The 288,358-nt window shown below is 41.2% G+C and overlaps 12 protein-coding genes and 1 long non-coding RNA gene across 26 annotated transcripts; 9 read left to right on the forward strand and 4 right to left on the reverse strand.

The window, feature by feature from the left end:
• Nucleotides 1-13,189: 13,189 nt before the first annotated feature.
• nmi (N-myc (and STAT) interactor) lies at nt 13,190-20,673 on the forward strand. 2 transcript variants are annotated; one of them, XM_080902749.1, is made up of 9 exons: nt 13,190-13,399; nt 13,493-13,558; nt 14,814-14,972; nt 15,070-15,186; nt 15,753-15,924; nt 16,703-16,809; nt 17,920-18,106; nt 18,242-18,345; nt 19,722-20,673. In XM_080902749.1, the coding sequence occupies exons 1-9, from the start codon at nt 13,361-13,363 to the stop codon at nt 19,929-19,931; spliced, it is 1,161 nt and encodes a 386-aa protein (XP_080758875.1). In that variant the 5' UTR covers nt 13,190-13,360; the 3' UTR covers nt 19,932-20,673. The 2 variants fall into 2 exon arrangements, with proteins under 2 accessions (XP_080758875.1, XP_080758876.1); XM_080902750.1 differs by having other exon boundaries at nt 13,496-13,558.
• A 4,466-nt stretch (nt 20,674-25,139) lies between these two features.
• On the forward strand, nt 25,140-33,045 carry mmadhcb (metabolism of cobalamin associated Db). The gene is made up of 8 exons (XM_080903999.1): nt 25,140-25,297; nt 26,442-26,491; nt 29,064-29,208; nt 29,482-29,699; nt 30,387-30,495; nt 30,621-30,751; nt 31,182-31,268; nt 32,152-33,045. The coding sequence occupies exons 2-8, from the start codon at nt 26,483-26,485 to the stop codon at nt 32,344-32,346; spliced, it is 894 nt and encodes a 297-aa protein (XP_080760125.1). The 5' UTR covers nt 25,140-25,297; nt 26,442-26,482; the 3' UTR covers nt 32,347-33,045.
• A 3,353-nt stretch (nt 33,046-36,398) lies between these two features.
• Nucleotides 36,399-58,448, forward strand: slc37a1 (solute carrier family 37 member 1). 4 transcript variants are annotated; one of them, XM_080902416.1, is made up of 22 exons: nt 36,399-36,515; nt 38,805-39,054; nt 42,423-42,563; nt 42,864-42,945; nt 43,839-43,959; nt 44,163-44,241; nt 44,504-44,639; nt 45,246-45,322; nt 45,974-46,140; nt 46,388-46,440; nt 46,638-46,712; nt 47,166-47,204; nt 48,089-48,211; nt 48,590-48,680; nt 50,126-50,188; nt 50,633-50,718; nt 51,528-51,576; nt 52,294-52,367; nt 52,498-52,576; nt 52,975-53,072; nt 54,146-54,210; nt 57,177-58,448. In XM_080902416.1, exons 2-22 carry the CDS (start codon nt 38,999-39,001, stop codon nt 57,190-57,192), a joined length of 1,770 nt encoding a protein of 589 aa, XP_080758542.1. In that variant the 5' UTR covers nt 36,399-36,515; nt 38,805-38,998; the 3' UTR covers nt 57,193-58,448. The 4 variants fall into 4 exon arrangements, with proteins under 4 accessions (XP_080758542.1, XP_080758543.1, XP_080758544.1 ...); XM_080902417.1 differs by lacking the exon at nt 47,166-47,204; XM_080902418.1 differs by lacking the exon at nt 42,423-42,563.
• A 19,750-nt stretch (nt 58,449-78,198) lies between these two features.
• pde9aa (phosphodiesterase 9aa) lies at nt 78,199-105,762 on the forward strand. 2 transcript variants are annotated; one of them, XM_080902552.1, is made up of 15 exons: nt 78,199-78,259; nt 80,319-80,389; nt 87,411-87,495; nt 88,585-88,639; nt 89,042-89,116; nt 89,779-89,865; nt 90,015-90,119; nt 92,948-93,030; nt 94,881-95,037; nt 95,913-96,026; nt 96,378-96,482; nt 96,700-96,828; nt 103,881-103,976; nt 104,082-104,143; nt 104,227-105,762. In XM_080902552.1, the coding sequence occupies exons 2-14, from the start codon at nt 80,368-80,370 to the stop codon at nt 104,127-104,129; spliced, it is 1,161 nt and encodes a 386-aa protein (XP_080758678.1). In that variant the 5' UTR covers nt 78,199-78,259; nt 80,319-80,367; the 3' UTR covers nt 104,130-104,143; nt 104,227-105,762. The 2 variants fall into 2 exon arrangements, with proteins under 2 accessions (XP_080758678.1, XP_080758677.1); XM_080902551.1 differs by having other exon boundaries at nt 78,218-78,271.
• Nucleotides 105,763-105,899: 137 nt separating this feature from the next.
• Nucleotides 105,900-117,905, reverse strand: wdr4 (WD repeat domain 4). The gene is made up of 11 exons (XM_080902550.1): nt 117,772-117,905; nt 115,209-115,277; nt 114,883-115,029; nt 114,643-114,799; nt 114,263-114,375; nt 114,101-114,161; nt 112,393-112,497; nt 110,524-110,588; nt 108,475-108,661; nt 107,970-108,039; nt 105,900-106,574 (listed from the first exon to the last, which is right to left on the reverse strand). The coding sequence occupies exons 1-11, from the start codon at nt 117,852-117,854 to the stop codon at nt 106,387-106,389; spliced, it is 1,245 nt and encodes a 414-aa protein (XP_080758676.1). The 5' UTR covers nt 117,855-117,905; the 3' UTR covers nt 105,900-106,386.
• Nucleotides 117,906-120,719: 2,814 nt separating this feature from the next.
• On the forward strand, nt 120,720-131,608 carry ndufv3 (NADH:ubiquinone oxidoreductase subunit V3). Of its 2 annotated transcripts, none has more exons than XM_080902808.1 (4): nt 120,720-121,004; nt 124,058-124,163; nt 126,629-127,747; nt 131,321-131,608. In XM_080902808.1, exons 1-4 carry the CDS (start codon nt 120,960-120,962, stop codon nt 131,485-131,487), a joined length of 1,437 nt encoding a protein of 478 aa, XP_080758934.1. In that variant the 5' UTR covers nt 120,720-120,959; the 3' UTR covers nt 131,488-131,608. The 2 variants fall into 2 exon arrangements, with proteins under 2 accessions (XP_080758934.1, XP_080758933.1); XM_080902807.1 differs by having other exon boundaries at nt 120,721-121,004; nt 126,623-127,747.
• A 430-nt stretch (nt 131,609-132,038) lies between these two features.
• Nucleotides 132,039-147,518, forward strand: pknox1.1 (pbx/knotted 1 homeobox 1.1). Of its 6 annotated transcripts, none has more exons than XM_080903468.1 (11): nt 132,091-132,130; nt 133,488-133,600; nt 140,080-140,210; nt 141,095-141,266; nt 141,927-142,127; nt 142,320-142,470; nt 142,580-142,677; nt 143,098-143,226; nt 143,315-143,391; nt 143,916-144,067; nt 146,007-147,518. In XM_080903468.1, the coding sequence occupies exons 2-11, from the start codon at nt 133,550-133,552 to the stop codon at nt 146,186-146,188; spliced, it is 1,344 nt and encodes a 447-aa protein (XP_080759594.1). In that variant the 5' UTR covers nt 132,091-132,130; nt 133,488-133,549; the 3' UTR covers nt 146,189-147,518. The 6 variants fall into 6 exon arrangements, with proteins under 6 accessions (XP_080759596.1, XP_080759594.1, XP_080759598.1 ...); XM_080903472.1 differs by having other exon boundaries at nt 142,320-142,437; XM_080903470.1 differs by lacking the exon at nt 133,488-133,600 and having other exon boundaries at nt 132,039-132,130.
• A 154-nt stretch (nt 147,519-147,672) lies between these two features.
• On the reverse strand, nt 147,673-173,779 carry tmprss3a (transmembrane serine protease 3a). The gene is made up of 14 exons (XM_080903473.1): nt 173,657-173,779; nt 173,507-173,547; nt 170,416-170,644; nt 169,825-169,938; nt 169,239-169,355; nt 168,558-168,681; nt 167,424-167,543; nt 166,661-166,707; nt 160,513-160,678; nt 154,670-154,839; nt 153,862-153,957; nt 153,606-153,748; nt 152,798-152,950; nt 147,673-148,017 (listed from the first exon to the last, which is right to left on the reverse strand). Exons 1-14 carry the CDS (start codon nt 173,682-173,684, stop codon nt 147,988-147,990), a joined length of 1,578 nt encoding a protein of 525 aa, XP_080759599.1. The 5' UTR covers nt 173,685-173,779; the 3' UTR covers nt 147,673-147,987.
• Nucleotides 173,780-179,296: 5,517 nt separating this feature from the next.
• On the reverse strand, nt 179,297-201,398 carry ccdc93 (CCC complex scaffolding subunit CCDC93). Its single transcript, XM_080902303.1, has 23 exons — nt 201,257-201,398; nt 200,625-200,738; nt 198,345-198,439; nt 197,978-198,089; nt 197,468-197,566; nt 196,476-196,532; nt 196,246-196,346; nt 194,834-194,870; nt 194,606-194,704; nt 193,873-193,923; nt 193,576-193,662; nt 193,172-193,285; nt 192,948-193,010; nt 192,033-192,106; nt 188,803-188,884; nt 188,638-188,712; nt 188,435-188,506; nt 184,239-184,347; nt 184,040-184,122; nt 183,828-183,865; nt 183,619-183,703; nt 183,247-183,360; nt 179,297-179,908 (listed from the first exon to the last, which is right to left on the reverse strand). Exons 1-23 carry the CDS (start codon nt 201,341-201,343, stop codon nt 179,852-179,854), a joined length of 1,905 nt encoding a protein of 634 aa, XP_080758429.1. The 5' UTR covers nt 201,344-201,398; the 3' UTR covers nt 179,297-179,851.
• Nucleotides 201,399-201,980: 582 nt separating this feature from the next.
• LOC308409504 (U3 small nucleolar RNA-associated protein 14 homolog A) lies at nt 201,981-205,136 on the forward strand. Its single transcript, XM_080902302.1, has one exon. It carries the CDS (start codon nt 202,054-202,056, stop codon nt 204,307-204,309), a length of 2,256 nt encoding a protein of 751 aa, XP_080758428.1. The 5' UTR covers nt 201,981-202,053; the 3' UTR covers nt 204,310-205,136.
• Nucleotides 205,137-213,381: 8,245 nt separating this feature from the next.
• On the forward strand, nt 213,382-230,614 carry insig2 (insulin induced gene 2). Of its 3 annotated transcripts, XR_013974052.1 has the most exons (9): nt 213,382-213,525; nt 214,876-215,072; nt 216,736-216,944; nt 217,410-217,582; nt 221,360-221,484; nt 221,708-221,874; nt 223,690-223,789; nt 224,257-224,379; nt 228,779-230,614. XR_013974052.1 is itself a non-coding variant. In XM_080902627.1 (8 exons), exons 3-8 carry the CDS (start codon nt 216,826-216,828, stop codon nt 228,818-228,820), a joined length of 726 nt encoding a protein of 241 aa, XP_080758753.1. In that variant the 5' UTR covers nt 213,382-213,525; nt 214,876-215,072; nt 216,736-216,825; the 3' UTR covers nt 228,821-230,614. The 3 variants fall into 3 exon arrangements, 1 of the variants encoding a protein (XP_080758753.1); XR_013974053.1 differs by lacking the exon at nt 214,876-215,072; XM_080902627.1 differs by lacking the exon at nt 224,257-224,379.
• A 51,778-nt stretch (nt 230,615-282,392) lies between these two features.
• Nucleotides 282,393-284,243, forward strand: LOC308410065 (uncharacterized protein). Its single transcript, XM_080903154.1, has 2 exons — nt 282,393-282,790; nt 283,677-284,243. Exons 1-2 carry the CDS (start codon nt 282,531-282,533, stop codon nt 283,945-283,947), a joined length of 531 nt encoding a protein of 176 aa, XP_080759280.1. The 5' UTR covers nt 282,393-282,530; the 3' UTR covers nt 283,948-284,243.
• A 43-nt stretch (nt 284,244-284,286) lies between these two features.
• Nucleotides 284,287-285,888, reverse strand: LOC308410066. Its single transcript, XR_013974112.1, has 2 exons — nt 285,386-285,888; nt 284,287-284,551 (listed from the first exon to the last, which is right to left on the reverse strand). It is a non-coding gene; the product is annotated as an uncharacterized lncRNA (long non-coding RNA).
• Nucleotides 285,889-288,358: the final 2,470 nt, after the last annotated feature.

Raw genomic sequence — 288,358 nt, forward strand, 5'->3', positions numbered from 1 at the left:
GCTCGTCCAGTACACCTCACCTGGGAGACGCCCAGGAGGAATCCTTGTCAGATGCCAGAACCACTTTAACCTGCTCCTTTTGATGTGGATGAGAGAAAAATACAGAAAAAACCCAATAATCATATGATTTCTGATGAGCATGCGCTTTGGCAACAGTGGGAAGGAAAAACTCAATTTTAAAAGAAAGAATCCTCCAGTAGCACCAGGCTGAGGAAGGGACAGCCATCTGCCACAACCTGTTGGGATGAGCAGAGGAAGACAGGACAAAAGATAAAACTGAAGGCTCTGCCTCCCATTCTACTTTTAAATACTCTAGGAACAACAAGTAAGCCTGCAGTGTGAGAGCGAAGTGCTCTAATAGGGTGATATGGTACTACAAGGTCATTAAGATAAGATGGGGCCTGATTATTTAAGACCTTGTATGTGAGGTCTTAAATAATCAGGTCTTAAATAACACCCGGGGCTAAGCCCGGGTGTTTCAAATGTCTGGCTCCGCCTCTGAGCTGCAAGAGTGCACTGAGGATTGAGACAAAATATGGTCTACAAACCAGCATTATATTAGTTTGTATCAGATAGTCCTCCAGTGTGTTTATTTTTTGCTTTTATTATATTGTGCAGTTATTTGTTACCCTGAAATGCTTTATGCTTAACAACAGCTCACTATTTTAACTTATTTTTTAACTCTTGTGATCAGTATGACTAGATTGTGTGAGTTTCCATACTAAAAGAGCTGTAGTGATAAAATAATTGGCATGAGAGACACTGATTTTTGGCATGGTATACTGCAGAAGTTTTTTGTTTGTTTGTTTTTTTGCATAATTTACCTTTTAATTAAACTGCATTCCCTGTATTGTAACAAAACTAACATTGTTTATATGTCAGAAAATTAGCAAACATGAATAAATGGCGAAAACAATATAATTATAACATATATTTTTATTTTACTTATTTTAGGTCTGTGAAGCCAAACTTGATGCTGGGGATTTATTTTTGTCAGTGGAGTCAAATGGTAAGTTACAATTTGTGCATTTTGTCATATTGGAAACACCACAGATTATATTGTAACTTAATAGCTCTGTAGAACAAATGATATAAAGATTGTAGTGTCAGGGTACTTCTTAAGAAGTAATATTGCACTATTGATGATCGCATGCAGGTGGCATAAAGTAAATATTCAGACGTGCTACCAACACATGATTCTCTAACAGATCAATGGAGCAGACTGTTTAGGTTCTTGTGGTTGTAATAACATCCATAACTGAAGGTTTGTCATTAATTTATTTTCACAAGTCTAGATGATCACATCTGACTTTGTCATTTAAATGAGGTGGACTTTTTTGGGTAAATTGCTGTCCACTACATATACACAGAATGTGCACAGTATTTCAGATATAAAAAGCGAGTATGTAATGGACTCGCTGGCTTTAATGTAAAAAGCCTGTTGTGTAACTTTAATGAGGCAGTTGGACTAAAGCAATGTGTTGCTCATCAAGGTAAACATCTGAGGAATAAGGAAATTGTTACTTGTCCTTTTACTCAGTGTTCTTTTAATCACACATTTACTAAAGTTTTACATCACATAAGTCATTTTCACAATCATTCTACTTTAAAAGATTTCAAGACAGAGCTTATTGTTCTCTGAACTTCCTTGTTCGCTGAACGGCAGGTAAAGTGCATCTTTTTGTTTGTTTGCTTTTGTGTGTTTGTGTTTTCTCTAATGGGCCTGAGATTAAGCCTCAGTTTGCTTAAATTTGGGTCTCAAAGAATCTTTTTTTTATTCTGCCTGTACTCCCCACCCCTCTTCTTCTGTTGCTCAGGTTGAAGCAGAATTTGCCCGTCTTACATCTGTTGACCTGAAAGGGTTCCTTTTTGCTGTGCTTGACCATTATGGAGAGGTTCGTGGAGCTGTACAAAATCAAGAGCGGCATAGGACTAGGCTCATAAAATGCTCATAAAATGCTTCGGTGATGATGTAAGTGTTCAACTGCGAAATCTAATCCTTTGTTTAAGTTTCAGGTTATCCAGTTCAACTGATGAACTCATTGAAAGAAAGCTGATAAGCAAAGTCTGTCATCATATTTTCACATTTAGGACATTTAGTGTGGTAACTTTTACAGAATCTGTGTATATTGGTGGTAGGTTGGATATCATATTCTGCTTGAATGTCCTGATAAGCCTGATTCAAAATCTCCAATGATAATCATATATTGATGGAATTATGTATCAAAAAGCTGTGAATTTGGAGCTGTCTGCATGCTTCATAAACACTGTTTAAAAAGTGTTTTTGTTTTCTTTTTGACTTCTTTGACCAGAGCCCTACACAAAGGAAGAGGACAGAGGGCCTCATCTTCTAAAGGAAGATCCCTCACACACTCTCAAGACTGTGAAGGTTAGCATTGTTTCTTTTAGTAAATTTAATAATGACAGCACCACAGTGGATTTTAAATTAAACACGTGGCATCTATTGTTTCATAGATGCCACGTGTTTAGAACATGTGTTCTTCCTCACCAAATGTATTATTACAAGATCTTTGACACTGGATTTGGTCTGGGTTTCAGAGAAACTAACTGGCAAGCTAGCATTGATATTATTAGTGTCTTGTGTTTATTCATGTCTTCACCAGGGTCTTTGACATTTCGCTGCTGTACTGTTCACTTCAGCTTTACGTTTGATTTCTCACATTGTATATAGTAATGGCTGAGATATTAGGACATTTAAGGGCCTGCAGTGGCTGCTACAGCTGTGGGGGGCAATACTTTGGTGAAATGTCCTGGACCCTGGAAAAGAGACTGTGTAGACTGGGTAAGCAATTAAAGGTTACTGGCCCAGAGTCATTGGGCAGCTGGGTAAAGGTGGATGTTGATATTCAGTGCCAGTTATGCAACGTGTCCAGCCATGTCTATATGCTCTTTTTTTCATGATGTTAATATAAGGGAAAAAATAAACTTTAATCAATAAACTGATTAAAGAAGCATTGTCTATGGAGCCACAATCTGATCCTGTAGTGTAGCTGCAGTTTGCACATTTCATGTATTCTCAGACAGATTTGGTTTAGAGCACAGCCAATATTTAGCGTAAGTAGATTTAAATTCACACACACTGGTGATGGCAGCTACATTGTAGCCACAGCCACCCTGACAGAGGCGAGGCTGCCGGACACTGGCACCACCGGGCCCTCTGACCACCACCAGTAGGCAATAGGTGAAGTGTCTACCCAAGGACACAACGACTGAGACCGTCGGAGCCGGGGCTCGAACCGGCAACCTTCCGATTATAAGACGAACTGTCAACTCTTGAGCCACGATTCAGTCATCCACCCATGTGTGTGAATGACTGGATGTGTAAAGCGCTTTGGAGTCCTTAGGGTACTAATAAAGCGCTTTACAAATACAGGCCATTTACCATTTTAATTGAAAATTTTGTTTGAATTCTGCTCAGTTATTTATGAACATGGTCTTTGTTTAAAGCAAGAAATGGATTTGTAACATGGGGGTGCATATCTCATTCTGAAAAAACTTTAACAACTAATAAGTGTTACCCAAAGCCAATCAGCATCAGCCAAGGTATCGGTATGGCTCTTCTTTGGAAAGACATGAATTCTTAAGCACGAGGGATATTGTGTAATTGTAATTGTGTAATTTTTTGTCTTTGAACCCTTTTATAGCCGACAGGTATTGAAGACACGCTTTCTAAGAGGATGAAAGTTGCCATTGTGATGGTGAAAGAAGAAGACATCATCGATGTGTTGGTTGTCGTTGAGACAGTAATCCTGTATAATCTGAGGGATGTCTCAAGTGCCATTTCCATGCTGATGGGCCTTCTCTTTGCCCTCAACATAGACTATCCAAAGGAACTTAAGGGCATCTTTGAAGTCATTCAGAACATCCTAATGAACATTGGTGGAAGGCAGTGCTTCTCACTAGTGCATGGTCCAAGAAACAGACTCTTGCAGAACGCCATACAGAACTGTAATTGTATGCTCACAGCATACAATTGCCTTAGTGTTAAGGACAGTTTTTATTTTACTGTTTTGTTTTTTCTTGCAAGTTCTCATTCTCACTTTTGCATGTCACTAAATGACTACACTTTACATTCCAGATTAGACAATTACTCATTTGTTCATGGTTTAAGAAACTTATGTGAACAACAATATAATGGTGGACTCTGCAGATGCTTATCTCATCAAGTCAGTAGTTTTCCCTTTGTTTTGCAATTGAGCAGACTCAAACTAATGTTGCTGAAATATTCATATTATCAAATGTTTCAGAAGCATGCACTCATTTTCAGAGATATTGGTTCTGTGGAATTTGTTGCAATTGTAAACGAAGACAAATACAAGAGTTTGATGTCTTAGTTGTTATAAACTGATCTTTACTGTCACTTATCAAAGGTTTTGTACTATTTTAATATTTCAAGTTTTATGCTAACAGGTGTGACTGAGCACAATGAAGTTTAAAAATTTTGCAAATGTAAAGAATAACTTTTCTAAAATAGCAAGTGTCCCGTTGATACATTACAATAATGCAGACTTTATGTTGTTACTTCACAAGAATCACTACTGCTCCTAGAGTATTGGTCAGAATTTAATCTTCACCCAAACTGGGCTCAAGCCCAAGTTCAAATTTATTGTTTCACAGCGAGCAACTTTTGAGTTTTGATGGATTGTGAGCCTGATGAGTTACGTCACTGATTTCTCTGTTTCTCAGATGACTAAGATGGCACAATAAAGGTTGAATGTTGCGTGCTCATGAGTAATTGTCTTGTCATGTTCTTAAAACAAACTTTCTGCCTGAATTGATCAGATACACTTTAATGGAATCTGTGGGTTTTTCTTTCTTTCTGTAAACAACAGAAAATTTAAAGGAATGTAGATATTTAAACCTGAGATCTAAGATAAACCTAACAGGTAGTTTTGCTGAAATGGATGTTGGAAAGCTAAAAAAAAAACTTAAGATGTTCAATACACATTTTTCTTTACATCCAGTCAATCAACTCTGATAATTAAAATGAAACTGATTTACAAGTTCACTCAGATACCTTAAGGAGCTCAGTTAATTAATAAACTTAAATCAGAATCAGAATCAGAATACTTTATTGATCCCTGGGGGAAATAATTTTTTGTTACAGTGCTCCATTATAAACCAACATTAAGACAAGACAGACAATACACTAACTAAGAATAGTACAATATATACATATATATACATACATACATACATAAGTCACTCATAAATAAATAGCTTAAAAAGAAACATGTGTAGTTATAGCAGTAACCAGTGTGTTAAGTGGATGCGTTGTACAGGGAGCCACAGGCAGGAAAGATTTCCTGTGTCGTTCAGTGGTGCTTTTTGGTAATCTCAGTCTCTCACTGAACGAGCTCCTGTGACTGACCAGCATGTCATGGAGTGGGTGGGAGGTGTTATCCAACATTGTCTTTATCTTGGACAGCATCCGCCTCTCCGACACCACCTTGAGGGAGTCCAGCTCCATCCCCACAACTTTGCTGGCCTTACGGATCAGTTTATTAAGTCTGTTGGCATCTGCGACCCTCAGCCTGCTCCCCCAGCATGCAACAGCATACAGGATCGCACTGGCCACAACAGACTCATAGAAAATCCTCAGCATTTTCCGGCATATGTTGAAGGACCTCAGTCGCCTCAAAAAATAAAGACGACTCTGGCCCTTCCTGTAAAGTGCTGTGGTGTTTTTAGCCCAGTCCAGTTTATTGTCAATGTGTACTCCAAGGTATTTATAGTCCTCCACAATGTCAACACTGACCCCATGGATTGAAACAGGGGTCAAGTGTTTCCTGGTCTTCCTGAAGTCCACGATCAGTTCCTTGGTCTTTGCCACGTTGAGCTGCAGATTATTCTGCTCACACCACGTGACAAAGGAGTCGACCACAGCCCGGTACTCTGTCTCATCATCCCTGCTGATGCATCCAACCACCGCAGAGTCATCAGAAAACTTCTGAAGATGGAGGTCTCTGTGCAGTGGCTGAAGTCTGTGGTGTAGAGGGTGAAGAGGAAGGGGGAGAGGACAGTCCCCTGTGGTGCCCCTGTGTTGCTGATCACCTTGTCAGACACACACTGTGGGAGACGTACATATTGTGGTCTTCCTGTCAGGTAACTCCTTTGTCACGTGGTGTGAGCAGAATCATCTGCAGCTCAACGTGGCAAAGACCAAGGAACTGATCGTGGACTTCAGGAAGACCAGGAAACACTTGACCCCTGTTTCAATCCAGGGGGTCAGTGTTGACATTGTGGAGGACTATAAATACCTTGGAGTACACATTGACAATAAACTGGACTGGGCTAAAAACACCACAGCACTTTACAGGAAGGGCCAGAGTCGTCTCTATTTTTTGAGGCGACTGAGGTCCTTCAACATCTGCCAGAAAATGCTGAGGATTTTCTATGAGTCTGTTGTGGCCAGTGCGATCCTCTATGCTGTTGCATGCTGGGGGAGCAGGCTGAGGGTCGCAGATGCCAACAGACTTAATAAACTGATCCGTAAGGCCAGCAATGTTGTGGGGATGGAGCTGGACTCCCTCAAGGTGGTGTCGGAGAGGCGGATGCTGTCCAAGATAAAGACAATGTTGGATAACACCTCCCACCCACTCCATGACATGCTGGTCAGTCACAGGAGCTCGTTCAGTGAGAGACTGAGATTACCGAAAAGCACCACTGAACGACACAGGAAATCATTCCTGCCTGTGGCCATCTCCCTGTACAACGCATCCACTTAACACACTGTTTGCTGCTACAGCTACACATGTTTCTTTTCCAAATATTTATTTATAAGTGACTTATGTATGTATGTATGTATATATATGTTTATATTGTACTATTCTTAGTTAGCGTATTGTCTGTCTTGTCTTAATGTTGGTTTAAAATGGAGCACTGTAACAAAAAATAATTTCCCCCAGGGATCAATAAAGTATTCTGATTCTGATTCTGATTCTAATCAACAATCCAGGACACCAGAGAAGCATCCACCTGCATCGCTGCTAACTTATCACCCAGGAGGGTCGGCCTGATGGTGTTGAAAGCACTGGAAAAGTCAAAAAACATGACCCTCACAGTGCTCGCCGGCTGGTCCAGATGGGTGTACACGATTGAGCAGGTAGATGATGGCGTCCTCTGTTCCGAGACGATAAGCGAACTGAAGGGGATCCAGATGTGGTCTTACTATGGGTCGCAGCTGGTCCAGGATGAGCCTTTCCAGGGTCTTCATGATGTGGGAGGTCAGTGCCACGGGCCTGTAATCCTGGGGGCCACTGGGACGTGGCGTCTTTGGTACAGGGACGAGGCATGATGTCTTCCACATCACCGGGACCCTCTGCAGACTCAGACTCAGCATAAACAGTTTATGAAAGACTCCACACAGCTGGGGGGCACAGGTCTTGAGGACAAGGGGACTCACTCCGTCTGGTCCAGCAGACTTGCCTGAGTGAAGTCTCCTCATTTGCATCTCAACCTGGTATTGAGTGAAGGTGATGGGTGGGGGAGGGGTGTCAGGACTCTCACAGGAGGCAACATGTGAAGAGAGAGGCTGGCACAGTGGTGTGGCTCTGGATTCCAGGCTGACTGCAGGTGAGGTTGTGGGGGTGGGAGCAGACACTGTGGTGTCGAATCTATTGAAAAACAGATTCAACTCGTTGGCTCTATTCTCACCTCCCTCAGCTCCCCTGCTGTTGGTTGGCCTGAATCCAGTGATGGTCTTCATGCCCCTCCACACCTCTCTCATGCTGTTCTGCTGGAGTTTCCACTCCAGCTTCCTCCTGTAATTGTCCTTAGCCTCTCTGATCTTGTCCTTTAGTAACACCTGGATCTTCCTCACCTCCTCTTTGATGCCCCCTCTGAAAGCCCTCTTCTTGTTGTTGAGGAGGGCTTTGATGTCCTTAGTCACCCACGGCTTGTTATTTGGGTAACAATGAACAGTCTGAGCTGGAACAATGGAGTCGGTGCAGAAAGTTATGTAGTCTGTGATACACTCAGTAAGCCCATTGATGTCCTCGGCGTGAGGCTCACAGAGTGTTTCCCAGTCGGTCACCTCGAAACAGCCCTGTAGTTCTGCTATTGCCTCCTCTGACCACCTTCTAAAAGTCCTGGTGGTCACAGGTTCCCTCCTCACAATTGGCACATAGCGGGGGGTGAGGTGAATCAGGTTATGATCTGACCTACCAAGTGGGGGGAGGGAGGAGGAGCTGTATGCATCCTTGACGTTAGCATACAGTAAGTCTAAAGTTTTCTCTCCCCTGGTGGGACAGTCCACATATTGTTTGAATGTTGGTAGTGTATTGTCCAGTGATACATGGTTGAAGTCACCCGAGATCACAATAAAGGCACTCGGGTGCTGAGTCTGTAGCCGAGCTATGGCAGAGTGGATAGTGTCACATGCAGCTGTGGGGTTAGCAGAGGGGGGAACATAGACAGCCACCAAGATGACGTGAGAGAATTCCCTGGGTAAATAATACGGCCTGAGTCCAACAGCACGCAGTTCAGTGTCCGGGCAACAAATCCTTTCTTTGATTGTTATGTTGGCAGGGTTACACCACCGGTTGTTAACTAAAACAGCAAGCCCACCTCCTTTCCGCTTACCGCTAGCAATGCTGTCCGTGTCCGCCCGAACAGTGTGGAAGCCTTCCACGGAAGCATTCTCATCGGGAATGTCCTGGTGCAGCCATGATTCGGTGAAACACATCAGGCTACACTCTCGGTATTCCCTCTGACTCCGTACCAGTGCTGAGAGCTCGTCGATTTTAATTGCCAACGATCGCACATCAATCAACTTAGCTAACAGATTATGTTAGTTAAGCTAAAATAGATTCCTAAGTTAAAAGAACTACTAAAGTATTTGAATTAACTAAAAAACCCAAGTCAACTGAACTAGGACAAGAGTTTAAACAATAGATTATTTTAATTTATCTGAAAGGGTTTTCCCAAGTAAAAATGACAATTAAAGGAGTTGAACTGACTAACAAATCTCAGTCAACTAAACTAAGACGAAAGTTTAGACAACATGTGATTTTTCATCAACATAATATTTGGTTGTGTTACAAGAACAAACTCTATTTCTTGACTTAACTTAAATTTTTAAGGCAGCCCTTTACCTGATATTTTTAAGTTGAAACAACAAGTTATATTTTACAGTGCAGGATTCAAATCATGAATACATAATGGGCTTGGATTTACAACATTATAAATGAAATGCGCTCTATTTGGGCCGATGGCGCGATATGGCAGCCTCGCTTCTGTCAGTCTGCCCCAGGGCAGCTGTGGCTACAACTGCTGCCTCCACCAGTGTGTGAATGCGAGAGTGACTGAATAGTGGTATTGTAAAGCGCTTTGGGTGCCTTGAAAAGCGCTATATAAATCTAATCCATTAAATCAAATTATAAATTTTAAATTGGCATTGATCCCTTTACCCCAAGTGTGTATATGTGTATATATATATATATATATATATATATATATATATATATATATATATATATATATATATATATAGATAGATAGATAGATAGATTGTATACTCATTGTTTGTTCAATAAAGTTCCTAAAAACAAACAAACAAAAAACAAAAGCAAAATGTAACGTTCGAAGCATTAGAGTCGGTCACGGCTTCAAAATAATGGAAAACCACATGTCCACAGTGACATCTGCTGGCCAATTTGATTAACGCCACATATTGATAATGCTGTTCTGTGAAACACTGACGCAGACAAGCCCTGCACAATTCCAAGCAGAACTACTTATAATACCAGACAGTCAATAATGGCAATGAGTACATGTTTTGGAGAAACTCCCACACAAACAAAGAAAGAGCAATACTGAGACTGTTAAAGACAGCAGGTTATGATCGTAATAAACTGCGCTTCAACAAAATTCTCCCTCTGTTAACATTTGTGTTGTTCACAGTAACTCAGTGTATAAATTAAATCATACAGAGAGTAGACTGCTGGGGTTACTGTAATAACCACACAGGCTTCCAGCTGTTTAGGGCCTCGGCCGGCTTCGTTTTTGCTCACAGCCCTCAAAGACCGGATGTGTTTGGTTGATTTTTAAGTTTTCTGGGAGTTATCAGGTTTGTTCTCCACACTGTTAAGTAAAGTTAGAAGCTGGTATAACATTTGCTTTTATTTTAAATTAATTTTAAAAATATTCTTTTTTTTTTTTTTTTTGGCCTGTCCCATTTGGTTCTTTAGCCATCAGAATTGTTGTCTGAAGACCAACAAGGATACCCAATGGATTTACTTTGCCAAATGGATCATCGTGGTAGGTTTGAGTACACAGACCGTCCACTGGACGCCGTTAACTTGCCCACCCTCAAGGCCCTATATATATGTGTGTGTTATGAGAGTGTAAGTAATGTGGATGTCTAAGTTGTGAGATAAAATTGAGGCACAGGTGGCCAGAAGGGGACAGAGAGGGGGGGAATGTCTCCCCTGCACCCTTGTGCAACATATTCATTTAAATGAAATGTGTTTTCCTTCTTTGTAAAAAATTAACATTTATCATGTTTTCATTGGCCAATTCTGACCAATCTTAAGAGTCCATTTCACACATTATCTTTAAACTCTGCTGTGCAACCTCTGAACCATGAAGGAACTTTCCTTAAATTTCTATTGCTGTATCTTGTAACACTGGCATGATGTTTGCAGCCTCCTGTTGTGTATGAGATGTTTGAAGTGAATAAAAAAGGGAAAAGAAAAATCTGTCATTTCGAGTGTGGGTTTTTTTCTAGATTTTATTTTTACAGTATAAATATTTTACTTATGGCAGCACAGTATGTGGGTAACAGGTTATCATGAGGATGAAGTCACTTACTGCTGCAAATAAGATTTTCTGTTGAAAGCAACAGACTCCTCCTGTTCTATTTTGTCCTTGAAAGCAGAGGCAGTTTTATTAAGACATTTTAATTAATTTACAGCACAGAGTGCCTCTCTCTCTCTGCTGATATGAGTTAATGGAGCTCACCCACCAGTCTGTTTTTCTCGCTTCCTCTCATCTATATGACAGTAATCTTTAAATAAGATATTTATATATCAATCTAATATTTATTTAATTACACTTTTGATTCCAGTGTTTAAGTGATTGGATTGTCTATATTGGTCTTCACAATCCACAGCAAAAATAATAATGAAAGGTGGGGTATTGTTTCTTTTACACATGCACCTATAAAAATCAAAGCAGTAGTATCAAAAACATTAACTCAGCACAGATGACTCTGTTTCATGGAAAAATGGCACTGCCTAAAGCAGCAGGTACACCACCTGGAATAATAAGTGTAATAAGAAAAAGTGTGTAGTCAGCACTTTGTGTAGATGTCTCAAAGTTGGGAGCACAGTGCCAAAACTCTGTCCTAAAAGTTTTCTCTCAGTCTTCATAATGAGGGTTTTGAGGCAAGCTCCACTGATTATGATAGTAATACTGCGATCTTCATGAAATGAACTGAGCTGTCTTTGACTTTGACCATGACTTACTCACCTGTAGTGTGTAAAGACACCACTAAAGCTGAACTGAACTGCTGCATTTGACTTGCTATCTTTTCAGTTTTCCTTCCATTGCTTTCACAGTAACTTCCAATGTGTGTTACAAAGTAGCTGCTTACACATAACCATCCAGGAAACTGACTTCTTTAGACTGTGCCACTCTGAGCAGTAACAGATGAGCTTATTGACTTCTTATTTGTTGTTACTTCTGTAACATATTTACTTCTGAAAAAAAAACGTCAACATTGTTCCTCCTGTGTGGCAGCAGAGAAGCAGACGTGAGCTTTACCAGAAGAAATTTTGCTGTAAAGTGCAGCCTGGAGCTGCAGAAGCAGCACATGTGTGAAGCACGAGCAGAATAAAAGAAAGGCTATGTGAACAGCTGAACAGTTTCCAGGGTCTCCCCATAACAGCCAGTGATACAAATATAAATTTGTTGTTTTTTATCAAAAAATTGATAAATAACTCTAACAATGTCTTATATTTTAGACTCCTGAGAGTAGCCACCCTTTGCTTTGTTTTTGCTGCAAACCCTCGGCCTTCTCTTAATGAGCCTCATTATACTGTCACCTGAGAGTCATGGTTCTGGGTCATGTTGACCCAGCATTCTGAGTTTCTTGTGTTTCGGTGTTAATTTGTAGTATGTTTATGTTTTAGGTTCATCAGTAGTCTTAAGTCTCGTCTGTTTTGAATTTCTTATATTCTTATATTGCCTGCTTTCTAGCCTGAATATGTCTTACAAGTATTTTGTCATCCAGAAAGAGTAATATTTCAGACACCGCCACTCTGCGTTCCTCCGCCTCGTTTGAGCTTTGGACGAAATGCATACTGGGATGTTTGCCTGGGTTTGGCTACAGTAGCCAGTGAGCTGATGGTGACCAAAACAGCCAATGAGAATTTTTTCATCCAAGTCTGTGATTTTTTGGTTTTGTGGCACAAATATAACACTGTACAGATAGAGTTGAGCGTGCAGGGGCAGAGATGTTGAGAGCGTGAGCAACACATTGCGAGCAGGTCCGCAGAGATCTGAGCAAGAGCAAATGCAAAAACTGAGCGAGAGGGGCTGCTATTGTGTGTGTATATGGATAATAGCAAACACTGAAATACATTTTTTGTATGCAGCAATGAATTTTGTTCACTCAAATTTAGATTTTCCTTGCTCAGGAATAAATTTCTCCTCAAAATGCAACACTTGTACTCGCAATTTCTTTTTACGTGTGCTCAATTTTTTTTTAATGTGCGCTCAGAATAGTGACACAAAAATAATGCCATAGTCTTTGACCTCTGTGTCCCCCCCTGTGCGTTTGTGTTTATGTGTGCATGTGTGTCCTTGTGTCTTGTTTCCCTTTTCTGTTTTCATGTTTCTCTTCTTTCATTCCATGTTCCCCCGTCTATGGATTCTTTAGGTAACATATTGGTAACATATTTAAAATAAAATACATGTACAAAAAATAAGTAAAATCGTTTTGGGTTTTTTGTAAAAACATTGCTTTTATTTGTTTGTATAATTAATTGGGTTAAGACTTTTATACAAATTTTTAGCCACAAAATTGCGTGTTATCTGGCGAACATGTTTTGTCCTTTATCTAAAGAATCAGTAGCTTCTCACACACACGAGCCGTTTTTATTAATTTATTTGTTTAACTGTGAACTTGTGTCGCAGTTGGTCTTCCATACCGGGAAGCTAGTCACACCAGGCTGTAACTTTCACTTTTGATTTGGAGCTGTTTGCCGCACAACAGGGGCACTTTGTTTTTTCTGACTTCGACAGAAAAGAGGCAGTGCAGCCACAGCTGGCTGATTTTTGGATCGTAGCTACTAAGTGAAGTTTTCATATCTGTTTCTTTTCTGTCAATCAGATCATGGCTGAGGTCTTCGGCAGTCGATCGCTAAATGATAAGGTGAGTAATAATCTGTTCGTCTGTTTGCTTGTTTTAGCCCGTCTAAGAAGAAACAAGTGCTCCACAGTTAACGATGTCTTTCTTTCTTGGCAGAAGGAAGGAGGCCTGGATAAAGACGGTGAACTAAAGGAGGCCAGGCGAGAGTTGGAGGAATGGAAGGTAGGCCGGAACTAATGCTGAACTACATTTTCCATTTTCAGGTGTGAAGTCGCGCAGCGTTTTAGTTCAATAGTAAAATAAGTTCACGACCGTCAGAATAAATTTATGAGAAAACGCAGAAAGCTGACAACTGCTCAGCCGGAAATGTCTTCATCCTCCGTTTATAGAAGAAGGTGGTTTGTTTACTGAGTACTGTGAGTGATCTGAGTGATTTAAATAGTAATTACAGTTCTCAGATCTCTTATTTAAGTCGAGATGCAATCCTGCATCGTGAATGCAAGTCCGGAACTAAGTATGTTCTACAAATAAACGTACTAGACTGAAAAGCCTGAGAGAATCTATCTAAATGCCCATATTATAATAGATGTCATTATTTCCATTGATATACATTTATTAGCATTGAGACATCATTGGATACATTTTATTTACGCATTTGAGCTTAAAGTTAAATGGTTACTTATATTTGGTTGCACAGAAGATGCAGTTTGCCGTAAACAGGGAGAAACCATAAAGCAGCTCATTTCAGCAAGTGAAAGTCAGACGGAATGGGCTCAGGCAACATTCCATAGGGTGTAGCTGTAGGTCTATATTTGCTCAACTAAAAACTATTTTGATGGCTCACACTTTAGCAAACGAGGCGCAGGTGAAGTGAGCACAACCAAAAATGAATAAACAGTCTTTTTGTCTTTTGTTTGGGGGAAAGATTGGTCATAGTTTGTGAAGGGCAGAACCATTATCTTGTGAAACCTACACAATTGCAATGATCAGTACAGATCTTGATTAGTGATTGCTCAGGAACCTGTTTATATAGAAATAAATAAAGGTACATAAGGTTAATGTCAACTAAAATACAGGCATACAACACCAGGGGGATGCAGCACGAATACTGAGTTTCATCAGTGAGTCAAGTGCACAACATTGTTTAGGATTTCTCTTTTAAATTTATATCAAATTGATATAAATGCTTCAGTTCTTCCATTTTTTTCCTCGCCTTGTAATCGGAAGGTTGCCGGTTCGAGCCCTGGCTTGGACAGTCTCGGTCGTTGTGTCCTTGGCTTTGTTTCTCTTCCAGTTCTGTACTTTTCTTACTTATCAGCAGTGGTATTATATCATTCAGAATGACTTGAGTATATTTGGCCATGTTTAAATATCTGTCAGTGAGAGAATAATTTTATTTGAGCAGCTTGTAGTCTCTTTGTAGACTGCCCACAGCTCCAGTTGTATTCTCTCTGAACACCACCTATTGCTCTTAAAGGCTAGATTCGAAAAAGCGGATGATGTGAAAGCCAGGCTGATACTGGAAAAGCTGACGGAAGATGATGCCAAGACAAATGCACAGCAGGAGATGAACGCTTGTGTCAAAAACCAACAGAAGACCCAGGATGAATTTAATGAAAGCATGAGAACAGTTCAGGTACACTTATTGTCATCTGTGTAACATCTACACTACACTCAGAGAAACTGAGAGTACATAACTCTCACCAAATATTCCACTTTATTCTTTTCCATAGGATGAAATCCAGAAGCTGACTAGATACAATCAAGATTTGCTGGAGAAACTGAAGAGATGTCAGGATGAACTGGAGGCTAAGAAGACAGAGTCCCGCAAGTTAAAGCAGAAATTCAAGGTAAAAACCAGGAACACTTTCAGATCTGTCCATCTGCTCACATTTTTACGTACACTAATCACGGGCATTAATGTGATGGTAATTATGGGATTTCCACACATTATAAATACATCACCAAACATATCCAGATGTCTCTTAGCAAGTTGCATGTTGATGAGTTATTTTGAGATGGCAGCAAATTTACACTGTTATACAGGCTGTAGACTGTTACATTGTATCAAAGTGTCATATCTTCAGTGTTGTCCCATGAAACTATATTACAAAATATTTACATAAATGTGAGGGGTGTACTCACTTTTGTGAGATACTGCATAGACGTACAGGCTCGTATATATTCTTTTGAGTGTGTGTGGATTCAATTCAAACTTGTGCATCCAATCCCTGTTTTTAAAATTCCTTCAAGAGCTATGCTCTACAGTCATTCCACCCTGTGAAAGGCAGTTCACGGCCCCAAATAAAACTGTGACATTCATGTTCCTGATCAGCGGACACAAACGCCTGACCACAGCTGTATACACATTGAAACAGATAACGGCCTGTAACTCTGTATTGTCCCATCTGTCCAGATCTACGCCCAGATCCCAGACACAGAGGTGAAATTTATTTCTCCGAATAAAGAGACAAGGGAAGAGGGTGACGAGGACAGTCAGCCAATCAGAGGAGTGTTTACCATCAGCCAGAGAGCTGCTGTGCTTCTGCAGGGAGGACAGGCTCTCATCACCTTTGAGGAGGAGAAAGGTAGACGTCATTTGACTTCAGTACTCTATATGGTTCATTCTTACTTATGTTAATGTTAATAAAACCAAAAATAAGGAGTCCTCATGGTTTTCCATGCTTTGCTGTGTAAGATATTTATACAATGACAGTTTGCACTGTCACTTGGAAAAAGACACATACAAGACAGTTAAATGCTCAAGTGAAAAAACAGCATTTCAATTTCAGATATTAAATATGAAATTATGATTTCTTATTTTTAATATCACCTGAAAAAAGCAATTTAAATGAAGACAGACAGACGCGTTTTTTGGAGGTGTGGTCGTAAACTTTGGATCAGCTGTAAAACAGCCTGTTTCACTTTAAGCGTTATTTTCAGTACATTTCATGCTCAAGAAAATGTTTTGTCTCACTCCCATGGCTTCTTGTGGCATGCTGTAGCTCTAATTGGAACCTTGTGAAGATCCAACCATGCAAATTATGATTTTTATGCCATTTTCCAAGTGGTCTTAAACGTTTGCCACACAAATGTTCATCTCTTTAGTTTAACGTACATCATGTCAGCATAAAAAGATCAGATCAAAAATCTCTGCAACAACAGCTATAATAAAATCAAACACTTGAGAGACAAGAATAAAGAGACAATGTCAGCCTATCATAGTGTGTCTATAGACAGATTATTCTGTGATCAACCTGCTTAGCATGTCAAAATGAACCCGATCATGACTCAGACCTTACAACATGGAGTTCTCAGTACAACTGCAAATGATACACATCTTTTTGTCATATTCTTGGTGTGCAGTGGCTCGCCAGATCCTGAAAATTGCCAAGTGCTCTGTGTCCTGTGAGAACAGCAGTTTGGACGTGAAGCCGAGAAGAATCACCATGGATCCTGCTGTGAAGTTTGAGGTAGATGCTGCAACAGTATCATCGGGTTTTTTATGCTTCAGTTAGAAAATGAAGCCTCATGTTTCAAAATGAAAAAGCAACTAGAGCCTTATTTTTTATGTTGACTGTGTCTCTAGTTTCCTGTCTATAGTTTGTACAGTTGTAACACTGTCAGGTCATTCAAATCTGTCCACAGAGTAGGAGTGAGACAGTACACCTCTCCAGGGTTACTTATTGCTGTGATGACACACAGAGAATACTTTCCTAAAAATACTTCTTAACTAAAGCCAAAAAACTTTGGCTTTAGTTAAGACCCTAACAATACAGAACTAGATCCATCCTGAGTCATTCCCATGGAAAATATGGCCTTCTGTGTGTGTGTGTGTGTGTGTGTGTGTGTGTGTGTGTGTGTGTGTGTGTGTGTGTGTGCGGCAGGGTCAGAATTAACAAATTAAAACAGGAAGTAACTAAACAAGGAACACAGGAACGTAAACTTGACACGGAGAACACAAAAGAGCAGGAAAAATGACCTCCTGGGACAAACAACAACTAGAACTACAACCTAATATCCAGAAAATGGAAAATGAAGCTGGAATATGAAAACCTAAGTGACAACATAAAGAACATACTATACAGTAAATATAATAATTAATAAAACAAAAATAATAAACTTAAAGCATGAGGTCAGCAAACAGATATATAGGACCGCTTTCTTCCACTTATAATTTTTTTATATTTATATATATATATAATTTTAAAATCCTCACAAACCCTTGAATAATCAGGCCCCAACTTATCTTAAAGACCTCATAGTACCATATACCAAAGTACATCACTTTGCTCTCAGTCTGCTGGTGTATTTGTAGTTCCTAGGACATTTAAAAGAAGAATGGGAGGCAGAGCCTTCAGCTCCCACTTTGGATTTGTGAGACAGACACTATCTCTACTTTTAAGATTAGGCTTAAAACTTTCCTTTTGGATAAAGCATATCGTTAGGGCTGGACCAGGTGACCCTGACTCCTACTTTAGTTATGCTGCAATAGGTGTAGACTGCTGGGGGACTATGTTACACTGAGTGTTGTTTTGTAATGATCAACACCCTGTAAACAGTGTGTGTTCACACCGATGTAGGTCCACCTTGACGTTTCCAGAAAGGAGCTGAAAGTTTCCAACGTCCCTGATGTCATGCCAGAAGAGAGAATGAAAGACCGACTGGAAATTAGTTTCTCCAGGCCCAGTAGAGGAGGAGGAGAGGTGGAGAAAGTGGAGTATGACAAGAACACTGGGACTGGGTGTGTCACATTTCTCCAACCTGGAGGTAAAACTCTATAAGATAATTGTGCGACATTACACATTATTCTTAGTTAGTTGTTCTAAGTTATTCTGTATCATTACAATAGTTGTAGCCAAGCTAAGTATGTTAATGCTCAAATGTATGTGCATTTGTGTGCAGTTACTGAGAGCCTTGTCCTGAGGGGAAGGTACGACGTCGAGCTGGACACTGAGGTAAAGGTGCAGGTTGGACCTATTTACGAATACCAGCTGCGCAGATTTCAGGTAAGTTACAGCACTGAGACTAAAAGCACTTTGTTAACTTAGTTAAAAGCACAATTTATCACTTGTACAAAATTTAACTGGACAGGCTGCCAGTCTGTTGCAGGACTGACACAGAGACACAGGCAACATTCATGCTCACATTTTAGACCGGGAGTCTCTTTGGAGTCACCAGTGCATGCCTTTGGACTGTTGGAGCACACAGGGGCCCACGCAGAGAGGCCCCACACTGGCAGTTTACCTTTAATTCCCAAGCTGACGCTTTCAAACCTCTTTATTTTTCAAAATACAAAATATAAAAAAAAAATGTATTTATGACTCAGAAAACTATACTTACCAAACCCCACATACCTTTAAAGGTCATGCTACTAATGGGAATCACTAACTCAATTAACAAAATAGCCATTGCTGCTGGATAATTCCTTTCTTTTACTTAGCCTAGTCGTCAGAATCCACAACATGTCATGAAACTAATTTCTTAAAATTTCACCAACAGAGACATATGGAGAAATTTTTCCTGTTTATTTTAATATTAACATTAACCAATAAAACCTCTACATTTAGGGAGGCTGTGTCTTTTTGCAATTATGTAAATGCATCCATGCAAGTTTAATGAAAGATAGTTATTTCACTTTAGCACTAAAAATGCTTAACTGGTATAAAACTTTGCATTCAGTTGCCTTCAGATTAAACAAGAATACTTCTAGAAAAAATAGTTATATTTTACTTCAAGCTATCTTAGTATTTGTTTTTTTGAAGATTTTTAAGTTGTATTGAGAGCTGATGGGGTGTTACGCACACCACAGGTGCGGCTACCAAGTTTAAATCTTAGTGACCGAGACATCAAGTCAAGGTCAGAGATCAAGTTTTCTGAAATGCCATAACTTGAGAACAGGGTGGCGTAGGATTTTGAAATTGATACTATGGGTGTGTCAACTATGACAGTGAGGACTAACACTGGCAGTTGCAAGTCTTCTTTAAATTTAAAAGCCTTTTTTTGTTACATAGTCATTGTGTATTATGACTTAAAACATTCATAATACATAATTATTATGGCTATAGTAAAATAATTATTCTCTGACAAAAATATGTAATTATTTCACAACTTGTAACAAACATATAATTATAGAAATATTATATTATAACATGTAAGTGTCAGTATTTGCATTTTTAAATTTTTTTGCAATTACTAAGTCTGTAGAAAAACAGTGTTAGCGGGCTTTCTTATGTGTTCAAATACACACGCGCCTACATGACTAAGTCTTAACGACACCCCCCACCCCCACACACAAGTTGTTCTAAAACTTGTGTGTGTTGTTGTAAAAGTTGTTAAAAGTTTGCAGAGCAACAATAAAGCAAATTTTTATGATTTATTTCAGACCTTTTGCGGCTGTCCGAAGCGAACCATCCTCCTGGATGACATTCAGGACATGGTTGATGAGGAAGACCTCCAGGACCATCTGGAAATCCATTTTCAGAAGCCCAGCAACAGTGGTGGTGAAATAGAGAGCATCAAGTACATCGCTAAACCGAAAGTCCTGCAGGCCTTTCTCTGTGAGAGCACAGAGGAGAAGGACGACAGTCTGTGAACCACCATGAACTGTCCTCTAATACATATATGACATGTAAGACGAGCTCCACCTGTATTAAAGTATATTTCTAATCATTTCCAAATGTCTTGCTCAACCTGAAGTGATACATTGTAGAGATTTCATTTATTTGCTCTCCTGCTGGGTTAATCGGGACGATACTTTATCTCTGTGCATTTAATACATTTGATTACAATCTTCCATGTGGTAAAGTTGGGGGTGTTTGAGTTATGTTAAAAGATAAATCCAAGAAATTCTGAATATCACTTGAAAAAGAACCTGTGTGATATTTTATGCAGTCAGTCAGTAAAATTAATGACAACCTACACAAAGACAGTACTGTCTTTGTTCTTATAAGAACATGTAAACACTGGGATGGGTAGTAGGCTGATAGTAGGCTGAAAGCCTCACATCTCATTATCTAATCACTTATTTTAGTCAGAGAATTGTATTTCCTTTAGTTAATGTAACTAACTGTAAATCTGGGATGTCAGAAGACAAACGTGTAATGTGCTGGATGACATGATATTTTCTGTTGGTAAATTACCACTTGAGAGGTGAGAACTGCAGTTTTATTACAGCTATCTCTGAGCTAGTTGGCTTGCCCTTTTTAGCTCTATAAACCTGCAAAGGAAGCTTTCAGACACACCGTCATCCTGTGTAAAAAGAAAATCCTCGCAATTTGAACTAGTACCTCAACTGTCTTCTATGCTGTGCTTAATAAAGTTAATGAATCCTGAAAGAGTAACATGAGTTATATTTGTTATGTTGTGGCAGCTGCATTGGTAACCACAGTGTTAGCACTGCTGCCAGATTCACATGTTGTTTTATTGTGGCTCCTGGCTGGGCAGCATGATCATTAGCACATTATTAGTTGTTGCCTCACACCACTGTTCCCTCTGTAAATGGTAAATGGACCGCTTCTCATATAGAGCTTTAACTGACCACTCAAAGTCATTCACCCATTCATACAAGAACGTCTTTCTAAGCTCTTTCCAACATTCATGCACATTTATATTCCAGTGGATGCTTTGGAAGCAACTTGGGGTTAGTATCTTGTCCATGGATATCTGACATGCAGACCAACCTTCTTATTAGTAGGCTTCTGTCTTCCTCCCACATTCCAAGATCGTGCATGGACTAGGTTCATTGTGAGTAAATGTTAATTTTATTCATATATCACATTTCATTACACATAAACTCATAAAACCTCGTGTAGGTCTACGATGACTCAAACAAAAGAAAACAGTAAACTGTGCAGAAAAACAGAATCAACTTTCTGGGAACCTTTCATAACATTTTTATGAGAAACTACTGTCCCCAAAGTTATATGGTCATATACTTTGAACCCAGAAACAGGGTAACTATGTGAGAATGCTGTTTGTTGATTACAGTTCAGCGTTTAACACGATAGTGCCCTGCAGACTGTTCACAAAGCTCAGGGATCTGGGAGTCAACAGCCGTCTGTGTGCATGGGTGTTGGACTTCCTCACTGGCAGAACTCAGGTGGTGAGGGTGGGTAGATGCGTCTCTAACAGCATCACCATCAACACAGGAGCACCACAGGGGTGTGTCCTCTCGCCACTGCTCTCCCCCCACTTCAGGACATTTACGCCAGGAGGTGCTGGACTAGAGCAGCGCAGATACTGAAGGACCCGTCCCATCCTGGCAACTAACTGCTCCAACTTCTGCAATCAGGCAGAAGGTTCCACACCATCCGGGCAAGGACAGAGAGGCTCAAGAGGAGCTTTTATCCTCAGGCCATCCGTGTGTTGAATCATGCCCCTCTCTTTTTTGCACAGTCGAGGAGTGTATCAGGTCCCATTACACTGCGTGTTATATCTGTATAACCATGCATGTGACAAATAAAGAACCTTGAATCTTGAAATATTTGGAAATTGACATACTTAGCCCTTGTCACCCAGTAACAGCTGGGACTGGCTCAAATAAGCCCAGGCTCTAGGAATATTTAGGGGTGGATTTCGAGCAACAGCTATACAGCTATGAAAGCCATTAGGAATCACGAGAATTTAACTTCTGATTGTTTACCAGAGGAGAGCAGTGGATGAGGTAGTGATCCACTAGAGAAGGAGTTGGTTAACGAAAAGGAAAATGGTTGGAATACAGTGAACAGTAGTAAGAAATGTTGGAGACATACAGCGGCTTGCAAAAGTATTCGCCCCCCTTGAACTTTTCCACATTTTGTCACATTACAGCCACAAACATGAATCAATTTTATTGGAATTCCACGTGAAAGACCAACACAAAGTGGTGCACACGTGAGAAGTGGAACCAAAATCAGACATGATTCAAAACATTTTTTACAAATACTTTTACTTTGTAGAACCAGCTTTTGCTGCAATTCCAGCTGCCAGTCTTTTAGGGTCTGTCTCTACCAGCTTTGCAGATCTACAGACTGAAATCTTTGCCCATTCTTCTTTGCAAAACAGCTCCAGCTCAGTCAGATTAGATGGACAGCGTTTGTGAACAGCAGTTTTCAGATCTTGCCACAGATTCTCGATTGGATTTAGACACCAGACAAGTCAAGGATAAAGATAGTGATGTGCTGTGTTAGTTTTCTGCCACACATAGCGTTTTGCATTTTGGCCAAAAAGTTCCATGTTGGTCTCATCTGACCAGAGCAGCTTCTTCCACATGTTTGCTGTGTCCCCCACATGGCTTGTGGCAAACTGCAAACGGGACTTCTTATGGTTTTTTGTTAACAACGGCTTTCTTCTTGCCACTCTTCCATAAAGACCAACTTTGTGCAGTGCACGACTAATAGTTGTCCTATGGACAGATTCCCCCACCTGAGCTGTAGATCTCTGCAGCTCGTCCAGAGTCACCATGGGCCTCTTGGCTGCATTTCTGATCAGCGCTCTCCTTGTTCGGCCTGTGAGTTTAGGTGGACGGCCTTGTCTTGGTAGGTTTACAGTTGTGCCATACTCCTTCCATTTCTGAATGATTGCTTGAACAGTGCTCCGTGGGATGTTCAAGGCTTGGGAAATCTTTTTTTAGCCTAAGCCTGCTTTAAATGTCTCAATATCTTTATCCTTGATTTGTCTGGTGTCTAAATCCAATCAAGAATCTGTGGCAAGATCTGAAAACTGCTGTTCACAAACGCTGTCCATCTAATCTGACTGAGCTGGAGCTGTTTTGCAAAGAAGAATGAGCAAAGATTTCAGTCTGTAGATGTGCAAAGCTGGTAGAGACAGACCCTAAAAGACTGGCAGCTGGAATTGCAGCAAAAGGTGGTTCAACAAAGTATTGACTCAGGGGGCTGAACAATTACCACACCCCACTTTTCAGTTATTTATTTGTAAAAACTGTTTGGAATCATGTATGATTTTGGTTCCACTTCTCACGTGTGCACCACTTTGTGTTGGTCTTTCACGTGGAATTCCAATAAAACTGATTCATGTTTGTGGCTGTAATGTGACAAAATGTGGAAAAGTTCAAGGGAGACGAATACTTTTGCAAGCCACTGTAAGTTGCAAAAGGTATCCTTAAATACAGATGGCACTGATAGTGATCAGAGTAGCGCTGCATCGAGGAAGCAGAATGAGGAATCCAAGGTAATAATTAAACTCTCTCAGGAAGGTGCTTGATTGAGGACAGAAATATGTTTTTGGAGTCATTTCTGGTGTACCAACAGCTGTTTCAGCTGAACAAGTCAAAGGAAATATAGTAGGATCCAAGGTTATCGAGGCACAGTGCTTAAAAACTCTGAGAGAAATGTGACAGTGTAGCTGTAATTTAAAAATTTATGGAGGAAAGGCTACCATCCAAACTTTTTTCATTAGTTATATGAATTAGGATGTTCAGCCTTATATTCCCCCTCCCTTGGTTTGCTTTAAATGCCAAAGATATGGGCATGTCACTGGAGGTGGACACGAGTATGGTAAATGTGAAAAAGAGCAAAGTTAAAGTGGTGCAATTGCGGAGGTGAGCATATCTCAGCTTTTCGTGGTTATGAGGCAAGTAAAAGGGCAGCAGAGATCCAGAGAGTAAAATCCATTGATGGCATGCAGAAGCAGAAAAGAAGCTTTGGTTATGAACAAAAATGATTTTGTGCTATTTATGGAGGCTGTAATAAACTGCACCACTCAAACAGACAAGAAAACTGAAAAAATCCAAATAATTGTGAAGACTACAGACCTGGGAATCACGGGTCTGTGTGGGAGACAGCTCAGGAAATGCTGAGTGGTAGAAATCCTAGCTCACAGCCAGGAGGAGGCAGTTCATTGTGGTCCTAAATATTCTGCAGTGGGATGCTTGAAGTCTTATTGCTAATGGGCAGGAACTAAAACAGTATCTCATCTGCAAAGAAAACCTTGTGTAATATGGAAACATGGATAAAAGCAGAGTGGTACTTTGTTTATAAATGAATATACAGCTATGAAGAATGATACAAAAGAAGGTGGTGGCCACATTTGTGTGAACTGGAATATGATATAGATTAGTCAGTGTAAATATAGAGCACAAGACAATCACAGTTAAGGTTTGGATGGAGGAAGATGAGGCAGTAATGATCAACTACTATAAATTATGTAAAAGGATCACTGGGGACATATTAAACACTATAGGTGTTTAATATGTAGGTGTAGGGTGTAGGTGTTCCCTACACATGGGTCTAGGGAAAATAATATGTTGTGGGGATTTTAATGCACTTTCTGGGGAAGCAGATGCACAGATGAAAATGATTCATGCACTGAGGATTCAAATCCTTTGAATTTGGCAGAAGCACTGGGATATCAGCGATACAGGAATTGATTTCTGCAACATTCAGATACATTTCGGTCACGGTCACAAAATAGTGAAATAACAATTACCCATCTCAGGATAGGTCATACAGGGCTTAATAAAACACTACAGCTAATAGGCAAGCACCCAATGGGATTGTGTGCCCACTGCAAAAAAATGGAATCTGCTCAGCATGTACTGTTAGTATGCCGGGCTTGTGTCCTGGACAGGAAGACGTTAATAGGAGGAGCTGAACATTCATTCCACTGTAGAAACCCTGCTTGGAAAGGCACTGTCTCACATCTATGGCCAACTGTTGAAAGTTGTGATAAGAAAGGGTTCAATACTGCAGATTTTTTTTTTATTCCCAATATTCCAAGTTCCTGATTCACACTCCTGTCCAGGAGGGGGCGGTAATGCACCTCTAAGCTCATTTGAAACTAAAACGAAGAACCCCCCCCCCCCCCGAGGTCAAAGCCAGAAATGTTGTTAGAGTGAGTTGCCCGCGTTCATTTGGACAGTGTCTTCATGTTTTCAAAGGTCGACTGTTTTTCTACGATTTTGTGGAAGTATAAATAGGAACAAACTAACGCAGTCATCTGGTTTGGACTTGTTAAAATCCTGTAAGTTATGTTCTGCTCTTGTTAGCTTATCAGCAGATAGCGTTTCTTACTAAAATGTATCGGTTGTCATACCGCTGTGAGGATAAACCGTGTGAAACGTGCTATTACACTCACTAGAAGTTCCCAGATGTATCTAAAGCCGAAAGATTACAGTAGTTAACTGGTTTTACTTTAACTGGTTAGATTTGTTTACACATTCAATCCGCAGATTCGTCATATTTACCGATTGACTCTGTGTGCAAATCTGTCTCGGAGTTTGACAAGATTAAAGGACTCCATCTCCAGCTGGTGCAAATGCAGATTTCAATATTATCAATATTATCTGCTGACAACAATGAGATTATTTTAATTTATCAAACAGCTTCCGCTTGATGTCGTACCTCCGTGTTTCAAATCATGAGCTGACATTTTGCCCTCGACACACTCCTGAATAGCTCGACGATGTGTCGAGTTCACCTGCACACACCTGTTCGCTCCGTCAGCTGCTGGTTTAGGAAACACGCCCACGTTTGACATCGGGAGCTTTCTGCTCAGTATAACGAAACATCGCAAAGAATAAAACCATCTTTGTGAAGTAGCTGTAGTGGGATCAACCTTTTATCTATAAATAGCTAAAATAGCTTTTATTCTGCTAATCAAAATCCCGGTGCCTTGAACTCTTGCAGATTTCTTTTTAATTTGTAAAATAATGCTAATGTTTGTTTCCCCATACATCACCTGGCATAAGTTGTTTTTCACATTACCATCGGCTATCCTAGGCTACCAACAGTGTGTTTCTCAAACCACGATTGCTTCTTAAGATGCTTACATCCAGCTATTTAAGCAGATCAGTGGCAGAGCTATGCTATTGACGTACATTGATACCAATCCAGTCAGTGGATTTCCATCCGTCGTGGGGGCAGCAGTCCACTTAGCTATGCAAACATGCCTCATCTTTGATTAGGATTGCTGGACTTCAGAGTGGCTTATATGATTCATACATAACTTCCTTAATTCTGATTCAAAAAGAATAGATGAGATTTAAAAGGAGTGAAGCAGACTGAGCAGCGGATCAGTCAGGATGGTGTGGTAGTCGTACAGCGTTTCTTCTGTGATGAATGTGTTTGGAAATGTTTCCTGATGACACAGTCTTGGACTCTTACAGAGACTTCACTGGATACTGCAGATAATCAGAAGCACGCTAGGATGACCAGTGTAAGTTTGTCAAACAACAGTTTGTAATATTCTCATCTTATTCTGATGTTAATGCTCTGCAGTGATCACCATCACAGAGCACCACTGTAAACACTGAATAACGTGAAATATTTCTTTCTATTTTAAATTTATTGCATAGTTCTCACATTTATGTTTTAGATACAAACATTTGTAATATTATACGAAGATAACCCGAGTAAATACAAAATGTAATTGGGGTATTTTTTTCAACCTGCTGGATAGACGAGTATGTGAATGTGATAACCAGAGAACGAGGTGATGTAGGGAGCTTCAGTTTGATGCCAGACCACCTCGGTTTGTTTTTGAATAAACTTAATAACTGGTTGGACTGTTTGCAATAAACGGCCATTAATGTTTGACATTCCTGTAGAGACACTTTGGAGAATTATTTTAACTTGGCAACTTTAGAGGGTATTTCAGTATGAATGGCCTGTTTAACACCACGCCACAGCATCTTCAGATTAAAGTCTGAACTTTGTCTAAGCACTTCAGTTTTTTTTTATTCATTTATTAAAATGGGAATTTTTCACATCACTGTCCTGCTGCATAACCCAAGTGTGCTTGAGCTACAGGGTACAAACTTATGGCTGGACTTCAGGATTGTAGGATTTTCTGGTTGAGAGCAAAATTCATGTATCCATCAATTAACACTACCACCACGTTTGACTGTTGATATGTTTTTTTTTCTGTTCTCTATATGTAATGAGACCTTCCAAAAGGTTACATTTCTGCCTTGGGACCCTCATGTCATTTTAGCCGAGTCTCTTTGGCTACGTTCACACTGCAGGTCTTAATGCTCAATTCCGATTTTTTGATCAAATCCGATTTTTTTTACTGCTCGTTCACACTACAAATAAAATGCGACAGCAAACGTGCTCTAGTGTGAACGCTCAAAGAGGCCCGCATGCGCAAAAGAAGATATCACACACAACGCGCTCTGTTTAGACCCAGAGCAACAGTATTGTTTGACTGATGGCCCTTAATATAAAGACTTCGGACTTCACGTTTCCCAATTTTTGCTTTAAGTTATTTTGTTATTTACATAATAATGTAAATAACCTAATAATTATCCTTATTGCTGTTTAAGAGAGGAGCGGTGCTTCAAAGGATAGCTGCAGATTTCTGTCAGAATCTGCAGATTAAACAGTACAAATAAAATGTTAACGTTGTCTTCCCAACAGTTTCACTGACATCTACGCTGGATGGCCAGGAAGCGTTCGCGATGTCGTATCGGGCGCTTCTCCGGCGCTGATAATTGGCTTCAGTCTTGTGTCGGTGACGTAAAAGACGGATTTAATGCAACTTGACCATCAAACAGCAGTCGCTTTCTAAAACATCGGATATGTATCGGATTCAGTACCACATACGAAAGTGACCCAGATCGGATTTGAAAATATCGGATTTGCGCCGTTCACACTGTCATAGCATGATCAGATATGGGTCGCATAGGGTCAAAAAAATCGGATTTGATGCGCTTTCGCCTGCAGTGTGAACGTAGCCTTTTTGTCATTGTTGAAACTCTGACCTGAGGCAGATGAAGCTTGCAGTTCCTGGATGAGTCATTGATCACTCCTGGAAAAACTTTGTTAGAATCCCAAAACCTTTGTATCACTTTCCAAACTGACAGATGACAAGATGAAGCTGTAAACCAGGGGTCTCAAACTCCAGTCCTCGACGGCCGGTGTCCTGCAACCTTTCCATGTGTCCCTGTTGCAACACACCTGAATGCAATTAGTAGGTCATTAGCAAGAGTATAGAACTGAAGTTGCTGAAGTGGCAACCTCTAACCCTACTCAAGTAAATGTAAGTGTTAAGGAAAATACACTTTTAACAGTACATTTATTGCACCATGTTCATTCACTCATGAACTGCTGTAACATGAATGAAATGGCTGAATTGCCACCTCAGCATGCAGTCAGGTTGCTTGCTAATGATCTACTAATTGTATTCAGGTGTGTTGCGTCAGGGACACATGGAAAAGTTGCAGGACACCGGCCCTCGAGGACCGGAGCTCGAGGCCCCTGCTGTAAACCTTTGACCATGTAGACCAGGGGTGTCGAACTCCAGGCCTCGAGGGCCGGTGTCCTGCAGGTTTTAGATCTCACACTGGGTCAACACACCTGAATCAAATGATCAGTTCATTACCAGGCCTCTGGAGAACTTCAAGAGATATTGAGGAAGTCATTTAGCCATTTGAATCAGCTGTGTTGGATCAAGGACACATTTAAAACCTGCAGGACACTGGCCCTCGAGGCCTGGAGTTTGACACCTGTGATGTAGACCTTTGGTGGTGTTTCAGGTGTCTGAGTTCAGCAGCATTATTATTATTATTATTATTATTATTATTATTATTATTATTATTATTATTATTATTATTATTATTATTATTATTATTATTATTATTATTATTATTATTATTATTATTATTATTATTATTATTATTATTATTATTATTATTATTATTATTATTATTATTATTATTAGTAGTAGTAGTAGTAGTAGTACCTGAGAGACTGCCATTTACAGTTGTACTGTTTGTTTGCATGTGCAGGTGCTTTGCAGCAGAAGCAGGTTGGTAAGTTACCTTCCAGGGCTCCATGTGTTGGTGTATCGTGTGGCTGGAGGCAGAGCCTTCTCTGCTGCTGATTCTTCAGGCTTAAATGAGCCCGCTTTGGCCACTTCTCACTCTGCTAAAGGTATGGCCTTATTTTAAGTTTATACATTTGAACATTAATTAACTACAACATGTTTTTCTAGTCAGTAATTTAATGCATCTTATGTATAGATTAGGTATTAGGTATAGACCTAATAACACAAAATAAATTGAGATATACGGAGGTTGACACAGAGTTGTTACCTCGGACTCTGATGAAGTGATATTGGCGTTGACCAAAATTTGTAATTTCTTATTTCTTTGTGTAAACTCAGTTTGTGTGCATGCTACTTTTCTTTGTTATGTTGTGCTTAAGGACTGCAGACACTACGGCCTGATGACATAATGGCGCCGTTCGGGCCCCAGGACCAGCGCTTCCCGCTGCCCGGTAATGTGGGCTTTGACTGCCAGCTGGAAGGATTGACAGAGCAACAGAAGAGCCTGACAGACAAAATGCTACCAGATGTGTTGTCTGCTCCATCCTGCTATCAGAAGCATGAGTGGCTTCTAGCCCAGTCTGTTAGAGAGCTCTCTGTAAGTCCAATGAGAACCTTATGAATGTTTTTAATAATCAAAACAAATATGGACCAAACTATGCTGTGTTATTACTACTAATGTTAATCTTGCTACAAATTTCACAAACACTGGTGCAATTAAATAAATGTCAGAGGAATTTTATGTTGAAGTATGTATAGATTATCAATGAATAATCATATGCAGGGATAGCTCAGTAGGTAGAGTGGTTGCCCCATGATTGGAAGGTCGGGGGTTTGATTCCCCTGAACGGCTACCCTGAGGTACCCCTACGTCCCTACACACTGCTCCTCGGTGGCTGCCCACTGCTTCACTGGCTGAATGGGTTAAATGCAGAGGAGTCATTTCCCTACGCGGACTAACACAAGCACGTACACATGTTTAAGATAAAATGATGTGTGACATTTTTTTTATGCATTTTTAATCAGTCAAAAATGAACTTTTCATTGGAGTGTGGTGTGGACTTAGTGGTGCTAACAAGTGTAAAAAATGTAACGCTAGCCAATCGTGGGTGTGACATGATTCATGCAGCCAGACCTCCAGCATCCGTCTGAATATTTTAGAATGAAGAGACATTAAAACAGTGTATGCTGAAACTATATCCAGGTTTTGTATCGTTGGCGTTGTTGCTCATACGCTGAGAGTGGTGACATTCGCTTTTCTGACAGCTGTGTTTTTCTTTCTTAGAACAAGGGCAATCCTGCGTCCTCTGGCAAAGTCAGCACAGCTGAACAGTACTTTGACAACTCGAGAGTAGAGTGTGCCACACAGGCGTGTCCTGAACTCTTAAAGAAAGGTACATCGCTGTAACTGCATCCTTCATACATTTATTTTTCAGCCTTGCATAACTTTGAAATTGCTTGTATTTCTCATGAGAAGCGGTGTTCCTGTCTAATGCAAGTGTTTCCTAATTATAAACAGATTTCCAGTCAATGTTTCCTGAAGCTCCATCCTGTGGTATGATGGTTGTCACGGTTACCCAGAAGACGCAGAACGATATGGCGTCATGGTCTGCTGAGGTGGAAGATGAGAGAGAGCAGATGCTTGACAAGGTTAAATGCTAAGCTGAGCTGTTTTACATGTCTTACACTATAATAAGACATCACAGGGTTTCTCCCTACATTATCACAGCAAGTACTCAGAATAAATAAATGTAAGTGTTATTTTAGAAACCTTTTACAACAGCTAAGCACTGCAAATATTAGAGGTCTGTAAAAGAAACACTGATGATGAGCTGAAGAGTTTATTAGAAAAGCTGTCCACCTCTGGAGAACTACAGAAACTGCATTATATGAGATGTTACTAATGTTAAAAACAGTAGTAGCACATCCATGTAGTACATCCCATCTGTAGTGTGAAAAGAAGTGAAAATGAAACGGATAATAAATGCGTGAGTTTCATTGAGAAAGGGGAGGAGACACTTTATTATTTATTTTACAGTAATTAATGAAGTAATTAATGATTGTGGTGTCTGCTGTGTAGTTTGTTGCAGGTGCACGGGAGATCTGCTGTGCGCTGCAGCGAGAAGGATTCTGGGCAGACTTCATCGACCCATCGTCAGGCCTCGCTGTAAGTTATCTCTGACTCTGCCTGTCAACAACTGTTCAGTGTTTTTACGATATTTTATCACAATAACAACAAATGAAATGGCTGATTGGGTGTAGACATCACATGGCATCAAATGACAAAGTATAAATCTGAGAAATCTGTTAGAAGCTCATGTTACATGGAATTAACTCTGAATTAGCCACGATCAGCACAGTCAAGATGCAGGTAGCTGTCTGTGACAGATGCATTTAGATATGCAGTTACAGTGTGGCGCTTTTAGTGATTCCTTTAAATTCTTCTTGTTATCTTCAGGTATTTTGTCTTTGGTGCATACATTTAGATTTATTTGGAGTTTTCTGAAATAAGCACATGATCAAATGTAAACACGTCCATTGGAGGCTGCACCATGATTCTGGTTAGATATTTGGTCACCAGACAGAAGCTGATGTATTTGCTTTTCTGGCACAGGCGTGACTTTGTGCTTAACTTCACATGTTTCAGTAGGTTTGAAGACAGGACATCATAAAAGCTGTTTCTAAGTCCACAGCTAGCTTGGCAGGCCGCTGCCTTTCTGGATTGTTCCACAGTCATTCAGCTGCAGAATAACAAACCTTCAAAGTAACTGTCCCTGGGCTGGTATTTAAGGGTGATTCATTGTGGCAGTGCGCTGTGTGTATAACAAATGTACATTTCTGCAGAAGAAAACTGGTGAAAATTTCTTGGAAGCTGTAATGTTGGCAGGACAAACTTGTGCAGACAGCGGTGTGCAATTGCAACTCCCCATCCCCCACCCAACACACACACACACACACACACACTATAGATAGAGACTATTGTTGCTTTTCAGGCGATGGTCTTGATCAGATAACTGTCTCATATTTGTGTGTCCCTTCTTATTTCTCAGTACTTTGGCCCGTACACCAACAACACACTGTATGAGACAGATGACCGATACCGTCACCTGGGCTTTCAGATTGAGGACCTGGGCTGCTGCAAAGTGATCCGACACTCGTTGTGGGGGACACATGCTTTTGTAGGGACAATATTCACCAGCGCACCACCTGATACTCCTACTATGAGGACGTTGCAGGGTAGATGAACACAGGCTCTGGGATACCGAGTGTAATATGCCTCAACACTAACAGAGTGGTTAGTGGTTTTGACCATATCTGTAATCATATTAAAGCTTAAATAATGCTGACACCACAAAGCTTGTGAATGTTTTGTCTTTGAAATTAGTCATTTATAGAATGACCCATTCAATAAATGAATAACCCTTGTATTAATTACCTTGGCTGCCCTTTTAACCGCAGTTGTGTTAAACCATTTTTCTGCTGTACTTAGTAGAGTTTGAAGATATTGCGCTGCTGCACAAAGAGACAAGTTCTCAGAAGATAGTTTTCCGGTTTATCAGCCTCAATTTTTCTTAAGAAAAACACGAGCATCCTCAGTGAGAAGTGAACTCATTTTACAGTTAATGTTGAACTCCTTTCTAATCCTTGAAAATATTTTAGAATCATCACTGGACTGACTTGTTGATCCCACCATAAGATGAGCCGTCTTGTTTTTGTGGCAGGGACACGCTTTCACCTGAAGTGCTCACAATCTTGAAAAATGAAATTTAAGGATTAAAATGTGCTGAAATGTTGACATAAGTAAAGGTAGAAATAGTTTAACTGTAAACTCTAAGATGTTATGCAAATATTATGCAAAATGATTAGTATTTTTTAGATAAACATTGTTTTGTTTTCAAGATTGCAACAATGATGAGTAAAATAAACCAATTAACAAAATTAAATCGTTAAGATAGTATTTCATTATCTTTACCCTCTGAAATGTAGGTACTGAAATATCTACTTATTGCAACCAAGTACTGATGGCTAAATCAAGCTTGTATTGAAAAAAGCTTTATTACTCGAAGCTTTTCAACACAGCACTTTTTGGTGACATCTAGTGGCCGGTAATGAAGAGCAGCTTGAGTCTACAAAATGAATAGCTTTATCAGGATTGCCCACTCTACCGAGCTGACAGCTTCAGTTTAATATCACGTGACATGTCTGTGTGATACCGGACTTGGTGCCTTGTGAATGTTTTTGGGTGAAAATCTATGTTCTGTCTATTTGATTCATAAATAGTTTTAATGAATAAACTTCCCTTGTTTAAACATGTGCCATGCTGTGTTCCCCCTTTGCTTGTGACTTGATGTTTTGTATCAGTAGATTTAAAAAAAAAAAAAATACATTGTATATAATATTTTACAACACGATCTTATACTAGGTTGGGAGCTGGGACTAATACCCCCGTGCTGTAGAGCCTCCCTGAACTGCCCCTCCACTGGCGGATCTAGAAAATTGTATTTAACCAGTGGACAGGTGCAATTATACAGGGTGGGCCATTTATACGGATACACCGTAATAACATGGGAATGGTTGGTGATATTAAAGTCCTGTTTGTGGCACATTAGTATATGTGAGGGGGCAAACTCCTCAAGATGGGTGGTGACCATGGTGGCCATTTAGAAGTCGGCCATCTTGGATACAACTTTTGTTTTTTCAATAGGAAGAGGGCCATGTGACACATCTAACTTATTGGTAATGTCACAAGAAAACAATGGTGTGCCCTTCTCCCCCGTCCCTCTTCTCAGCTGTTTCTCTTTCCCTCTTTCTTTCTCCCCTTCTTTCCCCCAGTCAAGTCTGTCCCATGTTCAGTAAGTGAAAATAAAGTAAACAATAAAAGGTGAATCAAATGGAAAAAAAAAGAGAATAGTACCTGCCAAAAAGGATTGCTAGTCCCTTTCTAGATGTTTTCTTTACGTCTTTATGGTAAATATGAAATATGCTACAATAACGCAATTGATAGCATCAGAGCATAACTTTGGCAGATTTTTGGAAAGCATCACATTTTCAAGAACAATCTGGATCCGTTTTTATCTCTCTTGACAGTACTCATGCTGCAGATTAGCTACATATAAATATACATGATACAAATGACACAAGGGGCAAATTATTTTCAACTAACTTGAAAGGAGATTAAAAAAATGGATAACATGTGTTGCTCAGGTGCTGGGCAAACTGTTTCCCTGCTTAAAAGAAAAGAGAGAAAAAAAAAAAAGAAAACAATGGTGTGCTTGGTTTCAACGTAACTTTATTCTTTCATGAGTTATTTACAAGTTTCTCTTTGTTCACAGCCATTGACATGTCGAGGAGCGGATCGAAATTGTAACTGGGTCATTGCAGCAGATTTCAATGCAAGACACCCTACAAGACCACCCATCTCCCATGCTACAGTTAGCAAACTGCTTGCTAAGTTTCGTGAAACTGGTTCAGTGTTGGATTTGCCAAAATGTGGACGCAAGAAAACTGTCACTGATGAAGAAACATCAGTGGCTGTCCTAGCTTCATTCAGCAAGAGCCCACAGCGTAGCACTCGCCGCATGTCACTGGAGAGTGGCATTAGTCAAACATCCCTTCAGTAGATATTAGCTACTCACAGATGGCACCCTTACAAACTCCAGCTACTGCAGCATCTCAACGAGGATGACCCAGATCGGCGCACAGAATTTGCAGAATGGGCAAAACAAAAACTGGAACAGGACCCTCAGTTCACGCAGAAGATTTTGTTCAGTGATGAGGCAAACTTTTATGTGAATGGTGAAGTTAACAAACAAAACCACCGCTATTGGTCTGACACTAACCCACACTGGATGGATGCCTCCAAGACTGTTGGAACAACAAAAGTGATGGTTTGGTGTGGTATATGGGGTACAACGATAGTGGGTCCATTCTTCATCAATGGAAACCTCAAGGCCACTGCATATTTGAAATTGCTACATGATGATGTGTTTCCCTCTTTATGCACTGAAGCTGGCACGTTCCCTGAGTTTTTCCAGCAAGATGGTTCACCACCACATTATGGGTGCCAGGTCCGAGCATTCCTAGACGAACAGTTTCTGGAAAGTGGATTGGTCGTCGTGGGCCAGTTGAATGGCCCCCAAGGTCTCCCGATCTGACCCCCTTAGACTTTTATCTTTGGGGTCATCTGAAGGCAATTGTCTATGGTGTGAAGATACGAGATGTGCAGCACCTGAAACTACGGATACTGGATGCCTGTGCTGGCATTTCTCCTGCGGTGTTATTATCAGTGTGTGAAGAGTGGGAGAAGAGGGTTGCATTGACAATCCAACACAATGGGCAGCACATTGAACACATTTTATAAGTGGTCAGAAACTTGTAAATAACTCATGAAAGAATAAAGTTACATTGAAACCAAGCACACCATTGTTTTTCTTGTGACATTACCAATAAGTTAGATGTGTCACATGGCCCTCTTCTTATTGAAAAAACAAAGGTTGTATCCAAGATGGCCGACTTCTAAATGGCCACCATGGTCACCACCCATCTTGAGGAGTTTGCCCCCTCACATATACTAATGTGCCACAAACAGGACTTTAATATCACCAACCATTCCCATGTTATTGCGGTGTATCCATATAAATGCTTCTCCCTGTATATAATATACTATACCTTATATAATTATAACTATGTGGGTTTTAGACCTGGGCTTAGAATGGCATATGAACTTGTTTTTATTTATGAAGAAGCAGAACGTCCTCCCTCCCTCGCTGTATGTCATTATGTTGCACACTGGATCGCCTTCTCCACCCAAACACAACATAAATCCGGCCAACGATTCACTTCCTTATAAACCATTGAATCAGGTACTGGAGCTGTGACGTGCTAAATAAATCTTCGGACGTCATTGATCACTTGGGCGCTGTCTATTTTCTGACACATGAGCTGGAGCTTCAGCTTCACATCGCTACTTTGAGGTTTAATCATTGTGTGCGTGTGTTTTAGATATTGTGTTAGGGATTTTTAACTCTGGTCCTGCTGTCATCTGTAGAGTTTACTCAAGCTCAAAATGAAATATCCCATGTGAGTTTGAATTATTATTTTTCACAAGATTATTATTATTGTTGTCATTATTATTATTATTATTATTATTATTATTATTATTATTATTATTATTATTATTATTATTATTATCGTGAGCTGGTTTTAGCCCTGAAGCAAGCTAGACAGGGTCATCTGAACACGAGCGCGAGAGAGCGATGATGACGTCAACGACAGCCCGGGCAAGCCCAGCTGTGAGCGCGCGCGCGCGAGTGTGTGACAGTTCGTCGCCTGCTTTCGTACAACAAGGAAGTGGAGGGTATGTCACTGAAGGGAAACCTGCAACGAACGTGAAGCGCTAGTTTCCCCCTCCGAGGTAAGCCCCTGAGCAGCTATGGCGTGTTTGTTTGCAGTTGGATGTCTGCTGCTGCCACAGTTGTAGCGGTTTAGCTAGCAGTCTTTACAATGAATCGGAAGCTCGGCTATATTCACCTTGCTGTCTCCCACAGGATCAAAGGGCTACTCCGAGACGTTGGAGGCTCTCGTTTTTGCCTTTGTTAATGGTTTACAGATAACAGGGCGGTTTTGATATAGCTACAAATAGGAAGGGAAAATATCGCCATATCTCACAGTCGGTGCATTAGCCCGTTTCTCATCAGTGTCCGAGTAAGCTTTGCCGGGGGCCGACGTGTTGAAACGCAAGACTGCCACACATCTGTTCGACCAACGCCAGTTGATCTAAACGCCAGTAGATCTGGAACACCGGAAGCACGTTCTCCTTTCTGGCTATATTAATTTCTTTCAAGGAAGCAGAAACGGTGACCGCGCTGTTAGGAGAGTTGTGCCTGTATAGTTGGATGTTAAAATGTCAGAAGATTGTTAAACCTATATCATGTGATATTGATGTCACTTGAGATTTGTGAGTGTTTTTGGTGATTGTGATTATGAAAGGCTAGTAACTAATCGAGATCTCGGAAGTGAAATACATTGATTGCTTTGTTGTAAGTGAAGATGCACTCCCATTTAAATATCGGTTTTCTGGGTTTTCCGATCACTCAAAAAAGTAGTCTGACATGTCATGACATGACTACTTTTTGCTTTCTGTTTCGGGAAATCGTCTCTCTGACGATTCTTTACAGACCTTTGCATCTTCATCAGCTTCATCTCATACATTCTGCATGCAGAGGTGGATGATGACAGTTCTCTGCATTGTTTTTCTTGCCCAGTTGAGGCACTGTATCCACTGTATCCTGAATCATCCCAGTGTGATGCGAGTGAATATTCTAATAACCACTTCTCGTGTTCTTGTCTTCCATATCTGGTAAAGCTAAGAGTCTTAAGTGCCATCTCCTTTTGGACCTGGCATTCTCGAGGCACCTTTCCTTTAAGAATTTTACCTGTGTGTTGGCAACGCCTGGCAGAGCCCCAAGTCTGTAAAATCTTCAACTCCCACCTCTGGCAGAACCTCGACAGCATTCTGGGGGGAGGCTGGGCACATGAAGACCTTGTTGTAGACCATGTTCTGCAACTCCTTTGCTGAGGCGGCTGCAAGGTGGTTGACCATCATGGTGGTAACCAACCCTTAACTAGAGGTCAAACCTGTAGTTCGAGGATTTCTAACATCTCTTTGAAGGGAGCAGTCAAGTTGGAGTCCTATTGGCTTTTCTCAGCCTGTAGGACTTAGGAAGCAGCTGACAGATACTGGCAGGCCAATTCCACTTCCACACCTGAAGCAAAAAACTCAGGCGTGGAAGGAGTTTGGGGAGGCCATGGAAAAAGAATTTCGGCCTGCCACAAAACTATTCTAGCAAACTGTCAAGTGACTATGGAAGGTAAAGCACGGTGTATGATGGGGGCGAGGTGTTGCTGACCTCAGGATACTGGGTGTCTGGCTTGTTACTACGAGTCATTTGATCCCTGTATAACCATTGCAGGAGCTTGGTCTGCATTGCCAGCAATAAGTCATACTCATTCTTGCACACGTGTTTTACTCTACCAGGGCTGTCCTGGTGTCCTGTTACAGAGTCTGTTCATAGTTTTTAGAGAAGCTTTTATGTGAGTATGTGAAGTGGATGATGATAATAATAATATAATAATGATCCATTAATATTGCCCAGCCCTAGTACAGAGTATTATTATATCGTTGAATGTTCAGCCACAGAAAAGGCTTGAAAATCGCCCTGTGACCTATCGCAAAAGTATTTTTTTATGATCAAACTAATAATTTTATAGGTCTACAATTTGCCAGTTTTCCTATTAAAAAGTGTATCATCACCCTTGAATTTTGTTCTGGAAAATCAGAGGTGGTCAAACTGGGAATTTTTGTGAAATTTGGTAAATTAATATGGAATGACCCACGTGTCCTCCTGAAGTCAAGTTGACCAACTCAGTGGACTGAATGGGCTCACACATACTCGTTAGCAGCTCAGAGTTTGTTTGTGAGGTAGTATGAAGCTGCGGACCACATCTGAATTAAGCTGTGCAGTAAAAACATGTCATATTGTAAACTAGGCTTTTTCTTGCCCTCTTAATATCTTTATTATTATTATTATTATTATTATTATTATTATTATTATTATTATTATTATTATTATTATTATTATTATTATTATTATTATTTATTATTAGCATTATCTCTTCTTCACTGTTCTATTCATCCTTTCAGACTGCTGACATCTTCCAACCAGCTCCATGGCTTTGTGGATCAGCTGACTGTAGTTTCTTTTGAAGATGGATATGAACAGAGACAGCAGGGCCATGTCTGCATGTACTTCATGATTTCCTTCAGCGCGAAGAGATTTGAATGCTGAGCCCTCATTAGCTGCCTGTTAGTGGGATTGTCCATACCTGTGTTCAAACATGGCTCCTGTTCCTCCAGGGGTCCGCCTGCTGGTGTCCTTTGACAGGGACCAATGGTGAGTTTAAATTGGACTGGCTGTCTAAAGGTGCTATTGACATTAAATTCTGACCAGATGTTGGTAACAACCCACCCAGTCCACAGATGTAAAGAAATCAAACCATAGATGGCCATAAATTATATGTAATAATGAGAAGTGGAACAGGGAAATAGTACAGAAACACATAAAGAAAGAAAGGTGCAAAAAGGCCTGGAAAGATTTTACCAGCTGAAATCTATCAGTAATTACAAAACTAACCTCTCACTTAGTGCAAATTAATATCAACTGGTTCAGTCCCAACTGGTGAGCTCTCATTACCAAGGTGTCACACAAGAAACATCTCATACTGGACAAAACCAATGGAGAGCTCCAGAAATATCTAGAACCAGCAGGCATGATTGTTTCAAAGAAAACAATAAGTAATGTCACATTTGCAGTGGGCTGTATGCAAGCTCACATACGTGACTGCACTGCTGAGGAAAAAGCATGTTGTGAACTACTGAGAGAACATAGTGTGGTCAGATGAGACTAAAATGAAACTAATAGCAACGCATGAGACAGTTTCCTCACACAGGAAGTGTGTTGAAGCTGTCATCACCAACAAAGGCTTTTGTATGAAGTATTAAATGCATTTCACTAAGCGTGAGTATTACATTATTACACATAATTTATGGACTTCTATGGTTGGATTTCTTTGCATGTGTGGATTGGATGGGTTGCTACCAACATTTAGTGATAATTTAATGTCAATAACATCTTTAGAGATATATTTACTTAGAAATTTGGTGACATATTCAATATTTATTTTACTCGCTGCATACGTTGAAACCGATCTTTCTGATCACCCTGTAAAGTTTACTGTACAAGGTCGAGCAGTCAGTTTCTGCCTCTTTGACGTAGTAGTTGGCCGTTGAGGCTGCAGCCGGCCAAGTGGCATTGTTGGAGCTGCGTCAGCAAAAATTCCCGGCAGGTAGTTTTACCTGTGCTTACACCTAGTTTCACATACCTGATGCTTTGTGTAGACTCGACTTTCAGGTTTCTGAAAATATGTTGGAATGTTTGTTATTTTTGGTTGTGATTGATTTATTTATAATATTTTTGTTGAAAAGATTTTTAAAAATCTTTCCATAATGCTGAATAAGCAGAACAGCAGTAACTTTGATCTCTTTCTTTCCTTTTCCTTTTTTTTCTTCTTTTCTTTTTTTAAGAGATCAGGATTTTTTTAAAGTAGGCTTTAAGTTGTTTGGGCTCATCTTTGGCCTGCATCCAGAAATATCATCTAAGTAGTTACGTTGGAATGAACAGGAACAAACCCATTTTTTGTTATCCTGACTTTGATTTAACAATTGATTTATTAACAAACGTGTTCAATAATTTTTCAGCAAAAGCAGGAGGGCACAGACTTCATAGGAAACATATCTTATTTAATGTTTCTGAAACATCCGAAGTTTTCTTTCTACTGCATGACAAATGCAGTAATAAGGTACACGTTTAAGACATTTGACCCTGTGTTTGGGTTTGTAAAGGTTTCATTAGTTACACTGTCTTCACTAAGCCTTTGAAAAGTTATAGTGGGATTTTGTTTTTTTACTTACTTGTGTGTTTATATAACTTAGATTAATTGTGCACTCCTCTGTGAACAGCTAGTGCGTTGGTCCCGGCCACCTATTATAAATGACCAATTTAGGGTAACACTGGTGATCACATTGATGTGACACTCCATGCGTTAAATGTAGGGGTCATTAATCATCAGAGCAGCTGGTAGGAAGCACAGCTGCTCTGCTCATCTACAAGGTTGAAACTGTTGGTGGAAGTGGTTGTTATTCACTTGAGCTACTTGTAATTCAGACTGCTGTGCACTGGATATATCTAGCTTTTATTATTTGAAGGAAAAAAAAGACAAATTGTTGCCCACTATGTTAGTTCAAGAATGAATCAGGTTTAAACATAGAAGTCATCTCATTTAAATGTAGCACACATTTTGGAGGAGTTGTTAGGTCTGTTGGTCCTAAACTTTGGGAGAAGCAACCTGTCACTGAGCAGACTCCTCGGGTTGTTTGCACTGAGAGAATTGCACATATTGCACATTGTTCAGTGTTTTGTTGCTACAATGATAATAATGATTCTGATTCTGTGGATACTTTCCAGACGCACTGTGATTCACATCAGGAACATTAATGTCTTATGTTACCCTTGAACATTTCTCTTCATACAGTTATCATCTTATATGTCTTAGTGAGACGTTTGCAGCCTAACACACCTGGTGGTTTGTGAGCACTTTGTATCTGTCAGGTTTCAAGCTGCTTTGTCAGATGATGGATTTGGTCACCCTGCTGTACCCAGGATGCACTGCTGCAACATACTAACCACATGCTGTCCAACTGCTGGATAAGAGTGTATCTAACATTTTCTCGGCCCATTTTGAGTTTCTGCTGCACAGCCTGGTAAAGCCAACCATAGTCTGTACTGCGGGTCAAATGAAATGTGGATTTTGGGCACAGCCACACCTTCTCTCACGTCTTATTTGACTGCATTTGACTTTCTGTCTTGAGCCAGCCTCTGCTTAGAAATGACCTTACACTCAAGTCAGACGTGTGTGAGCAAAGACGAGCGTAAATATGACTGACGTAACGCAAACAGTAAAGTACACAATCCAGGTACAGGATATCAGGATTCTATTACAGGATGTAATAGAATTTGTTGGCTCCTCCTGCTTATTGTAACACATGATACATTTAATCAGTTGATGCCAGGTCTCTCTTGGAAATGAGATTTTTAATCTGCCTAAATATTTCACAGTACTTTTGCCTTTTTATTTACATTGTAGCGTTGGTCAGCTAGGTTTGGGGCATCAAATCAGTTTGCAACATTTCCTTGTAGGGCCACAAAATGTCTGCAGTGAACCTTTGTGCATTTTACAGTTTGAGATGTGGACTTTCTTAGTAAAATAACATCTAAAAATACAACAACTGCAACAATGTTTAAACTTGGGCTGGGCGGTCGACTCCATAGGCTAATGCTAGATGACTGATACTGTTACTGCCGCCAATGACAGTCACCAGTCACCAGACTGGGCGAATAGATTCATGTATAACCATTAGAGTAGCACTTTCACTCTCCTCCACCACAAATGTAAGCACACTGCACACAGTGATGCCTGATTTACCGTTTCCATGATAACTTAACATAAGCTGACAAATATCATCCAACAGCTAATATAATAATAATAATATGTTATAACAATTACGTGTTCTTTATTGTATTGTAAATGTGCTCACTTATTAAGTCCATTTTTTTAAATTCACTCCAACCAGCCAGCTACTGTATACATGGTGTTTTTCAGCCTGTCCATCTCTAAGCGCACTGTACCCTTGTTCTTCAAACAGTCTATTATTAAACAAAGAAGAGAAATGGCCAAGTTACCTGCACCTCTCCACCCTCATCCCCAACAGTCTGAAGAAAGGTTTGATACTCTGCTCCTCCAGACCACATAGGCCAGATACTGAACTCCACATTGCCCCATCAAGGTGTGAGTTTGTTGGTAACAGCTAGAAAGCATTTAAGCACAAAATAAAGCACTGTGACACTGTTACTCTCACAGCAGGGGGCTGTGCTACATGAACACAGCCCCAACATCCTTTTGTTAAGTATAATTTCCCTGGGGGAATTCAAAGTTGTGAGTTTGGTGTCAGTTACATCTTTTTTGTAGCCCACTGTATCTGGGGTAGTGCAGATGACTCATAATTATGGACATCTCAAACCTGTGATCTCCATGTTATGAGCTCCCTCATTTCTCAGAGCTGCCTTCCTGTGTGCTCTCCCTTCAGGTACAGAGCTCTCACCTTCATCCTAACCTTCTTGCTCTACACCAGTTTCCACCTGTCCAGGAAACCAATTAGTATTGTCAAGGTAAGATATGGTATTCCAGAAACAGTACATGGCATTAATGATTGTACTAATAGGTGCTGCACTGTTGTGCGATGTTTGTACACTGCTCCAAAAGATTAAAAGAATACTTTGAAAAAATAGCAAATCTCAGATGTTTGTAGCAATTATTTATATGTCAAGACCTCCGTATACATATACACACACGGCCAAAATAAACTCATCATTCCAGTCTGTGCTCCATCACAGCTTGTTTACAGCCTTCGCTGGTTACGACCAGCTGGTGTACATTGTCCTAATAAACACCCGCAGCCTTGGGCTCTGTCCAAATCTCCCCCAAAGAAAAGAACAGGAGAAAGCTAAAAGAGGTAGCAAAGGAGCTTGATTTGTAATCCCAGTAAGAAAGAACACTGAACTGGAATGGATGCAGTCTGGACCCGGGACAAATTTATGAAAGAACTCAATGCAGAAAATCAACGGAGGTGGGACAAAGACTGAGTAGACGCTGAGTGGTGTGCTCTACAGCAGCGGTCCCCAACCTTCTTGGCATCACCGACCGGTTTAATGTCAGACAATATAGTCACGGACCGGCCTTTAAGGTGTTGCAGATAAATACAACAAAATAAAATTATACTACCGAGACAAAAACGGTGGTATTCTGTAAATATAATAATAAACGTGAATTCACTGTGTAATAACTTTATTAGCAGCGTCCTCCTGAAATGCACCAACAACATTGAGAGTAACATCCTCCTCTCTGCCCCTTAATGCTCTCTGGTCGCTATGGTAACGCATAAATATTTCTTTCTCTACTGCGACCATCATGGAGTCAGGGAGAAAAGTTACCCAATCATAGTAAAGACCCCTGTTTCTTCTTCCTGTGTTTTCTGTGTGGCTTAATGGTTTTGTGCTTACAGAGTGAGCTTCATAAGAACTGCTCAGCTGTCAGTGAAGCAGCCATCATTGCATCCAGCAGCAGCCAGCAGCCCTCCCTGCTATCTCTCCACACAGATGTCGACTGCGGCTGGAAACCTTTTGGTCTGTCTTATCTTGAGATGTTTTCATCTTTTTAGAATGTTTATAATGTTACAAGTTTACACTAAAGCATCATCAGCAGCAGGTTTCTTAATACTCATGCATGCAAAACAGAGATGAATGTGTCGAGCAATTAGTAAAAACTCGCAGATAAACAAAACCTGCTGTGCTGTCCTGAATTAAACACCTGTTCCCCATATTTACAGATAAAAGCAATTACAAACAGCTGCTGGGAGCCATGGACTACTCCTTTCTGTGTGCTTACGCAATTGGAATGTACTTGAGGTAAGATGGCAAGGTGTGGAGGAGGAAATGATTTTACACAGTAAACGTGAACTGGTGATGAAGAGAGAAGGCCGCAGCTGGCCAGTGGATTTGAATAAGGCACCTTCTTGCTATGAGGCAGCAATACTAACCATCTGCCACCCGCCGTTATTAGTTGGATTATTAAACTTTTTTTCTCTCAGTAACTCTCAAATATTTAAACTACTTTATGTGCTGAAATGTGTGATGGTTAATATGATGTCATCACTGTGCATCCATCTAGCGGCATTATCGGGGAGCGCCTGCCCATTCGTCTGTACCTCACAGTGGGCATGCTGGCCAGCGGTGTGTTCACTTGCCTATTCGGGCTTGGCTACATCTACAACATCCACAACCTGAGCTTCTATATATTTGTCCAGGTGAGGTGCAGGATGATCATTTTATAGGATGATATGTTCATTTACACCGCTCAAAAAATTAAAGTAACACGTTAACACACATCAGAGCTCAATAGTAAAGAAAAAGAACATCAGATATGTCTGTACTGATATAGACTGGGTATGAATAGGAATTAAAAGACTTCGTTTGATGAAAATGACAATTATAAACCTACAGAGGGATAAATTTAAAGAAACAATGAAAGTGAAAAAAGTGTAAAAATAATGTGGCAGGCTAGTCCACATCAAGGCCTGCTCCTAATGAAGCAGTGGGTGATATCCTGGGCATCTCATGCCAGATGTGGACCTCACTGTCAGCAGCACTGAGCTGCTGGACGGTGAGGTACAACCTCACATGACACTGACTTGGCTCAGAGACATTACTACGACTCCTACTTTTACAAGGACTCTCCAGCACACATAGGAGTGTAAGTGGATATGCACACGAAAATGCACAATGACAGGTTTATGTAGCAATAAACTTGCCATTGTGTATGTTTATACAGAGGAAGTGCACATGTGACCCTGTAAGGAATGCATAACAACAAACTGTTCTGCACAGTGATTCACCTTCTTGTCATTTTGCAGGTGGCCAATGGCTTGGTTCAGACCGCTGGTTGGCCTAGTGTAGTGACCTGTATCGGCAACTGGTTTGGAAAGGGAAGGTAATGTCTAAGAATTCCTGGCTGTATAATGCACACTGGCTGTTAGCAGAACAAAAGAAATAAAAAGTTGGACTTTATGACCGAACAAGATCCATCCATCTATTTTCTTCCACTTAGCCAGGGGAACTCACATTAGCATGTCAGTGAAGAGATATAATCTCTCCAGCATGTCCTGGGTATACCCTGAGGCCTCTTCCCAGTATGACATGCCTGGAACCCCTAACTCAGAAGGCATCCCAGTCAGATGCCCAAACCACCTTAACTTTCCATGTGGAGGAGAGCAGCTCTACTCTGAGCCCCTCGAACTGCTGCGCTCTTCACCCTGTCTCTAAGGGAGAAGCCAGCCACCCTTCAGAGAAAGCTCATTTCAGCTCGTCTGCACAGCTGAAAAGAGCAGAAATATCTGTCCATAGGAGTTAAATAGCAATTGATCTTTGAATACATGTCCTTACTTTAGTCATGTCTTAACTGCTTCAACTGTGGGGGCATTCGGAGGGTAAAACTCTTTCCAAATATCCTGGGATTTCCTTACCTGGAAAGTTCAGCATGCATCAAAAAAAAACCAAACAACTGCCCAAATACTTGTGGAGCAGACTGTGTCTCTGTCAGCATCAGCACTGTATGAACCGAAGGTCTCTGTTTCTGAGTCAGGCGTGGACTCATCATGGGGCTGTGGAACTCTCACACTTCAGTGGGAAACATCTTGGGCTCTCTGATTGCCGGCTACTGGGTCTCCTCCAACTGGGGCATGTCCTTCATCGTACCAGGGCTCATCATCATCATCATGGGCGTGGTTTGCTTTCTCTTTCTCATTGAGCGTAAGTACAGCTTCATCATGTTTTTCTGATGAGTGTTATAAGGAGTTTCTTGTTTTTCTAAGCGCACACATTCATTGCTCAAAGAATGCTTGCTATCAAATGAAATGAATGCATTTAGATTCAGTTAGCTGAGGCAGGCTGCTTCCTGTGATTGTCTTTTCAGTACGTTGGCTCTTTGAAGAATGGACTTTATAGCTGTAAATGGATTATGTTGTATTAACCTGATGGCACTGTTTTCATTCTTCAGATCCTAATGACCTAAAAAACATCTATACACAAAATTCATCTCTAGGCAAGACTGTAAGTACACAATTTTTGTTTGTTTTAATTTCTTATAATGAAGACTAGTTTGGTTCATTAAGCATGAATAATATTTCAGTGTAATATTAACTCTGTCATTTATAATTAAATGTGGAAATGAAGGAAAAAGTATTTTATTTTTATTTGCATTATCAATCAGCAGCCCTGTTTAGCTGTGAATGTCTCTCTTTGATTAGGTCCCAAGCAAGAGTTGGAATGGAGTGAACGGACACACAGAGGTGTATCTACAGTACAAGGACAACAAAAATCAGGTGTGTCTCACAGTTTAACTTAAAACTGAGATTATTTACTGTACTTACTGTAAGGCCACGCCTTATTCCATCACACATCACATGGTCATGATGGATAACCAATCCTACGCACGCACCACTGAACTAATCACCAAGTATGTTGTGTGTGTGGACTGCATGTACTGTATTTCCAAACATCTATCATCGATCAGACTAGAAGATTACAAGATTATAAGCTTGTAATCTTTTTTGCTTTACTCTAGAACAAAATCAGCCTTCTGTCCATGTTCAAATAAAACTTTAATACTTTGTCAGTGAAAAGTTTCTAAGTGGCACATTTCAGACTGTTGAACAATAAACTGTACAGGCCACATTTTGGAAGCAAGAAATGAATTTCATGTGTGCATCTAATAGGACCGATTGTCATGCAGCACCACAGAAACATGTTCTATTATGTCATTGTAATCCATTCAGGTCTGCTATTATTACAAGGATAGTATTCAAAACAGGAAGGTCAGTTCTTCAGAGATCTCTGCTGGTGGTCAGAGCTTTGGATGCTGGGTGAAATCACTGCTAGGCTGAATCCAAATGTCTGGACATGAGGAATGACTGGAGCGCTGAAGAATGCTCAGGGTGAACTCGTGTTTTAACCACTCTACTAAGGAGGCAGAAAGGGTCAGCATTAAAGGTGATGGGGGGTTGCAGTCAAGCACACTCTGACTGCAACAAGGAGCTCTGACTGATGACCATGATTTTTTTTAGTATTAATGTAAGGAGATGTTTGAATTTAAATATAGTACTTATCCACATCTGTACAGTGTCATCAAAGCGAGTCCTACCCTGCAGAGCACAGTGTGTCTGCACAGACTTAGTTTTAGAAAGCAAGTCTGCAAATATGAGAAAAATCAGGACATTCGGATTCAGCCGCAGGGTTTCTATTTTTCTCCTTTTTTTTTCTCCTTGTTTGGAAGGTAGTTGGGCGAGGTTTTCCAGCTCCTGTTCTCTCAAAACTTATCAGTGGGAGTTTTATCCTTAGGTCCTTTACATGAATGCACTGCTGGCAAACATCTACAGTATAACACCAAACTGCTGACATAATCGTACAGTTATACTTCACATACATGGTGACACGACGTGTGTTGGTCTGTACCATCTGAAGGGGAGAAATATTCCTTGGTTATTTAATTAGAAAGGAGAATCTTTCAATAATTGGTCTTAAATTGCAGGTTGACTAAGTTCACTCTTTTCCATTTATTTATTTATTTTTGTAATTTTATTTATGAAACAAAAGTCCAGTCTAAGTACTGTCAGTGCTGACCCCTCGGGGTCCCCTTTGTTCTTCAGCTGTCCGGTGGTCTGGGTATGGGTACAGATCTTTGCTCTGCTCTCTCCCTCAGAGCTACGACACAGAGCTCCTGTTGCCTAGAGAGAGCGAGCGCATCCCCATGCAGCCGGTTGTGGTGGTGAAGAGTGAGTCGGAGCCGTCTGCCATCAGCTTCATGGGAGCGCTACGGATACCCGTAAGTCACACGTGCGAACCTGTGTCCATCACCTGCGTCACTCTGATGCTTTCACTGCAACAAAGTCTGACCAAGTCTCCTATCAGGCAAAAGTCTTGTGATGTTGTTTTAAGAGTGATGCTCTAAGTAAGAGCAGGATGTGTAAGATTGTTGTGTAAGTGCTTTAAGATAGAAAATCAATTCAGAAGAATCATCTTGTTTAGTTGCTCTGGTTTTTAGATCTTTTCTCTCAAAGTGAGAAAGAAACAACACTGAAAGGCTTATATTTGGACAGCTTTTGGAGCGATTAGCTTGCAGTTATCTGAGTTGCAAGCTGAGGCAGATCTAACGTAACTTATGAAGTAAGTCTGATTACTGTGTGCGTTTGTTTGTCTGCAGGGAGTGGTGGAGTTCTCTCTGTGTCTGCTGTTTGCTAAGCTGGTCAGCTATACTTTCCTCTTCTGGCTGCCGCTCTACATCACCAAAGCAGGTGAGGAGCAAATAGAAACCCGTCAGGCACGACTTCATGCATAGATTTTGACTGTGGATTAAAAAAACAGATTACATTGACAGACGTCCAATATGTCAAAATTTATACGTTGGCTATCTGAAGCAGGACACTGAATTATGGTTAAATTGGCAAAAAAAAAATCTGCAAAAATATTGGCCAACTGAGAGACTGGAGTAGTGTTTACAGCAGTATTGATCCTGTCAAAAAACATGACATCAGTCAACAGAAACATTTGAACTTCATTTATTGTCATTGTACAGTGAAATTAGCCAACAAGACCACAAAGGTGCAAGAAAGTGACAAGTTTAAAAACAACAATATAAAAAAAACACTATTTACACAATGTATAAGATACAAGAACATTGTGAGGGCGTAGATAAGGCATCATTTAACAAGTAAGGGTGAAGGAGCTCTAGTCATTAAGATGGTGAAACTGTTGGGTAGGATGATAATTGCACATCTGCCAGCATATTGCACAGGACACACACAGCTGCAACAGAATGACTGTAAGGGAGGAGTCTGCTCAGCCACACACACACACACACACACACACACACACACACACACACACACACACACACACACACACACACACACACACACACACACACACACACACACATTACCATAAGTTCAAAGTTTGGCTACTGTGCTGCAATTTAATACATACTAGATGTGTTGTTAAAAACAATAGGTCATACTGATAATGTCCTGTAGGTGTGAGAGCAGACAGTCAGCCAGGTCCTTACATAAACTGAACAGTTTTTATGAGCCTGGTTTGGTCAACAAAGGCCAGTTCACACTGGAAAAAGAGAAATCTATAGGACTGTGTGAAGATGGATTCATTTTGGTTTCTTTGGGTGCTGCTTGAAACTTGTTTTTGTTACTCAACGACCAATGAGCTTATGAATGGGCAAGGCATTAAAACCCTCCACAGCTGTTAAGACTCGTCCCAGAGTGTTGGTCAGTGAAACAAGATTAAGTTGTTCTGAAGATGAATGCAAGCCTCCTCGACTTCTCATTGTTTGTGCAGTACAGCCAGCAGTGGCAACAAAACGTTCTTTCAGTCCTTAAACATGTGAACTGTGGTGGACCTTGAGCTTCATGAGTTACTGTGACCTTCTGGTTTCATTTGTAATTAATCCACAGAAACATTGTCAGCATGTAATATAACATAGTTAAAGACTTTTCTATTGTCTGTTTGTAATGTAGTAACTGGGTTATGTAGATATAAAACCAGTATGTTAAACTGAAAGAGGCTGATACAGAGTGTGGCAGAGTTGGACAGGCTTCTCACAGATCACGGAGCAGATGTTTTGTCCTCAGGATATTCTACAGTGAGCAGTCCACTCATGTGTCAGACTGTCAGCAGACTGCTGAAGAAGGAGAACTGACATAATAGACTCTGTGTTTGTGTGTTTCAGCTCACCTGGATGCCAAAAAGGCTGGAGATCTGTCCACACTGTTTGATGTGGGAGGAATTGTGGGTATGTGCTGTTTGTGTGTGCTCGTCTGTCCCAGTGGACCTTCAGCCTCACTGTTTAGCAATGCTTGGGGACAAAATTGATGTCCCAAAGTTAGAGACTGTGTTTGTTTTTAATATTATATTCAGATTTGTGATCTAGAAAATGAAGCCATGCAGTTTACAGAGCAAAAGAACAGAGGGACATTTTCCCGTAGACATGCACACTGTGCATACACAGAAAGAGTCTCTCCCTGCTGGCCTTCAGACAGAATGCAGGTTTAAAATCTATTCAGCTTCACTTTTCAGACCTGGAAGCTTCGTGCATGCTTTGCATGTCTGTGGTTTTTGGTCTGTGATAATTAACCCTGATAGAGACCAGCTGTCAGGGTTTATGAAGCAATGTACAACATGATCACCATGAAGTATTATGATGATTAACGACTGAATGTGTCTTTCTGTCGTATAGGGGGCGTCTTAGCAGGTGTGATCTCTGATAAATTGGGGAAGCGAGCCACCACCTGTGCAGTCATGTTACTGCTAGCTGCTCCTACAGTAAGTCTTCACTGTACTGCAACAGTCAGGAAACATCGTCCACTGTGTGCTGCAAGACTGTGAAAACACTCTTTGATTATGAAGCCTGCACAGGGGAGATTAGACCAGGTTTTCGGCTCCCCCTGCTGTGCAGCACTTGACACAGTCACTTCATTAGGTGGTGCAGGTTGGCTCCGTTTTGCCTTCAGAACTACCGCGATTCTTCATTTCATAGGTGCTCAAAATATTCTTCAGTTGTTGGCTGATTGTCTAGAAAGTATATTTTCTGTCCCAGTACATCCTGAAGGCACACTGTCAGGTGGAGATCTGGTGACTGCAGAGACCCTTTGAGCACAGTGAACTCACTTCACATGTGAAAAAACTAGCAGACAGAAACTGTCTCAAAATACCAAGTCTGTGCAGTTTTTTGTTGTCCAAACTTTGGACAGTAAATGTAGCCTCAGTTTACTGCTGAGAGGAGTGACCCCCATCTGACATCAGCCATCATCAGCGCCGAGCAGCCAACAACCACGCTACGTTCACAGACACTTATATCACCTCTTTTCCCTTTCTGATGCTCAGTTTAAACATCAGCATCTTGACCTTGTCTACATCCCTAAATTGAGTTACTGCCATGTGATTGGCTGTGTATTTGCGTTAACTTGTTGAACAAGTGTCCCCTATAAAGTGTCCAGTGAGTATAATTGCTGAGGAGCAAAGATTACAACACATTTCATGCTATTTTTTATAGTAAAAGGCTTACATGTAAGAGTACGAGGTGATATTAGACACGTAAGTGTTAACTGTCCTGTTTTATTCTTTTCCTGCAGCTTTACGGCTTCTCCATGATCAGTGAGTTTGGTTTGGGGCCAATGATTGGTAAGAACCAGCTAGCACTGAATGATAGTTAATCAGTAGTATGCTTCAGTAGTATGGCTCTGCAGTAAAAGGTTCAAAAGCGGCCTGCAGTCCAGACCTGTCATGTGTTGTTTGTTCAAACAGAAGCCAATCAAATTCCTCTCATACTGCAGGCTTACTCCTGGTTCCCAGGTTACTTAATGGGAGGCAGAGCCTGCAGCTTTCTGGCCTCCTTCTGTGGAACCAGCACCCACTTTGATTCACGAGTTGGACAATAAATAAATTCATATCAGCACTAGAGTTAGCTCCCCCTTTGTTTCCAGGTGCTGAGGTCCGTACAAATTTAGTCACATGAGCTGGTTGCATTTATTACAGTAGGTTATCAGTCAGCGATTGAATGTCCAATCAAATCTAAATAAACACAAGTGACTTGTTTACTGTGGCATAAATGATGACTCTTGGTTATTCCCTCTGAGCTGCTGATGGTCAAGGGAAGTTGGCATTATGGGATACAATGTAGTGCCTTCAGAGCAATATCAGCTCACATTTACTGTAATTACATGAACACACATTCTAATGAAGAGAAGTGCACATGCTAGTAAGACACTACCGGCAGGTTTGTGGAGGACACAAACACCTCAGCCTGCATGCATTTGTTTCCAGCAGTAAGATTTCAGTGGCTGCAGAATTTCCATTCCTTACAACCAGGATAAAACGTCCTTAATCTGTGTGCTTCAGGGATGCTGTTAGTGTGCGGAGGTCTAGTGAATGGACCGTATGCGCTCATCACAACTGCAGTGTCTGCTGATTTGGTAAGGATGTTTAACACTACTGTAATTCCAGTGTGATTGTGTTTGTAAATCATCATTTATTTCATTTTAAAATCACCTTTCTCCCCTTGTCGTCTTTTCCTCTGCCCCCCTTTTTTCTATTTGGCTGTAGGGCACCCACAAGAGCCTGAAAGGCAACGCCAGAGCACTGTCTACAGTCACAGCCATCATTGATGGCACAGGATCTGTAGGTCAGTACTGCTGCTCAGCTTATGTTTACGGCTTGTTTGGATGAGAATGAGGGGTCTTATTAGGGTCCTATTAGTGATATGTATGATAGTAATAATTGTTAATAATTACATTTAACAAGTGCATGAATCCTCAGCCAAGAATTGATTTTAAATTTGTGTACAATGTAGTAGTAGTTCAGAGTAATGAGGGCATCTCATTGGCTCAGGCTAAACAACGAAGCTCTGGCTTTGTTGGATTTGATGATTATAAACAATACAAATATCAGTTTAGTTACCATTTAATGATGATTACATTAGCATGCCTTGTGTTATTTTTACTCATTTATAATCATCCCATGTAGAAATGTGAAGAGAGGATTCATGTACACGAATAATCTTGTTCATGTTTGTGATGTCAGGCGCAGCACTCGGCCCGCTGTTAGCTGGACTGCTGTCTGCAGGCGGCTGGGATCAGGTCTTCTACATGCTGATGACTGCTGACTTTCTTGCTCTGTTGGTAAGTGTTATGATATTTTGATACCACGGTTAGCATTTACAGGATATTGTTTTATACAGGAAAACTGTTACTCAATAAGGCCTATATACTAGTTGTTTTTCTCTTTCTCTGTGACCCAAGAATTAATGTGTAAGACTCACAAGCTGGTACCCCAAGGTCGAAAACACCACAGAGATGAGACCACTTCCTTACTCCCATCCTCCCTTCCTTATCTCTTAGAAAAAGGCTCGTTAAAGGCTAGGTGGTTTGTTTCAGAATTCACTAATGAAAGAACTCTGTATTTTATGTCTAGGAGTGTATTTTGCTGGGATGATCATAAATTATAGCTGAACTGATAAACTATACAAGGGATACTTTGCTCAGAAGGCAGGAAGACGTTTCCTTATTTAGTCTGTACCGGTTTGAACTGGGAAAGCCGACACACGAACCTTTTTTTCTCTATATAAACTGCTGTGTATCAAATAAACCTTTGAGTTGATTCTGGGAAAGCAATCTGAACAGTTTCTGTATCACTTTGTTCTCCTAACTGCTCCCGATATCGTAACTAACCCAGCTGAACGGCATACCTGAGTGTTACTTTAAATAATTAGGAATCTTATAAGGAAAGGACAAAACTCTGCTTATCGCTCACGCCACGGAGGAAACCCGGGACGGCAATTTCCTTCAGTAAGGCCTTTAACTTGCATCATATAAGAAGATTACAAAATGACAAAACGAAAGCAGAAAATTTGCACCTATGTGCACATTAGCACAGAATACTGGCCTCTTTGAACACACTGATAGTTTTCCAGCTCTTTGGTTCAGTCACTGCTGCTGTAAAGGTTTTTTGTAACAACAAGCAGCTGTTTTCAGAAAATCAGTCACTACCTGCTCAGCAGCAAAGAGCAGACAGATGCAGAGACCAGCTGGTGAAGCAGTGAAAAGTCAGATATTTAGCTCAGGAGCTGGAGTCGAGAAAACTAAGACAATGTTGTGTTTTTACCCTTGTTTCTGATGAATAAAATGAACTGAATGACGAGTGGTCTTGCTTGCTATAGAAAAACAGATGCTCATACTAATGTGTAACCTTGCAGCTTTTGCTACGGCTCGTGACAAAGGAGCTGGCCTCATCTAAATCCCATCCTATCTCCACTGTAGAGTAAGTCCTCCTGTTATCTCGATCATGATTATACTCAGCCTGACTGCTGCTTTTGGTGCTGTACTGTAATTCTTGTGTATCTGCATTAATTTGATGTTCAAATGTTGGGCTGCTGTTTTTTTTTGTTTTGTTTTTATAACAAAACAGTTATAATACACTTAGAAGTACTTCAATGTTTATATTATATCTTTCAAACATGAAGATAATAAAGTTGAATTCTACTCATATGGATTAAATACAACATGATGAGTGTGAACACTGGCTTTGCCCCCAAAAATAAATAGGCTTAATCTACGATCACTATGATCTTTTTTTAGTTTACAATCAGAATCGCTCACATGGAGAAAACAATGCTTCTGATTGTGTTGGTAGTCACATGACTCAAAGCCATCATGGAGCTTCATTCCACTCATTGTAGCTAATGTAGTATCAGTGGGCAAAGATGACAGATGGTAATGAATGTAAAATGTCTACAACAATCAGATGTAAAACTCTGTTTTAACAACGAAAGAGAGCCGCAGATTAAGAATAACTAAGGATTAAATGCAGCGTGGGACACCAGTGCATCATGGGAAGCCCTACCAGACTAGGTCCATTCCAGTGTTGCTACAGGAGTGATCGGGTCACCTGATCCAGCCCAAACTATATGCTTTATCAAAAAGGGAATTTTTAAGCTTAATCTTAAAAGTAGTGAGGAGAGGGGTTTGAAAGCCGAAGACTCTCCATCCAGTTCTACTTTTAAATTTCCTGGGAACCCCAAGTAAGCCTGCAGTCTGAGAGTGAAGTGCTCTACTGGGGTGATATGGTCGTATGAGGTCTTTAAGATAAGTCTGGGCCTGAATATTCAAGAGCTTATATGTCCAGGTGTCTTAGGCAGTCACTGTATTACTGCATGTTTAAACTACAGCAGAGGACAGACTGATGTTTATAATGGCAAGAACAGACTGCCTTATACTAGGCTGAATTTCTTTTTAAAAAATCAGGGATGAGGGGAATATGAGGGCTTAAAATGGGAAACCACATCCTCTAAGAGGGACAAAGTCACAAACTCAACCTGAGTAAAGGCAGCAGCACAGAGGGGTCAGGAGAGCTGTGATAAGAGCCCTGGTGGTGACAGCCTTTTAATAAAAACGCTCAGGAAATTATTGCATATATCAGGAGAAGCTTAAACAGACATGCTGTGGAGCATTAAGGACAGAGTCAGTAGTGTTAAATGACACATGTGAGTTATGGCCTTTGGAGGAAATGACATTTGCAAAATATTTCTTTTTTGGCTTTTTGATAGCGTTGCAGTAATGACACCGGCAGTCTTTTAAAATGTAAAACGACACCTGCAGTTTAATCTTTCCTATCTGCGCTGTGCTCTGCGACATTTCCTCCTGACAGCATGAGTCATTAAACCAAGGCTCAGGTTTAGCTTTAGCTGTCTGGTTTTTAAATGGAGCCGCAGAGTCCACGATGGTTTGACAGCAAGAATAAAACCAGGAACTAAACTCCTTTCAGTCAGAATGGCCACAGAGCTGATTGAAAACAGCAGAAAACAAAAAAGGGAGATAATAACCTGAAGGCCAAACAGGAGCACAACATGTAACTGCAGCATGTGTAAAACCAACAGGCCTGCCTGTGACCAACATATCCATGCTCATAGAGCCGGTACAGAGTGTACCAGATTTAAAAAGTCAGTGAAGCACAGAAAGTTCTTTATGAAGTTCTTATTGGGGGGGGGGGCATGTTTCAGTCACACACAAAACATCGAGATCATGGGAACTGAAAAAGTCCAGAAGAATAAAAGTTTTCCTTACTAGTGATCTGGTGTTCACCAGGCAGGAGCTGGAGCTTTGGCTTCGGAAAGCTGAGAGACCCGGTGCAGCAATCTCAGGTTTCAGAGATATTCTCGTGCAGGTTTAGCCAGAGCATAGCCGGCAGGGCCGGAGAGTTCATTACAGCTGATCATGGGTACCAGGCAGGTATCAACAGAATCCGGGAAATGGAGAGGCACAAAACAATCTTTGGAGCCATCCATGTGCTGGTCAGACAACAGCAGAATCATACCTCAGGGAAAACCTCACCTTTACCTGTTGAGTGCTCAATATATAAACACAAGCAATCTGTGTGAGTGGCAGAAGAGCAGCCACACACACCGACATCATCTTAATATCACTAGTGGAGAATGAAAATGGCAGACATGTCTTCAGTTAGACATGCCGAATATCCAGTTGTGGCCAAAAGTTTTGAGAATGACGCAGATGTTGGGTTTCACAAAGTTTGCTGGGATGAGTTTGAGTTCAGTCTAATAACAGATAAAATGATGCGTTTCAGCGGTCGTTTTCATTATCTACATGCATGTTAGAGTCACCCACAATAATCATTTTAAAATGATTTGAAACTCTGAGTAAGAACCAGGTGGACGATGGATTACAGCAAATAAAACTGTTTTTCCAATTTTCTGGCTAAGATGCACAAACTAAGTGTCAGGCTTTCAAAAGATTTAAAACTCTGTGTGTTTGGTTGGTTCAGGAGGTTTACACAAGAACTGCACATCTGAAATAACTCAGACATAATTTAAAATTATGTTGCTGATGTCTCTGTGCCAAATTCTTCTATGGTCTTGTAAGATTATGGAAGACCAGCACCAGACATGTTACACATTAAAGATCTTATTCTCTTTATTTTTCTTATTTTTTTTGTGTGTGTGTTTGGTTGAGCTTATACTTGAGTTTCTTAAAAACCAGTCCAAACTTGGTTCATGACTGGAATATTCTTGTCCTTGTACGACTACAGTCAGTGATCGACTATGTGTTCTATCTCGGGGCTGAATGGGAACATAACATGTGCAGATTGATTTATTTCCTAAAAACAAACCAGCTGTAATGTTCCCTCGTGGGCAGGAAGTTCACTGGTGTTGACTGTAAAGCTTAATGACTCAATTTATCAACACAGCGTTAATGTTTGTCTCTTATTCACAGGTTGAAGGAACACTGAGCACTTTGATTGCACTGCGTACACACCTACACGCAGAGTGCAATGAAACCACTTAAGGTTGATATGGATTGTGACTGGACTGCCCTGACAGATGAAACTGATTGTTAATAAACCAGCGTGTATGCTTGTGTGCGCCTACAATCATGCTGCAGTGCTTTACTGATGAAGAGCTATGACTGAAGCTGTAGCTGCTGCGCTGAGCAAGCAGCGCGGCACACAGTTTAAAAGTCTCATGTGCACTTACTGTACTTGCTTAACTTCCCAATGTCCCTCTTAGCCCTTGAATTCAGTTTGAACTTGATGACTGGTATGTCTTGCTGCTCACTTGTATGTTGGAACTTTTTCAACCTTACCTGTCCAGTTAATTTAAGGGGCTATTTGTAATTGTGTGCCTTTTACAGTGGTACCTAGCTTTGATAGTTGTTTTTTAAAGTTATCAATCACAGAATTAAGAAGAGCTTCATCAAAGCTGGGGTCGTTGCCGGGACTAAAAAAACGTCAGACCTGCTACAAAAACAGCAAGCATGCAGTTTTTACACTTTACTTCCTGTGTAGTTCTGTAGCAAATATACAGAAAACATACATGATAGAGTCTCAGGTAACACTGTACTCGCCCAGGACTTCATGATAAATAGCACTTTAACGATTGTAGTTCTGCCAATTAGAACCACTAAAACTGGAAACACCACAGGTTGCTAGGTCTCTGTGTCCTTACTGTCTTTTTTGTATGAATAGTGTTTTATATTGTTGGTGTTTGTATTGGCAAAATTTTCATACAGTTCATTTATTTGGTGCCATGTGAGCTGTCTGTCAAAGTTTGAGGCTTATGAGGAGGACTGATATTTTTATTTTTATTGTTGTACTGGGATAAATTCATATACCTCTACCCAAAACCTGGACAGAACCACTTCTTAATATCGTGCCTAGAGCTGTTAACTTTTTTTGAAATTAAATTTAATCAGATAGCAGTCATCTAGAAACGGTGATGCAGAACTAATTCCATCATATCTGTTGAAGAGAAGAAGGAAAACAAAGACCACCTCGTTGAACCAAAGAGATGATGGGATTGGTTTAGTTTACATGTGTATTTATTTTGAAAATCATTTTTGTTTCCTTTTCCATTGTCCTGTGGTAGTCTGTGATTTAGTAATAAAATGAATGTAGCTGATCTCTCTCTCTCTCTCTTTCTCTCTCTATACACACACACATCTGTGTGGTGATTTGGGGGGGGGGGGGGGGGGGGGTTATTTATGTTAGATGAATAAGACTGTTTCTGTTTTACGGTGGAGAGAATATTTAAAGAATATTTATTGAGAAGGACTGAACACTACATTTAATTCTTGTTCTCATGATCTTATACGCATTAAAAATTCACAAACTGTATATCATGAATTAAAACATTGATTTATTTTTCTGCAGATTTGTGTTTTAATCATTAAGAGTGATATCTTGTATGTATTTAACCTATGAAATAGGTTTATGTAACTGTATTTTAAAGGGGATCTTGGTGGTACTCTTAAGACAATATCCTTGGAACAAGACCACATGTAAATATTATGTGTCAGTGGTAAGATTAATACTTGAGACCTTGTGTGCCTTTCTTGGTTTTTGCAGGGCAATTTTTTTAAGTTTCCATGGAAATGAACTTGGTTTGAAGTTGATTTATGTAGAGAAAACAAATAAATCATGTGCTTTTTTCACTGGTTGAACCTTGTGTTGCCTGTTTTGTAGTATGCTACTGCAAGCCAGCTTTTACATTAATTTGTACATGATGTGGACTCACCTGGAAGTGGCAAGTGTTGTGGAAATGGTAAGCTGACAAGGAGAATCCCACTCAGTGATACATACAGACTCTAAGTTACACAGAAGCACATGAACAATAGAGAAAAGCCAAAGCTACATGATGATCCTTGAAATTAGCTAATAACACATTTATTCCATTAGATCCACCTTTCAGGCTTTGATTTCACTTTTCTTTGATGGTTGATGGTTACTACAAAGATGAGTACACACAAACAAAATTCAGTCCATTGGTAATATATGAAGGAAACTACAGTGAGGAAGACTCTTGCTTCCACCATACTACAGTATGGTGGAAGTAAGAGGCGTTTATCTGCCCACATATCTCTAAGGCCATTTCAAGCCTCATAGCACAAACAATCAGGCCTAAATACTCTCAGCTGTTAAGGACTAAACCATTATTTTACTGTCAGGCAAGTTTTCCCAATTCTAACCTTCCCCCAACATTGTACAATACACCATTTGAATAAATAAATAGACATTTTATTATTTTTATGGGATTGAATGTTTTTTATTTCACCCTTACACGTTAACAATGTTACAAAAATAAAACCCACTAAAAACCCCATGCACAGAGAGTTCCCACCCTTGGCCTCTCCCAGAACCTTTAAATGGTGTCCAGATCCCTGGGGAAACATTTGGGAGAGGACACGGAAAAGGCAGGTGAGTGATCACACCTCAACAGCAACATTTTGCACCAACCTTTACCTCTAAGCTTTGTACACACATTTGCCTAAGTTTTCCTTGTGTGTATATATCTATATATCTATAGAAAAAATAAAAAACACCCAGCACGCCCCTGTGGGCGGTTTATCCTTCAAGCTCGGGTCCTCTACCAGAGGCCTGGGAGCTTGAGGGTCCTGCGCAGTATCTTAGCTGTTCCCGGGACTGCGCTCTTCTGGACAGAGATCTCCGATGTTATTCCCGGGATCTGCTGGAGCCACTCGCCTAGCTTGGGAGTCACCGCACCTAGTGCTCCGATTACCACGGGGACCACCGTTACCTTCACCCTCCACATCCTCTCGAGCTCTTCTCTGAGCCCTTGGTATTTCTCCAGCTTCTCGTGTTCCTTCTTCCTGATATTGCTGTCATTCGGAACCGCTACATCGATCACTACGGCCGTCTTCTTCTGTTTGTCTACCACCACTATGTCCGGTTGGTTAGCCACCACCATTTTGTCCGTCTGTATCTGGAAGTCCCACAGGATCTTAGCTCGGTCATTCTCCACCACCCTTGGGGGCATCTCCCATTTTGACCTCGGGACTTCCAGGTTATACTCGGCACAGATGTTCCTGTACACTATGCCGGCCACTTGGTTATGGCGTTCCATGTATGCCTTGCCTGCTAGCATCTTGCACCCTGCTGTTATGTGCTGGATTGTCTCTGGGGCATCTTTACACAGCCTGCACCTGGGGTCTTGCCTGGTGTGATAGACCCCAGCCTCTATGGATCTTGTACTCAGAGCTTGTTCTTGTGCTGCCATGATTAGTGCCTCTGTGCTGTCTTTCAGTCCAGCTTTGTCCAGCCACTGGTAGGATTTCTGGATATCAGCCACCTCCTCTATCTGCCGGTGGTACATACCGTGCAGGGGCCTGTCCTTCCATGATGGTTCCTCGTCTCCCTCCTCTTTCTTGGGTTTCTGCTGCCTGAGGTATTCACTGAGCACTCGGTCAGTTGGGGCCATCTTCCCAATGTATTCGTGGATGTTCCTTGTCTCATCCTGGATTGTGGTGCTGACACTCACCAGTCCCTGGCCCCCTTCCTTCCACTTAGCGTACAGCCTCAGGGTGCTGGACTTGGGGTGAAACCCTCCATGCATGGTCAGGAGCTTTCTTGTCTTCATGTCAGTGGCTTCTATCTCCTCCTTTGGCCAGCCTATTACCCCAGCAGGGTACCTGATCACGGGCAGGGCGTACGTGTTGATGGCCCGGATCTTGTTCTTACCATTCAGCTGACTCCTCAGGACTTGCCTGACCCTCTGCAGGTACTTGGTGGTTGCAGCTTTTCTAGCGGCCTCTTCATGGTTCCCATTAGCCTGCGGGATCCCCAGGTACTTGTAACTGTCCTCTATGTCTGCAATGTTGCCTTCTGGTAGTTCATGAATACACATGTGACGTGACACACAACACAACACATGGCACAGTCCAAAAGAACTTCATCTGCATCCGGCAACAATATCAACATGACTCATTGGAATTCTCTTTATGATAATCTGGAACTGAGAACATTTCGATACACAGACCATAATGTTCTAGACTTAGAAAAGGATATAGACCCGGAAAATAATTTCTTCTACAACATCAGCTGTAACTGCTGCTACTTCACTGATGAACAGTTTAAGCACACCATCAACACGGAAAATAAATGATCAATAATCCATTTTAATAGCAGAAGTCTGTATGCCAACTTCAACAATATAAAGGAATATCTAAATGAGTTGACAAATCCATTTGGAATTATTGCCATTTCTGAAACATGGATCAATGCGGAGAAAGGAATGGACTTTGGACTGGAGGGATATGAAGTGAATTTTGTAAATAGAAGGAACAAGAGTGGAGGGGGAGTAGCTGTGTATGTGGATAAAAACCTAAACTACAAGGTGGTAGAAAGTATGACAACTGTAATTGATAATTTACTAGAATGTATAACAATTGAAATTTATAAGGAAAAAGAAAAAAATGTAATAATTAGCTGTATATATAGAACACCTGGCTCTAGTATTCAAGTATTTAATGACTTCATAGAGGAAATATTCTCTAAAACAAATCAAAAAGTTGTGTTTATCTGTGGTGATTTTAATATTGACCTGTTGAATCCAAAAAAGCATAAAATGACCGACGAATTCCTAAACACTATGTACAGTTTGAGTTTACATCCTAAAATAACCACGCCCAGCAGAATTACACCACATTGTGCCACCTTACTTGACAATATTTTCACTAACAATATGGAAAACAACATTGTGAGCGGAATATTAATTAATGACATCAGTGATCACCTACCAGTTTTTGCAGTTTATGACACTAATTATAAGAAAAATCAGCATGAAGAACAACTGAGATACAGACATGTAAGGACAGAAGAAACTATGACTGCATTTAAGAACGATCTATTAAATCAGGACTGGGACAAGGTGTACAAAGAAGCTGATATTGATATTGCATATGGCATATTTTTAAGAATATTCATGGAGTTGTACGATAAAAACTGTCCAACAATAAAATACAACAGAAAGCACAAATATTCAGATAGACCATGGCTCACTAAGGGTTTACAAAATGCATGTAAAAAGAAAAATACACTCTATAGGGAATACCTAAAACAAAGAACAAAAGAAGCTGAAAATAAATATAAAAAATACAAAAATAAGTTGACCAATATTATACGTGTATGTAGAAAGGAGTATTATAGTAAAATATTGAACAACAATAAACATAATATGAAAGGAATATGGGATGTTTTAAACGGTATCATTAAAAAATAATTCTGGACAACAAAGTTATCCACAATACTTTATCGATAATGGCAATATTATGGAAAACACTGCTGATAAGGTCAACAGCTTTAATCATTATTTTGTAAATATTGGACCAAAACTGGCAGAACAAATTCCTGAGTCACTGCCATCAGTAGACTGTAGTGAAAACCTGATTGATAGGAACCCTAACTCAATGTTCCTCACATCAGTGGAGGAAAAAGAAATAATTGACATTGTACACATGTGTAAATATAAAACATCTACTGATTGTAATGATATTGACATGAAAATCGTCAAGAAGGTCATTGAAGGAATTGTAGGACCTCTAACATATATTTGCAACTTATCATTTCAGACGGGAAAAGTGCCAAACAAAATGAAAATAGCTAAAGTTGTGCCGCTGTATAAAACCGGGGATAGACGCCACTTCACAAATTACAGGCCTGTTTCTTTACTACCACAATTCTCCAAAATCCTAGAAAACCTGTTTAATAAACGATTAGACAAATTCTTAGATAAATATAAATTACTCTCTGACAGTCAATATGGATTCAGATCAAAAAGATCAACATCTCTGGCATTAATCGAATCAATTGAGGAGATTACGAATGCTATAGATCAGAAACAGTATGCAGCTGGAGTATTTCTGGATCTCAAGAAAGCATTCGACACAATCAATCATGACATATTAATTAATAAACTGGAACGGTATGGGATTAGGGGGGTTGTACTGCAATGGGTGAAAAATTATTTAAGTGACCGGAAACAATTTGTGAAGCTGGGTGTCCATTCCTCATCATGCTTGGACATTGCTTGTGGTGTTCCACAAGGCTCTGTACTGGGTCCAAAATTATTTATTATTTATATAAATGATATTTGTAAGGCATCTGATATATTAAAATTAGTATTATTTGCAGATGACACAAATATTTTTTGTTCTGGGGGGAATCTAAAGGAGCTGCTGGATACAATTACTTCAGAAATGTGCAAAATTAAAAAATGGTTTAACAGGAACAAACTATCGCTAAATCTAAGTAAAACTAAAATTATCTTATTTGGGAATTCCCTTAGAAATGCACAAGTGCAGATTCATGTAGATGGTGTGGAAATTGAAAGAGTACTTGAACATAAGTTTCTTGGTGTGATTATAGATGATAAATTAAACTGGAAGTCTCATATAAATCATATACATAACAAAATTTCAAGAAGTGTCTCAATCTTGAGTAAAGTAAAACACATTCTGGACCACAAATCACTCCACATTCTCTATTGTTCCCTGATTGCACCGTATTTGAATTACTGTGCAGAGGTTTGGGGCAATACTTACAAATGTTCGCTATCATCAATCTTTATTACAAAAAAGGGCCATAAGGATAATCCATAAAACTGGTTACAGAGATCATACAAATCCACTATTCTTAAAATCAAAAATTCTAAAATTCACAGATCTGGTTCATTTTCTCACAGCACAAATTATATATAAAGCAATAAATAACCTGCTTCCTGACAATATTCTAAAAATGTTTTCTAAAAGGGAACGGGGATACAATTTGAGGGGGGAATTAAATTTAAAACATCCTCGTATCCGTACAACATTAAAAAGTTTTTGCATCTCTGTGTGTGGAGTGAAGCTGTGGAACAGACTAAGTAAAGATATGAAGCAATGTCCAAGCATGGCGCAGTTTAAAAAGCGGTTTAAGGATATGGTTTTTACAGGGTACAGGGAAAAGGTAGAGATTTGATAGGGTGTTCTTGTCTAATATTTTCACGTGTGTGCGCATGCACGGGTTTGTTGGTATGGGTATATATATACATATATATGTGTGTGTGTGTGTGTGTGTGTGTGTGTGTGTGTGTGTGTGTGTGTGTGTGTGTGTGTGTATATATATATATATATGTATGTATGTATGTGTATATACATATATGTGTGTGTGTGTGTATGTGTATATACATATATGTGTGTGTGTGTGTGTGTGTATGTATGTATATACATATATGTGTGTGTATGTATGTATATATACATATATATGTATATACATACCCATACCAACAAACCCGTGCATGCATATATGTGTATATATATACATATACACACACACATGTATATACATATACACACACATGTGTATATATATACCCATACCAACAAACCTGTGCATGCATATATGTATGTATGTATGTATGTATATATATATATATATATATATATATATATATATATATATATATATATATATATATATATATATATATATATATATATATATATATATATATCCATACCAACAAACCCGTGCATGCATATATATATGTATGTGTGTATATATATATATATACCCATACCAACAAACCTGTGCATGCATATATATGTGTGTGTGTGTGTGTATGTATATATATATATATATATATATATATATATATATATATATATATATACACACACACACACACACACACACACACACACACACACACACACACACACACACACACACATATACATACATGTATGTGTGTGTGTGTATATATAAAATTGTAGGTTGTGTATCCTTCAGGTGTTAATGGGGTTATTGAAAATGTGTATATGTGTGTATATACGTATGGATAGATAGAAACATATATGTGTATATATTAAAAAAAAAATTACACATAACATATAATGTAATTGCAAGGAGGTATTTCTGTAGTCTATTGATACTAGATAGTGGAAAAGGGGTGGGATTAAATAAGCTTATGCTTCTTCCTGCTCCTTTTTGAACATGGACGTTATTTGGAGTTGTGGTTGCTCGCTTTCCTTTTGTTTGCTTTGTTCATTTGTCTCTTTTAATTCTATTTTTTTTATACTTTTTCAACATGTTCAAAATAAAGATTCAATCAATCAATCAATCAATCCCCTCAGTTCTGACTACCTTCCCTCTCTTTGTTACCATCCGACTACACTTCTTCAGTCCGAATGACATTCTGATGTCTTTGCTGTATATCCTGGTGGTGTGGATCAGTGAATCAATGTCTCGTTCACTCTTGGCATACAGCTTGATGTCATCCATGTACAGGAGGTGGCTGACAACTGCTCCGTTCCGTAGTCGGTATCCGTAGCCAGTCTCGTTAATGATGTCACTGAAGGGGTTCAGGCCTATGCAGAACAGCAGTGGGGACAGAGCATCTCCTTGGTAGATCCCGCATTTGATGGTTACTTGTGCTATGGGCTTGAAGTTGGCCTCTAGTGTTGTCCGCCACATCCCCATTGAGTTCCTGATGAAGGCTCTCAGGGTCCTATTGATCTTATAGTTCTAGGCATTCCAGGAACCAGGTGTGGGGCATTGAGTCATTGGCCTTCTTGTAATCAATCCAGGCAGTGCACAGGTTGGTCAGTCTGGTCTTGCAGTCTCGGCTGACTGCTCGGTCTACCAGTAGCTGGTGTTTTGCACCTCTGGTATTCTTGCCCATCCCTTTCTGCGCCCCACTCATGTATTGACCCATGTGCCTGTTCATCTTAGCCGATATGATGCCTGACAGGAGCTTCCACGTGATACTGAATCAGGTTATTGGTCGGTAGTTGGAGGGTAACCAGTCCCTTCTGGGGGTCTTTGAGGATCAGGAATGTCCGGCCTTCGGTTAGCCATTCCGGGTGTCTCTTGTCAACTAGCAGCTGGTTCATTTGTACTGCCAGATGCTTGTGGAGTGCAGTCAGCTTCTTCAGCCAATAGGCGTAAACCATGTAAGAGCCGTGTACTGTCCAACTCCTCATACTGGAGACCCTTTCTTGGATGTCTGCCACTGTGATTGTTACTGGAACCTGTTCAGGAAGGTTGCTGTGGTCTGCCCTCAGATCAACTAACCACTTCTCGTTATGGGTTGCATCCTTCTCCCATATGCTCTTAGAGTATTGCTCCGTCTCCAGCCTTAGAGGTTCTGTTCTCATATTGTTCCCCTGCCACTCAGAGTATACCATGGCTGGTTCTGTGGAGAACAGCTGGTTTATTCTCCTGCCTTTGATCTCTCTGGTGTGCCTCTTCAAGCGGCTGGCCAAGGCTGTGAGTCGTTGTTTAGCAGTTTCAAAGGCCTCAGGTATGGATAGCTTGCTGTACTACTTAGGCACCTTTTTCATCGCACCTTTCTGCACCTCTGATAGTTGGCTAACCTCCCTCCTTGCTACCTTGATCTTAGCTTCTAGCCTCCTTTGCCATGGAGGGAACTGCTCCTTGTGGCTGTTCAACTTGTAGCCAAGCATCTCACTGATCACTGCTGCCGTAGTGTAGATCAGCTTGTTAGTCTCGGTAGTGGTGGCTGTAGGTATCGTCCGTAGTGCTGCATTAGCATCATCTAGCAGACCTTCTGAGGGTACTTCACATAGTCTTGGTAACCGGCTACGGGGGATCCAGGTTTCATGCTTGGCCATGATTTTATCTTTCAGGTCAGTTCCTTTCACACTCAACGATCCTTCTCCTATCGCACTTGGGGCTTGGTACCCAATCTGGCGTCCTGGCTCCCCCTTGCCATAGCATGTGTTTTGTACCTCGTCAGTCTCTACCTGTGAGAGCAGTCTCAGTGACCTCAGTGAGATTGGAGATAGACAAGCTCTCCCCCTCGTCCCCAGACTCTGCTTCCTACATGGAAGACGAAGGAGGTCCTTGAAGCAGTCCTTCCACTGCCTGGCAATGTTTTCTGGCAAAGTCAGCAGCAGTCCACCCGCACTATACACTGTGCAGGCAAAGCATCGCTTTCCCCTCCTGAGTTGCCTGATGGTTTGCCATGATCTCTTCAAGGGTGTCCCGAAAGTCTTTTTCAAGTTCTCTTCCCACACTCTGGTTTTTGCTTTAGCCACTGCCTGAGCTGCGTTCCACTTGGCCTGTCAGTACCTATTGGCTGCCTCCAAAGTCACACAGGCTAACCAAGCCTGATGGGACTCCTCCTTCAGCCTGATGGCTTATTTTATCTCTGGCGTCCACTATTTCATTCGGGTTTACCACCATAACAGACACCAACCACCTTGTGGCCGCAGTTCAGAGAAGCTTCTTGAGCAGCAGAGATGCTGAACATGGTCCCTTTGGACTCAGTGTCCCCAGTCTCCCTCAGAATGCTATCGAACCTCTGACAGAGGTGGACCGCGGACCGGGGCCTCTGCCAGGTGTCCCCAGGGCACCCTCACTATACATTTAGGTGCGCCAGGTCTGTGTCAACCATCCTCTCCTGCCACCTGATACAACTCACCACCAGAGCACCCCGCTCAGGGACTCCAAGAAGGCCAGTACTCGAACGCAAATAAGCTCAGATGACAGTCAGGACATGTTCCCTGATCTGAAGCCGCAGGGAACAAACCCTCTCATCCCCAAGTAGCTGCGTTAACAGGGTTGGGCCCTGATAACCCTATCCCGATCAGCATGAACTGTTCAGTTGATCGTCTTCTCGTAGGGGTTTTTTGAATCAGTCTTTGTCTGATCCCTCACCCAGGACCATGTGCCATGGGAGACCCTACCAGGGGGCAAAAGCCCCCAGACAACATAGCCCCTTGGATCTCTGAGACATACAAACACCTCCACCATTATAAGGTAGCGATTCACGCAGGGGGTATGACCAGCATTTGTTAAGTTAACCAGTTGGCTGATTGAAAGGCACATTCCCTAACTGACTATATTTCTCAGTCTGTCTCTTGCTCCTTCCTCTGGCTACAAATCACCATAAAATGCCATCAGCAGGTTTAGTAGCTGTGTTTATCAAGAGCGTTTTAATGAACATTTTCAGTTAATAATTTTAAGTACCGTATTTTCACGACCATAAGGCGCACTGTGCTAAAAGGCGCAGTCTCAGTTATGTGTGCCCTTACTGTATTTAACACACACATAAGGAGCACTGGACCATAGGGCGCTTACAAGTAGCGTATGCGTATTTAAAAATAAAGCGGGAGCAAACCTGAGTTCGGTACCTTACTCACATTTTTATTACCAATAATCGTCATCATCAACAACACACAAGCATACAAGTGTGCATATTTAAAAATAAAGCAGGAGCAAAACAAAGTTTGGTACTCACATTTTTATCATCAATCAAACCCATCGAAGTCCTCATCCTCTGTGTCTGAATTGAACAGCTGCGCTAAATCTCCATCAAACATGCCAGGTTCACTGTCTTCACCGTCAGAGTCACTTTCCGTGTCGTGCGGCTCCTCGGAAACGATGCCGGCTTTTGCGAAAGCTTGAACAACAGTGCCAGCAGACATGTTAGCCCAAGCATCTACAATCCATTGGCAAATTGTGGCGTAACTCGCCCGGCGCTGCCTTCCACTCTTAGTGAAACTGTGGTCTCCACCGGTCATCCATCGCTCCCAGGCCGCTCGCAGCCTTACTTTGAACGGGCGGTTCACACCGATGTCCAGCGGTTGGAGTTCCTTTGTCAGGCCTCCCGGAATGACAGCAAGCTCACAGTTCATTTGCTTCACAAGTTTTTTCACATCGGCTGTGAGATGGGCACGCATAGAGTCACAGATCAACAGCGATGGTGATGCGTGGAAAAAACCACCTGGTCTCCTTACATACACCTCCCTCAGCCACTCTTTCATCATTTCCTCATCCATCCAGCCCTTCTCATTTGCCTTAATGATGATTTCTGCTGGAAACTTCTCTTTAGGCAAAGTCTTTCTCTTAAAAATCACCATAGGCGGCAGTTTCTGTCCATTAGCATGGCAGCCAAGCACAACAGTAAAAGAAGACTTTTCATACCCCGTTGTGCGTATCGCTACCGTGCTGGTCCCCTTCTTCTCCACAGTGTGACTCACCGGGATGTCAAAAGTGAGCGGGACCTCGTCCATGTTTGTGATGTGGCTGGGCTGGATGTTTTTGTCGCCGATGTGTTTGCTGCAGTAGGAGCTGAAGATGGCCAGCTTTTCCTTATAATCCGCTGGAAGTTGCTGCGCTACCGTAGTCCTGGTCCGGATGGAAAAATGGCACCGTTTCATAAAACGAAAGCACCAAGACGGACCTCCTTGGAAATGTTCAATGTTCATCTCTTCAGCTAGTGAAACTGCTTTTAGCCGAATGGTGACCGTCGAAACGCTTCTCCCGCTCGTTCTTTGCTCGATGATCCACCGCTCGAGTCTTTCCTCCAACTCGGGCCACCTCGCCTTATGTCCGCGGAAACTCAGCTGCGTTTTCTTGACCTGCCGGAGCTTGTTTTCCAGCTTCCTCCATTTGCGAACCATCGATTCGTTAATCTTAAATTCTCTCGCCGCTGCTCGATTTCCATGTTCCTCCGCGTAGCTGATGGCCTTCAGTTTAAACTGTGCTTCGTAAGCGTGTCTCTTTGCCATTTTCAGGGTTGTTAAAACAACGATGTCCTGCATAATGCACATACCTGTTCTTTTATACAGGTATGTGCGATTGTCCCGGTATATACGATCAACGCCCACACTTCACCCTTTAACGTTCTCATGGTGTTCTCTACTACGTCCTCCTTACAACACATAGGGCGCACCGCGCTATAGGGCGCGCCGCACTTTTTGAAGAAAATCTAAGACTTTTAAGTGCGCCTTATGGTCGTGAAAATACGGTAATTAAACTATTCAATTCACTGGATTTTTATTTATACAGCACTGAATCCAGGGTCACTTTTGCAGGAAAATTATGTAAAACACTTTATCCAACAACCACGTTATAGAGGTCCATCTCTTTCACTAGCTTTCCAGTAGTGAAAGTCTAGTCAGTTTCTTCATTACTCATGCAAATGATTTACTAGGAAGTGGAAAATCACAAGCTTCATCATAAAAGCGCTCATGAAACTTCTCTTTGCAGTGTTCTTTGTCAAAGTAAAGGAGAGCACCAATGATGGGTATGTGCATCCACACACTCTGATTTCAGTTGTGACTTGTTACCAAAGTAACTCAATCACTTACATTATGGTGGCAAATTCATACATTAGTCAGTTATAACCACAGGATCCAAGATTAGACTGCATGAGTAGTTCACCAAGTATACTTTACCTTCAGCTTCATGTTGAAATGGCTACTTGCAATCACTGGAGACTTTTAGGTTGGAATATTTTCTAATTTCTTAATCAGTGCATTAGTTTGTAATGGTTCACTTAGCAAATCTTAAATATAAAATGACAGCTTTTTCTTTTCAGTTTGTTTTTGCATGTTATGCTCTAAAGATGAGTGGAGTATCTAAAGCAGAAAGTAATGAAATAACTAGATTATGCAAACTGAAAATATTGTAACTCTTCATTCGGAGGAGAAAATTGTTCTTTCTGGCATTTTATTATCTGGTTAAGAAACTCTTAAACTTCTTGGAAGTTCACTTCCTCAGTTCAAACACTTTTTGACCTTAGGAGCTCTCTTAAGGGCTGAGATGCTTTGAATAACTTCTACCCCAGGATTTATTGCTAAAGCTTGAGGGGAAATTCTTTTTCTAATTCTAAGAATTTTGTACTAGATTAACATCACTAAGCGCAGTTCTTCATACTAGGAAACTGCGTGATTATAGCCCTTGCTCGTGGAATTCACAGAGGTGATTCCTGGTAATGTGTTCATTTCTCATTTATTTTTATTGTGATGACATTTTATGCATGATATTATTTAACAATTCTAGGTGTCACCTGTGTCAGATGCTGCCGATAGCCCTGTCAAAAACAAAATAGGGTAGAAAAACCTTCACCTTTATTCTGCTGCATTTTTCATATGGTATACATATTATATAAATCCTTGTCTGGCACAGCTTTTTATAGTAAAACTACTGATTCACCTGCAAAGGTAATTTACTCCCATACTGTAAGATTGCTTGGACTGCACTCTGAGACCTAAATAAGATTCATTTATGGCTATGGCTTTAATTCATCTTAAGTCATCATGAAGTAAATAACTAGAGCAATAAATGTTTTTTCCTGCTTCCTGCTTTAATTCCTGCTTTAATTAAATAAAAAAAGTTATGCAATAAAAATGTACTTTATATAATTATATTCTGTTATAACAGTAGAAAATGTCATGCATAATGTATAATTAGAAAGCTGACACAAGAGCAGTTTGCTTTAATTATCTAAACACCTTATTTCTGTAAACAAAGGCCTCAGTTCAAGAAATAGAATTGAATTGAAATTGGAGTACAGGGTACAGAAACAGAAATCTATCACCAAATAACATGACATGAAGTGAATTGTCACTTCAAAGAAATGAAGAAATTCAATTTCTGAGAAAATCATACATCTCAAAGCAAGACACGTTAACACACATCAGGCTGGAAACGATTACAGAACCAAAACATTTGGACCCAACCAGTTCACAGTCAGAGGTTGAATAAACAAATGCAATTCAAGACCATTGTTACACTCGAAAGAAGAGGTAGACAAACAAAATCGCTCCAAGAAAGAAGACATGATCGTCTTGGAGGCTATATAACTTTTAAGAAGCTAAAAGCATTTGTCACATACTTTAAAAATCGCTAAACTTCAAGGGTCCATCATAATGAGAACAGGGAACAACCATCCTGTGCAAACTTGACCAGATGACACCTAAACTAGAACTGTCTGATTTGAGAAGCATTTCGTTTGGAGACAGTAATAACACTAACCCATGATTGGCCTCAGTGCCATAGATTTGATCTTTATCTTTCTAAGACTGCTCGCTATCACGGATGGAAATTGGTTCAGTAAGACAGCAATGCTCAGTATACAAGATATTCCATCAGGAATCCAAGAGGAATAAAGTCAGTGTTTTAGAACAGCCAAGTGCTGACCTTAATCCAAGAGAAATGTAGAAAAATGAAGCGAGCAGGTCATTTGAGGAGACCCTCCTCAATCCCAGAGTAAAAGCTTTTAAATTCCTCCAAGCCCAGGTTTAGGACTGCCCAGCGGTTACTATGAATGCTAGTTTCAGTTGTGCCTGCACCAGGATGTCTCACCAGATGCTAAAAGCAGATGTTCACATACCTTTGGCCCTCGGTGATATGGATAATTTTGATATGGTGATGTGGAAATGTCAGACAATTTTCAGCAATGAATAAAAACCACGTCTAAAATATAAGGTGGCGGTGATGCTTTGAATCACAATTTTGCAGAAATATTTGAGAAATGTAAAGAAACTTTAAACTTTTTAACAGTATATGTTAGAACAGAAGAGAGCAGGGAATACTATGGCATTAAAGCAAAGGAGAAGATAACCTGAAAATTATAAAGTCACCAGAGTGCACTTGAACTTTTTACTTAAGTGAGGAAATAAAATATTCACAGTTTGCTTTGCTTAATTGATGATGGGATTCCCTAAAACTTAAATGCTTATTAGATATGTACTCCTGGCTACATTATATCTTTCTGCCATTTTCTTAACTCCTAAGAAAAACTAAAAGTCCACTTCCTCACGCCTAACAGTTTTTAATCTTTCAGAGCTCTATTACAGACTGAGATACTTTGTGAATCACTTTTAGGCTTACCAGGATTTACTGCTAAATTTAGAAGGAAAATTATTCTAATTCTAGGAATTTTCTTAGAATCCATCACTGGGAGCAGTTCTTAGTACTACCTTACAGCCCTGGCTCATGGAATTTGCAACTATAGTTTCTCACAAGATAGTTCCTGGTAATGAGCTAATTTCCAATTTCCTTGTAGTGCGGTGACATTTTATGGAGTAAGTAAGCAAAGTTTATTTAATTACCACTTTTTGTAGACAGCCAGTCATAAAGCGCTGTACATGAAGGTTAAAATAAACAGAATGTTAAGTAACAAAATAGACAATATAAACAATACAAAAGGTTAAATGTAAATAAAAATTCAATGATTTTAAAAAAAGTATATTTAGCCATTTTCAGTGTCACCTGTGTCAGAAGCCACTAACAGAAGAAGAAAATCCCAAACTTTTATTCTTCTGCATGTTTCACATACGCACGATATAAATTCTGGTCTGGTGCAGCTTGTCACAGTTAAACTACTTATTCCCCCTCAGAGCTGCAAAGATTCCAGTGTACTGTAGTTTGTACTGTAATCTACTTGCATTTATTTAGTGTTTTTCTAGTCTTACTGACCATTGCTAAAGACTGAAAATCACATTTTAATCAGCACATTTTTTTTATTTTAATTGTTTTACTTAATTCTACACACTTTAAGCATGTGACATCACATTTATAGCCAATTTAGAAAGACAAATCTACATATTGTGCATATTTTTGGACTGTGGATGGAAGCTCGAGTACTCGGAAGAAAGCCACATAGTCACAGGCAGAACATGCAAACTCCACACAGACAGGCCCCAGTCAGGCTTTAGGACTCTTCCTGCAGTGGGGCACTCCACCAATAATGGAGAAAATATGATGGGGTTTAGCAAATACATGTACAGCCAGTATGATAGGTGCCAAGACAGGAATGATGGTACTGCATAAGTCAGGAGTGGCAGAGAAATATGTGAGGGTGGTGCAAGACATGTATAAGGACAGCGAGACAATGTGAGGGTGTGGTAGGAATGAGAGGTGGGTTAAAGGTGGGGTTGGAATTATATCAGGAATCTCCTCTGAGTCACTCCTTAGGAAGGCTGGCTCTGTGGTCGACAGTGGCAGAGAAGAGGACACCAAAGAAACTGATGGAAATTATGGGCAATGCTGGGCATCCTCTGCATATGGTCATAATAAACAACCAGAGGAGTCTGTTCAGTGACAGGTTGCTTCTCCCAAAGTCTACTACCAACATACTTAAAAACTCCTTTGTCCCACACGCCATCAAACTGTTTACCTCCTCACTGGAGGGGAGGGGGACAGGAGGACAAAGGAGGGCGGGGACAACTAAGCTGTAGAGTTTGCACAACCAAACACTAAATAAGAACTAATCACTGTGCAGTGGACTGAAAAAATGTGCAGAAAATCTGAAAAAATACTAAATCAACACTTTAAGTCAACTTTGAATATTATGCCTGAGTCATTTTATGAATGTGTTTCAGCATTGCATTTCAGCCGGTGTTGTTGGGGATCTTCTCAAATTTGTATGAATTATGAGTGCAGAAGAGTGAAGTCAGATTTTGATCCATCATGCATTACTGCCTGGTAAACATTGTTTTTCCAACTGCTCTTTTGTCAGCATGACAGTGATCCCAAACACACCACAAATACAGAGAAAGCATAACTGAAGAGAAACATGCACGATGGAGCTCTACAAGCGATCTCCCCAAAGACCAACCTCAACACCATCGAACCAGTGTGGAATCGTTTTGACGAAGAACAGAACAAAACGACGTCATGTGTCAAAGAAGAGCTTTGAATGTCTCTCAGGAAGCCCGGAGAACGATTTCTGAAGACTACTCACATAAATTACAGTAAATTACACAAAGCTTGGTTGAGGTAGTTCAAGCTATGTTGAAGAATACAGCCGGTCGTACTAAACATTGACTTTTAAACTTTGTTGCCACAAACTCTGTTTTTGTATTCTATACAATATATCCCTGAATATTTGTGCATCCATCCATCTTCTTCCGCTTATCTGGGGCCAGGTCGTGGGGGCAGCAGCCCACGCATAGAAGCACAGACCTCCCTCCTCCAGCTTGTCCAGGGGAACACCAAGGACTTCCCAGGCCAGCCAAGAGATATAATATATGTCCATATATGTATATGTGCATGTTTCAATAAGTTGCTGAAAGTATTTCCCATTTTCCTGGCTAAATATAAAGACTTGAGACTTTTGCACAATGTCATAGATCAGTGATCAACAAACAAAAACAAATTCCACTGGAAATGGTCAGGTACAAGGACGGTCAGGTACTGGACTGAAAACAAGTGAAAAAGCAATATCGTTGTTTTTTCAAAGTTGACCTTTACTCTAAAAGCTGCAAGGTCTGGTTGCTTGGAAACAAAAACTAAACAGAAAAGAGCAGTTTCAGAATTTTCCACAGGACTGTACATGCATAAATATCCGTCACACAGCGATACCGTCCGGTTTCTCTCCTAGCTGTTCCATACTTACCTATTAATTTCTTAATAATAAGAGGGTAAAAATGCACTCTTTGGAATTTCAATGTAGTGGTAATATCATAATAATGATCATTGCATTTACTGTGTTCATGGAAAAACAAGTGAAAAATCACCTTGACTGGTGAACTAATGCATCCACTCTATAACTGATCTTCATCACCATCGTTGAGCTCAGAAAGCCGTTCTTCCAATCCGATACCTTAGAGCGGGGCTGGCCCACCGAAGTATCCAAACTGGTCCACTGGATATCTTTGGAAAAACTGGGAATTTCAGACAAGAAGGGCATAAATATTAGACCTGTAAGTCTTCTTTCGGACAGAGTAAGTAACAGACAGATAATTCATTGACTTATGAATTATGACTGTTTTCCTCTCCTGAGTTAGTTTGCCAGAATCTCATCCAGGACGACTGCTGTGGTACCGGCCTGCTTCAAATCCACCTCCATCGTCCCGATACCCAAAAACTCCAACCCATCAAGCCTCAATGACTACCGCCCAGTAGCACTCACCCCCATCGTCACAAAGTGCTGAGAGCAGCTGGTCAACAACACCTACGCCAGAATGCTGTTTATAGACTTCAGCTCAGCGTTCAATACAATCCTCCCCTCACAACTCATCAGGAAACTGACAGGCCTGGGCATCAGTTCTCTCATCTGCAAATGGTTACTGGACTTCCTGACCAACCGGCCCCAACATGTCCGGCTGGATAACCGCTGCTCATCTACCATCACAATGAACAGTGTACCATAAGGCTGTGTGACGAGCCCTTTCCTCTACTCCCTCTTCACCCACGACTGCAGACCTGCTGATGGTTCCAACACCATCATTAAGTTTGCAGATGACACCACGGTGATTGGCCTCATCAATGACGAAGATGAGGCTTAGAAATGTGCTTAGAAATTTCCTCCTGCACCTCACCTCCATCATCAATAAAATCATCCATTTCTGAGTCATACTCATCTTCCTCATCCTCATATTTCCTCTTGTATGCAACACCGAGAAGACCAAGGAGCTCATCGTGGACTACAGGAGGAATGCTGACCCACATCCACCCATCCACATTAAGGGGACGGCTGTGGAGCGTGTGAGCAGCTTCAAGTTCCTGGGAGTCCACATCACATTTCTGTATAGTTTTCATATTTATATCCTTTTCATAGTCTGTACATAGCTTCTACACCACTACAGCCTGTACATACTTACAGTTATAGCATATTCATAACTTCCTACTGTGTACACTATTACATACCATAATAGACCCATTTCTGTAATGTATTTATATATCTATACTATTGCTAATATATATTTGTAATATATCTATATCATGGCTAAAGCACTTTTGGATAGATGCGAACTGCATTTCTTTGCCTTGTACTTGTGACACGTGCAATGACAATAAAAAATTCAAAAGCATCATAAAATTCCTCTCACACCACAATTTTGCTTTAGCAACTGATACCTAAGAGGTATCTAGTACAAATACGTCCAGTTTCCTGTGCACATCAAAGTGATGTGTAACTTTCTAATAAAAACACTTAAAACTAAGGTTTCACTGCTAAAAAGCAGCTTCAGCTCAAAGTGTGCAATATGCTGTTGAAACTTGTGCATTCTGCCTGCAGATTTGATTTTTTTAAAAGCTGCTTTCAGCTATTTGTTGTGGTTTGGCAGAGTTTTATATGAGACGCCCTTCCTACCACAACACCTGGGGCTGGAATCAAACCACTGACTCTTTGCCTGTTAGGCAAATGTGCAAACCACTACAATATGGAGTCACACGTGTGTTATTCCTGTGTTAATAACTAACCACTTTAGTAGCACTTAAAAAAATAATAATAAGGCCACTAAGTCACATCTCTGCTGCTGTAGCTGACGAGTGTTTCGTGCTGTGGAGAGGTTGAGTCCCACAGCAGACGAGTGAAAAAAGTGTCAGTTTTGCTTTTCTTGTGTGACTTGAGCCCACGTGTGAAACTGTTGGAATAAACTACTGTTGTGCTCACACATGAGATGTTGATGAAACGTTACAGAAGATCTTTTCATTTAACATCTTTTGTCACCCCTGACATGGCGCGAGCTGTGACTGTCTCCACACGATGATGAAGCAGTGTGTTTGAGTTTTCGCTCACACACACTAAACACTGGGTTCATCTAGACACGCATGCTCCACCATGTTTCAGCTGAGGCGTCTTTCCAATCACTTCAGCTGAAACAGTTTAACTAAGCACACAGAGCAATGCTGTTAACAAGTCTCCTGTCTGCAATGACCTGAGTGGATTTTTTTACAATTTCTTGTAGCGCTTAGTTTATTGGCCTGTGGCTTTGAACTTTGCCCACAATGCTGGAGCTTTAAGGCAGTAACAGGACTCTGTTTGTACATCCTGCTTGTTCCCACTGTGCGGTAAGAGGAATCAGAAGTGGCTTGTTAACACATTAAGCTGTCAGTAAGTCTCTGTTGTCTTCAAACACTATGTTAGTCACCAACAGCTAAGCCAAAGGGAAGAGGACACACTTTATTTATCTGTTCTGCCCCTGCCTTTTGTTGCTTGGCCTCTGTGACTGGTTTACACAATCTCTGTGTGTTCGTGCCTGTATGACGCAAAGAGAGAGTGTGTATTTATCCTAAATATTCATGCACAGCTCTTCTCGCTGCATTTTGTATTCACAATGAAATATTCTCCCTGAGTGGACTGAAGTTGTTTACACTAAGCCCTCAGTCTGTGTGTGTGTGTGTGTGTGTGTGTGTGTGTGGGGGGGGGGGCTGGGGTGGGAGGGGGTAGTACGTAACACCGCTCCATGCCTACTCTCTCTTCAGATAAAGAGGAACTCTTTCAGAATGTACTGACGCGAACAGAAGAGCAGTTTTCAAAGTAAGCAGATAGGTGAGTGCGCATGTTTCAGTCTAAATTTACTGTAAATGGTTTCTTTACACTCTGTTCTAACACCGTCTTTTATATTCCTTCTTTCAATTAGCTTGGCTTGGGGGTTTTGTAGAGCATTGTCCAGAAAACAGAAAACCTTGTATCTCCAAAACCTGAAACAGAATGATGAAAATGTCGGTTTTATAACTGCTGTGGCTTTTCTTTCATGTTCTTCACTTTGTATTAATTCAACGAGGCTATAACCCCACCTCGAGTTAACAGCAGCTGCAACTTGTTAATGTTACTGCTAGTTATCTGTTGTTGTCGTCGTATCTCTTCATCCGTATCTGCCTCTTTGAACTTTCACTTGTTGTTCCACAGATGATTCTGCTGCTTTTACTCTCATGTCATTTTCAAGCCAATGAAACATTTACGCAGTGTTGTTAGTGCTGTAATTCTGCAGTAGAGCAGAGCTTTGGTGGTTTGTCAAAGTCTGAAGCTGAAATAAAGGATCTTCATGTCTGAAAATAAATTTGCTGTGAGCAGTGAATTTGCACCTGCTGTGTTTTAAGACGAGCAGAAGAATATTTAACATTATTTGACTTACTGTCACATTTTTAATACAATAACATGTTTATGTATCTATGTAGCATTCTGCATGTGCTTCCTTATGACAGATGAGGTATGAAGACGGGCACCTGAAAGAGTTAAAATACAGCGACAGGCCAAAAATGAATAAACAACGGATATGGATTAATGTGAACACGTTCACAAGAATATAAATACTCTTGCTCTTACTAAGACAAAAACTATGTGTAAACATAACTGTTCATTGATCATTAAGCTTCTCCATGAGCTCCCTCGCTCCTTTATGAACTGTCAAGCTGGAGCAGTCATGCCAAATCTTGAAGCACCTTAATCTTTGAAGATATACTTACTGTAGACATTAGAAGTAAATATATGGAGTAGAGCAGTGCAGGAATGTGCAGTTCGGTATCAGTATTTGGACCATGACACAATTATTTGTCCTCATGACACCACAGTGTAATTTCAGGTTGAAAGGGAGACTTTGTCTCAGTGAGGAGACTGTGTGGAGTGGAGAATAGGGGACACAAAAGCAAACAATACAAAGCATGGAAATAAGCTTAATATTAACTGAAAGCGAGCCGTTTTATTACAGGCTGGTTTTAACTGTACAAAACAAGAGCCGAAAGCAAAACTAAACACTACATTAAACTGGGTGAACTAAGGATAAACATAAGAAACCCTGAAAGTGAATATGAAAACATGAACCGTGAAGACTTGGCATAAGTACATGAAATCCTGGAAAACATGGCGTGAGCATAGCAGGATAGCAGACAATCAGTCAAGGAATAAATGCAGACTCAAGGACACACAGGATGTGATCAGGGCAAACACATGTGGAAACAGCTGGGTGGAATAAACATAATGATGCCACAGGGGAAGTAGAACTAAACACAATGAACATGGGACACCAGACCTCTTCAAAATAAAAGAGGAAAGATGAACACATGACACATGACAGTCTAAGACACACAGACTTAACATAACAAACTGACGAGGAATACGCACATTATAAATACACACAGAGGAAAAAGGGAACTGGAGATGAGACATAGACATAAGCACGCACAAACTGAACATGATGGGTGCGGAAACACACACATGATGGATGGAAAGGGACTTGAGGGAAAACATGTAAACAAGAGGAGAAGACGGGAGACAAGGACATAAACACAAGGGCCGAAGACACAAGAGGAATCTAATAGAAAATAAACTATAACTGGGCAAACTAGGCAAAATAGATGAGATAAAGATAACTGCATGAACTTAAACATAAATATCAAAATAGATTAAAAAGCAAAGCGCTGGGTCAAATGAGCCAGGATGGTGGCAGATTTTCACCTTTAATTAGTGACTTTTTTAGAAGCTGTTAATTGTTGATTTGATTTTGATTGTTTGGTTTAGAGTCCCAGATGGTAGCCTTTCCATTTTCATTAACAACTTCTCCATTTCCTATTTCCCACCTACTTCCATGTGTCTGCAGGGCATTCAAAATCAACAAGCTGAAGACTGAGGTCACCAACCGTCTCACAATGTTGGAAAAGAGAGTAGAGCGTAAGTTCGTTCCCACCACTCTACAGTCACATTTACTGTCTTCCGTCATCAGCTGTTAATCTTGGATATAAAAGACACATTTGAAAAAGGAATGCAGTGTTTGATTAGTCATCACTATCCTCGTGACTTATAGCCAACTCACCGAAAAGTCAATGATCATATATGTCACATAGAAAGTGACACATTATGTGTTTATAGCCCCATTTTGGATTTGGGAGACAAACCTCCAACAGGTTCTGCTGAAGGGTTCTTCCTGTTAAAAGGAAGTTGTTCCTTTTCACTGTGCTTGCTTAAAGGGGGTCATATGATTGTTTGGGCTTTCTCTCTATTATTGTTGGTTCTCTGTCTTATAATATAAAGTGTTTTGCAGCACTCTTGTCATTTGGTGCTATATAAATTCAATTGAATGGCCGAGGCACCCAGGATCTCTCTTCTGGACTATACCCCTCCCAGTCCACGAGACAGGCCAAACATCCAGTAACCTCATCACAGAGTAGGCAGGTAGTGGCCAGAGGTCACAGACGGCTGGAACAGACTGGTTTAACCCTCGATACATTGCAAGACTTACAAATGTTCATATTTCTGGGTAAGACAGTTTCCTGACATCCTGGTCAGGAAACTGTCTGAACTGGGATTCCCCCCTCCCACTTGCTCTTGGTTCTTTAGCAACCTTCCAAACTCAGTCCACACCTTTCCTCTGCTGAGCACTGGCTCCCCACAAAGGTGTATGTTGAGCCTATGGCTCTACAGCCTCTACACCTCTGTCTGCAGACCTGCTTACACCAGCAAGACCATAGGGAAGTTTGCAGGTGATGATGATGACTCTGCCACAGAGACGATGTAATGAATCTGTCTGCATTATGTTGAGTAGACAGTGAACACCACAATGACACAGGAGATGATCCTGGACTTCAGAAGACACAGAGCAGACCACCTTTACCTCTACATAAATGATGACCCTGTGGAGAGACTTCAGGATTTCACATTCCTGGGCACCGTGATCTCTTCCAACCTCTCCTGGACTGTAAACACCTCCTCCATAATCAGGAAGGCACAGCAGTGTCTGCAATACTTCACAGTGCACAGAAGAAATAGCATTTGTGAGAAGACCGTCTAACGCTCCACTCATCCTGCATCTCACCTGTTCAAACTGCAGCCCTCTAGGAGATGCTGCACATTCATCCAAACCAGGACCAGCTTCTTTTGACAAGCCGTCGCGGTACTGAACACACACACACACATCACCCCAGCACAAGACGAGTGCAATACTTCAGAGCAAACCTTGGACATCTGTATAGTCTGGTAGCCCAACTCCTCCAGGATCACAGAGCAAAACAGTCACCATCTACCGGAACCAAATTCCTTGTATGTGTCTGCACATATACTTGGCCAATAAACACAACTCTGATTCTGACTCTGATTCTTTCTGATTACCAGAAGGTTTGCTGTGTCTTTCAAAGTATTTTTGTTTATGTCTGCCAGCACAGCCTCAAGCAGATATCAAAACATGCCATTATCAGAAAATTTGCTGCATCTTTCCCAGCACAGTCTCAACAGCATGGAGGGAATTCCAGGAGACAGGCAGTTACTCTAGCACAGGAATGTCAAAGTCACTTTACATCACGGGCCAAGAACATGCTTTAGGTCATGGAAGATGAAGGCCCTAACACCGCTGGCTGGCACTCACACTTGACAAACTAAATCCAGTAAAACACCTCTGAGATATTAAATCAAACCATAACTGAGCCTCCACCGTGACAAAAGGCTGTAGACACTTACTATTTTGTAAGTGTACATATTTTATATTCACTTCTTAATCCCTGTTTAAGGCTCCGTCGTTTTTTTTCTCGATGTTTCCACTCCTAAAGAATGACGTCTTCTCAGTCACTCATCCACTGAGACAGGTTCTGATAAATCTATTCATGGATCCACAGGGGCGTAATTTCCAGGGGAGTTAGGGGGGTTGTGACCCCCGCAATAATCAGACCCAACCAATATAGCCCCCCCAATAAAATTATGAATTATCTTGTATAAATAGGCTGTTGGTTTTCTTTACTCATTTCAGTTATTATCAGCAAAATAGTTGCATGTTTAATCATCTGGAAATTTACCCAGATTTATTTATTTATTTATTTAGACAGAGACCTTGACTCCCCCAGTGTTCAGCACACCGTCATGGTTCTGGGTCTTCGTCCCAGAATTTTCAATTTATGTTGTGGTCTCATGATTTGGTTTCTTTTAGGATTTGAGATGATTTATGATCTATTTCTATATCTTGTACTTTGGAGTTTTAGATTGTTCCCTAGTTTTGTTTTCTGTGCTCTTCTGAAGATGATCTTAGTTTCTGTTTTTGTGTAGTCCATCTTAGTCTTGTCTCTGTGATTGTATCCCTTTCTGTCCCCATTGTTGTGTCCCTATGTCCCTGTGCTTTGGTTAGCTAGCACCCTGTCTCTGTGCTCACTGTTTAGTTCTGTCAGGTTAGTATGTTTTAGTCCTGGTGCCAGGGATTATTACTTCCTGTTTTATTTTGATAGGTCCTCTTGTGAGCTATTGTCTCCTTGTCTCATTAGTTAGACTGAGTTCAGCTGTAGTTCCCAGTTGTCTTCACTCTGCCCTCCTCTTGTGTATTGATGACCTCCATTTGCCTCTGTTCTGTCACATCCTTCTTCTTGCTGTGTGCCTTGTGTGTTCCTCCAAGTTCCATGGTTTCCATTAAAGTGTGAAAGTTTTTGGTGTCTATGTTTTGACCTTCATTATTTTGTACTCTATTTTTAACCAGATATGGACTTCTATTTATTTAGAAGCCCACATCTGGTTTGTGGAGAGCAGATTGTTGTGTTTAATGATTATGATTTGAATCACCATTATGAGACTAAACACACAGAGAAATATCAGAACCTAATTGATATGGAGCTGGAAAAGTTGCTCATGAGGCTACACTTTTTACTGAGATTTACACCTCCATTGATGGAGTTGTCATGTCATTCTCTGTTACGAGATTATTAAAGTGTTTACTGTCCCTCTAATATGCTCAGAGAAAAAAAAGAAGAATCTGAAAATGTGCCCCTCCCCAGGCAAGTCATAACACACAGAAGGCATCTGTAACTGAAAGAAAAAAAATAATTGGGCAAGAGAAACAAATCACAGTCCTACCCCTACATTTTGTAGGGGCAGAAAATGGTGACAGAGGCTAGCAGACAGCTGTGAGGAGGACTGGCCTGGAAAAAATGTTAAAAACAACATGGAAGAATGAAAGATGTGGAAGCTTACTCATTGTTCATGTGACACGCTTTGCATTTCCACCTCAGATACTGAACATGGCTTTAATACACTATTGTCCAAGCTCAAAAACAGGCTAGATTTCTCTTACTAACCAAGAAAAAACCCTGAAAACACATGAAGTAAATAAACTACAAGTAACATGACTATAGCATTTTCTATAAAGTAGTCTTTGAAATGTTGCAAAAATATGCTCGTTTCTCACAACTCTTTTGGCGAATGTTGATTAAATACTAATAAAATGTTGATGTTATTACTACACCTACAGTATGTCTATTTACTAAATAAATATTAAGCAGAAACGAGTTTAGCTTATTAATGCGACTCCACAGGACTTGCAGTTTCTCATCTCTCGTCTGTTTCTCAAGGGAATTTCTCCCAAGACAATTGAGCAAAGAAACAATTTGAAATTATTTATTTAGGCACTTTGTTACTGACAGCCTTTTGCAAAAACACATTATTAGCATTAGTTTAAGAGTGCATATTTATGCAACCAGGTTTTTATACGTTTTTCATTTTTATTTTCCCCCTAAAACAGGGGTGTCAAACTCAAATACACAGTGGGCCAAAATTCAAAACTGGAACAAAGTCGCGGGCTAACGTTAATATTTATTGAAATATATTTATTGAAATATATTTATTCCTCCAGATATAAGAATGAATCTTTTCTTATTGACTCAAACACGTTTTGCTGAAAAACTGAATATGGAACAAGCAAAGCTTAATACTAAACAATATATATATTAGCTGTATAATACCAGTAGGCCAGCTCTAATAGTAATTTGGTATGGCTTCGCGGGCCAAATGTAATTAGGCTGCGGGCCAAATTTGGCCCGCGGGCCAGAGTTTGACACCTATGCCCTAAAAGATTGTTTTGCAAAATGAACTGTTTTCTCAAATGTCATAGCAATTCTCTGGAATTCTGTGGCTAAAAACAGGTTTGACATGAACCTCTTTCTGTATGGAGATTTATCAGATCATGGTGTTGTGTCAAATTATGTAGTTAGATTTTCTGAAATTCAACTTTCTGCAATAGAGGTATAAAACTATAGAAAAGACTTCACCATTAGATTACTGTAATGCTCAGCCTCATTCATGCACATTAGCGTACAGGTAACCGAGCACCTTCAATGCATTTTGTCTGAAGTTGTGTTCCTCTACAGTTAATGATACTGTGATTAGATAAGTTGATGCCCCACTGTGTGTGTGGTCTGCTAACCCACCTTGGGAGGCAGTTAACTTTGTGAGATCATTAGAGTCTATTGAACATTGACCTGTTCAGAGTATAAAAGTGTGTGCTGTCATTTTATACTTACACAACATCCAATGTAAGGTCATGCACCAATGCCATTTCCTCTAGCAAGCTTCTACCATTTTATTAAGTGCAAGCGGGAACTTTGCACTTCTGAGGCTGCCGAATTGTTCACCGTGCTGCTAGACTTAGTTTGACCAGCTTGTCTGATGGCGTCTTGGCAGGCAATACAAAGTTATGCAATATGATCAATGAATGTTGTGATCGTCTTACTTTTCTTATTCTTTTATCTTTTATAATATAGGAGTTTATTGTTAAAGTAATTACCAGCAGGAACATTTATTCTGTCGTTGTTTAGCAATGATTGCAGTGATTCAAGCAAGGCTATAATTATAGGCTATAATCTCCCGATAACAAACGTGCATTTTGTGTTTATTTGTGCTATCTTTGATATTTACATTTGTTTGATAATCTAAACATTTAAGTGCAACAAACATACAAAATAGTAGTAAATCAGGAAATGTAGTTATCACACCTGTTTTATTAACTGTGTGTTAACACTTTATATTAAGGTACCACCATAAAGTTCCACATGACTTATTAGCATAGCATGCAAAAAACACCAAAGAAAAAAACCATAAAAGCATAACTAGAACAGGGTTCAAGATTGCGTGATCCAGTAAGCTTGTAAGCTTTTCAAAAAAAGTACATTTGAAACTTAAAAAGTAAAGTTTAAAAGTAAAGACTGTGTCTGTTTTCTGAATCCAAGATGATCAAAGTGGTAGAAACACATTTTTTCTGTTGTATTGCAAATAAAGCTAAAGTAGTTATTCAGAGCAGCTAATGAAGCTCACTAACTCTGTGATGCATGATTTCTGCACTGTGAGGGCATCTTAGTGATGTAATCATGTGTTCAGAACAAAGTGAAGGTTTTTGCCATTTTTTGATGCAACAGCAGCAGAACAACTCAGCAGGGCGGACATCAAGAGCATACCATGAATTATGGCTTTAAACACAGCTGTTCAAACCTCATTAAATCCTGACTGTGATGACCTCTCAACATCACACTTTGGCAAAACACAACTCAAGATTTCTCCATGAAAGATATGAGAGTGCATCCTCTGCAAGTGCTCTGTCTCTATTCAATTCAATTCAATTTTATTTATATAGCGCTAAATCACAACATAAGTCGCCTCAAGGCGCTTCATAGAAAAACCCAACAATCACATGACCCCCTATGAGCAAGCACTTTGGCAACAGTGGGAAGGAAAAACTCCCTTTTAACAGGAAGAAACCTCCGGCAGAACCAGGCTCAGGGAGGGGCGGGGCCATCTGCTGTGATTGGTTGGGGTGAGAGAAGGAAGACAGGATAAAGACATGCTGTGGAAGAGAGACAGAGGTTAATAACAGATATGATTCAATGCAGAGAGGTCTGTTAATACATAGTGAGTGAGAAAGGTGACTGGAAAGGAAAAACTCAATGCATCATGGGAATCCCCCGGCAGCCTACGTCTATTGCAGCATAACTAAGGGAGGATTCAGGGTCACCTGGTCCAGCCCTAACTATATGCTTTAGCAAAAAGGAAAGTTTGAAGCCTAATCTTAAAAGTAGAGATAGTGTCTGTCTCCTGAATCCAAACTGGAAGCTGGTTCCACAGAAGAGGGGCCTGAAAACTGAAGGCTCTGCCTCCCATTCTACTTTTAAATACTCTAGGAACAACAAGTAGGCCTGCAGAGAGAGAGCCAAGTGCTCTAATAGGGTGATATGGTACTACAAGGTCATTGAGATAAGATGGGGCCTGATTATTTAAGACCTTGTATGTGAGGAGCAGGATTTTGAATTCAATTCTGGATTTAACAGGAAGCCAATGAAGGGAAGCCAAAACAGGAGAAATCTGCTCTCTCTTTCTAGTCCCTCTCAGGACTCTTGCTGCAGCATTTTGGATTAGCTGAAGGCTTTTCAGCGAGGTTTTAGGACTTCCTCATAATAATGAATTACAGTAGTCCAGCCTGGAAGTAATAAATGCATGAACTAGTTTTTCAGCGTCACTCTGAGACAGGATATTTCTAACTTTAGAGACGTTGCGCAAATGGAAGAAAGCAGTCTTACATATTTGTTTAATATGTGCGTTGAAGGACATGTCCTGGTCAAAAATGACTCCAAGGTTCCTCACAGTGTTACTGGAGGCCAAGGTAATGCCATCCAGAGGAAGAATCTGGTTAGATACCATATTTCTAAGATTTTCAGGGCCGAGTACAATAACCTCAGTTTGTTATAAAGAGAGCGATACAGTTATTTCAGAAATGCTCTTCCTTTGCTCGTGCTCCCTCATATGAATAAAGGTCAGTGTAAACTATAGCATAGACTGAGCATGTTGCTGCAATCCTTCATAGCAAGAATGGTCACTGAAGTTAAGTGTTGTACACAATACCTTGCAAATGCTAACTTTACAGGTCTGGCATGGTTTTAACGAATAACTCTGTCTGCAGTGGAGGGGATGAAGGTGATGGAGATTGAGAAGTGTCGCAATGACATCAAGAAGCTCCGTGAGGAGATCGCATCCAGAAACAACAGGTAACAGCAACACAATGAATTCTCTGCTCCTTTGAGATGACACATTAGTATTAGTGTGCTAAGCCCAGTGATGGTGATAGTTAATGCACTATTGGAACAATTAAAAACAATTAATCAGTCATTATAAAATCAGTCAACTACTATTTGTAATTTGTTTGGCTAACCTTAATAGTAGTACATGTAGCAGCAACAGTTCTTCTTTTAGCTGCTTTCTTCAGAGGTCAACACAGTGGATCATTTTCCTTCTCCCTACCCGATCCCTGGCATCCTCCATGGTCACACCAATCATCTGCATGTCCTCCTTCAGGACAAACCATCCAAACTTGCCTCTTTTGCTTAATATCCAATTTGCTCAACCTGAGCTTGTCATGGTCGGCTGTGTGGCAGGCAGGAGTGGTGGACCCAAAATGCAGGATTCTTAGGAAACGAGGTTTCAACTGAAAATGCAGCTTTATTGCTGGAACAAAACATCAAGATAAAAAAAACTCACAAAAGCAAACAAAACTCTAAACTGAGATGCAGGAGGACTGGAAATCATGAACACAGAGCAAGTGAAGGTGAACAGACATTAACGACGCAACGCTGACACAAAGACACACTGGGCTTAAATACACTGAGGGAGTCATCAAGGAATTAGAGACAGAAGGGGGACAGAGCTGGGAGAAATAAGACCTAAGGAGACAGGGAGAGCAAAGCCGGAACACAGACATCAGACAGGAACAAGAACCTTCAAAGTAAAACAGGAAACAAAACACACTTTACTAAGACACGGACTAGACAGAGAGAGACAGACTTGACACTGACCAAAGCCTACTAAATAATCATCATAATCAAAACAGTATCACTGATAAATCAAATCATAAATCATAATCTAGAAAAACACCAAAGCATGAAAAACAGAAAGCTGGGTCAACATGACCCAGAACCGTGACAGAGCTGTCCCTCTGACTTAATGTCATGGAGCAGCAACACTAACAGAAATAATTAGGAGTTCATGTAAATGATGAAGGTTATGCTAATAAAATGGTCTTTTGTATTATGATTAATATTACAGACATAAACTGTTGTGATGTTTTTTTTCCTTTTCAGTAATTTTTTGGATGACAACAAGAAGCGGAGTCCTTGCATTCCCTCTGACCTCAAAGTAAGGCTTTTACTCCATTTTATGTCCGTCACACCTCCACAGTGCTCAAATCACAAATCCACAAATGGAGATGAAATTTGTCAAGACAAAATTTAATGTGTCTAATTTTCAGAGATTGGCCACCTTTATTAACACTGATCAGGATAGAGTCGCTGTCTCTTAGTTTGAATGTGTAAAGAGTATAATGAGTGTGGATCGTATTTATGATCCATGCTTACTTACTATGCACCCCAAGCCAGATAGATGTAAACAGGGTTAACTGCAAATCAGCTGCCTGCAGTGCATGCTGTCACAGCAGACCTGTGGAGGCAGTGAACCCACATCACCCACAATATGTGTCTCTCCTCTCTTCTTCTCTTTGTGACTCCTGTGTGTCCTGTTGTCCTTTGTGTGTGTGTCAAGTGCCATCTGTCTAAGGAGACAATGGAAGCTCTTACATTGCCTACGTTTGATGCTTGGCAGTGGGAGCCCAATGAGGTGAGATTAATACATTGATTATTTTATTTATCAATGACGGGTGATTAGCCAGTGAATGTGATTTTAACAGTTTTCTGACTGTTAACTAGTTAGCACTTGTTTTTGAGTCATGGCTTAAAGTAAGAAAGTAGACGGACATTATCACTTAAAGAGAAGTCCACAGAGTTATCACCACCTGACTAGAACTGTGCCTTACTTGGGATGAGCAGTTTAATAAATCTTTCTTGTTCCCATTTTGATTGTGATGTTCCCTATGTTTCCAACAATGTAACCTGCTTTACAGAAGTTTAGTCAGTTATGCTAGGACAGTAAACATCCCTGGATCAGGTCCAAAGCAGAAGATTTTATGGTAAAACTTGAGATCAAAATTCTTTCCTATGCCTGAAAACATAATAATAATAATAATAATAATAATAATAATAATAATAATAATAATAATAATAATAATAATAATATATCCAAAACATAAACAAATGCACTTCATTTAAAAAAAAAAAATAATAATAATAATAATATAAATGACTATATAATTATACATAATTATATATTTATACTTAGTTTTATGTTAAAATTGTTAAAGGACAGTAACATCTGTTGAATTTTAAGAATAAGCCAAAAATAACATCCTATACTCTGCACTAACAAACTCCTTTGCTGTCCAGATGCTGAGCTGTCTGGAACATATGTACCATGACCTGGGCTTGGTCAGAGACTTTAATATAAATCCCATCACACTGAAAAGATGGCTGGTGAGACCTTGACCCCGTACAGTTGGCTCTACCTTTTTTCTATAAAATAAACCTTACCTGAACAGAAAATAAAGAAATAATTTCCAAAAGCTAATATTTATGTTTAGGGAATTTCTGTGATGAAACTGCTGCTTTCTCTCTCACTGTAGCTGTGTATCCATGACAACTACAGGAATAACCCCTACCACAACTTCCGCCACTGTTTCTGTGTCACCCAGATGATGTACAGCATGATCTGCCTCTGCAGCCTTCAGGTAATGTGATTCTCAGAGACTTTACCACGAGTTTTCTTCTGCTGTACCCGTCATGGCCCTTGGGTCGTTGACCCAGGATTTAGAGTTTGGGGATATTTAGGGGTTCTCTGATTTTGTTTATATTTGTTTTATAGCTTTGTATTCTGAAATCTCGACATGTTGTCTTTTTGTTATGGTATTATGGTTATATTGCAGTTATCTAATTCAGTTAAGTTCAGTTGCATTTTATTTTTATAGCGCCAAATCGCAGCAACAGTTGCCCCAACAATCATATGAGCCCCTATGAGTAAGTGCTTTGGTGACGGGGGAAGGAAAAACTTCCTTTTAACAGGAAGAAACCTCTGGCAGAACCAGGCTCAGGGAGGCTGTGGAAGCCAGAGATTAATAATTATTAATTAAACACAGAGTGGTCTATAAATAGACCCAGCAGCTTAGACCTACTGCAGTGTAACTATATATAAAAACACCCAGCACGCCCCTGCGGGCGGTTTATCCTTCAAGCTCGGGTCCTCTACCAGAGGCCTGGGAGCTTGAGGGTCCTGCGCAGTATCTTAGCTGTTCCCAGGACTGCGCTCTTCTGGACAGAGATCTCCGATGTTGTTCCCGGGATCTGCTGGAGCCACTCGCCTAGCTTGGGAGTCACCGCACCTAGTGCTCCGATTACCACGGGGACCACCGTTACCTTCACCCTCCACATCCTCTCGAGCTCTTCTCTGAGCCCTTGGTATTTCTCCAGCTTCTCGTGTTCCTTCTTCCTGATATTGCTGTCATTCGGAACCGCTACATCGATCACTACGGCCATCTTCTTCTGTTTGTCTACCACCACTATGTCCGGTTGGTTAGCCACCACCATTTTGTCCGTCTGTATCTGGAAGTCCCACAGGATCTTAGCTCGGTCATTCTCCACCACCCTTGGGGGCATCTCCCATTTTGACCTCGGGACTTCCAGGTTATACTCGGCACAGATGTTCCTGTACACTATGCCGGCCACTTGGTTATGGCGTTCCATGTATGCCTTGCCTGCTAGCATCTTGCACCCTGCTGTTATGTGCTGGATTGTCTCTGGGGCATCTTTACACAGCCTGCACCTGGGGTCTTGCCTGGTGTGATAGACCCCAGCCTCTATGGATCTTGTACTCAGAGCTTGTTCCTGTGCTGCCATGATTAGTGCCTCTGTGCTGTCTTTCAGTCCAGCTTTGTCCAGCCACTGGTAGGATTTCTGGATATCAGCCACCTCCTCTATCTGCCGGTGGTACATACCGTGCAGGGGCCTGTCCTTCCATGATGGTTCCTCGTCTCCCTCCTCTTTCTTGGGTTTCTGCTGCCTGAGGTATTCACTGAGCACTCGGTCAGTTGGGGCCATCTTCCCAATGTATTCTTGGATGTTCGTTGTCTCATCCTGGACTGTGGTGCTGACACTCACCAGTCCCCGGCCCCCTTCCTTCCGCTTAGCGTACAGCCTCAGGGTGCTGGACTTGGGGTGAAACCCTCCATGCATGGTCAGGAGCTTTCTTGTCTTCATGTCAGTGGCTTCTATCTCCTCCTTTGGCCAGCTTATTACCCCAGCAGGGTACCTGATCACGGGCAGGGCGTATGTGTTGATGGCCCGGATCTTGTTCTTACCATTCAGCTGACTCCTCAGGACTTGCCTGACCCTCTGCAGGTACTTGGTGGTTGCAGCCTTTCTAGCGGCCTCTTCATGGTTCCCATTTGCCTGCGGGATCCCCAGGTACTTGTAACTGTCCTCTATGTCTGCAATGTTGCCTTCTGGTAGTTCAATCCCCTCAGTTCTGACTACCTTCCCTCTCTTTGTTACCATCCGACTACACTTCTCCAGTCCGAACGACATTCCAATGTCATTGCTGTATAGCCTGGTAGTGTGGATCAGTGAATCGATGTCTCGTTCAGTCTTGGCATACAGCTTGATGTCATCCATGTACAGGAGGTGGCTGACAACTGCTCCGTTCCGTAGTCGGTATCCGTAGCCAGTCTTGTTAATGATCTCACTGAGGGGGTTCAGGCCTATGCAGAACAGCAGTGGGGACAGAGCATCTCCTTGGTAGATCCCGCACTTGATGGTGACTTGTGCTATGGGCTTGAAGTTGGCCTCTAGTGTTGTACGCCACATCCCCATTGAGTTCCTGATGAAGGCTCTTAGGGTCCCATTGATCTTGTACAATTCTAGGCATTCCAGTATCCAGCTGTGGGGCATTGAGTCATTGGCCTTCTTGTAATCAATCCAGGCAGTGCACAGGTTGGTCAGTCTGGTCTTGCAGTCTCGGCTGACTGTTCTGTCTACCAGTAGCTGGTGTTTTGCACCTCTGGTATTCTTGCCAATTCCTTTCTGTGTCCCGCTCATGTATTGACCCATGTGCCTGTTCATCTTAGCCGATATGATGCCTGACAGGAGCTTCCATGTAGTACTGAGGCAGGTTATTGGTCGGTAGTTGGAGGGGACCGGTCCCTTCTTGGGGTCCTTGGGGATCAGGACCGTCCGGCCTTCAGTTAGCCATTCCGGGTGTCTTTCGTTAACTAGTAGCTGGTTCATTTGTGCTGCCAGACGCTCGTGGAGTGCAGTCAGCTTCTTCATATATATATATATATATATATATATATATATATATATATATATATATATATATATATATATATATATATATATATATATATATATATATATATATATATATATATGTGTGTGTGTCAGCCCTCCCTTGCCCTTAAGAATTTTATTTTTGGATTATGTACACCTTTTTCCCCAGTAATAAAGCTTTTTGGTGTTTTACTTTTTTTTAAAAAATAAAACCAATGTTTATATTATGTTTTAGGAGAAGTTTACTCAGATGGAGATTCTGGCTCTCATGACAGCTGCTGTGTGTCATGACCTCGATCATCCTGGATTCAACAACATGTAAGAAAAGACACAGAAATGCAGCAATAGATGGTGCTTCTCTGTGTCATCTGTCTTCTTTTTTGCCCGTTCTATTCTTGATCACATGGAGCAAATACATGCAGACACTGGAGTCATGCCGGTTACACAAACAACAGATCAATTCAATAGGACAAACAGAGGTGCAGTATTAAACTGAGAGGATAAGTCAAAGGGATAGAAATATTAAAAAAAAAAAAAAAACTACATCAAAATAGCACAAATAATTGTAGTAACAGGATAGAGGATGAAAAAAAGAATAACAGGTATGTGTACAAACAATTTGTAAAAGACAAGTCTACACACTGATAGAGAGCTGAGAAGGGAATGAGACATCCCATATGGAAAAGAAATAGTAAAAACATATATGATTAACTCATGAAAGTGGCCACTTTCTCATTACTTTCATATATTTTTTTGTAAGTATCCAAAACATACAAGTTTCATTATATAATTTTTCAAGGGATCTTATATGTGTTTTCACTCTTGTATGCTTTTCATACAAGTTTCATACAAGACAGATAAAAACTTTATAAGATTTATATATATCTTTTTCATATGGGATAGGCTGTGTCCCAATTCAGGGTCTGCACGCTTGAAGTACGCGCACTACGTGTACTACGTACGGTGCGTACTATAAGTACGCACCTTAGGGTCCTAAGGCTAGACCCCCTATGCTAAGCAAGCCTACCGCAGACATGAGCGAGACAGATAAATATGAAGGCATGCCGGCTCGGACGTCGCCCGGATCAACAAGGTCCGCATCAGGTGTTGAGGAACCAGGGCACCCTGACGAAAAGTGGGCTACTGGAACAAGAAGGCATCGGTGGGCAAGAGACGAAAACAGGGCGTTGTTGGAATGCAACTACGCAAGTAACCCCGGCGGAAGGGGCTACATGAATAGGATGCGGGACCTATGGATTCTTCGATACCCAACATCCACAATGACGGCGAAACAACCAAGGGCTCAGAGAAGAGCTCGAGAGGATGTGGAGGGTGAAGGTAACGGTGGTCCCCGTGGTAATCGGAGCACTAGGTGCGGTGACTCCCAAGCTAGGCGAGTGGCTCCAGCAGATCCCGGGAACAACATCGGAGATCTCTGTCCAGAAGAGCGCAGTCCTGGGAACAGCTAAGATACTGCAGGACCCTCAAGCTCCCAGGCCTCTGGTAGAGGACCCGAGTTTGAAAGATAAAACCGCCCGCAGGGGCGTGCTGGGTGTTTTCTTTTTTTTTTTTTTATATAAATATGTGTGTGTGTGTGTGTGTGTGTGTGTACAGTTAATGCTGAAAGTACAGACATCACTAATGTCACATAACTTTGCCGACATGTGGCCAACAGCAATGTTTTAATGTTCTTCGTTATTAAACATTCGCACATAAATAAGTGACATCATATTCAGTACTTACTTTTGACAGTTCACTCTTCAGCCGCTCCCGTCTGCCGTATTTTGCGGCAAAATTATCCACACCCACCGCCGCGCTATGAATTGTGGGATATATGGGACCACGAAGCGTGCACCGGACCACGCTTGATATTTGGGGAAATCGACGGCGCATTTGGAGTATGCATTTGAAGTACACTTCGAATTGGGACAGCCGTCGTCGCGTGGCGGTGACGTAATCACACTTAAAATGCGTACTTCAAGCGTGCAGACCCTGAATTGGGACACAGCCATAGAACATGAGACAATTACCTTTCAAACTAAAACAGGAAGTTCTTTGTGTTTTCAATTTTCTATTAACTCAGTCTTCAGTCTCTCTCCTCCTGTCACGTTTGTCCCTGTGCCTCTCACTCCTCTTATTGATCCTCTTTGTCATAATTCCCTCCGCAGGTATCAGATCAACGCTAGAACGGAGATGGCCCTTCGCTACAATGATATTTCTCCTCTGGAGAACCACCACTGTGCTGTGGCCTTCCAGATTTTCTCCCAGCCTGATTGCAACATATTCTTCAACTTTGACCCTGAGGCCTTTAAACAGATACGACAGGTACTTATGTGCAGCTGCAGAAACAGAAGTATTGTTTGGGTTAATACATGCACTACAATGGCAAAAATAATTATATTATTATTTGATGAGACCCTGCACAAAATATTTAACAGGTGCTTCAGGACTCTTTCTGCTTGGGACAGTGATGTACAAGGCCTTCATCTTTGTTCGATCTGGGTTTTATCCCTGCTTCTCTGACCTCATGTCTCTTGAGTCTCTGAAAGTCAAGATAACCTGATATTCTTTCCACTCAACCTTTCAGTGAGAGGGGTAGTTGTAGTTCTCTAGATCTAGATTCCCAGCCACCTGCTAAGGTACTTGTTGATCTTTTACTTCATTCCTTTCAGTACAGTAAATGGGACAGCATGCACTGTCATGGGCTACATTAACCTGGGGAACAGGCCATGTTGGCCTTAAACTCCCATGTAATCCACATCTATCAGTGTTCTTCAGCCATCCTTCTACTTGCTTCTCAGTGCTATGGACATTGTGGCTGTCCCTAGTGGCTGGGGTGACTGTAGCTCAGGGGGTAGTGCGGGTTACTGTATGTGCTAATAAGAAGGGCGGTGGTTTAAATCCTGGCTGCTCCAGTCTGCATGCTAAATATTCTTGAGCAAAATAGTAACCCCAAGTTGTCCTCTGATGCATCTATGAATATGTGTGAATGTTAGATTGTGGTAATATGACATTTACAATTTGCATTTTGTTTTAATTCACATTTTACATCCAACTGTTTCAAAATTAGATTTAAATGACTAATTAAGACTATTTCACACCATGCTCTTTATCTTAAACTACATCTACAGAAAATAGCATAAGACACTGAGTTCTCCGTGTCTATACTGATGATTTATTTCCTTTGTCTTGTTTATCAGGAAACTATCACATTGATCCTGGCCACAGACATGGCACGCCACAGTGAGATCCTAAAAACCTTCAAGCAGAAAGTTGACAACTTTGACTACACAAATAAGGAGCATGTTGCCTGCGTAAGGACACATTTATAAATAAATCTTGGTGCTGTCACCTACAGTTAGGATCAGCTAATCTCAACCAACAAATACATGAATTATAACACATGAATTAAAGATTAATGTGGAAAACTCAGTAACTGGACAGTTAGTAAATAAAGTATCAGTCTTGCAAGGACAGACAGTAAAATGAAAATAATGTGATTGGTAACTCCTGCTTCACTTTGCTGAGCAAACTGGAAGAGAGAGAGAAGATTAGTTCGTTCCCCAGCCTGTCCAATGGAAAAGATTACTGAAAAATATGCAAATGTACTTAGCTACATCAGCATTCATGGTAGCCTTGACCCTCTGACCCTGTGTTGTTTGCAGCTGAAGATGGTACTTATCAAATGTTGTGACATCTCCAATGAAGTGCGGCCCATGGAGGTGGCTGAGCCTTGGGTCGATTGCCTGCTGGAGGAGTACTTCATGCAGGTAGGTATAGCAGTCAAGGAGCATTTGAATACAAGCAGGCAGCATTCCAAAGTCTGTTTCATTTGTACACAGAAAGTTCTGGTTAGCTGTGATGCTACACAAGGTTAATAAATAACAATGAGACACCTGCAGTCACTTGAAGTCTAGCCTCATTTACTTTAGTAGGAGGACAAAAAAAGTGAGCTGCTTATGGAAAATATGTGTTTGTGCTGCTCAGAGTGACAGGGAGAAGGCTGAGGGACTTCCTGTGGCTCCGTTCATGGACAGAGAAAAGGTCACCAAGTCAACAGCCCAGACTGGCTTCATCAAATTCGTCCTCCTCCCCATGTTTGAGACTGTGATGAAGGTGAGTGGACGGTGACAGTCAAGGACAGACAAAATAAGAGAGGTGTAAGATAGGAGTGGGTCCTTGCTCTCCTTTATAATTCTTCAAATTGGGTAAAGGGTTCAAACTGAAAGGAAACTAGCTGCTGCTTTAGGCTAACTGCTTTCCTATTACACCTGAAGCGAGACGGCTATCTACTTTGAATTCCTGAATTTTCAGTATTACCCTGCTAATTTTAAGAATGTAGCAAACAGAGATACAACAAATATATGTGAAGGTCTACCGTGTTTATTCCTCTGCATATTATTAGAGCTTTTTTATAATTTCATGTTTTGCATTACAATACCACAGAGACACAACAACTGACATATTTAAACTGTACAGTCTGAGGCAGAAATATTTCAGTAGCTAACACATTTATTCAAACTGCATGTCACTGCTGTTGTACATTAAAATCATTTGTGGAAATAGTGTCCTGGACTTTTACAAACAATTCTACAAGTTTAGCAGGTTCATTTGAGAGTGATGATGATAGACCTGAAAAGACTCAGCTTAATGATTCCTCTGCAGAAATGAAGCTCTTGTTCCTGCTGGAAAATGTTAACTGCTAAAAGGAAGATGTTTCAGATGAATCGAAGCAATATGTCCCAGGGGTGTTCTGTTGGATTTTGGTCAGGGGTCCAGTCAATGGTATCAAATCTTTGATCTTTACTGGCCTACCACCAAACCAGTCATGCAGACCGTGTCACCACTGTCACATATGCCCGGGTGAACCTGCCAGTGGCTGACCTGCCAATTCTGGTATTCTATGGCAAAGTGCTGCGCAGTGAGCGCGGAGCCCAGTAGAGGATATCGGACCTTACCTTATGAATTCTGTTTGTGATCGTTTGGTCAGAGACATTCACAGCACTGGCAACGCTAAGCCTGTTCTTCCTTCCACAAGCAAATCCTGTTTAGGCACTAGGGACCTTGTGTTGCCCTGCCCAGCTTTCAGAGAGTAACTACCTGTGCCCTCAATTATTATTATTATTACAGTGGGGCAAAAAAGTATTTAGTCAGCCACCGATTGTGCAAGTTCCCCCACTTAAAATGATGACAGAGGTCAGTAATTTGCACCAGAGGTACACTTCAACTGTGAGAGACAGAATGTGAAAAAAAAATCCATGAATCCACATGGTAGGATTTGTAAAGAATTTATTGGTAAATCAGGGTGGAAAATAAGTATTTGGTCACCTCAAACAAGGAAAATCTCTGGCTCTCACAGACCTGTAACGTCTTCTGTAAGAAGCTTTTCTGTCCCCCACTCGTTACCTGTATGAATGGCACCTGTTTGAACTCATCATCTGTATAAAAGACACCTGTCCACAGCCTCAAACAGTCAGACTCCAAACTCCGCCATGGCCAAGACCAAAGAGCTTTCGAAGGACACCAGGAAAAGTATTGTAGACCTGCACCAGACTGGGAAGAGTGAATCTACAATAGGCAAGCAGCTTGGTGTGAAAAACTGTGGGAGCAATCATCAGAAAATGGAAGACATACAAGACCACTGATAATCTCCCTCGATCTGGGGCTCCACGCAAGATCTCATCCCGTGGGGTCAAAATGATCATGAGAACGGTGAGCAAAGATCCCAGAACCACACGGGGGGACCTGGTGAATGACCTGCAGAGAGCTGGGACCAAAGTAACAAAGGTCACCATCAGTAACACACTACAACGGCAGGGAATCAAATCCCGCAGTGCCAGACGTGTTCCGCTGCTGAAGCCAGTGCATGTCCAGGCCCGTCTGAAGTTTGCCAGAGAGCACATGGATGATACAGCAGAGGATTGGGAGAATGTCATGTGGTCAGATGAAACCAAAGTAGAACTTTTTGGTATAAACTCAACTTGTCGTGTTTGGAGGAAGAAGAATACTGAGTTGCATCCCAAGAACACCATACCTACTGTGAAACATGGGGGTGGAAACATCATGCTATGGGGCTGTTTTTCTGCCAAGGGGACAGGACGACTGATCCGTGTTAAGGACAGAATGAATGGGGCCATGTATCGTGAGATTTTGAGCCAAAACCTCCTTCCATCAGTGAGAACTTTGAAGATGAAACGAGGCTGGGTCTTCCAACATGACAATGATCCAAAACACACCGCCCGGGCAACAAAGGAGTGGCTCCGTAAGAAGCATTTGAAAGTCCTGGAGTGGCCTAGCCAGTCTCCAGACCTCAACCCCATAGAAAATCTGTGGCGGGAGTTGAAAGTCCGTGTTGCTCGGCGACAGCCCCGAATCATCACTGCTCTCGAGAAGATCTGCATGGAGGAATGGGCCAAAATACCAGCTACTGTGTGTGCAAACCTGGTAAAGACCTATAGTAAACGTTTGACCTCTGCTATTGCCAACAAAGGTTATGTTACAAAGTATTGAGTTGTATTTTTGTTATTGACCAAATACTTATTTTCCACCCTGATTTACGAATAAATTCTTTATAAATTCTTTACAAATCCTACCATGTGGATTCATGGATTTTTTTTTTCACATTCTGTCTCTCACAGTTGAAGTGTACCTCTGGTGCAAATTACTGACCTCTGTCATCATTTTAAGTGGGGGAACTTGCACAATCGGTGGCTGACTAAATACTTTTTTGCCCCACTGTATATGAAATCCAACAGGAGTTGGACTACCTCCTGTCCAGCTTTGTGGAGTCTTTTATAAACTGTTTACGATCAGTCTGGAGAGGGTCCCAGTGCTGTGGAAGCTGTTATTGCTTGTTCCTGTACCAAAGATGCCACGCAGCAGGTTTACAGATCTGTGGCGTTAATTTAAGACATCATGCAGACCCTGGATAGGCTGATCCTCGATCAGCTCTGACCTATGGTCAGGCCACATCTGCTTACCAACCCCACCTCGGAGTTCAGAACTCCATTACTTGCTCAATCATGTCTATGCCACTTGGAACAGCAGGTGAGCACTGTGAAGGTCATTTTTTCTTTTGTACTTTTCCAGTGCATTCAACATCATCAGACCAGTCCTCCTGAGTGATAAACTAACAGCCATGCCTGTCTCATGCGCTGGATTATAGATTACCTGGCAGAAAGACCACACTATGTGTCTGACAAGTTGATCAACAACACCGGGGCACCACAAGGGGCCGTCCTCCCCCGTTACCCTATCCCCTGTTCACCCTCTACACCAGGGGTGTCGAACTCCAGGCCTCGAGGGCCGGTGTCCTGCAGGTTTTAGATCTCACCCTGGGTCAGCACACCTGAATCAAATGATTAGTTCATTATCAGGCCTCTGGAGAACTTCAAGACACTTGAGGAGGTAGTTTAGCCATTTAAATCAGCCGTGTTGGATCAAGGACACATCTAAAACCTGCAGGACACCGGCCCTCGAGGACTGGCGTTCAAGACCCCTGCTCTACACCTTGGACTTCAGCCACTGTACAGAGACCTGCCATCTACAAAGATTTTCTGATGTGGTGGATAAATTCACCACGTTTGGTGAGATGATGCACCAACCTGTGGTGGACTCCTTTGTCATGTGGAGTGAGTGGAATCACTTGCAGTAACAAAGAACAAGGAAATGACTGTGGACTTTAGGAGGATCAGGAAACCAGTGACCCATATTTCAGTTCAGCGGGTCAACACGGTGTGACAGACGTTCCTGCGGTGGAGTGGGTGCTGGGGGCTGCTGCTTTTGGGGGAGGCACAGATGGGGGCTCTGAGCCTAGCGCTAGTCAGGGGAGCTTTGCAGATACCTCCAGGGATGTCTTGGACTGGGCAGGCCTCTCACCAGAAGAACATTGCCAGTGGTTCAGGAGAAGCCAGATGGCAGTGGAAGATTGGCCTTTGGGATGGGGCTACACGACAGCGGAGGCCACACGACTCAGGGGCAAGGTGGCTACGACCTGAGCGACCAAGAGAGAAGCGCAGGTGTTAGGGCAGGTGGTCCTTGAGCAGTTCGTGGAAGGGCTCCCCTGGGAGACAGCACGGTGGCTTTGCTGCCACCAGCCGGAAGAGGAGGACCACCTGGCCATGCAGCCAGAGGAGGCAGAGGGTCACTGGAACTGGTCTCGTCCCACTGGCCGGCTGGCTCCCCAGCCCTGCCCTGGCAGAACCGCCACTGCAGCTACAGCCCACTAACCCCTTTCTCCCCGATCTGCCTCCCCAGGACCTGGCAGCGACAAACACCACGCAGGGCGGCACCGATGCCAAGGCAGGGGTGTTGGGGTTATGGGCGGCAGGGACACCTGTGGTGGGAGTGTGCCCACTGATAGACATGGAGCAGGTGTTCAGCGTCGCAGGGGCTCCAACACCCTCCTCCGGTCCAGGAGGGCCACACAGTGTTCCGGTAAGGTGCCCAGGGGATATATGCCAAGCTTTGGTGGAAATGGGCTTCACAGGCATTGTTGGACGCAGAGTGGGTGGAGGTCAGGTGTGTGCATGGAGACATTCACAAATATCCCCTGGTGGCGCTGGCTGCAGATAAAGTTTCAGGGCAAAACACATAGAGTAAAGGCTTCAGTTCTGGGGACAGATTGGCCGGGGTTTAAGAATCTATTGGGTCAGTGTGTGGGGATGCATCTACAACCTGTCTCGCACACTAAAAGAACTGTACAAATTAACTGGCATTAAATCTGTTCGGACCAGTGTCTACCACCCTAGATCGACGGTTTAGTGGAGCGACTGAATAGGACTTTAAGGTCCATGATTCGTAAGTTCATTCACAAGAATGAACACAACTGGGATCACTGGATAGAGCCTCTGTTGTTTTCAGTGCGAGAGGTTCACCAGGCATCCATGGGATTTTCTCCCTTTGAGTTACTGTTCGGCAGGAAGCCAGCAGATCCAAGCCCAGCTAAGAATGAAATTCAATTTTGGACCTGAGAGCAAAGCTGCACACTTTGGGGAGGTTATCATGAGAAAAGGTGTGGATATGAACCGAGTCTCACAGGCGGTTTGATACATCAGCATTTATGGTAGCCTCGACCCTCTGACCCTGTGTTGTGTGCAGCTGAAGATGGTACTTATCAAATGTTGTGACATCTCCAATGAAGTGAGGGCCATGGAGGTGGCTGAGCCTTGGGTCGATTGCCTGCTGGCAATAATACAAAGAAAACTGAGAAAACCCTAACAATGATATGATCTCCTGTGAGCAAGTGAATTGGCAACATCATGGCAAGATTCGTCCAGATGCTTGGCTACAAGATGAACAGCCACAAGAAGCAGTATCCTCCATGGAGAAGGAGACTAGAGGCCACACAGAGGGAATGCTGGAGATGGAGATAGAGCAATATTGGAAGAGCACAAGGAAGGAGGCCAGACTTAAAGCCAATTGCACAAGTTGCCATCAAGTGTGGGATTTACCAAAAGAGATGCTTTTTCCCCACTTCTGTTCTGCATAAGTCTGAATCCACTCATTCAAATAGAATGGCTACAGATACCAACTACAGAATGGGATCTGTAGTTGGTATCTGGGATCCTCTTTATATATATAAAAGAGATGGCCGCAACCACCAAATACCTGCAGAGGGTCAGCCAAGTCCTGAAGAGCAGCTGAATGGGAAAAACAAGATCTGGGCAATCAACACCTATGCCCTGCCGGTGATTAGATACCCTGCTGGGATATATACCCTGCTGGGATATATACCCAGCTGGCCAAAGAAGGAGATAGACGGCAATGTATGCTAAGCGAAAGGAAGGAGGCCAACCACCGATGAAACAACGAACATCCATAAGTACATCGGGAAGATGGAAACAACTGACATGTGCTTAGTGAATACCTCAAGCAGCAGAAACCCAAGAAAGAGGAGGAACAAGGAGAGGAACCATCATGGAAGGACAGTATGACCACTGACAGAAGCGACTGACATTGAGAGATCTTACCAAAGATGGACTGAAAGACAGCACAGATAGCACGGGCACTAACCGCGGCAGCACAGGAACAAACTCTGAGCACAAGATTGTGTCTAAAATTTTGAAGTGACCTAACATGAAAAATGTGGACTAAATGAAGCGCTGTGAATACTTCCCAGGTGTTCTGTATGTGCTGTATATTCTTCCTCAGATGTTACACTAAATTTCTTAGATAAAGTGAGTGTTTTCTGACCAAGCGTCTTGTTCAAACAACAAACAACATTTCCCTCAGATACGATAATGTCTTTTATTTAAACTGATGTTTGGTCTCTGAATTGTAAGTGGAGACCCAACTCCAATAACACTAATCAGAGAAGTGTTTTGATGCATGCTAAATCATCCCAAAACATTGATTCTGTTCATCTAGAATCAACGTTTTCAGTGGGAGAAACATTTCATCACTCATCCAAGTGACTTCTTAAGTCAAAGTTAGTTAAAGTTGGAAACTAGAACCACTGGTGAGGTCAGTTTCTTGATCATAAATATGCAAATTGTCATGACCACTGATCAGTGACCATTGATCAATAACAAACACATTTTCCCTAAACACGGTGTCTCTGTGGCTTTCAAACGCCAAATCACACTGCGCCAGAATCGAGGAATTGTTCACCAGTGGTGCTAGTTTCAGTCATCATGTAAATGTATCCTTTATACCCTTTATAGTCAGAGAAGTTAACACTTGCTCTCTGTGTAAGTGTGCAAGAATGGGAGAACAGGAAGTGGTGCAGAGGTCCAGTAGCAGATGGCCTTAAAGGGAGATTAGCCAAAATAGATTTTTTTTTGGTGATGGTGCAGAACTTTTTGATCACCTATAAGAATGAGTATATAAAGCAGTTTAAACTAGTTCCACCTCAAGCACCTGTTACCGTAAATGTGTGCTTTAGCAGTGACACATCAGCAATAATGATAAAATGGAGGATAATGCATAAACTGTCAAAGCAATAATTATAAATTCCAACCAGGAAGTTCCTGCTAAAATTCCAAAGTGTTACATTTTACAAGTGTAAACCTGTCTGTGCTAAGGATCTAAATGGACTGCTTATTGTTATACACTGTTACACTGTCTCTTGACTTCACACATTTTGACTCTTAGAGTTACATAAACACAAAATAATGAGGCGTTTGCAGCTTTAATACTGACTGCATGTGTGTGTGTGCATCTGTTAGCTGTTCCCACAGATTGAGGAGGTGATGGTAAAGCCACTCAGAGAGTCAAGAGACCGGTACGAAGAGCTCAAACAGACTGATGATGCCGTGAACGAGGTTGGATGATTTTTACAAGTGTGTGTGTTTTTAAATGCGGCTGCATTTAATTTATCCGATTGGTCCTGAGTGTACTTTGTAACTGAGAAAGTGTGTTTCCTTCAGGTGCAGAAAAAGAAAAGTGAGAATTTAACAATGGATGGTGAGAAGTGAAAAGTTCTGAAAAGGTAGGAACCAAACACAAGTGTTTGCTGCAATGTTTCAGTCAGACTATGCATGAACCGCTTTCTTTGTGATCCGTGTGTTTCAGGACCAGTGAGCACAGAGCACAAGTACAGTGGAATAATGAGATGTGTTGTTCCACTGGGAGCTGTAAGACCTTCCATCACCCTGTCCACTCCTCACATGGAGCAGCATGAAGGGTGTTGTCGTTTCCAGTGTGCCACAGGAAGATGATGGCCGATGTTTAAGAGCAGCTTCTTAAGCTGCTACAGGACTTGAGGACCAGAGGGACTCTGAATTGAGTGGTTTTAGCTGAATGCTAGCATTCGAATACCACAGACTACTTCAGTGAACAATATTTAGATATAATTTGTGTATTGTGTTTGTTTTTACATATTTTTATTGGCTTTTGTTATTTTATACAAAAATTAAAAGTATAATCTTAATAGCAAAGTTCTGTCTAGACTGTTTCTTTTATTTTCACACAAAATAGCCAATTATTCGTCATGGAAAGGCAGCAAAAGAGAAGAGGAAAAAAGGAGGTCAAAGATAGACAAGGACAAAATACAAGAGAGGGAGAAGCCAAAAGTTAACGAAATGCAGTGAAATGAAATGCTTCCTAATTCTTCTTGTGATTGCTCCCTCTCACTGGATCATCTGCATCCATCTTACCCTATCCTCCTCTGTCACACCCTCTGCATATCCTCCTTAACTTCATGGGTCATTGTGGCGCCAGTGTGTATGGCATGCCATCTGCTGCATCTTTTGCTCTCCACTTTGTTTTTGTTGTTGTGTGTCAAGCAAAATGTCAAGTGTCTACCGATGTATGATCACCAGACAGTTCTAAAGCTTTTTTCTACCAACCTCCGTGCTCACCTCACTGGAAGCGGCACAGACGTCAGGGTAAGTGAGGTGGGCGGTTAGCTAAAACGCCTGTTTGGCCTGCTGTCCCAAACTTTTCCTGGCCCAAAAGGAATCGGCTCCTCACCTCTTTGCTTTGTTGCGCTCGTTGGATCAGGTCTATCACATCGATCATATCTTGTGTTGTACAATGTGTGGTACAACACAAGTCTGTGGGGGGTGTGATGAAGCCCTGGGAATGTGACGAATCTTTCTGACCAACTGTGAAGTACTGACATCAGCTCATTTGATTTACAGCAGCCCTGCTGTGATAATACATGTGGGCTACGTACCAGTGGATATGTAAACGTAATGATGTATCAATAGCAGAATACCCATATGAGGTCCCGTATAATCTAAATATATACACACACACACATAACTAACCATCCACTCTGAGTTGATTTAAGTCTTATGTACATGTACATGAAGTACATGGACACACTGCACAGGTGGTTTCATGTCTGCGCAGCTGCTTTATACGTGTGCTGTGGGGAGTGGGCAGGCTAGGCAGAGTGTCTTAAAGAAGTATCTACACATCCAACCAATGGGGATCATTCCCTGTACATATGGAATATGTAACGGAGTGGAGAGAGAGTCTCGATGTGATAGAGAATAAATTATTTGACCAAAAAAACCCCAAAACACACACAGCACAAGAGCAAAAAGCATCTCAGCAGCTGTCTGCACTGTGGTGCACAGGTAATGATGTGAGCTTCTTTTCTCGCCGCCTGACCTGGGAAAGGAGGTGTTGCAGTAACTCAAACTCCAGGCCTCAACCCTACAGTGTCAGGACAGCTATGCATAAACCATGTAAAACAGAAGAGGCCCAATTTCCTTCACAATTATATGAAACAGTCATTGAGAAAATGATTACTTCAATTTATTGCTGAGAGGCCGTGAAGCCCAGAGTGTTTAATTAAATCCTAGTCTCATATTCTTTTTAAGCTGTGGAACACATTTTCCTGTTTCATTCATTCTCATAACTCACTCAGCTTTTCCTACACGTCAGAATCCTGCTCTGGAAAAACTCTGAGGAAGTTTAGTAGTCACTTCCTCAGCTGCTGCTAACACACACTGCAATCGCATGCAATCAGAAATGTGAACAGAGAGCAACTCTAACCCGAAGACAGTGTGAGTGCATATGGTTCCGTGAACAGCATGTTTCCTTCACTGGTGATGGTGGAAACATAGGGCAGACTTTAATGATAATGTTTCTACAACATTCTTCTTTAAAAATAAGAGAAATTTGAGTCAAACATAAGAACCCCTCATCGGGCCTGTGTGGTGAAGCTCACACATTTTATCAATGCATCAAAACAAGGAAATAAATGTTCTTCAAGTGTCTTCAGGCAAATGGCTGAGTCACCGACTCAGTTTCCTTCTTGACCTTCTTGTTGCCCTTTGCTCTTTGACCCCCGCTCCTCTTCAGGTGCTGCTCCTCCAGCCTTTGTTGTTTCCTCTGGAGGTACACCGCCACATTGTCAAAGGTCACCTTGTGCAGCTGCTCAAACCGGTTATTAGTCCTTAAGGAGGCTGGTATTTAAGAGAAGGTACAGTAAGTATATGTCTGCGTCAGTATATGAAAAATATAATAATACAGACAGATGTCCTGATGCAGGCTCAATCATCCAGGTAAGGAAATCCCAAAAGGTTGATTCTGTTCAACCCAACGTAGCGTTTTCAGCAGGAGAAACATATTGTCACTCATCCAGGTGACGTCTTCAGTCTCAGCTGACTGAAGGTTTCCAACTTTATAAACAGTACATTTGCACAATGACTGGAACCGGCCCACTGAATGAACAATGGGCTGGGAGGTCAGTTTCTTCATCAATAATTTGCAAATTTTAGGCAATTTGCAAATTGCCTAAAAATCTTAGAAATATGGTACCAGCCAGATGTTTACTCTGGGTTGTTTTGCCTTTGAGGAACCTTGGAGTCCTTTTTGACCAGGACATGTCCTTCAACGCACATATTAAACAAATATGTAAGACTGCGTTCTTCCAGTTGTGCAACATCTCTAAAGTTAGAAATATCCTGTCTCAGAGTGACGCTGAAAAACTAGTTCATGCATTTATTACTTCCAGGCTGGACGACTGTAATTCATTATTATCAGGAAGTCCTAAAAACTCCCTGAAAAGCCTTCAGCTAATCCAAAATGCTGCAGCAAGAGTCCTGACAGGGACTAGAAAGAGAGCAGATTTCTCCTGTTTTGGCTTCCTGTTAAATCCAGAATTCAAAATCCTGCTCCTCACATACAAGGTCTTAAATAATCAGGCCCCATCTTATCTTAATGACCTCGTAGTACCATATCACCCTATTAGAGCACTTCGCTCTCGATCTGCAGGCCTACTTGTTGTTCCTAGAGTATTTAAAAGCAGAATGGGAGGGAGAGCCTTCAGTTTTCAGGCCCCTCTTCTGTGGAACCAGCTTCCAGTTTGGATTCAGGAGACAGACACTATCTCTACTTTCAAGATTAGGCTTCAAACTTTCCTTTTTGCTAAAGCATATAGTTAGGGCTGGACCAGGTGACCCTGAATCCTCTCTTAGTTATGCTGCAACAGGTGTAGGCTGCCGGGGGATGATGCACTGAATGTTTCTTCACTCACCACGTGTGTTCATACACCTCTCTGCATGTAATCATTAGCTATTATTAAACTGTGGCTCTCCTGCACTGCGTGTCTTTTTGTCTTCCGCCCTTCACCCTAAAATGGTCGCAGCAGATGGCCCCGCCCCTCCCTGACCCAGGGTCTGCCGGAGGTTTCTTCCTGCTAAAAGGGAGTTTTTCCTTCCTACCGTCGCCAAATCGTTTGCTCAGTCTGACTGTTGGGGTTTCTTTCTATTACTGTAGGGTCTTTAACAATATAAAGCACCTTCAGGCAATTTGTGTTGTGATTTGGCGCTAAATAAATAAAACTGAATTAAACTCACCTTCAAGTGTCTCCCAGTGTGGCCTGAAGGCTTTAGTCACTCTGTTAAGTTCAGGTACATGAACAACACACTAGAGAGACCCAGAGAGCAGACACGTCAGCCAGAGTCAACACACCCATACACATTTATGGGAGAGAATTAAACAGGGAATTAAACGATAGCAGCAGACTATATTTATGACTATATACACTGAAACACTGGCCAACATCCCTGGAAGAGAGAACAATACCATGGCAACCATAAAGGTACAGCTGTACTGCCCCATGTCATAGGATCTGATTCGCTGAGCCTGTGTTTCATCAGAGTTAGTGTATCACAAAGAACAAACTCGTTTTCAATACTTAAAACTATTGTCATATATCCAATATGGACCCTGGATGTGTCCAGTCTCCAATCTTGTGTATCCAGTGTATGAATGTAACCAATACAGAGACTCCAATCATCTGAAAATATCTGAGTGCAGTTTCTTCTCTACATATATTCATTATGAATTATGGCATTGTACCTCCCAGGAGCTGTGTGTCAGTGAGTAGATTTGAAGTGGTGCATCACTAGAGTCCATCAGCACCCACAGTCGTCCTTCGGGGTCAAAGTTCACGTCCAGGGGACAGCAGGGCAGGGAGATCCTGCTGTGTGGCACAAGCTTCTCCTTGCCCTTCTGAGTCAGTGTGAAAAGCTGGAGTATGGGCACGCTGAGAACACACGGGGCGCAAGCAAATCATCAGTGGGACCCCTCCGTAAGACTCTAGCTTTAATTCTGAAACTGGATTAACTACTACAGAGACTTGGCTTAGTCTCTGTAGACCACATTTTTTCCTGACAAAAGCCAGATGCTAACTAAATAAAAAGTAAAGCACAAGGATAGAAACTGTGATGAAATATACTGACACTTTTTGTCAATGTTTAGAAACGAGATCGAATCAGAACTAATGTGTAGCTGTGTAGAAAGGCGGCCATTCTTATATTTTGCTTGTTTTTATGTTATTGTATTTTTGCACACGTCTGTTGCTTGTGAAGCTCGCACAAGAATTTCACTCACATGTACTGTACCAGTGTACCTGCACATGTGATGTGACAATCAAAGTGATTTGATTTGAAGTGCTTGGTGTTGGCTCTGCAGTAACATTTCCTGTTACAAAGCACAGCAGTGTTTTATGTAGCTTACGTGTGTAGCCCATTTAATTAAACACTTTTACATAACGTCTTATTTGATAGTGCAATTCACATTGGTGCCCTGCACGAATGCACAGGATGGGTTTAAAGTTGCTGTAGGTGGGAGCTGGCAGCTAAACATAGACAGTGGGTCCCAGGACTGTCAGCAGGATGGAGAGTGCAACTGATTCTGATAACAAAACTAAAGGTGAAGAATGTTTGATCTAATGTTTGGAGAAATCGTTATAAACAAAGAAAGTAAAGGTAAAGAGCTGGACTTTGCTGCACTTCTCACAACACACAAAGTGCTTGTGTTTAGTTTTCAGTCTTGTGACTGACCCTGGTGGGCAAAACATTACTCCATTGTGACCACAGTACCACAGTCGGTGGTACTGCAGGACAAAATGTTTTGTTATTTCCTCATCTGTCTTGAGCCCAGACTACTTGGATTATCTATCAATGGAGGAAAAAACGAACACATGCATAGAAACTACGACTTTTGGGGAAGTGTGATCCATATTCTTCCCCAGCAGCTTTATTTAAATCCCTGAAAATGGCATCTCTCACAGAGTGACATATACAGCTATGATAGCAGCCTTCAAAGTAAGGACAGCAACATGTAATTTTGATCTGGATGGTTAAATAGTGCCATCATGTAGGAGGTGAAGAAGAAATGTTTCATCGTTAAAGCAAAGGTAAGCCTTACATAACTAGCTTAAACCAACTACCACACATAAGCTAGCTACTCGGAAGCCTCTTCCTCGGAAGCCTAAACAGAATCGCTCAGTGCACCACTCCACACGTCCATCTGGCCTTTACTTGGAGTTTCTATCAGATTTCTCAGGTTTTTTTTAAATCCGATTTAGTGCTTAGATTAAATTAAAGAATTATTGTGGGTGATTTTAAAATCCATCTCAACACAGCATTTAATCTATTAAAATATAAGAAATAGCTGTAATATATACAAATAGCTTAATTATAAATATCAAGACTATAACGGAGGTGAAAGAGATTTTACTCCAACCTGTAAAACTTCATTTGTTATTTTACTGTAGAGCAAAAGGGTAAAACTGCTGCACTGTGTATTATATAGAAGAGTTGTACAGAGAGACACAGGCAGGAATCATTTCCTGTGTCGCTCAGTGGTGCATTATGGGTAATCTGTCTCACTGAATGTGCTCCTGTGACTGGCCAGCACGTCACAGAGTGGGTGGGAGGTATAGTCCAGCATTGTCCTTATCTTAGATGACCTCCGCCTGCCACTGAGCATGATGATAAATGATAACTGTATTTGTTGTTCCATTACTCATTTTTCCTTTAATTTGGCGCTCATCTGGTTAAATTTGTAAAGTTGTATATAGTGCACAGTCCAACAACAACAGAGTCACACACGGGGACTCACCTGTCACACTGCACAGCTACATACTGACCGTCACTCGAGCTGGTAATTCGGCACACTGTTGTATCCTGAGCATTGAAATGAAAAAAACAAACAAACATACGTTGGATTGGTTCACTCTGACTACTTGGCCTTTTAACAAAGCGACTTGTTTCGACAGTCCCAGGATTTCTAATATGAAAATGTTTGGTTGGTGAGATAAATCCACAGGTCTTTTTCAGCAGTTTCCCCAACGCCTCGTGACAACTGTCATGATGATCCATGGATTTAACTGTAAAAACGTTCAGATGCCTCCTAAAGCTGTACAGCAGCAAACAGACAACTGTCAAGAAGTAAGAAATGTTTCAGACTTGGATGTCTCTGAACAGGTTTCAGTGATGTGCTACACTGACACCTGTGTCTGAAACGGAGAGAAAAGTGCTACAAATGTCTACCGTATGATCCATCAGCAAAAACTAGGAAGTGTGCAATGATTTGTGTGTAATGTCTAAGGACTCACAAGCGTGTGCTTTAATCTGCATGCAAATACTAACCAATTTGAGCACACACAAACCAATTTTACAAATGCGTGTACCCAAAGTGATCACAGTTCAAGTTCAGCTTCATAAATCGGATCATTTTTCTCTGAAAAAGCCGTCTGTGCGTGCACATGTGTAAAACTACACACACTTCCCTTTCGCTCACAACATCTTAAATGCAAGTGGACGAATCGCCTCACACGCACAGATCACTTTGCACGCCCATGTAGGGTTGTGAGACACACTGCCAGCTTCGCACAGATCCACACAAATGTGTTCAAGTCCCAGTGTGAAGCTCGGCCTTCTGCTTTCTTTTTCCAAAAAAGTGGACATTTCTTTCTCTAAATAAACAAAAAAGCTCTACTAGAAAACAGATTTGCCAATTACAGACACTACACCAGGGGTGGGCAACTCCAGGCCTCGAGTGCCGGTGTCCTGCAGGTTTTAGATGTGTCCATGACCCATCACAGCTGATTTAAAGGGCTAAATCACTCCTCAGCATTTCTAAAGTTCTCCAGAGGCCTGGTAATGAACTAATCATTTGATTCAGGTGTGTTAACCCAGGGTGCAATCTAAAACCTGCAGGACACCGGCACCCGAGGCCTGGAGTTGCCTACCCCTGCACTACACAGTTCAAAGATTAACAAATGGCTCAGCTGCTTCTACATGCTGGGCGTTTTTCTGCAGGGAAAAGTGCACAGCTGCAGAGGGAACATCATATCTATACAGAACATCACTGTGGCTCAACTGGAAGAGTACGTGTATATTTTCAATATAGATATAATCCAGGTAATGTGTGATAGCACTTTGAAATTAGGTTACCATTTTCTGATAAAAGCAGGCTAACATTGATATTAGCTTAATATAAATCCCAAACACTTCAGGATGTAGCAGCAGGTTATTCAAACCATATATTAATCTTTAAAGTTTACTGTCTACAGTCTGTAATATGTAAACCTATGCTTTCTAGTAGAAGGATCATTATAGGCCACTTTATGGCCATATACAAAATACAGGTATGAGTGGAAGCCCAGATGTCCCAGTTTTACACCGGGACTTGAACGCAGGTTACATTTATGTGCACAGGAAGCTTTTTGAAAGAAAATGATGATTCATGAAGCTGAACTTAATAAATCCTGTGTAAATCATCACCAACAGAACTGAAACACATGCAGTCCTCAGATGTCACACACATCACTGCACACTTTAGTTTATATGCTATGCATTTTTAACACTTCTGAGGCAATTTCTCTCCATCCAGCTACATCGTGCAGCTTTAGAGAAGCCACACAGGTTAGGTTAGGCTGAACCTGTGTTGTAGCCTCAGTGTTACAGGATGAAACACACTGGATACCTTGTCTTTGTCAGCCTCAGAGCTTGTGGTCTCGTCAAGCTGTCTGAGGTCCAAACTCTGCAGCTCAGAACCAGATTCATAGTCCCACAGCTTCAACGTCCCATCCTGGTGAAGAAGCACACTGACACTCAAACTGCACAGTCAAAGTACTTCAATAAAATCCAACCCCAGCAAATGTGCATTTTTGCTGTTTTGACTTGTTATTTTTTCCAATCTCATTCACATGATTTGTTCATCAGTAGAGTACAGTGTGTCAAAAGACACAAAACAAGACATTGTTTCAATAAAACACATTTATGACCCTTCTATTCTATGACCACTCTTTTTTTTAATGTTGATGTAGAGTGAAGCTCATGGAGAACTGCCCATGACAGGTAACAATGGCCTGACATGCTTTACAACAGTGGGACAAACTGTGAGAAAACTCATACATAGGGGTGGGCGATAGAAACGATATACGATAGAAACGATATAAATTTGGCCAACGATAGAGATTTTAACTATACCGCTCTATCACCATAGCGCATGTTGATGTCATCAAGCTGCGCCTGTTTTGGTCGAAAGCATCGCAGCGGCTACAACCATCATCATCTGCAAATTATGCCGACAGTCACAGCAAAGAGATGAAGCACTTTTGAAATATGGGGAAAGCCAAAAACTGCGCTTCCTCCACTTCCGTAACATTGATTCATTAATGTTGAATTCTCTCGCAGCTGCTCTATTCCCATGTTGCTGCAGTATATTAATAACTAACCTCGTATTGTGGATGAATAATCTTAGTTGTCCAGACTGAAGTTTGGCCCGTGTACAGCATCCTGCTATGCGACTGCATTTGTCCCTGACCACCAGAATCCCTCACGTTAACTTTTATCAGTGGAAAAAAAGTTGGCGTTCAGCCTCCAGCTTCACTGTGCTAATGTTATGCTAACATAGCTGTGTCGCTAGCAATCAGGTAGCACAACATTATATACCAGGTAGTCCAACTTCAGTAACCCTGCAAACGTCACTGCTGTTTAGTTTTCTGTCTTCATTTATGTTGGAAGTGGTAGCAGAGCTGTGCGTTTGAATTAGTTTCAGAAATCTCTCAGTCAGAACATGCTATGTCATGTTTAGGTGTAAACTAGCGAGCTAACTTCCTGTTAACTTCTACAGTTAACAGGAAGTGAAAACAGAAATTTAATAAATCCTGTTTTCATGGATGCCTGGATGTTAAACTTAATTGTTACACCCGATAAAGCAGCAACGCTGATGATTTTATTAAAGATGAAAGAATTTAGACCATTTTTAACTCTCAGTGTTTGTTTGACTTTGGGACCTGAATCGGACGGAGTTTTGGACCCAGCTTACTCCACGAAGCTCCTCACTACGGCAGCCGTAATGCTCTGACAATCCATCAAGCAGTGCGGCTTACCAAAGTTGTACTAAAACATTTTTTAACAGATTTCTGCAGCCAAAATCTGTTCAAGGTCAGTAAGCACAACCGGAATTCATACATAAGGAACACTCTTGATTTTTGAGAAAATTAAAGGATTTTAAGTCCTTACAGTGTGGAAAATACGTTATACAGAAGAAGAGAATATATCGCGTTACATATCGTTACTGCACATGCTTCAAATTATATCACGATATGAATTTTAGGCCATATCGCCCAGCCCTACTCATACATATACTGGGAGAACACGCAGACTTCATGTTAGATGTCACGTACCCCTGATCCAGACAGAAGCCAGTGTGGATGTGCTGACAGGATCTGCAGGGCGCTGACAAACCTGAGAGAACACATAAAAAACACTGAAGCAAACCTCACCTACACGCTGCTACAGTGAAACCGTGCACAGACAGTGTTCTCCCTTTCTGTTAACACACTCACTGACGATGTCCCAGGCAGAAGGACTGGATGTTGTATGGAGACCTGAGATGGCTCACTCTGATCTTCTCATCACGGTCAGCTGTGATGATGTACTTGTCATCCAGCGCCACTGTCTGAAAGACGGCACAAGAGCATCTTTAGCAGACATTCTGATAAAAAATACACTGATGACTACCCAACGGCAGATTTCAGTGCAGTATGTTGTCAGACAGCTGCCACTAAAGGCAAGAGCAACATGCTATAAATGACTGATGGAAACGCATACATAAAACACACATACTGCTAACATGTTTGTTTATCCACCGTGAGGAATCAGCAGCCAAAACACTTCTTTTGATAGACTTATTTATAAGGCACTGAATGATAGTGGTGTTTCTTACTAGAGCTAGCAGCATAGATAGGTGGCCCATCTTCAGCTCGCCTTCTTTCTGTGGCTCAACCACCGAGAACACGTACACATCTCCTGATTTGTCCGCCACCAGCAGCTCCTCCTCAGCCTGGGTGAACACCAGGGACGTGCACCTCCTCACCACCCACCTGTTAGACACACAGCGCCGTTCTGAACACTTCCGTGCAGTAGATGAAGCTACTGAAACTGAGTGACAGAGGTGAAGTCATACCTGATGCTGATGTAGTGCCATGAAGGCTCACAGCGAAACAGAACTAGTCTCTTGTTGTCATCAGTCAGTGCCAGGAGCTTTCCAGATGGAGATACAGCAAAGGCGAGGACTTTATCACTTCCTGTTTCTTCTGAGGAACCACCATCACTGATGAACAGAGCAGATACGTTATAGCTATATCCTAAAGCCTGACGGAAACTTCTGTGAGATTTCCCACAGCAGTCTAAATGCTGCATAAATCTGCTTCTACTCTGCGTCTATTTTTCTCTTGTTCATATTCTTATTTTCATTTGCACAATACAAACACATTACCAGCCCATTTATACCTGTTCTTCTCATCCTTTGTATTCTTAGGCTTCTTCTCAGCAGTGCTGCAGTCAAACACAAATGGATCTCTGTGATCAAGGAGAGTAAATCAGTTACAATTCCATCTGAAATTTTACTGCCCGTTATCCACTCAACAATCATATATTTCAGCAGCAATAAAGTAACAGGACAGCTGGCAGATGACTTGTTTCTGTGTTCCTATTATTTAAAAGTGTCACATTTGGATTTAGTTCATGTTAATTTGTCCCAACACAAGTTGCTGATGCAAATGAAATAATACTTTCATTAGGCTGGTAAAGAAAAAAAAAGCTTATAGGAGAGCAAACACCTAAACATCCATCCATCCATCCATCCATCTTCATCCGCTTTGTCCGGGGCCGGGTCGCGGGGGCAGCAGCCTAAGCAAAGAGGCCCAGACCTCCCTCTCCCCAGCCACCTCCTCCAGCTTGTCCGGGGGAATACCAAGGCGTTCCCAGGCCAGCCGAGAGATATAATCTGTCCAGCGTGTCCTGGGTCTGCCCCGGGGCCTCCTCCCGGTGGGACATGCCTGGAACACCTCACCCAGGAGGCGCCCAGGGGGCATCCTCGCCAGATGCCCGAACCACCTCAGCTGGCTCCTTTCGATGTGGAGCAGCAGCTGCTCTACTCTGAGCCCCTCCCGGATGGCCGAACTTCTCACCCTATCTCTAAGGGAGAGGCCAGCCACCCTTCGGAGGAAGCTCATTTCTGCCGCTTGTATCCGCGATCTCGTTCTTTCGGTCACTACCCACAGCTCGTGGCCATAGGTGAGGGTAGAGACGTAGATCGACCGGTAAATTGAGAGCTTCGCTTTTACACTCAGCTCCCTCTTCACCACGACGGACCGGTGCAGCGTCCGCATTACTGCAGCTGCAGCCCCAATCCGTCTGTCGATCTCCGGCTCCCTTCTCCCATCACTCGCGAACAAGACCCCGAGATACTTGAACTCCTCCACTTGTGGCAGGAACTCATCCCCGACCCGGAGTGGGCACTCCACCCTTTTCCGGCTGAGAACCATGGCCTCAGATTTGGAGGTGCTGATCCTCATTCCCGCTGCTTCACACTCGGCTGTGAACCGTTCCAGCGCGGGCAGTGGCTGAAGCAAAAACTCGGGTGTGGGAGGAGTTCGGAGAGGCCATGGAAAAAGACTTTCGGACTGCCTCGAAGAGATTCTGGCAAACCGTCAGACGTCTCAGGAGGGGAAAGCGGTGCTCTACCTGCACTGTATAGTGCTGGCGGAGCGCTGCTGACGTCGACTGAGAAAATTGTCAGGCGGTGGAAGGAATACTTCGAGGACCTCCTTAATCCCACTGACACGTCTTCCGAGGAGGAAGCAGAGTCTGGGGATGAGGGGAATGACCCGCCAATTTCCGGGGGCGAGGTCACTGAGGCAGTTAAACAACTCCTTGGTGGCAGAGCCCCTGGTGTTGATGAGGTCCGCCCCGAGTTCCTGAAGGCTCTGGATGTTGTAGGGCTGTCCTGGTTGATACGCCTCTGCAATGTTGCGTGGAGATCAGGGGCAGTACCTGTGGACTGGAAGACCGGGGTGGTGGTCCCCATCTTTAAGAAAGGGGACCGGAGGGTGTGTTCCAACTACAGGGGGATCACACTCCTCAGCCTCCCTGGGAAAGTCTATGCCAGGGTGCTGGAAAGGAGAGTTCGTCCGTTAGTCGAACCTCGGATACAGGAGGAACACCTAAACATGTACCAACAATTTGTTACTTTTTAGCATTTTATCTGTAGATAGCAACACTTAAAGAGGAGCAGAAAGAAATCACAGGCTGCCAGATACCAAGCAAACCTAGGCCTCTGTAACAAGAGCTCAGTGTTTCATATACAGACAGCTCAACCAGGAGAGCTACAGCAGTATTTTCCAGATGTCCAAAGTCAAAAGATGCCATCATGAATGTACTCAGAGGTTTGAAGCAGCTGAAGGTGGTGGCAGGCGGCAGAGCATCTCAGAGGAGGAAACTATTCGCTAATGTTCATCGGTTCCAGACTTCAAGCAGTCTTTGACGCAGAGGATGTTAATCTAATGTTCAAATAACCCTCATAACTTTGCCGGCTCAGTTTCTGTTGAGCCTGTGGAAATGGAGGAACCCCTTTAATTAAAGCTGAGAGCTTTCAGCTTGTTTTACATCACTTCCCCTGTTGGTGTTTGCAGGAGCAACACTGCAAAAATGTGATCCCCGTACACGTTTTTGTGGAACCAAGTGTAATTCGTAAGTGGCGGTTTTTATCATTTGAAACCATCGTTGTGTCATGATTTATATATCTCTACACAATAAACAAGAGTTACCCCCTATTCACAGATTTTCTTGTATGATTATCCACAAGTATAGATTGAGCAAGGAGAGCGCTTGGTTGGGTGGGGTGTAAGGGTAACAGCACTTTCTTTAAACAGTATAATTAAGTATGACCTCCTATTTTAGAAAGCCCTAAAAGCAAGCTAACCATACGTCCATGTCCCAGTGTATTCGCTCTAACGTGAAGAGCTGCGAGCATTTCTAACACGGAGCCAATGAAAGAGATTTAAAGTCAAACCTGGCTTCCTTTGTATGCACTGCAAACAGTTTTTTGTCGCAGGTGATAATAATCCAGTTTCCACAAAAACCTACAGCACTCATGATGCTTAACGCGACTGGGCACCCATGTGTGCGACGGGAAACTGCCGTATTTTGTCGCGTACGAAATACGTCACGGAACGCCCCTTGAGTACGGGACGCACATAAGAAGCGCGGCCGTGTCCACAGGAGAAGAAGTACGAGTAAAAATAACTTTAAAATCGGAGCAAAACCTTGAAAATTAAGATTTAAAGACTGCTCATACTTCCAGCACAGGTAGCGCTTAGCTTGAAAGGCGGGGAAGTTTATTATTGAGGTATTTTAACATTGCTGTGATGCTGCTGTTCAGGTTTAGGGTCTGTTGTTTTAGTGAATGGCTCATTGTGCCCAGCGCACGCAGGCTGTACAGAAATATGTACAACAGCTCGAGCACTGGGGCCTGGCAGCATGGCAGCCCCACCCTGTCAACATGGCATCTGTTGTTACAGTTTTGCTCATATCCATCATACCCACGGGGATACCCACAGTGAATACTTTTTTAAACGGCATTTGTGGGAAACTTGCACCATGTCACTGAGATGGCATCCAGCCACAGGGAGGGATACACGGGGCAACGCAAGCAAGCTCTAAATGAAACAGTTTCCCTTGTGAAATAGAGCAAGGTGCTGGTGAAAATTCTCCATAAGAAACTGGGTCTGTTGTCAGCTGTGGCTGTGGCTCAAATAGTAAAGCAAGCTGGAAGGTTGGTGGATGAATCCCTTGCCCCTCCTGTCCTGTGTCAAAGTATCTTTGAGCAAGATGCTGAACCCTGAGTTGCCCCCAGTATGTCCAAAAGAGTATATGTATGTGAATGTTAGGGTATGAGTGACTGTGTTACTCCCTCTCCATGGCAACCAAGGGACCCGGGGGATTGCATCCAAAGCTGGTACAGCTCCACCCTCGCTGGGAGACAGACTGACCTGTACTTTGATTTTTCCCCCTTTTTTGAACATACTGCACCCTTTTATTTATGTCTGTGACAGCGTTGTTCTGCACCTCTTTGTGCAGGATGGCTTGACACATCGGCAACAACTGAGGCAAAACACTTTTTATCGTAATGTCTCTGTGGACCCTGTTGGTGGGACACCTGGTCCTCAGATGCCTGGAAAGGAGGACCCTTAAAGCCTACATTAGCTTTTTCTCAATTCAGGAGCTGCATCCTTCGGGGGACCCGGCCTTCACAGTCTACGTGGGCCAAGTCCTCCGAAGACTGAGAATGCTGGAAGTGAGTGGCTGTGAAAGGGGACGGTCTAGCCTTCAGATTTGTGTCACCAGCTGTCTCAGTGGAGTTTAATAGACTCAGCCGTCTGCTCCTTGTTACTTAAAATATAACAGGACACTGGAGTAAATTCTCTACCAACTCCAAAAGTAGAAAAGTTGTAACACTGTGTAAAATATAAATAAAAACAGAATACAGTAATTCATGATTATAATTTCTCATTTTGAATTTGATGGCAGCGTCAGCTCTTCGAAGTTGGGGTGGGGAGAACAAAAAGCTGGAAAAGTAAGTGACATCAAAAGAAATATCTTTTGCCATTGATTATGTTAACTGGCCAGGTCAGTGACATGATTGGGTATAAAAAGAGCAGCTAATGCATAATTTATGGTCCCAGAAACACGTCTGTCTACATACATGTTCTAACAGCAAGAGCAAGCTGTTCACCCACTTCAGATGTGCTCCCATGAAAGCCTTTAAGGTCCTAATTGTACATCGCTGGGAGCAGATGTAAAACTAAATACAGCAAGAAAAGCATAGACAGCATCTGTCGTGGACATTTTTTCATTACAATTAACAGTCAGTTTCACTTCAGCTCTCCAGGTACTTTCGTATATCTTCCCTCTTCACCGCCCTGGCTGCTTACTTTGTACAGCACAAGCAACAGTGGCCCACAGACTATTCATACAAATTGTCATATACAGATAACATTGTAGCAACATTTAGTCCTATTGAAATTCTTAGACGCGTGTCCCCCAACTTTACATGAACATATATAAAGTAAACAGGTATATTAAAGAAAAAATAATAATACTAAAATTAAAAATGTAATAAAAATACTAAAAGTGTTAAAAATTATGGAGAATTTAAAACAAATAGTTTAGCATTTACAGTTTGTGCAAAACTGTGCAGTGAGCATTCAAAGTGGCATTGTTTAAAGTGACAGTGTGTAGAGTCCAGTAACTGTAGTGAGTGTGTACAACACAGTAAAGCACTGTGTTGTACGGATACACAGTGGCTGTGGTGCTCATGCTCAGATTTAGGTTTTATCAAGTCTGGCAGAGATGAATTTGTATTTAAGCTGATGATGCTTAGATTAATTCACTGAACTCCAGCTGTACACTGTCAAGTGTAAAGACAGTATAAACTGTATAGTGTCAGTGTGGGGGATGAAACTGCTGACATCTTGTTAAATTCAGTTGTTTAAGGACACAGAGAGCAGCAGGTCAGCAGATTACAGCATGTGCATAAAGAAAATCTACAGAAGCCCACAATAGAAATTGCTGGGAGTCGATCCTTCTCCCTATGTGGAGCCATTACAGCCAGTGTTAGGGTTTTCTGACCTGCTGAATCCTACTTGGAAATGCAGCTGGAAACCTGTGTGCTTATTGCAGCAAACACAGCAGTCTCCTCTCTGTGTGTTTTACTTTATAAACTGATTTATTGTAAAGAGCAGCACGATTGTTAACAGAGGGAGAATCCATTACAGTCACAGCTTGTTGTCTTTAACAGTCTCAATATTTTTGTTTGTTGTTTGTGTGGATTTCTCCGAAATTTGTGTTGAGTTATTCACAGTCACAGTATAATAAGCAGTTGTGACCACAGCCAAATTGGCCAGCAGGTGTCACTGTGGAGATGGGTTTCATCTCCACGGGGATAGATGGAGGCAGGTGATCCGCTGTGGCGCCGCCACAAGAGTGAGTCTCGCTTATTTACACGAGGAGAAGCCTCCAAATGTCTGTACTGACACAACCTAAACCACTATATAGTAAAAGTAAAAAGAAGGCCTATCGAATCACGTCGCTTTTAAATCCTTTAAAATCAAAACATTGTTTTTCAAAGTTCCATTGGTATCACGGAACTCTTGTATTTAAGCCCAGTTTCCGACCGGAGAATAATATTGGGAACACGAAATGGCGACTTTCTTGTTTCGCATAGGACGATTGGGTCCTCTCAAGGTAACAAGAACTGTACTAGCTCTCAGTGTTTTACTGTATCGGTGTCGTGTTTAGTTGTACTAGTACAGATACAACACTTGGACTCAGTCACATCAACGCTGGCGTCTGTAGTACAGACCAGACGGCAACTGTCGGAACAGGACAGGCCAACCGCAGCACCGACACATGACCCTGAAACTGTCACAGTTACAGGTCACATCGTTTGTTCCTGTTGTTATTGGAAAGAGGCGAACCACTTTGAAAAAGGGGAAATAAATGATCTCTGTGCTCTGATAGTTTAAGCCGGTTTTTATCACGGTTAGGACTGATTTTTTTCTTAGGGGGGATGGATTGCACAGCATACAGGCACAAAACTGAATTGTTGGTGGCTGATGGCTCCTGTCAGATGATGATGATGATGGTCCTCACGTACTTTTTGTCCCTTGGTCCAAAATGTGAACATCGGCATCCTTTATGTGCAGGTGTACAACTGAGTCTTACGCTGTGGTGGCTCTTCCATGTTGTGGGATGGCTGTTTGGTTTCTCCTTTGTAGAGGTCCCAGCATTCCCTGCTGCACTTGACTGTATACATGTTTTATACATGTTTTTAGCTTGTGTTTGGGAGTGTTGGCCTTGGGACCGACTTTTAGAACCCTTCCCAGGCGTGTCAGCCCCAACTCACACCTTTCCTCGGTGACTTGATAAAATAGGTGATAAACGAACATAATAAAGCTAAAATGTCTTCACAGTCTGATTTTATGAATAGATGAATTTACTCATCAGGCATAACATTATGATCATTGACATGTGAAGTAAAATTTTGATTTGCTGACCTGATTTGGAATATATTTGGGAGTAAGTGGACATTTTCTCCCCAAGGATCATGTGTTAGAAGCAGGAAGAAACGGGGAAGCATGAGGATTTGACTGTTTGATAAGGGCCAAAGTGGGATGGCTAGACGACGGGGTCAGAGCATCTCCTAGTGTGACGGCAATGTGATGCTTTGGGTAAAGTTCTGCTGGGAAAACGTGAATCTTTGTGGGTATTCTCTGATGGCCGAGGTAATGCATGCTGCCACGGAGCAAAAAGGTTCAGAAATGGTTCATGGTTCACAACAATGATTTTGAGGCGCTCACTTGGCCTCCAAATCCCAAGATCTCAGTTCAGTCGAGCATCTGTGAGACGTGTAGGACAAAAAAGTCAGATCTATGGAGGTCCCAGCTCGCAGCTTACAGGACTTGAAGGATCTGACATGTTGGTGCCAGATTCCACTGCGCACCATCAGGAGTCTGGTGTAGTCCATGCCTCGGCCTGAAGTCAGGGTTGTTTTGGCAGCTGAAGGAGGACCAACACTATGTTAGGAAGATGATTATAATGTTACAGTTGATCAGTCTAAGTAAGAGCGCTCAAAACGAGCAGTGTGTACAGTTTAGGTCAGAAGTTTATATACGCTCATCACTGGGCATGAATGTCACGCTAATTTGACTTGTTCTTTTTTCCAGGGTGGAATGATTGTACAGCATATATCTTTAATGGCTTTAAAGTTTGAATTTATTTTGGATTTTCCATACACAGTCAAAAATATACATACTGGCTTGAATATATGCAAACACTGACACCTCAACCAGATGCTTTTGGTAGTCACCAGTAAACCTCTGGCATAATTCTGGCTGGTTATATGACCAATCTTTCTGGTACAATTGGTAGAGTTTATTTAAATTGGTTGGATTCCTGGGATGGATCCAACTTTTAAGTGTAGTCCACAAATTTTCAATAAGGTTGAAGTTGGGATCTTTGGGAAGGACATTCAGTAAGGCTGCGTTCACACTGCAGGCGAAAGCGCATCAAATCTGATTTTTTTTTTTTTTTTTTTTTGTGACCCTATTCGACCCATCTATCCGATCATGGTGTGACAGTGTGAACGGCACAAATCCAATCTGGGTCACTTTCGTATGTGGTCCTGAATCCGATACATATCTGATGTTTTAGAAAGCGACTGCTGTTTGATGGTCATGTCGCATTAAATCCGTCTTTTACGTCACTGACACAAGACAGACACTAATTATCAGCTCCGGAGAAGACATCACGAACGCTTCCTGGCCATCCAGCGTAGATGTCAGTGAAACTGTTGGGAAGACAGCGTTGGAGAAACGTGAACATTTTATTTGTACTGTATAATCTGCAGATTCTGACAGAAATCTGCAGCTATCCTTTGAAGCACCGCTCCTCTAAAACAGCAGTAAGGATCATTATTAGGTTATTTACATTATTATGTCAATAACAAAATAACTTAAAGCAAAAATTGGAAAACGTAAAGTCTGAAGTCTTTACATTAAGGCCATCAGTCAAACATGCTGTTGTTCTGGGTCTAAACAGAGCGTGTTGTGTGTGACGTCTTCTTTTGCGCATGCGGCCGCTTTGAGCGTTCACACTAGAGCGCGTTTGCTGTCGCATTTTATTTGTAGTGTGAACGAGCAGACAAAAAAATCGGATTTGGTCAAAAAATCTGAATTGAGCATTAAGACCTGCAGAGTGAACGTAGCCTCAGTGTGATGTTAGCCTGCTCTATCCATTCTAAAAACACTTTTGATGTGTGTTAAGGATCATAGTTTATTCAGATGTGTTGCAGCAGGGACACATTTAAACGTTTCAGGACTCCGGCCCTCGAGGGCTGCAGTTTGACACCCGTGCCCTAGTGTGTCCAAGTTTCAGGTGGTTTGAGGTGAAGTCGGAGAATTTGGAGGTAGACCAGAGGTTTCTTAATAGGTCAGCACCCTCTCAGACCATGACAATGTAAAACTCACTTCACGGTGGACAGTGTTGATGGTGTTCAGGCAGTTTCCTCTTCGTGGCAGACTTTAAAATTGGTCAGATAAATAAATGCTTAGTGGTGGTGGATGCAAAAATGGTGCAGATAGACTTAAAGTGACTATAAAGAAGTTAATGTGTGTCAGGTCTTTTCAGACAGGATTAAGAAAATAGGACACTGCGAGAACCAGTGAAATGATCACAAAAACGAGCCTGAATGTGTGGTTCTGTACTCTCACTGGACAATGTTTTGTTCTCTTCTGCAGCGTCTCCAGTTGGAGAACTTGGGAATCCTGAGGACTTCTCCAGCTGCTTCGTTCTGCACCAAGACTGAAAAACCAGCAAAACCTGGGAAGAAGACCAAGAGTGCAGGCAAGAAAAAGACCTTTGGGTTCTGTTAACTGCTTTACGCTGTGGCTTTTTAAGTTGTGCTGGGTGGTTGCTTTTGTTCATTCATACAATAATGCATATGTGCATGATGAGTATATGTGTACTTTCAGTTATGATGCCTTTAAAGCGTAATATGCACCTCTTTCCACAGTGAAGCTAATGTGCCATATGGTCAAAGGAGCTTGCAAAGAAAAGCGTCTGGACTTCTTTAAGTTGCTTGAAGACGTTTCACCTCTCATCCGAGAAGCTTCTTCAGTTCTAAGGTCAAATGGTGGAGAGTCCCAGATATAAACCTAGTGGGAGTTTCCCCCCACAGAGGGACAAAAGGACCCCCTGATGATCCTCTAATCGCCTGAGCCAAGGTGTGAAACTGGGTGTGGGTCCCAATCAGCCAGAGTTTCGGGTGAAGAAGCTTCTCGGATGAGAGGTGAAACGTCTTCAAGTAACTCAAAGAGGTCCAGACTAGGGCTGCCACAAACGATTATTTTGATAGTCGACTAGTCACCGATTATTTTTGCGATTAGTCGACTAATCAGATCATCATCCATTGGACGTAAAACTACAGCTTATTGCACCAGCAGCATCTGCTCTTATATAACTATCATTAGCTTACAGCTTTAAGTGTTTAAGGTCTGTGCTAACTAAAAATAAAGACAAGATGATAGTTTATTAAATTTTAATGAAATTTGCAGATTGTTTCGGTGAAGTTTAATAAACTCCTTGCTATCTAAAATATACCCCAGAATATGCTCCAGAATATACCCCAGGACACTGGGGTATATTCTGGAGCATCTCACACTTCTGATAATCAGTTGTCTGCTTGAGTTTATTCAGCTGTGTAAAAACTATAACTTTAATCTCAGACAAACTGATTTACTCAGGAACAAATAAAATACAAAAAAAAAGAGCCAAACAATAACATTGTTAAGTTATCTAAGTGACTCATATATATTTAACCTGAGTAGCGAAAGACGGCGGTGGGTTTGAAAACGATTTGCGGGGAGTCCGGTGTCCTCGCGGCGCTAGTGAGCCTAGCCCCCGGCTCGCTAACGAGCTAGTGGGTAACAGATGTCTCCGAAAACGTCGGAGCGCTTTTGAAAATATGTGGTGTCCTGATAAACTGAGCAGATATTTGAGGTTTACACAGCTACATTCTCGCCTGAAAATATGTTAAACGTTTATTTTGTGACCCAGAAAGAATAATAAGAGTAACATTAAAACTAACTAGCTGCCGCCATTGTTGGAAACTGCGCTGGGCCGCGCTATGAATTCTGGGACACAGCTGCTTCTTCTTCTTCGGGGTTTAACGGCAGCTGGCATCCTTGTATATGCAATGCTGCCATCTTCTGTTTCAGTCCGTTATTACACTCTTAAATCCTGCCACTTATTCCTGCGTCTTTTGTGATCTTACAAAGCTTCAAACGACGCTTCGACTATTAAATCAGTCGTCGACGATTTTGATAGTCGACGTAATCGTGACTAGTCGACAAATCGTGGCAGCCCTAGTCCAGACGCTTTTCTTTGCAAGCTCCTTTGACTACGATGACCTGGATGACTGAGAACCTTCACAGACAATGTGCCATATGATTTTTACATTTTAGAGCATGTGGTACATTTGAATCATTTTAATTGAATTCACTAGAAGTCTGTAAGGGAGAAAGCTGCTGCTGTTTTACTCTGTGACATGTTGTTAGTTTTGTGGTCCTTCTGTCTAATAGCCAATTTTCTAAATTTGTACGACGCTATTCTGAATGATCTTAAACATGTTATTTCTTGATAATCAAAATTCCCCATCTCCTATTTTAGTGTAGAGATGCAGACTTTGGGTCGTCCCTCTTCTCTTCAGTGTTCATGCCCGTTTTAATGTTGTGGAGCTTGAAGCCCTAAAAATCCAGTATTTGTTTGCAGCACGTACCTGCTTAGAGATTCTCTTAATTCTGATTCTTTTGATGATACCATGAACTGCAGCTGACGCGATTTCAAAGTCTCCATAATTTTACGTTATACTGAAATCGTTCCACAGTTTGCAGAGGCAGTTTTTAGAAGTTGGTGATCATCTGTTCATCTTTGCTTCTTTAGAAATTCGACCTCATTAAGATGCTCTCTTCAATCATGTCACTGACCTGTTGCCTGTTAAACTAATCGGTTACAAAATATTTTCCCTGCCATTTCTTTTTTTAGTAACACTTTTCAAAAAAGCTTATATTGTTCATAAAATTGTAAGATGTGTCAGAAAACATCAAATGTTTAAACGATGTTCTGTTACGTATACAATAGGTTTGTGAGGTAACAGTTCCAGATTCTGGGATTGGGGAAGTACATTTGATTCGAAGTGGGATTTAAAAGTATCTAAGAGGAGTTGTGAATGCACACCCACAAATCAAATTGAATATATTATTTTATTATTTAACTGTTCATGTTATATTTACCATTTTCTTCAGCAACAGAGGCTCCAGATGAGAGAGCAAACCTGTTAGCCTACAAGACAGCAGTTGCCTTCCCAGTTAGACTTTCAGGGCCTGGATGTTTCCCAGCACAGTCTGTGGATGGAACGGGACCAGCGGTTGTCTCCACTGCAGAAAGCATTGTAGCTGCACAAGCCATCACTCCTGTTACTGCTGCCAGTGAGCAAGTAGCTGCTGAACCAGCAGCCGACTCCGATTCAGACTCTACCGACTCCGATTCAGACTCTACCGACTCCGATTCGGACTCTGACTCTGAGGATGAGAAGAAGAAAGAAATCAAGGGCTTTGCACCAGAGGCAGAACCCCAGAGGATCACAGTCACAGGAGTAAAGGCAGGCACTATCGAAGCTCAGAATGAATATGGGGCTCCTATCACACCTGGTGTAGAAACACCAGCACCCTTAGGAGCAGCTCAAGCTACAGTGACTGTACCCAGTGTTGGTTTTGAGAAGCTGGTGAAGTCAGGCCCAGAAATCATCACTCGAGAGGTGACTGGGTCTGACGTTTCAGCCAAAACTGCTGCAGGAGTGACAAAAGATGCTGCATTTCCTGTTGATGCTCAAATAGAAGCCATTGGTGAGGCTCTAAAAGACCCAAGGTCTTCCTCTGCTGAAGCTGCTCCTGTGGCTGGAGGCAAAGCTGCTGAAGCTGGAGCAGAAGACGCCCGTCCTGCTGACGCTGCTGCTGAAGCTGGAGCAGAAGACGCCCGTCCTGCTGAAGCTGTTGACGCTGCTGCTGAAGCTGGAGCAGAAGACGCCCGTCCTGCTGAAGCTGTTGACGCTGCTGCTGAAGCTGGAGCAGAAGACGCCCGTCCTGCTGAAGCTGTTGACGCTGCTGCTGAAGCTGGAGCAGAAGACGCCCGTCCTGCTGAAGCTGTTGACGCTGCTGCTGAAGCTGGAGCAGAAGACGCCCGTCCTGCTGAAGCTGTTGACGCTGCTGCTGAAGCTGGAGCAGAAGACGCCCGTCCTGCTGAAGTTGCTGCTGCGGCTGAAGCTTCAGTCTGTGCAGGGAGCACCGAGGAGCAGATGGACCTTGCTCCTATTGTAACTGAAACTGCAGGAGAGGAACTGCAGACAGAGGCCACAGCTGAACACTCTAAGGGTACACACTACACTACCCTGACCCTTAAATCTTTACCTCCCTCTCTTTTTATTTATGGCTCTTCTAGAAATGACCATTGTTTTTCTGCCTGTGCCTCCAAACACAGTCTGAGTGCTGTTGCTCTGTTAACCAGGCGGCAGCTTCCCTCACATGTAACAGTTCATGTTGTATTTTAAAAGTATCGTCCGTGTTTTCTATTTAATGGCCTCCTTTAAGGGTCTCTAGGTGTTGGTTTTATTATCAGAATGCTACTATGTTTAGCACCGTTTGTCCAAGACAAATTTCCCATGTGGGACAAGAGGATAAGAATAAACATTATTAACTTAGAAGTTACAGCAACTAAAGCAATATCTCTGATCCCAACATAAATAAGGGAGATGCAGTAGTTTAAACTTGTCTGTAATATTAGAGAGTACTTTGGGATATGCAACTTGTTTTTCTCTGACAAACCCCAAAACACTGGCAACAATGATGTTCAGGTTAAAGACAAACGTCGGAGGTTTGTTGTTCCTGACATTAGAATATGCCAACTTTACACTGATGTTGATTGTTTTAAGTTCCCTGAAAGTTCTGCTCATCCACATAAGAGAACTGAAAAAGTAAACGGGATGAAAACCTCTATGGAGGTCATCTTTGCAGATTGAACTGCTTGCCAATTTAGTGCTGGCAAACAATAACGGGACTAGAAAGTAGACTGAAATCATCTCAGGAACATACTGTAGGCACATGAAAACTGGCACAATATCATGTTTGTGACAGAAACAAGCTTCATTGAGTTTTCTTCGTTCTTTCTGGGATCGATTATATTGGAGTGCATGATGCCAGATAGTGTTTTCTGCAGCTCCTGACCCCTCCCACACCCTCTAGTCACAGAATGGCTAAAATGCTTATTTCCTGCTAATAACATTGAAGCAATCATATAGTGGACATATAGGGAACACAGGTTGAGCTGATTTCAGTTGTGCTACAGTGGTTACTGTACTCTAATGTGGAACACTTCTTTTTTTCTTTTTTTAATATACACTGCCGGTCAAACGTTTTAGAGCACCACAGTTCTTCCAGTTGTTTGTTGCAGTTCAAGTCATTCAGGTCCAATGAACAGCTTGAAAATGTACAAAGGTAAGTGGTGAACTGCCAGAGGTTTACAAAAAAAAAGTTACCCAAAACTGTAAAATAATGTACAGAATTATACACAAAGGCCTTTTTCAGGGAACACAACATAGGTTAACAATTTAAGGCTGTTGTGCAGCAAAGGAGGTTGATCAAGCCTTGAAAGCTGCTGCTACTAATTCCTACAGGTGTTCCAACCTTTCTGGATTACTTCCCCCTCTGCCTGCATAAAAGCAGTGTTGGAACACACTGTGGTACCATACCCTCGTGAGCATCAGTTGAACTGTATTGTACTGCTGAAAGTAGAGTGTTGCTACAAAAATAGCGAGAAACAGGCAGTTAAAAATGGAAGAGAGATGGACCATCATAACACTTAAAAATTTCTTCTACAGAGAAACTGCAAAGAAAGTCCAGGTGTCAGTGAGTAGTTTCTTTCACCATCCAAAGGCTCAGAAACAAACTGTGACAGGAAGAGGTCTGCAGACCCAAAGACACAACTGAATCAGAGGACAAGTTTCTGAGAGTTAACAGCTTGTGTGATGGCGGCTCACGGGACAACAGCTCAATAGTAGTCGTAGTAAGCCCCAAACCCCATCGAGCTGGTTTGGGATGAACTGGAGAGAAGAGTGGAAGCAAAGCAACCTACAGGTGCGACATTTATGGGAACTTCTGCAACAGATATTGGAAGAACTTTGTGAAGAATATTTGATTTCTATTGTAGAGAGAATGCCACGGGTGTGTGCTGCTGTTATATCTGCCAAAGTGGCTACTTTGAGTCAAAAGTTTAGAATACATTTTACTCTGTAAATTGATTCTATGATTTGTTTTTTAACTCAAATTGCTCATTTGTACCGTTGTTTCATTTCAGAGTGCAATGAGACATTGAACTGCATAATTTCCACTGAAAATTGGGATGTTCTAAAACTGTTGACCGGTAGTGTATATCACGAGGTGGAATCTTTTAACTTCCTGTTAATCATGATAGAATCGTTTTAAATTGGAATAAGTAGTTCTTCTCCAGTTGTGCTTTCTACTGTACACACTGTGGGTCGATGCTTGTAGAGCTTTTGGGCTCTTTTCATCCATACTCTGTTATGCTACTGTTGGAGGATTTACTTGACTTGTATACTCAAACTGAAGTTAATTGTTGTGGAGGATCAAGGGCAAAGGTGTATGTGATTAAAGGTTTGTCATCAGATGAACTTACTTCTTGCATACTGCTACACTAAACCTGCTTGTGCAGTCTTCCTTTTGACTTTGTGACCAACTGAACTCTTTCACAGTTTGAGTGTTCTTGTCCTAGGACTGCTAACAGTGTCTGTTTTCCCTCACAGAGTAGTTGACTGCTATTTTCTCATGTTAACGTCTGTTCACATGGGCTCATTTGCACCCTTATCTTTGTGTGTATGGAATGTGAGTTACAGGTGCCTGAGGTAATGTTGAGGTCACAGATCATTAACCCTGGTGCATCAGTGGCTCATGATTGTAGTGTAGATGAATATACTGCTCTTCCCTAACAGCAGCTGGACGAGGAGAAGCTGGGAGTGGCTGCAGTTGGTGGGAGTACTCCAGGAATCAGGATTGCAGGCCCTTTTTTAAAAACTGAGTCCCAAAAAAGAAGAGTGCAAATCCTTTCAGATGATCCAACTACACAGCTGTTAGATGTGTTTGAAGTTGGAAGTGTCCCACACATCCCAAGACTGTATTCCTGCTTCCTGAAGTAACCTTCCTTCCCCACTCCTCACCTTGCACCACTTGTTTATTTCACATTTTGAAATCTTAGCTTTTGGTTTATCTGGAATCATATTCGTTAAGTGTAGGTGGAAAAAAGTTTTTAATGTGTTTTCATTTAAAAAAGAAAAACAAAACTTTACTGTCACAGCATGCTGGCAGATTTACAGGAAATCCCTCTCTCTTGTATCTCTGTTTAAGAGTAACATAGCGCTGTGCGGGTGTCGGACATCCCCCCCCCCCCCCCCCCTTTTTTTTTTTTGACTTGTTCCATTTCTTTTCTTACCTCTGCAGTATCACTCTTTCTCTATGATGGGCTGTTTTACTCTCTGGAAACATGTTTTTCTTGACATCCTTTTTCCAGTCACAAACATGATCCTTGATGCTCCTTATGCTAGTGTCTCCATACTCCATTGGGGGTTGCTGCCACTGTAAAATGTGGCCACAAACCTCCTTGGGTTGGCATGAGTAATGTGGAAATGTGCAGTCCCCTCAAAAAACTCTTACAAAACTGCATCTTTGTTCTCATTTTTAGAAATTATCAAATGTGGTGTGATGAATCCCTTCAAGCAGCAGTTACTACTTTAAAATCAGTAACAGGGACACAGGACTAAACCTAGTACTGCATTAACTGACCTGGTTTTATTTCTGTTCCCAGACAAGACATTTTGTAAAGCTCACCCTTCTACCAGTTTTCTTACATCTTTCTTTCCCTCCCCCTCCTTACTGCAGAAGCTGCAGCTGTGCCTTCGGAGCCAGAAGAACTGTTTGATAACAGCACTTACAAAAACTACCAGCACCACAGCTACAACCCCTACACATTTGCAGACCTGGATATGCAGATGGCCAAGTTTCGTCTCCCTCAGCCCTCCTCTGGCAAGCCTTCACCCAGGCACTAAAAAGAGCTGATATGACCATAAGTTATGGCTTAAAGATGACAGTGATGGCAGTGTCTCTTTTTTCATTGTCCCCCTACTTCTGTTGTTTTTAAAGTAAATCATTAAAGTCCACACATAAGAATTGAGGTCTGTTTTTTGCCTGACTTGGTTGTTTTGTCTTGTATAAAGCAATTGGTGTATAAAGAAATGGGAAAGATCAAACAGTTCTTTTATCGTGCTTTTCTGCCTTAGGGGCATCATTTGAATAGAGCTGAGTGTGCAAGTGGTTTATCTGTGGTTCTATTTTAATGATTACAATTTTGACTCGTTTAGCATGCCTGCATGCACATAATGTTCAAATTATCCATACGCATTCGTTTAGGAATAAGCACTCAGCAGTCTGTTGTCTTTCACACATTAGTATGTTGATGATTAAAACGCGTGTATATAAAGGAACGAAGCATAAAGCGAGGGAAGTGAATCGCTTTTGCTAAGACAAAAAAAAAAACAGGACTCGCAGGCAGCAGAACGTCATGTCTCCGCCCACCTAATACATAATCATGAGTCCTGCGCCCCTGCGTGCCCTTGCGCGATGACGTAACGCAACAACTGCGGGTCCCGATTGCTGCAGCCGCTTGTCAGTGTGACGAAGATTGGCACTCAGGTAAGCTGTCACTCAAAGTCCCTCTTTTTCCGTTCCCTATCAATCAAACAATCTGGGCCGCACGCAAAAATGTCCCGGGGCGAGGAGCGCGGACTTAGTCAGGGCAGCAGAGGGTGTTTTTTAGAGGAAACAGAAGCGGCAGAGCTCTGTGAAGGATAAAAAAAACTGTATACATGGGAGGGGGGGTTAAAAAATATGTCGGCGTTTTGGGGGCTGAGGAGGATTGTGGAAAAGCAAAGGGCGAGCGCTAGAAACGAGGCCCAACACTTTACCACGTAGGGGAGGGGAAGTAGAGGGCAGCTGTCCCCGCTTGATTGATTGACTGAAAAGGGGAGGAATTTAGGATCAACCGGGCTAGCAATCCAATACTTAATAATTTCTTTGCTGCCCAATTATTTCATATAGCTGACAAGAAATATAATTTAATTTTAAATGCATACTGTTAAGCGACCGACGCTGTCTTATTATTTGGTAAAATGGCTTACTTCGTATCAATCCGCAGGAGGGTCTTTTTCTGTACCTGGCTAGATTGGTCAGCTAGCTTGTTTTTTGGCCGCGATTACCTTCGCTAAATATGGCGCTTTGCGTTTTGGTTGCACTACCAACACGAATACACTTTGAAGTTAATACTTAGCTACGTCGAAGACGTTAGCTCGGCCATATGGTTGCTTATTTGACTGAAGCCTAGGTTGGCTTCGTGAACTAGCGCAAATGTGTCGTTTACGTTACTGGATAATTGTTAGCTGTACGAAAACGACCGTTTTCCCAGTCGGGCTGCTTTGTTTACGAGTAACGTTAGTCGGGTTATAGGAGAGTAGGCTAATATTAGCCCAAAGGATTTATTTCACTTTAATGTCCCCTTGCCGCCACGGTTGCCACAGCTAACACGAGCTAAAGGCTAAATCGTGGTGGGTGTGTTAACATCAATTGCAAGACACGCTAAGATATAACATCAGCATTATTATTTGTACAACACCCCTTAGGTTCATGATACCAGCCTCTTCTTGGCTTTTAGAGGTGAGCTGGATAAGCTATATGCAAAGAAGAGTAACGTTGGACCCCGTAGTGTGCTTTCGCTACTAGCACGTATGAAGACAACATTCATATTCAACATATCATTAGCCCCTCTCCATTTCTGTTCTAATATTGACATTTTGTATATATTTTGCATCTTGGTGTTACAAAGGGGAACGGTATTATGTCCATACTTCTGTATTTTACCGTAACAATGCCAACCTAATTAACAAAGCCAGTAACACTGATAATAGTTTAATAATGAAATCAGAACAGTTCTGTCATTTGAAGCTTATGTGCAAACACCTGAGGCAGTCTAACTGAAACTGTGTGTACTGTGTAGGTTGGCCACCAGTCCCTGCACTCTATAATGCCCCAGTGTTTGCAGCATCTGCAGTGAACGTGATGGCAGCCCACTCAGTCTCCATAGATAAGTACCCAAAGGGAGAGCAGCAGGTGGGTGAGAGGGACAAACTTTGCTTGGACCTGCAGGGAGCTATAGTCTGCTCTTTTGAGATACTAGTTAACTAAAGAGAATAAGCACAACAGCAGGACGGGATACTGTTTATAATTGGGACAGCTAAACATTCTAGGCTAAAACTTTGAGTGTTCTGGACTCTGCCTAATAGATAATTTATTTTTAGTGGTGAGAAGTCAGCCTTGGTAGCAGAATAACGTGAACACGCAATCGGTGTCAATGCTGTTACACCAGTTTGAGTAATATATAGACTGTGAGCTTGTCTCTGAAACTCAGTATGGGAGACATCAGTAATGCATTGTAAGCCTCATTTCCTCCTAGTATTTATCTGTATGCATATTTGTAAATTGCTTAAAAAACATCTTTATTTAGGTGCTAAAATTTGTGGGTGTTGAGAGCTAAGAATGAACTATGACTAAGAAGAAATGTTCCTCCCTACGCAGGCAATCATTTTTGGTCTATTTGTGTTCAATCTAAGTCATTGTTGGCTGCAGTCACATGGTTGGGGATGAGATTTATGCTCCTTGAAGGGACTGTGTTGCCAGTAGGCAGGCACAGTGTAAAAAGGGAGAAAGACTTTGCTCAATAAAGTTTTTTGCAGAGCCTCTGCTCACATTTCAATTCAATTCAGTTTTATTTATAAAGCACCAAATCACAACTACAGTCGCCTCAAGGTGCTTCATATTGTAAGGTAGACCCTACAGTAATACAGAGAAAAACCCAACAATCATATGACCCCCTGTGAGCAAGCACTTTGGTGATAGTGGGAAGGAAAAACTCCCTTTTAACAGGAAGAAACCTCCGGCAGAACCAGGCTCAGGGAGGGGCGGGGCCATCTGCTGTGACTGGTTGGGGTGAGAGAAGGAAGACAGGATAAAGGCATGCTGTGGAAGAGAGACAGAGATTAATAACAAGTATGATTCGGTGCAGAGAGGTCTGTTAACACAGGTGTATAGAAGTTGGGGGAGTGTATTCTCAGTTGTTATTCTTTGGACACCAGAGATGGTAGTGTTTCACTTTCTGGATCATGAGGGTTCTGCCAGACCTATGCACTGGGGACTTAAAAAAATATTTCAGAAAAGGGTTACAACCTAATGAATCTTAATAGCTTTCCATTTCTTTTAACAGTTTGTTTGAAAAAAGTATGGAGATGTTAACAAAGGGAATGGAAGTAGTGACTCTTAGTGGAGGAGTTGTTGATCTCCTGTCTACAGCCCCACAGGATGTAAACGTGAGCATATCCCATGTGCTTTTTATGTAGCCGGGGTTGTTCAGTTTTAACATCTCTGCTGGTGGTTTTACTGCTCCTCAAGACTCAGGAAATTAAGGCAAATAAAGCCATGTTGGTTTAATTAAAAAGGCACACATCTTACCATACTATAGTTGTATACAACATCTAACATCCTCCTCCTTCATCCTTGCTAATTTGTTAGTTGGATTAGCAGTTAGCACACACACTGTTAGAAGCTTGTTGTTATACACCAGTGTTGCTCATAGTCGAGATGTTTGACTTATTAGTCAGTGTAACTTTGTTATCCTGACTTTAGACAAGAGAAATGACAGCTACATACACACCTCAGAAACACAGTGTTACTGTAATTATCTAAAGATTCAATGTTGCCTTTTGAGATTTTAACATAAAGAGAACTGGAGACTTGCACTCTCTGAGCAGTATAATTTTTTTCTTTTCATTTAACAACATGACCCAGAGTAGTAGTAGTTTGTTTTTTAAATCAACAGCTGCATTTACTCAGCTAAAAACAAGTGAGGGAGACTATCAGAGCCAACTGGGTCTGGATTCTTGGGTCCAGTGATTTGTAGAAACCTACTATTCTTACAACACAGCTGTCCTGTGCCAGATGTTCGTTTGACCCACTGAGGCAGACATCGTGTCAGAAACATCAGGAGGACTGAGGTTCATTAGAGGGATCAAGAAGAGCTCAGGCTTCAGCATCAGCTCCCTCAAAGGGAAATCTTCAGATCTCCACCGTAGGCCTAAAAGGAGGACAAACCCAGCACTTAAACAGTGTTTCTCAACTTTTACACAATGGTGTTACATTTAGTTCAGTAGAAAATTATTTAAAATCTAAACATATAGTAATCACAGAAGTGTTGCCCTAATATGTACAGAAGCTGAGCACAGCGGACATCATCAGTTTTCTTGAATCCCAAACTGAGTAACTGTTTATGCGCCTAAAGGTAAAGAGGATAACGGTACATATGATACCAATTACATGGATATATAATCCCTTTGACTTTCTTTCATGAACTTCCTCAGTAAGACAGCTGCAGCCTTCACTGACGGTAAATAATCTGGCAGTTTAGCCTTTGTTCTTTTTTAATCAGGTCATTTTTGAGTTACTATAATTTTGCTCCAAAGTTAAATAAGTGAATTTAGCATAAAGAGTGGGCTTATTGGATGATTCGTCTGTCACTGGGTGGTGCTGAGAGCAACTCCTGTAATCAAAGAATCATTGCAGTCAAATGTGAAGTTTATCCTTTAAAGCTCATCCTTTCATTATCCTGACACACTTTGGTTCTGAACGTCTTATATATTTTACAGTCTGCAATTCTGATGACAGCTGACATGCAAAGTGTTTGTTAAAAAACAAAGCTTTATATAGAGCAATACAATAAGCATTAGTTCTTTCCATGGATTTTTAAATTGGATTCAGGTCGTGTGATTGGCTGGCCCTGATGGCAGTTGATTTTTATCAGGAATGTCGGTATATTTTTCCATTCATCCTTCCTTCAGATATATGAAGTGTGCGAGTGCCGTATGCTGGAAAAATGGCCCCACACCATGATGTTCTCACCTCCAAACTTCACTCTCGGTTTGGGGTGTTTGACTTCCAAACATGGTGTGTATTACAGCCAGTGTTGGTCAAGTTACTTGAAAAAAGTAATCAGTAACTAATTACTGATTACAATTCTACTTTTTCTGCATAATCCATCATGCAAAATGTAATCAAATGGAAAAGTCTCTTTTTTTTTTAACTTGTTTTATCAGTTTTAATCTTTTAACTTTATGCATCAAGCAAAAATTAAATTATATGCAACATTCTCTGACTGGAAGAAATTAGTTTAACATTTAAACCTATTTTCTGCACATTCCAGCGCATAAAATAAAATATTTTTTGTGTTTACACTCAGTCTTTCAAAGTAAGTAAGTAAAACACAGCAGAAAATAAATAAAGTCAAAGACTAGTGGTCCTGTTGCTCTATTTTCACCTGTAAAGTAGGAGTGGGTCAGGCGGAGGTTTACCCTGGTGCAGGTGTGCCGCAGCGGTCAGTGGAAGAATCCGCGAGTTTTTGTGAATTTCCCATTACGTCGTTGTGCACTCGGTGCTTGTTTAGGGGTTTTTTTCGCTGTAAAAAGAAGTTTTCTTCCCACGCACAACTGACACTAATGTTTTTGTCACTTTTTATGGAATCAAACTCAAAGTAAGGTCAGTACTTCCACGCTTTAAACGCTGCACGCTCATACTCTCTCCCACACTCGATATATTATCCACTGTTGATCTGCACACAGCTGTTGTCACGAACGTCGCACTCGCTTACGTCACTGTCTTGAGACATTCTAACGCATTACTGCCCATCTCTGATTACAGCATCCAAAGGTTTCAGTTTTGGTCTCGCCTGACCAGAATATGTTCTCCCAGTATTTCACAGGCTTGTCTAAATGTTGTTTAGTCAGGCTTAAAACACACTTCAACATGCTTTTTCTTCAGCGGTGGAGTCTTGTGTGGTCATTGTGCATACAGGCCAGTCGTACCTGCTAATTCCAGATCTCTTCTCATAATTCTTTTGACTCCTCTATGGGCTCAAATTGTGGTCATAAATATTTTGTACTTGTAAATCAGTTTTGTATGTGTAAAAAAAGATTTGTGTGTGGACTTAGCCAAAGAATACATGTGAAACTCTGCACTCAAGTTTCAAGTTACAAGTACGAATTTTGATCCTATTTTTCTTCCTTTCATCTGATTGGTCAATGTCATGTCAATCACAAATGTAACTATTCAATCAGAAAACAGATGGGTTTGGCTGTCGGAGGGGCGCTTTTTTGAACTGCAGGTCCTTGAAGGGTGATACAGTTTGAAGCTGGAGGATCTCTATATAAATTAGAGATGGCACGATACCACTTTTTTATGTCCGATACCGATATCATAAATTTGGATATCTGCCGATACCGATATGAATCCGATATAGTGTTTTTTAATCAATAAAACTGTTTTTTTAATATCTTGCTGCTTTTTGTATAAGTTCATACTCAAGTTAAAAAAAAAAAACAAAAAGCACTAAAGCTATTCTGTTATACCTGTATGCCAAAAATACACTGCACCCAAAATATTTCATAGTTCAGCAACACTGATCAATCTAACAAACTTAAACCTGCTCCATCCTCCCTATTCTGGTATTTTAAAGAGTAAGCAAGCTAACTAATAGGGTCCTAAAACTCCCAGCAAAAAAAAAAAAAAAAAAAAAAAAAAAAAAAAAAGGGAACCACCCCCCACCTCATGATGCTTAATCGACGTAATCAACTTTAATTTGATGCAGTGTGAAAAAAAAATGTACATAAATCAATTATTCTTTTCAAGAATAATTAAATAGATTCAATAGATAAAGTACTATAGCTTACTGGGGTATATTAGACTTAACAGTTACTATATACAGTAATGGACTTCTATACATTTTACATCAGATTAAAACTTTGGGTGTAAGATTCAGATAATTATTTATTAAAAGCTCGACATTTTAAATGAGAATAAGAAAGAAAAGTATGTCTTTGTGCCCCCTTTTCCCTGTTCATGCCCTATCGGCCCCCCTGACTAAACTTTTCTAGATCCGCCCCTGCACAGTTACCAGCCGTCAGCTGTAGAAAAGGATCCTGGTGTAGAAAGTAATATTAAATAAATTCTAACAGCATCAAGCTTAAACGTGCTGCGGTTGTTCAGCCGCTGGTTTCCTCTTTCTGGCGCGAAGTGGGCGATAAACAAAGAAGAGAGACGGACTCGCGACAGAAAAGCCGATCAGCTGATCATTGATCAGTGTCACGATTGAAGTAGCAGCAGGAGAGGGAGGGAGAGAGAGGCAGTCGCTCCATATCGGTTGTTAAGCTTAACACAGGAATGCTTTACAAACATTCAGAGATGAACTTACACACTTGCTTTACTTCTCTCTGGGAAAACTTCCTCGGAGATAAAATGCTGGTTTGGTAGCGAGGCTACAAATACACACAGTCTCTCTATCACGTGAGCATACTGCTCCAACGTTCTAAGGTTATGAGCCGAGTTACGCCATGTCGCAAGTTTTGTGAGGTGCTTTTTTGATATTTAATGGATCGGATTACATTTTTTATTTCTCTCAAATATCCGATCCAGGAATTTACGTCAGTATCGGACCGATACGTAATATCGGATCGGTCCATCTCTAATATAAATATCTAGCAGCTAGGTCCCCTAACTTTCAGCAGCTGTTGAAAGGATAAAGTTGTGGTATATCTAGTGGTTAGAAATACCATCATTAATTTTGGATTAGTTTAACACAAAGTCAGGGCTGACCCGGGACCATTGCTGTGAATCACAGTGCGCAGCATAAAAGTCCTTTCACATCAGAGGCAGCATGTGCTGCTAATGCTAACTAAAAGCAAAGGATCCAGAATTTGTTACGCTGGCTGGTGAGCTCTGTGGGGTTTTGCAGCAGCTCTACCTGTATTAGATGCACCTGCTCCTTGTCGCTTCTATCTCTGACTTCATGTCCTCTACAAGAGTTTGGTTTTTTTGCTGGTTCTTCAAATGTTCAATAAAACCATGTATGCTAATTCATAACGAAGAAAGCTTTGTAACTATCCCCACCAGTGAAGACTGTCATTTCAAAGCACTTGAATTAATATGTGTAACTGGGTGTAGAAACATGTTCTTTCTGTTAGTCCAGTTTCCTTATTGTCAGTTTGAAACAGCAGGTTGTGGTTATGGAAGGTAAACAGACCTTCTCTCAGTATCTAGACTCTGCCTCCAGTTCCCAAGCAGATACACCCAAATTTCTCTAACTGTTGCTGCTAATCAGACTTCTAAGAAAGGTGACTCCTTGAACCCAAATCAACATGAGTAGTAGTAATGGCAGTACTAGTACTAGTAATCTGAGGTGAACTTCTTTTGTTTTTGTTTGAGCCCTGCCCCATTTGCTAACAGAGAGGGTGGGCTTTATGACCTGTACTGCAGCCTCACACCAGGGGGCAGTAGATACTTTTTGAGGAGCTGTCAGGTCGTCCAGGTTTTCTGTAGTCATTTGTTAGTAACTTGTGGATCTCAGAAAGTAGTCTTTTTGCTTGAAAATTCCTATGACTTTGAAAAGGAGTGCTATTAAAATGAAGCCACACGCTGTCACATGTCATCTTTGTCTTGAACGCTTCGTGCTGTAATTGTCTGTTTCTTGTCTGTTCTCACCTTCCTTGCAGATGCAAGGCATCATAAAGGTAGACAGTGATTCGGAGCAGAAGTTTATGGAGGGTACGTTGGGAGAGGTGCCCAGCCCGGCACCAACAGAGCCACAGACACCCATGGACGCTGACAAGGCATCCATATATCGGTAGGAGTGTATGTTTGTTTAAATAGAAATAGAAAATCAGACATTCTCAACAGTAACAGTATATGCAAGCTGTTTAATTAAAATTAAATCAAACTATATATGAACAAAAGTTTGCACATGCATATTTCCTCTGGAGAAGGAAGCTTCTCCACCACTGCTCTCTCTCACACCTCTTTTTCTCTTCATCCTCACCTCCAAACTGACTTCCTGAACTGAAGTCAAATCTTTAATACATGAAAACGTGCATAGACATGATTATTTATTCCAAATGTTGTCCTAATTACATATCGTCAGCAGATTAGACTTGTAACCCTGCTGCCCCCTGATCGCTTACAATGAGCATCATGTTAGCTTATAACCATTGTTGTTTAGGCAGCAACAGTTGGTTATAAGCTAACATTATGTCAGCTGATGTTAGGCTAGTGTCCTAAAAGGGTCCAGACAAAGAGTTTGGTTACATCCTCACATCAAATGAGAGTTTATTTTCCAAGTGTTAGAGTCCAACAACGTGAGCTCCACTTCGAAGAAAGTTTCACCAAGTTCAGGATATCCTCCACACCTCACCTGAGGAGGGAAGCAGGTTGAACGGTTGAAAGAGTTTAGGACTGTGTGTGTATGTATTTGTGTGTGTAAATATACATATATTAAATGTCTGATGTCAACACAGAGTTCTGATTCATTTAGGTCTCATGTCCTGCTGCTAATACTTTTTTTGTTTTTCCCCGTCCTTGTGGATTTTCCAAGTTCTTACTGATGAAGCTTGAAGTGATCCTTTTTCTGTGTGTGTGTGTGTGTGTGTGTGTGTGTGTGTGTGTGTGTGTGTGTGTGTGTGTGTGTGTGTGTGTGTGTGTGTGTGTGTGTGTGTGTGTGTGTCTCTTTCGTAGGCATCCTCTGTTCCCTCTGTTGGCCCTGCTGTTTGAGAAGTGTGAGCAGTCCACGCTGAGCTCTGATTGCATCACCTCAGCGAGCTTTGATGTGGACATTGAGAATTTTGTCCGTAATCAAGAGAAGGAGGGGAAGCCTTTCTTCAGTGAAGACCCTGAACTTGACAACTTGGTGAGACATTGTTGCTTCAGAAAGCTAAACCTTATTTCACAGCATTTATGTTTGTACATGCAGAGGGCTGTGTAACCTATCCGAACACGCTTGCATATTGTCTTCCAAACAACCAACAACTTGGAGCTCAGCAGGGATGTCGATACACCGATTGGTTGAAAAGAAAGGGAGTGACAGAAGGTCAACACAAACCACAAAAACTAAACTATAATAAAAGATAATCAAGAACAGCATGAAAAGCTTTAGTGGACACTTTTCATTGTTTTCACTTCAGCTCTTTGTTTGTTGATTTCACTTCTCTCTGAAGGGCCAGCAACAGTAGAAGCCCACAGACTTTTGTGACAGTAAACGGCTACAGGGGCCAGAATCGGCCTGTTAAAGACAGCCCACGGGATGGCTTTGGAAATGTGAAGGAGGGCATAAATTTGAGACTTTTTTAGGTGTATTTTCCTTCTGAGAAAGACCTTGTGCTACAACAAATAAGTAGTAATTAAATCTTCACAGGGTGGCATCGTGCTGTATTGTAATTCTGTGCTGTGATTGGAAGCGACTGTCATAACTGGACCTGACCTTTGACCTCCCTGTAATACCCTCAGGTAAACATTTGTTAAACAGAAAGATGTTGAGCCTAAGAACTCTTTCCATTCCTTCTATCTGAAGATGGTGAAAGCCATCCAGGTGCTGCGGATCCACCTGCTGGAGCTGGAGAAGGTGAGCGACCTGTGCAAGGACTTTTGCAGTCGCTACATCGCCTGCCTCAAGACTAAGATGAACAGTGAGACTCTGCTGAGTGGTGACCCGGGAAGCCCATACTCGCCTGTACAAGGCCAGGCCCAGAGCTTCTCACCCACCAAGTCTCAGGTATGCAGTGTAGGTGAACTGCAGGCGTCACCACCAAATGCCTCAGGTGAAGAGTTAGCTACCACTGATCAGTGCCCCTGCTGGGGTATATTAGCCAGCTAAATGGGAATACTTTAAAAATGGCGTTATAAGAGTTAGCAGCATGGAAGACATACATGCGCCTACTTTATGTATGCATGCTCTATTACACAGACCCCCAGCTCCATATCAGGGACCATTAGTCCCCAGGGTCAAATTGTAGTTCCAGCATCGGCCCTGCAGCAAGGAAACGTTACTGTGACAACTGTCAACCCCACCCAGGTGGTCGCAGGTATGTCATCTTGGCGTACGACCCCTTCCTCAGGTACTGCACTAATGACTGTAGCCCAGATATTCACATGTACCAACAGGACTCTGATTGAGTCTTCTGCACTCAGCTGAGCAGGTTAGAAAATTGTGTGTTTGTATTTCAGGCGGGACTGTGTACCAGCCAGTCACAGTTGTAACTCCTCAGGGCCAGGTGGTAACACAGGCTCTTTCTCCCGGGACAATACGCGTCCAGAACAATCAGGTAATACATCTGTCTATGTTGCTGCCGTGCTATTAAGTGGAATCCCTGTCATTGAATTTTACTGCTCCCACTTGTGGTTCCTAGAGTATTTAAAAGTAGAATGAGAGGCAGAGTAAAAGTTAATTGAACTAAATGAAGACAAGCTTAGAGGTGTTGGAGGGCTTCATGTTGTAACTTTGTTCTATAACAATGTAACAACAACCTTTGCTGCGTATTGACTATGGCAGATAATGTGTTGTCTGCTCCTAATATCAAATGGTGTAGCTTTTTAAGATCGGTGCTCTGTCATTAAGGGCAAATAATTCAAAATTAGAGCTGAGGTCCTTGGTTAAATGATGTGGAACAGTATTGTAATTTAACATAACCTTTCATTCTGTTGAGATAATTAAAAGATGGCTAAACAAACATCTGTGTACTCAGCTTCAGCTGCAGTTTCACCAGGACTTGAACCTCTTTAGTCATGAGGACAACTCAACCAAGAACAAGCGCGGCGTTCTTCCAAAGCATGCCACAAATGTCATGCGCTCATGGCTCTTCCAGCACATCGGGGTGAGTCTCTGTGCATAAATCATCTGCCTGTATAGAACTCAAGTCCTTACAAAATAGTGATGCATTTCAACCCTGTTCTGTTGTGCAGCATCCGTATCCCACAGAGGATGAAAAGAAGCAGATTGCTACTCAAACAAACCTGACACTTCTGCAGGTCAACAACTGGTGAGTTGCTCTTTACCCAAGAAAATACTAACTACATCACTATTTACAGTCATGTTTGTGATGGCAGGCAATTTTCCACTAATTGTTGTAGTATAATTGGTCAGCCAGGTAATTGTGCAGGGCTTCCTGCGATCAGCTGAGGGTTTCTTCTTTGCTCATCTCGTTTCACTTTTCACTGATGAAACTCTGACTTGTTCCCATAGTTTGCCATTTGACCTCTCTGCTTTTTTGCCTAATGAAAACAAAACAAAAAAGATGATATTTAACTTTGCCCTAAGTTAATAACTGCAACTTCTTTAAGTAAAGGTGGGAAGTGTCACCTTTTTAGCTAAGTTTAAGGAGGTTACGGTGTATTTAATATGTACAGGACATCAGACAGTTCCTATTCTTTGTGTCCTTTGAGTCAGGGTGTGTAAAATCCAGCTAACCATACAGCTGTCCATACCTGACAGTGAGCCTAATCAGCACCTGTTAGCATTTGAAGTGCAAAGGTCTGTACAGCCAGCATCACCCTGTGTCTGCAGGTTTATAAATGCACGGAGACGGATCCTGCAGCCCATGTTGGATGCCAGCTCTTCAGAGACACCCAAAGCCAAGAAAAAGACACCTCAAAACCGGCCACTGCAGCGCTTCTGGCCTGATTCCATCGCAGCAGGAGGAGGGGCCATGCCTGATGGTAGGCAGCACAACACCGTATCGAGATGCTTTCGTTGTTGTACTTGGCCCATATATTAGAGTTAATGCAGAGAAACAAACACTAGTCAATGTAGTGATACCAGCAGACTTCCTGTCCGCTGCTGCTGCTGCTGCTTAACAAACTGTTGTTCTAGTTTGGCAACAAATGTCATCACTGTATCACAAATGTTGCTGCTTTTAACAAATTGCTGACAATGTCACTAGGACTGCAACATTTCACAACTTGATTGTTTAAAAATCCTCGACACAAATGGTTTGATTCAATGCTTTAATGTACAGCTCTGTAGCACTCAGGTGTCACTATTAAGTAGCTTAATGTGGAAAGCACAGAGGAGTTGGTACTGTTACAGAGACGGTGCACTCAGGTAGAGAAAAAAAGATTTTTCCAGCATCCAAAACAACAGTGCTGTCGCTATGACAGGAAGTTTTACTAGGAAAAAGCTGGCAGGAGTTCTTGAACAAACCACCTGATCAACAAGCTCCAGCATGAAGAACAGCGAACTTTGTAAGCTGCTCTGGCCACCCCCGTTTGTTTTACACAGCAAAAAAATCTGGACTACAGACATTAAACAGATGAACTAAAGACTCACTGCTGCTCTAATTTGGTGGTCCAACTTAAAACCAAGGTCAGTAACAACAGGTTTAAAATAGATTTCCAGAGGTCCCAAATCTACAGAGGACGACTTGCAGGGACCACTAGGTCCAAACACCAACAACTCTGTTTTATTTTCATTAAAATTTAAAAAGTTTAGAGCCAACCAAGCTTTAATGTCATCTAGACATGTCAAGAGAGGTTTTATGGAGATGCCACCTTTCTGCTTCAGTGGCAAATAAATTTGGCAGTCATCGGCATAACAATGAACTGCGATCCCATGCCTTCTAAGGGTGGAACCCAGAGGCAATAGATACAATAAAAAGAGCAGAGGCCCTAAGATTGAACCCTGTGTCCCACAGGCCGCATGACAGAGGAGCAGAAGATGATTCGGAACCGAGAAGGCTGACAGAGAAAGTTTCTCTAAAACCTTGGAGACTAAAGGCAGCTTGGAAATAGGCCTATAGTTCACTTAAACTGTGTGATCAAGGCCAGGTTTCTTAAGCAGTGGCTGCACTACTGCATGCTTGAAATTTGCAGGAACCACACCAGAAGGCAGACTGCTATTAATAATTTCAAGGACATACTGTCATATACTAGGAATAATTTCTTTAAAAAATTGTGGAGGAAAAGGATCCCGAGGGGAACCTGTGGGCTTAATATGGCGAACCACAGCCTCTAAAGTGGAGAGCGTCACAAGCTCAAACTGAGTGAAAACAGCAGTGCGAGGGACAGAGACAGAGGGTCAGAGTCAGGAGCTGTGATAAGAACCCTGGTGGTGACAACCTTTACAATAAAAAAGTTAAAAAATCATTGCAAATATCAGGAGAAACTTCCAAACAGACATTCAATGGAGTATTTAGAACAGTGTCAATGGTCCTAAATAACACACGTGGGTTATGACCGTTGTAGCAGGAACAAACTTGGCAATGACAGACGAGCAGCCACACACACCGGCGCCATCTTGTCAATCCCAACTTAGTCTGATACAGTTTGAGTTTAAACAAAGATGCTGAAGGCTCACAGCAGCTCTTCTACTTCATATAGTGAGATGAAAGAGGACATGAGGTGTAACAGACCATATTTATTTCAAGGCTGCAAGGCAGATTGAAACAAATACAGTTTTAATTCAACAAAAACAAAACTGTAAGATCATATGTGTGTTTTACATGATACAGCAGAATAAAAGCACACAAAGCAAACGTTTGTCATTTCCTGGAAAACAACGAGACATGTTCGTGACTCGTGTCGGGAGTTTCCAGCCACAGCTTTTCCCTTCTGACTTTTTTGGTAATAAGCTTTTAAAAAAACTGTCTCAATATTTTAGGTACAATGGTGACGATGAACATGGAGGGTCTGCAGAGCCTGACATCAGACGGTGCCACGCTGGCAGTACAGCAGGTGATGCTGGGAGGCCACAGTGAAGACGAGTCGGGGGACAGCGGAGATGAGGACAATGACGCGGACATGGCGGGGCTGGGCCTGGACAATAGCAACTCATTGCAGTAGAGGACAAGCACCGCCCACACGCAGAGGACACACAAAATGAGTTCGACAGAACAGAGGTGCGTCCGTTTGATTTCCACAGAGCACAGGACACACTGGGATGGACCCTGCACTCTTCCAAGCCTCCACCCTGCTGAACGGCGGTTGTTGCTGCACGTGTATGTCAGGAGTGTCATTTCACAAACAGTTTTTTATTGTATAAATGATGTAGGTGAGTGCACTTTTTGTATATTTAAGCTCAAAAAGATGAAATCAAACTGAAAAAAACAAGTGTTAAAAACACCTGAGACAAGTTTGTATACTCCGTTAATAAACGTTGACTTTTTTTGTCCCCGCCCCCGTCCCCCCCTGCTCCCAGCTAGATTGTCATTTTGGATGAGACCACTTCTGTCTTGTTCTTGTGTCTCTGGTTTGTCTTGACTTTTGCATGCTTGTGTTTTAAGTAGACGTGTGTGCTCTTATGACTGACTCCATGGCTCACACTGCCCCCTGCAGGCAGAGTAGAGCACAGGTGGAGAGATTAAAAGTAAATTAGAGGAGAGATGCTTATTTTTCTATACAAACATATGAAATGAGTGTTTTTTTTTGTTTGTTTGTTTTTTGGTTTCATTTTTGTGTTCTCCTGTTTTGTAAGAAATATTTATGTACAGATTCATAATAAATGCTGTGACCCTGTTTTCCAGGGTTCTTTTGAAGTTTTCTAAAAAACAGAAAAAGGAATTGAATGCTGATGAAAATTACTATTTAAATTGGTTTTAAGCTTAAAATATTAACAAGGCCTTATCTGTGTTCTTTTCTAAAATAAATCTTACCAAGAAGCACAAAAAGGAAGTATGACCCTTGGAGAAATTGGCCAAAAAGACACTAAACAGTGGAACACTTGTGGCTCCTTAAAGCATATTTTTACTTTGTGTACTGCAGTATCACAGGAACTCTCTCCAGCAGCAAAGCGACTGCAGCGTTCCCGTCTTTGTTTGGCCCACAATGTGTATACCATACATTGTCTTTTAACCATTTTACAGTAGTAGCATAGGTGTCACTTTCTAAAATGCACAATCCAGAACACTATGCTAACCACACAATCAGGAGGGGTTACGGACTCCATCAATAAGAAGCAGTGGACTTTTTGCACGCATTTAGCTTTTATTTTATGTACACGCTACATACATGCTGTTGCATTGAAAACAGAGCAGCTGGAAACTTGGAGTCATTGCCCTCCTGAAGGAATGATCCCCAAGGGCTGCAGCTGCGACCATGACCCCCCGCCCCACTACACACACACACACACACACACACACACACACACACACACACACACACACACACACACACAGTGAAGGATCTGAAAGCTCCATCAGTTTGACATTACTGCACATAATGGGGTGCCTCTTGTTTAAATAACTGTAATGCTGTACTGTAAAACAGTTGTTTGTAAGTAGTTGCAGTAACTTGGTTTTTATCCTTCTTGTAAAGTTAACTTTGTTCATTTGATTCAGCCTGAGGGTTTAATGGCTACGCGTTGCCCTCGCTGAACTCTGTCACCTCTGTCTAGCTTTTTATGAAGCATTCACTTTTCTCTTGTACTTCTCGCTCGTCTGTTTTGCCTTAGAGCTTTCTATTTTGGAATAAATGATGCCTAACTCTGCTGTCCACTGTCTCTTTACTCTTTTTCCGTCATGTTCTCCACCAGACAGGACTGCTTCAAAGTCTCTGTGATAATGTGTACAGTTTGTCTCTACAGGTACTTGTTGCCAAATGTGGAGACGTGTGGATAGTCCGGTGAGAAGTCACTGTGGGGGGATTCAGTTTCCTGTTTTCAGAGCCTCTTCTTTCTGAAATGTACAGAGACGCTTATTAATACATAAAATGCACTCGATATGTTTTAAAACATGCAGTTTTATCTTTACTCCAGGCTGCAGTGCTCAATTTGAAATCCTTGTGGCTTTGCACAAATGTTAACCATGTTCCTAAACACCAAGGATCACAGACCTTAATGGCTGTTGCTCTGAGGTCTGTACTCGTGAAGACATTTGAGCGTCTGGTACTATATCATCTCAGATCTATCACTGACCCTCATGTGGACCTCCTTTTCACTTACAGAGCCAGCAGGTCAGTAGGTGATGCTGTTAACATGGGACTGCACTGGAACCTATGCAAGTGACATTTCTTAGTACTGCTTTGAATACAATCATCCCGCCTCTGCTGCAGGACAAGCTCCCCAGCTGATTCTTCCTGCTCCCACCTGCACTTCCTGTCTGACAGCAGGCAGCATACGAGACTGGGCAGGCACGTCTCAGACTTCCAGTGCATCAGGGCTGTGTACTTTCTCCTCTGCTATTCTGCCTGTACACAGGGTTCGTACGGGTGCTTGAAATCCTTGAAAATGCTTGAATTTTAATGTTGTCTTTTCAAGGTGGAAGTATAGCTGTATTTCATTCACCACAAATAACTATCTGATTGAATAGTTTTCTTATCAGATAGAGAAATAAAATGAGTCGCAAAATGTCTGTTTCAACGTGTGACCCCGCCCCTCCCTCGGACAGTCGGGGATGAGTGCGCTAACATACCTGTAGGCCGCTGTTTTAATGAGTGTTTGATGGAAAACAACAATGGTGGAGTTTGCGCTCTCCAGTCGCATGATAGGTGAGTCCTAGTAAATCATTTTCCAGTACGTGTACGTTACACATGCTATTTTTTAAAATTATGATTATTATTACTATTAATACAACAGTGGCGTTTACTCCGGGAAGAAACGGTAAAAACGGCGTTTTCTAAGGAGAGCGCTAGCAGACACGCTTTGCTTGTGAGTGAAAAAAGAAAAGGAAAATACACACTACTTCCCTATTGGTGGAAAAATATACCACGTCGACCAATCAAAAAATGATATGGCAACATGTGGCATCTGGTTGTTTGGGAAGAGGGGGAAGTTTTAGGAGTGACCGGCAAGAGAGAGTTTTGATACATGAGACATTTGTGACGTTTACCGTGTTTGGAGTCTCAAGTTAGTGTGTTGTCTTGTGTAGTTAGTGTGTAGTGTAGTCGTTGTTTTGTTTTGTGTGTCAGTTCTACAAGTGATTGTCACAGTTGCTGCAAAAAAGGCAGATTGCAGTGTAAACGCTGAGTGACACACCTGCTGTCAGACCTGCAGGTTTATCCCTGTGCTGTTCTCATCTGTGTTACAGTGACACAAACTATTTTTTGGAGTTGCATAAATAATTTGTGTGCCTTCTTCTTTGATGCAGAACAGCTGATTGTTCTGTAAATAGTTTTAAAGGGTTATATAAAAAACGTCTGAGCCTTGGCTGCATTTTTAGGTAAATACTTTGTTTGCAAAACTTGTGCATATTTTTTAAAAATGTACAATTTCTATTTGCATTTCAAGTTATGAAAATGATTCATTAAACATGCTTCTGGTTTTTACAGTCAAAAATATCACTTTCTACTCTTATTTTAAATTTTGTCTGAATTTAGATAAATTGTGCTGATACAGTTTGTCAAAATGAGTAAACAACAGATTGGCAAGATAAACAGTTTTTAAAGGTGAAATATAGAGGCCAAATCAAAAGTAGTCATAAACGGCCAATTGTACCCTGGACCCCAGAGGGTTAGAGGCTAAAAGCAAAGTTGTCACCAAGTACTGTTTATATTTGTGTGTATTGCTGCAGCTTTTTTGAGTATTAACTTGGTGCCTTTGGGTGAAATAATGGTAATATGAGTGATCCATATGGTCACAAAGAATAGCCTCTTGTTTCTGTGCCACCAAAGTTCCCCGGCTTTCATTCAAAATGTGTTTATCGTCAGCACCGACACATTAAACTACTTAAACATTATAAATGTCTTCAAGCTCACACTGAGGCCTGTGGGGCACAATCAGCCACTGAGACAGTTCACACATTTATATGTGTATTTGTATATGAATATTTCATATTTTAAGGCTGCCTGTTTAAGGCAGATGAACAAAATACACTGGATTTGTACAAAATAATATCACAGATGATAAATTAAATAGATTTTAAGTGGATGCTTGTGCATCCTTAAAGTCGTATATGTTGAATTGAACTATGTGATCTGTTCAAAGCCTCCCAGTCAGTGCTGTTCTCCATGCCTGTCTGACTGTGCATGATGTTATTAGCACAAACACTTTAAAGGTGACGTTTAGGACTTCAGCAATAATACAGACAGCAATGTAGTTAGCAGTAAAACAGTTCGTTTTATTGGGAATTACCTTAAAAAACAAACAAACATCTGTCTCCTATTTTTTTGTCGCACAGGAAAGAAGCATCAATATCTGATGAGAAGACTTATTTATTCTTTTTTTGGGGGGGGGGGGGTCAACAGGAGATGAATATCTCTAACAAGTTGATTTGTTCACATTTTCACATCTTAATTTTTAAGTGAAATGTGCATTTTGAGTTTATACACGATGTATATAAGGCGACCGTTTCCATTTGCAGTATTTTTGTATGGTGCGTTTTTCTATGTCTTAACAAAAGGGGAACAAAGGTGTTTAAGTTCACCTAGGATGATTTGTCTTAATTTTCACATGGTCTTTATGAGGTGATGTGAATTGAAACATGCATTCTTTTTTTTTGGCGGGGAGGGGGGGAATGTGCTGCAAAAGTTTGAAAAGGGACCTTGAAAGTGCTTGAATTTGACCCTGAAAAAGGCGTATGAACCCTGTGTAAGACAGTGAAGTCCTTACACTTACACTTTAATTGGCTGCAATCTGCCTTCCCTACAAGACCTATTTAGGGATTTATCTACCTTTAAAAGCAGGGTCAGACCATCCGCAGCTCTTATTACGCTGCCTTGACGATGTCAAAAAGTGGTTGTCATTAAATTTTTTGAAGCTAAATGAAAATAAAACTGAGGTTGTCATTTTTGGAAACTTAATCATATCGACAGCACTCTGGGCCTCCTTTCCTTCTATTGTAAAACACATGTAAAAAACCTCGGTGTCTATATTGATGGTTCTTTTAAATTGAATAAGCAGGTGAGTGCAGTAGTTCAGTCCTGCTTCTTTCAGTTAACGCAGCTAGCCAAGGTAAAGCCATCCCTCCCGGCTAACATCTTTGAGCGTGTTATTCACCTTTTCCTTACTTGCAGATTAGACTACTGCAATTCATTGTATTATGGTCTAGATCAGGCCACCATCCATCGTCTTCAGATGGTTCAAAATGCAGCTGCTCGCCTGCTAACTGGTACCAAACAGAGAGAGCATATAACCCCAGTTTTAGCTTCTTTACACTGGCTTCCTGTCTCCTACAGGATCCAATTTAAACTTTTACTTTTTGTTTTTAAGTCACTTAACGCCCGAGCCCCTCCTTACCTGTCTGAGCTCCTCTGTGCTTATGCTCCAGGAAAAACCACGAGGTCTAGCTCAGAATTAATGTTGTCCATCCCACAGACTAATCTCAAATCTCGTGGTGATAGATCCTTCTCTGTGGCAGGTCCCAGACTTTGGAATAGTCTCCCCTTAAATATTAGATCTGCACAAACACTTGAGCAATTTAAATCATTAATAAAGACACATTTTTATGCCCTGGCTTTTAACACACTATGACCCAAGCATTTTGATCTTATTTGAAATAGTTTTAGTTATTGTTTTAATTCTTTTATAGTCCTATTATTCTTTTATATTGTTATTGTATTACATTGCTGCTTTTTAATGCTACTTTTATATTGTTAAGCACTCTGTGCAGCATCGGCTTTTTGAAATGTGCTCTATAAATAAATTTGACCTTGACCTTGACCTGCACACCTCCAGGACACTGAAACGGGCGAAGAAGATTGCTGCCACTTTGCATATCATGCCGTACCTTATATATACCTTGCATACATATTTCTTCATTTCTAATTTGTGATCTATATCTGTAGGTAGTTAGTATATATTCTCTTTGTGTGTATTTCTTTTTCATATTTGTAATATTTACATAGAAATGTACCATATATTCTATCTCTGTACCACAACAAACAGTGGTACAGAGATAGAATATAACAACGACAAATTCCTTGCTTGTGTTCAAACTTCGCAATGATAGTGATTCAGTTTCTAAATATAGCGTTGTGGTGGAATTAAGGCACGACGGGACCACAGATCCATGTTTTCTTTATTTAACATTTGCATCACACCACCACAACCACCACCAACCCCTGAGTCCCCGTGTTTTAACACGGCGGGCGTGATTGCGGATGCCGTGCAGGTGCGTCCGCACGGCACCGCAGACCACGCCCCACCACAAGCGTCTTAAACATTAACATGAGAAGTAATTGCATCTTTGTATATGCATGTTGCAAACTTTGAATAAGTTATGTGGATGATGACATCTGATGCATACATTTTTGCATTTTCATTGCATAATAAAACGCTTTGTGTATCTGTTCACAAGCTAATCAAAACGCACGGACTAAACCCGCTATGTGTGTAAAGACATTTAAACCAGTTGCGCGTAGATGAGCCTCAAGAATGCTGCATGTGCATTAATAGTAATATTACATTCATAATCAGTCTGAATCCATTTTTAGACATTGTCTGCTGGATGTGACAGACAGGATTAGTACTTGACTCAAGTCAAGATTTGCTACATCGGGACCTTAAATATGGACACTGACCTCCATCTGTTTGTGGATCCAGCTGAGAGCGAGTGTGATGCGGGTGTAAACGCCCGGCTTGTTTATGTGAGCACAGCCAATGCCCCAACTGGTTGCTCCCACTAGCTTCCACACAGACGAGTCCTCACAGGCAAGCGGACCGCCGCTGTCCCCCTGGAAACACCAGATAGGTGAAAACATACATACGCCCCTTTTCCATTATTACCTAATCATGTCGACTTGCCACGGATTGTGTCATGTATTTAATATATAATCTTAGTGCTTATTGTCTGATTATATTGTTTTATGTATGCCAGACCCAGATGAGAACTATGTTAAGGGTGACAGGTTGCCCTGGCAACAGACTTTAGAAAGAGGAAGTGCAAAGCTGCACCGGAAATTTGACACAAAGAAAAGAGGAACTATATAATGTTTGTATCGAAACTGGGTGTGACGTGCTGCAAAATATAGCAAGACGGGGTGCTGATGCCTCAGACTTGGGCTGGCGTGTTTGTGTGTCTGCTCAGTCTCCATTTTCCGGAAAATGTAAAATTAAAGATCATTTTTTGAGTTAGACCACTTTGAGCCGTGTCTTTCTTTGCCGTTAGAGAATACAAAGAACGGAATTTAATAATAGACTCGACTCGGATCGACTGGTTTGCCATTACAACCCTTGTACCTTGTTTGCGTGCTTGTGGTCATAGCAACGCGTACAGTAGTTTAAATCTGTGCTCTGTCATTCTCCCTTTCAGACTCTCATCTGTGCAATCCACCTCCTCCCCATAAAACTAATATATCTCATTTTAGTGCAAAAGGAAACTATCTCTACCTGACAGGAGTCAATTCCACCTTCCAGGTATCCTGCACAGATCATCCAGGAGGAGATTAAGCCCTTGTAAACCTCTGGTTTGTTGCAGTTCTGGTTGGAGATAAGTGGTACCACAGCTGAGCGCAGAACAACACTAGTGTCTCCTGTTAAAAAGAAGAATTTCAACCATATAAATGTGGCCCCATCCCCACAAAAACACCCTAAACAACACCTAACTAAACAGAATACAAAATAAGCTTTAGATGTCTACACTCACCATCTTCCTCTGTTGCACCCCAACCAGAGATCCAGCACAAGGTGCCCTCCTTAAACTCCTCTCCATGGCTGGGCAGGCAGATGGGCTGCACAGAGCCTGCAGGGAAAAGTGTTACTGATACATGTCAGACTTATTCATACAATCTGATCTATGGGACTCCAAGGTCAGGAAGAAAATATCCTAGGAGAGAAAGTAAAGCAGAAGGGAGGGAAGAGAGTGAAAGATCCCTAAACAGGACTGAAAGGAAGATTATCTGATAGCTGTCACGTATTTTAAGTTTGCCAGACACGGAACGATCTTTGATGCAGTGCACTATGCAGTTTATAGGTCTAAAAGTACAATATGGGAAAAAAATAAGGCCGTCAATAATTTAGATTTACCAGTGAACAGAGAACGTACACCAACTCATGGGGCAACTGGTGTTCAGTGTGCAATCACTGTTGGGAACCCATTTGAAGTGGGATGTGTTCTGATATGTGCTTTTCTATGTAGTAAAATCTATACTAATAAGGATGCATTTACTGTTGTATGTAGTGAAATGTATTTGCATAGCCATGCTCATTGTTCGCTTGCAGTATGTGCTGAAGACATTCTAACAAAGATGCACTTACAGGAATATGAAGTAAACTACAAAGAATGTGAATAACAAAAGTAGTAAATCTGCCTGGTCTGGGGATTGAACTGCATCCTGTGAGTCTGCCAATGAAGACACCTGGATCACTCTAGCTTTGGCTATAAATAATGAGTGTTAGGGAGTGTTGTCAAGGAAAAAAGTTGTAGCGAATGAGAGGTTGAAGGATACTAATACCATTAACTTCAAGTTGCTTGGCCAGTTTCATCAGTGCGATGTCATAGTCGAGTCCTTTTTGTCGGTAACGATTATGGTATACGATTTTCTCAACAGCCAAAGCCTGGGCCCCGTGAAGCGGCTGCTCTGTCAGTCCCACATAGACCGCCCACATGGAGGAGTTTACAAACCTGAGCACAAACAGCAAGAAAAGATCCGGGGGGTGGGGGGGACAAAACGGAAAAAAGACATGAGCACACAACAAATAGGGTAGGCTCAGTCTGTCCCAGTCGTTCCATCAGCCTCAGTGTGATCTTATAAGTGCGGCAAAGTGTGAACAATAACAGATGATAACTGAGAAAAGCTTACGTCAATCTAAAATGTTCCTGATGTTTGCATTTAATAAATAAACATACTGAACGTGACCTCAGCCGTTGTTGGCCAGCAGCGTGGTACATTGACTTGTTCTTATAGAGCCTTTCTGCTCTACCTGTACACTCAAAGCATTTTAGACAACATCAGTCATACTCTGATGGCTTCATCAGAGAGCAACTTTGGAAATGATCAGTAGCTTGCCCACAAGTTTTTGGCAAGCAGGCTGGAACAGTCACCAAAATAGCAACCCTCTGATTAGCAGATGAGCTGCTCTACCTCCTGAGCTACAGCCACTCAGCGTGGAAATTATGTTACTGAAAACAGAGTAGAAGGAGAGGAGGAAAACCTGTTTGAGATAGAGAAAGAAAAGGAAACATTGGAGAAAGGAGGAAAGAATCAGGGCTATGACTGGTAAATAGAGTGAGCTGGCTGATATGGGAGGCAGAGCCTTCAGTTTTCAGGCCCCTCTTCTGTGGAACCAGCTTCCAGTTTGGATTCAGGAGACAGACACTGTTATGATATTTTGATACCACGGTTAACATTTACAGGATATTGTTTTATACAGGAAAACTGTTACTCAATAAGGCCCAACTACTAGTTGTTTTTCTCTTTCTCTGTGACCCAAGAATTAATGTGTAAGACTCACAAGCTGGTACCCCAAGGTCGAAAACACCACAGAGACGAGACCACTTCCTTACTCCCATCCTCCCTTCCTTATCTCTTAGAAAAAGGCTCGTTAAAGGCCAGGTGGTTTGTTTCAGAATTCACTAATGAAAGAACTCTGTATTCTATGTCTAGGAGTGTATTTTGCTGGGATGATCATAAATTATAGCTGAACTGATAAACTACACAAGGGATACTTTGCTCAGAAGGCAGGAAGACGTTTCCTTATTTAGTCTGTACCGGTTTGAACTGGGAAAGCTGACACACGAACCTTTTTTTCTCTATATAAACTGCTGTGTATCAAATAAACCTTTGAGTTGATTCTGGGAAAGCAATCTGAACAGTTTCTGTATCACTTTGTTCTCCTAACTGCTCCCGATATCGTAACTAACCCAGCTGAACGGCATACCTGAGTGTTACTTTAAATAATTAGGAATCTTATAAGGAAAGGACAAAACTCTGCTTATCGCTCACGCCACGGAGGAAACCCGGGACGGCAATTTCCTTCAGACACTATCTCTACTTTTAAGATCAGGCTTCAAACTTTCCTTTTTGCTAAAGCATATAGTTAGGGCTGGACCAGGTGACCCTGAATCCTCTGGAAAAGGAAAAAGTTTTTCCTTTCCAGTCACCTTTCTCACTCACTATGTATTAACAGACCTCTCTGCATTCAATCATATCTGTTATTAACCTCTGTGTCTCTTCCACAGCATGTCTTTATCCTGTCTTCCTTCTCTCACCCCAACCAATCACAGCAGATGGCCCCGCCCCTCCCTGAGCCTGGTTCTGCTGGAGGTTTCTTCCTGTTAAAAGGGAGTTTTTCCTTCCCACTGTCGCCAAAGTGCTTCCTCATATGATTGTTGGGTTTTTCTCTGTATGCATTATTGTACGATCTACTGTACAATGTATGGCGCTTTGAGGTGACTGTTGTGATTTGGTGCTGTATAAATAAAATTGAATTGAAATTGAATATTGTTGTTTTGGAATGCCAGGAGACATCTTTTTCCAATGTCTACTGAACATCTAGTGTTGTTGTCTGTACGACCTCCATGTATGGGCCAAAATGTGGTTGTTGTGGACGTCTTTTCACTGTCAAACTTCAACTCATTACAGACATGTTTTTATACTGCTTTGATAGGCTCTGTAGTCTCATGTTTCGAGAGGGTGGAGGGCATGTTTTATGTACCGAAACAGTTATGTGTGAAGGAATGCAGAGTGATTAGCGGACAACTCCAAGATGCTAAAACAAAAGTGAGCAGCTGCACTGTGGATTTCGAGCTTCTCACAGGCGGTTTGCAAAATGTGTGCATGGACACGGACTATCAAGCAGTCTGGTTCATACAAATACAAATCTTCTTGTAATTTCCGTTGCAACTTCTCTCAATCCTGCTACCGATCACAACCACATTCACTTCTTCTTACAAAGCTCTTCACAATAAAACAGGATGCTTGTAAAATTGAACCATGATACAAATGCTCTTTTAAACGTATTAAACACAGTGTACTCCATGTTTTGTGCTCTATATTTCCCCCCTGGTCCAAATCATTAGGCATTACAACAATATTTCCTATCATCTCTATGCTGATGACATTCAGTTACACTGTTCTTTCAAAGTCTGAGTTTTAAATGGTCTTGTTTAAGTAATTGCCCGGCAGATATCAAGCAATGGTTAAACAACAACTTCCTTGCCAGGAAACTTTAGGTTTCACTTTAAAATGTTGGTTTTAACCTTAAGGGCCCTGCATGGTCAAGCTCCCCATTTTATATCTGATCTGCTGAAACCTCATCCCTCTTCCCGAGCGCTGAGGTCATCAGGTCAGAGGCTGCTGTGGATAGTAGTGATGTGCAGATTGATATTGAAATATCGATTCTTCCAATACCAGTAATTTATGTTCTAGAATCGATTCTCATCGATATTTTAGTACTTTGGGGTAAATTTGTAGTTTATCATTAACAGGAACACAGTGGAAAGAAACTATATCATTCGGATCGTCTAAATCGGAAGGAACTACTTCCTCTTCCGCCTTTCATAGTCATGTGCGAAACACGGCTGTATAAATGTGTTGCAGCCACTGGCGTGCGCACTCACAACAATGGCTGAGTGAAACGGAGTCATGTGTGGACGTATTTTATCTCCACAAACGGCCACGACACGGTTTGCGATACATGTGGCAAGAAAGTGAGATGTTGTGGCAACAGCACTGACCTCGTCAAACACCTCAGAGTGAATCATATCACAGAATAGGATGAAATATGTTGAGGCAAAGTGAAGAGGAGGACAGGGACAGGTGCTGCTAGGGCGAGACAGACGTCTCTCACAGAGTCCTTCAGTGCTGCAGGCAGGCAACGTGTTCAAATAGCCACAACTTCAGTTTTTTATTTCCATATCACAATTCTGCATTATTAAGCTATTATTATTATTATTATTATTACGCGATTACCAGTTTGTGGTTTTCTTTTTTACAGACACAAAGAGTGAGAGAGATCATGTTCTACATTACTTTAAAAGAAGAAGAAGGGATTTTCAGAGCTGTACATATTTGAAGCAGACATCATAGAAACATGGGTCAACCCTGTTTTTGGCATTGAGTGTTAAATTGTGAGAGTTTGAAAAAAACTTGCAAGTTCCTACATTTACACTGTAGAGCAAAGAAAAGTTAGACGATGCGTGTACTATTGAGAATAACTATATACATAAAAACCACGTAAACAGACATGAAAAAGGATGTGTCTGTAAAACTGTCTGTAACCTCTGAGAGCTGTAAGATAGACCGTTTCTGCTATCAAAACAGTTTGTGTTGTTTAATCCTGAACCATTCTTGGTCAGGACACTTACATCATCAGAGAAAGCTCATGTTACTCCACACACAGTTAGGAAATCACAATGTTTGACCATAAAATCCCAGAATCATTCTGGGACAATCATTTCTGCAGCAGCAGAAAAATCTTTTTCCATGCCACTGTGCTTTGAAAACAGAAAATGTTGAAACTTTTTTAAAATGTAAAACATAAAAACAACAAAGACTTAAAATGTTGAAGATGTACTGATGAAATCTGTGAATGTTTAGATTCATTGGTGTTTCTACAGAGCAAACACAGAAGTTGGGTTTTAGAAATACAAGATGGGAACACGAGGCCGGAGAAGTAAATGCATCACAGAAGCTCCCTGCATGTGTTCAAATAAAGTACAAGTGATTTTGCAATAAATAAAAAAGAAGCTCCATGAGACTGTTCACATCATCTAAGAAAGACTCGAACAGAACCTCGAATGTTAAAGTTCACTTCCTGTCTGTGTGGTCATTGTATTTTTATCACCTGAGCTAATGTGAATGCTGTAAAAGCACCCTGGCTTAAAAAGAAGCACACATTTGGAGAAATTGTGCTGTAACTTCAAGTTTTCCATCTTTTCTTTGATAAAAGAAAAACAAGTCATAAACTCCTTGGTATGTTGATATCATGTCAGTAATTCACACAGACATGGTGTCATAAAGGCGAGCTTAACAGATAAGGTACGGTCCTCCATACAGCCTGTACTTCAACATAACCCTGACTGCCGTTTGGAAATTTAAATGACATTACAATTATTGTACATTACTCTAAAATCAGTGCTGTGAGAGTGACTTTAAGATCACATCCAGCTTTAAAACTGAATCTAACATCAGCATTCTTGGAAATAGCTCGAAGATATTAAGAGAATATGGCAAATGCAATCACAGGATGGCAAAAAAAAGGACTTTAAAATGAGATCTTCTTGTTTCATTGGAACAGAAAAGTACCACAACAAAGAATATGTGCAGCTATGTAAGAACAAGCATCTGCTTTGGAGTTTTTCATGTTTTGCATGCAGACTCAGGGCTGCTGGTCTCCTCTTGGCATTTTCTTATTTAAACGTTAGAACCTCAACACTGCATTGCCTTTTGCCATCAAACATTTCTTTCAGCCATCTGAAACACTGGGTTGTGGGGCAGCTGGTAAGGACTTGTGTGTTTCTGGAGAGTCTGCAAAGCTGTTTTGGTTGAAAAAAACTCTGCACGCTTCACTCGTCAGAAGGCCGTAAATTCGGCTCATTGGTCAGATCAAAACCATCTCCAACTCTCTTAGTGGCCGAAGCGAGAGCCCGCCTCTCTGAAAGGACTTTTCAGGTAGGCCTGGTGGGCGTGTCCTGTCTAGAGGATGGCCACACCTGAAGTAGATGATCACATACACCTGCAGCTAATGAAGCGTCGTTGGGGAGCTTCTTAAGACTGTGGCTGAGTGCTCCTCGGTGTGGGATTGTTGTGTGAGACTCCATGTTAGTGGTGATAAATGTTAAGTCCGGTGAGTGCATGCCTGCGGTAGTCGAGTGTCCTGACTCTTTGTTATTTTCTCCAGCAAGGAGCAGGGAAGACAAGAGCAGCGAGCACAGGGTGCGAGGGCACACAGGAGAGGAAGAGCACGGACTTGTGGGTGAAGAGACGACACGGAAGTCAAGGGGAAAACACGGGGATTTATTCTGTGAACTATTACACCACTGTAAATAAACACACTGCCTTCATCATTAAGTCCTGCATCTTGGGTCCTCATTCCTCTCATCCCCACGGTCTGCCACACAGACCGTGACAACCTGAAGTGGTTTGGACATGTGCAGAAGAGGGATAGTGGATACATTAGGCAAAGTTGGAGCTGCCAGGCATTAGGAGAAGAACCCTTGGATACAACAAGGACTTAACAGACATAAGCATAATAGTGTTTTTATGCCCGCTCAACAAACAGGCCTTTGTTGTCAGTATTAAGAAGAACCAGATGTTTGTAGAGAATGTAAAATATCTACATCTGATTGACTCACCCATACACACAATGTGCTGCAGTGATGACCCAGTATGGTGATATGATGGAGCCTCCACACAGGTGTTCATTCCTAAAATGGAGGCTAACTTGCCAGGGGAACTGGCCTTGTTTCGTGATGTTACCTCCAACAATACGTGTCCTGTACTGAGGCCTGAGACCGCAATCTGAGGGCACAGAGAAACAAAGTGTCAAGCAGTTATAGTGTCACCACCAGAAGGTTAGTACTGTCCTATAGTGACAGTGTGTCGGCTGGGAACGAAATTTCTTTTAGAGCTTTTGTTTTTTCCTTTTTTCCTTTCTGTTTTTTTTCTGTTCAAGTTGTGTGTGATTGGCCGACTACAGGACATCAAATAGTCATTGCTATGCACTGAGCAGGAAGGGGAAGGGCGGGGGGAGGGGTTACAGACTCAGCACACACAAAATAAAAAGGGGGGGGGGGGGGGCTGAGACAGAGAAAGAGTATAGCACTACAAAGATAACAAGCTGGAAAGGTGAGGAAATAAGTGATACACTTCAGTTGTTAAAATTGTTACATGGATGCTTTTTTTGAGTTTTACATATTTTAATTTATGTTATGTTGTTTGATCTTCTGTGTTGTTTCACTGTAAATAGTTCAAAGTTTATGCATATTGTACATACAATCAGTGAATGGATCTTTTCGTCCACCTGATTATAAACTGGTTTGATATTTATTTTTGTACTTGAAAATTAATTTTTTTGCAGCATTGTCGTATGTTGAGGTTAATAAGCCAAATAAATAATAAACATTTGATATAATGTCTCCTGGGCTTATCCATTTCAGGGTCACGGGGATCCTGGAGCCCATCTCAGCTGCCATATGGCAGGAGGAGGGGCTTACCCTGCCCAGGCAGTTGCAGGGCTGACACAGAGAGACAGACAGCCAATCACACTTACATAACCCAGGACTTTCTTCTGTGCTGACCACTGCATCTTGAAATAATGCGTGTTTTGTAAATTAGTAATTTTACAGAGTAACGACAAACTAATGCAACAAGTAGCGTAAAGAATTTGTTTTTCCAGTGAAGAATTAAGGAATGTAATGGATTACTTTTAAGAAAATGTTACTTTTAGTAAATGTAATTAGTAGCAATGAAAGTGATGAGTAATGTGTAATACCTTACATTTGTGGGGTAACGACTTCAATACTGCTGACCAAAAAAAAGCCACTACTACTGCTACTTTGATGAAACCTTGCTCTGTACTAAACAATCTTGAAGGAGAAGGTCTCGCCTTCAGTTTAGGCCCTGAATCTTAAGCCCTTAGGCCTTGATTATGCAGCAGGTATGATCTGAAACATGCAGCAACTCCACTGCTTAAAGCCTAAAAGAAGGGGAAAAGAAGCAGATTTTGGAATGCCTGGCCTGCTGAAAAAACAAATTTCTACCATTTATACCGATTTAAGCATCACATTTAAGCATTTAAACAATGCTTAAATCGCAGCAAAACAGTTAAATTTGGTTTATTAAACATTAGGTCTCTCTCTTCTAGGTCCCTATCAATAAATGATTGGGCAGATATAGAGAGATAAAAGTCAGAAGGATAAACCAGATGTTCTCCATTAAACCATCCAAGATGTTCTTTCAGTGCCAGAGGAACAGTCTGAGAACATCATCACCAGGGCAGGAGGTGCAGCACTACTGGAAGAGCATATGGGAGAAGGATTGCATAACAATAATGCTCAGTGGTTGGTGGATCTAAGAGCAGACCATGGTAATCTCCACCCTGAACATGCTTCAGTCACAGTCACAATGGGAGACATCCAAGAAACAGCATGAAGAGTTGGACAGGACCAGGGCCTGCTCTCCAACTTGCTCAATAAGTTAACTGCACTCAATGAGTGTCTGGCAGCACAAACTAACCAGCTGCTAATGCATTTGATGCACCCAGAATGACCAGCTGCAGGCCAGATAGTCCTGATCCTCAAGAATCTCCAAAAGGGACTGGTCCCATCCAACTACTGGCCAAAAATCTGCCTCAGCACAACACGGATGCTCCTGGCATCATAGCGGCTAACATGAATAGGCACATGGTTCATATTCTAATATCTAGAACTGTACAAGATTAACAGGACCCTAAGAGCCGTCATCAAGAATAAAATGAAGATGGGCGGAAAAACACAAGAGGTTAACTGTTCGGTGTAGGCCTAAACCCCCCCAGCCAGATCATCAGCAAGTCTGGCTACAGATACCGAATTCCGAATGGAGCAAACACCCTCTACATGGATGACATCAATCTTTTCGCCAGGAGTGAACGAGACATCAGTTCACTGATCCACACCACTAAGATCTAACAGAAGTGACATTGAAACTTCATCCGGTCCGGAGAAGTGTAGTCAGATGGTAACAAAGAGTGGGAGAAGACAACATTACAGACATCAAGGACCTCAGAATCCCAAAGGCAAATATGAACCATGAAGAGGCTGCTAGAAAAGCTGTAACCACCAAATACCTGCAGAGTAAGGTAAGTCCTGAGGACTCAGATGAATGGGAAGAAAAAGATCCGGCCAACACCTGTGCCCTGCTGTTTGTCAGATACCCTGCTGATACAATAATTGGTCAAAGGAGAAGACAGAAGACACTTACATCAGGTCAAGAAAGCTCCTTACCATGCCACGAGGGTTTCACCCCAAGTCCAGCAGAAGCAGAAGAAAGGAGGCCAAGGACTAGTGTGTGTCTAAACCACTCTCCATCAGCAGAAACCCAAGAAAGAAGAGGGGCGAGAAGAGAAACCATTATAGAAGGACGTGCCCTTGTACAACATGTACTGGCAGATAGAAGAAGTAACTAATATTGAGAAATCCTAACAATGGCTGGACAAAGCTGGACTGAAAGACAGGACAGAGGCAATAATCATGGCAGCACAGGAACAAGCTCTAAGCACAAGATTGAAAGGAGCTGGAGTTTACCACACCAGGCAGGGCATACATGGAGCGCCATAACCTAGTGGCTAGAATAGTACACAGTGACATCTGTGTCAAGTATGGCTAGGAAGCCCCTTGGAAGTGAAAATGGGATATGCCCCCCAGGGTGGTTGAGAATGACCAAGCTGAGATCCCGGGGGACTTCCAGATACAGACAGCCAATCTGGCATTGACACTGCATGAAGAGTAGGCTAAGTATCAGGTTATGCTTTATAAGCAGGCAGTATATGAGAAGGGATTTGTACTCTTCTGGATTTGTTTGTACCCTGGAAGCAGCAATGTTTGGGTTTTAGCATGACATGTAGAGGAGGTCAATTGATCCTCTGACTCGTGTGTTGTAAAAATATGGCTAAATAGATTCCTTTATTAAGGCTTTTATCTCATTAATAGTGATGATCAATAGTAGATCATTATGAGACTGAGATTTGACAAGAGGTTTATGGACACGTTTAAAGTATCCAAGCAAATTTAAGTGAAATGGCTGTTTTGATTCATGTACAAGGGAACTTGGTTCAGCTGTTCCTAGTTCTTCTCTGCCAGGTGTCAGAACGAGTTGCAGTAAAATGAGTTGCTTAAATTACTGCTAGAACATGATGCAAGGAAACAAAATGCAGAAAATGAGAAGCAGTTAGCAATGGAGAGAATGTGTTTTGAAAGCTGCGGAGAGATATAGGCTATATTTGATTAAAAGTGGAAAACTGAAATCTTGTTGAGCTGCGGTATTCTTTATTTTACCATTGGACTGAAAAGTATTATATTTTGTGCAACCTGACACTGTTGTCAAAATTTAATGAAAATGATTCAGAAAACTTTTTTCTCCTTGCTCGAACATGTTTCACATCAATGACAGTAGTTCGATACTGCTGACACTAATGCTACAGTTTGCACTGGAAGTTTACTAGAAAGACAAAGTTCAAGGTTCTTTATTCTAAGTTATTATATTGTAAAAGCAGCTTTCTCTACGCTTACAGGGAACGATTTGGGACTTGGAAAAAAAGGAGGACAAACAATCTTGAGTTTATCTGTTCACATCAAACCCTGTAGGCTGGGTTAGGCTTACGGGGTTATAGTCTTGGATCAGTTTAAAATTTGGATTCTTGAGGCTATAGTTGCACATCAACAATTAAAAAGCAAACACTGCTACTGAAGCTGCTGCTCTAGCAGAAGATTATATGGTGGCTCATGAGTGTGTTTTGGGGGATTCTCATAACCCTGGTACTACACTTGAAGCTAGTGCTGATTCTGTTAGTGTTTCTGACCAGTCAGGTGGATCAGAGGTCAACTTGTACAACCTGGACAAAGTCTGTAACTTTTGTCATAAAAAGGGCCACTGGAAGGCTGCTTGCTATGCTCTTAAAGCTAAATCTAGACAAAATAGTTTTTGTCTAGAGTAGTTTGTTTAGACTAGTTTTCAAAGGAGAGTGACACAGGTTCCTCTCTCCTAATTGTAGGGGATATATATATTTGCTCTATATAATATATATTTTATAGCTTTATTTCAAAAAAAGCAATGAAGGATTAAAATCGATTAAATTTAAGTTTTCACCTCACGCCTTTCTACATACAATAAACTCAAAATTCTTGCAAATTTATTGAAAATAAAAAACATAAAATGCACAGGATTGTATTGAGGGATAGATCAGGGAGAGGGTAAAGAAAATGTTCCACAACAAAGAGCACAGCAGCCACCATCATTCATAAATGAAAGAAAGACCATGACTCTTCCTACAGCTGGCCAACCAGCCAATCTGATCAATAAGGGTAGAAGACCATTAGTCATAGAGGTGACCAAGAGCGTTGCTCTGTAGAGAAGGACTGCAGCTCTTCACCACTACTCAACTACTCTTTCAAGGATGTTTGATATAAAGGAAGGTTGGAGATTGGCCTATAATTAGCTAAGACTGCTGGGTCTAGAGAATCTTTTTGAGTAAAGGTTTAACTACAGCCAGCTTGAAGGCCTGTGGTACATAGCCGATCATTAGAGATCGAAGCATTAATTAATGGCAGGACTTCTTTGAGCAGTTTTGTAGGAATGGGGTCTAAAAGACACGTTGATGGTTTGGAGGAAGTAATTATTGAAGTTAACTCAGAAAGATCAATTAGAGAAAAAGAGTCTAACTTAACATCAATGGTACTAAGAGTAGCTGTAGATAATATTACATCTGTGGGATGATTACTGGTCATTTTTTCTCTAATGATTAAAATTTTATTTGTGAAGAAGTTCATGAAGTCATTACTAGTTAACGTTAAAGGGATGGTTGGCTCAACAGAGCTCTGACTGTTTGTCAGCCTGGCTACAGAGCTGAAGAGAAACCTGGGGTTGTTCTTATTTTCTTCAATCAGTGATGAATAGTAAGATGTTCTGGCTTTGCGGAGGGCTTTCTTATAAAGCAGCAAACTTTTTCTCCAGGCTAAATGATGATCCTCTAAATTTGTGACACGCCATTTCCTCTCCAGATTACGAGTCATCTGCTTTAGGCTACGTGTTTGAGAATTATACCATGGAGTCAGGTACTTCTGATTAGAGACCTTTGAGCTACAGTATCCAGAGTCGTACGTTGTTAAAACAAGATCTAGAGTGTGATTAAAGTGGTGGGTGGGTTCTTTTACATTTTGAGAGAAGCCAATTGAGTCTAATAACAGATTAAATGCCACGTTGAGGCTGTCATTTTTAGCATCTACATGGATGTTAAAATCACCCACAATAATTATTTTATCTGAGCTCAGAACTAAATTAGATATAAAGTCTGAGAAATTAGACAGAAGCTCTGTGTAAGGCCCAGGTGGACGATAGATGATAACAAGTAAGACTGGTTTCTGAGTTTCACAGCTGGGTTGGACAATGTTAAGCATCAGGCTTTCAAATGAATTAAAGTCTGTCTTGGTCTGTGGTTGATTAATAGAGGAAAATAGGTGTGGCAAGCTTGTAGCATCATACTTGAAAAGATGTAAAACTGTAAATCCTGTCCAAGGTGCTTCAACAAAGCATTGAGCAAACACTGTGAATACTTAAATACGCATGTTATATTTTTTCCCTTTTTTTGTCATGATGGGGTATTGTTTGCAGAATTTGGAAGTGAAAAGCTAATTTAATCCATTTTGAAATAAGGCTGTAATATGACAAAACACAGAACAAGCAAAGTGTGTGGAAAACTTTCTTATATAATAAAAACATCAATAAAACAAATGCTGCATGCTTTCTCACCTAGACATTTTAGAGTTGTCACCAGCCCTGAGCTGCACTGTGTCTTACTGTGGTGAAATAGAAACCATAGGTCAAATGACACGGAAGCTCAGCCGAACTGAACACGTACAACAAGTTAAAACACTCTTATACCTTAAAACGAAAGCTTCAAAATACTTTGATGGTGTACTGGACTAAAAGATCTTTTATTAATCTCGTTCCCTCTAAGCTTTAATATGACCTCTTCTACTTCTTCTCTTTAAATGCTCAGCCACTGGACAGCTGTAGATCACGAGGTAATTGGTGGGTTGTAATTTGATGTCTGGCTCCTCTGGTCTGTATAGTAAAGTGTTCTTGATACTAAAGCCAGTGAAGTGTATGTTTGCACACTGTTTTACCCAAAGTATTTGCTTTGGTTGGGTGAGTGAATACTTTGGCAGAATTGATTTCAATAGTGTTCTGTAGCAGTCTGTGGTCATCAGAAGTCTTTGATGTTTTCATGCAGGGTACGTCTATAGAGTTCAGATGTGGCTGATATAGTAACAGTTTGTCTCTTTTGAATTTGTAATGTTTTCATAGTTTCGTGAAAGTATTTATAGCGCTCATTGCTGTGTAACAGACCGTTTTTGGAGAGTATTTTGTTTGACTGGTTAATATTGAGGCGCAATTTCTTCTTTTTTTTTTTTAAATTCTGATTGGCTAATTGGATGACAACAGCAGTGTTATCACTTTGGGGCAAATACACACTTTCCATTTACTCAAACAGGACAAAAGGTGTGTACACCTGATAGATGGGGCGTTCTGAAGCTTGATTATCTGTGACTTGTTCCAGTGAAAAGACATCAGGTCAGTCTGAAGGTCCTTCTCAATGTAGGTCAGAGAGATGAAGAAAGACTCTAAATAACTGAAAAACAAAAGGGTCAGGGTTATGTTCATATATCTTCATATATCTATCCTTCATAGTCTGACATCCTGTGAGACGTTCATGTCTTGGATCTGTTACGGCTCACACAGATACATTTCAGGGTTTGACAGTCCTGTTTGTCTTTTCCTCTGAAGGTGATGCACGTTGCAAAATTGTCTCTGTTAAACCAACGGTTACTGTTGTTTCAAAACCATAATTACTCTGTGACCTAAACCATCTATTTCTTACTGTAGTTGGAATGATAAAAGCCCTGTAAACACAGTTGTTTTCAGCTCCAACTAAACTCTAACTGTACTCTCTTATGTGCAGTAAGAGTTTAGTTTCATGACACTTAATGTCTTTTAAACGTGCTATACAATTAAAGCTGACTTGACTCTTACTTTCATTTTTAAATACATTTTTGGTTCAGCAGTCTTTATAATTTATCTTCTGCTGCCAGCATAAACCAAACTAGCCAAATTCATTTTGCAGCATAATAACAAGCCCGAACATCGAACCACAGTCACAGAGAATCACTGATGTGAACAGAGCAGGGACACAAGGAGGGAGGGTTCAAGGTAACAGCCATTTAACCAAGTAAGCAATCCTTTCCTTCAAGCATTATTTTGAAGTGATGTCAGTTGCAGATGACGTTGGACACAAACTGAATAAGTTTTCTTCATATTTTTGGACATATAGTATCTCTAGTACTATATTATCAGTATCTCAGATGTTACAGTATTCATGGATGTTCCATCTTCCACAAGTTAATAAATAAAATACATCCCAGACAGTTTCCCAGTCTATTGCAGTAACTGTACTGTAATTTAATTGGAGATAGTTTACTCTGGTCAAATGGACCACTGGTCCACCACCTTTGGAGCAGTGGTCCACTTTTTAAAAGTCCATCCAAAACAAGAAAATGTGCTAAACAAAAAAAGGACACGAATAAGAAATGTATCATCTCAGCCTGACAACTAGACACTGCAGAAATGAATGAAACATTGGTGCAACCTGGAGTATCCAAGCTGCTTGCAGGCAGCTCTGCCCAGCCTGTTGTTCCAATCTTCTGAGCAGACTGTCCTCCATTTTCCCTGGATCTGAACCTGCAGGACTGAACTTCTGCCACTCAGACGCACTGAGAGACAGACACATGCGACACAGACAGGAAATTACAAGAAGGGAGACGGTACACTATCCTGTTTTCTAAAACATAGAACTGCTGTTCTGGCATCTTCAGTTAATGCCAACTGAGCACATCTGAGCTCAGGAGCTAAGCAGAGCCAGGCCTGGTTGTATGGGAGTCCACCTGAGATCCCCCAGATCCTGTGTGTTTGTCCTGCAGGCTGGCATTGCTGTGAGCTGACCACACGGAGAAACTCATACAGTAATATGAAAACAGTGTCATCCCACAGCCTGTTTACACCCTCAACACATCCTTTTTTCTTCTCATGCTTGTGGTGCTGTAGATGTCACTAAAGTTGTGGCCACTTCATTTCAAACTGTTAAAAAATCCCAGCAGAAGCACAAATATTTCTGCACAGTTTGCACAAAATGTGTCTGCTAGCTAAACGTACAGTTGCTGTATTTCCACATGTGGAAATATTAAAAAACTAGTATGGCTGTGTGTGTGTGTGTGTGTGTGTGTGTGTGTGTGTGTGTGTGTGTGTGTGTGTGTGTGTGTGTGTGTTTTACCACAGCCAAGCTCGTCTTCCCCATTTTTGCAGTGAAGTTTTCCGTCACACAGGTAAATGCTGTTGATGCACTGAGACGAGGAGCCACACTGAAACCTCCCCGAACAGCTCAGGCCCACTGTAGGCACAGATGAAACTGTCGATAAGGAAGGTTCTAGAAGTACTGAATGATCTTGTTCAGTGTTCGGTAATACTGCAGACATAAAGAGAAAAGATGGGCAACCTGCATTGTTTCCTGTGGGCACCAGGCAGGAACACCTCTGCTGGTCTGTAATAAGTTGCTTGTGTGGAGTAAATGTTATTTTTGTTTCAGTATTTTTTGTATTTATTGATTATTTACTGAACATTTTATTAATTTGTGTGATTCTGTCTGAGTTGCCATGTTAAGTTTTGTGAATTAGAGCTTTGATAAATAAAAATAATGCTCCACTAAATTCTGCCTCTGTCATTCTTGGTCATTCTTCACACAGTCCTATTAAGGTTGTGACCACCAACCACGTGACATATCGAACGTGCAACAATCCTGACACTTCAGTGGCTCCATTTTTGCAAAATGTAGAGAGTTACCACAGCACTGAGCTCCTTACATCCAAGGCCAACGCTGAGCAGGACAGCCACCCCGAGGATGCAGCAAACAGCGAATATCAGAACGGCAAAGCGATGGGCTAAGATTCTGCTCTTCCAGCTTTTATCCATGTCATCTTCTGTGGACAGACGGGGTTAGTGAAAATTCGCTGTGCCAACAATATACAATATGAGCACCTGAGTTTCAAAAGTTTTTCATCTCCAACACTAAATGGCTCTTAAGTTTAGGCTTTATTACACTGACTGTGTGCTTTATTTAGTCATCGCATTTTACATCCGAGGAAACACACTGTGTCCCTTTGCAAACACTGATCTAGCAGCAAGATTATTTTGACATTTTTCAAGACGATTGTCAAAATAATTTTCTTCAATATTACTCAGACCTTTTTGGTAGAAAGCAAATTGTAAAAGTCATTTTAAAAAGGGAGACGTAAAGACGTTCATGTAAGAAAGAGCTGAATCTGTAAAAGATCTTTTGCATTGTATTTAGTTGGATTTTGTGCTGATCTCCTTTTAGTTTTAGCCTTGAACAGTAATATTTCCATTATGTCATGCAAGTACATATTCACCCCTGGAGTATCACAGCATCTCACCATGCATAAATGGCTGCACTTTGGTAATGGGCATGGCTGGACTGGGTGGAGGTTGGGGATCTGCGGGTTTAGTGCAATAGTTCCCTGACTGTGGCTCAATGACAAAGCTGCCCAGGGGGCTGATGTTCAGACTGGTGGGGGTCTCGACAGTAGGGAGGTCTTCTTCTGTCACCGAGACCACATCTATCGTGGAGGAGCCTGGTTGCTCCGGTGCGTCTTTCTTTGGTTCCTACGTGTAAGATTGAAAAACAAAAAGGGCAAATCAGATACAATACAACTATAACAATGTTCAGTTTATTTGATAAACTATGTGACATTTACAGCCAACACAAGACTTGCTAGAAAAATGTTTGTGTTATGTGTGACTGTCAAACTAAAACGTCTAAATACCCAAATTTGCTGTAAACCAGAACTAGCTTGGGCTAGCAGCAACATCTGGGCCTGATGATTAAATAGTTGAATTGTTTTCCTAATTGAACTATAAGTCATGGACATGACTGCTCGGGCCCACAGGTCAGCTGACACTGGCCACTATAACTGTTTTAAACACTGGATTAACAAGTATGCAAGTGTGTGTGTTAAAACTATATAAGTAATGAATGCTGCTTGTTAATCAAACTGGCTAAACAAGGCAGATAACAAAACGCTCCACCCTCTCATCAAAATATGATAAATTGTAGCACAAACAAACAAACAAACAAACAAAACGGTCCCTGCCAAATTGCTAATGTTGAGAACTTAAAATGCAAATTCCAGTGGTTATGTCCACCTGTCAACAATTTACATGAACTTGAAACGAGTCGTCACTCATCCAGGTGACTTCTTCAGTCTCAGCTGACTGACCCCAATCTTATAAACAGTACATTTGCACAATGACTGCACCACTGCACCATTAGCACCACTAACGAACAATGAGCTGGGAGGTCAGTTCCTTGATCATTAAGATGCAAATTTTATGACCATTGATGAACAACAACAAACATCCTTTTCAAAAGGTGTTTGAATGAACTGAGAAAGCTCATCTAGCTCAGCAAGAAAAGTCTAAGACCAGGCAACGAAGGACGTTTGACTTATTTGCTGCGTGCTGTTCGTTTGGCTTACTTATTGTAATATGGCGCTCACATCACTTAGTAATGACAACAACGTCCAGCAGACATGGGTAGGTGCACGATTCTGCCAAACTAGAAAGACTATCATGAGAAAACTTTGTGAGACGTGAGAGATGGAGGCAGATGAAACCATGGTCTTGTACGATGTTACATCTCTCTTCACTTGCATCCCAGTCACTGAAGCGTTGGGGGTAGGTTGTAAGAGATTACAGGATGACCCCAACCTCAGCAACAGCACCACTCTCAGCATCAACCAAGTGCGTTTGCTTTTGGAACGGTGTCTTCTCTGTGAATGGTTCTCATGGACATTGATCATTGGTTGCTGATCAATGTCCATGAGAATTTGCATACTAATTATCAAGGAACTGAACTTACTGCCCATTGTTCCTTCAGTGGGCTGGTTCAGTCATTATGCAAATGTACTGTTTATAAGATTGGAAACCTGCAGTCAGCTGAGACTGAAGACGTCACCTGAACGCTACGTCCAGATGAACTGAATCAACCTTTTGTGATTTCCTTACCTGGATGACTGAGTGTGCATCAAGACAATTTACTTGAACAGACCTCTGATTAACAGATGAAATTCTATTGGCTGGGATTAGATGAGCCATCATGCCGGGGGACAAGTGTGATGTAGGGAGCAGGTTGTGGTGAATGTATTAATCTGTCAAACGCTCTTTATCCCGAGTTGATTGGGGTTTGATTATAACCAAAACAATTCTTTTTTCGGATTAAATTTATTTACATTTTTGCCCTTATTATCCTCACTTTTCACTTTCAGATTGGCACAAAAATCCCTTAAGAGAAGGAAAAGATTGACAGTCTGGTCGTAAAATTTGGAGCTTTACAAGATTAACAACAAGTTTTACGAGAATCTCTGGCAAATAGCCCTGAAATGAAATATCTCTCTTGTTACTTTCAGATAAAAGCCTGACTAACAAAGCGGTGTCTGGTCACCTTCCTGATAAAGACACGTGTTACTCAGCTTTTGGCAGCAATCAAAGCTTGGTTTATAGCATATAGCATATACTTAGGGCTGGATCCTAAAACCTTCCTTTGTTACGCTGCAATATGCAGGGGACACGCAACCTCCGGGTGGCTTCCCCTGATGTACTCAATCACCTTTTTTACTGTCTATGAGCTCACACAACGCTTTTCATTTAATCATTAGTAATTACTAACTTCTGTCTCTCTTATTAATTTCTGTCCCGTGTCTCTCCACTCACCTCCAACTAGTGGTGGCAGACGGCTGCCCCTCCCTGAGCCTGGCTCTGCGGGAGGTTTTTCCTTCCCACTGTCACCAGGTGCTTGCTCATAGGGGTTGTTTAATTGTTGGGGTTTTCTCTGTACTATTCTAGGCTCTTTACCTTACAATATAAAACGCCTCGATGTGACTGCTATTGTGATTTGGAGCTATATCAATAAAATGGAATTGTTTTTAACAGAATTGTCTGAAAATGACAGATGTCTTTATTTTTCTTGCTTTGCAAAAACACGTCTCGTTGTTGTTGCCTTGTGAATGCAGATTAATGAGATTTTGAATATATGAATTTAAATTTTTATTTATATCACTAAACATGTTTATAATTCAGCGTTCAGATCGATAACAAACTGTCAGGAAATTATTTTAGTGAAAATATGTTCAAATGGCTTAAAATAATGTAAAGTTTATTTATATAGCCCTGGTTATGAACACAATTCACAAAGTGCTTTTAAATACAGAATAAGAAACAGCGATTAAAATGGTGTAAATAGTTAAAACTAAATAAAGGAAAGCCTGAACAGCCGTGTCTTCCAAGTGAACTGTATATGATTATAGTTTGTTATTTACATTTACAACCTTTAGATTAAAACACAGTAGCTTTGTTAGTCACTCTGAAGCAGTAACTCATGTCTAAGGCATGGATGTTACATAACCCCTGGTGGCCTTCAACGAAGAAGAAAATACAACGTTTCTCATGCACTCGATTTTGTCCACTTACTGTTGAGGTGGATGATGTGTTATCAGCACTAGCAGCAGGACCTGTGGGAATAAAGAGACAGCGCTACAGAGAGGTAACTGGAGATGTTACTGACAGAGTAGATATAAATTCCTAAATAGATTCCTAAATTCGAAATTATGTCCAACGTACTGATCTTCTCACAGTCTTCAGTCATCATGCCATCGTCCACACTCAGCTACACTTTGACTAAGACCATAAGACCTCAAACTCCCTAATATCTCTTCATTATGATCACTGTCTTTTTCCTTTTTCGTCTTTGTCCTAATGGCTGCCCTCCCGCTGTGCCTCCGCTCTGATACAAACTGACACCTGAGCAGGTAAATGTTCCCACACAGCATGAAGATCAGGTGACGCTGTATCTCCTGCTCTGTGGGTTGGGTTACAGAGTGTATTCGAAGCATAGAGACAAGTTTGGGAGGAAGAAGGCTGTTGATCACCTGAACATTGATTCCTGCAAACAGACCTCTCTGAATAAGCAGGAAACAGCTGGAGAGTAAGTAAAGCACATACACCTCTTTGTGAACTGTGAATTCAATGAAACAGTATTTACATATTGCCAAATCACAACAACAGCTGCCTTAAAGTGTGTTATATTGTAAACACTCAAAGGGTTTACACGACATGCACTCCCCAAACATACTCTATACTCCAAGGTCCAGGTATCACCGCCCCCAGGGGGGCAATCAGGCCCCAGACCCAGGAGATGTTACCCTTTTCCCTGGGTAAATTCAATTCAATTTTATTTATACAGCGCTAAATCACAACAACAGTCACCTCAAGGCTCTTTGTATTGTAAGGTAGACCCTACAATAATACATACAGAGAAAAACCCAACAATCATATGACCCCCTATGAGCAGCACTTTGGCAACAGTGGGAAGGAAAAACTCCCTTTTAACAGGAAGAAACCTCCAGCAGAACCAGGCTCAGGGAGGGGCGGGGCCATCTGCTGTGATTGGTTGGGGTGAGAGAAGGAAGACAGGATAAAGACATGCTGTGGAAGAGAGACAGAGGTTAATAACAGATATGATTCAATGCAGAGAGGTCTGTTAACACATAGTGAGTGAGAAAGGTGACTGGAAAGGAAAAACTCAATGCATCATGGGAATCCCCGGCAGCCTACGTCTATTGCAGCATAACTAAGGGAGGATTCAGGGTCACCTGGTCCAGCCCTAACTATATGCTTTAGCAAAAAGGAAAGTTTGAAGCCTAATCTTGAAAGTAGAGATAGTGTCTGTCTCCTGAATCCAAACTGGAAGCTGGTTCCACAGAAGAGGGGCCTGAAAACTGAAGGCTCTGCCTCCCATTCTACTTTTAAATACTCTAGGAACAACAAGTAGGCCTGCAGAGTGAGAGCGAAGTGCTCTAACAGGGTGATATGGTACTACAAGGTCATTAAGATAAGATGGGGCCTGATTATTTAAGACCTTGTATGTGAGGAGCAGGATTTTGAATTCTGGATTTAGAGAAATCTGCTCTCTCTTTCTAGTCCCTGTCAGGACTCTTGCTGCAGCATTTTGGATTAACTGAAGGCTTTTCAGGGAGTTTTTAGGACTTCCTGATAATAATGAATTACAGTCGTCCAGCCTGGAAGTAATAAATGCATGAACTAGTTTCTCAGCGTCACTCTGAGACAGGATATTTCTAACTTTAGAGATGTTGCACAAATGGAAGAACGCAGTCTTACATATTTGTTTAATATGTGCATTGAAGGACATGTCCTGGTCAAAAATGACTCCAAGGTTCCTCACAGTGTTACTGGAGGCCAAGGTAATGCCATCCAGAGTAAGAATCTGGTTAGATACCATATTTCTAAGCTTTTCAGGGCTGAGTACAATAACCTCAGTTTGATCTGAATTAAGAAGCAGAAAGTTAGCGGCCATCCAGGTCTTTATGTCTTTAAGACATTCCTGCAGTTTAACTCATTGGTGTGTGTTATCTGGCTTCATGGACAGATAGAGCTGGGTGTCATCTGCATAGCAGTGTAAATGTATGCTATGTCTTCTAATGATGCTGCCTAAGGGAAGCATGTATAATGTAAACAGAATTGGTCCTAGCACTGAACCCTGTGGAACTCCATAATTAACCTCAGTGTGTGAAGAGGACTCTCCATTTACATGCACAAACTGGAGTCTATTAGATAGATATGATACAAACCACTGCAGCACAGTACCTGTAATACCTGCAGCATGTTCTAATCGCTCTAATAGGATATTATGGTCGACAGTATCGAACGCTGCAGTGAGGTCTAGCAGGACAAGCACAGAGATGAGTCCACTGTCAGAGGCCATAAGAAGATCATTTGTAACCTTCACTAAAGCTGTTTCTGTGCTGTGATGAGCTCTGAAACCTGACTGTCCATCCATCCATTCGCTTCCGCGTATCCTTTTCAGGGTTGCGGGGGGCGCTGGAGCCTATCCCAGCTGTCATAGGGCGAGAGGCAGGGTACACCCTGGACAGGTCGCCAGTCTGTCGCAGGGCCAACACACAAGGACAGACAACCATTCACACTCACATTCACTCGCACATTCACACCTAGTGGCAATTTGTATTATCCAATTAACCTATCCCCACAAGCTGCATGTCTTTGGACGGTGGGAGGAAGCCGGAGTACCCGGAGAGAACCCACGCAAACACAGGGAGAACATGCAAACTCCACACAGAAAGATCCCAGCCTGATGGTGGAATTGAACTCAGGACCTTCTTGCTGTGAGGCAACAGTGCTAACCACCGTACCACCGTGCTGCCCTGAAACCTGACTGAAACTCTTCAAATAAACCATTCCTCTGCAGATGATCTGTTAGCTGTTTGACAACTGCTCTTTCAAGGATGTTTGATATGAAAGGAAGGTTGGAGATTGGCCTATAATTAGCTAAGACTGCTGGGTCTAGAGATGCTTTTTGAGTAAAGGTTTAACTACAGCCAGCTTGAAGGCCTGTGGTACATAGCTGATTATTAGAGATTGGTTGATCATATTTAAGATCGAAGCATTAATTAATGGCAGGACTTCTTTGAGCAGTTTTGTAGGAATGGGGTCTAAAAGACACGTTGATGGTTTGGAGGAAGTAATTATTGAAGCTAACTCAGAAAGATCAGTTGGAGAAAAAGAGTCTAACTTAACATCAATGGTACTAAGAGTAGCTGTAGATAATATTACATCTGTGGGATGATTACTGGTCATTTTTTCTCTAATGATTAAAATTTTATTTGTGAAGAAGTTCATGAAGTCATTACTAGTTAACATTAAAGGGATGGTTGGCTCAACAGAGCTCTGACTGTTTGTCAGCCTGGCTACAGAGCTGAAGAGAAACCTGGGGTTGTTCTTATTTTCTTCAATCAGTGATGAATAGTAAGATGTTCTGGCTTTGCGGAGGGCTTTCTTATAAAGCAGCAAACTATTTCTCCAGGCTAAATGATGATCCTCTAAATTTGTGACACGCCATTTCCTCTCCAGCTTATGTAAAAACCTCTGTAACTTTGCTCTGCTTCAGCAGCATCAGGTAATGTTCAGATGTTGATTCATGGTTTTCTTCAGTTTTTGTTCTACTGCAGAATATTTTTAACCTCCTAGGACCTGGCGTCCACATACAGTGGGGCAAAAAAGTATTTAGTCAGCCACTGATTGTGCAAGTTCCCCCACCTAAAATGATGACAGAGGTCAGTAATTTGCACCAGAGGTACACTTCAACTGTGAGAGACAGAATGTGAAAAAAAAAATCCATGAATCCACATGGTAGGATTTGTAAAGAATTTATTCGTAAATCAGGGTGGAAAATAAGTATTTGGTCAATAACAAAAATACAACTCAATACTTTGTAACATAACCTTTGTTGGCAATAACAGAGGTCAAACGTTTACTATAGGTCTTTACCAGGTTTGCACACACAGTAGCTGGTATTTTGGCCCATTCCTCCATGCAGATCTTCTCGAGAGCAGTGATGTTTTGGGGCTGTCGCCGAGCAACACGGACTTTCAACTCCCGCCACAGATTTTCTATGGGGTTGAGGTCTGAAGACTGGCTAGGCCACTCCAGGACTTTCAAATGCTTCTTACGGAGCCACTCCTTTGTTGCCCGGGCGGTGTGTTTTGGATCATTGTCATGTTGGAAGACCCAGCCTCGTTTCATCTTCAAAGTTCTCAATGATGGAAGGAGGTTTTGGCTCAAAATCTCACGATACATGGCCCCATTCATTCTGTCCTTAACACGGATCAGTCGTCCTGTCCCCTTGGCAGAAAAACAGCCCCATAGCATGATGTTTCCACCCCCATGCTTCACAGTAGGTATGGTGTTCTTGGGATGCAACTCAGTATTCTTCTTCCTCCAAACACGACGAGTTGAGTTTATACCAAAAAGTTCTACTTTGGTTTCATCTGACCACATGACATTCTCCCAATCCTCTGCTGTATCATCCATGTGCTCTCTGGCAAACTTCAGACGGGCCTGGACATGCACTGGCTTCAGCAGCGGAACACGTCTGGCACTGCGGGATTTGATTCCCTGCCGTTGTAGTGTGTTACTGATGGTAACCTTTGTTACTTTGGTCCCAGCTCTCTGCAGGTCATTCACCAGGTCCCCCCGTGTGGTTCTGGGATCTTTGCTCACCGTTCTCATGATCATTTTGACCCCACGGGATGAGATCTTGCGTGGAGCCCCAGATCGAGGGAGATTATCAGTGGTCTTGTATGTCTTCCATTTTCTGATGATTGCTCCCACAGTTGATTTTTTCACACCAAGCTGCTTGCCTATTGTAGATTCACTCTTCCCAGTCTGGTGCAGGTCTACAATACTTTTCCTGGTGTCCTTCGAAAGCTCTTTGGTCTCGGCCATGGCGGAGTTTGGAGTCTGACTGTTTGAGGCTGTGGACAGGTGTCTTTTATACAGATGATGAGTTCAAACAGGTGCCATTCATACAGGTAACGAGTGGGGGACAGAAAAGCTTCTTACAGAAGACGTTACAGGTCTGTGAGAGCCAGAGATTTTCCTTGTTTGAGGTGACCAAATACTTATTTTCCACCCTGATTTACGAATAAATTCTTTACAAATCCTACCATGTGGATTCATGGATTTTTTTTTTTTCACATTCTGTCTCTCACAGTTGAAGTGTACCTCTGGTGCAAATTACTGACCTCTGTCATCATTTTAAGTGGGGGAACTTGCACAATCGGTGGCTGACTAAATACTTTTTTGCCCCACTGTATGTGGACATCACATTTTGGGTTATTTAGACCAAAATACTCAATTTTGCTCTACAAGGGCCTGATATCCACTTACGAAGACATTATAATGCTACAGTTCTAATGAAATTTTAAACGAATATCCTCATATGTGGCTCTCATTTTTCTTAGAAACAAAAAAATAGGTAAAAAAAAAAAAATCTGCTAATTCTTTGTTTTTACACTCATCAGGTCCCAATCAGCCCAGATATCAAAGAGAAATTAAAAATGCATGCCGTGGAAGAGTTCGGGTCTCAGGAGATTAAGGTTATCTGCTATAAAAAGCCAGACCAGGAAAATCTCCTTAATGTTTTTCTGTTTTATCATCAGTTACTTTGACACAAAGGCTGCGACGCTTACACCTCTAATGAAGTCTCACAAGTGTCAGTACTGATAAATGATCAGAATTACATTTCTGACTGTCTGAGGCAAAACTGAATCGAATTGAATCGAATCAGGACCTTGTGAATTGGAATTGAATCAGTTATAGAAATCAGTAACGATACCCAGCACTAGTTATCCTATCTGAGATGAGACAGACCACAGAGTTTGCTGTTTGTATAAGCAATTCTTTATTCATTAAATACTGCATCCATGGTGATTGGATGGTACATGGAAGACAATCTTCAGAGGCATGTAAATACACCAGGAAACTCTCCAACACAAAACCATCATTATTACAGGTTATGGGATTCTCTTCACTGTTGCAGCCTGAACTCATGATCATCATAAAGACGTACGTATAGTTCACAGTCAGTGCAGTGCGGGGAGTTAGTAAAAGTTGCCCAGTATTATTAAACACAATGTCATGACTTGCAAGACTGTTGTGGAGCTCTGGTTAAGTTTTTTATTGTTATGTTCACCATGAAATGTAAAACATTAGGTAGAACTGGCTGATCGTGGTCTTAATTAGTGACACTATGATGTTACAGAAGGTGTGATTAAAACAATGATTTGCATTTACGTCGTCCAGTCTGCTGCATCTGGCACATGTGAAGAACACAGTTCATGTCCAGGATTTTATATGAAAGTCATCCAAGTAATTCGATTAGTAACTGGTTTGCATCATATTTATTACTTAGAATGAGACACACCAACAGAAGGGTCGGAGCTAAGAGGCTCCTTTAGCTCTCAGTTTAGACAGCAGCATCTCATTCTTCCGACACTCCTAGTGGGGAAAAAAGTTATTATTGTTACATGATCATTACACTCAGAGGGTCATTGTTGAAAATTATTATAGCACATTTCCTGAAATACAGATTATGGACCTCAACAGCAGAAAGTAACAAGCCTTTATTTAAGGCAGACCTATAGTAGAAACTAGGATGCAATGATCATTTTTCAGTATAAAGCCTAATCTCAATCCACTCAATCGTGACCTGTGATTTACTGCAAAGCATTTTTAATTCTGAGGCGACTCTTTAATCAAAAAGACAGCTCAAATCAAATCTGCAAATCTTGTTGATTAAAGCATTTTTTTTATTAGAGTGGGTTGATATTGGCTGATGTTAGCTATGATCTATAGGTATCGACAGTTATTATGGGAAATACACAGGAAAAAACAAAGATATATATACACATAAAAAAACCACCACCACCAACAACACACACAAAAAAACGAGACCTGGGAGAAACACCTTTTAACAATGTTATTTGATGGCACTGCACAGTTTGTCCACTAGATGGCACTCTTCAACTCTGTGTTTGGAAAGCTACAACCGCAGACACCCAATTCAAACACTGGGAGGCATAAACAAGTAATCTGATGACATTATCTATATTTAACATTCATATTAAAACTTCATTCTACTCCTTTTTCAGCATGCACATTGTAGCTATAGAGACACATGAAAACTTGAAGTTTTTTCTTCTTTTCTCTTGTTATTTCAGTTATATTTGCATGTTTGAATAGAACATGGGTAAGATTTACACTCCCACTTTTTCATATTTAACTGTGTTTGCTGAAACAAAAGTGTTGCTTTATTGACTGCAAACTATACAGCACACAAGTCATGTAATTTATTTGGTTAATTTGTTTTAATATATTATGACACACTGTTTTCTAAATGGTGGTGTGCACATTTGTTTCACATTGTCTTGTGATCGATTTGCATAATTTGCAGTGAATATTTTTTCTGTTTTCTTGAATTATCAGACTGCTTTTTTCATTCTTTCCTGGTTTAAGCTAAAGAGAAGGCTGAGGATGGCGCTGGTTTAAGTGCAGAAGCCCACCAAACAGCTGACTAATCAGCTGATCTACTCCATGGCAGGACTGCCAAGGACAGACTCACAGCCTGAGTTGAAGAGGTATAGCTTGTTACCAGAGAGACAGAAGGCAGGAGAATAAACCAGCTGTGCTCTACTAAACCATCTGAGGTATACCCTGTCATGATTCATGCCTACTGTCTCGCACCACAAATGAACCAGCTGCTAATGGATGCGACACACAAAGAACAGCTAACTGAAGGCCGGACATTCCCGAGTCCCATGGATCCCCAGAGGAGACTGGTCCCATCCAACTACCAAATATGTTTTCTCACTACCACATTGAGGCTCCCGTCAGGCATCATAGTGGCTAAGGTGAACAGGCTTATGGCTCGATACATGAGTGGAGCCACAGAAAGGAATTAGCAGGAGCACCACCGGAGGGGCGAAGCACCACCAACTGGTGGACAGAAGAGTCACTCAACAGTGCAAGACCAGACCTACCTGTGGGCTAAGCCTATGACTCAGTGCCGCACACATGGATCCATGAATGCCTAGAACTACAAAAGATCAACAGGACCCTAAGAGCCTCCGTTAGGAACTCCATGGGGATGTGGCGAACATCACTACAGGCCAGCTTCAAGCCAATAGGATGAGTCACTATCAAGAGCAGGATTTACCAAGGAAATGCTCTGTTCCCACTGCTGTTCTGCATAGTCCTGAACCCCTGGACTGGAATGGACCAATGCCAACCACCTCCTCTACATGGATGACATCAAGCTGTATGCCAGGACAAGACATCGATTTACTGATCTACACCAACGGCACTGGAATGTCTTTCAGGCTGGAGAAGTGTAGTTGGATGGTAACTACTACTTAGTAGTCAGAACTGAGGGGATTGCAGACAAGTACTTGGTAATCCCACGGGCAAATGGGAGCCACAAAGAGGCTCCAACCACCAAATACCTGCACACAGTAAAAAGCAAGTCCACAGGACTCAGCTGAATGGAAAGAACAAGATGGACCTCAGGTCCTCACTCTGAAAAGGGTGGAGTGCCCATTCTGGGTCAGGGACGGGAATGGGAAGTATCTAGGGGTCTTATTCACAAGTGAGGGGAGGGGGGAGTGGGAGATCAACAGACAGGTCAATAAGCGGTAACCTGTCAGTCACGGTGAAGAGAAAACTGAGCGAAAAAGCCAAACTTTCGATTTACCGGTCAATCTACGTCCCCACCCTCACCCTGAAAGAACAAGATCATGGATGAAGTGGTGTAAATGAGCTTTCTCTGAAAGTTGGCTGGCCTCTCCCTTAGAGACAGGGTAAGGATTTTAGACGCTGGATTATCTCTCTCGGCTGGCCGAGCTGGAGGAGGAGGCTGAGGAGGGGGAGGTCTGCTGCGCCCACGACCAGGCAGCAGAAGAAGATGGATGAATGGAAATTCACAGCACTTAGAGCGATAACTCTGAACCTGTTTTCTTCAATTAGTAACAGTAATGTTGTCTTTACCTTACAATATAAAGCGCTTTGAGGCGACTTGTTCAGATGTGACAGTATATTCTATAAAAATTAAATTGAATTATTGACCTGTTTTATAGTAAAGTTTCGGTAGCTTCTCTGCATTGTGTTAGCACATGGCATTGAAGAAAATGATAGTAATTCTAATTTCTTTCTTATATTTAAATGTTGTATCGTTACAGCACATTCAGATAGAAATCTGCTAAGAATTTTTGTTTTGTATTTCAACCCTGTAAGCTGAAAGATCTAGAGGTGGTCAGGAGAGAGGATGTTCAGGGACTTATTTTAAATGCTTCTATGTCTTAAATCAGGACAATCGATAAAATAATGAGTGGGTTAATTTGAGAGAAGATGACTGAGTGAATAACTTTCTGTTGAATGTAGCTTTCCAAACTGAGATTGGGAGAAACTCGGGCATGACTGCGAATGACCTCACATCATTCTGAGGTCATTTTTCAATAAAACACCAAACTATGAAACATTTGTCAACAAACACTAACTGTTCACTTTTGTAGGCACATCCATTTATCACTAACGCTGTCTAACACGGCAGTCGTTGGTTGTGACACTTTTGATTTTTTTGCTTCACAGCCATTCTGAAGGCTACAGTTTGTATCTTCCAACACGATTAGGTGTTATGTTTTGTGAAACCCATCTTTATCCCTAAGAATAATAGCTCACTATACCTTACTGAATAGCATTCATCTTTCATTGTAATGGTATGCTCTAACTGTAAATGCCCTCTCAGAAACAGCCAGCAGCACTTAAGCACATGCTTTTCTTACCTCTTTAAAGTCCTTGACAGTTTTGAAATACAGCCTCTGCTTGTCAAGGAGCTCCAGGTACTCATCATTCAGCTGATCTCGCCTCATCTTGTTCTCCTGCTTCTTTTTCTCCATCTGAAAAAGCAGAGAAACACATGCCGTACCAGTACTGCGGGAGTCTGTCTCGAAACAGGACAAACTTTGCATCATTAGGCTGTGACATGCGGGTCCATATACCCTGAGCTCATTATCTTATCTGTAGTCAGCATTATCAAAAACATTTTTGTGTGTTCCTGATACTGACCACTAAATCTGTAATTTGGTTCCATCCCTATAACGCACGTTTATAAAGAGAAGAGCAGCAGAATTCCCCTTTTACAGAAAGACTTGTACCTTGATGCGATTCTGTTTGATTCCCTCGACTATCTGCTCCATCTGTTTGAGGAACTGCTCTTTGGCAGCTGAAGACGACATGGCTCTGAACAAGAGTAGAGGACGTTAGCACTGTTTCACTGCAATGAGCTAAGAAACGTACTGATAGAAAACTATTCACTGGAACAACATCAGTGTTAGACGTGACAAATGAGCAGAATTATACTTACTGTTGGAAGTTGTCATGAATAGAATTCAAGAGGTTCACCTACAGAAATTAAAATTTTGTTATGAATAGCATTAAGTACGAGTCTATTTGTGACACTTACCAAGGTGTTTAATCAGTCACATGTCTCAAGTGAAACAAAAGCCAAATGCTACCAGAAATTTTACTGGCAATCATTGCGCACCCTGCTGACAGGGGTCTGCTGTGGTTACTTACCTCCTTCTCAAGATAGACTTTCTTATCATCCAGTGTATTATACAGAGTGAAGAATTGCTTAGTCTCTTTGTGAGTAGCAGAAACTGAAAGGCACAAAAAGAACAAGCATTTCTTTATAACTCCTGATTTTTATGGGGTTCATTTGTGACCTGCACACAGCAACAACACTGGTCAAAGCAGATGAACAGGAGGAAATTACCTTGACTGTAGAGTTCAATGAACCTCTTCTGATACTGTGTCAGCTCAGCTCGGCTTGGCACCTCATCAATCTTCCTCTGCAAGATGGCAATCTCTCGGTTCCTGCGAGCCTGTGAAGAGTGAAGCGATATATACATATATGAATGAGTGAATACGTTCCTGATGTAGTTATCACTTGGGCTTGCTACATCGATCACTAAACAAGACTTTTTGTCCACCACTAAATGCGGTTGGTTAGTGATCGCCAGTTTGTCCATCTGTAACTTGAAGTCTCCCCTGCTTCTAAAAACATTTGTGAATTCCAGCGTAGTACTATGATAGGATGCCACCTGTGCAACAAGTCCAGTCGTGATGTTTCCTTACTAATAAATATTCCACGGTCAACTATTGTTGGTTTATAACAAATATGAAGCCACTGGGAAGGACAGCAACGCAGCCAGGAAGTGGTAGGCCATGTAAAAGTCAAGAGCTTCGTGGAATGGGTTTCCACAGTCGAGCAGCTGCATCCAAGCCTTACATCAAGTGCAATACAAAGCCTCGGATGCAGCTGCTTGGTCATGGAAACCCATTCCATGGAGCTCTTGTCTAGGTTTGGGGGTTGCCAAGTGTAAAGTTTGGTGGAATGGGGGATTATGACGTGGGGTTATTTTTCAGGAGTTGAGCACATACCCTTAGCTCCAGTGAAAGGAGACTTTTTGGATAATTTCATTCTCCTAACTTTGTGGGAAAAGTTTGGGAGAATGCCCCACATGCCATCCCAGCCTACCTTCAAGTTTGCGCGAAAAATATATGAGTGAAGCCTTACAGACTCAGCTGTTGCCCGGATTAACAAGGTATGTGTCTGTTATTGAGGAACCAGTATTGAGAAGTGGGCTAATGGAGCAAGAAGGCACAAGGGATGAGAATAGGGAGCTGGTGGTATATTAATATGCAAGTAATTCTTGTGGAAGGGGTTACATGAAGAGCATGTAGCACCTATGGATTTTCTGACACCCAAAATCTAGACTAAAAGTAAACAACTACTAGGTCAGGGTTCTAAGGAGCTTGGAACGAAAAGCGTCTGGACTTCTTTAAGTTGCTTGAAGACGTTTCACCTCTCATCCGAGAAGATTCTTCTGTTCCAGGGTCAAATGGTGGAGAGTCCCAGATTTAAGCTCTGTGGAAGGTTCCCCCCGAGAGGGACAAAATGACCTCCTAATGATCCTCTACCTAATCACATGAGCCAAGGTGTGAAAGCGGGTGTGGTTCACAATCAGCCAGGGTTTCAGGTGAGCTCACTGGGAAACCTGGCCCCACCCTATCATGTGATTCATGTGATTTCCTGAGGTCAGATGGCCCAGGATGTGAGTGGGCGTTAAGGTGTCTGTGAAGGGATCTCAAAACTGGATTATAGATGGCAGACAGTTGGTGTCATAAGCCCCGCCCTCTGTTCAAAGATGGTCGCCCACAGTGGACATAGATGCTTCTTTCACTCCTCTTTCAAACCATCTGTCCTCTCTGTCCAAAATGTGAACATTGGCATCCTCGAAGAGTGACCTTTGACCTTTAGATGCAGATGGACTGCTGAGTCTTGTCCTGTGGAGGTGGCTCTTCTATGTTGTGCCATGCGCTTGTGAAGTGGCTGTTTGGTCTCTCCAATGTAGAGGTCTGGGCATTCCTCGCTGCACTGTACAGCAAACACCACATTGTTAAGTCTGTGTTTTGGTGTTTTGTTTTTCGGGTGAACCAGTTTGTGTCTGAGTGTGTTGCTGGGTCTGAACACCGGCTACATAGGGGATGACAATGTTGTTGCGTTTGTCTTTCTTTTCCTCCCTCGCTGGTGTCTGATCGTCTTTTCTGTGCCTCTTTGCTGACTTGATAAAAGGCCAATTAAGATAATCACATGTTTTAAGCGCTTCCCTGACATGTGTGTGTTCCTTCTTTGTCCCTTCAGGCAGTCAAAGAGGTGGTACTGGTCCATGTGTGTGGGCTTCTGGTAAACTTCAGTGTTGACGTTTCCATTCTCCTCAATGTGCACAGCACAGTCCAGGAATAGCAAACAGTCATCCTTTGTGCCTTCCCTGGTGAACTTGGTGTTTTTATCCACAGCATTGATGTGAGCAGTGAGGGATTCTACTTCGTGGGTTTTGATTTTGACCCAGGTGTCGTCTACATATCTGTACCAGTGGCTGGGTACTCTCCCTTTAAAAGAGCCAAGAGTCTTTCTCTCTACTTCCTCCATGGAAAGGTTGGCTACAATAGGTGACACCGGGGAGCCCATGGCACAGCCATGTTTTTGCCTGTTGGTCAGGGTTCCAACATCTGGAATAAGCATCTGCAATCACAACTAGAGATGAGGTCCAACACAATTCTTGCTGCAAGTAGGAGCCAGTACCTCAGGTGAGGGGGGAGATATCATCATCCCCACCCTCTGAGATTAGGTACCAAGCACTAAGAACAACTAGTGCATTGAAGACATTGAGTGCAAGAGAAGCGGACCTAAAAAAAAGAGGATCATAACTAAGCTGGAAACCTGGACCATCCATAGCCAAATACCAAGACTACGTGACATACACTCTGGAGGTCTACCAGAAGATGTGAATGAAGGATTATGGACAATCCTTGATGTGACGATCACTGAAACAAACCTGACACCATGGCAGCAGTGATAACTGAGGCGATCGGCTCTAAGATGAACAGCCACAAGGAGCAGTACCCTCCACGGAGAAAGAGATTAGAGGCCAAGATCAAGGCAGCACAGATGGAAATCAGTCAACTATTGGAGCTGCACAAAGGTGTGAAAACAAGTACAGCAAACTGTCCATTCCCGAGGCCTTGGAAACAGCCAAGCAAAGACTCACAGCCTTGGCTTGCCGTCGAAGAGACCACAGAGATAGAAGCCAGGGAGATAAACCAGATGTTCTCCAGTGAACCATCCAAGGTGTATTCTCAAGGAACAGCCCCAACAAAGCTGCTAATAGATGAGACACACTGAGAATGGCTAACTGAAGGCAGGACAGTCCTGATCCCCAAGGATCCCCCCCAGAAAGGACTGGTTTCAGCACAACATGGAAGCTCCTGTCAGGTGTTATAGCGGCTAAGATGAATGGGCAATAGATAAGTGGGGCCCAGAAACACCAGAGGGGCAAAATAGCAGCTACTTAGAAAGCCTTACCAAGTTTTATCAGAATTCATTCAAACCTTTTTGAGCTAGCGTGTTTACAAACAGACTGATTACACAGACGCATGCAGACACTACCAAAAACATGACGTCCTTGGTGGAGGTACAGGAGATAAAGAAACAGCTTCTCGGAGTTCCCCGTCCCGGTCCTGGGGCCAATTTACTTTTCATCATAAAAAACATCCTTTTTACTCAACTGCAGAGTATCACAAAGAGATGGGTTTGACTCAGGGACTTGTGTAGGTAACTACCCAAGTGCTTGCTCAAGGGGGTCATTTGATTGTTGGGATATACTCATTATTATTGTAGGGTTACAATATATAGTGTCACAGACATGGGGGACAACACCCCTTTCCTACTGGTAGAAAAATGCACCACTGTCAACCAATCAAAATATGATGTGGCAACACATGGAATTTGGCTGCTTAGGAAGAGGGGAAAGATTTGGGAGTGACAGCGGTGAAAGAGAGCGAGAGCAATAGCGAGTTTTGTAATGTGAGAGATTTTAATCAGCTTTTCTGCCTCGGTTATCCCCTCAAAACTGAGTCTTCTCCCAAACCAACAAAACACAAACCAAAAATCAGCAAACATAACTCACAAAGAAAGAACAATATAGAAGTGTACCAAAGACTAAAAAGAGTCCATGGTTTAATAACTGGTTAGCAAACTGATTTACTCTTTACCAGGAGGTTTGTGTTAGTTTAGATCACTGGTTCTCAAAGTGTGGGGGCGCAGAGTTCTGACAGGTGGGGCGCAGGTTACCTGGCAGGAAAGTCACGTGGAACTAATGTTTAACATCGGAATCACTTTTACGGGAGAACAAAGAAATTCGCGGCATGCAGGATAATAACATGCGCAACCGCTGCAGCTGTGTGTGTTAGTCGACAGCCGCAATAAAGAGGTGTACAAAAATTGCAAACACGTGGTCGGGTCTGTCGCGCATCGTTTACAGCGGTGCTGAAACCCAGGATTGGGGCGCGAGAGACCCGACCACCTGTTCGACTTACAGTTGTTAGGGTGGTTTAAGAAGTAGTTACCATGAGCAGGCGGATCTTCTGTAGCTTCTCTCTCCCTGTGTTGTACTGTTTGTCAATCAGCTGGTCCCTCTCCTAAGGAAAGAGAAAGTGCTGTAAATCAAATCTGAGTGGAAAGCTCAAGTTAACTTTCACCTACTCACAATCTAGGAACAGCAACAATGACTTTATACTGTAAGAGACGACAGCCAGCGTATGATATGTACCTTCTCTTCCTCTGTATCCTGTCCTGATGCAGACTTTAGCTCCTGAATGTTCCTCTGCAGACGAGCCATCTCTTCCTGCATACAGAGCTCAGGCATTAAGAGGAAGAAATGGTGCTAGTGACCATCAGCAGGATACACAGTGACAGTGATTGCATCGATGCTCACTCTGCAGTGTGTGCGGAACTCCTGCTCCTGCTGCTTCAGGTTCTCGTTCATCGTCACCAGAGCCCTCAGCTTATCGAGCAGCCTGTTCAACAAAGAAACATTTGATCAGAAAGTCACCGACTGATGAAAGGAGACACATTTTGTCACTGCCAGTAACCTCATGTGTTTTAGTACAATTGTCACTAAAACTTCCACAGTCGATTCAAACTCTAGCATTAAATATAAGCTGGTTGAGGCAGAAACAATATGGACTTAATTCTGATCAGAGTCTGGAGAAGGAATAGTTTATTCTTCATACAAATGGAGCAGCAGGGAGTACATACTGGACATGGGGTGTCTGTGTTTGTGGTGTGCTAACAGAGAAGACAGCAGCATGTGTTAGTAATGTAAACTAGGGCTGCTCGATTATGGCAAAAATGATAATCACGATTATTTTCACTGAAATTGAGATCACGATTATTTGACGATATTTATTTAACCCTTTAAGACCTACTATAGAACCAAGTCCACCAGAGCTTATATTATTTTTATTTATTTTTTGTACATGCTGTAGTGCCATTTGTGGGAGCATTTCAAGTTGCTATACATCAATACAACTGTTATAGCCCATATTTTAATAATATGTATGCATTAAGTCCATAGTAATTACATAAATTGCAAAAAAGTGCAATAAACTACAAAAAAAATTGAAAATCGCTTTTGTTTTGTTTACATATATTTCTACTTGGAGAAGTTTAAGAGGTTTATCCCTCAAAACTTTAAATACAATAAAGTTGCAAAAAATAGTTTACAACAACAGGAAATTTATTTTGAGTGTCTTCATAGTTTTATTTTGGAGATACAGCAATTTTTATATACTGCAGGAAAAACAAAACAATCCTATGATGCAAATTTGCAAAGAAAACAGCAGGTGCATCATTTCACTGTGGGAAGTGTTACGAACAGCTGATCGGATCGGCAAAGCCTGTTTCTGGAATATTATGTTTTTGTTCCTGCAAGCGCTTTTTATGCAATTTTTGCAAAGCTATATGTGGAACGAAACCGTGACCGAGGACAAGCTGATGGCATCAGATGTAAGTACAACTCCTCCGGTTTCATATGCAAAACAAATTATTGCGCTAGCTTACACGGTCCAGGTTCTACAGGGATTTAAAAATAGTTACGCAAAATAATAATCGGCTCAGTCATTTTTAATGATCGTTGAAAGCCCAGATCGTAATCGTGATTAAAATTCGATTAATTGAGCAGCCCTAATGTAAACCAGTTAATAACACATTCAAACAGACTCATCAGGCAACACAAGAACAACCATGAGACTGCTTACTGAGCAGCACACGGATGCTTCCCACCACATGGACTGCAAAAGTACAAATGAGCAGGTCTATTAACAGGAAATAAACCTATTATTACTCAAAGCTGCTTCATAGATGCACAGAGGGCAAAGTCCAGTGTCGGGTAGGCCCAGAATCACGGGTTACATTTGCTGCTGCACTGCTGCAGCTGAACAGGCAGCCAGTCATTTGATTTTAAAGAACTTCTTCACCACAAGATGTGACTGCTGTTGTTTACACTGGACTTTCAACACTGAGGAGACGTCTTCATATATCATAGCATGTGCTGCTATAATGATATTAGACATCATTTTGGTGGTGGTCAGAGGGCCCGGTGGTGCCAGTGTCCGGCAGCCTCGCCTCTGTCAGTGCGCCCCAGGGTGGCTGTGGCTACAATGTAGCTTGCCATCGCCAGTGTGTGAATGTGTGTGTGAATGGGTGAATGACTGAATGTAGTGTGAAGCGCTTTGGGGTCCTATGGACTAGAAAAGCGCTATACAAATGCAGGCCATTTACCATTTACCATTTTGTGATAGAGGTGATTCATCTTTTACTTGTTTGTTCTAAAAATAAATAAATAAATAAAAAACCCCAAACAAACGACATTGGGCTGAGCTGACGGCGTGTTCGTTGAAGGTTCTTCGATCGTTAGTTGATTTTAGAACCTTGATGATAGTTTCAATGCAAACGAAGTGTGGCAATAAAAACAGAATAGCAAAAACGGAATAGGAAAAAATGATTGTTTTTTTATATTATTTTTCAGTAAATACTTTCTGTCAGTTTTTCCTGGATTTATCAGAGTGCAGAGCGTGGAAGGAGAGTCCAAAAAATAAAATACAGGAGGTTCACAGCAGGCAATTTACTGCATTTTAAAACGGTGCAATCCATGCATTATTAGTAAAACTGCTGGTAAGCCATCTACGCAATAGATTTTTTTACAAATAGTGTTATTAAAGTGTTTATTTATTCATCGTCAGGATTCAATCGGGTGCTGCACTTTCGGTTCATGCTCCAAAACCCTCGCATGTGGCAGAATTACAACAATTCAAAGACGAGCGGGCCGAACCCCCCCCCCAAACCACAGGAAGGGGGCAAAGACTTTGTCAACACCACTGTAGAGATCTACAAGAAGCTGCTCAAACCAGCTCTGCAGATTAAAGGGTCGAGCCCATTTTAGTACAGCAATCACACACTATGTTTGTCAATACAAAATGTGGCAAATCCACTTAGCCAAGAAAATGGATCGAACATCAGTTACAGAAACAATCGCCTTCAAAAAAGGGCCGTACAACAAAAACTGACCAACATCAGAGCAACATACATGCTGGCTTCCTGCAGAACTTTTCCTTCCCTAGCCAAACAGGAGTACCTCCCATCTCTACTGAAAGGGATTCTGGGAAATGCAGTCTTCTAAAGATAATATGTATTGAACGCTCTTTCTGGGCAGAAAATGAAATCCATAATTAGCAGCTCTCAGATAATCTGTTGCTGGCAATAAATCACTTACAAAATAACCCACAAAATGCTGTCATCAAACCACACAGAGTGCAGTAAAGTTACAACATAAAATGGCATATTATGGCAACAAGCCCATCAGTAGATGCCCATCTATGTTTGACAGCACATTTTACCTTTATTTTTTATTCTAATGTGGAGCAGACAGTGTCCACATTACAAAGGTGCTGTGTAACTACCAGTACATTCAATTTTACTCCAACAAGAATATATACTAGGTGGGGAACTGGTTGATGTATTGTTAAAAAAAAGTGTATAAAAAATGTATATTCAAGATTTAGATTAGAAAACATTTCAACGCACATGTGTGTGAATATTTTGAGTTCGCAGTTCTTGAGAATAAAACGTTAGCAGATAACAGAAGGACCGTTTTTGTTGACTCACCTCCTGTCAGCCTGCTCCTCCACTTCTTCCAAACACACCAACTCTTTCCCCAAAGTCTCTGACACCTTTGTAGCCTGCAAATTAAAGCTACTGATCAAAGCATCTGAATGGCTGATAGCTCCCTGAAATGTAAAACATATTACACTGGACATTTCACTGAACGTTTTAGCTCAGTTCTTTGCCAAACAGTTTTGACTAATTCTATTTCAATGTGAACAACTCTACATGTACATGCATGTGGAAGAGAAGGCGCATCCTGATGATGAGAGGATGAGATGATGGATGGCATCCCAGGGAGTCTCCTCCCAGATCTGGACCAGAGCTTCAGATGGACCAAAGAGGTCAGGCAAACGTGTGGCCCAGGCATTGGTACCAATATCCAGGTGCTGTTAATCGAATGTAGACCAACGGTCTTAAAAAAGCAAAAATGCTGCCCCTCAGTGGAAAGTGTTATGGTGTTATTATTACAAAAAAAAAAAAAAAAGATTCCCAGAAGTGGACCCAGCTCAGACAAACTCCATAAATACTGGCAGCAGCAGCTGGTACCAGTACACCCATACACCAGTGCCATCAAAATCCTACGTCGCCTTGTTCTCAAGTCATCGCATTTGCAAGACTTTCAGAAAACTTGACCTCTGACATTTCTGATTCCCTGTCCTGTGGTGACAACAAAATAGGTCACTTCTTAAATGCAAAGGTGATTTTGTGTCCCAGCTCATTTTCTGAAACACTGTGTGTGTGTGTGTGTGTGTGTTAAACAATCACAGTGTAATATATCAGGTGTTGTTGTTCATTTGAAGGACCAGGTGTTTTTCTATCATTAAGAGGCTGCACTTGCATTTGTACCATGGTTGGAGGTAAACCAGTGGATCAGATCCATACTGGGCAGTGAAGTAAGCCTTGACCTGAGCTCACCTCCGTTAGTTTCCTCTTGTCCTCATCACAGCCCATCTTCACCTCTGCATGCTTGGCTTGCAGCTGTGGCCACAAAACAGATACAGTCAAAGCTCTGACACTATTACGACTGCCACAACCAAATCACTTCATGCTTTTGCTACATTAGGATCAAAAGTTTGCTTCACAGTTACCGAGACACAGTTGAGGACGGCACATTCATTAAACCACAGTGACCTACACACCTCCCCCAGCTCTTTAGTCTTCTGCTGGATCTGTTTGTTGAGCGAGGCGACCACCCTGTGGTGCTGCTGCAGTGGGCCATAATGCTCATGCTCCTCTGAGGACAGCTCTAACTGCTGCAGGGACACAAGGAGGACACAACAGTCAGCAAAGCAATGCTCTTAGAAAGATGAAGATGTCTACCATTAGGTGACATTCTGGTTTGGATTCATGCTAACTGGTGATTTTTTCACTGCGTTTGATTAAGAAGAAAGTCCGAATGAACACTTTAAAAAGCTGCCAACACACAGCAGCATCTTATATACAGCTGGTGTTTAGGACAGAACTGTACTATAAGATCACCCTCTCTTTGACTAACACAGCAACTGCAGTCTAAACTTGGACCAGACAGTGTAGAGCTGCTTACCTTCTCGGCGTACTCAGAAGCAAACTGTTTGATCTCTTCAGACTGCAGCCCGACGAGCTGACCCACTGCACTTGCTGTCAGCTTCCCCTGAAAACACAGGCTCAGTCACTACCACAGTGCAGCGGTGAGGAAAGGCAACAGGAATCAAAGAAAACTCCATGCAATCAACAAGATTATTCAGTGACAGCTGAATATCAGAACAGCCACTATTTGGCTCCTTTACATACATTTATATGTTTGGGTTGTCCGGATGCAGAAATGTTCTGCTTCTCTGTGCCGTGTGTTTTATTTACATACCTCCTCTGTTGCCATGGCAGCCATGTTGGTCATCAACGTTTTAATTCGCATCTAGGAAGAAAATAAATGTCATTTATTTGTTGAACACAATATGGTCTTATTTTATTATTCCAGGCTTTTTAACAGACCGATGACACAGATCACAACAACCTGAGAGCTTCCACATGCTGGCTTTGAGTTTTTCCTATTCATTAGTGAGCTATAGATTTTTGTTGTACTTCTAAAATGGCAAAGCCCACACCAAACAGCATTATTTTAAGGCCCAGGAACAACAGGAAAATCAAGAACAAGAGCACGAGACAGGAGACAAAAGTTCAACCCAAATAACAGTAGACGAGCTCAGTTACTGTCTTATCAAGCTGCTTTTCATTCCAGCTAAAACTAAACTTGGCTCACTGTTAACAGTCCTGACAGTACACAAAAGTTATGATTCACTGTGAATCTCTGTGAGTTTCTGTGGGAGCTGATTGTGGTTCAAATGTGTACAGCTGAACTTTAAGTCTGTATTTACTCTGAGTTGTGGCACTGTTGCCTAGTACTTCCTTGGGTCTTTTTCTTACAGTATAAAGCACCTTCAGGTGACTTACTGTTGTGATTTTGTGCCACATAAATAAAACTGAAGTGAATTAAATGTTTAAACTGAAAGACTTAGCGGATCATTTTTTGCCCTCTACTGTAAACGTGTGCCTAATTTGTCTTTCTGTATAAAATGCTCAGTAAATAAAGTTCTCACTTCCTCTACTGCCTGCAGGTCCTCTTCCTCTGACACGTCAACCACCCCATGAGATGCTGCCTGAGAGCCACCGGCCAGTGAAACCTTCCCCTCATCGACCTGAAAAGGGGCAAAAAGAAGAGAAGATGAAGAACGGAGCAAAATCCTTGCTGACCAGAGAGCAGCCGAACCTCCCTGCAGCTCTACCCACAGTGGAAGCAGCTACAGTCCAGGCCTTCAGGCGCCTACCTTGTCTTGTTTGCTCTGCTTGCTGAATCCATATCGCCTGGAAAAAACAAAACAAACAACGAGTATGAGATATGACTTCAGATTGGAATAAAGTTTACTCTTCTTTTTACCCCAAACCCCCAAAATTCATTTACATCATGCGATAAAAAAGTATCAGCACAAGAAAGCGCATGAATCCATCAGGTGGACAAACTACATGGTTCCTCGATCTGCAGTGTCTGTTTAACTAAAAAACATAAAATAAAATGCAGGAGTGCAGTGAAGCAGCACCACAGTCCATCATGCCAAAATAAGTGTGCACTGTTTGCATTCTCTGACAAACATGTTGAACCACAACACAGGGTGCTGTAAGCAGATGCTGCCCCCACCCCCCAGCTTCACACAGTTATACAGTACTTACAGCAAGAGCTCTGACATTCTAGTACAGAGGCTAGTACAGGGATGGATGAATGAAAAAAACAAAACAATATATCAGATGACACACTGAACATTGTCTAAGTTTAAATCTCAGGTTTTTAATTCTTGACTCGTTTCCTATAAACTAAGATCTACGCTGACACACTGAGAGGAATTAGACACAGAAGGTCAATTTGTGGCGCCCAGAGAAGGAACAGCCCAACGACTGATCCAGCCATAAAACCTCTGTATTCCTATGCATTTACTGACCACCTTATTAGGTGCACCTTGGTGGAGCGCTACCTGAAATCTACGTGGTACAGACTGAACGGTGTAAGAATGTTTACATTATGTAACTTCTGCAGATTTGTGACTTTTAACCTCATCACAATCAATCCTTCTAAAATAAGACATTGTAGTTCTCTTGCCTTTCTTCTGCTGCTTTCTAACACAACATTTAAGCAGGTAGATGGCTGAGCTCATCTGAAACTTTCACCATGTTATATGAAATGTAAAAACATCGGTGGCTGCCAGTCCTGCCCCTCAGCCTCGTAGGAGATGATGTACCATCAGTTTTCCATCGCTGCTCTTAGATAAACAGAAGGCGAGATGCAAAAGCCCTTTGCTGAGATTGGGTCAGTTTTAGATGCATTCAAGTTGTAATTGGGTGGTGTTTACTTAAAAAGAACAGTTTAACAGATATGTCCAATAAAGCGAGCAGCCAGTGCACATTTTAGTCCTATTATTACTATCCTGCTTGGTCTATAAACATCAGAAAATATGAACAAAGCCCAGCAGAGAGAAAAGCAACAACAAAACGAGGGCACCAACAGCCTTATAAGAATAAATGTTGATCTACAAATGGCTCCAAAGAGAAATGACAGAGAGATCTGACATAACTCAGCGCTTTCTATTTACACGGAAATACAAATAAATGAGACAGACGTCTTACAGCCGCTTTGGCAAAAGATGGATTAACAGGGAAAGTGATGCACATCCCGGATGTGAAAGCTCACCTTCCATATTCCAACAGAGTGGAGTGGACCCTGGACTCCTCATCCAGCAGCTCCTCTGCATTCCTGTGCCTCCTGTACTTCCTCTGTGGTTTGTACACTTCCTAGAAAAGAACGAGGCTCATTCAAAAAAGCCCGGCAGTTATCTAAACAACAGACCTACGATTTGACTTTGCTGATTAAGCAGGTGCATTTCATTTTAGTGTATCGTTTGTATCGGTGTCGTCACTCACCAACACGTCCAGCACTGCCCTCACTGCTTTGTCTTTCCTCTGGACGAACTCTTTATCCTGTCACAGTACAGTGAACAGCACCTCTTACACACAGGACGTTTAATGACATGTGGCCGACCAACACTAAACACGTTTCTATGACTGCGAGGGTTGTGATACAGCGCTCATTAAAACTTGAATAACGTGTTAGACTTCTGACACTGAACCCCATTCCTACAATGAGACACGAAGTCCCAACATTACTTTCTTGCCTTCTTGTGATGTTTACCATGTTAATGCCTTTGTGTCTCATTACTTTCAGTTAGAGTGTGTACAATCATCACTACAAGCCCATAGATCTTCCTTCTTATCTTGATTACTCAATATTTTATTGCCTTATTTTTCTGTCTGACTTTGTATTTCATATATATCATGACTACTTTCTGTTTTCATAAACTCAGTCCAGTTAAAACAATCACACTTGAACGTAGGTCAAGATGTAATTAACCAGAGGAACTCCAGGTGGGCTTCTCTGGAAAATCTTTTGTAGTGTTACGCCTACCTGCCATTTATTATTTTTTGTTTGTTGAATACGAGAATAAGCCCAAGAAAGAGGAAGCAGGTGAGAGAAAGAGTAGAAAGGGGGAGGTTTGCTTTGGAGAGCAGAAACAAGAGAGAATGTGTGTGTGAAGGAGACAGGCATGAAGCAGATGTCTAAATACTCATTAGAATTAAAAACCTGGACTTGACCACCCAAAGAAATGGAAGCTGCACAGGAGAGACGAAGAGACTGCAAGCAGGGTGGAGAAGAGAGCGAGAAGGATGGCGGCAAGAGCCAATGGCACGGTTGACGGGACGGTAGTAAGACCTGTTGCCTGTGTGTACGGTATGGGGATAATGGCACTGAGCAGAGGTCATTAACAACTAAATTCTTTAAGTGATTTTATGAACTTTGTATACAAAGATGTGTCCAGTAAAGCTACGTCCTGGTCTTCATGCTGAATGTCTGTTACCTCTGGAAGGCTGTGGGACTTCTGGAACTGAGAAATGGAGTAGGCTCTCACATAATCTCCCATCTCTTCCCGCGTCTCTATGGCTCGCTTCACCAGCCACTGGCATAAAACAACACACAGCTCATCAAACACAAGGACGAACCAGCAGATACAGACTGACCATGTCCATGCTCCAGCTGGACCTGCTAGCTGTACTGGATCTGATGCCAGCAGCAGTCAAAGCTCATTAGCTAATACTAATGTTACTCACACGCTTCCAGGCGGCTATGAATACGTTCTTTAAAGACAAATCACAAACATCATGTCAGCGTTTTGAATTCTGTAAAGTATGAAACCCTGAAACTGTGATGACAGGAAAACGTCAGCACTGCATGTGGGTGTGTGAGGGTCCGCCTAGGGGAAACACTGCACACTTTAAGTAGACCACTTAACCTTTTCATTAGCACTTTCCTCAGATGCATTAAGCACATTAATGCATCTGAGATTAGTTTGGCTGAATTCTCCGTGTACCTGTATGACCGGGAAAATGTGGATAAAATCCAACCCTTGGATCTGATGGGGTTCCAGGCGATGAGGACACTTCATCTTTGGTAAAACAGAAACAATTTTCTCTGTCAAGGATCTGCAACGAAACAGCCCTTGCCACTGTTAGAAAGAAACCAGTGTGAAACTGCAAAACCCAGACAAAGAAAAACACTTAAAAGGAAGGAAAAATGTAACCAAATATCTGATGACATTATCCATCTGAGCTGCTCCTAAGTTAGCAAAATCATTCATTTTTAACTGGATTCAAATGTGGCTCGTATGATGTGTCACTTTAAATTGATTTATCTGGACCAGTCTAGAGAAACTTGGAAAGAAATCAGCCAACACTCACATTTTTTGCCCAATAGTTGAGTTTTCTTGGAAAAGAAGATCCACGTCTATGTCAAAATTACAGGTGGTGATGCACCAGGTCATACCCCCAACCACCTGTAGAGGAGAACTGTGAGCTGAGGTTTTCTCAGTTAAATGCACAATAACAATAAATACTTCAGTTCACGGTAGAGGTGGTCTAGCTAATCCAACAGAGAGAAAAACCCTAAAACAAACCAAAGAAACCTGTAGTTTCTCTGCTTCCAACTCGACTTCTCTTCCTGTATCAGTGCTGATGTGCTGGTATTGTCTGAATGGCGACACCCATCATTCAGGAGAATACTGCAGTGCCTACCTACACCTAAATGCAGAACATAAATAGAAGTGGCTTTCCCGCTGCCGGTGATATCATCAAACATGATGGCTTTACTGAGACCTTCATTCACAAGGCGTCACCACAGTAGGTCGCTCAGCAGATGCCCTTGCTGCAAACCCAAAGGGATTTGTTTCTCCTCTCGGAAATCAACCAGGGATCCTAAACTTGTTAAGCAAATATCTAAACAAGTACAGGATGGGATTAATGCTAAACACAGTTTTCAAATATCTGGAGTATGTTTTTATTCAGATTTTACTCCAACAGTTCTGACATAAAGGAATGATTCATATCTCTGCTGACTTGATGTTTCTGTGTTCATATAAGTGCCAGTCATCAGTTGCCAGGTTGCAGGGGCAGTAGCCTAAGCAGGCAACCCCAGACCTCCCTCTGCCCAGTCAGAAACACTGCTGCATTTCAGGCCAGCCAAGAAATATCATCTCTCCAGCATGTCTTTGGTGCACACCGAGGCCTGCTGCTGATAGGACAAGCCCAGAACATCTCACCCAGGAGGCATCCTTGTCAGATACGCGAACCACCTCAACTGGCTCCTCTCAGTGTCGAGGGGCAGCATAGCAGCTCAACTATGAGCCCCTCTCCTCACCGTAGCTCTAAGGGAGATACCCTTAGAAAGATAACTAGTTCCCCACAGCGTGATGCTGCATTACACATTTCACTGTAAAAGAACGGCTTCTTCTACAGCACTTTTCTACTCTGAGCACTCCAAGTGCTTTATGCAACTTCACTCACAGCAGAACTTTTTTCTATGCTTCTCCTACATACGTGCTTCTAACTAACATTCACACACATTCATACTCTGACATCACAGAGCAATTTGAGGTTAGTTTATTGCCTAAAGATATTTGGCATGCAGACTGGAGCAGACAGGGATCGAACTACCAACCTTCAGATTTGTGGGTGACCTGTGACTGTACAGGCCAAGTGATAAGGTTTTCCATCTGGCATGACGATTGGCATTCAGGCCAAAGAGTTCAATCTTTGATTCATCAGACCAGATCATTTTGTTTCTCATGGTCTGCGAGGTGTGTTTTGGCAAACACCAGGTGGGCTGTCGTGTGCCTGGCCACTCTACAGGTGTGATTGGTGGAATGCTGCTCAAATTGGTTTGTGCTCTGACATCTACTGTCAACTATGGGACCTTATATAGACAGGTGTGTGAATTTCCAAATCATGGACTGTCATCTAAATTCTCCAAAGGTAAAGTTGTAAATAATAATCTACATGTCATTTATTCATTTATCTTTAATACATTTGCAAGAATTTCAAGAAAACTTTATTTACTTTGTCGTTATGGGATATGGCGTGTAGAATTCTGAGGTGAAAATTAATTTAATACATTTTACAAAAATATTTTCTACATGGGAGGTTGTATCTTGGGTCAAGGTTTTCAACAGGCTGCTTAGAGTCATTCTTTACCACCAGGTCAATGCACCAGTGATTATTACCCACAGATTACTCTTCCTTTCATATATCACATGGAGCCAGCTGTGGTGGTAGAGCTGATCAAGCCTGCAGCCCACATGCTAAAGTGTCTTTAACCAAGATTGGGGGGGGGGGGGTAGAGAGAGTGTGTGTCAATGTCAGAGAGTGCTCAGATAAACCGACTGGGTGAATGACAGCTGTCAGGAGGCACTTTGAATGCTCAGCTGAGTAGAATGATGCTACATCAGTACCAGTCCGTGTAGCCAGCAAGTGCTTGGTGGAGAAGTTTGTTTACTTTTTGGTCACACATCACCTCCTCACTGCCTTTATAGTCAGCTTGTACTCGGATGTGTGTTTAGCTCAATTAGTGAAACATTTTTTTGTTTCCACCTTCAGCAGGAACAAGTTGTATTAATCTGCTAAAACCAGTTGGGATGGAAGACGAGCAGAGAGGAAGAAAAGAGCAATCAGAAGTCCAGCGTATACCTTATCAAACGGTGACAATCCTTTAATCCGGGCTCGGAAGTATCCAGCTGCCAGCAGGAGCTCCAGGATCTCTGTCAGCTTCACGCTCTGCTCTTCATCCTCCCGGGTTTCCACCTGCAGGCCAGAAACACTTCATAGCTCACACATGGCTGAGGTCCTAATCCGTCTGCTCTCAGACCTTCACATTTACTCTTCCGTTTTTTGTTACTAAAATTACTACTAGCACGATTTTAAACGTTATTAACTCAATCCCAGAAGGTTGATTCTGTTCGTCTGGACGTAGCGTTTTCACTGGGACAAACGTTTCGTCACCCGTCCAGGTGACTTCTTCGGTCTCAGCTGACTGCAGGTTTCCTCGGTCTTATAAACAGTACTTTCGCACAGTGACTGAAACCAGCCCACTGAAGGAACAGCTGTGAGGTCAGTTTCTTGCTCATTAATCAACAGAAAAAAACTTTTTGGGATTTACTTGCGTGGATGGTTTAGCATGCATCAAAACGTTATTAATTCAACATTAACAAACTAGCTTCACCGTTAGCTTCAGTGTTAGCTTGTATCGATATGCGTCCGCAGTGTGACAGCTCAAGCCCATCATCACAGCAGTGTTGAAATCTGATGCAGCTACTTTGTACCTGGATGAGGTTGCCGTCTTGGTCATACTGAGCGCCTATTTTCGACCCGGTTCTTACTCTGTGGAAAACAGACGTAGCCACCGCCATGTTTAACTGCACTGTTGATGACAGTCACGTGACCGTAGCATATGACAGGAAATATTAAACGCAGCGTTTCCAAGTGTGTCCAACGGAATGTATGTTGTATAACAACGACCGAGTGGTTCTGAGTGTGAGCAGCAGATGGGGACACAGCACTGACCTGAAACAGCAAACGGACATAAAGGTGCCTCTGGATGAACAGATAATCAGCTTTGCAACAACAACAAAAAGATTCTTCAGGAGCTTATTGTTTGATAATGTGACAGTATGTCCAAACTATTATATTTTCACAACCACAAGGTATAAAGAGAAATGATAACTGTATTAGAAGATGCTTTCGACCAAGAAGGAGCCATGGCTAATAAAAGAATAAAAACACAAGAGTATTATCAAATGTGGGTCAAACATTTAGTATACACTCTGAAGCTGGTTAGTGTTTATTACGTAACGTTCATAGAATAATTATGAATTCTTAAACATGTCTCCGCATCATCGACAGGAACATTTTCATCTCGTTATTTAAGATGATATTATTGATAAAATGATAATGTACAGTGTGAAGTGGGACCCCCCCCCAAAAAAACAAACCCCAGCATATTTTGCGACAGTGAACAACACTGTCGCAAGTTTCACGACAACGGGTTGTTTTACGGCACACGTGGGGCACGCAGTCTTCCCAGTTTAGTGCATTGAGCTCCGGCAGTTGTTGCTTCAGCATGGCTAAAGTTTCGAAAAAGAAAGCGAGTAAAAAGAAAACACGCTCCGGATGTGCGGAGCAGAGCAACGAGGGGCATCCAGACGTGATTTACGACGACGAAAAGGAGGAGGATGCGACTGATGATGATGTTACTGTTGAGGACGAAGACGGGTACGATGAACGAAAACGCCAAAAGTTGCTGGAGGCTATCGGCACTCTCAGTGGTAAGAGGAAGAAAACTCTGGGGGAGAGGTCCGAGGCGGCCGTGCATATGTCCGAATTTACGGTCAACGCAGAGGGCGAGGGCGACAAAGTCCATTTGTCGGACTTGATAGGGTCCATGAAGACAACTCCTGGACTCTCAGGCAAGAGCAAGAAGCGGCTGAAGAATTTGGAGCAAAGCAGAAAGACCATAGAGTGCCCGCTAAGCAAGCAGGAGAGCGAGAGGATAAGGAGAGATTTGGCTTTTCAGAAGGTTTCCAAAGAGGTGAGCCACTGGAAGAGTGTCATCAGACAGAATGAGAGGGCTGAGCAGCTGGTCTTCCCTCTCAATCAGGAGCATTCAGGCCCCAAGCCCATTGAGAGGGTGGTGATGGACTGGAAGGCTCAGACTCCGCTTGAGCAAGAAGTCTTCACTCTCCTGTCTGCCAACAAGCAGCCTATTAACGACCCCATTCTTACTCCCACTGAGGAGGCCTCCATGAAAGCGATGAGCCTGGAGGAAGCTAAGGTACGTCGTGCAGAGCTGCAGAAGGCCCGGGCTCTTCAGTCCTACTACGAGGCCAAGGCGAGGAGGCAAAGGAAGATCAAGAGCAAGAAATACCACAAAGTGCTGAACAAGGCCAAATCCAAGGATTTCCAGAAGCAGTTTGATGAGATGGTGAAGAGAGACCCGGCTGCTGCGCTGGAGGAGCTCAATAAGATGGAGATGGCGAGGATGCAGGAGAGGATGTCACTGAAGCACCAGAACAGCAGTAAGTGGGCCAGGTCCAAGGCCATCATGGCAAAATATGATGAAGGTGCCCGCAAAGCTATTCAGCAGCAGCTGGAAGTGAACAAAGACCTGACCCAGAAGTTGGTGACCTCACTGAACAAGGAAGAGGAGGAGACGATGGAGGAAGAAGGTAACGCAGACGTGGTGCCTGACTTTGTGAATGATGCAGAGCAAGGACTGGATTTTTCAAATCCTTGGATGACTGGAAAGCTCTCTCAAGACTGCGTGGAGAAGGAGACAAGTAATGCTGTGACTATTAGAGCTGAGGAAAATGTAGCTGAGGAAGAGGAGGTGGAGGAGACAGAAGAAGAGGTGCTACTCAGAGAATTTGATAACAGGAGGAAACGGCGTCAAGCTCAGGAAGCTGACGCACCTGTAATGCTTATGGAGGAGGAAGAGGAGGAGGAGGAAAACAAAGATGCTTCTGACAAAGAGGAAGAAGAGCTTTCAGAGTTCACAAGCCTTTTCAAAGGATTAGCAGAGGGCTGTGGAGAGGCTGACACAGCAGCTGAGCTGGAAAAGGAGCTCAAAATCAGGTGTCAAGAGGATGAAGAGCTTCTCACACAGGGCAAGGAGGCAGAGGAGGAGGAAGCCACAGATAAAGGAGCTGTTGTTCCGCAGCATCCTCCAGCCACAGAAAACACACAAAAGACGGGCAAAAGCAGGAAGAGGAGGAAAGGGATTGAGCTGAAACAAGTTCTCACCAAGGGCGCACAGGTCCTGCAGGTTCCCTTTGCTCCCACCATCGAGGATGCAGAGGACTCGGAGGAAAAGCTGGACCAGAGGGGGCTCATTAAAGAGGCCTTCGCTGGAGATGACATCATCTCTGACTTTCTGAAGGAAAAGAGGAAGCAAGAGGATGCAGGGAAGCCTAAAGCAGTAGACCTGACACTACCTGGGTGGGGTGAGTGGGGAGGGGGAGGACTGCAGCCATCATGCAGAAAACGCAGGAAGTTCAGGAGAAAGATGACCCCACCCACACCCAGGAAAGACCAGCATCTACCAGGTGTCATTATCTCTGAGAAGAGGAGCAGCTCCATCAGGCTCCACCAGGTCAACGCGCTGCCCTTTCCCTTTGAGAGCCCCTCAGTCTTTGAGAACACCATCCGCTCTGCGCTTGGCCGCACCTGGAACACAGAGCGCACTGTCAAAAAGGTCACCAAGCCCAAGGTCGTCACCAAGCTGGGCGCCATCATCGAGCCCATGACTCGGGAGGAGCTAGTGAAGGACAAGAACGGAGCGTCTGCAGGAACCAGCAGTAGTGTGAAAAGAAAACCTTAAGAGCTTAAAAGAAGCTGTTTTGTGGACATTATTAAAACATCGCTTCACAACATTTCTTTCCCTGCTGCAGTGGAATTGATCTGTAATGTCAGAATATTTGAAGTGACTAAATATCATTAATAATTTTGTTTTATGTTTCAGGGGCTGATCTGATCAAATGGTGATGAGATCTTTTAAATGTTATATTTGTTGAGAACCCCTGAAATAATTCTTACTGGAGTTGAACTTGTGCTGTTTCACCCTGTAGTTGGAGCCCAAACTGTGAGACACACTGTAGAAAACAAATATCTCAGAATGTCGAGATGTCTGCTTTGTAACTTCTTGGAGAAAATGTGCTTTTTAATTACACTCTTATACTGACTGTTGGTGTTTTTTGTTATTTTTCCTGCCAGTTTGTATTGAATCAATCTTTTATCACCACTATGTCATGTGTGCTATAATGTCTAATCTTTACTGGAAAAGGCGATACCTGTGGTACAACACACAGGCTGGGCTCTAAAGGTTTTTCACATGAGATGAAGTGTTTGCAGATTCAGAGTCTGCACATTGTTGCTGCCAACATGTGTTTCCTGCTTCTCTTACACGAGGCTGTGAAACGTTTCGAATGTGTTGAAATGTGGTTTGTGATTTTTCTCTAATGGAGACAAATCTTTGTATATTGCAGCATATTCCCAGGTTATTGTGTGTTATACTCACCAGTTAATGTAACTGCATACAGTAAGTATGACTTTATTGATCCCAAAGGGAAATGAATATAATTATAATCATTATCATACGCATTTAAGTACTCAAGAAAAAGGTAAATAAATACTGAAACATATACAATTTATGTTACTTTATATTTCCACTGACTTCTCTCGAAGCGGATGGTCTGTACTGACTCCACTACGTTTGTGTGTGAACTTTAGCTTTTGTTCTGATTATATTAAGTCCCATGAAAAGATGTTCGATTTGTTGATTTTTAAGATAATTAGAAGTTGGGCTGAAAATAGGGCTGTACATTACATTAAGAGTTAATGTGTCGTGTCACTATAAACATCATGAGCACATCGCATTGCTCTTTAAGCTATTAAGATAAGCTCAGTCTTAAACATCTAGAGTAGTAACATACAAAAGATGTTCATACATTAAGAATTCATTTAAACATACACAGGAGTGTTGCAGCTTTGTGCATTGAAACACAGCAAGTATTCAAGTAAAAGTATCAAAGCAACTGTAAAAATACTCAAGTGAAAGAGCTGCGTAGTAAATCCTACATAAATAGTAAGTATTAGCAGGTAAACCTAGTTAAGGGGTCTGTGTACACATCGTTAGATTACTAGTATTGAGGCAACAATGTAATCCATGTTGTAGCTGCTGGACTTTTATATAAAACCTTATGAGTTTACAGGGTCGTTTGTAGTTCAAAGATCCATTTTTCCTCTTAAATGTAGTCAGTGGAAGAAGGAAGTAGCATACGACAAAAGAATTAGAAATGTTGAAAGTCTATTTATGGCGCTTCTTTAAAGTATTTACTAACAGAATATTATCCTGACATCTCGTATGGTTACAGTATTCAGTCTAAATGTAGTGTAGCTTTTATTCCTTTGGGAAATTCAAGTGTTGTTAAAGCAGAGTGCACACAGCCCACAGGTGCTTTAGTATTTCATATGACAGGTACAAATGGGAGACGAATTAAAAGAGCTGATCCTGAGCCCTGCAGTAGGAGATCGGGCTGCGCTGTGGGGGCAGTTGGCTGTCCTGGTCTGTGTGGGAATGCTGCCATCTATTGTACACAAGGGTTCACTGCTCCTACAAAATGTTTGTAATCACACATTGTGTGCTTTATCGTAATGTTTCACCCGAGGTTAACAGCAGGAAGTTTCAGTATGTTAGGTCATCATCAACAAAGGAGGGAGTGTCTTTGAACTGCTGTCTTCATCTCATGTTTGTTAATGTAACACAAAGTGGGAATTTTCACACACACTCTTTCAGTACCAGTCAAAACTTCACACACTCAGGATATTTCTTTTTTTTTAAAATTATAATTCTAGTAAATGGTCACAACAATAAAAATCCAACTGAATTTATAAGTGACCTGATGTAAATGAAGTTTTCTTCACTGAACCAGGGAAGGACACCTGTGTATATTTGAGCTCACTTGTAAATAATTCTTTGGGTTAAATGTTGAGCCCACTGAGAGGAAAACGAAACCACAAACATGCCCGAAGACTGATCAGCTTCATCGGCAGTTTCACACTTTAAATGTATTATACTTAGATAATATAATCATGCAGACTCTCAGATATGTCCTCAAATTTGACTGATGGGGACATTTTACATGAAGGAAAAATCAGCTCGTCCCTGGTTCTTTCAGCTGCTCCCTTATTTCCTGTTTTTTTAAAATAAGTATATTAATTCTTAAACAGCCCTGCGACCTGTCCAGGGTGTAGCTCGCCTCTCGCCCTAACACAGCTGGGATAGCCCCCCGCGACCCTGAAAAGGATGGATGGACTGTGATGTTCTTCATGAAATGTAAGAATAAGTAAAGGCGTGGACTACAAGTAATGAAGCCGCGTGCAGCATAAAATTAAAATACAAGACAACTTAAGTCACGGTGTGAATCACACAGTTTGGTCTCAGTAACAGGTTTGGAGTTTCTTCACTGCCTCAACTGAAGAAATTTAAAGTCCAAATTTTAACCTGGTTAATTTTAAATCAGTGGTTTTGCAATTACACAAAATGATGTCGACCTCTGCGCCTGTAATTTTAAGGATAATCTCAAACACCGAAAGCTTAGCTGTAGCATCCTATCGTATGATGGATTTGTACTGCAACCATCTGAATGATTTACTTCCACAGGCATCTGACTGCACTTGCCTGGTCCCATTTCATTCAGTCAGTGAGTTTGCTTATTTCTCCTGTCTGAAAGAAGAGCGTCCAATAGCAGCATTTTTACAAGTTAGAAGCTCATTTCTTCGCACTCTCTTTCCCTGCTAATATTCATTTGTAAGGCCATGCAGTGGTATATCTAAAAGAAAAGCCATTACAGTTTGGTTACACCTTCACACATGGGTGAGAGTGCATGCGCTGGCACCCGACATCTCTGTATTTTTATGATAGACATTCGATTAAAGCGGAGCACTCTGTAATGGACTGTGCATCAGTTCAGGTAATGTTGTCAGCTTGTGTGTCGGCGAGGCGATGAAGAACTCGATTAGAAACCTTATAGTTACTAAATCAGTCATTCTCCAGCTCCCTCTTTATTGAGCCACTTCTTTGGGGCAATTACTACAGCTTCATACAGCTTCCAGCGATGAAAAGAGACCCAGGCCTTGGACTTACTGAAAGCTCCTGTGGCTGTAAATCAGAGATGTGGGCTTTTGAATGGAAACGGGTCCCATGATGGAATGTGATTTTCTCCATAGCACCAATTTGTGAGATCTGCTTAAATATTTGTTCAGGGACGAAGAAGTGTGTATGCCTATCAGACCGAGCACTGACGATGCAATGCCAGCTTATTGTCTTTTGCAGGGTGGTGGGATGGCTGTGAAATGTTACAGAAAAAAAGGGCTTTCTTAGATAAGACTAATTACTGCTGAGTGCCTCAGACTGCGTGTGGCTTTGTCCTGCTTTTAGCAGGAGATGTGCAGCTGCAGTTTGAGTCTACCTCATGATACAGCAGCATGAAACAATCTGATAGAGCACTCTTTCCCATTTCCCTGTAATCTAAAGCCCAACTCCATTCCCACCCTGACAGGTGTAAGATTAACTTAGTTAGGTGCAGAGGCACCCATGCGCACCAAATTAAATTAATGGAACAAATTTCCCTCCTAATTAAGATGAAAATACGTGTCAGTTATAACCTTGCTGAGCACTAATTATGTACAAATGATTTATCATCTGTTTCGTCCTGAATAGAAATAGGCTCACCTCTTCAATAGCCCCGGCTGGCTGTTAAGAGATGGGTCCTGATTAACTGTGACAGGTTGTGCTGCGGAGAAGCTGCACATCTCGGGGCCAGCCAATCAGAGACAGCCTCAACTCAGACTCTCCTCCCTTCCATTAAGCTACATTGAGTGTGCAGCTGAGCATTGCTGTGCCTCAGCTCTCCTTCTTGTTTCGCTCCCTGGAATGAAAATAGAGTATATTCCAAGAGGGCCGTTGGTTGTGGTGGTGGCGTGGAGGGGTTGCAGGTTAGCTGATGGAGGTGAATGGCATAGGGAGACTGGTAAAACCCGAACCAGCAGGTGAATCCCTCCTTAGGCTGGATTAGCTCGTTCCCCCCTAACAAGAAGGAGATGAGGCCTTTTTAACAGACCCTGTGAAATAAATTGAATAATGAAGAATGCAGCGAAGCTCATACATCAATGTTTAACGCAACATGGTGGATAATTGCTTGAAGAACAAAAATAGTCTTGTATCACTATTTACCAACTTGAGACCAGCAGGTGGTGCAATAGGTTAAACCTGCCTTTGTAAATTCCTGTGGGTTAAAATATAAAAAATAAACAGCGCCATGGTAAAATTATAGTCTAAGCTGGATATTCCAGCTTATTTCCTCATGTCCTGCAAGCACAGATATGTTTCAGCGGGCAGCAGCACTGATTAGCATTAGAACCAGGCTCCCTTGTGATCCTAAGGACACACTGGCCAATCTGTAATCATTGTTCTGCAGGCTTGCTCACGGGGGATATGGTACACTTTGTCATTATCATTCAGTATGCCACACACATGCTGGCATTGCTTTCATGGTGCCGCCAGCAACAGGACATTAGCATTTCCTCCTCATAGTTCCAAGAATGTGCACAGACAATGATGCACCACAAATCAGGGCTCTGGTTCCATTGGATGGACATTGAAGATTTCTCTGCCTGCTGCTGCAGGAACAGAAAAGCTCCTTGTTCTGTGTCTCATTTGCTCCTGATGTGATTCTCAGCCATATAAATGTCATCATGTACAGGTGTCAGCTCCATCCATTAGGGATCATTTAACTCTGTGATTTTGGATTTTTTACACTGTTGTTTGCTCATTAGATGTTTCATTGTTGGTAAATGTCAGACTACGTGAACCGGGGAGGTAGCAGTGATTTCTTCTTCCCAGAGCTGAGTATTTCTCCACCATACAGAGCTAAGGTAATGCACATTCAGAATCATGCCAAGCACAGAAACCAAACCCTGAACAGCATGCACATTGTATATGTATTGTCTAGCCATAACTCTTTTTTGTTTTGTTTTTTAAATTTTGAAATATTTTCCCTGATGTTAAAAAAAAAATCACAGTTTTGTACATGTTTAATCTCTCTCGGACTAAATAAACTCACACTGAACATGCAAGAATTTTTGTTGTTCATTCTTTATTGTGTCCCCAAACTTGTGACGTATATACTCTGAAAACTAGAGCAGAGGCCATTTTCTTGTTTCCCATTTGAATCCTTCACACGTGCAGTTGGTGAACACGCTCGCCAAACAGCCTCTCCCTTTTCATGATGGCTGTCCTGGGATTGGCAGATGGCACAGACAGGGAGGGGGTTAGAGGTTAATTCTAGACAACAGAGAGGTCACAAGGCCTATTATTTTTGAGATGGGACTTGCAATGGTCCAATGGGGATGACTGTTATGATCAAGGCCCAGCCCCACCTCTCCATCACCATCCACAATCAACACCACACACACGATCACTCACATTTAAAGTGAATGAGCCGACAGAGGACTAATCATGAAAAGGTCCTCAGCGCTCGGCACAGGCAGGATGATGAATTGTATCCTGCCTGTTCGGCTGTGTAACGGGGCCTCCAAGTAGCTCTTGACAGCTAATTTAAAGCTCCCTATATCCTCCTCTTACTTCCCTTTATCAATCTAATTATTAGAGTTAAGTGAGTGTCCCTTAGGACTCTCCGATAGTCCAGCACAGAACCTGCTGAGTCATCTTAGTGGATAAAAAACACACATAAAGATCAGTGTAGCAGCATGGGCTAAAGAACAGTGCGCTGCAGCCATGTGAGGAGCACACTCTGTAGGCCTGAGGGTTTTCTGAGGATTGAAGATATCAGACAGAAGTCAATTCTAATTGTATTTGTATCATTGTGAATAATAATGCAATATAATATTATCAAAAGATAAGCAATGAATGGATTCTAGTACTTCTAATGGTGACTGCAAACCTGATATGTGTCATGACCTGATGGTAAGCACACACACAATGTAAGTACTTTTAACTCAGTTTCACTCAATATTGTACAAAGTATGAAGTAAATAAATAAAGATGTGTTGTCCTGCTTTGAAAAAGCATTGTTTTAAATTTACATAAAAATGGTCTAAATAATAATAATAATAATAATAATAATAATAATAATAATAATAATAATAATAATAATAATTATTATTATTATTATTATTATCTGAGACTTTTTAGAGCTGTACTGTTGCTTCAGCAAACTGAGAACGTATTCAGGGCTCGACTAAGAAATTGCTGCTTTTGATCTTTAGGAGTGTTTTAAAGAAATAACAGAGAAATATTAGCTGTAACTCACATTTATGTCTTTGCGTGTATTTAAGTATAATAATGAGACCTTCAGTAGTACAGCATTAATGTTTAGGAGTCACGGCTGTTTTTATACACAATAATAATATATATATATATTTGTTCACTGGAGTGTGTGATCAGTTTCATTTATCACTTACAAATGTATCTTCAAATGAAACCAGCTATTTATCTGTTTATTTATTTATATTTTATATTTCTAAAATGTATATTTCACAGTTACATATTACTGTAATAAACCATCACATCCGGTTATTTCACAACTTAAGGCAGCAGTAAACATAGTAGTGTGACTGTTTACCTTTTAATATTCAATAACATAGTTGGTGGAAGTTGAAGAGGATCATTTCTATTTAGTTTGGTCTTCCATAAAACTGCCGGGCAAGCAGCACCTCCTCACATTTTTTAACAAAGTGTAAAGCAGCAAGCATCACTCGTGATTCTTACCAGCCGAGGTGGCCATGCTTGTTTTGTGTTTTCCAGTAAATTCCTGCGATGTTGTGCCTGTTTCGGTGGGATTTTTCAGTTCGATCAGTTTAATGTGTGAATGAATCTAAGAAGATTAACCTGGCTTACGTGCTGCAGCTTGTTAAAGGAAATGCGTGTGTTTAGAACAAATATAGATTCAATCCGCGCTTAATGTATTCGTGTAAAGACACATTTGGATTTTTGTTGCTAATACTGATTTGATTTTGTTACAGTCAGATTTTCGCAGATTAATTTTTTTGCAGTATACTTAAAGAAATGAATACTTTTTTCAACTTTTTAACTATCCTTCATCCTACATAATGCTCTTTGTTTCTTGTAAGAAAGGGCTGAGATCTCAGTAGTGATTAATGGAGGTTAATTGCACATGATGAGATCATGGTGTGGTGTAATTCATGTGAAAACATAGGAGAAGACATTAGTGGCACTTGGTCAGGTGGCAAATCAGCTGTCCACTGAGTGGGCTCTTGAAATGCTCGTTGAGATGGAGGACATGTGGGGGAGTGGGGATAGGTGTCAATCCTGAGCTTGAGGCTACACCAATGTGGAACTTCAAGGCAAATGAGGGGCAGAAACTGGAATTAATGCCACATAAGAGGCTGAGACTCTGGGCCATATTGCATGTGACTGGAGCAGGTCTTTTATGCTCATAGCGCCTGTGGCAATGGAGAAAAGTGCTTAAGCATGGTGAGACATTTTTTCTATAAAAGGACTGCAAATGGATTGAAGCACATTTGGTTCAGATTGTGTTTTTCTCATGGTGCACTTGACTAGTGTCTTCCAGGAGCTGGTTAGATGCATTATGGGTCTGGAGACGTTGTACACCCCTCTCACCTTCTGAACCTCCCTCCAAGACGTCTCAGACGATTGTCTGTCTTTGAGGCAATTAGCTGAGTTTTAAAAATCATTAGTGTGCATGTTGTGTAACTTAAATGTTTTCATTTAAACCATCCTTTGAATATTCTGCGAACTGTTTCCACATAAAAACAAATGTGCAAATAAATAAAGTTTATTAATAACATTACACGCATAGTTACAAAACATTAAAAGGATTTGTTAAATAGCACATGCTGGACTCTGACACTCCAAGGAGCTCAGTGAAGACCCAAAAGGATGATTAAATTTATACCACAAATAAATAAATAAACCTCCCAAAATATCTAGAAATGATAGAGGACACAACTTTGCTGGACTCAGTGAAGGTACAGCACTCTTTTCAACCACGTGAGCACTACCAATTACTGCTTAGTGTAGTACAGTCCAGTTTATCATATAGGACTCGTGTTTAATTCTAATTTGAGTTTATTCCAGGATTTTAGTAAATATATTAACAAACAATTTCCCTCAGTTCAACATTTTTTCAGCGTTAAGCTTTCTACAGGTATTTTTTTAAAGATCCATAGCATGTAGACTCCAGTTAACAGATAGAGTTAAGTGCTATAGTTGACAAGAGAGCATGGCAAGCCTCTTTCTGTTAAAACCATTGTGTACCTAGGTATAATCCCCAAAACACCATCATGAGTTGCAGGTCTCAGTATGCTGATTACAAAATAGCATAAATGAGGATTAAGAGTAATCCATAGCGCATGGTGACTTTCTCACTTTTTCATTACTGTAAGCCAATCACACCACAAAACAAATCAATAAAATAAATAAATACAAAATTAAGTGTACGTGTATATGTGAGGATTCTTTTGAGTGGATAAAAACTAGAGTACAACGCTGAGCTGGGTATTGGGGCTGTTGTATTAAGCTACAAAAGATAAATTTAATTGCTCACTAAATTAAACATGGCCATTGTCCCTTTCCTAGTTATTGAGGCATAAACATTTCGCATGAAGCGACTGTGAATTAAAAACTATATATAAAAACAATCAACAGTTGAAACTATTTCTACAGAAGAATTATCCAATAGATCCTGTCTCTCATCTGTCTCTGCTTCTGCACAATTACAACATCGCTGGCATTCTTTTATAGTCCAGAGCGATTGGGTTAACGTTCCGCACACATCCAATCACATGACGCGTCATTTTTTGCGACGCGGTTACGTCATGCCTTTAAACGCGAACGGCTAGCCGTTCAGCCGGAAGTAGTCACAATAGGGAGAGAAAACTCTAGCTTTTCGTCTGTTTCAGTTCAGTGTTACACGACGAGCAAAAGCCATTGAAATGAATAAATGTGTAAGAACAAGGTGTTTGTCGGCATAAGGTAAGAGCTTGGACCTTAGCCAGTGTGCTATCACGACACGTTCGTTTTAGCTAACTATTCAGTGCTTACGTACACACAACGAACTTCACGTTAAGCTAACCTACGTTACCTCGGCAGCTGCGTGTTTTCTACTGTTACTATTTAATTGGGTGTTTAGTTGTTTCTTTGACATGTTTTGGTCGCCACCAGGTAGTAAAGGACCGGTAAATGGGGGCTGTGTTAATCGGTCTAACGAGGGCAAAATGCTGCGGCAGCCCTGGCGCCTGCTAAAAATAAAGCTTTAAAGATACGTGGTATGAGTGAACGAGGGGCACACGTGATCTACTGGCTCCCCCGATTCAGCCTTGCATAAAAGACGCTAAAGGTTTCAGTAGTCAAATCAGTACAGTTAATTATCCAGCGCAAGCTCACCATTCATCTGCTCAAACTGTCTGTAGATTGAAAAACGTAGCAGCATCACAGCATTATATTCAGCATTGGTTAATATAGCTGCTGATACATCTGCTACAGTGATATGTAAAAGTATTTGTCCCCTTCCTGATTTCCTGTGTTTGTTTAGTTTTTTTTGTATGTTTTGTCACACTTAAATATTTCAGGTAATCAAACAAATTTAAATATTAGACAAAGATAACACAAGTAAACACAAAAAGCAGTTTTTAAGTGAATGTGTTTATTATTTAGGGGGAAAAAAAGGCCAAACCTAAATGGCCCTGTGTGAAAAAGTTATTGCCTCCTCCCCGTTATAATGTAAATTAGCTGTGGTGGATCACCTCTTTGGAAAATCGGTAAAAGTGATTGAGAGCCCTCAGCCAAAATATTACAAAGACAGTCATAAAGCTGAGGTCAGGAAAGCGATTCCGCTCCCTGAAGACCAATACAGAGAGACTGAGGAGGAGCTTCTTCCCGCAGGCTATACAGTCTCTCAATCACACCACCACACAGTACTGACCCACACATACAGTTCTTACACACACACTGGACTTTCTGGACTTTGGTTTTGCACAACACTGGTCACTATATTCTTCATTTCCGGTTAATACTTGTACAGCTGCTGTTATTGTGTATATATTTATTTATATTTAGATTTCTTCATACATTCTTATATAGTTCTATATTGTGTATTGTGTATTTTGTTGTACAGTTATTTTATTTTCAACTTTAATTTATATATTTATCTTTATCTTATTCTTCCCAGTTAAATTTACCCTTCATTCTAATTTGTGTTGTACAGTTATTTCATTTTTAACCTTAATTTATATTTTATTCCTTCCTAGTTAAATTTACCCTTTTTAATTTTTCATATTTATTTCCTATCTTATTCATAGCCTTTTCCTTTTTTGTTCTCTTTAGGTCACGAGCAGTTGTCCAAGCATTTCACTACATATCGTACTGTGTACGTGACAAATAAAATTTGAATTTGAATTTATTTGACTTCCACGAACCACAGTGAGAGCCATTAAGTTACCCCCAGAGTGGTAATGACGACTCATCCAAAAGACCCCAGAACAAGATTCAAAGAACTGTAGGCTTCACTTGCCTCACTTAAGGTCAGTGTTCATGACTCCACCATAAAGAGACTGGGCAAAATGGCCTGCATGGCAGTTCCAAGATGAAAATCCTTGCTGAGCACAGGAACAGGCTCATCTCAGTTTTGCCAGAAAACATCTTGACGATCCCCAAGACTTGATGCCATTAGTACTATAGGTCTATATAATAATGGATTCTGATTGTAGTTGTACATACAGGCTACTATAGAGCCAACCCACAACAATCTATCTGTAGTTGAATACGACAGCAGCTGCTACTTTGGAGCATTTAAAAAAGCAAGAGCAAGAATTAATCTTTAATTCAGTTCAATTAATTAAATCAGTTACTTTTCCTCACAAGTGTACTGGCACTCCTTTGTGCTTGCATTTTGTGCAGTGCTAGTATTAGCAACCATAATAAAGTGCTTGAATGGTAATGCTAGTAAAATTGACCTAGCCTTTCAGGACAGCTTGAAAGCCATGAAGCAAGTTAAGTTTAAAAAAAAGTGAAGTATCTATGTTTGCAGGTGCTGCATCTGTCAGTCTCCCTATGTGAGACTTGATTTTGATGCTTTAGGTGGATGCAGACTCATTTGTCTCTTTTCCACTGGTACCCACTCGGCATGACTCGACTCTGCTCGGTTTCAGTCATTTTCCATTACAACTGATTGCCAACTAAATGTGTGTGAAGTCGTTATAGCAACGCGGCTTAAAGTCCCGTGGCATCATTTCTATCTGAGAAACAAATGCGACACAACAATGGAGGAAATCATGGCGATGGTGTAGCTGCTGTTCGGTCTGTGGCTTTGTACCAGACTTGGGGAACGTGGTTTTGGTGTTTCTGGAGTCATTTCCCTCGTCAGAGGGTTTCACAAATAGTGGTTTGGATTCTTGTGCAGGAGTCGCTCTCAGAGAGTGCATCCTTTGGAAGCCCCTCCCCCTCCTTTTTTTTTTTTAATTTTTTTAAACTGTTCCTGAATTGTATCCAAATGTAATATGATCCCTTTTCTGTGGTCACCAGCTCTCCACCAGTAAAACCCACCAGTAACATCTTCCTGTTCCTGCTGATAGTGAAGCAAAGACCTAAAGTCATCACTGTTCTAATAATCACCTCGGCTCTTTGCCTCAGAGGAGAAATGAACATGCTCGACACAGTTTAACAGCCAGTAACCAAATATCCACATGCATACATGGATGGTGGTTACATAATAGTGTATTAGTTTTAGATACATGAATTCAAGTTGCACAGGTTGTATACATGCAGTCAACCACTCATTCTATCTATATACAGGTCATGGTTTTACAGTCACCTCTATGCACGGTTACTGATGGTACAAGACTACATGAATGAGCACAGATTACAGGAATTGCTGATCATGGAGTATAGTTGGGTGGCTTGTGTTGTAATTACAAACAAACATGGAGTATGTAGACTTTTCTGAACATACACTCTGACTTTTAGTTCTGAAAGATACAGAAAGTTTTAACGTTAGAAGCTGTGTATATAATATCTTACACCATAAATCCTTTAGGTTTAAAAAAATGTTCTAAAACTTACTATGTAAAACCATTAGGTCACCCATTACATGTAGCACCCAGCTAACCTACCTTTTTATGATGTTCTGATTGAAACAGAAATCAGCCTAATAATTTTTTTTTTGTTTTGCCTGTTCTTGTTTTTCAGCGTGGTTTGGGATGTCAGTGGAGGACATTGACCACACTAATGTTTAAAGATGTCAGACACCATCTGTAATTTCCTGAATTAGTCTTACGAATGTCTCTAACCTTGACGACGATGAGCGGAAGAACAGTGACCGGCGACCAGCAGCAGTGGTCGAGGTCTGGAGAGATGCAGCATTCTCGTGGACCATACATCTCAGCTATCACCAACAGGTTAGCTCTGTGTGCTACAGAAGGTCTCCATAAGAAGAACAACAAACTCCCATAGTGCCATTTTTACTGTCTTTGCTGTATGTTACATAGTAAGGTAAATCTTTCATTAGTCTTTTATTCATTGAACATTGTAGCACAGAAACTGTAATCTGAGGCTAAGTTATCCTGCTAAAACTCAACACTGTATGCAGGTAATCTGGGTGTGACCTGGGTAACAAGGTAGCCAAGTTGTCCACTAATGGTCTGTCCCAGCTCCTTCAGTATACTTTTAAAAGTATTCGTGAGCAAGGTGAAGCCCAATTCATCACTGGTACAATTCTGGTCCAAGAGAGTGTGAGTGTGTGAATGAAGTGCTTAAAGTACAGAGAAAAAAGATCTTTGAGTGGTCAAGAAGACTAGAAAACACAATAGCACCTAAATACCAATCCAGACCAGCATCCTGACGCCTTTTATTTTGCTCTGCAGGACGACCAACCTGTTGATCCGAGGGGCCATGTTGTTCTCTGTGGGCGTCTTCCTGGCCCTGGTGCTTAACTTACTTCAGGTACAGAGGAACATCACCCTGTTTCCCCCTGATGTCATAACCAGTATCTTCTCTTCGGCCTGGTGGGTGCCGCTCTGCTGTGGGACAGCCGCAGGTGTGTGAAACGTTTCCCTTTTCAAAATGAGGTTCAAAAAAATGTATTTTAAGTGGCAGGCGAGATAAAAAGCAAAAGAAAAAGTTCAGATGGAAACCACAAAATGTAGCTAGACAAGAGGTTGTGAACCTCCTGCCCCGGTGCTGCCTGTGTCTCTTTGCCCATCTCCAGTTGCTCACTCTGGAGTTGAAAATGATTTTAACGTCTTTGTTTATCATTGCTGTAAGTAATTCTCGATGTTCTCCAACTCTGTGATGTAGGGTGTAGCTAGAAGTGATACTTGCAACTGAAGTGGTATTTACCTAGGCTAGCTTGCGCTCTAGGATAGCCGCTTCGACGAAAGCTTCGAGTCCTTAGCAATAAACTTCTGCTTTTGTGCACAGTGCTATCAGTTTTTCATTATGACTGGGAAACACTTCAGGAGCTGTGTTCATCAACCAGTTTGAACTTTGTAATAATGTATGGTCTTGTGGACACCACTTTGTCTTGGGTCCTTTTGTTTACTTCCATAACGCTCGAGGAAAACAAAGAGAGAGAAGGCAAATCTAAGCTCAGATAAACAACAACAAATGACTTATTGTGTCATTATTTATTTAACAAAATTTAAGCTAAAATGCAGAGTAAGAAACAAAGAACATCCTTAATGTTTTTATGGTAATCAAGAGGGAAAGAGGCACTGCTGTTGCTCTGAGACTTACCTTTTTTTTTTTTTTTTGCAGATTTAACTGAATTGTAGAAGCTCTAAGCAGACAGATCAGCTTAGGTACTTAGGCACGAGTACCAGTCCTGGCCTTAAATTTAAATTGATGTCTGCTGTCCTTGATATAGCCTAACATTGCCCGTTACCACATCAGCCGTGCCTGCAACAGTCCAACATAGTGCATCCCTGTACATTTCACAACAATACTTTAAGGTAACCTGTTTAGCCTGCACTACATCTACCATGATTTCCAGTTTATCAGACACCACTGAGCAGGCCTTACCTCTCCTGTCCCGTCTTTCTTACATCTTTCTACATGTCAGAGTGCACTTATCATACACTTTTTTTTCTCCTTGGGAAATACACACTCTGTACAGCTCACAGACACACCGTGGTCCAAAGTGGCACTTGTCTATGCTCTGTTTATGCTTGCTCATCTTCTACAATGCTAGCAAGAGCTGTCCTCTAGACGGTTCTGCGATGGTACTGAGCTAAAATCTCCATGTTGTTAGCTGAAAACGACACCAAGCAGCACACTTAAAATGAGCAAGTTACACAGTAATAAGCAGAATATTTTGTGAGCACTCACCAGGTGCATGATGGTATTCAGTTTATTATACAATTAAGACACACAGTTTATGCATTTTCTGAATGTTAAAACGGTGTTCCACATAAATTTAAAGGTAGAATTCAGCAAAAACTGAAAATATGTTAACTCATGAAGGTCTGAGAGTCTCAAATCTATACATATGTGCGAATACTAGGTATACGCACATTTTTTATTTTTACTATTTTTAATTAAGTTTGTGTGTGTGTGTTTTTTTTTTTTTTTTTTTTTTTATTATTTCATTGATTTGTACAAACACAAATAGGACTCAGAGTTGCATGCCAAGCTTTGTAGCCATTCTGTTTCAGAGATACATGCTGATAAATACTCACAGGTGGTAAAATGTTAGATATTTACACCCGCTAGTAATGTTGACAGCCTAACTGATGCTGTGTCACTTTTGTTATAGGGCCCCAATGTTTTGCATCTGCACAGAGATTTTAAAGTGTCTCTTTGATAGTGAAGGTTATCAAACTAATATGACATCGAAATGTATTTATTGATCTAAAGACAGAAGGTCCCTGAGTCACTGGTTCTGGCCAATCAAAAAACCTTTCAGACACATGCACTAACTGTTAGTATGATGAAATGCAGTGTACTTGACTTTGAATTGGGGTTGTCAAAAAATAAATGCAAATCCATATTCAGATATTAATCAATACTAAAAATGTATATTGATCTTAATTTGCACCCGTATTGATACAAACTGGCTTCCTGTAGCTGACTTGATCCTGCAGACACAGCTGCTCCCACTAACATGTGTCAGTGTTCATGACTGAGCAGCAGTTTGGGAAACATTTCAATAGGACAGTAATGCTCCTGCTTCAACACTGCTGAGTCAAACAAATAATCATTTTCACAATAAATTTGTGATTTTTATAGGGGTGGCTGCAAGATAATAACTCCGAGTTGCTCTCTGATGCATCCATCGGAGTGTGAATGTGTGTGACTGTAGTTAGAAAGCACTAAGTACAGAGAAAGTGCTTGTGAGAATGGGTGTGATTGGGTGAATGTGGCATGTTGTAAAGAGCGCTTTGAGCATCAGTCCATTTACCATTTATATAAAAGCATACTTGTTAGTGCTACGTGGCATTTTTAGAAAAATTATGCACACTATACAATTCAGTTTTATTTATACAGAAACAAATCACAACAACGGTTGCCTCAGGGCACTTTTAACATGACGATAACTGTGCACGCACACACATCATTGAAGGTTACAACATACCCGCCAGGCTTTTGGTTTATTGAAATGCTGTCTTCTGGGTGTGATGCTGCCGATGGAAATGTAGAGCAATGCCTGCTGCTCCCGAGTGGCTCAGCACAGAGCACAACAGCCCGAGGCTGTCTTAATCCCCAGACACACAGCGTCGCCCACAGGAGCCTGTCATTTCCACCTGTTGTTGAAATACACAGTACTTTGTATCCCAGGGGACGGCTTCTGCATTCTGTTGAAAGTGCAGAAATAGTTTCGCTGCTGTAGTAGCTAGGTTAGTGGTTTCGTAGATGCGTGCTGCAATGAAAATAATCTTTTTGTTTTGTTTTTAAAAATTCTAGGTTGAGTTTCCTTGCTCGCTCAGAAATGAACTTATTTTTGCATGCTGTTGTACTTATCGAACCATTATCGTTGGCATTTTTACCAGATTAAATGACAGAAATGGGAACAAACTGGGTTTTGTTGTTGTTGCCCCACGAAAGGAAGACCAAGAGTCACCTCTGCTGCTGAGGATAAATACATCCCAGTCACCAGCCTCAGAAATCTCCAGTTAACAGCAGCTCAGATTAGAGCACAAATAGATGCCACACAGAGCTCCAGTAGCAGACACATCTCTACATGTTCAGAGAAGACTGTGTGGATCAGGCTCTTTTGGTCAAATAGCTGCTAAGAAACCACGACTACATGTATGGTTCCCACCATGAAGCATAGAGGAGGAGGCATGATGGTTGGAGGCTTTTCTGGTGACACTGGTGGGGATTTATTCAATCCCCCAACATGTAAATAGTCATGAAAATAAAGAAAAATCATTAACTGAGAAGGTGTGTCCAGACTTTTGACTGGTAGTGTACATACAAACACGAACCACTGTGACCTGCACACAAATCACTGCACAGTTTATGCTTGTGGATCATATTGTTCTCATTTGCAACACTTTTAAAGCAAATTCCTCTCCATGAGTCTCTGGTGGTTTTGGCTCTTTATTGTTTATTATTGTTACGTTGTTTTCAGGCCCCTCGCTGAACCTCGTTTTGCTACAAGTTTCTTCCTGTTGAAAGGGATGTTTTCCTTCCTACTGTTGCCAAGAGCGTGCCCATAGTGGGTCATCTGATTGTTGGGATTTTCTCAAATATTATAGGGTCTTACGATAATATTAAATCGAGGCTACTGTTGTTTTGAATTGGTGCTATACAGATGCATAATTTCCCTTATCTTTCCTCACAGTATTCTTTTTCCTTTTTTCCCCCCTCGCAGCAATGATTGGGCTGTTGTACCCCTGCATCGACAGCCGTCTGGGTGAACCACACAAGTTCAAGCGGGAATGGTCTAGCGTGATGCGCTGCGTGGCTGTGTTTGTGGGTATCAACCACGCCAGTGCTGTATCCTTAGAACGTTGGTATTTTCTCTGTTTAATAATTTTCCTCTGTACACCACCAGAGTGGACTTTAAATCACGCATTCAAGATGTAAGTAAAGCACAGAGTGTAACTTTTAATTCAAGGAAGTTTGTGTTTAATGACTTACTGGGTAGATGATGGAGCTGTACATTGTGTAAGTGCATCGTAGAGCATTCAGCCTGGTCCTTGACCTCTGCCTGCATCAGAAAGTGGATTTTGCCAACAATGTTCAGCTGTCTCTGACTCTGGCAGCTCTTTCCATTGGCCTGTGGTGGACATTCGATCGCTCCCGCAGCGGCTTCGGTCTGGGAATCTGCATTGCCTTTTTGGGTACGCTGGCCACCCAGCTCCTGGTTTACAACGGAGTTTTCCAGTAAGTTACTCAAACACTAGTTTGCATATTAAGACAATGTGGAGGCTGATTTGAGAGAAAATCATTACAATGACAAATGAATTTGGTAACTCAGACTTTATCATTAAATAAACTGCTGAATGCAATAATGTGAACTCCAAGTGAACTTTGTAAGTAGTTGCACTGGTGTGCCAGCACAGACTTATGGCGAACTCTGTCTGGTGGGCTTCTGTATTGTGCTTATTGAATCGAGTAATGTAGCACACTGTAATCCCTGTTTATAATTTAGTATTTGATAATAAGAAGTTATATCAGCATGTAGTAAGTTACCCTCCTCTAGCTCCAACAGTTGAATATTGACTGGTCCACAGTGATCTCTTCCAGCAAAAGAAAACTGACGCACTTAATATGAGGCACGATATTAGCAGGGCCACGCTGCCTTTACAGCACACAGCTATATCCTCCAGCACAATGACTAATGTTAGAGTATGGGCAGAATGCTAGTATTACTGTGCAAAATTCTTGAGCCACCCATTAGCACTTTATATGCCATAAGGAGACAGACTTTCTTGTACCTTTTAAAGTGGTCTTGAGCGATATTTCTCAAGCGTTCTGAATATGTTTCAGAGGTGTTTTCAGGCCGGTCCATGAACCTGACCATCTGAGAAAGATTTCTTGTTTTGTTGTTAATCCAGAACACTGACCTTTAAGTCATTCAAGCATAAAAAGGCACCTAGAGATCGTACCAGTGTGGTGTTGACGTGTAACAGACAACTTGGCACAGAACCAAAGAAATGGCATGCCTAAAAGCTATCTATAGCAGGTGAACAGTACTGAAAGTTATATCATTAAGAAATATGAAAAAAATCTAGCAACAACTTGACACAGATTGTGAGGAAATGTGTCTTGCCCTTCAATTTGTCCATCTACTCTTTGTTCTACTGGATAAATTCCAAATTTAATTGCCTATTGTGTGGTTAACTATTTGTGCATGTTAGAGGTACTTCCACTCTTTGTTGTGGTCATTGTTGGCGTCATTGCTCAAAGTAATAATGTATTACACACATTACACAGAACACTTTTCTTAAATTTAACGCAGTGCCTTACTTACTCCCAGGAGAAAGTAATTTGTTACTACTTGTACACATTACGTTTCTCTGTAAAATGACCTGAAACGTATTGTCTCATAGATATCATTTAATATTATAAACCCGCAGACCGCAGTCCCACACATCAACACAAATCCCTATCATATTGAGGACACACATGATCTTTCTCTTAGCATTTAGGTATGAACACAAAGCCAACAGCATGAAGCAAAGATGACAACAAGCTCAGAAAACTTAATAACGATTGATTCTACTTAAACAGGTAGAAATGGAGGCCGCAGCCTGACTGGCTCTGGTCTCACTGGTTCTTGGCTAGCTTAGCGTTAGCATGCTCTTTGTGCAGATATTTACAAAGAGCCAAAGTTGTGTTAGCAGCATAAGTTGTTTCTGACCTGGGCACAGTTTGCACTTTATAGGTGTGAATTGAGAACCAGTTTTAATCTCAGCAGAGAACAGAATTAAAGGCAGCCACCATCTGAAGAAGAGTTTCTGCAAAGATCTATCTCCCATTTTCCTCTCAACATATAAAGAAATAACAGGTGGCTCAAGAGTATTGCACAGTAGTGTATAACACTTTCTAAATGACTAGAGATCTTGTCCAGAGACTGGACATTATTAACGATGATGATGATGATGACAAAGCAACCTTGGTTAATTCAAACAGTCAGTTAATTCTGCTGTGTATAGTTTAAAGTGAGTTTCTGATGTTTGCCTTTTCTCTGCCCAGGTACACGTCGCCTGATTTCCTTTACATTCGCTCGTGGTTACCCTGCATCTTCTTTGCAGGAGTAATAACTATGGGAAACATTGGACGGCAACTAGCTTTGGTAAGAAACAAATCAGTTTACATTTACATCAGTTACATTAAGGCTAAGCAGTCACTGCTTCTCAATTCATCAAAATTTTTAGAACATTTTCTGCTCTGATTTGCAAAAAGAATTTATGGTCCAAATTTTGAATCTACAGTACCAGTCAAATGTTTGGACACGCTTTCTCATTTAATGGTTTTTCTTTATTTTTACTACTTTGTACATTGAAGACACCAAATATATGAAGCAGAATATATCGAATTATGTAGCAAAGGAAACAATGATAAATAACTCTAAATTCAATTTCAATTTTCAATTCGATTTTATTTATATAGCGCCAAATCACGAAGACAGTCGCCTCAAGGCGCTTTATATTGTACAGTATAGCCTATAATAATAGATATAGAGAAAAACCCAACAATCATATGACCCCCTATCAGCAAGCACTTTGGCGACAGTGGGAAAGAAAAACTCCCTTTTAACAGGAAGAAACCTCCAGCAGAACCAGGCTCGGGGAGGGGCGGGGCCATCTGCTGTGATTGGCTGGGGTGAGAGAAGGAAGACAGGATAAAGACATGCTGTGGAAGAGACACAGAGGTTAATAACAGGTATGATTCAATGCAGAGAGGTATGTTAATACATAGTGAGTGAGAAAGGTGACTGGAAAGGAAAAATGTTATATATATTTGATTGCTGAGATTAGCCACCCTTTGCTTTGTTGACAGCGATTAACTGGTTTCACCTCACAGGTGAGCCTGTCAGGGTTCATGGTGGAGTTTGTTGCCTTCTTAATGACGTTGGGACCATCAGTTGTGTTGTGCAGCAGTCAGGTTGGTGCACAGCTGACAGGCCTGTTTGACAACTGTTAGAATTCATATTATGGCGAGAACCAATCAGCTGAGTAAAGAGAAACAACAGCCCATCATTGCTTTAAGAACTGAAGGTCAGTCAGTCGGAAAACTGCTAAAACGTTGAATGTGTCCCCAAGTGCAGTCGCAAAAACCATCAAACGCTACAATGAAGCTGTCTCACATGAGGACCACCCCAGGAAAGGAAGACCAAGAGTCACATCAGGAATCAAAGCAAAGGGCGGCTGTTAGGAAGAATCTAACGTACGGGTTGTATGGAAGCCCCAAACGCAATTTCATTGTTCTTTGACAATGACAATAAATAAATACTTGACTTGACTTAAAGTATGAATCATGTTATTTCTCACTTTTTGTTTACAACATATGTGTTCATTCATAGTTTGTAGATTCTCACTGAAGACATCCAATGTAAATAGTTGTGAAAATGATTAAAACAACAACAATTAAATGAGAAGGTGTGTCCAAACTTTTGACTGGTAGTGTACATACAAACATGAACCAAGCTTCATAATTATTTATTTATTTTTTTAAAAACAAAACTGACATTTTTTTTTAAATATAGGTTTAACATTTAAAAGCACTGGTTTGTCCACTTTCAGGCTATTCTTTGCACTTTGAAATCTGAGCCAATGCTTGAGCCAGGCTCTCTCAAAAGCTAAAAATAAAAGCCTGAAATTTTAACAGGTCTTTCTTAACTTTAAAAAAAAAAAAAAAAATCTGAATCTTGGAGAGATGAAAAAGTGTCTAAGTAGCAGTTCAAGTATGAAAAAAGTCCCCTATGGTAACAAGCCGAATTTTGTAATACTGGAAACACCTCAGTCCATCTCAGTGCACATTTTTAGAATATTTTCTGTTAACTATTATCTGTTTAACCATTAAAAAAAGACGTTTGGACGTCCATGATGAATACTGTCATAAACTTTATATATATATATATATATATATATATATATATATATATATATATATATATATATGTATATATGTATATGTATATGTATATATATGTATATGTATATGTATATGTATATGTATATATATATATATATATATATATATATATATACATATATATACATACATACATATATATATATATACATATATATATATATATATACATATACATATACATATACATATACATATATATACATATACATATACATATATACATATGTATGTATATATATGTATATATATATATATATATATATATATATATATATATATATATATATATATATGTATATGTATATATATATGTATATGTATATGTATATGTATATGTATATATATATGTATATGTATATGTATATATATATATGTATGTATATATATGTATATATATATATATATGTATATATATATATATATATATATATATATATATATATATATATATATATATATATATATATATATATGTATGTATGTATGTATGTATATATATGTATGTATATGTGTAAAATGTTTCAAGATGCATTTAAAAAGGTTAAAAGTTCTAGTATAGTTTTTATTACACTGAACAAAAATATAAATGCAACATTTTTGTTTTTGCTCCCATTTTTCATGAGCTGAACTCAAACATCTGAAAGTTTTTCTACATACACAAAAGACCCATGACTCTCAAATATTGTTCTCAAATCTTTATAAATCTGTGTTAGTGAGCACTTTTCCTTTACCAAGATAATCCATCCCACCTCACAGGTGTGGCATATCATGGTGCTGATTAGACAGCATGAATAATGTACAGGTGTGCCTTAGACTACGTTCACACTGCAGGTCTCAATGCTCAATCAATATTTTTCGTCTGCTCGTTCACACTACAAATAAAATGTGACAGCAAACGCGCTCTATTGTGAACCCTCAAAGCGTCTTGTGTCAGTGACGTAAAAGACGGATTTAATGCGACATGACCATCAAACAGCAGTCGCTTTCTGAAACATCAGATATGTATCGGATTCAGCACCACATACGAAAGTGACCCAGATCGGATTTGAAAATATCGGATTTGTGCCGTTCACACTGTCACACCATGATCGGATAGATGGGTCGCATACGGTCAAAAAAATCGGATTTGATGCGCTTTCGCCTGCAGTGTGAACGTAGACTTAGACTGCCCACAATAAAATGCCACTCTGAAATGTGTCCGGTGAGTATGCTGACCATGCAAGAACTGGGATGTTTTCAGCTTCCAGGAATTGTGTACAGATCCTTGCAATATGGGGCCGTGCATTATCATGCTGCAACGCGAGGTGATGGTCGTGGATGAATGGCACAACAATGGGCCTCAGGATCTCGTCACGGTACCTCTGTGCATTCGAAATGCCATCAATAAAATGCACCTGTGTTCGTTGTCCATGAGATACACCTGCCCATACCAGAACCCCACCGCCACCATGGTCCACTCGATCCACAACGTTGACATCAGCAAACCGCTCACCCACACGATGCCACACACGCTGTCTGCCATCTGCCCTAAACAGTGAAAACCGGGACTCATCTGTGAACAGAACACCTCTCCAATGTGCCAAACTCCATCGAATGTGAGTGTTTGCCCACCCAAGTCGGTTACAACGATGAGCTGCAGTCAGGTCCAGACCCCGATGACGACGAGCATGCAGATGAGCCTCCCTGAGATGGTTTCTGACAGTTTGTGCAGAAATTCTTTGGTTATGGAAACAGATTGTTGCTGCAGCTGTTCTCAGGCGATCCTGGAGGTGAACATGCTGGATGTGGAGGTCCTGGGCTGGTGTGGTTACACGTGGTCTGCGGTTGTGAGTCCGGTTGGATGTACGGCCAAATTCTCTGAAACACCTTTGGAGACGGCTTATGGCAGAGAAATGAACATTCATTTCATGGGCAACAGCTCTGGTAGACATTCCTGCAGTCAGCATGCCCATTGCACGCTCCCTCAAAAGCTGCGACATCTGTAGCTTTGTGCTGTTTGATCAAACTGCATATTTCAGAGAGGCCTTTTATTGTGGGCAGTCTAAGGCACACCTGTACATTATTCATGCTGTCTAATCAGCACCATGATATGCCACACCTGTGAGGGGGAATGGATTATCTTGGTAAAGGAAAAGTGCTCACTAACACAGATTTATAAAGATATGAGAACAGTATTTGAGTCTTTTGTGTATGTTTCAGATGTTTGAGTTCAGCTCATGAAAAGTGGGAGCAAAAACAAAAGTGTTGCGTTTATATTTTTGTTCAGTGTAAATTAGATTAAACTGGAGACTGAGTGTCATTTATAAACTCCACAATTACCAAACTGAGCTACATTTTAAAAAAAAATTGAAAAAAATAGTACAATTTATCATATTTGCTCAATCCAGCAGGAAAGCTGAATGACAATAGAACTTCTCTCAAGAGAATATGAAGAAGTGCGTCACCTTTCTGTTCATATTTTGACGACTCAGCACTCAGGCACTTAATTACCTTAATGTGTCCCAAGTTATAGATCCTGATTCATTTTGATGGCAAGTTTTTGTCTGTAATAGTTTTTGAGGTATTCGAACATCAAAAAAAGACAGTGGCTGTGGATGGACAGACCAAAAACATCTGATTTACATGATGTTGTTCGCTCACTCATCCAAGTTCATCCAGTTTAAGTGTTGTGATCGCTTTCATGACCACAGGTTGATAAAATGAAACCCCTAGGCACGCAGCCTCTTAGGTCAGCAGTGCTTTTCGTGTTGGAAATCACAGATGCTGTTTTTGCCTCGTCTCTTTCTTAGTGTTGAATCATGAACACTGAACTTAACTGAGGCCTGCAGTTCTTTAGAAGTTGTTCTGGGTTCTTTTGGGACCTCCTGGATGAGTTCTCAGGCTCTTCAGTTTTCTTTTCACATAGGTCCAGAATAGCTTCATCCCTCAAAATTATAAAGTGCACGTTGTATTTACTCGGGTTTGTCTGATATTAAATTCGTTTGATGAAACATGATAAAGTACTAAATGTACTAAAAAAAAAAAAAGGTTGCAAATGCTTTTTCACAGCACTGTATATCGACTGATTAAAGAAGTCACCCAGCCGAGTTACAATGATACATCATGTCCATATTGGTATATTAAAGTAGATGGGCTTTAAGTGGTGTTTTGTGTCTAACAGCTCTCCTTCTCCCCTTGTTTCCAGTATGAATACAAATTCATTCAGGACAAGAGCCATCAGGACTGAGGGATGTCTCTGCTGCATCAGACCTCTGCTCAGAATGACCTGAAGCCAGGTGCAGGTTATCAGCACGGACTACAGCTGGCTGATGAGCCAGTCAGGCCGTTTAAATCGATCCCCGAAATCTCGATCGGCTGCTGCGCTGCATTTTTGACTGGCTCTGTCAGGCCTTCTGCTACCACATGATATCCATGAACTGACGTGAATAATGAGAGTGAAGTTTCTCTCCTTCCTTTCCTTTATTGCGGTTTATCTGTAATAGACATGGATTAGCAGATAAGCAGCCAACATTCAGATCAGCTTAGATGTTTGCTCCCTTGGCTCGATTGTGCCAAACAGAATCTGTGGGATCTGTTTATTTATCTGCCCTCGTCTCATGATTCTTCCTCATCTGTCGTATATTGGTGGGGAACACACAGCCTAGTGAACATATCCAGGATGCATCTATGTACTGGACTTCTTTTTTTTAATGTAATTACCCATAATCTACTTTTAGATCTTCTTCATGAAGAGATGTTGACAGGTGCTGGTGCTAAGGAAACAGGATGTCCAGTGTTCCCCTGTAGTGGGTACATGTAAGAGCCCATTATTTTGTGCATTAATATGTACAGTATCATCAGGTCAAAAAACACTGATGTCTTTGGGTTTAGGGTTAGAAGTGAGCAACACATTTAGAAATAGAAATTCCATCTATAAATGAAGACTATGGTGTTAATTAGTTTAAAACTAGTTACTGTTTTTTATTTCAGGGAGGAAGACTTGGCCAAAAGTCTTCCTGCTGCCTTTTAGTTCCCAGCTCACTTTGAATGGTGTTGTCCACCTAATGCATGACAGCAGATATGGAGTAACGGTGATGGAACTTCACACTGAATCAAATAAATTCTCTCTGGTCAAACTGGTTTTGCTGTAAGGAGATTTTCTGCTTCTACCAAAATGTTTTTTTTGTTTTGTTTTTTTTCATTGTGAAGAGTGACTTTTGTAAAATAAGCAGTCACAAACCTGTTTGTGCAACTCATCATTTCATTGAAGGATGAAATGAACAGAACCTGTTTAGGTCACCACACATACAAACTGGTTCCAGTTTGGTTGGCATGCAACAAAAGAGTTCCTTTCACTGTAATAAAGTCCATTCTTCCCCAGCCACACTCAGTTTTCTGCAACTGCACCACAAACATTTCTTAGTGAAGCTCAATTGGGAATCCAGCATCCAACAGCATCACACTGATTTCTTAAATCCAGCTTCACACATCGTTAAATCTGACAGTTTTTGAGAGCTTGGCTCCACAGTGATGATTAGCCTTTAGTGTTTCATTTCCACTTTAATGTGTTTTTACATGTTTACTACAACAACAAACTGGTTATTAGTAATTAGAGTCCCCTCCCCTTCTCTTATTTCTTATTAATCAACTCATCAAAATCCGTCTGTGAAATGCTGTTCATGCTCGTTGATCTACAACACTGTATGGTTGAGTCTTAAGGCTGATGATGATTTGTTATGTATATTGTGGTTTACTGACCCACAGTGAAAACCAGGTGTTTAGCAGTTTTAAAAGTCTTGGCTGTGTTTGTTCAGCGGACACATGCAGGATAACAGCCTGTGTATCATTTGAGGAACAGTTTAATGACAGTGATAAATGCTTTTAAGTGTAATAAGGCCAAATGTATCCAGTGTTTTCTAAGATCAATGTATTTGTTTGGTTGTTGATGTTTAATGACATCTTGTATTTACAAACATTTGAGCACTTTGAATTCCCAGAAAGTTTAACTGGATTCAAAGTCATAAGTGAAGGAAAAACTGAACATTTGAAGTTGGTTTTGGCCCATCTGACTGCTTTTTGGCTCCATGTAAAATATACATTGTATATTATACTTGCATAGTTCAAGAAGTATTTATGGGGCATTGTTTTTCTGCTGTTTTTCCTTGTTCAGTCTTTCCATCAGTCTAATATTCAAAAATGGTGAAATTAATGGTCACGGGGAGTTTCCACGTGAAAAATAAAGTAAATTTTCTAAACACTATGAAACTTCCTTTTATACTGATATAGCAAGTAATATTGGTAAATGCAATCACAAGCAATAAAAATAGTCTAACATGTACATGAAAAGGGCTGAAATTTAGCACAATTTTATTACAGTCAGTGGAAATTAATGTGAAGGGAGAAAAGTGACAAAGTAAATGACATGATCAATATAGCAAAAGGCAGAAGACGATGTCTGAAAATCCAAACGGAAACACAGAAATGTGAGAAACATAACGTACACACAAACTAAGGCTTCAGATGGGGGACTAAGGAAACGCCACAGCTGAGGCAAAATAACAGGAGAAACTAATCAAGTAATACAAGACGGAGTAAACATTAATACCTGACACAGGGGATAATAGGAAATGTGGGCTAGAAAGGAGACAGAGGGAAACAGAAGACCAAACTACTGGTGAAACCCTCCCTCCCCCAAAAAGGACAACCTGTGCAAACACCCAAACCAGTCTTGTTTACTGTGGTGACTTCCACAATCCAGCAGAGACCAAAGACGGATCTCCACCTTAAGTAGTAACTGCAGATGAGCTGATTGCAATTGAGAAATGTAGACTGTATTGATATTGCACCTTAAAATCTGGAAGAAATAGAAATTAACCTTTTACTGTTTGGGAACACAAAACTGTAGACATAATCACCTCAAACTCCAGATATTAGCCCAAACGAGTCCATTTGTTTATAGCGTATCTGTAGGGATAGAAATGAATTTTTACTGTACTATAAGTAAATAGAAAACAAATGGACTGAGATATTACAGAGATCCCCACGTATAGTTTTGTCATGTTTGAAAAAAGCGACTCAAAACAAGTTAAGAAGGCCAACAGCACTTTAATCGCTTTTATTGTGAAATAACATTTGTACTTCCTTCTGTGCTTGCTGCAAAGGCGCACTTGGACTGTGTTGTATGCAGTGTAAACCGTGACCTTTGCAAGGTAAAATATGCAAACTTTGACCTGTTCTTTTCAGAACCGTGCAAACAGGCTTATTCTGTGTCTTGTAAAAACTCCAAACATGTTCATTAGGGCTGCAACGATACACAAAATTCACGGTTCGGTTCGATACTTTGGTGTCACGGTTTGATATTTTTTCAATACAAAAAATGTTCATGCTTTTTAATTTGTCATTTATTAAAATTATAAATATATATTTTAACTCAAAAGTACAGTTTTTAAATTTAATGTTGCTGAAACAACAAAGTAATAAAAAAATAAATCTGAGAAATCCCTCATCTTTGGAGAAGAGAGTTTATTACAGAGAAATGGCTCTTTCCAAAATAAAAGCTCTACTATACGCTTCTTCTGGGTTATATTCTCAGCAGCATATTAAACATATCAGGTGCCCATAAGGAGAATCCTGTGCTAACGGCTGTCTAAATGACTCGGGTAAAGTTTGTAGCATGCATGCTTGTTGTTTTTGTCTGCTTCCACTTGTCTTTGCACTAGGATGATGTCGGAGTAAATGTGCAGTCATATTCGTTGTGTTCCCACTAGTGCTGTCAGCGTTAATCTCGTTAAAATGACATTAACGGCATAACGCGGCAAATCTCCGTTAACGAGTTACCGCAGTTTCAGTCCAACTCACTGTAAGTGAAAGAAGATTTTCAGTGGTTTGACTGTATTTTAGTATCACAACCAAACTCTTAATTGTCCCACTGTTTGGAATATTTAATAAGATGAGCTCACAGGTTTGAGTGGCTTTAAAAATCTGAAACTTATTCACAGCTCTGCAGCTCATTAAGTGGAGATACTGCATATCTGGCACAAAAACTGCATACAAACTGTAGTGCCAAAATTGCTAATATAAATTGCTAAAGTGTTTGATACTAATGTGGATTAATGTGTCCTGTCTTATTCCAGCTTCCATAGACAAAAGTAATTAAGATGAATCATCAGGATTTCGAGAGCCTTTGTTTGCATTATTGCTACATTTCGGGATAAGGACACTGCTTCTCTTTGATTTTCATGAGCGTATGAAGCAATTTGCTGTGTGAATGTTATTGTTTAAGGCTAACTAGCTAGTAAAACAATATGCGTGATGTGTCATAGCAGTAACTGCTGCTCTGAAGAGCTAAACTCCCCACCACTAATGAATTCATTAATCTCTATATTTATCCCTGACAAGCAATTATCTCTTCTCACAGAATGAGGGTCAGGAGGCAAGTTTGAGAGTGCTCATATATTTATGAAGGAAACATTAAACAGGAGCCAGCAGCGACGGTGCTCACACACCTGGTGTTTCTTTTATTTTGTTGTTCAGAGCAAGACTTTAAAAAGCCTCTTTTCACACTGCATATAAACCCCATCATTAGCTGTTGGGGTCATTACTCAAGAACAGTAATGTATTTCACATACTTGTAAAGTAATGCAGTATGATACTTAATTACTCGCTGGGGAAATTCATTAATCGCGTTACTTGTTACGTAAATGACCTGAAATGCATTGTTACACAATTACCAGTTAACAGTCTGGATCAATAGGCTACAGTCCAACACACCGACACAAATCCCTGCGCTAATGAGGACATGCATGTGAAAAACAAAGCAAAGGTGAAAAGCAGGCCAGAGAGATTCAGAGTGATTCTAACATCATGATGGAGGCTACGATCCTGACCGCTGCTTTGGTTAGCTGCTGACGATCAGGCTGCTGCAGTCGTGCATCATTCAGATTTATCATCACTCTGGTTTCTTGGCTAGTTTGGCCATGTCTGTGCCGTTTCTTGAAAAAAGTGCTGTTAGCAGCAGAGGTGGCAAAACTACAGACTGTCTTTACTGAAGTAGAAGTACAGATGCCTGGGTTAAAAAAGTACTGATGCAACTTTTTGACTTGAGTTACCAAATTGCAATAACATGTCTTAATGCTGCTACAAATAACAGTCATTACGCTGCTCTTGAAATGATCTACGCACTGACTGAGGTATGTGTGTGCGAATGCACGTGAGTGTTTGTTCACACTGTTGGATTATTCTTATTATTATTTGAATTTTATATTTTATGAATGATGCACCGATTGGAGACCACTTTCAATTTTGTTGTACCTGTGACAATGACAATAAAGACCTTTTGTTCTATTCTATTCTAAAATGTACTCAAAGTAAGAAAGTAAAACGTAGCTGCTTGAAGGACAATTCTACTAACCATGTTTGTACAAAGGTAACTGAACGTTTTGCTTTATATTTTATTATTATGTAGGACACCTGCAGTAAAAGAGAATTAAAAAAATTATTACTATACTATTTTCTGTTGGCTACATCGTAGAGGGTGACTTTGCCTCCACACCTAGACAGTAAATGCGCACCGTCAGTCAACTGACCTGCTGCTCTCTGTGTCCTTAAACAACTGAATTCAACAATATGTCAGCAGATTCATCCCCCACACTGACACTATACAGTTTATACCGTCTTTACACTTGACAGTGTACAGCTGGAGTTCAGTGAATTAATCTAAGCATCATCAGCTGAAATACAAATTCATTTCTGCCTTAGACTTAATGAAGCACAGCTGAAGGTAGCTACCGCTCCTCTACCTCCTCTTGAATCTCTCTTATCAAAAGAACTTCTGCCCTCTTGGACTTCTCCACCCACTCCTTCAGGAAATTTACATGTCAAACTCTACTGGAGCGGGAGTGACCTGGAGTTGCCACCTCATAGGTGGTAGCTCCAAGTTTCTGTTGAATCTGAAAAAGTCCTTGCCATTTAGCTAGCAGCTTACTATCGTTACTTGGAAGGATTACAAGTACTTTGGGCTAGCTCAGTCATCTTCTCTAGTCTCTCTCTCATCTGCCTAACGTAAGAGACGACATTTGTAGCCTTTGCCCCTCTCTGGTCACCCTCCCACATCTCTTTTAGCAAAGAGATAAAGCCTCTTACTTCATGACCATAATACAGTTAAAAGGTGAGAAGCCAGTAGAAGCTCGGGATGCTTCTCTATATGCAAAGAGGAGGTAAGGCAGCCACTGATCCCAGTCTGTACTGGTGTCATTCACAAATTTGTGCAACATCTGCTTCAGGGTCTGGTTGAAGCGCCCAGTCAGGCCTGTTTGAGGATGGTATGGAGTGGTCTTTGATCATAGTTCCATGCTCTGTCAGGATCTCACGAGAGAATCCCACGCTTGAGGAAAAACTGACCAGACAAAAAGCAACAGATTTGGTTTTTATAGACTTTGTGGCGTAATCTGTGGTTGCCTGCTCTGCTTTCCTCAACAGGTCTGACAATGTCCATTCTCAACGGTTCAAATGGGTGCTAATAACTGATAAAGGCTGGAGTGGAGCTCTGGAGTTTGATGGAAGTCTTTTGGCACTGAGGGCAGCTTTTACAGAACTGGGCCACATCAGCACGCAGGCCTGTCCAGTGGAAATGCTTCCTAATGCGAGCCATGGTTTTATGCTTCCCCAAATGTCCTGCCCACGGCGCACAGTGCCCCGTTCAGTACCACATCCCTGACTCCGCTAGGAACCATCAGCTGTACATGTGGTCCCTGGTGTTAATATCTAGTTCAAGTTGTTGCTCCTGCGTTTTGGGTTTGTGTAAAAGAGGCATCTCCATGAACACAGCAAACAGGGATCGCCTCACTCATGTTAATACTGTTTAAGGGAGCGAACTGTCTGTGTACAAGAATCTGAATCAATCAGTGCCCTTAATGTATTACCATTAATCTCAACTGACATCATTTTTAATCCTCTGTCCAATTTGACCTCAGAGTTACCACAGTCTCAAAGCACAAAACACATCTGGGTTAACTTTGCTGAGTTTTCAGGACACATGGGCTTGGTATGTTATCTTTGTGGAACGGAAGGTCATATTAAGGTTTTGGCTGGGGTGGGTGGCCATACGAAGCCCTACTCACACTTGCAGCTGGTCTTTGCGGAACTGATTTCCGGCTGTCCTTTGTTTTCCGAGTCATGAAACTCCAAGCCTTTCCCCTTTTTCTGTGCCACCACAAACACATCAGGCAGGTTTGCAGCCTCTGCAACAGAAGTTGGATTAATCTCTTTTATCCACACCTGCAACTCAGGACATAGCACTGGTAAATATTTCCCAAGGATGATCATTTCCCTAGTTTCCTGAACTGTTCTATCTTTGAGTGAACCCATGTTACATAAAGCTCCTTCAGCCGTGCGTACAACTCTTTAGGGCTTTCAGCAGGGTTTACATCACAAGATCGAAATCACTGCCTATATGTCTGAGGATTGATAACATATTTATAAAGAATCGCTGCCTTAACCTTGTCATAATCCAAAGAATCATCAACATCCATAGGTACATATGCACCACCGTAAGCAACGATGTAAACAGTGAAAAACCCAATCATGCTTCTGCCATCGACAGGTAAATGTGATACGCTCCAAGGTAATTAAGAAATGTTTAATATCATCCTCATCTGTCAGTTTATGTAATTTAGGCTCCAGGAAATGGGACTGACCTGATGAGCCAGTAACTGACATACTGGGACCAGCTTGAGGAGTGTCATCATCTAGACTCTGGATCAGGTGGTTCAGCTGCCGGACATTCAGGCACTGGAGAAGTGCGGACTTGTGTTTCTACCTGTAACAGCTGGAACTGATGTTGAAATACTTTAAAATGTTGCTCCTGCCTTGCATCCTCCTGTTTAGCCTCTCTGACCTCCTGCTGGCCCATAGTGAACAAAGAAGAGAAAGCAGATCTGATATTGTTGGCTCCTTACCTTGGCCCTCAATGCCATCTACCCCTCCAGAAGCGCCATTCTCCTCTTGTTCCCCATCAGCTTGTCCTTCCGAGCCCATCTGCTGGCTTTGTACATCTCCTCGGACTACTCTCACAGTCCTTGCTCCTCTCTGCATGGTTTGTTAAGGAGTGAGGAAAAAATGACCCCAAAAAACCCTGCGTATTTTTAACTGGCTGTATCCCACTTCTGACACCAAATATCAGGGACCAAGCAGCCAAGAACATACAGGCACAGGTATAATCTTCAGAAAATGTGTTTTATTATACCCCAGAAGAGCCAAAATTATTACAAAAATTCAAAATGACAGAAACAAACTATTTTTAAGTGGTCAAATTAACAAAACATCATAACTGACCTGCCAAACAAGACACAGCTCCTGTTATCTAGTAGGTGAATAAACCACTGTATACTTTACAGGTGGAAACCACAGAGAAACATAAGACAAGAATAAACCCCAATCTCCCCTCAGAGTGGTCACAACATACGGTTCATTTTATTGGCCTCTGCATTTAAACCAGCTCCACCCTCAGTCTCCTCTTTTTATAGGTGGGGTTTTAAATTTCAGTTCATAAGACCAAGACAGTGTTTTTACAAGGAAAAGAGTTAAGCTTGAGAGTCAAGCTTGAGAGTTAGAAAGAGTAAGTAAATTTCAGTTTCTTGGTTTGTGGATGGATGACAGGGTCACGTTTGCTGTACACATTCAGAGAATAGAGGATAAATGTATTATTATATGTAGGTATTATTATTAAATCTGAATGTTGATGAGACCCGTCCATTCTGTGCTCAGACAGAAACTGTGCTTCACTGTTTCCTGGACGGTGGCAGCTTGCAGTCTGTCTCTGAGTTTCTACAGACGCTGTTCCTTTTATTTAAGGAGGTGTTTTCTCAACAGACTTTCATCCTGGGTTTTCATCTCTAATCCTGGCATAGATTAGAGATATTATTGTATCATGGATGATCTGGGAAAGTTACGATAATATCTTGTGTCCTGTTAAAGAAGGAGAACTTTCCAGGTCATCTTCTTAGATGAAGGGAAAGTGTGTTTTGGGGGATAATTGTCTTTGTTGTCGTTGTAGAAATGTTTTATTTGTTTAAATGAAAAGGTTTAAAAAGAATCTAAATCTTTATCATTTTCTCCATTTTTCTCTTCCTCTCCATTTGTTAATTTTTAACCCATCTTCTCTTTCTTTTCCATCCCTCGGTCTCTTCCATTCTGATTGTAATAACTCGGAATCAAAAATGTAATAAAATGTGAGTATTATGTGGACGAGTATAGCAACAGCTGCAATGGTCCACTTGGGAAAATAAATGTTGGGCATTTTGTTTGTCCTTCACACAACAGTCCTGACTGCTACACTGCCGGACAGGATAGGCAAACACAAAAAACAGAACAAATATAAGGTGTGATTCTGCAGGTGGGGGAACCTGAAAATCAGTCGTAGTGGCTCAGCATGGGGAAGTGAATCACAACTTACAATCATTTCTATTGTGAGTTGTCGATTTTCTTAATGTGCAGATTTGATCGGCTGATCTGGGCTCCTGCTGCTCCGAGGTTTACTCTGTCAATGTATACAACTGAATAGAGTAGAGCAGATGTAGTCCTGGCTGATATTCATCTTCTGCAGTATAAAGTTGGTATTTAGGTGGAATTCAGTGAATGAATCTAATCTGCGATACACAAGGTAACCTAACTCTGAGCATTTCCATCCAGTGAATAACACAGTTAGTCTACCTTAATTTCTTTTGCAGCATGTTCCACAATATGAAAAACCATGTACCATGCACAGACCTAATGTCTAATGTAAAAATATGAGGACATTATATCTAAGCCTTAAATTCTCAGTTTATCAAACACCACTGAGCAGACCTTACCTTTGAACATAACGTCTCTGAGTCAAGTTAGCTACTGTTCTTTTCTCTCCCTGTGAAAAACCACAGCTGTACGTGTAGCTAGCAGACACACTGTGCAACAACCTCTACACACAAACAGTTTGTGTTTGTTGAGTTAAAGCATTGCGTTGAAATGATCTGTTGCTTTAAAACATTTACTCTCTTTATGCTCCTCTCAGCGAGAGCTAGATGCAGAAGTACGGCAACTGCAACTCATGGACATCTACATTTGCTCCGGTGTTGTTATACATAGTTCCCTTTCTTAAAGGCTAAAAATTATTTGGAAAAATTAACATAACTTTAAATATGTAATGTTTTTAATACTTGAATTGGTAATTATCTGTTTATGAAGTTATGTTTGGCAGAGTATACCAATGTATGCTTCACGATTCATCCTGCTACATCTATCAGTAGACATGTTATTAACAAACACTAAAGCCCCGTTTGCACTGGTAGTCACACATGCTCATGCCAAAGCATTGCACGCTACCATGTTTGACAAATCATTAGCTTCTCTTGCCATCATTGTAGTTATTCTGTCTAAAGAATTTTCTCTCTGGCCTGCTCTTTGAAATATTTTCAGGCAAAGTGTAATTTAACATTCCTGATCTTTCATGTATTTGGAGGTTTCCACCCTCTGCATGTCCTTTCATAAAGGCATCATTTTAGATTTTAACAATGACATGTCTACATCCTCATGAGTGTGCACTTTAGTTAGTTAGTAGGTGTATTTTGGGTTTGCAGTGTGATGATGGCCTGTCTCACTGACATGCCTTTGGGACTGATGTTTAAAATTGCAACAAAAATTCAGCATTTTGAATCAGCTTCAGATATTGTTTCTGATTCACTCACAAATGAGCAGGCCTCACATGCCCATGCAACTGTTTGTCAGTAAATAGTAAACTGCGAAAATGGAGGAGGATTTATTAAGGTGGAAATTTCCTAAACAATAAACACAAATATTTTGTAAACCCACTTAAAATAAAACTGAAAATCTGCACTTCAATTACCTGTTGACTGATTTAAAATTGCATCTTTGTCAATCTAATTATGGACCTAACTGTAGGCGCATGTCAACCCACTAAAACCTACTACCACCTTTCTGAAACCCCATGTACACGACAGACTAAATTCAATGAAATTGTCCTTAGTGGAGAACCATGGTGTTATATTTCCAGCACATCTCTGAGGTCTAAACCCTCTTAAACGGTGTCACAACAGTAATCACTACCCCAGGAGACATCCATCACTGCTTTAAAGGTGACCACAAATTATCTGAGAACCACTGGATATTGATTACTCATGTACTGCAGGTGTCAGGTTTAATGTTGCAGTGATTTGATAGTGTCGCCTGTGACAGTCACTGCCCTAACTCTCCTCTGATAGATTTTAATGGTGAAATATTGATTTCTTTCTGGCCAAGGTCTGCCAGCAAAGGGCAGATCATTTGTTGGGGTAATGCAGGAGACTCTGTGTTCTGGTCCCACTCAATCATTTTGACAGGATAGGAGCACCAAAGAAAAAAAAGCATATCAAAGATGGAGAATGAAAAAAGATCGGACCTGCTAAAGGCTGCAGTGCATGTAACCATAATGGAAGCAAAGTGAGACGCACAGAAAAGCGCACATATCTCTTCTACCGGCTCCAGTTAATATGAATACTAATGATGTGTTTATGGAGTGGGAATGCTCAGCAAATCACAGCTGACAGGATAACAGTCAGAGTGCCTTGAACACAGAATGAGGATCTTGAAGAGAGGGTCTATATTTTATTTAAGTGGCTCTCTACTGAGGCTAGGGAGAGAGACTCGGGTAATGTGTTGTGTTACAACTCAGTAGTTGTTCCCCCCAGCCGGAGCGATAACAGACTTGCTAATGGGAAGCCATCAATCACAATCAGGCTACTATTCCACCAGTGTCTCTGTTCTACTCGGCTATGTGAGATGGAGCTGGAATAGAAGTAATAATGGGGTTTTGTGGTATAACAGCATCACCAGCAGCAGCAGCAGCAGCAGCACATCCCACAGTCATATTTCCAGCCAAAGCAATAGATACCCTGCTGTGTCAGCACGTCTTTAACAAGAGACCACAAAATGGCAATGAGGAGTCACTAAGAACTGATTTGAAGACAGTCTCAGGTGGGATGAATGTGCTGGTTTTTATACTGTATTCCCTCCACTTGTGCTGCTCCTACACACACACACACACACACACACACACACACACACACACACACACACACACACACACACACACACACACACACACACACACACACACACACACACACACGGGGTACCAAGCCCCTACTATGACAGAAGGTGCGTTGAGTGCAACAGCAGCTGACCTACAAGATAGGATCAGGGCAAAGCTGGAAACCTGGACGCCCGTAGCTGGTTACCCAGAAGTACCCTCTGTAGGTCTACCAGAAGATGCAATTGTAGCATTACGGACAATCTGTACTACGACCATCACCAAACTCAACCGGTTGATCTACACCACGGCAGAAGATGTGACAGAGATGCTTGGTTGCAAGATGAACAGCCACAAGGAGACTTGAGGCCAAGATCAAGGTAGCATGTAGGGAAGTTAGCCAGCTATTGGAGATGCAGAAAGATGTGATAAGGAAAGGGATGTCTAAGAAGTAAAGCAAGCTGTCCATACCGGAGGCCTTAGAAACTGCCAAGCAAACACTCACATCTTTGGCCAGTTGCTTAAAAAGGTAGAGAAGAGACAGAAATCAGGAGAACACTGGGAACAATATGAGAACAGCCTCACCAAGGAACAGCATACAGGAGAAGGATGCAAGACATGACAACAATGATCAGTAGATCTAAGCAACCTCCACGAACAGGATCCAGTTACCAATACAGTGTTAGACATCCAGAAAAGATCACAAGCATGAAGAGTTGGAGAGCACCAGGTCCTGACATGATTCACGACTCCTGGTTTAAGGAGCTGACTGTACTCTATGAGCGTCTGGCAGCACAAATGAACCTGAATCATGTATCTTGCTTCATATATTTGATGTCTTCAGTTTGCATCTACAATGCAGAAAGTAGTAAAAAAAACATTAAATGAGAAGATGACTGGTAGTGTAGATTGGTGATATAGTTATGCACTTAAAAAACAAGGACATTAAATGGAGACTATTTTAAAAAGTACTTTTTTTCTATTGAGCACTTGGGCTGTTAAACATAAATGTCGGAGTCATTTAAGACTTTCTGGTATACAGTTTATGCTAACAGTGTAAAAGCTTTTTGAAACCACAGCAAACTAGAGATATACATGAAAATATTAACCTATTCTGGTTTAAAGTGAACTGCTCCGTGCAGTTGGACATGGATGCATGAATGCATAGAGCAGTTCAGTTCATATGGATCCATATGCAGAAATAATGACCATAGATAACCAGCAGGGGGAACAATACTACACTTTTCTGGAATCAACCCACCTAACACACCAACAACAAGCTTCCTGAGGTGGATGAGTGATTCTAACAGAGCACAACACTTTTTATTTTTTAGTTATTGGGGAATTTCTACAGTTGAAGTATCCAAAGGACGTGACAGGTCTGTGTCTAATACACACACACACACGCACACACACACACACACGCACACACACACACACGCACACACGCACACACACACACACACACACACACACAGGAGACAGGGTGGGCAAATAATTTTCTAAAGGCTGCACATGAGAAACTGGGACGATGGGACTGGACAGACAGATGAAAATCACTTGAGATTTAACGTTTTTTCCCTAAAGAACTTTGACCTGTAGATTAATGTTACTTTTGGGATCTTCTATTGTACACTGATATGCTACCTGCTCAAAGTCACATTTGGAAATTCTATATGTACACTGTAACAAAAAGAGGGTTTAGTCATGTGGCCAGTCTCTAGCGATTAGGCTGAACAGTGATTTCAATCTTGGCCACTAAATTCAAGATGGTAGGGAAACATGGTGACTTCCACAAACCAGCACCTACTCCTAAGTATTTGTAATGGAGTAATTCTAAGCTCAGATGAATGCATGAGTTTGATGGAAGACATAATAACACACTAATCAGGGGGCAGGGATAGCTCAGTAGGTAAAGTGGTCGCCCCATGATCGGAAGGTCGGCGGTTCGAATCCACTTAACGGCTACCCTGAGGTACCCCTGAGCAAGGTACCGTCCCTACACACTGCTCCCCGGGCGCCTGCTTAGTGGGCTGCCCACTGCTTCACTGAGTGAATGGGTCAAATGCAGAGAAAAACAAGTAATTTCCCCATGGGGATCAATAAAGTATCTATTATTATTATTATTATTAATCAATGAGTACAATATTTTTTGTATTTTTTGTGGTTGAGTAAACTCAGAAAACACCTGACTGTATCTTTAATAATAATAATGGATTGCATTTATATAGCGCTTTTCGAGACCCTCAAAGCGCTTTACAATTCCACTATTCATTCACTCTCACATTCACACACTGGTGGAGGCAGCTACAGTTGTAGCCACAGCTGCCCTGGGGCAGACTGACAGAAGCGAGGCTGCCATATCGCACCATCGGCCCCTCTGGCCATCACCAGTAGGTGGCAGGTGAAGTGTCTTGCCCAAGGACACAACGACCGAGACTGTCCGAGCCGGGGCTCAAACCGGCAACCTTCCGATTACAAGACGAACTGCCAACTCTTGAGCGACGATCGCCCCTGGCCTAAGACTGCAAAGATAGATAATATAGCATGTGTTTGCAGTCATTCTGAGAGACTATACAAAGTGAGATTTTTGTGTAGTTTTTACAAAACCAGTGTGTTAATTTCTAGTCATTTCCAGCGTACATAAATTTGATGTAACTGGGAGCACTCAACCAAGCAACATCACTGATCACCAGTAATTCAGTCTATCACTACTTTTCGAGTGGGACTTCCAGATACAGACGGACAAAATGGTGGTGGCTAACCAACCGGACATAGTGGTGGTAGACAAACAGAAGAAGACGGCCGTAGTGATCGATGTAGCGGTTCCGAATGACAGCAATATCAGGAAGAAGGAACACGAGAAGCTGGAGAAATACCAAGGGCTCAGAGAAGAGCTCGAGAGGATGTGGAGGGTGAAGGTAACGGTGGTCCCCGTGGTAATCGGAGCACTAGGTGCGGTGACTCCCAAGCTAGGCGAGTGGCTCCAGCAGATCCCGGGAATAACATCGGAGATCTCTGTCCAGAAGAGCGCAGTCCTGGGAACAGCTAAGATACTGCGCAGGACCCTCAAGCTCCCAGGCCTCTGGTAGAGGACCCGAGCTTGAAGGATGAACCGCCCGCAGGGGTGTGCTGGGTGTTTATATATATATATATATATATATATATATATATATATATATATATATATATATATATATTTGTGGTCCTTTCTTGGATGCCTACCACTGTGATGGTTACTGGAGCCTTTTTTAGGGAGGCTGCTATGGTCTGTTGTTATGTGTTCCATCATTCTCCTATTCCTTGGATATGTATATATATATCGCCCAAAGAGGCAAAACACCAGCAACTGCTGCTGTAGATCCTTGTGGTCTGGATCAGTGAGCAGTAGCTTCCTTGTGGTACTGAGGTGGGTTGTTGGCCGGTAGTTGGGTGGGGTCGGTCCCTTCTTGGGATACATACAGGATCGCGACTGCCCAGCCTTCGTTAGTCATTCTGGTTGTGTCTCATCCACTAACCTTTCTGCTGCCACATGCTCATGAAGTGCAGTTTATTTAGTCTGTAGGTATGAATCATGTGAGGCCCTGGTGCTCTCCAACTCTTCGTGTTTGTGGTCCTTTCTTGGATGCCTACCACTGTGATGGTTACTGGAGCCTTTTTTAGGGAGGCTGCTATGGTCTGTTGTTATGTGTTCCATCATTCTCCTATTCCTTGGAGGGGCTGTTCTCATATTGTTCCCTTTCCACTGAGAGTACACCTTAGATGGTTCAGTGGAGCTGATTTATTCTCCTGGCTTTTCTCCCTCTGGTGTACCTCTTCGAGCAGTTAGCCATGGCTGTAAGTCTTTGCTCGGCAGTTTCTAAGGCCTCAAGCATCAGCAGCTTCCTGTACTTCTTAGGCATCCCTTTCTTCATCACATCTTTCTGCATCTCCAATAGCTGGCTAACTTTCCTCTGTGCTGCCTTGATCTTGGTGTATAATGTCCTTCTCTGGGAGCATACTGCTCCTTTGGCTATTCATCTTGTAGCCAAGCATCTCAGTGATCACTGCTGCGATGGTGTAGATCAGCTGGTTGGTTTCGGTGATAATAAGTAATGATGCATTCACATCTTCTAGTAGATCTTCAGGGGGTACTTCACCAGGTAGTCGGCCACAAAGGGTCCAGGTTTCTATCTCAGTCATGATCCTCTCTTTCAGGTCAGCTGCTCTTGCACTCAATGTGTTCAACACACCAGTTGTTGTTGGGGCCTGATACCCAATTCTGAATGGTGGAAATGATAATATCTCCCCCTCACCTGATATACTAGCTCCCCCTTGCTGTAGCATTTTTGATGTACCTCATCAATCTCTAGTTGTGATAGCAGTTGCTTCTTCTAACTAGCCGATAGTTGTTTTTCTGAAGAACTCTGTGTTCTCATCATCTCTTGTCCACTTCCAGTAGCCTACTTCTCCTCCGTAGCTTCAGTTATATACGCTGTGTATTATTTTGTTGTCTTCAGCTGACTGCTTGGGCCACGTATGTCAAACGAGAGGACTGCCTGCCGGTGCCATAATGTTCCTATGGAAACCTGTGAGCTTTAAATGTAATGTTGCTAGAGAGAGGCCCCAGCCTACACACATGGTTACCCAAATATAACTAGGGCCCCCGAAAGGGTCCCTTCCAACTACTTGGAATTAATAGCCCCTTACTGACGGTGCAAAGGTACTGTGTCATTTATACTACTTCAGTGGTGTGTGTGCTGTTTATTTAGACAAGTTTTATATTAGATTAACATTAAAGCTAATGGTATATGACTGTTAAAAATGCACATCAGCATTTGAGGGTTAACACATCCATATAGACAGACAGTAGAGTCAAACACATCAAAGGGAGGATGTTGTGTAAGGGGGAACAATGGTGTGGTCACACATGAAGGGCTGTGTTTTGTGGCAGACGTTCAAGTTGGTGAATCTCCAAAGCAGTCTGCTGGATTCCCACTGGCTAGTGGGAATCCAGCAGACTGAGGCGCGCTGCAAAGACAGGGCAAGACCAATATCATCAAGCTGAGAAATAACTCCTAGAAAGCTGTAGAAGTCGGAATTTAACAATTCTAATTCTATTATTGATATCACCAATTTGATTCCTTCAGGATCTGGCTGCTGGGCTGGGATCAGCAAACACTCAGCTTTGAAACCATTCTGAATTTTGGTTTTCCTTACTTTTAGCATGCTGGATGAGCAAATTCTTGCAAAGAGCCAACGTGTGTTAGCAGCATAAAGCAGTTGTTTCTGTCCTGGATGCAGATTGCACTTTACCATAACGATCTCATCCTTTTGTGCAATAAAAATAAAAGTAATAAGATAAGATAAGATAAGATAACCTTTATTAGTCCCACACGTGGGAAATTTGTTCACAATGTCCACAATCACGATGCAAACTGTGCCACTAATTTCCTTCTCCAGCTTTTAAACTGAAATCCACGGAAATGAACTACTGTAAACTGGTTCTCCACAAGAGCCAGTTCTCTATTTCCATCCCTATGTTTGGTATAAACTGCAGGGTGAAAATAGGTACGTTTTTGATGTAGAAAAACTGCAGTATATGTATTCGTTTTAGAAATGCCAAGAACGTCCCCTGCCAGCTGGATAGATGGAAAGACTGATTTAAATCTTTCTAAATGTCTGAGGGGAGCAGTGAAGGTCTGCCATGACACTCGCCACTGCTGTCAAGAAAACCCTACTGGATACTGGCCACATGAACACAAAGGCTGACTGTGCTTCTCCTCACACAGAAACTCAGTTTGTATCTAATCACATATGGCACTGTCATCATACAGTGATTTCCTGCCTTGACACAGCCTCCACAGCCATTCAGTCATGGAGGTCAAACTGAATTTTCTCAGTGAGGGTCTGAAGACTCAAAGGCTCTGTCACGGTCCCCTCTGTGATTTTGATTTGTGCACCCAGCACTGCCTGGAAGCTAAATTTGAAATCAAATGATATTTGTCACTGTTTGAGAGTTTTTGTTCAACTATGAATCACGATGGCCCTTACAAACAGTGAGGTTTGGTTTATCTGACATAAGAGGCTGCAGTTTTTAGGTACAAGAATCTGTAGGATTTTAGGTTAAAACCAAAGTAGAATTCTAAGAACATTATAGGAACATTCTGCTGGGAAAAGGCGGCGATATGAACATTTCTGTGAGAGAACTTTTGCTATCTGTACTAAGCATTTTTCAAAGCCTTGTCTGTAAGATCGCTATGTTATATTTTATGTTTTCCATTTGGAACAAACTCATATTTGAAAAATTAGTGTGGAGGACCCCTAAAACCATCCCACCTGCACAGAATATTTTATTTGTTTATTTATTTATTTTTCCACAGAAAAGCATATGGTGCAATGATGAATCGCCATTACATCAGTAGTGAATTATGTGGGTGCTCAGGTTCTGATTATGTCTCTCCACCAGCTGTGTGTATGACCTGCAGGAGGAACTCGATTTTCTTTAAGCAGTCGCTGCTGTTTACCCAGTGGCCTCCTGCCAAACAGTCTTGTACTGTTAGCTTGTATGCTGACAGACTTTTATTACATGCTGAATCATCAATAACATTAGACATGCTTGCTGACCAAACTGATGACATGCTAGGGTCATAATCCTTGGTTTGAATTGCTATGTGCTCTGTGACTAAATGCTTTTGGTCAAACACAAATCATCTCTGTGTAATCCACTTAGCTCTGTGTGTGTGTGTGTGTGTGTGTGTGTGTGTGTGTGTGTGTGTGTGTGTGTGTGTGTGTGTGTGTGTCTGAGAAAGAGAGGGAGACAGACATTCAGACAGCAAAGAGATAATGGTGGTGTATGTGTGTGGTCTAAAATAGCACAGAAAATTGTAACAGCAGCTGATTGGATGGAGCCTGCAGGAAACTGTCTTTGTTGGAACAATGTTTCTTGGAGGTAAATCTTATAATATTGAAGCCTGTTTATTTCTCATTAAATTGCGCCCCATTTGTAAGGAAAATGCATTTGTGGGTTGATAAGAAGAGTTGAGTGAGTGGGTTGAACCAAAAAACAGCTTATTCTGCCACTGACTCTTGTTTTGAGCATCTGGTACCCCAGGTGCTGACAATCTGGTGCTCACCTGACACCTGGTGAGTCACACATGAAGGACCCCAGGAGCTTTGTCGCATTATTTTGTACAAAACAAGCGAGCATGACACATCTTTGATTAGGACTGCTGGATGCTTGTACTTAACCTCGTGCGCGAATTATTCTTCTGCAGCACATCTACATCATAACTTACCCTGTAAATGGGAACTCATTTTAACCTTATGTGGTAACTTTCTATATAACATGGTGAACACCTCCTGAAAAATGTAACTACAGCACACGGAGGGTGGACGCATATCACAACCACTTGAATGATGTAGAAGACCAGCTGAGGGAATAAAAGGAATTTCTGGTCACGCCGTAAGTTGGGACATAAATTTCCCCCAGAAGTCGAAATCAAACTTCAAAGTGACTCATATGACTCAAAATTAATAGATGTGATTTAAGAGAAGTGAGGAGCACTGAGCAGCGGCTCATTTGTAAATAAGCGCTGTTTATTTCAGCATGAAATATATGCTGGAGGTTAAGAGCACTTTGAGCTGATCAGAGAGAGAAAAAACATCACCAACGTTACAAAATGTAATATTTGGATCAATAATGAATAGATTAAATGAAACCCACCTACTGGGACAGTACCTGTATCTGTATGTGGACGTAAGCCTCTCGAGATTCAATCATGATTTGAGAAACACACATCCATGATGTTAACCACTGATAGTCTAATATAGATGATCATCATTTTAAATAACTTATCCCAGGTGTTATGGGGAAACAAACATTAGCATTATTTTACAAATTACAAAATATCAAGTTCAAGGCACTGGGATTTTCATTTAGCGAATAAAAGTCTGAAAGTTTTGAAATTTTAGCAAATTAGAAATAAAAGATTGATCCCACTACAGCTACTCTGTTTCACTGGTTACAAAGATGTTTCGTTACCCTGAGCAGGCAGCTGCCCGTGTTAAACTCACCAGTTAACGTGGGCGTGTTTCCTGAATCACCAGCATGTGTTAAACGCGTGATGTAAAGTGAACACAATGTATGTATGCAAGTTTCTGTCAAAGACACAAAGGTTCAAGTCTAGGGCTGAACTTGAACCTATGTGAATAAAATTCAAGGTATTTGGACTTTATTAAAATATTTTAATCAGCATAATTAATTTGCATGTTTATCTGAAGACAGTATTGACTCCTATGCATATATACATTTGAATGAATGCAAGATAGTGACCTTGTTTTTCCATCGGGTTTTTAATCTAGCCAAATCGCATGACATACTCGCAGAAACGGAAGAATCTGTGGAGCCAACATCTGAAAGTTTAAGAGTGGAATATGTAAACAAATATAACCAGTTAACATAAAGCAAGTTTCTAAGCATGTTTATCCACTATTTCGCGTGTTAGAGCTTGTGACTTGAGTAGTGCAATTAAGATGCTGGTGTCGCTTTCATTTGCATTTTTACATCCTTGGTGAAGGGGATCGCTTCTACAACAATAAAATATACTACGAGCCTTCATATCTTGTGTCTGAAGCTGTAGAAATGAATATAAAAGTCCTTCGACAAATACAACTTGACTTCTCTTCCATCCTTGGCCTACTAAGTAAGTGGTCAGTCTCTAGACACGGCAGTGGGATTAGCTGGAAGAAACATGTCCTACCCCGGCCACTGTACTGGAATATGGTGGGTTAACATGACGGTGACCACAACCTGAGACCTGCTGATCTGTCTCTTTAATAGATTCATTATATGTTATGGGAATACATCTATTTGTTGGAAGACATAATTGCACATGTATATTTATGAGTGCAATATCTTTTTTTCCCTATTGATTCATGTAACAAAAATGTATCTTTAAAATCAAGGTATTAAGAGCCCACTTAAAGGGTTTAAGGCTTAATCCTTGCTACAAGGCAAAAGAAAAAACAATTTAACTGCAATAAAAGGGCGGCCTTTTCCTTTCCCTCTGCCTTCTTGGCTCTTAGTTAAATGATGGGGATTAGGCTTATTAAGAGGGCTTATTGTCTGTGGTGTCATGGATACCCAGTGATTACACACTTTGTGGCTGCTCCTCCTCCATTTGCCCTCAAATCACACAGGGATTTGCTGCCTCCAACGTCAAATCAATTATTTTCCCCTCTCCATTCCCCTTCCTTCTCCACACTAACTCTGATATCGTGCCAAACAGGCTTTACACTTCATTGTTAACATGGCTGGATGACAAGGCCAGAGGAATATTTAAAAATAAAGTGTGATTGGCTCCGTCAGAGTAGTCCTGCTTTTTGCTGCTGCTGGTTCATTCACATACATAAACAACACTTTTCAGGGAAGGAAAAGACTTATGAATGCACACGGATTGACACACTGAATGAACTAGTATGTAAAAACATGAAATAAAATTGAAATCACATACAAAACTTCCATCAGTCTACATCTCTACCTACCACAAGTTGCTCGCGTTCCTTTTTAGTTCACTTTTGCACAAGCGGTTCAACTTCCTTCACCTCTGATCTTATACTTAGCAATGTTATGCTATTAGACAATGATTATTATTATTCGACGCCCCGCTGTTGCTGTGTGCTCAGTCTGGAGGCTGAAACCCTGGGAGGGCCTGTGGGCCAACATGGATCCAGCAGACCAGGCCAAAGAGGGGTGACGGGTTTAAATGTTCCCCTGCTGCTGTGGCACCTGACCCTGGCTGCCCCCCCCAAGCTCCAATTGACTTTAGTAATAAACTTGCTTCAGCTCCCACAAATCATAGAACAGTTACTGGGGTACATTGTGGTCAAAATAGGCATCTGCTTACTGTTTCCAACAATGTCTTTGTCCAACTGCATGTTAAGTGACAGTGAATGGTGCTTTTAGGTTTTAAGTTGTATCTGAGTCAGACTTCTAAACCCTGCTCAAGCCGAACACAGATCTTTAGTGAATAAGGGAAGTACCCCTACACTGGCTGAAGTGTCTAATGACAGCCTGTTTACCATGAATTGTCAACTTCCAACCTCTTTGAAAATTCATCTAGGCCGGGAAATGAAACCAAGAGGGTGAACAATTAGGATAACCAGAAGGGGAAGAAGGCGAGGAAGGCAGGGATCGGCTAAGAAAGAAAGAAAGAGACAGAGGAAGAGAAACAGCATGTATAATAAAGCTTGTCCATGAATGTGTATTTCCTGTCAATAGACCAAGAACACGAGCATGTGGGGAAACAGAGGCATTTCGGCCCATGCATGTGGAACAGGAAGAGTATACACTGGTGTGAAAAAGTATTTTTCCTGTTTGTGATTTCTGATTCTTTTGCATGTTGGTCACCCTCAAATGTTTCAGATAATCAAACAAATTTAAATGTTAGACAAAGATTAAAAAAGTAAACACAAAATGCAGTTTCTAAATGAAGGTATTTGTTCATTAATTCCAACCTACATGGCTCTGAGTGAAACAGTGACTGTCCCCTAAACATAATAACTGGTTGGACCACACTTAGCAGCAACAAATGCAATCAAGTGTTTGTGATAACTGCCAATGAGCCTTACAGTGCTGTGTACACCGCTGTGTATGACCAACAGCAGCAAGGTCTGCAGCACAGGAGACCCTGATAACTGACAGACACTTATGGAGCCTCTTCAGTCAGTTAGCTGTGACATAATTAAAAGGATAAATCTTATGAGCAGGGCACAGAGATAAGAGGTGTAATTAGAGCAGGGAGAACATCCAATGAGGTTTTTAGAAGGTTGTCTCTGGGGAAATAAACTATAACTTGTCAATCATCTACCAGAGATATGGAGCCCTGGAGCAGATCTAGGAGAGCATGAATACATATAGACACTAGCGTTGGTCTCTGGACATGGTGACAAAATCTTAATGTCACAGAGATTTTGCGAATATGATTAAGAAATGCACATGAGCTTGATGTTCATGATCACCCCAGCATCCTTCTAAAAATAAACACACTGTTAAATGCTAAGGTGTAGCAAATTTTCAAGCACATGGTAACTACAGGTCTCAGTTGTGAATAAATGCAATCTTGATGTTGAAATCACATCATACTTTACTCTGAACAGATTTCATATCGACATAAGTCAAAATTACAAAAAGGAGAATGTAATTTTTTTCTTTTTAAGGCTGACTTGCTCTGAGCAAGAGCAAACACACTTGATTGTCTAAGTCTTTTGTTACAAATCATTATTAAATATTGAAATCAAATCGATATCCAAATAGGCTGGTACCTATAATAACAGGGTTCTAGATGTATCAGAAGCAGTTTGAAGTTCAGTATTTTTTAGCACTGAAGAAGACCTCACCACACCTGCAGAGGTCTGCCCTGCTGCAAACCAGCAAACGTGGAGGATAAATATGGGTTCTTTGTTTTTTTTACACCAACAGACAAAATGTGCATTTAACCAACTAGTGAAAGTTAAAAGAATTAATTGGTAGGGTTCATTTAAATTGAAAATAAACTTGTAAGCAGAGTCAATACATTTTCAACTTTCAACAGCAAATTGTTGAAACTGTGTCTGTTTCAATCATCTAGCTGTTGAACCGCATGGAGGATGAAGGATTTGGAAATTGTCCTCCTTTTTGTCACGATGGGTGTGTGGATGTGGAGTAGAGAGAACCAAACACAGGACTCGCTGGCTGATTGAGGATTTGGACGGTGTTTATTGTGATTACAGGATGAACAGAACATGAGACGACTGCACTGAACTGAACTGAAAACACACACGTGGGATTGATGACGACAAGACAAGGAACAGAGGGAAACTCTGGCTTAAATACACTGGATAATGATTAGAATCAGGTAAGAACACAGCTGAACTAAATCTAACTAATGAGACATGGGAATTAGAACGGAATAATGCACACATACAAAAGGCCAAAACAACAAAACAAGAAACACGCGGAAATTAAACAGTGACTAAGAATAAACTGAAAACACTGGGTCGACGACCCGGGAATCCTGACACTTTATCCTTATTTCATCCACTTTGTGCATTGTACCTTTACAGCTGGGAATGCTGGGATTTAAAAGGTCACTACCATCCCAGCACAACGCAGTATCCAGCCCTCCCAGCAGAAGCCTTGGTGTGTGTTATGGCCTACAAAAATTCAGTGATTTCATGGCTTCTAATTTTGTTTCTTTAGAGCTGTTGCAGCACAGCATTACATAAAGAGTACGTACAAGTATCGCGGATATTTCCCACCCTTCAAGATATGTATAACAATCTGTTCCAGTTGCAGACGTACGACTCTCCCTATTCGGGTGTGTAAACGATCTGGGAGCACATTGTTTTTTCCTGTGTCAGCCTACCATGTGAGCCCTGCACAGACGGCTGCCTCTTGATTGACAGTTAGCTTGTCTCTGCGACACACTGCTGCTCATATGTAGAATTTAGAGCCATGAATGCAGGCATTTCTTGTGAAATGCTCATGCTGTCTCCATCTGTCTCTCTCCCACTTTTGTATTTGACACCCCTGATTAGAAGGGAAACCTGTGTGGTGAGACTGCATCTCTAACAGGAACAACGTGTGGTGCTGTGAGGTGGAAAGTGAGCTCTCTTGTTACAAAGCCTGCAGCAGAGGTTGTTTACATGAGTACCTGAGAAGGAACAAGGTGTACAGGCTGACAGCTTGTGCTGCTTCATTTCCGAGGCCATCTATAAAAAAAGCAAAAACAGTACCATGGAGGCAACCATAATGATTGTATCCTACCACACCTGTAAGCAACAGGATGAACAAGTGGAAGAAAAGTAGAAAAGAAGCTCGGATTCTAATTGTTACACTAATGAGGTCCTGACTTGTAAACAGGAGATTCCTCACATGCTTGGTTTCTGCATCAGCTTTCTCTTCCCTCAACATTTATCTCTGCGGTGAGGATGAAACTATAACAACACTGATATCACACTCCAAGTAAGAGTCCTGAAAATACTTAACTGTTCTGCCTTAATATTAATGTTACTTCTATGTTACTTCTATGTGTGAATTGTCATTTTACTGATACAGCTGCTAGAAGTGGGAGTCGTTTTCATTGTGAATTAACTATATTGAATTAACTGGATGAATAGTTTGTGTTTGCTTTATTAAGAACAATGTTAAAAAACATGTCAGAGGTAAGTAGTATGAATGTATGAATACTAAACACTATAGTTTTTCACTTTATTAAGCCTTAAGCCAAATAAGTCATCTTCTATTTTGATGATAATTTAAAAGCCTGATGGCTGTGAATGAGTTTTTGTTTCTCTCTGTTTTACAAAAGAACCATACATATGTTTTTTTGTCCCATAAATGTTGTAAAGTTGGCAATCATGAGTTATTTAGTGTGCATCTTTCAATCACCACATCCCCCAGTGTGCCCAGTCTGGCTCCAATTACAGTCTCCAGTCTCCTCACATCCTTTTTTCTGATGCTGCCTCCCCAGCAGACTGCAGCATACAATAGCACACTTGCCACCAAAGACTGACTGAACATTGCAGAAATTTACTGTAGGTGTCAGGAGAGCTCAGTTTCCTTAACAAAGAGACGACTCTGCCCCTTTTTGTATAGTTTGTCTGTTATTCAGGGACCAGTTTAATTTGTTAACTAGGTGTAAACCTATACACACACATACATATAAAGTATATATACACACTCATACATATATATGTGTATAATGTATACATATTAAGTTAAGTGAATTGCACTTAGAAAACAAATCCATTTCTTTAGTCAATCAGGTGATCTTTATCTACGTGCTGGATGCAGACCAAGAGTAGTCTTACAAAAGAAAGCATCAGTAGTACGGCTAGTGTTATTTATGTGCTAGTAATGCATTTGACCCAGGTGGGAATGATTTTAGCAGCATAAATGCACTAAAATAGATTGCTGTTTCTAAGATAACCATGGTGGTTATTTACAAAAGAAACTCAACAAAAAACAAGACACTGACATCAAATTATTCAATGGTTGTTAATCTAAAGACAGGTGAAAAAAAAAAGGAAAAATCTGAACTCTTAAACCCTGCAGTTCGAGGGTATTTTACTGCTGTGCATCGGGCAACTGAATGGTTTTTGAGGATGAAAATGAAATGTATCATTTGCTCTGACCTTCATCTGTCAAAATGTGGACCAGTGTATTAGACAGTGCTCTCCACCACAATTGTTAAAACACCAGATAAGGAAATATGGCTGCGCCATCCTCATCCTGTTACTGTTGGACTGTCGAAGTTACTTTTTCCTTCCCACTGTTGCCAAGTGCATGCTCGTAGAGGTTCGTCTGTGTTACTGTAGGACTTATACCTTACAAAATAAAATGCCTTGAAGGAATTTAAGCTTGCAAATATTTACTCATTTTGCACTTAAATGATTAAAATTGGCATCTGTTCTGAAGGGTGCATGGTAGGAAATGTATTTCTTGTACTTGTTCTTGATTGAGCCATTTGTATAAAATGGCTGCAAACCTGTTGATGTCAAATATGCAACCGGTGTTCTTCAGTAGAATAGAGAATAGCCCTTTATTGTCATTGTACATGTACAATGAAATTATGGGTGCTCTACACCAGCTATCAAATTTTGCATGACAACACTATTTAGTAGTTTTGTCCAGGACAAAACCAGTTTGTTTACAGTACTGTGGTGAGTTCACAGTAAAGTCCATGGTCAGATTTAGGGCACATCAAGTGTAGCAGAGATGAATTTGCATTTAAGCTGATGATACTTAATTCACTGAATTCCAGTTGTATACTGTAAAGTGTAAAAACAGTATAAACGTGTGTAGTGTCAGTGTGGGGGATGAAACTACTGATATGTTGTTGAATTCAGTTGTGTAAATGTACAAAGAGCAGGTCAGTTGATTACAGCAAATAAACAAAGAAAATCTACAGAAGCTCATATTAGAAATTTTTTTCCAGTGCTGAACCACTACAGTTGGTAATTTTATACTGTTTTGCTCCTTCTGCTAATGCCAGCTATATCTTTTGGTGGTCATAACTTTTATACTTTTGAGATATTAAGCTTTTTATGTTTAGCTTGCCGGGCTGAGTCATGTTTTAGCTCAGTGAGATGAGCATCCGTTCTCAGAGCGGGAGGCCCAGGTTCGAATCCCGCTTATGGCAAAATTTTTTACAGTTAACAGTTCAACTTTTTTTTTTAAAATTCTTTTCAACTCAAATTTCAGCTTCTTCACCCCTTTTCATCAGAATTTTCAGTTTCTTCACCTCTTTTCAGCACAAATCTCAGCATCTTTTGCTCATTTCAGCAGAATTGTCCATTTCTCCATCTCTTTTCAGTTTCCTGAGAACCCATGTGGCTCAGTGAGACAAGTAGCCACCTTGAGACTAGGAGGCCTGGGTTTGAATCCTGCTCTGCGCAACTTTTCTTTTCAACAGGCAGTTAAACTTTTCCAGCACAAACTTTGTGTTGTGAACCAGTTTACCTCACTGAGTTGAGCAGCGGACCCCGGTTCGAGTCTTTTAGAAAGTTCAGCTTTTTCATCTCTTTTAAGCAGAAAGTTCTACAATTTCTGCTCTTTTCTGAATCTCGAAATATGTTTTCGGCAGACAGTTCAAGCTCACAGAACTTCAGCTTGTGCAGTCTTTTCAGCTGACTGGTTTGCTTGATCAATAATTTTTAAATAAAAAAAAAATAGTGCACATTTTTTCTCTCATCATATCTTTGCTTGGAACTAGAACTGGTTTGACTCAGTGGGATGAGCAGCTCCCTTGAGACCTGGTGGCGAAGGTTTGAATCCTATCTGTGGCAGTTGCTGCACATCTTCCCTGTTTGCATGCACACTGCTTTCTTGACACTCTGCAGTGTACCCTTTCAAATACAGCTTCAGCAAGCACTTCAGCTTCTACACCTCTTTTCAGCACAAATTTCAGCTTCTTCACCTCCTTTCTGCAGAAGTTTCAGCTTTTTCAGCATTCTTCAGCAGTTTGCTCTGCGTCCTCTGCACCCTGCACATTTTTTATCTCATCATATCTTCTATTCAGCTGAGAACCAGTTTGTTTCAGGGAGATGAGCAGCATTTCTTAGAGTGGGAGGGCCAGGTTCAAATCCTAGTCATGGCCCCATTTTTTTCAGTAGACAGTTTAACTTCTTTAACTCTTTTCAACAGAAATTTCAGCTCCTTCACTTCTTTTAGGCCAAACGTTCAGCTTCTTCACCTCTTTTCAGCACAAACTTCAGCTTCTTCAGCTCTTTTCAGCAGATTCCACAACACGGCATTCACACTGCATTTTTGCAGGAAATGCAACTTTTTCTAGTTATTTTTAAGATTCTCTTTCACTGCAGGTGTCCTACATAACAGAGCTAAATACACTCATTAGAATTAGGAATTTAAATTTGAATACATTTTTTATTCTCATGCACTAATGTGAATTTGTACAGAAATGGTTTATAGAGTTGTCCTTCAAGGAGCTACTTTCTTCTTTCTTACTTTGAGTACATTTCAGAGCCTGCTGTACTTTTTCAATTTTACTTGAGTAAAAATGTTTCTTCAGTACTTCAAATTTTACTGGAGTATTTTCTAACCCAGACATCTGTACTTCTACTCAAGTAAAGAAAGTCTGTACTTTTGCCACCTCTGCTGCATCTCTGAGATGTGGAAAAATCACTGGGTTGATGTCGACCTCTGCATTGTGGGTATGAGGATATGATGGATTTCCAGCAGATCCAGTAGATCCAGTAGAGGGGTGTGTGGGATCCACTGTGATCTGGCATGCCAGTCATTCATTGTGCCACTAGAAAGTGCTCTTTAGTAGGGGTGCAACGATATTCGTATCGATATTGAACCGTTCGATACAGTGCTTTCGGTTCGGTACGCATATGTATCGAACAATACAACATTTGTAATTTATTTTATCAACTTTCCTTCTGACGATGCTGTCTGTGTTGAGCACTCAGTGAATCTGCGTTTGACTACTCCGCCTACGCTGCACTGTCGAGCGCAGATCCACTGAGCGCTCAACACAGACAGCATCGTCAGAAGGAAGAGCGCAGGGCAAGCTAGCAAGACACATGGACCTCCCCCACCCTCATTCAGATCTGGCGTTTGGAATTATTTTGGTTTTCATGTGACGTATGACCCTGAAGGTAAGCGAGTCATGGACTAAAGTAAAACAGTATGTTGGATGTGCCATGCAATGCTCAATTACATGGGTGGGAACTAGTGTGTTAGCGCAGTTAGCTCGTTAACGTGTTGGCCGTATAGCCCCACGCACGGGGCGATCGGCGGTAGCTCGTTAACGGAGATTTGCCGTGTTGTGGCGTTAAGGTCATTTCAACGAGATTAACCTGAAAGCACTAGTGGGAACACAACGAATATGACTGCACATTTACACCGACATCATCCTAGTGCAAAGACAAAAACAACAAGCATGCTACTAACTTTAGCCGAGTCATTTAGACAGCTGTTAGCACATGATTCTCCTTATGCTGCTGAGAATATAGCCCAGAAGAAGCGGATAGTATAGCTTTTATTTTGGAAAGAGACATTTCTCTGTAATAAACTCTCTTTTCCAAAGATGAGTGATTCCTCAATCAGATACAGGGCTCGCAATATCGCTAGCCCGACGTCCTGGAGCTAGCAATTTTTTTTCAGTCAGGCTACCAAAATCTATCTCTTCCCTGCCCGTCGGGCTATTGTAGGAAGGAAAAATATATGTCAATGCTTTTGCATTCTTTCAGAAATGTAGCTGGGTAAAAAACACGCACAAGGGTTAGGGTTATATTTAAAAACTGTACTTTTGAGTTAAAATATATATTTATAATTTTAATAAATGACAAATTAAAAAGGCATGAACATTTTTTTTGTATCGAAAAAATATCGAACCGTGACACCAAAGTATCGAACCAAACCGAACCGTGAATTTTGTGTATCGTTGCACCCCTACTCTTTAGCAACTTATTAGTCATCTTGCACAACTCTTCTGCCTCTGCACTCTGTCCCATCATTGTTCATGTCTCTCCTTACAGTTCTTCCAAAATGCTCCTCAGACAAAAGCTCTGCTTTTAATTTTGCAGAGTAAGCAGAGAGAATGGGATTTAAAAGTGTGAAGTAAATTGCAGGCTGTACCACCAGCACTGCATGTGGTCCCTGGAGTCTCTTTCTCAGTGTGGTCAACCAGCACACAGGAAGAGAGGTAATGTGCCCACTGGGAGGATCTCCTCTCACTACAAGCTTCTTCTTCCAATTGTGTGCACACAAACTGCTATGTGAGGGCTCCGAAGTCCAAATGTGTCCTTAGTTTTCAAGCAGGTAAAAGCCAGACGGATCTTTCACTGCTGTAATTTCATCACTACAACTTTAAAACACCTGAATTGATGAGACAAGAGGACTGTGCTAAGATAAATAGGTTAATAGTCACTGAGTAACAACAACAGCTGTGGCCAGAAATTCCTCCCACACATCTGCTTCACAGTAGCAGCTATCAAAGGGGAACCTCAGTGGTCAACCAACCTAAATCACTGACTGCTGTAATGTCAGAAGGTAAAACAGACCATTTCAACAACACAGACACCTTGAACTGTTCCATCCTGCACACAGTATGTTCCTCTTTCCTCTTTAATTCTATGCAATTCTGTTCGGTTTTTTCCACATCGCGCTAAATGTCACCACTGCCTCAGAGTGCTTTTTATTGTAAGGTAAAGACCCTACAATAAAACACAGTAAGCTGCAATAAATAAGACTTCTATAACACCATTAAAGGCAGTCGTGAACAAGCGTCTCTGTAAGTTCAAAGAGGTATAGAGAAAGTCCACGTGATCTGCAGGAAAAAAAATCAAACGTCAAATTTTAGGACTAGGTTAACTTTGTCAATAAGCAGACTGTTGGGTGAAGATATGCTTCTCCCAGTTTAACTTAAAGGAAACATTTACCAGCGCGAGAGACTCAAGAGAAAATAAGATCAAAGGGTGCAGAGATACTGAAACCAACCAAAGACATGTCGTGGAAGAGCGCCACAGATTAATAATAACTAATGTGTAAACACATAATGAGTGAAGAAGAAACACTAATCATGGGAATCCCCCACAGCCTAGGCCTATTGCATGATACCTAGGGGAGGATTAAGGGTCACCTGATCCAGCTCTAACTATATGCTTTATCAAAATGGAATTTTTTAAGACTAATCTTAAGTAATAAGTAAGTAAGTAGAGACGGTGTCTGTTCTCTGAATCAAAACTGGGAGGATATCTTAATTGTTTTGCTATATTTATTTATATGTATAAAAAAATATATTGGTATTGTTTAAATTTTAATGCCTCTTGGGGTATTATCCGACTCCATCCAAATCACTGAATTCATGTGTTACAATCACTTTCTCAGGTATGGAGACAGCTTCTAAAAATATGTGAAAAAAAATGGTTGCTCCCAGGAGCTCTGTGACTCCAGTATGGTACTGTGACAGGATGCAGTCCAGTTGTGATATTTCATTACTACTAAATATTATTCCACAGTCAACTGTTAGTGGCATTTTAACAAAGTGGAAGCAACTGGGAATCACAGCAACTCAGCCATGAAGTGGTAGGCCACATAAATCACAAAGCCTGAGATCGGCAACTTTCTGCTGAGCCAGTCACTACAGATCTCCAAACATCATGTGACCTCCAGATCAGCTCAAGAACAGAGAGCAACAGAGAGAACGGACGCAATGCAAACGCGATACAAAGCATAGTTACTGCAGCATGCAGCAGTGGAAATGCGTTCTCTGGAGGGACGAATTACACTTCTCCATCTGCCAATGTGATAGACAAGTCTGGGTTTAGCAGGAGCCAGAAGAACGGTCTGGTATGGGGCTGTCGTTTAGGAGTTGGGCTTGGCCCTTTAGTTCCAGTGAAAGGAGCTCTTTATGGTTCAGTGTACAAAGATCTGTGGGCAAGTTTATGCTCCCAACATTGTAGAACAGTTTTAGGATGACCTTACCTCAACACATCTGAGATGAATTAGAGAGGAGGCTGCAGCCAGGCCTTCTCATTCAACATCACTGTCTGACCTCACAAATATCTTAGAATGGTTGGTAAAAAAAAAATCCCATAAACACACCTCTAAACCTTCTGGAAAGTCTTGCTGTGAAGCAGCAAGAAGGTCCTGGGTTCAGCTCCACCATCTGGCCTGGACCTTTCAGTGTGGTGACTGCATGGTCTCCCCAAGATCGCTTTTACCTGAGTAGAATATTTTAGTAGTCTCTGCTAACCTGAAGAGTGCACTCATAGAGGCTGACTCGTCATTATAGCTAAAGTCAGCACACTAACAACCATTTGTCCTGAGTTGATATGGAGTAATATTCTCAAGTATTTTTGATAGCAAGTAAGAACAAAGGTGAGTAATGAAGTGACAAGAAAAGAGAAACTTTACATACTTCCTGAATAATTTGCCTTTTGTGCACGTTCATTTGATCCTTTGATCAGGAGTGTTACATGTTACATACACGGGGTCGTCTGAGACCCAAAGTGATTTCAAACCTGAGTTATCTCACTGCACTTGTATGAATTTCCTCTCGGTATCCACTTAGTTGAAAAACATACATGCTAGGCTAACTGATTACTCTAAATTGGCTGTAGGTGTGGAATTGAAGACGGAAGGTAGCTAAAGCACTGAAAAATATAAATACCAGTTCATAACATCCTATAATAAACAAAAGTAACAGGATAGTGGCAGAACAGAGAACAAACAAGTTTTAAATGAAGCAGCTTTCCAAATACATGGTTTGGGTCTCTCCCCCATGTTGATACCTGCAGCTGCCCCATTTTTGTCTCTGCAGTAATAAATGTTAATGGCACATCAAGGAGACATTATGGAGTCATGCTACAGTGAGTCTTCATTTAGAGCCACATGTGAGATGAACCACAGGCCAACTGTTTTAGGGTGCCCTGTCTGCTGACCTGTAATGGCCAATCCATTCTGATTAATTGTGTCCTTTAACGAGCAACCAGTGACAATTATATGGATGCTCCAGAGAGAAATGTGCAATATGTTAGGGTCCCTTGTGGAGTACTGCTTGACTGGCCCAACATCCTTTCAGAGGCCCCCTTGAGCCCCTCACCCCTCATTGTGGGAGAACAGGAGGCTGGGGTGAGATTAATAGAAAAGAGAGAGGATGATGGACCTGCTCCCAGGGGAGGAGTTGTAGCTCATTGACATGAAAAAATGTTTATCAGGCTGTGGTGTGATGTTGAAGCATTTTACAGTGCAGCAGTTTATTTATTTATTGTTTTGTGTTTGCATTTTAATTTGTGAAACTGTATATGCCATATTTTGTCTGGCTGATGGATGACAATACTGACTGATTCTGTATTGCTTTCAATTCATCTATCCATCCATCTATCCATAGGGATGGGTATCGTTTAGGTTTTATCCGATACCGGTGCCAAATCGGTACTTTTGAAACGGTGCCGGTGCTCAAACAGTGCTCAAACCGGTGCTTAAAGAATGGAGAACACAAAATTGGTCCAAAAACCTCTCATGTTCAGCTGTTTTTTGTAAAAAAATATAACAATGTTAGCCTTTTCTGCAGCTATGGGGCATATATGGTATCACTCTTGGCTGGAAGCAGTGCTTAAACAATGGAAAAAACACAAACTTTGTCCTAAACCTCTCATGTTTAACTGTTTTCCACTTTTTCTTTGGTCATTTTAGCTTTTTTAGCCAGGGTGAAGGGAGTATCTGCCATCAAACAAGAAGACAGCTGCATGTAGCTATGATGATGTTTGCTAGTTCACCTTACATGCATTAATGTAATGACGTGGTTAGCCTACTCAACGTAAATTACACACGAACAACATTAAGCTACTCACGCAGAGAAGAACAGCTGCTGCTGCATCATCATCCTCATCATTTCTGCTACACTGGCAGGGCTGGGGGCCAGGACTCTCCTCTTCGTGTTTTTGGGGGATGTTGCATAACAGGCACCACACCCGCAGTAGATGTGCTCGGTGTGAGGTCTTGCAGCAAGCTATCAAATACGGCGCATTTCTGGGCTTTTAAAAAAAAAAACGCTATGCGTCGCCAGGTGTTTAATCGGATTTGAGGTGTTACCTCCTTTGACAGTATCACAGTATCAGCTTAAAGCACTCGTTGCAGGCTGCTGAGTTTGCATATTTTGCTATGAAGTACAGCCAGACTTTTAACCGCTTCGCCTTGGGCATTTTAAATCTGTAGCTCTGCTTTAACAGAACGTACGTACGTACCTGGCCCCGCCTACTATCCTCGGAAATGTAAAATGATTGGCTAGAATCTAAAGTGTATCACAGCTCAGGAAAAAAAAGCACCGAAATAAAGCACCGAAATGTGCGCTGCTTTTCGGTCTGGTTACTACCGTTTATGTCAGAACCGGTGGCATCATGGCACCTCCACGAGTGCCCATCCCTATCTATCTATCTATCTATCTATCGCTGTCACGGCGAATGGGATGAGCCATGTGGAGAAAAATAAAGGAGGATCCAATTGCAGGCACTCGTGGAGGTGCGAAGGAGGTTTATTGTAAGACAAAACAAGTTGAAAACGGCAAACAGAACTAAAGATAACCTGAACTGGGAAAACTAAACTACTAAACACGAACATGAAGGAGGGTGAGCAGAGGCATATGACGGAAGACAGCAGGGAGACCACACGGCTGACGCCCAATGGATACACAGACAGACCAGCGACTACAACATAAGAAGACACGACTTAAATACACACAGAAGAACACAGGGAGATTACAAACAGGTGGGGAACACATCTGGAAGTAATAGGGCTAACGAGACAGGGGGCGGAGTAAAATTGAACACGCTGACATCACACATGCACATGAACCTTCAAAGTAAAACAGGAAACAAGACACACTTTACTAAGACACGGACTAGACAGAGAAAGACAGACTGAGCTAAACTTGCAATAATAACAAAATACAACCAGAACATTAATCATAATACATATACCAGAATAACTGAAACATAGATTTATCATAATAATCAATAAAGCACCAGAGAAACAGAAATCAATCCATCATTCAAAAATAAACCAAAACATAAGAAACTCAAAATGCTGCGTCAAAATGGTCCAGACCGTGACAATAGCACCAAATACAACAACAGTCGCCTCAAGGTGCTTTATATTGTAAGGTAGACCCTACAATAATACATACAGAGAAAAAACCCAACAATCATATGTCCCCTGTGAGCGAGAGCTTTGGCGACAGTGGGAAGGAAAAACTCCCTTTTAACAGGAAGAAACCTCTGGCAGAACCAGGCTCAGGGAGGGGCGGCCTTCAGTTTTCAGGCTCCTTTTCTGTGAAACCAGCTCCCAGTTTTAATTTGGGACACAGCTTCTCTACTTTTAAGATTAGCCTTAAAACTTTCTTTTTGATAAAGCTTAAAGCTTAGTTAAAACTATTCAATCATACACTTGGAAAAGTTTCACAGAATTATATTTGGGCTCATAACAATTAAGAGACTTGATGTAATGATACTGGGTTCAAATGTAGGCCTACTGTAAATGAAGGCATGCTCTCTTCTTTTGGTAATGTAAAGAAAAACCCTAATTATGTTTCTTTCAGAAATATAGCTCCTAGCATCTTCCAAGTTGTGAAAGTGAACATATCTGCAGTTTTAATAGGGACAAGAGGCTCCCAGGCATTATCCACTATGTTAAGTAGAGATTTGAAGCCAAAAGAGAAAATGGTGATGGACTTAACAGCAGCAGTCACAGACTCAACATCTCCTCTTGCTGTCTCAAACTCATTCCACAACAGAGTATATTGTGAAGGATACTGTGCTAGCACTCATACACACAGGGGAAACATTCAATGTTTGTTAAGGACCTCCAACAGAGAGCAGATCAGTATTAGCTTCCAAATAAGCAAATTTTGCCCGTCTTCTCAGTCCAGGAGGTTTCCTAAATGAACCTCTGTGATCTCGTCATGGCCTTTCATTCAAAAGCAATGCTTCTCTGCCTCAGGCCGTGATAGCAATATCTTTTCACCGACTGGTTAAAAAGTCCTCCTGAAACCCTTTAATTACTGCGATGCTGAGATATGGATACAGCATTATGCTGATGGTAATTGAGGAAATGTGTGTAACCACCCCCACCGTTATTAATTCATGTAATTTCCTCTTTCATTTCAAGTTAATTGGAATAAAATGCTTGCTACATTAGCGTCATAATGAAAGGCAATAATCTACAAAAATGTATAAGAGCAAGACCTTCTCTGCAGGGTCACATTAATTAAATTCCTTTTCATTCATATTTCATTATAACGCGCTCAGTATCAGGCTGTGTGCCATTCAAAAGGCACTGATGAGAGAAAAAAAAGGTGAATTGTTGAGCGAACCCAACTGTCAGTGAATTTAGTTCCAAATTAATTATTTCAGACTGATAACCTCTTTCATCTCTTTTGACTTTATAGAAAGAGCCAATTAATTATGTCAAACATGTTCTCTCTTTTTACTCTCCAAAGCGAGCAGGCAGGCTGATGGGGATGTTTACTGTAAGAGGATAGGATGATGGCGGGTTGGTGGGTAATGGCTGTGTGTGTGTTTGGGGGTGGTGGTTGATAGGGAACAGCCCTCCCTCCCCTAATGTCGACACACCTGTCAGGCATAGAGCTCGTTATCTAGGCGCTGAGGGCCCAGGGTGGTTGTGTCAGGAGCCGGGCTCCAGCAGCAATTCAGAGGACCATGTTGGAGCTGCATGGTGAAACGCACACACAAACACAGACACACTATGAACACTCTGTCCACTGTTAGACAATTCACTCAATTAACCCACTGCACTCAGCTGCAGCCTTAATGAGCTGGGGAGCAGACAGAGAAGAAGTTGAGGTTCAGTGGATGTTGTTTCTTGTACAAACTTGGTGTGTTCTCATTATAGCTGTTGTGTTTTGGTTAATTTCAGTTCACTGAGTATTTGTTTATGCGCGGCTCTCTTAAGCACCCACCACAGTATTTTAATCAGGTTGAGGTCTGGCGTTTGACTTTGCCACAGCAACACATTGCTTTTCTTTTTAGTCGTGTTGTTGTAGATTTGCTGCTGCGCTCGGGATCATTGCACCTCATTAACTAGTATTTTCATGGAAACGTTCTTACCCTGTGCGCAAAAATGTATTTGCATGCAAAATTACTGTTGGATTTATCAAATATCCATACAGACCTGTTCTCTTAGTGAATCAGAATAACCTGTGGCATTGTGCAATCTACCAATTTCTCTCCATAAAGAAACACGTTTATCTCCCGGTGCAGCAGAGAAAGTGGTGACAATATTGTAAGAGAGAAGCCAGCATCTCGAATATGAGAAACATACAGTCTTACTGTATAAAATGTAATAAAAGTGGGAGAAAGCCAGAAGATGCACAGCTTTCCAAAGCGTTTCTACAGGAGTGAGAATCATTAAAAGAAAAAAGTCCAAAAAACCAACACTGAGGCTGACTGCTATAGACACTCATCAAACATCACGTACAGAGATGTTTGGAATCAAAGTTGATATAAAAAAGCCTAACAGACTTCAAGAAAAAGGAACCAGAAGAAGAATGAGGAACATGAGATCTGTTGACCCCAAATCCTGTGGCTGATGACATCCAGCAATGATAGAGGTGCTTTCTAATGAAAGATAAGGACATTTATGATAAGATGAGATAATGGAATATGTTTAAATTGACAGATGTTTCACTGATCTGTCAACATGAAGCTGAGTGTGTAAATGAAGCTTTAGATTTATCGGCCCATTTATATCCCCAGCGGTCACTTATGGTCATGAGCTTTGGGTACTGACTGAAAGAAAGAGATCGTGGATACAAGCCACAAGATTTAGGCACAAAAGTATTGATAAATCATGGATTTGTGTATATGCATGATTTACACACTGATTTGTATGTATGGACTGTTGGTAAATGAGGCCCAATGATCCAGTTTACACCAAGCTTTGAATGGGTCAAACAGGTGGCCTTTCAAGGGGTCTGCGGCTGCAGACCTTAATGTGGTGGCGCGAATGAGGGATAACCAGGGAAGGTGACTAAGGGATGTTGACAACGCCACCTGGGGGGAGAGGTACACCCCAGGAAAGATTTTTATAGCCAATGTAGATGTTACACTAGCTACCAAAGCCCACAGGCTCGCTATTAACAGCAGAGGTGAGGCAGATCAGTTTTACAAATCAAAATGTATTAACAAAAACTGCTAAAAGCATAGAACTGTAAAATCAGAAATGGTAGCAGGGCTGAGCCTGCAAGATGGCAATTAAAACACTTTATTAACAAACAATGACCAGGCTCGCTGCCACGATGCTACCCTACAACAATAACAACTTGATAAAATAACAAAAAATAGTGGAGACCGGCCACTTGAGGAGGCAACCTACCAGGAGGAGTGCCCAAGGGTGCCACTGATTACTCACCCATGTACTTCCACTGCAAACCTCACTGTCACTCACACTGAAATCTAAATGGTGAAATCTAGCTATGCCTGGTGTGTACACTCTCATGCATCGGGGAGGGGATTCCACCTCACGTGCCTAGCCCCTCAACAAGCAGCCGCACCTCCACTACAGCAACACAACAAAAAAAGCATAAAATGTTAAACAAATTAGTAAAAGAGATCTACATGAAACAAATAGTTACAGTTCTTTATAAAAGCAAGATTAAAATATATAAAACAATTCTGAGTAAAATTCTGAATAAAAGACCATAAAACCAGGAGTCAGTCAAGGCCAGTCCATAAACGTTTGTAAAATGACAACAGGCTACTATATGCCACATTAAGACAAACACAAGGGTCCCACTTACCACTCTCTAAAGGGCAATACTAAAATGGAGACATGGAATGAAACACAGGAAGGGGAACATGGGAACAGAAAAGGGAGATGAAACACAACGGCATGACTAGGACCTGGAGAGCGACGGAGTGAGACACACACAAAGACAAAGGCACAAATAGACATAAGGTAAAAGGACTGGATGTTATAGTCCCTGATAATGCATTGCTTTAAATGGAGAGAATCTGAAACCAAAAATTACAAGTGAACTCAAAGACATACATAGGGCTAAACTCAATACTATAAACACTTAAACATCTCCAAAATGCAGCAAAAAAGGGTCATAAATACTAAATGAACTCAAAATTCTGGGTCAATGACCCAGCACCCTGACAGTGGCCTCACATCCGAGTCATGACAGGGAACATCCCTGCTGAGGCCTAGAAAATTAATTCAATTCAATTCAATTTTCTTTATGTAGTGCCAAATCAAATAGAGTAAAGACCCCACAATAATAGAAAGAAATCCTAACAATCAAACAGCCCCATCTGAGCAAGCATTTAGTGACAGTGGGAAGAAAACCTCGGCCTTCACTTGGCTCAAGGAGCGACAGCCATCTGCTGTGACCACTGGGGGTGAGGGGAGGAAAATGAGACTATTAGGGTTTTCTCTGAGCTTTGTATGATCTGGCATAAATCTCTCTCTTCTCTCCGTTCAGTATCATGTCGACATGTGCCACTGCTTCTGGACACCACGCGCTTTAGTATGGAGGACCACAAGAGCCACACACATTGAAGTAAAGAATTGTACAATAAATTATGTGTTTGTAAATTGATTTACAAATAAATATTTTTAAATTATTTTATTTTTTCAAACATTATAAAAGTAAAAAGTATTCAATGAAATTAATGAAATAAAAACACTATTTTTAAATCAAGCTTTGCCCTGCTAAGAAGTGTGTGTGCTTGTACAAAGGCCGTTCAGCCTCAGGATTTACACTATGCCCGACACAGATATGTGAAGAATGAAGGGAAACGGAGAGCTGAACCTCCCAGTGTGGGCCTGTGGACGCAGCCTGGCCACCTGTTGAAGGTAGAAGGTTGCTAACATGGTTAGCTCATGAAAATATTACCCAACAGTACGAGCTAGCTAAGTTTTTTGTAAGCTGCTGTGGTCTTCACAAATAAAACTTGAAGTAGCTCAGACTATTAGAACCAGCACTGAGCCCTGTTACATTTATACAGTGTTAGAACAACAACTGCAACGTGCAGCTTTTAAACTCGTGAATAAAATGCTGACAGTAAACACATCAGTCCAGATGTTACCACATTACTTTATGATACTTAGAGTTAAAAGAACTGAGACAGACACACAAGCATCACACCACATCTGGCGTATATAGTTCCATTTTGTAGGGTACATTGTTGAAATAATAAACTATATATTCCAGTTATCCACTTAAAAGTAATTTTTGAGTAAATGAAAGTGAAATTCACCTGCAAGTGTTTTTAACAAACTTTGTTGTTTTGCAGAATTCATCAGCAGCTGTGCAGGGATGTATTTGATTACTGTTCCACTTTTCTAACCTGGAAGCTGAGGATGGCTTAATCCTGACAAAGACCCATCCTCAGCACTTATCTTAGATGTTACATCCTCCGTGCAGGAATTCCAGAGAGAGAGAGCAACAAACACTGATTAAGATCAGCCAGAAATCTGTTCCTTTCTGGCAGCTGTGGCAACTTATAATAAGAAAGATAGCATTCTCAGAACAATGCTGTGTCATGTGTGATGTGTCAACATATGAGGATATTTCATGTTTAATCATGGATTCCCGTGAACATGAAAATTTACCATGTTTTTCATGTCTTCCAGTTAAAACCAGACCAGTCTATTGTGTCTTCTGTACGGGCCAGTGCACCTGCCTGGTCATTAAAGGGGAACTAGTGTACTCCGTATCGCCATGGGAGAGCTTTCAGTACTTGTTGGACTGGGAAGGTTATGGCCTGGAAGAGTGTTCTTGGCTGCCTCGATCCTTGATCTGCTATTCCAGTAAGTTGCAAGAATTTCACCGTAGGCAACCTGACAACCTTGGTAGATTGCCGGGAGGCTCCCGTTACGGGTGCACCGCTGTTTGAGGGACCACTGTGTGCATCTAAGAGAACAGGCCACTCTCCAGGTGGGGGGATCTAACAAAGGTGGACGGGTTTGTTTTGGGTCCCCCTGGTCCTTTCCTCCCCGTCCCCAATTGCTTCCCTTCTCCCACCACACATGCAGGGCCTTGGGGGTGCAGGTGTGTCACTGAGGTGTATGGGAGGTCCTCCTTCTCTGTGCTCATCATGTACATTCTCACAACACGTACACATGGGTGGGGTCTTGGGGTGGGCACACTGAATAGCGTCCAGAGGGGAGTCTGTTCATTCAGACACTGGTTTCACCCATGGTCCCCAGTGTATACACCAAACCACAACCTCAGTGACACACCAACCTGCCCTCATGCTGATCTAATGTGTTGCGATTTTTCATTTTTCCAGTTCACAAGGACAGTCTTCATAGCAATGCATAAGGTGGTGAGAGCCACATGAACTGTGTTCATTTGCATAGAGAGATCATGTAGGTTGCCCAACAAGCACATTGAAGGGGAGGCTGTAATAAGTCTTCACATATCTCTGAACAGCTGAACAGAACCAAAGAGCGTAGATTTAATTGTAAGGTGTATTGACAGTGTTAGATAATGCAAAACCATCCCGAACATCCTTTGACCTGTATAGTGCACTCTATGCAAGATGTATTAAGTGCAGATTGGGGTTTCTAGTCATTTTAAAGGGTTTTAAACATGTCTGAGACCAGAAGTTGTAGTCTAACCAAACTGAAACTTCTCCTATTCAACAACAGGAAGGGATATTGACTCATCTATTTTATGGGGAAATGAAAATCCTGTAGGTGAGGTCGGATGTCGGCGACTCGGCGGAAAAAGCTGATTTGTGGCTCAGAATTAAACAAACACCTTTTTGAAGCTTAAATTACACCAAACAACTGACAGACAACTAAACACATCTGCATAATTATTTCCAACACCCTGGAGGACAGCAAGGAGAATTTGCCCATCTGCTAGGGGACAGGAAGGGAGTAACATACAGGAGCCCTCACACGAGAAACTGAGTAAAATAAAAGGTTTTATTGCAAACTTCAACCAAAAGACCAACAGGGCTATTCAACAGACCACTGGGCAACCAATTGACACACGTAATGCATTAACACAGAGGAATGTAAAAGCTAAGGGTTAACTCAGGCAAGCTAGCATCACAAAACTCTAATCAAGCTAAGTTCAACCATGTACCAAGGTTAACAAAGTTCAATACTGTGAACATGGTTCAACAAACAAAGTTCCAAGAGGGAAGCATGAAGGGCAAACTGCATGTTCAGTCCTAAGCAGCAGCCCCTGAGTGCAGGATCCCGAGCCTTTTGTAGCTACAGGTGAGTACAATCAAGCACTCATTGCTTCCTGGAGCATCACAGGATCCCAGGCAGCCAATTGTCTGTGAGGGTTGACTCACTGCAATCTGCATACAGGAGGGCTGGCACAGGTCTCCAGCTAGCCAGTCGTCAGTGAGTCCTGGCACTCTTGGATTTGCTTGAAGAGAAAAGGGTCCCCCACTCGCGCCGAGGCACAGGGCCGTAGCATGTACTTAAAATGACTTACAGTGTACTTAAAATTGATTAGTTCATACTAAAAATTATTTATGTTGTACTTAAAATTACTTACTCAGTAATTAAGATTACTTATGCTGTATTTACTCACAGTGCAGTTTGTGTCTCTTTTCTTTTTAGATTGAGTGACTGCCTAACATGGCCTACACCCCAAAAAGTACAATGTTGTAAGATTTCCAAATAAATTTTGTTTTTCTTGAAAGTTCCATGAAATTACCTAGTAATTAAATTAACTTACAATGTGTGTGAATGGGTGGATGACTGGATATGTAAAGCGCTTTGGGGTCCTTAGGGACTAGTAAAATACCATGTATTTGAAATTAATTACAGTATAATAAAATTTACTTGCGACGTACTTAAAATTACTTAAAGTGCTTCATTGTTTCCTGTGAAAAGCTGACTTGTTACCCCGTTACTCTAGTATAACTAACTGTAAGTATTTGTATGTAAATACAGTTACACGGTAATTTCAACGGTACCTACTCCTTAGTCGGAGGTTGTATTAGAAAGTGCTACCTACTTCACCTTTCTTGTGCATATTTGTGGCACCAACAAGGCAGTGGGTGATTTTCCAAGCTAAAGTGAGGCTGCAGGACACAAGACTGCACCACAGAGCAAAACATGTATTTAGTTATTTAATCGATCAGTTCTATTGATCTGCACGTCCTCTGTATAAGTCCAAGGTCAGCACTCCAAGTATTTCCAGATCACTTTATGACTTATGAAAAGAACTATATAAATCATTTAATACAACTTAAATTTTAAAGAGTTCAAATCAATATGGAAATCTGTCTTTCATTAGATAACTTGGCCATGAGACTGACTTTTAAAGAGAAGACTGTGTTTGCAATTAGGTACCTGATTTGTTCATTTACATTTACTATTTTTCTTTTTTTAAGTGCTTGGAGGTGAATGTTGTTGTGATTTAGTGCTATACAAATAAAACTGAACTGAAAAAATAAAGTTAAATGTTCATCTGATGTGAGTGAGCGATTCTATAAATAATTAAGATTAAGCTATCAAAACAAAGATGTAAAAAATCATAACTGGGATGAAATGTGTGTTGGTGATCTTAATAAGGCTTAATATGTATTGATGAATACATTCTTAGAATATATAATACACATTGTTTTATAGGATATGTGGTGGAAAGATAAAGAGAGAACCAGTAAAGTGACAATAAATAAAATGATTACCATCTTGTCACTACACAGGAAGGAATAATATCCTACAAACATGAAAGTTGGTATGTTGGTTGGTTTGTAAGTTTAAGTGTTTTATTGACTTGTTGCCTGTAAAAAGTACTTCTACTTAAAAATACTCATATTAGCAAGTTTTAGGATGTGGTTAGCGTAGCCTGGTACCTTTAGCTGTTTCAATGAACTTGAGATTATAAAGAAATCAATTGTTTGCATTTCCTCTCAGCTATTTTCTACATTGACACACAAAAGAATGCACAGGTACAATGAAAAGCTGAAACGGCAAAATAAACTTAAAGATAAGGCCAAATGTGTCTTTTCTTTGCCACATGTAGCATCATAGCAATGCAACCTTTTTTGTCAGAAACCACGTCTTTGCAACTTTGTTGTCATCACAAATTCCATAAAACTCGATAAACACAGAGCTTGATTCAAGATGCCCTACACACACTGTCTACCACCTCTTAATGGTGCAAGGAAAGTAAACAGATTCAGAAAAATGTCACAGATGATATGTAGTTCACGAGGAACTGTACCTAGTGGACAGCTACCTTCAGGGAGTTCCTAGAACTCCTAGAACACTTATACTTTATTTCCTTTTAAAAAAACTTTACAATGACAGAATCTGAAGACCAGGAATGTTCGATTACAACACTATTGCTATGGGCAATCTGCTAAAACAAGCAAGGCAAGAAAAGCTCGCTCAGTTAGACCATTAATTAAAACATATATGAACAAAAGTACTGGGCCACCCGCATGTTAAATCTCAGCCATGGAAACCCACACCATGAGACTACCAGTACACATCAGCATGTGCAGTAGACAAACAGTGATTGTCCAAAACACAACACTCGAATTAAGCTCTAAAAGGAAAAATGCCTGAATTAAATAAAAAGAGAGATGTAGTTCTGTTGTCCATATAGTCTACCAAAATGAAGGCAATCTCGTCCCTTACAGTTCCAGCAGCTTTCCGCTCCATAAAATCTCATAGTGTATGTTTGCATTTATCCTATTAATTAACATCTTTTATCCATTGTCTTTGGACGCTTTAGTCAGATCCATGGGAAACTGTGTTGACATTTCCATGTGTGCATCCGTGTCACATTAACAAAGGGTGGACATTTCCAACCTGAACAGCAAACAGCATTTTTGGCTGTTTCCACATGTGATTGTTTGATGAATCACATGCAAGGGTATTTACCCCGATAAATCAAATTTACACTCTAATTTATCATTTTAACAGATATGTTTTTCCTGCTAATCAAATTGGCCAACATCCACCCACCCATTGTCTTCCACTTATTCAGTTCACACATGTTGCCTTTAATGTCATACAAGTCTTGTTGCAGAAAAAGATGCCCAAGCGCTGTTGGACTAAGCTACATAACCTTCAAAGCTTTTAAAGGGATGTTGATGTTTTTAAAAATATTTCCAGTTTACACGCAAAATATTGTATTCCAGCTGTCTTTGTTACTTCCCATCATTTGAATGTTTTAACTTAATTTTATAGGCATGACTCGAAGGGGCAAACATCTCTTTTGTTCTGGCACCAGCTAAATCTAGTCTTTTCCACAGCTTCTTTTTACCAAACCTGCACCTTTGTGATCGATCTCAGTTATAGTTCAATCCAATAAAAGCTTCAAGCTATCATAAATTATTTGTGATATCTGATACTAAATTGTGCACCAGCCCACAAGAACTAATTATTTTGATAATCATGGCCAAGATCAAGGTTAATGACTCCCTCAGGCTAGAGTGTGGGTTACATTATCTTCAAAAACAAGACAAACATTTACATTTACTTTATTCATGAACAGTGCTTTTTCACCTGAAAGAAAATCCTAAAAAACCCCATGAAAGATGATGGGGTATGTGGTTGTATTTGTGAGATACCTTTTCAGCTGAGTAGAAGTAATTCTCCTTGATTCGTTCCCAGTCACACATCCAAATGAGTTTGGATGAGAAACACAGCAGGGGGCCTGATGGTGCCCTGATATCCCAAACCCAATCTAATCCATGCCTCTACATGGAATCATTGTCCCGTCTGTTGAATCTGCAATGAATTTATGCATTGCAGATGTGTTTGTTGATAAATAAATACATACATAAATACACAAAGAAAGAAGAAACACTCTAAACTGAAGTCAAACAAAAGGAACGGCTGAAAGAGTCATTTTTAATGTAGTGGCTTCAGTTTGGTATCCCAGAGTGCAGGACAACAGATGGTGTTTTGTGATGAACTGGAATTTTTCTGTATGTATTTATCCGTGACACAAATGCATATTTTCTGTTTAGATATAACAGTACTTCTGTCCTGGAGAAAATACATTTACATGCTAAGTGTCAATCAGTTAATTCACAGAGCGTTATAAGCACACAAAGCTTATCAGCATGTTTTTATTCACTGCTTTGCTTTTATGGATGCAATTTGACAGTTTTTGACAGTTTTTGGGACATACTTTACATCTTTATAATGGTCACTTTGTGAAAAACATGAGGCTTTTCCAGGAAAGGAGAATCTTTTGAATATATATGAATCTTCAGCTTTTCTGCCGCATAATCAAAGATAAGAATTGGGCTCTAACCCTCTTTTGCCTTGAAATACTGATATTTCACCAACTGCAATAGTGGCTTGCAAAAGTATTCGGCCCCCTTGAACTTTCCCACATTTTGTCACATTACAGCCACAAACATGAATCAGTTTTACTGGAATTCCAGGTGAAAGACCAACACAAAGTGGTGCACACGTGAGAAGTGGAACCAAAATCAGACATGATTCCAAACATTTTTTACGAATAAATAACTGCAAAGTGGGGTGTGCGTAATTATTCAGCCCCCTGAGTCAATACTTTGTAATTGTAATAATTCCCTCAATTACTTTGTAAATAAGGTGATGGACTTGAGATCCAAAATTTCCTCAAGTTCCACCCCTTATGAAGATACCCCTTGCTGTCTTGGATCATTTACCTCCTTTTCTCCAATCACACTTAATGACTTAATTATAGTTTTAGGTAAAGTGAAATCCTCATCATGCTCTACAGTCTAAAATCAGCCAGGTTCTTGCCTCTTTCCGTCCTTCAGTCAAGTCAAATATTGAATATCTTGGAGTAATATTTAACTCTTCTCTGGGCCTTGACTCTCATGTAAAATCTTTGTCTCATTCCTGTTTCTATCATTTAAGAAACATCTCTAAACTGCGACATATGGTGTCTTCAGCTGAACTGGAAAAACTCATTCATGCATTTGTGTCATCACGCTGAGATTACTGTAATTCCCTGTTTACTAGTTTGGATAAATCATCTTTCTCTCGCCGCCAGGCAATACAAAACGCAGCAGCCAGACTACTACACTCAACAAAAATATAAACGCAACACCTTTGTTACTGCTCCCATTCCCCATGGGATGGACGTAGAGACCTAAAATTCATTCCAGATACACAATATAACCATCCCTCCCAAACAGTGGTCACAAATCAGTCCAAATGTGTGGTAGTGGGCACATCTGCTATATTGAGATAATCCATCCCACCTCACAGGTGTGCCACATCAGGATGCTGATCTGACATCATGAGTAGTGCACAGGTGTACCTCAGACTGCCCACAACAAAAGGCCACCCTGGAATGTGCAGTTTTTTGCGCTATTGGGGGTCTGGGGACCCAGAACCGGTCAGTATCTGGTGTGACCACCATTTGCCTCATGCAGTGCAACACATCGTCGCATGGAGTCTATCAGATTGTCAATTGTGGCCTGTGGAATGTTGGTCCACTCCACTTCAATGGCTGTGCGAGGTTGTTGGATATTCGTGGGAACTGGTACACGCTGTCGTATACGCCGGTCAAGCACATCCCGAACATGCTCAATGGGTGACATGTCCGGTGAGTATGCTGGCCATGCAAGAACTGGGACATTCTCAGCTGCCATCTGCCCTGAACAATGTGAACCATGATTCATCCGTGAAGCGCACACCTCTCCAACGTGCCAGACGCCATCGAATGTGAGCATTTGCCCACACAAGTCTGTTACGGCGACGAGCTGGAGTCAGGTCAAGACCCCGATGAGGACGACGGGCATACAGTTGAGCGTCCCTGAGACGGTTTCTGACAGTTTGTGCAGAAATTGTTTGGTTGTGCAAACCAATTGTTCCAGCAGCTGTCTGGGTGGCTGGTCTCAGACGATCTTGGAGGTGAACCTGCTGGATGTGGAGGTCCTGGGCTGGTGTGGTTACACGAGGTCTGCGGTTGTGAGGCCGGTTGGATGTGCTGCCATATTCTCTGAAACGCCTGTGGAGACGGCTTATGGTTGAGAAATGAACATTCAATGCACGGGCGACAGATCTGGTTGACATTCCTGCTGTCAGCATGCCAATTGCACGCTCCCTCATTGCTTGTGGCATCTGTGGCATTTTGCTGTGAGACAAAACTGCACATTCCAGGGTGGCCTTTTGTTGTGGGCAGTCTGAGGTACACCTGTGCACTACTCATGATGTCAGATCAGCATCCTGATGTGGCACACCTGTGAGGTGGGATGGATTATCTCAATATAGCAGATGTGCCCACTACCACACATTTGGACTGATTTGTGACCACTGTTTGGGAGGGATGGTTATATTGTGTATCTGGAATGAATTTTAGGTCTCTACGTCCATCCCATGGGGAATGGGAGCAGTAACAAAGGTGTTGTGTTTATATTTTTGTTGAGTGTAACTCGTCCTACCAAGCGTGTTCACATCACTCCCATCTTATATTCTTTACATTGGCTCCTGATAGAGTTTAGAATTTGCTTTAAAAATCTTGTTTTAACATACAGAGCACTAAATGGCCCCAGATTATTTATCCAAGCTTCTTATAAAATACACTGCTGCTTGTCGTCTCCGCTCAGACTCAGAGTCTGTTGGTTGTTCCCCTTACACGACTGAAGACAAAAGGGGGCGGAGCCTTTCAGTCTGTTGCACCAAGGCTGTGGAATAGTTTACACTACAATTACGTTTGCTTGACTCTGTGGATTCTTTTAAAAAGCAGTTAAAAACGTTTCTATTCAAACAAGCCTTTTGTTGATCTACATATTTTATATTCTTTACATTTGATCTTTTACACTGTGTATAATGTCTATTGATTGTATTGTTTATTTTAATATTTGTGTACAGCGCTTTGTGACTGCCTGTCTGTGAAAAGCGCTTAATAAATAAACTTTACTTACTTACTTTGTAGAACCAGCTTTTGCTGCAGTTCCAGCTGCCAGTCTTTTAGGGTCTGTCTCTACCAGCTTTGCACATCTACAGACTGAAATCTTTGCTCATTCTTCTTTGCAAAACAGCTCCAGCTCAGTCAGATTAGATGCACAGCGTTTGTGAACAGCAGTTTTCAGATCTTGCCACAGATTCTCGATTGGATTTAGATCTGGACTTTGACTGGGCCAGTCTAACACATGGATATGTTCTGTTTTAAACCATCGCATTGTTGCCCTGGCTTCATGTTTAGGGTCGTTGTGAACCTCCGCCCCAGTCTCAAGTCTTTTGCAGACTCCAAGAGGTTTTCTTCCAAGATTGCCCTGTATTTGGCTCCATCCGTCGTCCCATCAACTCTGACCAGCTTCCCTGTCCCTGCTGAAGAGAAGCACCCCCAGAGCATGATGCTGCCACCACCATATCTGACAGTGGGGATGGTGTGTTCAGAGTGATGTGCAGTGTTAGTTTTCTGCCACACATAGCGTTTTGCATTTTGGCCAAAAAGTTCCATGTTGGTCTCATCTGACCAGAGCAGCTTCTTCCACATGTTTGCTGTGTCCCCCACATGGCTTGTGGCAAACTGCAAACGGGACTTCTTATGGTTTTCTGTTAACAATGGCTTTCTTCTTGCCACTCTTCCATAAAGGCCAACTTTGTGCAGTGCACGACTAATAGTTGTCCTATGGACAGATTCCCCCACCTGAGCTGTAGATCTCTGCAGCTCGTCCAGAGTCACCATGGGCCTCTTGGCTGCATTTCTGATCAGCGCTCTCCTTGTTCGGCCTGTGAGTTTAGGTGGACGGCCTTGTCTTGGTAGGTTTACAGTTGTGCCATACTCCTTCCATTTCTGAATGATGGCTTGAACAGTGCTCCGTGGGATGTTCAAGGCTTGGGAAATCTTTTTTTAGCCTATGCCTGCTTTAAATTTCTCAGTAACTTTATCTACAGAGCATGATGAGGATTTCACTTTACCTAAAACTATAATTAAGTCATTAAGTGTGATTGGAGAAAAGGAGGTAAATGATCCAAAACAACAAGGGGTATCTTCATAAGGGGTAGGACTTGAGGAAATTTTGGATCTCAAGTCCATCACCTTATTTACAAAGTAATTGAGGAAAGTATTACAATTACAAAGTATTGACTCAGGGGGCTGAATAATTACCACACCCCACTTTGCAGTTATTTATTTGTAAAAAATGTTTGGAATCATGTATGATTTTGGTTCCACTTCTCACGTGTGCACCACTTTGTGTTGGTCTTTCACCTGGAATTCCAGTAAAACTGATTCATGTTTGTGGCTGTAATGTGACAAAATGTGGGAAAGTTCAAGGGGGCCGAATACTTTTGCAAGCCACTATAGTTGCAGCAGTTTTGTCGGCTGCACATCCATGATGCAAATCTGCTGTTACACCTCATCCCAAAGGTACTCTGTTGGATTAAGGTCGGATGACATTAGAGGAGTAATTCAACTCAATTTAATTCATTTTTATTTATATAACTCCATATCACAACAATAGTTGCCTTAAGCAGAGTTAACTCACTGTCATGTTCAATAAAGCAGTCTGAGATCATCTTACTAACATGTGACAAGGTGTGTTATTCTGCTAAAAGTCAGAAGGCTGGCTGTAGCTCAGGAGGTAGAGAAGGTCATCTACTGGTTGGAAGGTTGGTGGTTTGATCCCTGGCTGCCAAATATCCTTGGACATGATATTAACCAAGATGTGTCCATCAGAGTATGAATTGTGTGAACTTAAACATGAAAAAGGTGCTCGTGTGAATGAGAGATGTTGTATAAGAGGGCTCTGGGAAAGTAGAAAAGCTTTATAAGAATCAGCCCATTTAAGCTCAGCATACACGATTTTTCAGTCGTGCGACCACTTTGGGGATCTGCCCGAGTTTGGCCTTAATTGTGTATCATGCATCTTGTAGTATACATGGGGAAGCAATTAACACCTCACGACCAGCTCCCGATCATCAGTCATATGGTCTCAAGAAAATCAAACCTGTTTGAAATCCTGTCGGCCCTCGTCAGAGTGTCAACGCTGCCTCTCACACTGCACACGCGCAAACAGAAATGGAAGTAGAAAGATGGAGCAGCACGGCAGTGCGGTGTGAGATCTGGACACAAGTAATGGAGGCACAACTTGTAGAACTTTGGCAAGCTCATCCGAGCCTTTTCGATGTGGCCTCACAAATTTATCACGACCAAAACAACCGTGAAAAGAGTTGGATGGAAATTGCTGCTCAATCACAGCTGCCTGGTCAATGTTCTCCATTAGCAATTTAGCAAAGTTGATGGTGGTGGTGTGTATCTGAGTGAGTGAAAGACAGAGAGGGAGGGACAGATTTTGTGTTATAAGCTTCATGTTATGGACGCACAGTGTGAGCACTCAGGTCGCATCAGAGCATCAGGCCGTATAGTGTGAGACTCTGCATCGTGACCTACGAACTTCTAACCCCTGCGATTCAATCGTACAGTTTGAGCTGGAGCTGAATAACATGACTAAAAAAATTGCACAGTGTTTGCCCAGCTTTACCAGAAGAGGGTCACTGTGGTCATAAATGGATAGAGAAGAATTCTTGGGTAATCTACCCTCATGAAGGGAAATTTAAATGCTACAGTATTATGTATTTAAACACCATTTAACCAATACCCAAGTAATGCTCTGTGGGCTCTAAAGGACCAAAGGGTCTCAAAGAAAATATCCCCCAAATCATAACAGCACCGCCATCAGCCAGAATCATAGATACAAGGCAGGATGGATCTGTGCTTTCATGTTGAAATTATGACTGTGCTGCACCACTGAAATGATGGGCCAACTCATCTCCCGTGCAACATACACTGTAAAAAAAATCCGTAAAAATACAGTACAATCTACTGTATAAACGTGAAGGAATTTTCCGTATTAGTCATTTACAGGTATTTTTCTGTATTTCTCAACTACTGCAATGCATTGTGGGAAAAAGAACCTGAAAAGGAGGGAAAAGTAAGCGCAAGAGCAGCCATTAGGCTTCTTTCAGGCTTCATCTGGATTTTGGATTCTGAAGTTGGAGAAACTGCCTTCAAATTTCTGTGGTAAGTATTAAAACTCATGTTTCGTTTTATTAAAATAATGTTTTTCAAAAGACTCCGTGTTTTTATTTAGAAAGAATTGTTAATTTATTTGTTAACTGGTTTCGGCTGTCTCCAGACAAGTCAGGAATATTTTGCTGACTCATTTTTTAAAATAATTGTTATTTAGGTTTAACATGACTTAAGCTTTATTTTAATTAATGTTAAAATAATTTTTACTGTGATACCACCAGTTTTGCCCTTCAGTGGCTGAACCAGTTTTCATAAATATTATAGTTAGCTGTCTGTGTCTCTCTGGGTATTACACAGCTGTGACTGCTAACTAGCTAATTAGCGAAAGTCAGCGATGTGGATAACTGGGAAAGTGAGAACTTCATGGTTCTAGAAATTATTCTAGGACTCTAATAAGTACTGTATCAATACCTGTGTTTTACAGTTGGCTCTACTGTACACTTTAAAGGGTTTCAGGCAAAGTTACACTAACCCTAGTTTAAGCCTCAGACCTTCCTGGCTGACGCTAGCAAATGCTAATGTTAGCCTCTGATTTGGGCTGCTAAAGTAAAGACTTTTAGCTAGCTGACCAGCATAGATTATTTCGGTGGTTAACAGACTGTAGTGGTAAAATTATTGAAAGTATAGTTTCACCTCAGCACATTTACAATTACAGTATGTCTATTTTGTAGCACATAGAAATGTTTAGTTAATATTTACAGACAGACACATTTTCTCTGTAACTGTGTTTTTACTCCAACATTTGTTGAAAATGTAATTTATGAAATGCTGAGCAGCATTTCTTGTATGTGGAATATTTTTGTCACCCCACTGTGCTAATGTGATTAAATACTAAAAATTATTACTAAAAAAATTCAATAATAAATCAATAATAACTATTTCTTGATTGAACTATAATGTAAGCGCAGTGCTGGTGTGCAGGGGCTCTATATGCCTTGTCTATATCAAGCTTTTAGCCAAATATAAGCAGAGATATTTGTATCTTTCTTAAAAATCCAGATCCTTACAGATTATTTGAGAAATGGATCAACAGCTATCACTACTTGAAGCACTTTAAGTCCTGCAGTGGAAAAATATCCCTTATTTCACCTTTGATCACACACTTTGGTTTTCCAGTGCAGAGCAATGGCCAAGAAAAGGAAAGACTTCCCCGAGTGAAAAAAAAGATGAAGATACAAGCTGGTGATGATCCAGAGCAGCTGGTCTCAGGAAATGAAGAAAAACCCTGATCACCTTCTCTACAAACACAAGGTGAGTTTAATGTTGTGGTTGATTTAGTTTTTCAAGGTATGTATGTTACTTTAATTATAAACTGCTTTTGTTGCAACAGAATGGTGTTATGTGTATGCAACTCTACGTGAATTATAATCCTTTGTAGGGCTGCGTGATATGACCAAAGTCTCATATCCCAATATAAGACGTATCTCTTCTGATAACGATATATATCACAAAATAGTGCATTTTCTGTAAATTCTGTGATTCTCGGGCAACTCGACTTATGTGAAATGTTTTCAGTTGGGCGTCGTGTAGCTGGAGTCGAGTGTTTTGACCGATGCATGAAACTATACATTTTTAGACATGAGTTTAAATGGCCGCCATTTTCTTTCTGAGTATTTATTAGACGGCGTGCTGCAAGGAAAAGCCTGTTCTAACGTTTGAGTCTAACGGTGTGTTCACACCGAACGCGATGGACGCGAATAAAACGCCCCAAACGCCCTTAATTTGACGCGTGTACATTCGCGTCTCAACGCGTGTCCAAGAAAAATCCATCGCGCGTCAAAATATCATATTTTGACGCGCGTGAACCGGAAATGTGGGAGGAATGTGGGAGGGAGTTGTGCCAGACCGGTATCTTTGCAAGATGGCAGCTATCGAGCTAGCACTTGAAGAGAGAGTCTCCCTTCTCTATGTACTGTGGAGAGCAGAGCAGCAGCGTAAAAGACGTCCTCGCCGTACCTGGGTCCATCAGGTCCTCCAGAGGCATGAGCAGTTTGGTGAGTTTCACCACTTGCTCCAGGAGCTGCGCCTGGATGACGGCCGATTCCAGCGCTATCACCGTCGGCCAGTTTGAGGACCTGCTTTCCCTCGTCGGTCCCAGCATTGCCCGCCTAGACACCAACTACAGACGCTCAATCCCACCTGCAGAGCGCCTGTCCGTCTGCCTGAGGTTAGTAAAACTATTTAATACGGTAGTCCTTTATTGATATCTGTGCTAATATGCTAATCCATCCAGTTATACACTGCTAACATGGATGTGCTATGCTAACAGTGAATGCTGTCGGTGTTTACTGAAAGCAAACTGTGGTACAGAGACGACTCTTTATAATATTTCTAGTGATACTCAGAAGGTCTCATCAAGTCCCGATTTAATTCGATTTATGCTGTTATCAGTGTTTGAATGATAGCATGGCTGTGGTGTCACATCAATGTATGCGCTCGGTGTTTGCTGATATCAAACTGTAGCATTAGGACCACTGAGTTAACCTTTGTAGTGATACTCACTCCTTTTTATTTAGACCTGGTTTAATTCTGGGATAGTTGAATATTTGTATATAATCCCTGCAGCTGTCAGACTCTATAGCAGGGGTCACAGCCTTTATTAAAACAGAGTTAGATAAAACTGAACAGTTTGGTTCATCTCTAGTTACATGGTTCTATCTTGATAAGCTGTCTTATCACAGATTAATTTTTCAAAAATATTAATGATTTAAGCAAGGAAAGGGCTACATGTCAACATACAACTCTTTATTTCTATTAATGTCTTACTTCATTCCTACCTGATTGACATGTTTAGGAATTGTGAGTGATTGGCTCACTGTAGTGGCAAAAGTTGCTACCAATCAAATTATGATATGTTAAAGTTAAAACAAAACACAACTGTTTTAGATATTATCTAATATACATTTTGTAATTATCCTTATAATTACAAAAGGTTTTATGTAAGATTCATGTTTTGTGATTTAAATCTGACATCACAAAAGTATTTTGGAATTTGAATGATGTATTTTGTAACTGCAGTACACATAATACTGATTTTGAACAATTTTGTCCAGGTTCCTTGTCACCGGGGACTCCTTCAGGACCATCGCGTTCAGTTTCAGAGTCGGTGTGTCCACGGTGAGCCAGATCACCCCCCAGGCAGCGACGTCCATCTGGGACTGTCTAGTGGACGACTTCATGGCTGTGCCTTCACCTGGAGACTGGCGCTCCATCACAGAGGGATTCCAGGAGCGCTGGAACTTTCCTCTGTGCTGTGCAGCTCTGGATGGGAAGCACATCCAGACAAAGGCACCCCATATATCATATAGGAGACACACACATTGATATACACTAAATATTCATTTCATTTCTTTTTTGTGGTGCCCAAATTGATGCACCTGCTTGATTTTGTTTAAACAATTATTGCACACTTTCTGTAAATCCAGTAAACTTCTTTTCACTTCTCAAATATCACTGTGTGTGTCTCCTGTATGATATTTAACTGACATTTTTTATTGTAACAACCAACAATTTATACAGGAAAATAATGTCTATTAACAAGGTTGCCCAAACTTCTGCATCCCACTGTATCAGTATATTTTGTCATTAGTATAATATGAAATAAATTCTACATGTGTCAAGTCGTGTGCCAACATTTGCTGTGTAGTAGAACTGAGACATTAGTCATTATAAACATTTATTTGAAATAATATTAAAAGTCTCAAACAGAAAAACATTAAACATAAATATATAAAATATAAGAATTTACAGAGAGACAGGAATAAAAAGGACCAGCTGCTCTCCAGAGCAGGAACAAGGCTGAGGAGGAAATGCTCCATTGGAGACTGGTGTGGCCTCTTCAGGGACTCCAGGATGGCCAGCTCCACCGCCGATGGACCGTCCTGGGACCCGTCCCTCATCTGCCTCGGAGCCGTCCTCCTCTGTGGGCCTGTAAAACAGCACAAAACACAAAGAAATGAGAAGGCTGCTACTAGATTTTAATTTCAACATTGAAAAAAAAAAAAACAATAACAGGATATAATCAGATTGGTTGTAGATATTTAGTAAAGGTGATCACAAGGGAATCCCACCGACTAAAAAGGTATCAGTGCTTGCTGTACATATCTGTGGGTGCAGCAGCAGGAGCTCAGGGACTGGGGATGCTCTGCTGCAGAATCAGTTGGTTCTATCAATACAGTATTAAATGTTAACAGGTTGGATATAATAATCGTAGAGTAGACAGTGGTCCCTCATTTATTGCAGGGGTTCTCAGAATAACTAGCCCCTGGTCACAGTTCTCACAATTGATTCTCAAAGTGCAAACCTTTGTAGATTGCAAAACGTAAAAGTATTATTATGCCGCGGTTTGTCTTCATCTGCCCGCCACTTTCGTGCGCCTTTTTCCCTCACGGTGCAGGTGTCTATTTCCGAATGAGGCTCATAGTTATGGGTGTTTTTGTGCTGTTTTTTCTATTGGACGCGATGGTTATCAAAACCAAACGTGATAAATTTGGCAAGCGCAGGAGATTTGTCAATCAGGCTGCAGAATGCAATGCTGTACTGTGCAATAAAAAATCAGCGAAAAAGCAAAGCAGTGACGGATGAACAGCGGGACCACTGTGTGCTGTTTATTAATAAACAATAAAATATATTCCTAAATGATAACATGCATAAAAGCAGAACGGTATTTGTACGTCAGTGGGAAAATAGCGGTGGCTTGCTAGCTTTTGTGCGGCTTCCCCGGGTCAGTGAAAACTTTCAAAAGAGAAATGAATGAACTTACCAGGTTGCCCGATCTCTTCACATATCTTCCTCCAAGCTCGGTCCTTTTTATTCCTGTCTCGGTACTGAAAGCAGCTGGTGTTGTACAGCTCCGAGTTGTTTGCTACCGCATTGATTAGCCTTCCCCTCCATTGAAGTATGAAAGGCTTTGGCTGGATCTGCCCCTTTGACCTAGGTAACAGCCACGTCACCAGGCTCCTGATTGGTTGTCGCGGCGCGATTTGACGCTGGAGTTCAGATTTTTCCAACTCGAGCGGTAGACGCGAAACGCGCGTATGCACAAAGTGCAACACAAAAACTCACGCGCGTGGTTTTATTCGCGCGTCAAACGCGCCAGACGCGCTACACTGACGCGCGTTTCACGCGTTTTGGCGTTTTCGCGACGCAAATCTGCTTCCGAATTTTCGCGGGACCCGCAATCGCGCGTCATCGCGCCTTTCCATTGACTTTACATGTAAACCTGACGCTCTATTCGCGTCCATCGCGTTCGGTGTGAACACACCGTAACGGTGTGTTCAGTTGTATTCATGTGGCACCACTTAAACAGTCAACAAATTTTGACTCAAGTATGTTATATTGTAAGGTAAAGAGCCCAAAGAGTTAATCTCAGACAAATGTTCACACAAATGTGAATTACATTCACTTCATTAATGAAGTGAATGTAATTCAGTAATCAAAGGTGTTTGGCTATAACTGACTACATGTGTATACTGTATCATAAGTGGACAGAGATGGATGTAAACCACACCTTAACCATTTGGCTGAGGCAAAACTACCACAAGGCAGTGATTCTAACTAAAAGGTACTCTGGATATTATTAAATGTGAACATGTCGTTAAATATGACATTTTTTGTTTGTCAGGTGTCCTGTTTGAAGAAAACACTTGGTAGCCACTTGAATGAATGTAAATAAACACATTTACATGAGGGCAACCTGATTTCAAGGAAATAAAAATGCTCAAATTTGAAAGCTTGTGAGTTATTTTGTTCATGTATCAGCTGTTTAGTAGTTTTGTGACAAGATGGATGCTGTCATTAAATTTAAGTATAGTGTTTGAGTTAAGGAGAATAAAAGAATATTTAACATTAATTGTACCAATGTTGTTGTGTACGAAGCACAAATTAATTTAAGTTTTAATTTATGAATTTTTGAGTACATGGTGTACTAGGTTGTAATTGCATAGAAATGTACGTTTAAGGATATAAAGAACTATATTTAATGAGTTACAGTGAAAAGAAGTGCTTGGAAATAGTAAATTTCAATTTTTCTATTAACGGAAAATATCAGTTAATGATACAGAAAATATACTGTGAATAAACGGAATTTTCTGTTTTATAGCTGAAGGAAATGTCCGTAAATAGTACAGAGAGTATACTGTAAATCTACCGAATTTTCCGTTTTATCATTTACAGAAAGGTCCGTCAAACCTCCGTAAAGAAACAGAAAATGTACTGGCAGAAAATTACCAGGACATTTTCTGTTTTTCTACGGAATATTTTTTTACAGTGTATTTATTTTTACAGAAAACTGTAAAGACAGAAAAATGTCTGATTAATCAGTTCTTTCGGCGCGCGGGCCGTACGCTGCCTCTTCACCACTACACTACTTCTTCTAGTCTAGCGTCAGCTACCAATGCGTACAAGACCGAGCGCCCTCCTCTGGTGGAACTTATACAACAGTAAAACTGACATTACAGTGGCCCGCTAAAAGAAAGTGGCTACTATTTTCATGTCTCTGTCTTTAACATAGTGCCACAACTGTATCATCTGAACATTGTAGAAACCAAGACTCATCAGACCTCGTCCAAACCTGTCCACCTGGTTATTTGTTTATTTGTCGTCTCCTTCTCTGTCCTCTGGAATAAACAAGGCCAGCCGCTGAATATTTTTTCTTTTTCAGACCATTGATATGTGCACAACATGTTAAATTGTATACATATATGATACATATATTGTATACGAGGCAGAGAAAATGTGCAGGTGATTGTGTATATAAAGGTTTCACAGGCTGTGGAGGTGAACCTCACTCTGTGATGACATACACTGTCTATTTAACTGTCAGAAAACCTTTCCCCATCTTTGTACAATATAAACTTTAATTTGCAGCACACAAATGTACAGTACACACATTTTCACCCTGGCATCAGGTGTGATGGCGCATGGCAGCAGGTTGTCTACTTATTGTGAAGCAGCTTATGCAGGTGCCTCAGAGGTCTGAGAGGGTCAGGGGTGTGAGGCAAAGGGGACACTCATCCTTCCACTCCTTACAGCTTCTTACCCTGCACCTGTCTGCAATGTGGAGGTTTGCACAGGAACTTGAGCTGGGTCAGGAGGAGCAGTTAGCAGCTCCCAGGACACATTTTGGGTTGGTGGAATGTCCAGAGCATGTGTTGTGTGTCTGCATGTTTTTGAAGCCAGTTTGAAGTGTTAAAGCTAAACCTTTCCCGGTTGCTTTATACACTTGTGCTTATGTAGATACGACTTAACATACTACATAAGCACGGTGTCTATCTCAGTTATATGCAGTGTTGGTCAAGTTACTTGAAAAAAGTAATCAGTAACTAATTATGGATTACTTCCCCCGAAAAGTAATCCCATTACTTTACTGATTACTTATTTTCAAAAGTAATTAGTTTCTTAGTTACTTCTTACAAAATGATTTACAACCTGAATAGGTAATAAAACAATAGATCTTTCAGCCCAATTCTACTTTTTCTGCATAATCCATCATATAAAATGTAATCAAATGAAAAAGTCTCTTTTTGAAACTAGTTTTATTAGTTTTAATCTTTTAACTTTACGCATGAAGCAAACATTAAAATATATGCAGCATTCTCTGACTGGAAGAAATTTGTTTAACATTTAAACCTATTTTCTGCACATTCCAGCACATAAAATAAAATAGTTTTTTGTGTTTACACTCACTCTTTCAAATAAATGCACGTAAAACACAGCAGAAACTAAATAAAGTCAA

This window comes from Rhamphochromis sp. 'chilingali', assembly GCF_963969265.1.
Source record: "Rhamphochromis sp. 'chilingali' genome assembly, chromosome: 14".
NCBI lineage: Eukaryota > Metazoa > Chordata > Actinopteri > Cichliformes > Cichlidae > Rhamphochromis > Rhamphochromis sp. 'chilingali'.

What these genes read in the sequence shown, in the direction of transcription:
- pknox1.1 (XM_080903468.1), top strand. Translation starts at nt 133,550, where the DNA reads ATGGCAGCCCACTCAGTCTCCATAGATAAGTACCCAAAGGGAGAGCAG. An exon ending in ACCCAAAGGGAGAGCAGCAG is followed by an intron (nt 133,601 to 140,079) that starts GTGGGTGAGAGG and finishes CCTTCCTTGCAG; the next exon opens with ATGCAAGGCATCATAAAGGT. An exon ending in TCTCACCCACCAAGTCTCAG is followed by an intron (nt 142,128 to 142,319) that starts GTATGCAGTGTA and finishes TCTATTACACAG; the next exon opens with ACCCCCAGCTCCATATCAGG.
- insig2 (XM_080902627.1), top strand. Translation starts at nt 216,826, where the DNA reads ATGTCTCTAACCTTGACGACGATGAGCGGAAGAACAGTGACCGGCGAC. An exon ending in GTTTACAACGGAGTTTTCCA is followed by an intron (nt 221,875 to 223,689) that starts GTAAGTTACTCA and finishes TTCTCTGCCCAG; the next exon opens with GTACACGTCGCCTGATTTCC. An exon ending in TTGGACGGCAACTAGCTTTG is followed by an intron (nt 223,790 to 228,778) that starts GTAAGAAACAAA and finishes CCTTGTTTCCAG; the next exon opens with TATGAATACAAATTCATTCA.
- wdr4 (XM_080902550.1), bottom strand. Translation starts at nt 117,854, where the DNA reads ATGAGTGCTGTAGGTTTTTGTGGAAACTGGATTATTATCACCTGCGAC. An exon ending in TATCTATGCTGCTAGCTCTA is followed by an intron (nt 114,376 to 114,642) that starts GTAAGAAACACC and finishes GCCGTCTTTCAG; the next exon opens with ACAGTGGCGCTGGATGACAA. An exon ending in TTCTGCCTGGGACATCGTCA is followed by an intron (nt 114,162 to 114,262) that starts GTGAGTGTGTTA and finishes GTGTTCTCTCAG; the next exon opens with GTTTGTCAGCGCCCTGCAGA.
- tmprss3a (XM_080903473.1), bottom strand. Translation starts at nt 173,684, where the DNA reads ATGATGACTGAAGACTGTGAGAAGATCA. An exon ending in ACACATCATCCACCTCAACA is followed by an intron (nt 170,645 to 173,506) that starts GTAAGTGGACAA and finishes TCTTACACGTAG; the next exon opens with GAACCAAAGAAAGACGCACC. An exon ending in AAGCAGCTTGGATACTCCAG is followed by an intron (nt 167,544 to 168,557) that starts GTTGCACCAATG and finishes TTTGTTTTTCAG; the next exon opens with TTATTTAGAGTCTTTCTTCA.
- LOC308410065 (XM_080903154.1), top strand. Translation starts at nt 282,531, where the DNA reads ATGTACTGTGGAGAGCAGAGCAGCAGCGTAAAAGACGTCCTCGCCGTA. An exon ending in CGCCTGTCCGTCTGCCTGAG is followed by an intron (nt 282,791 to 283,676) that starts GTTAGTAAAACT and finishes AATTTTGTCCAG; the next exon opens with GTTCCTTGTCACCGGGGACT.
- ndufv3 (XM_080902807.1), top strand. Translation starts at nt 120,960, where the DNA reads ATGGCGACTTTCTTGTTTCGCATAGGACGATTGGGTCCTCTCAAG. An exon ending in GAAGAAGACCAAGAGTGCAG is followed by an intron (nt 124,164 to 126,622) that starts GCAAGAAAAAGA and finishes CATTTTCTTCAG; the next exon opens with CAACAGAGGCTCCAGATGAG. An exon ending in CACAGCTGAACACTCTAAGG is followed by an intron (nt 127,748 to 131,320) that starts GTACACACTACA and finishes TCCTTACTGCAG; the next exon opens with AAGCTGCAGCTGTGCCTTCG.
- nmi (XM_080902749.1), top strand. Translation starts at nt 13,361, where the DNA reads ATGGCTGAGGTCTTCGGCAGTCGATCGCTAAATGATAAG. An exon ending in GTCGATCGCTAAATGATAAG is followed by an intron (nt 13,400 to 13,492) that starts GTGAGTAATAAT and finishes CTTTCTTGGCAG; the next exon opens with AAGGAAGGAGGCCTGGATAA. An exon ending in ATCCTGCTGTGAAGTTTGAG is followed by an intron (nt 16,810 to 17,919) that starts GTAGATGCTGCA and finishes ACACCGATGTAG; the next exon opens with GTCCACCTTGACGTTTCCAG.
- LOC308409504 (XM_080902302.1), top strand. Translation starts at nt 202,054, where the DNA reads ATGGCTAAAGTTTCGAAAAAGAAAGCGAGTAAAAAGAAAACACGCTCC.
- pde9aa (XM_080902552.1), top strand. Translation starts at nt 80,368, where the DNA reads ATGTTGGAAAAGAGAGTAGAGC. An exon ending in CCTTTAAACAGATACGACAG is followed by an intron (nt 95,038 to 95,912) that starts GTACTTATGTGC and finishes CTTGTTTATCAG; the next exon opens with GAAACTATCACATTGATCCT. An exon ending in CTGATGATGCCGTGAACGAG is followed by an intron (nt 103,977 to 104,081) that starts GTTGGATGATTT and finishes TGTTTCCTTCAG; the next exon opens with GTGCAGAAAAAGAAAAGTGA.
- slc37a1 (XM_080902416.1), top strand. Translation starts at nt 38,999, where the DNA reads ATGGCTCCTGTTCCTCCAGGGGTCCGCCTGCTGGTGTCCTTTGACAGG. An exon ending in TGATGGCACAGGATCTGTAG is followed by an intron (nt 52,577 to 52,974) that starts GTCAGTACTGCT and finishes TTGTGATGTCAG; the next exon opens with GCGCAGCACTCGGCCCGCTG. An exon ending in CTGACTTTCTTGCTCTGTTG is followed by an intron (nt 53,073 to 54,145) that starts GTAAGTGTTATG and finishes GTAACCTTGCAG; the next exon opens with CTTTTGCTACGGCTCGTGAC.
- ccdc93 (XM_080902303.1), bottom strand. Translation starts at nt 201,343, where the DNA reads ATGGCGGTGGCTACGTCTGTTTTCCACAGAGTAAGAACCGGGTCGAAA. An exon ending in ACATTTTCCCGGTCATACAG is followed by an intron (nt 197,567 to 197,977) that starts GTACACGGAGAA and finishes GTTTTATGCCAG; the next exon opens with TGGCTGGTGAAGCGAGCCAT. An exon ending in ACAAGAGGAAACTAACGGAG is followed by an intron (nt 192,107 to 192,947) that starts GTGAGCTCAGGT and finishes TTTAATTTGCAG; the next exon opens with GCTACAAAGGTGTCAGAGAC.
- mmadhcb (XM_080903999.1), top strand. An exon ending in AGTCTGTTAGAGAGCTCTCT is followed by an intron (nt 29,700 to 30,386) that starts GTAAGTCCAATG and finishes TTTCTTTCTTAG; the next exon opens with AACAAGGGCAATCCTGCGTC. An exon ending in ACCCATCGTCAGGCCTCGCT is followed by an intron (nt 31,269 to 32,151) that starts GTAAGTTATCTC and finishes CTTATTTCTCAG; the next exon opens with TACTTTGGCCCGTACACCAA.